The sequence below is a fragment of the Penicillium diatomitis genome (assembly GCF_028827545.1).
Source record: "Penicillium diatomitis strain IBT 30728 chromosome Unknown utg000002l_segment0_segment0, whole genome shotgun sequence".
Classification (NCBI taxonomy): Eukaryota; Fungi; Ascomycota; class Eurotiomycetes; order Eurotiales; family Aspergillaceae; genus Penicillium; species Penicillium diatomitis.
In genome coordinates, this window is record NW_026623174.1 from 214,163 (window position 1) to 462,993 (window position 248,831).

Below are 248,831 nucleotides of genomic sequence, written 5' to 3' on the forward strand. Positions count from 1 at the left end.
ACTAATCTATTAAAGTAGTTTATTAATTAAAGGTAAGGGGTATCGGTCCTTCTTTATTAACGTATTTAACTTATAGTAATTAACGTAGAATCTTAGTCTACTACCGGGCTTAATTACTATTAAAATTAGTAATATATATAGTACTAAAGAGGATACGATAAAACCTTTTACTAGATTCTATAGTATATACTACTTTATAAAGCGTAGCTCCTCTTCCGTTATTTTATAAAGTAGATAGTTAAGCTACTTAAAGGAATTATTTTTAAGCTCGATCCGGTAGTCCGGTATTCCTCTTAATAGTAGTAGTATATCTAAGGCGATCTTAGAGAATATATCTATAAACTTATAGTATTCCTTCGGTATAATCTTCTTTATATCTAGTATCTTAGATATAGTTACCTTTATTACTTTAGAGTTAATAATCTTATCGATTTAAGCTAGCGATATAATAAAGGATTATATTCCTACCGATTATATATAGCGGTAGAATCCTAGTCCGCTAATAGTAGCGATATTAAGACTAAAGTCCGAAGTTTTTCGCTCTATTTTCTTCTTACGTTTATTAATTTAAGATTCGTAACTTAAATCTTTCTTAGTCTTTTCTTCCTATTTCTCGAAGCGTTAATCTCTCTATTCTATATCCTTCTAATATTATAAGATATCTGTAATCTTCGGTCTCTATAGGATAATATAAGGAATCTTCTTCTATATAGCTTATTAAACTTCCTCTCTTAGGATAGGCTAATCTAGCTATACTAATCTCTAATTCTTATAGTCTAGTAGGATATTATACTCTACGAACTATACTCTTCCTAAGATTATATTATTTCTACTAAGCTCGGTAATTAATATTAGTTACTTAAGCTATATATAGCTATCGATTATAAGGATTAACTTAGTTATATAGATAATAGATTCTCTTAATCCGCTATTATAACCTATAACTAGATAAGTAGTTAGAAGCTTAAGGATCTTTATCCTAAGAGATACTAGTAGTCTAACTATATTCGAATAAATATAGAGGTATCTATCTACTCTAGTATCCGCTTAATATTTAATTTAAACTATTCTTCTATTAATAGCTATCTAAGTATTAATAGTTATGCTACTTATAGGCGATAGTAATTTATATAAGTTTAGCTTAGATATACCTCCTAGGATAGAGACTTTTCCTAGGATTAGGCTTTTCCTATATTTAAGTCGGAGTTAGATTCCTCGAGTTTAATAAGATTTATTTTATTAGCTTTCTTAACTAATAATCTAGTAGTAGCTACTATAATAGTAGCTAATTTCTTCTTAGGATAGTTATAGGAGAGGTAATCTTTTTCCTTATAGATAAAGTACTTTTCTTCCTTTATAAGTTATACTTTCTTAGCTAGGTCTCTAATAAAGATCGAAGGGACTCTAGTTATATTCGAGTTTAAGATAGTATTTCGAGCTATAGTATTACTCTAAGTATAACTATTATATAAATCTACGCTTAGGCGTAACTCGTATAGGCTATAAGCTATAATCTACTACGAGATTCTTTTAGCGGCTTTCTAGTATCGGCGTATAAATTAATCGAGAGATACTCTATTATTATCTATATCTATTATTACTTAGTTTTATATTAGTAGTAGGATCTTCTAATATAGATCCTATTTTTATAGATCTATAGATTAACTAGTCTTTTCTACTAGCTAGTTAAAGTCTACTAGGAAATCGGTAAAATTAGTCTTAATATCTATCTTTAGATTTATATACTTATTACGTATAAGTCTTTTACGATCTAGGTTATTAAAGATACTTCCTAGATACTTTAGTATCTCTTTAAGCTTCTTATACTAGTTAATAGTATCTATATATATATAAGAATTAATATATATTAGTACTTTTTCTTTATATCGACTCTTAGTATATATAATATAGTACTTCTTAGTTAGATAGTAATTATAATTTAGTTTAAGTTTTTTAAGGATATTCGATTCCTAATCTTTAAACTTAACTTCCTTACTATCGCTAAGTATTAGAGGATTAGGGATCTTAGTTAATTTATAGTAGAGTTCTTTAGCCTTAGATATAGTATAACTTAAACTAATTCCTCTACTAGTATTATAATTTATCTATATAAATTATATTATAGTCGCTAGTATATCGCGTTCTTTAGTAGTCTTATTATAGTTAGCGCGAAGACTAGTATAAGCTTCTTCTATATACTAGATTTCCGGAGTCTATTCTATAGTATTTAGAGACTTTAATATCTCGTTTTCCTTAGTTAACTATTTAATCTACTTAGTAAGATATTTATTCTTTTCCGCCTCCTACTTTAAGGCTTAAAAGACTACTCGAGTATTACTAGAAATCTACTTAAGTAGCTATTCCGGGGTTTCGAGTTTATATTTAGCGTCTTCGTAGCTAAAATTTAAAGAGGTTCTACGAGGAGTTTATTCTATAAAGGAGATTTACTTATATAATTATACTATTATAGCTTCGGTACTAGTTATATCGGTTCGGTATTAGTAAAGTTATTAGAGTAGCTAGAGGATATAGTATCTTACTACCTAACTAATACTTTAAAAAGAAAAAAGGTTATAAAAGAAGAGGAGAGCCTTTAAGATAATATTATATATAAGAATAGAAAAGCTTTAGAAGGACTTAGAAACTTTTATTTAACTTAGCTATATAGTATTAAGAATCTTAAAGGCTAAAGAGGAGAAAAAGAAAAGAGAAGAGGCTATAGTCTATCCTAAGTTTTAAGATAGTATATATAGTATATATAGTAGATATAGTATACGTTCTCTATCCTCCTATATCCTATCCTTATCCTAAGTTAGTCCTACTATACTTATAATACTTAGCGATTTAGCTTGTAGCTTTATATATAATTATAAAGATTCTTATAAAATCTTCCTTAATATTAATAATATATATAGGACTAGTAACTATACTACTTTAAGCTATAGGCTATTATCTTTAATTAAGCTTATATATACTAGTAGTAATCCGTATAATTTCGTTACTAAATAGTAAGCTACTTTAGACCTTATAAATTTAGCCGTTCTAAATACCCCGTTACTATCTAAATAGGCTCTAGCTTATTTTAAGCTTATAATTAATAGCTACTAAAGCATAAAAGGTTTCTTAAATATATATAAACCTCTAACTAATCCGGATAGTATACTTAACTATATTTTCGGTAAATTTATTAAATATAAGTCGAATAAAAAGTCTGTAAATATAGTAATCGTAGCTATTTCTACCTTAAAAGATACGAAATCTATATAAAATAACGATTAAGGTAGAGGTAGAGGCAGAGGCCGAGGAGATAGAAGCCGCGGTAGAGGCTCCGGATAAGATCGTAGCTAAAGTTAAAATAACTAGGATAATAATAATTAGCTATCGTATTATTATATCTACTATAAGCGTTTAATAGCTTATACTAGTAAGTAGTACTTCTTTAACCCTAAATCTAAGGGTACCTCTTAAGGCGGAGTTAATATAGCTATAGCTAGTACTTCTGATTTAAAAAAGGACTTAAATTCGAATGAGAAATCCGAAAATAAGATTTTAATAAGCTTCGCCGAAATAAGCTTATTAGCCGTTAATATTATAGCTATATTAATAGATAACGATAAATAGTATACTTAGATAGTAGATTCTAGCGTATTAGTATATATAATACCTTATCGTGTAAATTTCATTAATTTCACGCTACTTATTACCGATATAAAGCTTCTAAATAGTTATTAAGTATAGACTAAAGGATATAGTAATATTATCCTAAACTTTTTAAATAGAAATAATATTTCTAAGCTTAAGCTACTTAGAGTCTAGTATATTCCTTCTTTTAATATAAACCTTATTTCCTTATAATAACTTACAAAGGATTCTGGTATTAAGACTTAATTTAATAAGATATACGGCTTCCTATATAGGGGGGAAGAGCTTATCGTTACGGTAAAGTAGGAGAATAGTTAATATTAGGTTCGTACCTATAATAGTAATAGTCTTATTAATATACTTAGAGCTCTATCTATTTAACTATCCTATATATTTAGTAATAGCTATATACCTACCGTAGATTCGGCTATAGCTTCTTAAATCGGTAAGATTTAACCTATTTTAATAGACCTAGCTTATCGTAGAGCCTATTACGTAGGCGAGTAGAAGGTAAAGCGTATACCTAAATATACCGAAGGAATTAATATTAAAAAGGGATTCAGTATTAAGTATCCTTATCCTTCTTATATTCTTAGTAAGGGCTATATCTTATCTTTTAGATAAAGTAAGCGTATTAAGACTATACTAGCGTAGAAGCTTTATATTAATATTTAGGATCCTATCTCTATTATAGGTATTAGAGATAATCGTTATTTTATAATAGTTACCGATAATACTACTTACTTCTATTAGGTCTTCCTATTAAAGGCGAAGAGCGAAATTACTAATAAAATTCGTATATTAGTAACCTATTTTTTAATATAATTTAACTATAGAGTTAAGGTAATTTTAGGCGATAATATATAAGAATATATTAAAATCGCTACTTTTTACGAAGAAAACGGTATTATTTAGGACCCTATTCCCTCCTATATATCTTAGCTTAATAGTATTACAGAGATTAGGAATTATTAGCTTATTAAGCCGCTAATCGCTATATTAGCTAAAAATTAGCTTCCTAAATATCTATAGAATAAGCTACTTTTAGGTATTAATTATACTATAAACCGTCTCTAGTAGTCTACTATTAATATAACTCTATATAAAGCTTTCTATAGTAAAAAGCTAGATATTTTAAATCTACGTATACTTAGCTACTAAGCTTAGTATCTAATTCTAAAGGAATATAGGGTAGATAAGCTTTCTCTATATATAGCCGAAGTAAGGCTAGTAGACTATAGTACTAATAGATATTAACTCTATGATATTTATTTAAAGAAGATCGTAGTCTCTTATAATATAGTCTTTAATAAGAATACTATAAAGGATCTACCTAAGTCTACGTATAATCTCGATATAGAGCTAAAGTTAGTTCCTATATAATCTACGGCTTATTAACACTATTATATACTATCGGATTTCCTACTAGCTAATAGCGATTAACTATTTTAGCTAGATTTAGCTAATAGCCCTAATAAGCTAGTATAGCTAGTAACCCTATCTCCTTATATTCTAATAGGAGATCTACTATTATCTAAATAGTCTAATATACTACTTTTATTATTTAAACGCGAAGCCTAACTTAAAAAGCTTCGTAAATAGATTAAGCGGAGATTCGCCTATAAACAGAATAAATATATCGACGATAGCCCTTAAACTATAGAGGATAGTTCCGAAACTATTAAGGGTAGTCCTAGAAATATCGACGATAATCCTTAAACTATAGAGGGTAGTTCTGAAACTATCGAGGGTAGTTCTTAAACTATACCTAAGATAGGTCTTTAGCGTTCCTTACGAGTCCGTAAGAAGACTTAAGTAGCTATAGAGTTAGAGGAATATTTATATTCTCTTAAGCTTTTAAATATAGCTCTAGCTAATTATATTAAATACGCTACTTTTTTAATTCGTAGTATAACTATAGACTTATAACTACTTCTAAAGCTTTTATATTAAGCTTTAGCTTAGCTAACGCTATATAAACCGGATAGCTAGTAGGATATAATATAAAATTATAGTAAGGATAAATAGACTAAATAGATTAAAGCTATAGATAAGGAAATACAGAAGTAGCTAAAAAACGGTACTTAGCGTGTATATAATCTTCCTACTAAAGATACTAAAAAGACGCTTCTTCCGCTTCGATAGGTCTTTTATATTAAGGACGATAGGACCTATAAAGTACGTCTCGTTATAAAAGGATTTAAGTAACGCGAAGGAATCGATTATCTTAATATTTATATAAGTATAGCTAAAGCTTTAAGCTTTAAAATATTCTGCGTAATCGCTACGTATTTCGGCTAGTAGATATATTATATTAACTTCGTTATAGCGTTCCTTAATATAGAGCTTCTTAAAGAAATCTATATTTAATTTCCTAATAGTTTTAAAGAGCCTAGAAAATATAGCCTCCTTTTAAAAACCTTATATAGCCTAAAATAGAGTCCTCGCGAATAGTATAATACTATTTATAGGGCTCTTATAGCTCTTAGGTTTAGTTATTTATAAGCTAATTATTCGGTCTTTATATATATAAAGCGTAAGCTTTACCTTCTTATATATATTAATAATATACTAATTATTACGCCTTCGGATATATCTCTTATATAGCTTAAGGACTATATTTATAAATCCTTCGATATTACTAATAATAGTACCGTCACACGATTTCTTACGATTAATATTATTTAATCTATAGATAGTAAAGTTATACTTTCTTAGCTCACCTATATTCACAAAGTCCTCGCGAAATTCAACCTATAAGATATATATATAGTCCCTATACTATTTTATAATAAGGAGATCCTATAACTATATAAGGATACTACTACTTCGGCGGAAGTTAAAGCTTACCGTAAGATAGTAGGCTTATTTATTTAGCTAATAGTTAATACGCGACTAGATATTATATTCGTAGTTATAAAGCTTATAAGATATATATATAACCCCTCCGCGAAGTATATAATAGTATTAAAGTATATCTTTCGATATCTTAAGGGTTCTGAAATACTTACTATCGCGTATTCCTACTTACTAGACCCCCTCTTTAGATTTATTAATATAGATTAGGCCGGTAAATATACGGATAGTAGTATATTAACCTCCGGCTTCCTTTTTAAGCTTACGAATAGTATAATTACTTAGGCTTATAAAAAGTAAATATATATTACTCTTTCCTCTACAGAAAGTAAGTATATAGCTATATCTTTAGCTATATAAGAGGTATTATAGCTATAGCTTTTCCTTAAGGAACTTAATATAGAGTCTCTTTTATAACTTCCTACTATAATCTACGAGGATAACTAAGGCGCTATTTACCTTACTAAAAGCTATAATTTATACTAACGAACGAAGTATATTAACGTTAAATACTATTATATTAGAGACTAAGTCTCTAGGGGGGTATACAAATTTATTAAAATCTCTACTATAGAGTAGGCCGTAGATAGCTTTACTAAGCCGCTATAGCGAGTCTAATTCGAGAGGTTTCTATACCTTTTAGGTATAAAAAAGCTCTGATTTAACGGCTATTCAACGGTTTTTTAATAGCCTTTATAGCGAGCTTAATTCTAAGGGTTTAAATACCTTTTTAAGCTTAAAAAGCTATATTAAGGCGTTAATATATTTATATAATCACTTTTCATGTTTTTCGTGTTTTGAGTGAGATTAGTGGATCGAGGTCCAGGGGGGTGTTGAGATAGCTTAGTGGTTTGGCGCGTCTTACCAGCGTGGTGCGCGCCCACGCACACCACCTTCGTAGCTTAGATAGGCACCTCTCACCAGATGCAATCTCACCATTCCTTTCTCCCCTCTTTTGGGTCTGCTACGTTCTCCCAGTAGCCTCCAATACCATGATTACCCAGAGGCTCCTGGAACAAGGCGGCGATATCAACGTACCAGACTTTGGTGGAAGAACTCCCCTTGGCGTTGCAATTTCCAAGAACGGTCTTGAAATGCTTACACTTTTGATTTTTCACGAAACCTTTTTCGTTGGAAAACAAGACGTCGCCCACTGTCAAAACTACGAGCTACCAATCTGGTTAGCTGCTGCCTTTGATCTCCCTGAATTTATTAATATCCTTTCGTCCTCTGGCGCCGATATCAACGAGTCTGACAGGAACGGGCAGACACCCTTGCATATCTCCGTTAAATTTGGCAACGCTGCGTCTATCTCGAGGCTACTGGTCTATGAATGCCTGTACTTCAATACCCAAGACCGAGAGGGAAGAAGCGCTCTACACGTCGCCGCTGAAGCTGGATTGTCAACAATCATGAGAACTCTTCTCGCAAGGCCAGGAATAGACGTCAACCTCCGTGATAACACAGGTGCGACAGCACTTTTCAGAGTGATAGTGAAAGGATCAATTCCCCCTATTGTTCTGTTACTGGCAGAAGAGGAGGTAGATATCAACTCTGCTGGCCCGGAAGAACGCACGGTACTTATCAATACAGTTCAACAGAGAAGCTACTCTATTGTATGCTTACTTCTTGATCGCAAAGATCTTGATGTGGATGTGCAAGATGCCGGTGGCCTAACCGCTCTATGTTGGGCGACGTGCTTAGGTGACGTAGATATGGTAAGCCTGCTGCTTAGAAGGAGAGATATCTAAGTCAATGCGCACGGAAAGTCGCTAGTTTTCATTACCGCAGAACGAGGCTACGTACAAATACTTCAACAATTTATATCCAAAGCGGAGATTGATCTGGATTAATATTAGTGCGGCCTCACCCCGCTTCTCACGGCTGTTAGGAATGGTCACATTTCTAGTGCAGCTCGTCTCCTACAGCAAGGCAACCGATTAAATTTCAACTCAAAAGATACGAACGGCAACTCGGTATTCCGTATAGCAGCTGCAAATGGCTCGATAGAGCTAGTCAGACTGATGCTGATGGATCCTCGGCTCGAGCTGAACGCAAGAAATAATGCAGGTCAAAGTGCATTCTGGACCGCTGCAAGTCACGGACAGGAGGATATCATGAGACTAATCTACAATGACTCTCGGACTCAGACAGACTTCATTCAGGACACGATTCTAGCAGTTAATCGTCAGCGACTGCTTTCGGGTCCCAGCGCATTGGCGTCGATCTGAAGATCTTATGTCGCTACTCGTCCTGATGTCTGATCTTTTCGAGGCAATTGTGATGTAGCGAAAAATAATAGGCGGTATAATTACTACCTCTAACATTTGAAGTACATAATGGGCCGGATGGTGTAGTTGGTTATCACGTATCGTTAACACCGATAAGGTCCTGGGATCGAGCCCCAGTCTGGTCACTCTTTTTGACTTTTTGTGGAAGCTTGTCCGTCGCCTTCTATGGAGGAGCTATACGTAATTGGGCAAAGCACGAGGGTAACTAAGTTACAGTAACACCTCTCGTTTAAAGAGAAACTCGCTTCTTCCCCCCTCCCCTGATTTATTCACACACACATCTTCTGTAGCCGCTGCTCACCATATGAGTTTCAAGAGTACTACCAAGAAAAATAATTTCAAATAAACGGGGTAAAGTCTGCCTCGGCGCACTTACGAGAGCTGCGACTACGTTACGAGTTGAATCTTCGGTCTAGTCAGCAAGAAGAGATCCATAGTGATTTCAAAGCACGGTGTAGTGATCGTACAGCAAGTATCAATGCAGTATACAGAGTCAAGATAAGCACAAACAGGTAGGAAAGTGCTGGCGTCGCCTTCGTAATCCTCTCAAGGGTTAACCTTGAGTTTCATCTTTAGGTCTGTTGAATAGAGGGCGCAGAGGAGACAGGATTGGTTGGCCGAATTAAGATAGAATAGGTCATACTTCGTCCTTTCTGACTCACCCGGCGGCTCACACCTGGAATGTACCACTCTAGTGCTTGAAAATCATGGCGTTGCCAGCTCCAACCGAGGCACAAGCGTTGATAAGACCATTCGCCGTGTCTTCACAGCCCATCATCTGTGTCATAAGGTCCTTAAAGTCGGCCCCACTAATCGTGGTTCCAGTAACTCCACCACCAATACCGCCAGGGCCGTTAATATTCTGGGTGTTTCCGATAGCCAGAGCACAGTCGCCCGATTGATACATGATGCTTGCAGAACTAAGGGGCCCTATATACACGACACAGATAGCGTTCATAGGGTCTGGCACAAGATGAAATTTATCAATAAACCCCTTTTTAGTATATTTAAGAATGGCTAGATCTGATTGCCACATACCCATCACATTAGCGTTCACATCAATCTGGTTAATAGCGGCTCGGCAGTCGTTGGCATTTGCATCAGATTAACCGTCGCAGCCGCAGGAAAAGAGCCAGGACTTGCGCTTGTCGACTGCAGCGCCCATGCAGACAGAGGCCAGGGTGATAGTGAAAATGAAAGCTGGAGTGAAATGCATCTTGAATTCAATTTGAAGCGTTTGCCTTGAGAATCGTGGATTATGCACGTAGGGTCTTGCGCGAAGTTACGCCGATGATTGTAGTGATAATCGTATTCGTCTCGGGTCTGTACACTTCAGACAGCACCCGGGGACCAGAGACTCTGACAGCTTTTATATTTCGAAACGTTCATCTAGAATGTGCTGGCTTCTACGCTTACTTAGGTTCTAGGATGACGCTTGCTCATTCGAGAACCATTGAGGGTGACGTATATTGCTGGCGCGACTCAAAGAAGGAGCTCAATCCTTCGAATGATCGCATGACGTATTTGTAGCGCTCGGAGTGATGATTATGAACCGGAGCATCCATTGAAATCTCACCAAATTGCTCAAGAGACCATCTCCACAATCCTGGCATACGGTGTGGAAGTATAGATCTGTCGTGGATATTATGTTGTGGCCAGAAAGACCCCTTGTGGATCGAAAAAAGAGAGAACTGTATAGGAACTCGTTCAGGCTAGAAGCTAACGTCATAGGCGTTTGTTCCCTCCCTACCATCGACTGTCACTTGAAGCTTAACGGCCCATTCAGGAAAATGATAGGCAGTGCCTAAAGCCGCACGTTGCCTTCTGAAGGCGTCCCCACTTTAGAAAGTATGAAGCCTTGCGACCTCAGAGGCGTATCTGGAGGCAGCATAGATTGTGTACCACGGCCCAATATCAGCATACCACCCCCCCGGTATCAGCACGGCCCCCAAATCCTTAGTACTAGTAGTTGTTGAGATAGCTTGGTGGTCCGGCGCGTCACACCAGCGTGGTGCACGCCTACGCACACCACCACTAGTAGTTTAGATAGCACCTCTCACTAGTTACAATCTCACTATCCCTTTCTCCCCTCTTTTGGTCAGTGCTACGTTTTCCGAAACTCCCTGGTAGTAGTATCACACTAGGGACAATTATTGCAATGTGAATTCGCCTTGACGACCAGTGATATTAATAATAAGACTATAGAACATATTGAATACCACAAGCCTCGATGAGGCCGTAAGGAGTGAGTGAGACCGTCAGAAAGGGATGTCGAGGCTTCCGAGGTCGTTGAGGCCGTTGAATGACCGGAAAGAGATTCGATAATCGAACAACGGGGCTATCAAGAAAGATTGCCGAGGCTATTGAGAAGACTAAGGCAGTCTTGGAGAAACCAGCGACACGGTCGACGGAAAGGAATGCCGAGGTCGTTGAGGCCATTTGAAGGAACAGAAAAAGACTTGGAAGCACAAGCGACGTAGTCGCGTAGAAGAACAGAATATACATCGCCAAAGGGAGGTGCCACGATATGGTCGACGAAAGCGAACAACTGGGGCGTCGGAAAAGCCTATGGAAACCTTGAGAAAAACCTTGTAAGGACCCAAAGGCGAGAAAGCGAGGTAAGACGACGCCGCGGAAAAGAAAAGACGAGACCACAAGAGGGGAGCTAACTAGTAGCATCCTCTTGGGCATTCCGCGCACCGGCACTAGGGCTCGGAGGGCGTGTCCAAACGTCAACGACCCGATACCCCGAAGGAATCACGGTAAAGTCAGCAATATCAGAGCTTGGATCAGCTCCCTCAGCTCCTCCTCCTTCTTCAGTCGATAGCCGCTACAAGATAATTTCTTGCCTAGGCGGTCCGGGCGGCTTAGGCCAGCCGCACAAGATCTTCGATGGCAAGAGCAAAAGCGGACCGAATCCGAACAGTCGTTCCCACCTCGATCGATGTACAGCAAATTCGACGTCTCTTAGCTAGGTGCCGCTCTCCGCATCGGCGCGAGTCTTGACCCTGTTGAAAACGACATCAGTTTGACAATACATCTCAAGGTTTCCATTGTCTTCTTTTCGGTATAAGTATAGAAATGTACACGTACCTCGCCCAACGCCTGAATAACAGACAAATTATGAGACCGACAAATATAAGCACCGCAACAAGGCAGACGACAATCAGTATGACCAACTAATTCCCGTTCATGCCGGCAGGGGGTTGGACAGTAGCCGGTTAGGCCGGCGGAGGGGTCTCGCTGGTTGATAAATTCATTTCTGTTGTTGATAATACAATTTTCAAATTGTTGTTGAACAATTTAATTGTAAGAAACAATATGTTAGATGGATGGAGAGGAGAAAGAGAAGAGGCCGGGAAAGTGGAAGGAAAACGAGGGTAAACAAACCAGCATCATTTTGATAGCAAAAAAGGAAGGCGCGGATGCCTGCCTCTTCTCAAGTTGTTTCTGTTATGTTATTTACATCGTGACTGCCGTCATTGCAAGAGCCTTTTTCAGTGTCTTTGTGATGCATCAACCAAGGCTTCTCTCTCTCTGTCATTCTAGGAACGACCGTATCGTCTCATGAACTCTTCTTGATCAAGTAGATGCTCCCGTCCATGAACCCTCCGGTCCACGAGTACGATAAGCCGCCAGCGATCCTGTGAGCCCTTTCTCTTCTGGCGACATCCTAGCAACGACAAACCTTTTTTCCCAAGCAATTAAACTAGAACAACCACAAATAGAAGATAATCATTCGCATAGACACCGTTATCATCCTCTCAATACTTCAAAGTTCTAACGGAGTGAGTCGCAGCATCAGTACGTCTCCATATTAGATATAAATTCGCCACAGTATTTTAACTCTTTGCATTTTGCCTGTAAGCCTCCCAAACGGTTAAACATTTCAATACTGAATAACCAGGTCTCTTTTCTTCTCGCCGTCGTCATAGGTTACCTCCTTGTAGCGGTTACCTCTGATTTGTTAATATAGAGCACGCCGATCAGCTACTAGTAGAAAGTGAGCAATATACAAGTGGAGCAGGAAGCTCAGGCTACTCCCTTGTCAGTGGCCTAACGAACGTTTCGGGGCATTCCTACTTCTAATTAACCACTGGCCGCATCTGTTACGAATCATGTTATTGTACTGAAAGGCGATAAACGCTTTTAGATACGGGCTTGAGATTCTGGGTTGAGGCGGTAATGTATCCGTCATCAGGAAGGGCAACTTCCTGGTCGCTCACTTAACCATGCGCTTCCCGCCTCTCCATCTTCGAAAAAACTACAGTTTCAACCTCACTTTCTGGATTCCAGAAATTTTTCCCATTTACTTACCACATCCTGTTCCAACGCTTACTATCTCCTGTTCCAACGTATCTTGAAAATGGCAGGACTCAAATGGCACCGAAACTCGTATTCTCCACCGGTGGGATACGAATTACGACACAAGGGAGACTATGTCGATCCAAAAACACTTATTGAATTACTCTTGACTGAGTTTAAACTCCGTGGGCTCAGGCAAAGGGAGGAGGCGATCGCTCAGCGTATCAAAGTCGCGGAAAAGACCAAGGGCATCGGACATAAGACAAGTACCGAGATTGAGTGTTTGGATCAACAGCTTACGGAAACGCAGACCGAGTTCGCAACTGAATCGTACAAGTTCTATTCTCAGGTCTCAATGTTGGCTCCCTTTCTCAAAAAAAAATGGGATCGATTGAGACGCGATAGGAAATGGTTTATGCGCCAAGAATTGGTCCATGACTGTTCAGAGCGTGGTGGATGTTGCAGTCGGGCCTGTGGATGCTGCTTGAAACGAACATCTCTCGAGGGACAGGGCCTTGGTCACTGTACCCCAGAATGCTGGTGCTGCGAAATCTCACGAGGCATTAAACTCACACCCTGTCAAAAGGATGAAATCGCAGCCGATCTGGTCAGAAGGCTCAGAGCAAAAAGGTCCGCGTTCTTGGTGTCGATGGCGGACAGCTTTCTTCGCCGGCGCTGAGATCAGAATTGTTGGCGTTTAAACTCATCTCCGGGACGATTAGCTTATCTTTGGCTTCGACATCTCCCATCTAACACCTGAATATGGAGGCGCAGTAAGGCTACTTTTCAAAGGACCGTGTAGCGGTCGCTGCGGTGAGTAGGTGTGATCGGATGTCTCAGTCACTCTGATCCATGGGCCCGTGTTCTGGGAACAGTATCTAATGATTTAGCTAGGGAATTGCTTGAAAAGCACGTACACTAGATTCGGTCTTATACAGTTGGGGCTTCCAAACGAAAGGGCGCTGGAATGGCTTGTGTTCATCTTTACATAGCTCATCAAGATGCTTACATTCAGCAGTGGCTCTTGGATTTTCAAGATGAAGCCTTAGACCAGCTCAGTTGGTCAACAGTAACAACATCACAAGGTACGAGAGCTGACGAGATAGACCGACAGCTGGAGGTCAACCGAGTGTGCATCAAGACCATTCTAATGGGATGAGGGTTGCGCTACTCAGATCACACAGGCGTATGTGGTCTCGTTTATGTATTTTTCCCACACGAAGTGAAGAAAATCGGGCATGTAGCATTTTCGGAGATAATGGGTGCCGGAGCTAAGCTGTCCCTGTCCCCTCGGCAAAAGAGTGGCCGAACTGGAGGGGGACGAGGAGGAATAGCCCAGTTAGTCTCATGAGCCGCATATAGCAATGACTAGCTTCTACGATACCATCGAGCACTCGTAAGACGCGAATTATACTCTATGCATCTGGACCCAAGCAATTGAATAACGTCACTTACTGGTCTCATTCCCTCAAGCGTTAACGAACGTTCGTGTCACCTTGGGCCGTGTGCTAAGGTCCAGTGAATCGCTTCATTGGGGCAAAAACAACAAGTATCCGCGTCGGACATTGCACAGGCCACAGAGTGATACAGGCCGAGGACCGACCGGCCTAGTGCAAGGTTATGACCGTGGCGTGAGTGGGTAAGGTCATGATTTGCTGCCGCGCAGGTCATGGAGAAAATAACAAGCATAAGTTCTAGGCAAAACAAACTTACTCCAGATTCTGGGGCCTGTGCCCACTTCGGGAATAAAAATTGACGTTCTGACTACCTATTTTTAAGCTTCATATTAGCAAACTCTGTTAGCTCGCAGCTCCTATCTAGAATACGTAATGAAAGGAATTAGGCGACGCTATCATTAAGTGGACCAAGTAATTGTTATCATAGAATCATGCGAAAGAGATGTGATGGGTCACGCCATCGACAAAACTCCCGCAAGGTTCAGCCACAACAATGTTCTGCATTGGTCTGACGTGAAGATAAATATCACCAAAAGGAGACAGTAAGAACAAGTACGAGAAATTGAATTCCACGACTAGAGTAACTGGTCTGCGGAGAATTCAGGCAAGTTAAAGAGAGTGAGACGTAATGTCTTTTATCGTGGGTATCGATGGGGCTCGAGCAAAACACAAGATTATCCGCTCAACATGAGCAGAATGGCCAATTGAGGTTGGCAATCGTTGTGATCTGTTTGTTTGCACGGCTTGTGATTCTGCCACTCACCACAGTCCATAGCTTAGGTAGAATCACTCCCCCACGGCAATCTCACTCCTCATCCCTCTCACACATCGATACTGCTGCCCCTACCGTAGCCGTATCTCATCACTGTTGATGAAAGACCTTAATGGCTGTCTCAAATTGTAGATTTCGTCAACCATCACTTTGCTTTGCCAAAAAGGGAAGGCTCCCAATCAGGCCAAGCACCTTATTCATAAGGCAATGTAACCATGAATCAGGTGCCATATCCCACCAACAATAAGCCCGATAGACCCAAAAGCCAAGTCTGACCGCGGCCAGGTTTATTCCGCTCGGGCAGCGACGATTGCGAGTCATGCCAGGGCTCAGACAGGTCGTGTCATAGAGGAGCCGAGCCACACCAAAACCACCAGCACGCACGTCTCGAGATCTTCAAGTCCGACGGGACCGATCAACACCACTCGGGCAGTACGATGGCCGTAAACAAAGATCATCAAGAGTGTGTCATTGCAAGTGGAAAAAATCTGACTGTTGGAAAGACCGTCTCAAATCCGCCCTCGAACTTGCATCCCGAGAGTTGATCAACAAGATGATGATGATCTCTCACCTCAGTAGAGATTCGCCCTCGTAGATATCCTGTCCCGTCTTGTGGGGCTCGTAAGGCCGCGCCGCATCTACGGATCTCATCTTTACGCGGCGTCGTCTTGCCTGTCTTTCTCGCCTCCGGGTTCTTGCAAGGCCTTTTTGACGTAGGTTTCCCTGGAGAATGGAGCTGCGGATAAAATGCTAAGCAACTAGCACGATATACGCTGTAACCGTACCTCGCCGATCGTTGCAGGCGCATCCCCTAGGTACAAGTCGGAGCTGAAATTGACCTGGGGCCTGGCGTCTTGAGAACCTACCGCTGTGGAATGACCAACCCGGGAATATATTTCAGAAAACAACATGTTTGTCCTGGAGCTCTACCTAGACATGGATGCGCAACAGGCTACTCAGCTCCATAAAATGACGTCATTCGCAGTCAGAAAAATTCACTGATTCTTTTACCTTGAATTTCTCGGGGAAACAGATATGCAATCAGTACTAGAGGCGAAAGCGATCAACTTACAAGAATACAACGTTATGTTGATTAAAGCGGTTCATAGTTTAATAGTTGGCCACTTTACCAACCACCTGGCCGGATGGTGTAGTTGGTTATCACGTATCGTTAACACCGATAAGGTCCTGGGATCGAGCCCCAGTCTGGTCACTTTTTGCCTCCTTTGCCCTCGTGAGTGGAGTTCGATGTCTTCTTTTTGGTAGTGCTCTCAAGACCTTGTTCGTGGCGACGCCGTGCATGGTTCTATCAATGGACCCGTTGCTTCTCTGGAAGTTCTTTTCTTCATGCTCAGTGCGTTTCGCCTCTGTATGCATAGTGTTGATGAGGAATTGTTGCTATTGATCCAGGTCGCCGAGCTTTAACACTTTCAAAGCGACCGAGCGATCCTCCGAGATGAATACTCTAGACGATTACTTTCATCGAATTATTCGGGAAAGGCTTTTCAGGAGTCGTCAATTCTTTGATAAGACAAAGAGATCACGAGAACGCTAGGTCAAACTTGCTCTAGTGGTTTGCCTCCAGATCCACAATCCTCAGCAATGGGAATTGTCCTTACAGACCACGTACCACCCATTCTACTATCATTGACTTTCTGGATTCGTGGAGTGGATTTTTCTATTCTAAGATTCCTACTGTGTCTGTTATTCTCGCTAGCAGCTTATCATCAATGGCGCTCTCACTAGTGAACACGGAGACTGCTCGTCCGACGGGTGCAGTGGGCTTTTTGCTCCTGACTTTGGGAACCACGGCCGACAGGGCAGCGGTGACATTTGCTATGGGTCACATGGACGAGAAGTCAGTGGACTTTGTGGGGCCGGCCTAAACGGGCTACCATCGTACAACTTATGCCGACATCCTAGCCGCCGTTTCATACTTTCTGAATGACTACGCCGATGCCAAAGCCGACCCTACGAGTCTGCATGACCTTTTTCGGTCGGCAGGCCCCTCTAGCTACGGATCGAACTACTCGAAAATCCTGGCCCTCTTGGCTTGGCAGGAATCCTGCAGTGTGGAGGTGACAATCCCCAACGAGTCTCTGAAGAAAGGCAACACCCATGCTTTCATCAAGGGATCTCTAGTGATAGCAATATTGACACTGTAGACGCCATTTACGCCATCTCTCCTATCTTCTATATCCTTAGCCCTGACCTCTTCAAGCTACCTAACTCACTGCTCTCGTCTTCAAGTATATGGGTACACCGCTTGCTATTTACACCATACTACCAAGCTCTTCTACCGCTTTGCCCTCTTGAGACTAATGGGACAGTTCTTGCGCCTAACGGCCCAATTCACAACACGTCTTTTCACGAACGCATTTTATGGTCTCCAAGGCTTAATTGCTGTGTCGCTCTAATCCTCAAACACCTCTTGACTTGAAGTTGACAATACATCCTTATCCTCTGCAAACCTTAAAAATGCCTAAGCGCAAGCACGAATCATCTCCACCCTCGCCCCCACCGCCCCGCTCCTTAACCCGCCCCCGCCAATCGCGTCGAATCTCTCCGTCCCAAGGGACGTGTTGTTCTGAGCTTAGCTTCACTCAGACTGAGGTCGAGAAGACCGAAGATGGCTGGAATGATCTTAAAGTTTGCACGCATGACCGACTCAGTCGGCACAAAGTCACAAAGGAATCCGAAAAGCTGCTTGACTGGCTTCCGTCAAGAGGAAGAGACTTTATCGCGAACGTCATTCTCGATGCGGAATCTGACGAGATACTTATGGCTACCTATGAGAACATTCGTACTTGTCTTCTCCAACCGAGTACGTCCCCGCAAATGCAGCGTAGATATGTGACAGACCTCGTATAGTCAAAGAGCCTGGCGGAAACACACCTGCCCCTGTTGACTTAGCGCTTCAAGAAAGACGTGAGAATGCCCAAGCCGTGTATGATGTGCCTTCGAGCCGATCGTGCGTGTCTGTCCTAGCCCTGGAAACTGGAAGAGTTCATCCAGGACTGATGATCGATCGAGGTCAACGCTCCGCATACGTACAACTTCATTACATACAAGCGCTTTCCCACCGAAATGAACCCATTCCTCCCCCGACAGGTCACTTGCGTAGATGCATTCCGACCTGAGTCAGAGTCCCGTCTTCTACAGCCGGTCTCGTTGGACTGACACTATCGACCTGCGAAATTCTGCGACGCGAGTGGGATGGGCGAGGTCATTGACAAAACTCTTGACCGTTTAAAGGAGTCAAGACTAGTTCAGTCTTAGCTCGTGATGGTACTACTGGTCTGAAGTCTCTGCTTCGATACGCGGTCTGGGAATCTATCATGGTTTAAACTGCAAGCTGTGTGGTTTGGCTAAAAGCTATCGAGTCGTGGCACGAAGCCCTCAACACGGGATCGACTTGGCGCTAGACCAGGTTTTCGCGGGGTGCAGAATCATCGTCGCCAACTCGATTGAGCTTCCCTAGGCTATCACTCTTCTCGCCTTTCTTTTGACACGGCTCTATGGAGAAAAAAGTGACCTGAGAATGAGAACGAATGAGGTGTAGGTTCGATTGAGTCGATCTAAAATAATGATCTTCCCTGCTGACGTGTGCCGACAATCTTACCTACTATGCCTTGGAAGTCAAGGCGCTTTCCTTCTATATCTTCTTCCAGAGGACACGCTCTTTTCCCACGACAACATCGCCTTAGCACCTCTCCTCGTCTTCGCGCTATGGAGATCCTGAGATTATGGTTTCAACTCACCTAAGACAGGCCGACAAGCGCACCGAGAAGACTGTAGCTGAGGTGGAGGCGGCTCCCTACGTATTAGGTATGCGTAATGATCGACGACAAGACCGGCCGTTTACTCGTTAATCAATCACGGTTACCCGAACGCTACTACCTGGAGTTACCGGTTAACGTATTACTACAGTGCCGAGTACGTCTTCTTTGATAATGAAGTTCGAGGAGATTAATGACGGTTTGCCGTCTGCCAAATCTACCCACCCGAGGCAGATATGATGATCCCTATTTCGACCCTGGAGGGAAAGGCGAGTAATATATAGGATTATAAAGGCTTCTTGGTTCTCTCTGTTGGTTTTCATCTGACTTTCTGTTGGTTTGCTTCCCATTATTATAATTATCCTTGAGAGTTCGATGTATTGAAACTCTATCATTTTATCCCGCGCGAGAGGTGTAGAGTATACCAAAAAGCAGATGTACCCAATGGCAATGCAGAAAAGCTCGAAAATGGTGTCGAACCAAAGGACTTGGGCCCGATTAGACGGTACGCGATGATTGAGCCAGCAGATAATTCCCCGATCAATTGCGATCACCGCCCAGAAAAAGTTGACTGCGAAGAATAGAACACTCGACACCAAGAACAAGAGTGCAGGGCGCTGCAGTAGGAAAGATACATGTTAGGCCCGCTGAAATGAGATACCAGTCAATGGATCGGAAAGCTTTGCGGTACTTACCCTGATTTGTAGGTCCCTTGTGTAGGATCGAATTGTGACGATTACAGCCTAAGGCTGACGAAGCAAGCCAGTGCACCAAGTAACGGGCACATTGACTCCAGTGAAAGGCCTCTAGCATAGTCCGAGGGTTCTTGTTAAAAAACCTCTCCACATGCATACGCAACATATAATGACCATCCCAGCACACATGTCAGTGCTATCACGACGAGGCAGATCGCATGACACAGAGTCAATGAAAGTGGCGATCGGCCTGTGTGACGTAGTTGAAAGATGTGAGCCAGTCTATAAAGAATATGGAATTTCGTGCATGCCGCGAACAGGTACGCAAATTGCTGAATGAGAATGATGGTCAAATTGACTCCAGCGGCTTGGTGTTGCGCAAGTCGAAGAGAGCTAACAACCAGGCCAAGGGTGTCCGAACTAGCATTAGGGAAGTGATATGAACAGACACTCCGTATTCGAAAAGCCAGCGTCTTTGTGAAGCTTGTAGTCGGTCCAGACGTGATTCCCAACCGCTTCAGCAATACAGTTACGTGAAGTAGACGACGCAAGAGACCAGAACAGATCTACCAAGGATCGGATCTTTCCCTTGCCTTTTCCTTCTAAAGATGGCGATAATGAGGCCGGCGAATACGATCCATTCCGCCAGGACAGCGGCTAGGATTGCGTAGGAGACCCGTGACGGCTCCGCGAGACGGCGAGCAGTCGAATCTCTGTCTGCTGTGGAGAGTCTGCTGAAGATTCTATTTTCTAAGTCGCAGGCCGCCGTTGCAGTTGTAAGGTCTTTAGAGCACGCTCGCAAGAACAAACATCTGGACGACCCTGATAGGTGAGTATTTGATCAAATTCAAACAAGTAGGCACCTTATGCCCGAGAGCTCTTCAAGGCTTTCTGTACCTAGCTGATCATCTTGTGGCCTGCATGACTATTGCACAAATCCTCAATGTGGGATAAGTGGTGGCGGACAGAATTTTGGGGGCCAGGTAATTACGACCTAATGGGGCTGGGTCCTCGCTCACATATATCTGTTGGAACGGGCGATGCGCAGTCAATTGACTCGTGGCAGCTCTCCTAAGTCGATCACCTTGTCAGCGCGAGTGCTGATCTCCGTGCGCTAAACAGATTAGTCTCCCACAGATCATGTTGTCCCGAGAAGACTGATTGTGCCTGGTGCCTACTGGCTTCACCTCGGGCTGAGTGGGTTGACAGTCTTCTGCTCCTGAAACTTGACAGCACTCTCGAGCGACGAGTGGCCACCGACCATTGACGGTGCCACTCTGAGGTCCGCTAACTTTATGCTCGGCGGCTCTGAAACACCGAGCTACGTGTGCTTCTTGAGACCCCTCAGAGGTACGCTTGCCTTACGAGGACATGGTTCTTCGATTGAATGTCACTTGCAGAATTTTTCTTGAGTCTAGGCTTGGTCATTGCGGGATGTCAGAACCTTGACCGTACTGAGACCGTCCGCCTCTGAAAGTGAAACTGCGTGTGGAGTTGACATTCAATTGGACAGCCAATTGATCATGATCTTTGCTGCTTCCACCGGATTGACGGCGGGCAGTCCTCAAAGAACGAAACGCTGGAGTCACTCTTTGTGACGGTGCGGGCTCTGCTCCTTGCTACATATTGACACAAGCGATCCACGTCAAGATCCTGCGCTCGGCGACTTCGAAAGTGCGAAATCTGCGAAGGCGAGAGGCGGAATGGTGATCACAAATGACACTTTCCTCCCTGCAGTATAGCATGATATCGCATCCCCATCGGGGTGATCAGGTGGACCTTTTGGGCCTAGCCGGGTGTTGAAGCTGAGATGCCTGTCAACGCGCTCTTTGTTGGCGTGACTCGAGTCGTCAACACAGTGATCTGATTCATGGAGACCGAGACTTGCTCGATGCTGGAGGGAAAGAATGTTTCTCGATTCAATTCGAGTTCGGTTCTCCGAGAAGCGAACCATCAGTCTCGTCCGTAGTTTCGCATCAAGGTTCCATCTCGTTTTTTCACACCCAAATAGCACACCTATGTGAGTCGAGTCGGGGGCCTTCTCAGTCAGGAAGCTATGAGCCTCAGCAATCCAATTTCACCGCTGCCATATGTTTCGCCTTGTCTGCTTTCGCGGGTCCTGGTCCTAAGGAGGCAGTGTTTTGCCTTTCATGCCGGGCTTTCTTGCTCATTTCATATCAAAGAGTGTGCTCCTTGAACAGTTTCAAAGACTCTGACGCCTCATGGTGCCCTCGTGGATCGTAACTGAATACATGAATGGGCCAGTCTCGGCAGAAGATGAATTCATTGTCTTTCGGAGGAGACATCCCTGTCCCATGGATCACTTTCTCACTGAATGATTTATTAACAATAGCTAATCCTCCATGTTCTAGCCAAGACTAAGCCAGTTCGCATCATTCCAGTGTTTTGTTAACAATAGCTAATTCTCCATGGGCGCCACCCAAAGCTACATATCCCTTTCTGGTGTCCACGTCGGAAACTTTGAGCAGAGTTGCTCTTTCGCGTACGTTTCGGCCTGCTCATACTCCTCCCTTCCCAGAAGTTCCACCACATGCGCACGTGTCTCGATCAAAGTCGAGGGGAGGTCGTATCTAGTGCGGGAGAGTTTGATCCATGCGATCGCATTGAGGAGCTCCGTCGCATGATCCATTCGGGTTTCTTCTATCCATTCCGAGTTAGCGGAGGGTTTTGGCATAAGCCCTTAAAAGGATCTTCATGCTTACCAAGAAGAGTGATCTCCTGTGGTGTCATCTGGTACAGTGTTTCGATAGCCTTATACTCCTCATTGCTCGGCTCGAAAAATGCGAGAGCCATCCTAGCATCCTCATGTATATTACCCCCATGAGTCTTTTGATTGAGCTCTCTGATCAGCTCCATGCTGGCCTTCAGCTCCTTGTTCTCGGGGGCGTTGAGAACCATTCTTCTTTCAACTTGATTTTGCGGGAACTTGGAGTCCCGGACGAAGGTCGAAATGATCCTTCGTCTTTCCTGGAGGAAGCGTTTCTGAAGACGTATGATATCCTCCTCCACGCGCTTGTTGAAGTTCTTTTGGGACTCCATCATCTCCCTCATCTCCCTCAACTCCTTCTTCGTCTCCTTCATTTCTCGAAAGAATTCAATGCCGCGCTCGTTCGCAACGACATCTTCTGCGGCGTACAACTTCATGGAAGCTGCTTGGATGATCATAGCTTTTTTGGCTGCACGGACCGGGTTTTGATGGCGCGCGGGCTCGGTTTGACCGGCAAACAGGATCAACTTGGAAGTTGGAATAGCAGGAGCCTTTGTGATGGATAAGTTGTTTAGTTAGTGATTCAGGAGTAACAGATACAGGCAAGGAAGCGTGAAGGTCTTTAACTCGTGGTGACTCACGCTCTGTACCATCCGAGCGGGCACCGACCACGTTTCGGGCGATGGCCGCTTAGCTGCACGCTCTGGAGACTCGAATTGCATTGAACGTTTCGTCATGATGATCTGTAGATGGTTCGCAGGCGCTTGAAGAAGCTCTCAAGTCTGAAAGATGGTCAATTGTCACGACAAGGAATATTTCAAAAAAGGAGTTCATGTTGTAACCATGGAGCTCGGTCATATTGTTGTTGTTGATACATCTTCTTTGGGAAGGAGGGTTGGACTGAATGAGGAAGGCGAGGAAGGGAACCATTCCAAATGCCGGCAGTCAATGATTGATTACTGGAGCAGGAAGCAGCACGAATATCTCTGTCGAACCCTACTCAGCTCTTGAGGTTCGGGGCCATCTGTACATAATAAAGATGCTTAGCCTTCCATCATGGAAGTAAATCATGTAAATTGATGGTATGCTGGCTTTGATAACACGTAACGGGTCAAGAATAGTTCACCAAATCTTCTCGTGCTGAGCCTCAGTACATGGAGGCAGTAAATGGTCTAGTGAATCAATGACAGGCAATCGGTCATGGCTATGATAGTCTATTGATGGATTCGCGTAACTATCTCTTCTTATCTGACTCGCTAGGTGTACCTCGGAACGACAAGAAATAAAAGAGGGACATGATTACAAGGGTTGTGTTCGAGAAATCATGTTTTGAAAGAACAAAGAAGCTCATCTAATCTGTCACCTAAGTCACCTTGGCAACTGGATTCTTATATCACCTTCTCCTCCGACATCTCCATTTCACGTGCAATGGGGCTACATGGGTCCCCGGTCTTGCTGCCCTTTCTGAAAGCTGCACGTCAGGCGAACATATCGTCCCTTTCAGCTTCGGAGGATAAGGATTTCAGGCTCACATTGAACTCTCCAACTTTCTTCCAACCCATCCAACCCATCCAACCCATCCATCCCATCCATCCCATCCATCCCATCCATCCCATCCATCCCATCCATCCCATCCATCCCATCCATCCCATCCATCCCATCCATCCCATCCATCCCATCCATCCCATCCATCCCATCCATCCCATCCATCCATCTATCTCGTTCAGCTCGTCCAGCCCCTTATCCACTGGATGCAATCTTTCGGCTCCGAGGTTGACTTCAACCACTTTCACTCCTACGATCAGAGCAAAAGACCTCACCTCAAGAGGTTCCTGGCGCGATAAGAATGGACAAATTCCGGAAACCCGATCTCCCGCTTCCCCTCATGGCTCGCAAGTTCAGCGACTACGACAGTCCGGAAAGTCCTCAGTTACCAGCGCCGTTCGGCCACAAGTCGGTTCAACATTTTGAGTCAGACTGATTACAGGCCCATGTCGTCGAACATTTTCTCTTTCTTCATGGAACGTTGATAGTATAAACCATGCTTGCCAGGGCTCTGAGGAGACGCAATGGCTGGCCAAAGCGTTGGGATGATCAACCAAGCTCACTGGAAGGCGATCGGCTCTTGTGGCTGGTGAACCAGATCAAGTAGTTGACGGTTCAGGTCACAAAATACGTCGGCAAGACCACAGGTATCGCCTACGTGCATCCTCTTTCTCCAAGTACAATGTCGCACCTATCATGATTGACTTTCTTGACTCCATAGAACGCCAAGTTTGCGCCCCTACCATGTGGACGGGGAGCCTTTACATATTAAGACTCACAGGCCAGCTTGGAACAACAGCTGCCGGAATGGGAACTTTAAACTGATCAGAACTGGCCGCTTCAGCCGTGGAAACATACGGAAACAACAAAGTAGCCCTGTATTCTACGGGACGGACCAGTGGACAGCGCTGACTGTAGACGTGGAGAATCTGCGTTGCTGCTGTTGACGTTGAAGACGAAGCTTGACACGGGCCCAAACAGCCTTGCTTTCGACTGAGACTCCTCGGGCATTTACTGGAAATGGTTGCTTTCTTCACAGGTTTAGCTGACTCATCACTGTAATTCACACTCGAGTCAGCTTCGAAAGAATTCTTTATTTCGTAGCCCTCGTTTCCAACCAAGGAGGCCGTGGGCCGCATATCTAGAGTCTCCATTCGTATGTAGTATCGTCACTGGCTGGAAGTCCAGCTCGGGGTCCCAATTGTTTTCAGGTATCAAGTAATCGCTCCGGAGCAAGCGGACTCAGACCTTGAAGCAGTCTAGATATTGCGCTCCAAACCATGGTTCTCGTGCATTATAGATGTGCCTGTGAGGCCGCGTGTTTATTCCAGAGCACGAGGCCCTGTTTCGGGTGAAGTGGACGACAAAAGTCCCAACAGCCATGGTAAGATGCAAACACTTGATGAAGGTCTCAACTGCAACATTACGCAAGCTTAGCGTACCAGGACTTCGATGGGTGCATACGTTCCGTAGTCTCAATAAATATACCTTCATCAATAGAAACTTGGTTTCTGACGATAAAGTCTACCCTGCAGGATTATCCGCCGGTAAAGCAGCGAAATAATTATGCGCGAATAGTGATACTCAAGCATCAATAATTATACAACTTGTGTGGATTGACTTTGAGTCGTCAAAAACGACCTCTTCTATATGCTTGCACGGAAGGCTAAATGTCCGCAAAAGGAAGAACGACTCATGACTCGCTGTCTCAAGATTGAGCCGCGGCTAATCCTGTTCAAAGTCCCAACATAACGGCCTGGATGGTCTCAGTATTGAGCCACCTGAGGCTCCACACATCTCAAATTGCCCGTCATCGTTGCGCAAGCTTAGTGGGAGTTACCACCCTTGGCGTTGGGGTTGCGGGGGTCGTTCTTGAACTCGGCAGCTGGGATATCGAAGGGTCAGAAAACGCTCTCAAGGGTTATGGTTGCGACATGCTGAATGGTCCGAGTGCGGGCAAAATCACGCATATAAGGGAAATTATGGCGCCCCGTAGTATCGATATATTGACGCCGAAGAGGTCAGGAAGAAAACTCACTGTTGGAGAGAGCGTTCTGCAGAGAGTTGACACCGTAGAGAACAATGACACCTGGGAGAAAGAAAAGAGGCAGATGTTAGAGCGCCAGTCTTGTAAGCGCGGAAGATCGAACCGCGAAGGATCATGTGACATTGATCGTCGGATCAAGTCACTTCAATCCCGAGCGAAAGGGAGGGTCGAATAGGCATACCGGCAGCGAAGAAAGGAGTCATGGGGCCAGCTAATGATTCAACATGTTAGTCCAACATGGTTCGGTACAGCGCGCCCTGTGGAAGACGGGCGACGGCCCAATCACGCAACATCCGACGTACCCAAGAGACCGGGGAACTTCTTTCCGAGGAGAGACATGGCGATTAATAGATGCGAAGGCAAGAGAGATTCGAGTTTCGCGGGGTTTGGCAGGTCAATTAATCGGGTGATGATCGAGGGAGAGGAGAAGTGAGGTTTGGAGTTTGACCGGCCCGACACGCCATACCGCTCTGGGAAGCGGCGTCGCCGCTTTAACCCGATAAGTCTCCATAGGTTCCCGACTCGCGGTGATTATCGTCGTCAACAGTCAGGGACGCCTTTTACCCAGACAAAGACGGTGGCAGTCCATTTGTATTGCGGTCGCACAGGAAAGAGGGCACCAATATGACCTCATCATTGGCCTCCTCCGTGACTTCTCTGCAGTCATCGCTCCAGCTTCTAGACAATTCTATCAACACCTTGGACTCGGGCGTGAACGACTTTCCCCGCCTATGCAAAGTCCTCCAGACAACACGAGTATGTCACATTTCGAGGCTGGCGATAAGCTGGATCGAACGCCTGCTAATTGTCTACGAAACAGCACTTTGAGCTCCTTCCCGAGCCAACGCTACGCGAAGCACAACAATCACTCCTCGACGAGATCAAACCAAGCATTGCACACTTGCTCTCGATCTCGTCCAACCACGTGGAAAAACTAGCCCGTCGCGAACAAAGTCTTAAGGCGCAATGCGATCTGCAAGAGGGCCGGCTCTCATCTAACTCGGATAGCAGACCTTCAACTACGCGCTCTCACGCCCAAGGAAGTTCTGCGGCGAGGAATCGTCTGCCGAGATCAGCTAGTGATGCGACATCCAGCAATACTGCCACACGAGCTCTGGAGCTGCGCCGCCTGATACAGAAAAAGGAGCGCTTGAAGTATGCTGTTGATCGACTCGAGCTGCAAAGCAGGCAGAGGGAGCGTCAGTTGAGGAAGAGCATGGCTGCTCAATGAAGAAAGTACAAGCGGAAACTAGACACTTCCCTACACATATAATTCCCGAAACTGCACGGGAAGTCCACTATCAACGGCATATTTCAGGATCCCATGGAATATCTAAACGCCTCTCTAGAGAGATTGCATCCCCTCCAGCCGATGCGTTTGGGCCTCTCTCCCTCTTCTCGACTGTCCTCTGCATTCGAGTTGTTTACACTGAATCCATCCCAGCAAAACTGCCTTTTCTGTGATGCCAAATATCGATACCCCAAACCCTTACGTGAATGAATAATGATAATTTAAATTTTCAACAAAATTCGAGCGAAAAGATCCATGAGAAAAAGAGGCGCGATTTGACAAAGGTATCCTAATATACATGATGTGTAGTACAATAAACACCTCCCCGTCGAAACGATTTCGAATATGCAACCGATGTGTATGTTGGGAGACAATGTAGCCAAGATGATGTTCGTTTTCCACGCTCCAAAGAGAGGCTGACGACATGAACAGTGAACACGACGCAATTACAGCGCATCCTCCGCAGCGTCCCGAAGCTTTACACTCTGTCGAAGTTTCTTCTTATCAGCGTGCTTCTTCCAGCTTGGGATTTTTTGACCCCGTTTGCGAACAGGTGCCTCCACAGTCTCGTCGTCTACATCATCCTGCTCGGCTTCAAGCTGATCGAAGTCGCCCTCCTCGGCCATTTCACGGGAACCAGCCTTGGCAGCAGCCCGTCGAGCAAGACGTTCCTTCTTGCCTTCGCCATGCTTATCGCCGAGATTGAGCTTGCGCGGGATGCGCGTCTTGGCGCCTAGTGCCCAGAGATCGCCCCAATTGGACTTTCGAGCATCGCGGTACGCTTGGCGACTATATGAGCGCGGAACTGTCCATCGCTCAATCTTGCCAGCAGGAGTGCAAAGGTCGAGAATGACGTGCCCTCGGCGTTTGATGGGCGGGTACACAGCGCGAGGCAATGAAAGAGGGTGGTAATCCGCATGACCGGATTCGTCCAGGTGTTCGAAGCCTTCGAAGGCGCTATCTGTGGATTCGGCGTCTTGACGGATACCCTGTTCTTGACGCATGTCCACGCCTCGCTGCACAGCCAGGTAACTGAACTTGACGTCCTCGTGGTTGCGGTCCTTGGCACCCATGATACGTTGCAAGAAGGCCGGACGAATGTACCGCTGCTCGAAATGACAGTAGTCCCGACGACCCTTTGTCGGACCCGCGGGGTTATGCATGGGACAAGTGGCGTGGTTTGTGCACGGAGCGATGATCATTCCCGGCTCCTTGATGATAATGGGCGATTCGATGGACGAGTCCAGGGAATTTCCGTATTCTGTCGATCCCGGGCTGGCGATATGGCGTCTGAGAAGCATATCTCGGGCACCAGCAATGGCCTCGAAGCCCTTCTGTCGGCCCTTTTCGAGCAGGATGAGGATACCACCGTTGGGGTTCAACAGTTGCCAGAGGTTCTGCACATGCTCCTTCCGCTGATACTCTTCGTCGAATCCAAGAAGAGTGTGAGGTGCAATGACAATGTCAAACTGCTTGCGCTTCTGCACCGCGCGCTGATCCTCAAGAGTCGGCTTTTCACGAGCGTGGATGTAGTCTGGCAACCGTGGAAGGAAGCTGGTATTGTCAAGCATGGCACTCGCACGTAAACGGAGGGCGTCCGACCCCGTAAGCACGGTAGATCGCCCGTACGGAACGGGGCCGCCTTCCGGGTGGTCGGGAACCATGACTTCGTACTCGGCACGGGCAATGTCTCGCCAGGCCAGGATACCAGCACCACCGCCGCTTGCGTCCAAGACATTTGGGCCGCCCTCTTGTGAGATCAACCGCCTGATCCAGTCGGTTCCCATGCGTTTGCGGACCTCGGCCAAAACGCTCAAGGTCGATGCGTAAATGCCCGGGTAGAGAGCCGCAATATAAGCATTGGCTTCCATCTCGCCCATGTGGTGTTGCGATGCGTGAAGTGGAATTGGCAGCTGTGGTAATTGTGCTCGTGGAGGCGGCGTCGTTGTAGAATGGGGCAGACCAGGCCCACCGAACAAGCGACGTGCAGTGTCCGAGATGTGCTTATTGGAAAAGCCCGATAGAATGACGGAGATCGGCCCGGTAACTGTATTTTTTGGAAGATGGATTGTACTGGGATCCGTTGTGAATTTGCCCTCGCGGGTCAATGGGTGGGCGCGTGGCGCCGAGTCCGGGACGGCTTCGTTCTCGAATTGCTCCATCATGATTTCTCCTCCCAGTTGCTCTGCTACTTCTCGTGTGCGCCGCATCGCAATCGTCTCTACCTCTTCGGGGGCTGCGTCCATGTCGTAGACCACGGGTGGCTCGTCCTCGGCTTCGGCGTTCTGCTGATACTCGATCTCCTCCCACCGACCTTGCCTGTCCTCTCGGAACAAGCGATCCGGCTCTCTGTCACTTTCAACCTCCGCTGTCTCTTCGTTCAGTTCCTGGATAACAGGTTGTCCGTAAAGCCGGATGAATAGTTGCATTTCTTCCTCGTTCAGAACGCCATCTGGGATCGCATCGCCGAACTGCTGTCGAACCATCTCCACCCATACCTCTGGAGTATATTCCTGGCCATCGAATGGATCTTCAGATCCCTCAACAACCTCGTCACCCTCTATTAATTCCAAGTCCTGCATTAGTTGTGCCATAGCATCGTCGTTCTCGTTGATTCGCTCGATCAGAATATTGATCGCCTCGACCGGGTCAGTCTCCGACGGTGAATCTGAGGGCGCCGCAGCAGTGGAGGAAAACCTCTGTGTTGAGACCCATGATGACGGCAGCTGAGAGGGAGTGGTATTCGCTGTGAGATTTGAGAGCCTTGGTGATGGTCGTTGGGACCTCGCGACCGAAGCTTGTTGCGTGATTGAGCTTGCGGCGCCCGAGACCCGTCGCAAGCCAGCAGCGCGGGAAACTGACAGCCACAGAAGCCCTCGAGCGTTTGAACCGGCGGCCCTCATGGTGTTTGAAGGCCTGGCGAGCATCTGGAACTCAAGCTGATGACAGGCCTTTTCAAACAACTTTGTCTGGAGTCTGAAAGAAAAAGGCGAAAAGAGACGGAAACAAGTGCCGGCCAATCCCCCAGGAAGCTCCGCAAAATTGTTGCCAAGCCCGCATGTGGTCCGAAGTCTAAGAGCTCTGATTGGTTTGATTTTCAACACCGGGGCATCTGGCTTGGCGTAGATAGATTGAACTTTCGAAGTACAATTAAGAGAATACCAGTACCTCATATCCAGAATCTTGTTGAATAGTCCCAGAAGCAAGGTTCGTCTAAGCTAGTACCTACGCGGGATTCTACTACAATGGGGGAACTCCATAGACTCGTTCGAAGTTTTCACGCGCCTCACTGGGCAAATTTATAGTACACATAGATCTCAAAGGAGTTCACTGTAAGTGATGGAGAATGCCATGGAGGTTTGGTCAAGCTTTGAAGATCTTGTGATATTGGTGATCTCTAAAACGACACAGTTGCGGCGTTTTGGTCATACCAATCGATCGTCTCTGCGACGAGGAAGGAGACAGAATGTGTTCGAGCCGCAGGACTTGATATTTGCTCGTCTTGTAGGAGTCGCCTGTAAAAAGAAACGGCAGTTGGAAGTATGAAGCGTGGTATTCTTCGTATGTATCCGGGTGATTATATGTTTCAGAGACAGGATCAAGAACGACCGGCATAGCCCTGCTAGATGCATCGGTTCAGTCGCTCTCCGTCTCCTCCTGTCCCATGAGAACCCGCAGCGCCAACACCCAGCGCATGACCTCGTGTTCCAGTGCAGTGAGCTTGGCCATTACGGCCATCAAGCTGGGATCTTGACTTTCCACTCGAATCTTCTCTTTGACATGCACTTCCTCACCGCGCCATTGGAACACGTTGCCGACCTCGTCGTGGGCGCGAGGCCGAGTTCCGAAGATGCGATCTCGAAGTGAGAACCCCGTCAAGGAGATGTCCGAAGCAAATGGCCCGCCGGTCTGTGCAGACGCACTGCTTTCCACCGTGCGTACTACCAGCACTAAGGCTGACTCGGCAATGGACAAGTGGAAGGATAAGGACGGTGGAGGTGGAGGGTCAAACATCTACACGCGGGGGGTTGCCCCCGAGCTCTTCGTCAGTTTGTTTCTTTGGGGCGCACATGTGTCGGCTTTGGGTATGGAGGAGGGCCAAGGGTCGCGTGTTCCATGGAAGCTTACAGTATCTGATGCACTCGCCTCCCACCAGTTGCCTCGCTCGGGACCCTCCCCTTTCAGCATCTGGCGCGCCTCGCCGATGGTTTCCTTTAGAAGATGCAGCTGACTGAAGATAAAGGCCGCATTGAGCGGGTCCCCGGTGTAGGTGCTCACATCCACGATGTCGAGGCTTTGGTTCACCAGATTGCGAACCGAGACCAACTGCGGCAGCACCAGTTCCGGGGCACCGGGACTTTGAGACAATGTGAGGCGGGTGCCCGAAGCGCCACGCGGAGCTGGTAACGAGGCTAGGCGGAGTTGAATATCCTGCACGATCCAGAAGGTTAAAGTTGAGTTCAAGCCACGGTGTGGAATGCGCCTCTTTGCAGGCCCGCGACCACCACTTACCCCTTTGACGACTTTGGTGCCGATCCGAGTGACGAAGCCTTTGATACTCTCCGATCGTAGTGACGATAAGACCAAAGTCGATCCCGGTTCTTGCGGGGCCAGTAATGTGGCGCACTCATGCAGGCCTTCCTTTAAGGAGACTAGCGATTCTTGGAGAGACTGCAACAGCCACTCGAGCTCCTGAGCCTAAAAATTCGGGGTGGATGAGCCATCAATCGGACGAAGAATCGCTCCAGACCCACTATGACCTGTGCTTTCACCCTCTACCCCTGCGGTCAGGGCTGAGGAGGAGTCAGGGAAGGTGCAGTCCACATCGCACTGGGGAACTGGTTCCACCACCTGCATCATCGCCGTGGGAGTCGTGGGGGAAAAGGGAGCACCACTTTCGTTGACGTACCAGAGCGTTATCGGCCTGCTGATTTAATTGCTCGGTCGGGAGCGGGGGATATGCCCAAGTCGCCATCGTCGGTACGGGAGCTGGACGGTGCAGGCTCGTAGTCTATACCGCACCCAGTGGAAGGGAGATAATGGTAGGTAACTGAATGATTTGGCCCTCGTGCCCGACAGACGGTGTCTGTCTGCAATGAGAATCACAGTCTTGACGGGGACAAGTACGTCGGGCTGCTCATTTACTTCAAGGTGGGTAAACCCGACAGCCCGTCTCTACCGTCCACTGCGTCCACTTCCAGTGTCCACGTTGAGACTCGAGCCTGAGGCAGGGGTCAGCGACCAGAGGTGCCGGTGTGGTCTCGGTCAGCGAGCGGGTACTCCAGAATCAGGAGTGCTGTGTAAGGTGTACTTGTGTAGGCCTGTGTGCAAGGGGCCTGGACGAGCAGATGGACGGTCGAGTCGTAATAGGGTTTTTGGTAGGGCTTGCTCACTACCTTTGGGCGGGCTTGTTGGGTCACGACCGATCCACGTCTCACGAAGATCTCATACCGTAGTAGGCAGGCAGATTTCCAAGGTCTGGCTCACACCACGGTCGAAGGGGAGAATTTCTTGACTCCGGCCTCGTTTCAATCCACGTCACTGTCGCTCGGGGCTAGTCCTGCTCGACCGCCAGTCCACTCGGTAACTGTAAAGTTCAGCCTGGTGTCCTCGGATGAGTAAGATTCTGTCCAACGAGCAAGTGCAACGTCGTCGGCGGAGGTTCGTCACTTCGTCATGGATCGCATGGAGCTAAGCCTCTTCGGGGCTAGCAACGGGCTCGAGGTCTTTTAGAGTGTTGCGCACTGTCTCCTGTCGGATTAGCCAGTCGAGTGGAGCCCTGGGACTCCCAAAGGCAGTTGATTGGATCGGCGCCGTCAAGGTGGGTCAGAGCTCACATCCAATTGGGGATGGGAGCCCCATAGGTGGGGCCATGTGCAACCATGACGCCATGATCCGCGCGATCTTTTGAAGCTGCCGATGATGCGAACACCGCGCCATCCAGCATCACAGCGTAATGATGGGACGAGGGAGAACTGAGATCATAAATCCAATGTCGGATAGCTCCGGACCACAAGACCATTACTGCATGAGGATAGCAGAAATATAGGCAGACCTTTCACCCCTCAATCCCCAACTTCCACTTTTCCACAATTCTCCTTCTAGCCCATACCATCTCTCCGACGTAGTCGCAACTGTGTGGTCTACCACCCTCGGTACCGATCTCTGGAAAGCCTTTTGAATCTTTGGGCATCAATCACCAGCCAATACTTCAAGCCCTCGCTTGGAAAACACATATAAGCTCTGTGCCGCACGTCCAGCCCCCTTCTCTGACGAACACAGCCTACTTTTTGCTCGACAGCCTCTAATCGCAAGAACTCGACACCTCGACATACATCATGCTTCTCAGCAGTAAGTGTCAACCCATCTACCGGAACTGATTGCCTGCGGACCTGTGGAACGACTTTATTCTTCGTTCGCTCTCTCAGGTGGGGGAATTGATTGGCTCATTCGTTCATGACTTATAGGGGCTACACTGGGCTTGCTCGGTCTGTTCTTCACAGCCGGCTCGATTGTGCTCATTTTCCTCACCTTCCTAGGAGGGGTTAACAACCACACGCCCTTGAACCAAATCTACTTCCTCCAGGCGGATACGGGCAATATTCCCGGAGCCCCGACCACTTCTCGTTGGACCTTCTGGAACGTCTGTGGTGTCGACAACAATGGCCACAACTTGTGCGGTGCCGTGCACCCGGACTTCCCCTTGGATCCTCCCAATTCGAATAACTTTGGCACCGAGCAAAATGTGCCCGGCCAATTCATCGGGTATGTGATCCCTCAGAAGATCAAGTGATCCTTGCGCCAGGTCCGTGGCTCAAGGTCGTCACGATCCTCACTCTTGAGTTCGCAATTTCTAACAGATGAAACTCGCAGAACTAAGCACTACTATCTCATGACTCGCTTCATGTTTCCCTTCATCCTCATTGGCCTGTTCTTCACCGTTATCTCGCTCTTCACCGGCCTGCTGGCCATGTGCACTCGCATTGGCAGCTACCTGTCTGGACTCCTCGCGTGGCTCGGTCTTACCTTCCAGACCATCACCACGAGCTTGATGACGTACGTTTTGACCCTAGATTACCTCCCCCGCCAGATTGGAAAAGTCACAAGCTAACCAGTCATGATAGCGCTGCCTATGTTCAAGGTCGTAATGCTTTCCAATCCAACGGTCAGAACGCCAAGGTCGGTGTCAAGGCTTTTGCTTTCATGTGGACTGCTACAGCCTGCCTCTTCATCGCCTGCATGATGTACTGCGCTGGTGGTGCTGTCGGCCGCAAGGACCGCAGTGGCTACAGTGGGCGCACTGAGCGTCGTCGAGGCTTCTTCTCCGCTCGCTCCAACAGCCTTCGAAGCCAGAAGAAGGAAGAGTCCTCCTTTGCCTAAGCAAGCCGCGTCACTCCCATGGGTCAATGTGTTGCGGCTAAAACCTGATGCCACTACGAGTTCGTTCCGTGAGAAAGGTGAGCTATGAGCAACGCCAAGGTGGTACTCATCCTCTTGGCACTTCATACCACTCGCTTCTTCTTACCTGCTTTTCCTACCGGAAACCGTGCGCTCGCCTTTTGCTATTTGCACCTTGGTCTAAGCACGAAGGACCCGGTAATAAAGGCCTTTCAATCTCTCCAACGACCCTCATTGAATGCTGTTACGATTTATTATCACGATCTTTACCAAGTTTCCCGGTGTTCCAGGTTTTGCTAACCCAGGACATGATTTGCGTTACACCCTGCGTTATGCGTCGTACTTGGACCTCTTCTCTTCCCCTTGCCTGGCCTTCCTCCCTTGCGCCATGTTTCCACACGACATGTGCGACCAGTTGATGGACGGGGGTCTTATGGTTCCCCAAGCTCTTAATTAATATGTGTAATATAAATTTTTATTCTTTGAATGGATTGAGATTTATAAATCATGATATCTTATCAAACCACCACCAAAAGAAACTGCCCAAAATCCGAGGAGCGTACCTGGCGCATCTCTCACTGAACATGATCAGTCTGACCGGGTCCGTTCGGATTCGTCCAAGTCAAATGAGTATATCCTGGCGTCCTAATGCCTGTGGGAGGGAAGCCGAACACGGATGGAGTACAGCGGGTGTCGTGCTGGACGTGCTGCGAGTCCACTTTCGTTGCAATTTCGTTTGGCGATTGGATGCACTGCTGGTGTTAAACGAATAATGAAAAAGGTCTAGAAAACAGGGAATGCACTTTTTGAGAACATATGCAATTTCCTTTCCCCGGCGATACTTGATGAGAACCCCTAAACTAGAGGACTGACCCCTGCTTTACGAAGAACATCCTCTTTTGAGAGACAATCTTGCACGGGTGGACTTTTGAACATACTTCATTCCATATCTAGCTGATGGTCTATAAACATCAAGGGAGAAAGATCAACCAGGCATGGCGCAGTACAGTCTCATCTGAGGCCAACGTGATGGCGGAGGGGGTGGGGATAGAAAAATGAACAGGAAAAAAAAAGCACGGCCTCTATATCAATCATGCATGCATCATCACGCCATAAGGGGATCGCTTTTATAGAAAAATGACCTAGGCGGAGCCGTTGATGGCACCACGCACAGCGGTAGAACCACCGACCTCACGCACAGAGATCTGGAGACCCAGGTCGGGGTTGACGTGAACCATGACCTCGACCTTGGCGCCAGCCTTGACACCCTTGACGGCAAGCTCGGCGACGGGCTTCTCGGTCTTCCACACAATCTCGCGTGTCTCATCCTCCTCATCATCGTCAGAGTCAAAGTCAGAGTCATCCTCATCAGCCGCGGCCTTCTCCTCCTTGGCCTTGGGCTCAGGCTTGGTGACCTTGATCTCGCGGCTACCCTCGCAGACACGGACCAGAACATCACCACCCTCCGTGGGGGCGCTGTACTGGGCAATACGACGAGCGGGAAGAGCAGTCTCCGCGTTGAGGAGAGGCTGGAAGCTGGTCTCGTTGTTGGAGGTGAACTCAACACCAATGGCCTTGCTCAGGTGAGGAGTGACGGTGACCATGGGGTGGATGGACTGCTCAATATCCTCAGTGTCAAACTCCTGGATAAGAGAAGCCTGGAAGGCAGCACCACGAGCGGCCAGCTCGGAGGGGTTGATGGCGGAGGTGGAGGTGGAGGGGGCCAAGATGGTAGTCTTCTCGGGGAAGATGTTGGCGGCCAGTTGGGCGATCTTGGGGGTGTGGGATGCACCACCAGAGAAGATGACCTGGAAAAATTGTTAGATGGACTCCAAGATGAAAGGGAACTGTTAGAAATTGGGGTACAGTCATACCTCATCAATGTCAAGGACGTCGAGCTCGGCCTTCTTGACAACCTGCTCAATCAAACCAGTGAACTGAGCAAAGACCTTGCCAGAGAGCAGCTCGAAACGAGTGCGGTTGATGGTGGAACCGTAGTCGATACCGTTCACGAGGGATTCAATGCTCAACTGAGCATTGGCGCTGAGACTCAAAGCCTTGCGGGTACCCTCACCCTCAAGCTTCAGCTTGGCCAAACCGCGAGCATCCTCACGGGGGTCGGCCTTGTGCTTCTTCATGAACTCCTTGGCAAAGTGGTCAATGACGACCTGGTCCAAGGAGGCACCGCCAAGCTCGTAGTCATGAGCGGTGGCCAGGATGGTGTACATGCCACCGCGGCAGGCAAGCACAGCAACGTCAGAGCGGGTACCACCCAAGTCAGCCACAACGACAAGCTTGTCGGTGACAGTGGCCTCGGGGCGGGCGTCGTAAGCCATAGCCGCAGCGACGGGCTCGGCAATGAGCTGGAGAACCTCAAGACCGGCAGCCTTAGCAGCAGCGGTAAGAGCCTCACGCTGAGCATCGCTGAAGTTGGTGGGGACGGTGATAACAGCAGCGTTGACCTCCTTTCCGAGGAAGTCGGTGGCAGACTGCTTCAAGCGACGCAAGTGACGGGTAGTGATCTCGGAGACGGTGACTGTGTTTGGGTCCTCGCTGGCGGTGTCACGGATTGTGAAAGCAACGGTAGAGTCCTGCTGCTGAGGGTGGGCGGATTGGTGGCATGGGGTAGGATCGATTGACTTGAAGTCCTTGCCCAAATAATCGCGGAAGTATGCGACGGTGTTCTTGGAGTTACGGACAAGCTGAGCCTTGGCCTGAGTACCGTGGTACTCCTCGCCATCGATGTAAGAGAGGATGCTGGGAATTTGACGATCTTTGCGGATCAAGTTAGCCAAAGAAGCTGGTTTGTGGTGACTTTCCAACACTTACCTCCCTCCTCGTTAGCAATGACCTCGGCCTTGCCCTCCTTTGGAATGTGTTAGTAGTCATATCGAATCCAAGTATGCATCATTGCCATCAAGCGACACGTACAGGTGAGATGCGGGCAATTGAACTGCACGAATTGCCAAAGGAGATACCGATAGCGTAGCGCTCCGTCTCAGCGGAGGTGCTGTTGACTGCGTCACCCATTTTTACAGGTGTTATATGTTCCTTATATTTGAATTGACAAGGAAAAGGTCTGCTTCACAGAGTGTGCAGAAAAAAAAGTCAGAGAGTGACCGACGGATGGTTATGTTATCGATGGAGGGGGAGATCTGAATCGAAAAATCTGAAGATTTTCGGGGGACTGTGGCTAGTGCTTATCGATAAGACGGTGGCGCGGTCTACAGTCGAAGCATTCACTCGCCGCCTTTTCTTGTAAGTACTGGGACCATTTGACAGCGATGTTGGTCGATCATCTCTCCGTGGCCAATGAAGTATGTAGCGGTTTGGAATTAAATAGCAAATCAAGTATTCGTGGAAGCAACTTCTCAACGCTCATTTTCGAAGTTTGATATTAGTCTCACAAGCAGAGCTTCACTCTGCTCTTCAGGTACAGATCACGTGAAGATAGCCAGATAACCGTGCTCTGCTTTTTTTTGCGCCGCGAAAGCAGCCTGGATACCTCGATCGCATCGTCCATTGCGCCCTCTTCTTCTAAACTTCGGTGCCCATTCCCTTCGCCGAATTCATCAAAGTCACAAATATCGCATATATCATCTCGCAACATGGCGTCGCCTCTTGTACTGCTCCCGGGTGATGAAGTGCCCACCCGTCATTTGCCAAGCAACAAGTCGAATCCTCTCAAATTAGGCCCAGGCCTTCGACTTCTGTCACAACCATCGTCAACTTCTCAAAACACTCAAAGCCAACATGTCTTGGCAGCGACCCAAGCTGGCATTCTGACCACTGATGTCAAGCGCAACACTGTCTCGCTTCTTTCGTTCCCCAATCGCCGATACATCCCCACTGTCAACGACCTCATCATCGCGCAAATCCACCACTCCAGCGTTGACTACTTTCACTGCATGGTGACCCCTCATACGGCACACGCTCTTTTGGGTCAGCTCTCATTTGAGGGTGCTTCGAAGAAAACAAGGCCCATGCTCAGGCAAGGCGACCTTGTTTATGCCCGTGTTTTGTCTATTGGACTCGGTGCGGGTGCAGAAGTCGAGCTCACTTGTGTCAACCCAGCCACTGGCAAATCGGAGCCTGGTGGGCTGGGTCCACTGAATGGCGGCATGGTCTTCGATGTGTCCACGGGTATGGCTGCTCGCCTACTCCGAGCAAGCTCCTCATCGTCTGAACAGAGTGAGTCAATTGACGGACTCGTGGTTCTCTCTGAGCTGGGAAAGAAGCTTGAAAGCCTTGGAGGATTCGAGATTGCTGTCGGCCGCAATGGCAAAGTCTGGATCGACTGCTCGAATGCTGGAGAAAGCGCAGTTAAAGCCACGATTGCGATTGGGCGCTGCCTGCAAACCGTGGATGAGAAAGGTCTTGGTCCTACTGATCAGAAGAAGTTTGTCACGAGAATCTTGCGCGAGATGAAGCTTGTATCATGATCAGTACCAAACGTCTGCATTTTTCCAAGGAGTACCGGCATTTTTCATCCTGTGGGCTTCTCATTCAATGTATATACACCACTTGCATATGTAGCTTGTTTCCATGCGTCACGACTTTGCCTTTTCCACGCAAACTCACTCTCCATCGATTTAGTAAATGCGTAAATGGGGTTACACGCGGTGGAGCTCTGCAAGACCCGGGAACTCCTGCTAAAGCCCTTCCACTTTCGCGCTGTTCAGTCGATCATGTACATGCATACAAGCGACGGGATCATCGACATCGCCGAATCAATCGTGATTCGGTAGGGACTTGCTTAGCCACTCCGAGGTCCGTGGGTGTGGCAATTACAGTCCACGAAGTCGATGTGCAAATGAAGGTGGTAAAGAGGAGCTCGCGACGATTGGATATTTTCATCCTGTTAGTTGCTGGGTCTGATTGAGCATCCGTGTAGAGCGCAATGTGATCTGGTGCGCTTATATAGGGCTTTTCGGAAGACAGCCTAAGCAACTGAGTGATTTCCTTTCTGCTTGGAATAGTAGAATCAAATATAGATTTACAATGTGACGAAACGGTGCTTGGAAGCTGTTCTTGCACCAGGCAGAAGATTCGTGTCATCATTTCTGAAATAAGACAATTTAAAGCAGTCGACTGCTGTTCATGGAGGGCGCAACCGGGCATTTCCCTCGTCTGTTTCGGACTTGACATAGGTACCATCGTATTCAAGATGCTGAGCTCTCGTATAGTTTCCAGGCATTCTTATGGATATTCAACAGTCGGACTTTCTGTCTGTCAGATGGAAGTAAACGTTACCTATTATATTACCTCTAGTTCAGGAAACATTGTGGGGAAGAGCCTCAGCCGAAGCGCATGAAGAGCACGCCCTCCTGGACTCTGGCTTGAACGGCAACAAGCGTGATTTCACAGCAACAAGTCCCATTCGAGACATGGCATCACAGACTCGTGGCCCCTGATATCGTACTCTACGGCTTCCCGACGAGGCTTCGAATGGTAAGCATTCCTAAAGGCTTAGCCAGAAGACAGTTGAAGCGAGTAAACCGACTAGTTAGTTAGCCATGCCTGACTCTTCGGAAAGCGGTCATAGTAGCGGTAAATCTTTCTGCCGAATACTTTCCGTTCGCTCGCAATAATTTTTGGAGACTTCAAATTTCCCCACGGGAGGAATGCATTGAATGTTTTGCGACCACAAGTTCCCAAGATGGAGGTCCCCGAGAGCCCAAGTATGCAGAGCGAGCAATTCAACCCCCTTTTCAACTATATTTTGTCTTGTCGAAGCTTTTCTAACACATTACAGCCTCGGAATTCCCCATCCGTCCTACTACGGCCCTCAAAATTAAAAAGAAGAGGTCTCCGAAGAATGGAAACCTCACACCAACAATCACACCCGCGAAGAATGGCGCAATTGAGGACTCGGCGCCCGAAGATGGCCAAGCACGGCCCTCGAAGCGAAAGCGAGACTCACAATCAGGTCAACCAAGCAAAAGCAAAAAGTCGCGTCGAGAATCCGAGATCGAATTGCCTTCGAAGGTCGAAGCCGAGGAGCTTGAAATAGAAGAAACTCAAGATCAAGTACAAGATGAGAGCGGGGAGAAGAGCAAATCTCGAAGGGCTTCTACCTCCGAGGCTTCCCCGGATCCAACCTCCGATGCGAAAAGCAACGATGGGCAACCGAAAAAGGCAAGAGGGCCCCGGATCGGAGGTAGAAACCAGCAAAAGGTTGGATTTTTCGCCGAGGACGAAGTCAAAGCATTGGAACAATTCAAAATCAGATTCTGCAACACTCACGGTGTTCAAGGACGTCTCTTCGATGCCATGATTCAGCACTCAGAGCGCGGTGGAGAGGAGTGGCCTCTGCCGACGCAAGTGCAAACCAAGAATGAGTTCTGGAATGAGATATACGATCTGATTCCTGACCGAGATCGTCGTTCTGTCTATCGATTCATGCGCCGTCATTTCCAAGATACTACGCAAAAGGCCCACGTATGGACTCCCGAGCAGGACGATGAGCTTGTTCGGCTTCATGCTCACCACGGGCCCAAATACGCGCTCATTGCGAAGATCCTCGGCCGCAGCGACGATGACGTGACGCAGCGTTGGAAAAATCGCCTACAATATCGGGCGACCAAATTGACCGGCGCTTGGAGTGAGGCTGAACTTGTCGCATTTATCAACTCATTGGAGGAATACCGAAAGATTCTCATAGAGTCTTCTGCAGATCCCGAAAAGGCAGGCAAGGATATCTGGGAAATGGACTTGAAATCCATCTCTTGGGGGTCCATCAGCAACGGCATGGAAAATACGCGGACCCGTCAACAATGCGCCGATAAATGGCGAAAGATTGCCAAGACCATCAAGACCCTACGCGAAACCGTCGATCCTGACGCCGATTTCGACCCCAGCGAGTCAGCCAGGAGATGGCAGCGGTACAACGGCAACTCATCGCGCGAGAGGAGCACAGCCCCAAAATCAGAGGATTTTGTGAACAGTGATAGCGAAGAGGAAGAGGGTTCTCGCATCCCTAGTTCAACCCCGGCACATCTCCCCAAACTTGAACTTACCAATGAAGAAGAAAGACTTCTTCTTTCGCAACTAGATCAAGCTCCCGGACCACAGCCGTCAGTCAGTCTGAGCATTAGCGAGGCAAATGGCGTACCTGGCGCGGAACAAACCTCGCCGAAGCAGACCAATGTCTTCACTGAAGAGTTTGCAGCAATGGAACCTGCGACTCCCTCCCACGAGGTCTCCGAGAGCGTGGCGGCTGAAAAGCAGAGATTACGAGAGGAGAAAAAGGAAAAGAAACGCAGGAAGAAGGAAGAGAAAGAGCGCAAGAAGCTAGAGACTGCAGCGGAAATCCAAGCTCCTCATGAAAGCGATAGTGACGGTAATCAGAACGATGATCCGTCCACGCCACATCAAAAAAAGCGCAAAGATAAAAAGCACCGCAAGTCGGAGATGAATGATGCAGAATTGGTCGCGTCATCAAGCAAGAAATCCAAGAAGGAGAAAAAGACCAAATAGTCGGCTCGGCAAATTCAAGTACGAGGACGTTGGCGTGTGATTGAACATGAATAGCCTCGTTCACGTCATGTCTGGCAGCATCCCATTCCGGTCTATTGAGAAATAAGAATCATCGCCTTCAAGCTTTGTTCAGATCACCCGAACGAGCAGACATCTGGAACAGTTCAGAGCTTGATGCTTCCCGCTCATCGAGTCATGTGGTGAGTTTTCAAGCTTACCTTTGCAGAAGCGAAGTAGAGAATTACCGACCCAATCAATTCACCAGTTGGCGACATTGTCTGGTCAATGAAGCACGCTTAGTAGTTAAATAGAGTCGTAGACTTTAGAGCCGTTGTCACTGGGTCCTGCATTTTCACGCCAGAAAGTTGACCAGAAAGATAATTACAGAACTGAAGACTATGCATGGGCTATTGGTCATGACTCGTCCACTGCACGATGGGAACACACCTTAAAGAAACTGAAGAGTTGCTCGATGATGATAAAGACAAGCTTGTTACAGCACCAAGTCACAAAATTTGGACCGAACCACCTCATATACAGGCTGTAAGGGGCAGGTGCTAGTCACTTCTCGAACATGCTGTGCTGATAAAAGGCGAGTCTGGATCTACAGTTCATCTTTGCGGGTGTTTTCCCCACTCTGCTCCTCCTGATCTCCCATCACCACTTTTTGCGCAGCGTCTTCCCCCGTCTGAACAAATCCGACCTGCTCAGTAGCGACGCGCTTCGCCAACGCCGCGATCTCATCATCGTACACAGTCCACTCTGGCACCTGTCTCCTGGCCCGAGCCAACTTGGGCTCCTTGGTCATGGGATTGTTGCAGAGGTCAATCGTCCGAGCAGTGGCCAGGTCCTCATCGGAGCACCACGTTTCACACCACAGCCACTCCTGCGGCAGGCTGTGAATGGGGATATGATGCTGCATGTGGTTGGGAAGGTCTTGGTCAAGGTTACTCAGGCTGTTGGGATCGGCGGAAAGCATCTGGTATTGTCCGCGGAGACGATCACCGGCAGCGAGAGCCCGGAATCGATTGAGATCGACTACATACAGAGCGGAGATATGGTAAGGCTTGCCTCGTAGGAAAGTGCTCCAGTAGCCTTGCTTCCAGAAGCGGAAGCCCTCCATTTCTGTGCGGGAGTCGCCCATGGGGGTGAAGCCGTAAGGTGCGCCTTCGAGATCGTGCGTGACGAGCTCGTACATGTCTGTGCGGACGATTTGGTCGGCGTCGACAAAGATGACTTTGTCCAGAGACAAGGGGAACAGAACGTCGAGGAAGAGCATCTTGTAGCCCCAGATCTCGCGTTGTTTTTCCTTTTGCGGACGTAGCCAGTGCGGCCACTTGTAGGTGACCATTTCGTAGGTGAAGCCGTATTCTTCGGCGAGATGCGGGAGGAATGCACGGAAAGAAGGCGAGAGGAATTGTTCAATGAACCAGAATTTGACGGTGTGTTTGGTATGTCGCATCACAGAGACCATCATGATATTGAGCATGCGCTCATACAGATGACCACTGGCGACGGAGAAGATGTTGATATCAGCGTGTTTCTCCTCCGACTTGGATCCGACCCCAACGCTCGACAGCACGCCAGATGCAAAGTTCAGACCCTTGGAAAGGTAGTCGCGAGTAGAACCCGGCTGGGGCCCAGTTTCAAGCACGTCGTCGTCCTCATGGCCGGGCTTTCGAGAAAGACGCGGGAACAGAGTAAGTCCTTGGAAAGAGAGCAGGGTCACCTCGTTGACCTCGTCCCCGGGTTGGGGTCTGTGGCCAAGACCACCCACGCTATCAATCTTGAAGATCTTGTCACTACGACCAGGCTTGAGATTGATCTGCCACACACCCGGTTGAGCCTTGAACTGGAAGTATCCAAGATTGGCCATGATGATGGTGTCTGCAAAGTGAGGGTCGTTTTCTGTGCCCAGAACAAGCTGTACTCCTCGGGGTGGAGACTCGGTGGTCGTGTCGCGAGAGTGACCTTCAATCAGAATGTGCTCCAAAGCGTATATTGCATCGACGTTGGATCCAGGCTTCAGGGTGCTGAGTTTAATATTATCCGGGTCATATATAGACTCCTTAGGTGCCACTAGCCAGGACGAGGGAACATCCATACCCAGAGTCAACAGCGCATCGACCGGTGTGCCCTTGAAGGAGGCCCCAGGGCACACGAGCGCTCCCTCGCCTGTGAAGGACGGCTCAGAGTCCAAGACATAGCGGTAGAATCGCTTGATAGGCAGCTCCTTGAGTTCGTCTTTGGGGTTCAAGAAAATCTTCATCTGAACACCAGCCAATTCAGACAGCACTCGCAGAATCGGCAGCCATTTCTGAGCCGTCTCGGACGCCGGGTCAACAACTACACCCACATTGATCGCCGGGTCATCGGAATTAGAGACAGTGATAATGGAATGCTCAGTCATCCACTTGTCTGCGACATTCATGCGGAAGTCAGGCACGCTCTCAAAGATACCTGCCGGTACGTTTGAGATGGCCGAGAGTGCAGCCATAGAAGTCAGCTTGGCGATATCGATTGCCTCGGTGAGCTTTTTATCCAAACCAAGTGACAGAGAGGCTTCGATGACAGGTTCGATGCGTTTCGATCGCTCGTAACTGACAAGTTGATGGAGCTCTTTGACGCTGAGCTGATCATCCACTGGTATGGGACCGACAGCTCTGCCGTTCACGATGAGTCCTTCGGTTCCCGGTTCGAAGCCCAGCGCTTTGGCGAGCAGTCGATGAGCTCCAAGGACTTCTAGTACGTCTTCCGCAGGCGACTGTGCAGTCTCTGTGAAGGCAAGAAGATCCAGCAAGTGATCGATGTCGTTTGCCTTGGAGAGAGACGCTTGAAGTCCGTTGAATGGCGACGAAAGCTGTTCGCTCTGGCTTGCAGAGTTGTGCACCAGCAACAACTCGATCTCTTCATTCTCATTTCGGAAGGCCAGCGCGTCGGTAAGAAGCTTCAGCCCGGACTCTGTTTCGAAATCGCCAACGACAATGACATGTACGCCACCCTGAATTCCTTCAGCAGTTGGAATCCGGGGGAATATTGCCGATGTTGCTGGATCAGTACCAAATATCGTTGCAAGGTCCACGATTCGGACGCTTTTGGGATCTTCGGGCATGATCATAGTGTTCCGCCTCTCGAAAGCGCCAGTGAGGATGTACTCAGGCAGTGAAGCATCATCAGTCAAAATACCCTGAGCAATGCCTTGCTGAACTATCTTCAAATCTCTACTAATCAGCATACTCAGCTCCTGCATCCAATTGCCTTCCCGAGAAACAGGAACACCATTGACGAGGAGGGGAGGGTTAGACCCAACAAGTCCCAGCCTCCGCTGATAGTCAGAGCTACGCTTCGTCGCAGACTCGTAGATTTCACTCTTCATAACTCTGTCGAAAGACAGTGTCTGCTTCTCTAAGATTGGCTTCCGTTCCTTCGTAGCTGTGTTGAAGGGGCCTTTGAGAGCTTTTCCAGATTTGCCTGCTGCGGCCATCTCCTGCAAGTAGTGAAGGAATGCTTCCACTCCAAAAGTGTCGTAAAGATAGTGCGCGACCTTTAGTTGAGAGACGGCGTTTGGAGATGAGGCGGTCGGTACCAGGCCAAACCGGATAGGAATCAGGCGCTTGATGAAGGTCTGAACTTGGTTCACGACAAGAAGTACGTCTTCCGGAACGGACAAGTCAACCGGGAACACGACGTTATGCAGGTCACGGCGGACTCGAGGTAGTTGCCCCGGGTAGGTATTCGCGATGTACTATTTCAGGTTATCAATACTTCTTTCTTCCATCGGTACTGTAACAGGAACAGAGGAGCTCTTACCCCATCAAGAGCGCTAGACCAAGTCTCATAACGCGAATCATGTTCCAGGTCGTTCAACCATAGAATGACATCTTTACCTTCTGTGGTGTCTCGATAGTCATAACGAGGAGATTGGTCCTCGGCCTGTGACTCTGCCAAAGCTTTGTGCGACAGAAGCTTGACGGTCTCCTGAGCAGATAGTCCCAAACTGCGGAATTTTTCAATCAATTTTCTCTCACGACGGAGAACCTCAAGCAAAGAGAAGGCGTCAATCTGCCTTTCATCGATCTGCATGCCATTGATCCACATGACATTGTACCCAGCTGGGATCATACGGCCCCGGTTGATATGGATTTCTTGACGCAATTCTTCCGAGGCATTATGCGCTGCGATTGCTGTGGAATATTTGGGGAAGTCTTGGGATAACCTGAGCAGTGTTTCAAGAGGATTCTCACTATCCATTACGTAGCTTGCAGTGTTCAGGCCCAGGCGTGAGAGCTCTGAGGCAGACAGGGGACGAAGGGTATCTGTGGCATCCTCTTTCAGCTCTCCCGAGCTTTTCTCGGCATTATCGCTGTTGGAACCACTCAGTCGCTCCGCGTCTCTGTCATCAATGACAATGTAGTCTGTACGTTTCAAAGCAAGTTCCACACCATATCCAGATACAAACAGAGGTCGTGAGACCCAGTGCTGAGGTGGGCGATAGCGAACACGGTACGAAACATCACCCTGTCTCGCCATTTCGCTTATCTTCTCATGGAACTCCTTGAACGTCGGTGCGGAAATATCCGCGTAAAGAACGGCAGGTGGAAGCGACTCATCGCCAAAGACACGATCGAAAGGAAGGTCCTTCGGGTCCCTAAACACCCAAATTCAGTTGGTAAGAGCCACCTTTTCAAACCCCTGAAAAACAAAAATGGCTTACGAGTCACCGTTAACATCTTGCTGCGCGCGCTCCATCAGAGACGAGCAATATTGTTTGCCATTGAGATGAACCCAAACCGGACAAGCTGCATCCTGCGCCACCATCAACGACTGCTGGACCGACGTATTATAGTATTGGTAGTGGGCCTGAATCCGAGGAGCAGATGATCGAATGGCCATCGATAGCTTGAATGACGAGAGACTCTCGGGGGTCCGGAGATGTCCATCTTCATGAATGACCTGCAAGAAGCGATCGTATAACTCCTTTTCGGAAACAGCTTCCTCGAAGGCGCCATCTGCAATTCGATCGAGTAGGGGAAAGTAGGAGGTTTTATTCTCCTCGGCAGCAGTCTCACTAAGCCAACGAGAATCCAATTATTAGCATCAATTGCACGATGACCCGAACAGCGTTCTTCGGCCGCGAATAGGTTTCGACTCGTATTGTTATGGAACCTTTCACTTACAGCAATTCAACAAGATAAGGCGAGGAATCAAAAGAGGCCTGCAATGCTACATTGACTTCGGGGTTCGCTTGGGCCAAGCAAAGCGGGAGAACAGTCCCGAGTGTAGCAAGCCAATGCCATGAGGCTCGCGATTTTGTTGAGGGTTTCATCCTCTAGATGATAGGCAGCGGCCAGCTGGAAGAGGGCAATGCCCGGAGTGACGGTACCCGGGTATGGTATCCTGGCAATGATGCGTGTTTCTCATTCAAAATACACTCAGAAAAACATATGAAAGCATTGTTCAGCCGTTTGACCAGCTTCTTGATCTATGGTCTGAGGAATCGCGGAGAAGCTACTCCGAACTGGACACTTGGAGCAATCTCCTTATCGCGCTTATCGCACTGATAGCTTGTACGGTAGGCCGCGCGGCAAATGATGCAAGGTTTCGCAGGATGGACTACTCCCATGTGGAGGCCTCAGGAACGAGAGCGACCGAGTAAAGACCAGGTATAATCATACAGATTACAGGCAATATGTGATTACTTTACAAGTTTACATACTGAATGCTTAATGAGTATTGTGTTCTCATTTTCAGAAAGACACCATTCAAGGAAAAAAATTTTCAATTCAAGATGAGCCAAGATTCATCTGGTATGATCCTCGTTACCACGTAACATCGTTAAAAGTACGGTCGAGACAGCGCCGCCGTTGTGATTCCCGTAATGCATGCCACATTCGTGATGCGCCCGAAACTCCATGTCATCTTTCAAAACGAAAAAGACAACCAAATAGCAATTGTTCCCAAGATGCCACCCATATATGCAATTTGCCAGGCCATTCTTTGCTTTTGATCGCCACTGAAAAACAGACAGCAGGGACAAGGTGAACAAAGAAAAGTCAAAAGAGAGGTTGATAAAGAATAGTGAGAGGGCGTAAGGATGATGTTTTTTTTTCCGCCGAGTGGTTGAGGCGGAGAAGGGTGGAAAGAGAAGAAGAGAAGAGAGAGAGAGAGAGAGAGAGAGAGAGAGAGAGAGAGAGAGAGAGAGAGAGAGAAAGAGAAAGAGCGTGAGGGAGGAGGAGAGAGGTAGAGACTGGCTGGACCGCCATCATTGGTTGCCAGTGGAGGTCGACATGTTCGACTGAGAGTTCTTCCGAGTGTACGCATCGCGAATCAAGCGGTCGCGTTTCTCCTCGGAAACCTCGAAGATTGAGGAGCTGTAGTTGGAGCTCTGCTGACTGCTGGGTCGAGTCAACGCCGCGGTCGACTTCATCTTGCGCAAGCTACGGAGCTTGGCCGCAGGGCCCAACGAGCGAAGTTCGCGCGAAAGTCGCTCCAGCATGGAGCCCTTGCCAGAAGCAACATCTTTATCCGACAAGACAGGGAACTGCGGAAGGGGCTTTTCGCCCCCAGCATCCTCGGCGACCGACTCGGTGCTGCCCATGCCCTCGGGGACAGCGGCACCGAAACTGCAGCCGGAGTCAACCTTGCGGGTTCGGGGGTGCCCTCTACTTTGTCGAAGTGTGCTGGTTCGTTGATCAAGACGCACTCGTCAATGAGCTCGGTGGTCTGGGTCAGGAACTTGTCCAAGACACTGTAGACGGTGGACCAGGAATTGGTGTCCTGCTCCACTTCACTCTGTTGGACCAAGTGCTGCACCGACTCCGTACCACGGGTGCTGACCTTGTTGATCAGCCGGAAGAAGGTGTCGCGATGTGATTTCAAGAGCTGGTAGGTCAGCTGGGGAGTGGGCGTCACAGCCCCCGCCGATACCGGTGGGTAGAGAGTATTCAACAGCGCAATGTGATTGTGCTTGTTGTGGGGCTCCAGCAGGATCTCGTTGACGATCATCCAGCGGCGCAGGCCAATGTAGATCTGCGTGTACAGCGCCTCGAGGTCGCGAGCTTTGGCGAGAATGGATTCGACCCAGGTCATGACCCCGGGGTACTTCTTGGCCAGGTCGGACTCGGTTGGCTTCTCCAAATGTTGGCGCTCGACGCCCAGGCGCTGCAGGGCAAGCGACATTTCCTTTTTCCACCGATTTTCGAGATCTCGGGCATAGTCCAACGCGGTCAAGCCTTGCGGGAAGTCCACTTGTTCCAGGTCCTTGGGGAAGCACCGGCGGAGGAAGGAGGTCAAGAAGGCCGGCGGGAGAGAGCATGGCTGCGACGGCATGCGGGAGATCTGGTGGATCAGTTGGGAACGGAAGTCGGCTGCGGCGTCCACCGTGCTCTCTTGCGACGAGTTTGAGGCCTGCGTGGATGTCGAGTTGCGGGGGCTGAAGGCGGTTTCGGGCGAGCTGCTGCCGCCGACGAAGGACTTTGTCGGATGGCAATTGAGGGCGTACATGTCCCGGAGGGGAATCTCGTAGGAGCCCGGGTAGCGCGAGCAATGGTCGAAGATCCAGATCAGAGCCATGCCGTCGGGCTGGTTTTGTGATGTTGAAGGGGAGGACATGGTGATGGTGACTGTGGACAAGGAGAGCAGGACTTGATCGATGCAAGAAGAAGAAGATGATGAAAGAATGAAGGAAAAAAAAAGGGAACAGGCCGTCTATTGCCGTCCAAGCAGTGACCTCGACCAACTCTTTAAGAGGACGAGAACCAGTGGTCGGATGGCGACAAGGTCACAAAGATTCCAAGAGTGAACTTAACAAGAGCGAACAACTTAGCCACTCGAAAAGGCTGGGACGGGTTTCAAATCGGCCGAAGGGTGATGTTGTGAGACAGTCCCCCAGACAGGAGCGCAAGTGAGAGTGGGAAAGGCGCGGAAGATAAAAAAGATCGAAGACCCCGGAGGCTTGCCAGTGTGGGGGGGGGGATCAGAAAATGGAGGATTTCAGGTTGATGCCACCCGCGACATCCAGCACCGACGTCGTCACAGCGTGCGCGTGCCCTTTGAGCGTGGCTGAAAATTAGGACCGAGGCGATACAATTGTGGACACCTCTTTCGCTTTTTCTGTTTCCCTTTTGTTTGTTGTTGTTTTTTTTTTTTCTTCTTGGGAGGAGGTGATGGTTTGGCGAGTGTCTGGGAAGTTTTTTCTTCGATCTGTCTGAGATGCAGACGCGAGGGGTCTGCAGGTGGGTGAGGGTTCCGGTTGGCTGTTCGGAGCTGACGGGCTGCAGGACCGGGCTCTTGGGAGGACCCGCAGGAACAAAGTCCGGAAGGCAAAAGACTAAAAAAGAAGAGGCAACGAGACAGGAGAGATGCTCGATTGCCACCCTTGATGGGAGAGCTCGGTCGTCGATTTGGGAGGAAGCGCTTCTGAAAAGGAAAAAGAGAGGCGATGGTGGATGGGTTGCAAGACACGTCTCACGGGAGGTTGACGGAGGAGAAATGTGCGGTACGGTGGACGGTCGCAGCAATGGTCAGTGGATTTAGTCCTGCAGCAGAGCGAGAGACTGGAACCAGGGACGGGGTTGCATGGAAAGACGGGAAGAGCCGACACGTCGTGTGGTGGGAGTGTATTGTTGTCAACAAACACAGGACCTGAGGACAGTAGTAGTAGTAGAAGTACTCTGTGAGTCTGTACTCTGTGAGTCTGTACTCTGTGAGTCTGTACTCTGTGAGTCTGTACTCTGTCGGTCTGTACTCTGTCGGTCTGTACTCTGTCGGTCTGTACTCTGTCGGTCTGTACTCTGTCGGTCTGTAGTACCCCAAAGGTTCGAGGTACCGAGCGCGAGAACAACTCGAGAGAAGGAATGGACGCGAAACCGTCGATCGGATGGTCTAATGTGAGGGAGAGAGAAGCCGCAGGCTATGGCATGTCTTGCTGACCTTCGTGGGAACCGTTTTTGCTATATAACTGGAGTCACTCGGCAGTGGGCACTGGCAGTGATCCCACACGAACATAATAGACCCAGAGTCTTGCCAGTCCTGGAGCCTGTCCAGTGTCCACCGATGGTTCCACCCATTTCCGCGTATTCCACCCTCACGACCCGACGAGACTCTCGAGCGGGTCTCACGGGCGAGACGTGGGACCTCATTTTGGGTCGAGCAAGCAAATGGGCCAACTCGATGGACCTCCCTTTCCGGTCCCCCACTACCTTCCCAGTCGAGCGCCCGTTCGTGTGGTCGACCTGAACCGTGCATCGTGTGTGGGATCCTTTGATTCCTTTTGGGGACTGAGTCGGGAGTCTGGACTCTGGACTCTCCAGAGTCCAGAGTCCAGAGTCTCTCTCGACTCCTCGAGAGAGAGAGTCTCCCGTCTCCACTGTCTCTAGCAGGCTCCCGCCCGGCTGCTGGTTCCTGACCCCGCGGCTCCGATGGAAGTCCAGGCGACTCGAGGGGTACTCGATGAGCGGCTGGATGATGCCGTAGTTTCACAGGTCTCATCGGGTACCCAACTGGTTCAAGTCACCTTCCAAGGACGTCAGTGATTACTGCCCACGGTGCCCCACCCTTGGCACTACTAAAGGACAATCGTGCTTTTGCTCAATCAGTTGAACGCGTAAATGCGACGGGTACTATGGTCTGACGCCGGACGCAATCCTTCAAAGTACAGTACGGAAGTCACTTCCTAGTCCTACCAGTTCCTACGTTCCGGAGCTCTTGGTGTAGTAGTGGGGGTTGTACCTGATGTTTGCTTGCAACGCACTCTGGCGATCCAAGTCCCTTGAATATGACATATCATGCAGCGGGTCCGATGCGCATATCCGCGATGGTCAAGATTCCTTCACACTGCATCATGACGAGATGGATCTCCCCCATGCCGTATCACCATCCACCAGAGATGGAGTCAAACGAAAGCCGACATCAGTGATGCATACCACCCTTACGGTGCGGATGGGCCGAGGAGCGGACTTGGCCGCGAACTATCACAAAGATCACGGGACTGTATGATGCACCGACTCTGTAGTCTGCATATTGATCAGTGTGTGGTTGAAGTAGTCGAAACTCAGTCCATACTCCATAGTCCAGAGACTCCATACTCATCGTCATTCTCCATAGTTCATACTCGATAAGTTCATAGTCATACCCCATCCTCCATCCTGGTAGAGCGGAATCCATTTCCAACTATCTTCCCCTCCTTCTCCTTCACCTCCACTTTGCAACGATGAAGATCTCCTCGAGGTCCACAAGAGTGACGGGGATTCGTCCCGTCAGGACGGTTATGTGTCGCCTTTTGGGGAGGATCCACCGGCACCACCGCACTCAGCCGCCCCTGGGAGAAGCCCGTCAAGAATCATCATCCTGATAATCCTGATCGTCACGATCATCCTCAGAAATCTACCGTCCGACGAGGATTCTTCTTCACCTTTCCATCCCTATCCGCTTCTGCGATTCCCAGTCAAGTCTACTGTCAGTGTCCACTGTCCACTGTCCCCCCCTCTTCATAACTTCATCGGGCCCAAGGGCGCGCTCACACACACACAACACTAACCGATTCATGCCCGGGGCACATGCGTGAAGCCTCGAGGTGCGTAATTGCATTAGTCCCGTCCGGCGGAAGATCAGCTTCTGAATATTTTTGCCCCCCCCCCCCCCCCCCGGCTCCTCGCAGAAAAGGGTCCAGAGCCATGCAAGTCTCCCATGAATCCTGCGCGAGCCCTTCTGAAGTTCTGACAGGTTTTCTCGCCAGATCCTGGAGGCATAATACCATTCGTCAATGGCGCGCACTATGAGATGGAGCGTTATTTTCGGAGTTGACCTGAAGCTTGAACCTCGAGAGTCATTCCAGTTGCATAGTACCTGAGTACTGGCACTACCGGGCAGTGGACACTGGGGCAGTGCCTTCAAGACACAGTCCACAGTCCACTTGGCCAGGCAGATCCATTCCGTGAGAATGACCTGAGATCAGGCCATACCTTACCTCTCTACCCTACCTTACCTACTGAACCTAGATCTACTGAGTCCTGACACCAACAACATCCGAGTCGCATAGTAAGACCTCGCTTCATGAGGTAGCAGCACTGAACCGTGCGTGTACTTGGTCTTGTGGTAGCACGCCACTGTAGCAGTGTTGTGGGAGACCGGGTACGTTGGAACTTTGGATAGATGAAAGGCCGAAAAGGGATGCGGCGACCGACTGGTGGCTGAGGCAACTCTGCTTAGAGCTGCGCCCGGTGGAGGCGTGCCCACGTAATCACCATTTCGACGCGACGACATGTTGTATTGCACATACTGTACAAGCTATGTAAATGACTTTACTGTTGGTGTACGTTGGAGAATGCCAAACATCCGAGATTGGAATCGTTGGACCTGTCGCACGCAGCTCATGCTCACTTGCGGAGCTCGAGAATTGACCAACTTTGCTGGTACGACTCCCGTCTGCCGAGATGGAATCGTACTGCTGCTTCCGAAGCCGAGGAGATGTGAGTAATCAATCGCATCTGGAAGGGTGACGTCCAGCACGAAGTGACGAACAGCCTGTGAGATGGAACACTGAGCCTCCCGCTTCCCCAGTGGCATTGACGTCAACTAACAAATAACCCAGTTGGGCCCTGTCATCCATGGTCCGCATTCAATCATCGCGATCGACCCCCGCCCACGACCCGTGGAAAAGTGGTCGGCTTGTGAATCGTAATCTCCCACGTCGAGGATTCAGGTACACAGGTACACTGCCAAGTCCCAAGTCCCAAGTCCCAAGTCCCAAGTCCCAAGTCCCAAGTCCCAACTGTTCGAGCTTCAGCCTCATGGTTGTACTCAGACCTCTCGGGTAGGAGTTTCTGTTTTCTTCTTTTTCTTCTTTTTCTTCTTCTTCTTCTTTTTCTTCTTTTTCTTCTTTTTCTTCTTTTTCATTCTTTTTCCTTCTTTTTCCTTCTTTTTCCTTCTTTTTCCTTCTTTTTTTTCATTTTTTTGGTTCTAGTCAGCTACCCAGCATACCAAGTAGGTAGCTGTTAACTACTAGGACAGTAGTACTTGTGTATAAAGTACAAACTTCAAGCCGCAAACATCATTGGTCGTATCCGGTACCTGCATCCGGACATCCTGTCGGTGCCGCATCCTGAACTTTCCCCGTGTGGACTCGTCAGCTATGGAGATTGGATTTCTCACCTCATTCGACGATGTTGTTGTTTACACAGCAGCTGACTGTCGCCAAGTCGATCAAGAAGCTTTCTCGGCGCTGAGACAGTAGAACTAGTCTGGATTATCCCCTCCAGGAAAAGACCATACGTCGACTCGGTCATTGGTCTGTTGACTGAGACTCTGTTCAGTGTTCACTCTATGGAGCTACGAACAGTCTACCACCCAATGATGGGTCTTGGAAATGGAAATGACATACAGGCCGTTTTATCAGGGACAGCTAGTCCGACCGTCCCGCAAACTCCGCTATCATGCATTTTCCTAGAGAGCCTCAAGTGTTCTCTCTGAAGTCTGAACACACCAGACATGACAAGATGGAGATCTTGATGCTTTCACTGTAGCACCGTTAATAATATGTTGCTCGAGGTCATTCTTTCCTCCGATCATGCGATAATCGTTTACGTACCGGAACAACTTCACTAAGGCAACACCTGCGAGGCATCTGGACAATCAACAACAACGCCCAACGGTTCCTTCAAGACAACCCATCGACCTTCCCCATTCAGCCGAGGCGAGAGACCCGCAGAAAGGCCTAACAACCCGTCCGCAGTCCGCGCACAGAGATGTCAAGGAGTCCAGGCCTTGCTGACCCATCAACTTTCTACACAAAGACAACCAGACTCAGAAATCAAGTTCCATGTGCACACATTCATCTTAAGCTCTATCAATCTCCATTAGTCTAATCTTCCAATACGTGCAGAAAGCCGCATATCTAAGACATACGGAACATAATGAGTTCGAGCGTGCAGCAACTGAACTGCCCAATCGAGGCAATAAAGAATCATCTACGTACTACTAGATGGCGATCATCGCATAACGGCCAGCCTTTCTACAGTAGAGTAGGCAGGTGGTCGGCCAGGATGATTTCGATCGGCACAGGACTAGCGTCCCGACTCCCTAACTGCCGGGCCGCTTCGACTCGCTCGCGTCTAGAACTATGAGATCAGCCATAAGGGACGAGCCCACACTACTACTATAGAAGCCCGAGTGCTAATCGCGTTGTGATGCGCCCGACCGAGTCAACAGCTCGAGATCTTTCGGATGTATGCTTATGTCTGGAAGATGAAGTTCACGGGTATGACTTTTTGCCGATTATCGCATCGCTTCCTACCTGACTGTTACAATAATACCTCAAGTACCACCTCCCTAGTAGTGCACTACCAGGTAACCTATTTAGGAGGCACTGGACAGTAGGCATTCGCATAACTCGAGTATATCTCGAGTCTTCGACGCAACAGGGGAGCCTGACCATCAGTGGCGTCTTCGACACTAGCAGTCCCTCTCATCGTCTGCGTCACCATAGCCCTTCACTCGCGCGGATGAATGAAACAACTATTATCGAACCTCGAAACACAAAGCACAAATTGGAAGCACCAAAATTCAAACATGAACAGTCTCCCTATCCTGACATTCCCCATTCCCAATTTTCGCAGGGGGAGAGACTTGGTCCGCAGAAACCTATGGAAAAGGCCACTATGGATCCATGCACGCACACCTCACGTGTTCGTCATCAGCATGGTTTCACTCTGAAACGCGACCGCTGCGCTGCGGAGTGGAGACAGATCAGGAAGTTAGGAACAGTACCACTACGTATTTACGCAATGTGTCGCCATTCAGTACGTGCTTTGGTGGATTGACCACTTCATAGTTGACACTTCAACACATAGGGGGTTGAATCGAGGTTTTTCAGAGGTATGAAATTTCGGGGCCCTGCGAGTCATCAAGTGTTGTACTGGTAGTACCTTGGTGCATCTTAGCATTGAGCTCACCCTACCCATGACGTTATTCTACCCGACTCGTGTAGGCTCCTAATCACGTCCGAGATCGGGCTTCCGCTCGCACTTTCATTTGAGGAGGGAGGATGGCCAGATATTCGGTGATACCCGACCGAATGATGAAGCCGAGTCATCTTCAAGAGGTCAGGTATCCTCTATCTTTCTTTGTATTGAGAATCGCCCCGCGTCTCAGGTGGTGCGGCAAAGTATGGAGCACGGACCTGAATTAGCCAACGCGAAAGATCTAGAGGTATGAATGCGGGATGGAATTCCGACCAGAGGAACTTGTGACCTGGTGAACTCTTTCAGGGACTTGAGGCAGGTCATAACGAGTGACGAGACATTTTTGAGAACTTGAAAGTCAATCTTGCCTGTACTCGAGACACAATCATGCAAATCGTACAAGCAAAGAGTTTGCACCCAGCTAAGAATGAGACCTTTGAAGCGTCCCTTCCATATACGTGACAAGCATCAATTATCAGGACCATTCCTTTGATGACAGACTGCACCATGATGGCAGACAACTCCACAAAATGGGAACCCTGCTTTGTGGCCATTCCAATCGTCAATCGGAGAAAGACTCCAACCCTCTTGACGACCCTGGTCTAGATCTCGTCTTCTTCCTGAATCGAGTAAACCGCCAGCTCTGCAATCATCGTTCTCGCAGGAATGGTGACACAGATCGGAAACCCTCCATAATCTGGATCCTCCGCGGGCATCATCGCCGCGATCCCACTGCGAGTCTCATCGCCATTTAACACTCGCAACGTTCTCAACTGCCCCGTATCCGAGTCAACCACCTGCTTCTCTTCAAAGCGGAGAAACCCAGTGAATGTGCTTGTCGGCGAGAGCGATCGAGCTCGCACTTGGAACCCCCACCCGATCAGTAGAAATCGAGCGTCGCCTAGATGAATAACCATTCCCGCTCCCGGTCCTGGCTTGCCAAAGACAAAGCATCGCTCAATGATGAGTTCATATCCACCCCAATGCTTGATCACTGGCTTGAAGGAGTCACCCCCATCTGCCGCCAGCTCATCGATGTGGAATCCAACCAAGTCATCTGGACGGGTCTGCGCGTCGAGAATGATGGTTGCTATCGATTTGAGCAGCGCGTAGTGTTTGGTGAAGGGGTTTGTAGCGGACTCAACGGTATCAATACCAAAGGGCGATACTCCGATGGCCTGGTTCGACCCAAATGCTGTCCATATGCGTCTGGCCCCATATTCATCGCGTCGCTGCTCGGGTATGAACAGTGGCTGATTGCGATGGCGGTACTTTCGACAGCAACTTGCATAGTGGTTCAGATATAGGTCGGGCGAAATGAAATCCAATGAAGGAGCAAACTCCTGCCATATGTCAAGAACGGTACTCGTGCCGCCCCCGGATGGATAGTCACCAGGGTTTCCTCCCCTCCGGCAACGACGGGGACATTGGTTTCATCCTCGCCATCTCCAAAGGGTTGCCATACATTTGTATAGTGGGGAAGGGGGTACGCCTGTTTTCCCGCGGCTGCCACTTGGTCGAGGTATTTGGCATAATGATAGGCCATGAACAATTCGTCAGTGTGAGCTCCCTTGCCAAACACTTGTTCCCACGAACGACCGGGCCTACCGGACACGCCTTTGAAATGCTTCAAATTGACTTTCAGATCGTCATGTAGTAAGTTCCAATCACGCGTTAGGAATTGAATCAATTCCTCGGGAACCGCTTCATCAAATCGCGCCTCTGCTGCGACAGATCCATCTCGCGAGTCACCCAGTAAACCGACCTCATTCTCGACTTGGACCATAATCACAGTTGAATCCTCGCCATCGATCTTTTTGATATGGGCGAGTAGACGGCCAAATGCTTTCGCGTCAGCGTGACACCCTTCCTGATGGAATATCGACAAGACATCGCCGGTCTGAAGAATGCCGCCTGCTTGGCGCAGCTTGGCTCGAGGAAACCGTCGCGGGTTTGTTTTCACCCACGCGGGGGTATATGTAGAAATGCCTTGCACTAGTGTCAGTCTCGAGAAATTCATGAATGACCCTCTTCATTAAGCCAAGGCAAAACGCACCATTCTTGAAAGATCCAAACCAGAGCAGAACCAAGTGGAGGCCGAAATCCCTAGCGCGCAAAACAATCCTGTCCAGTTCGGTAAAGTCGAATTTATCCTCGACTGGCTCAATGTCTTCCCAGGTCACACATCCCAGGACGGTGTTGATGTTCGTTGCGACTAATTCCGGCCAGACTGATTCCATGTACTCTGCGGATGTCATCGAAGAATTCTGCAATTCTGCGGCGAGAGCAAGAAATGGTCTACCCTTGACCACCAGCTGCTGCGTCGTGCCCACTCGACGTAGATGGGGGACCCCCTCCGACGAACTCTGAGCCATTTCGACAGATGTGTGCTCAAATCTGGAACTCGAACAAAAAAAAAAAAAGGCACCGTGGTATAATATCAGATGACACAAAGGCAGACCGTCTGTGAGCTTGGCGCTCTCTTAAGCTCCCTCTAGACTCACCAGGAGGCGCCTTATAGATTCAAAAGGGAGTCACGGCGGGTGAGACTGACAAACGATATGTCCGGAACATATCGGTCAACGACGTGTCGATACTAGTCACTGAGACCGAGCCAGCTGACTGGCAGAGACGTAGGCTAATCTCCTTGAAAACAGAACTTGGATCATTCTCTTCATGGCCGAGACCCCGCACGGAGAACCTTCATCACTCCACGCGGGGTCAGATCTGGGCATGAGCGTTGGAGCCATGGAAGCCAGCGAGCATTTAACCGGACGACCGAGATATACCCGGGAAGTCACGGTCTTTTTGGACAAGCTGACTATGAGGATTGATACAAGTCAAAGGCAGATTGTATTCAGACGTACACCATTTGGTATTGCATTCTCAAAGCCCTCACATATGTGTGAGGAGACTTTGAGATGACAATTAGGCCCTGCCGTGTAGAGTCCAGGCGGCCGTCGCAGCCCCAGTGCCTGTACATCGATAAGAGCGATAAGCACTTGCCCGCAGTCCAACTCGGGGCCCACCGCCTGGGCAGAGAAAAAGATAATGACGATAACCAGCTCGCGCAACATCCTCCCCGCGAAATCACGAGAAGCCTCAATTCACGCGCAGAATCTAACAAAGCGATTCTGTCATGGGTAAAGGTCCATTGGAGCGCAAGCTCCAATTTGAAAAGAACAATCAGAATCTTACCAAACTCCCCAAATGTAAGCCCTTCTCTAGCAGACATGCCAATTGCGCATGCAGTTCTTCTTCGCAAAGCAGAACAACCGCAAAATTGACAATAATATGCAGATGCCAAGGTTGAAAAACGTCCCATTCCCCATCCTCCTGTTGCTTCTCCATATGCAGGCGCCGCTGTGCCCAAAATTGTCTACGTCTCCAGCAACACCCCATTTATGAGCGCCGTGAAGCGCGTCCAGAAATTGCTACGTCAAGCTGAAAAGCGAGCAACGTCCAAGATCGGCCTCGACGACGGGCGAAAATCAGAGCAACAGAAGCTTGCAGAGCTGGCCAAGGTGACTGAGAAGCGGGAGGAGGTCTTTGTCAAGGCCACGGGCCGTGCGATTGAGAAGGCGCTTAATGTGGGCAAGTGGTTTGAGGAGAAGGAGGCGGAATATATTGTGCGGACTAAGACGGGGAGTGTCCTTGTGGTCGATGACATTGTTGAGGATGAGGAGAAGAAAGAGAGAGAATTAAGAAGGGAACAGCAGCAGCACCGAGAGACGGAGATGAAATCGCAGAATGCTGAACAGCCTGCCTCGTTAGATCAGGGCGCTGGGCGGCCAGAGGAGTCGGGCGGAGAAGCAAAGTCCTCCTTGAAACCAGCGAAGAAGAGAAAGGGCAAACGTTCAGCTTCTGCTATCTCGGAAGATGCCGAGCTCCCTGAGAGCCGAACCCGATGGATAAAGATGGTGGAAGTGGCCGTCAGTCTGAAGTGAATACGGTTCATCCCGACAATGATTGAAAAGAGTTCACTGGACAGAACATGCCAGACACTGCGGCTGTGACATTTCTAGCAATGCCTCCTCTTGCTTTCAACCAAGGCTTATTCCGTACGGTGTCAAATTGTCGTCCACGGGAAGGCACTTACCACATAACCGCCGTTTAAGACCTGGCAGTGTCAGAGCACAAAATCATCGACGGTCTACAGATTCCATCGTGGCGGCTTACGATCGCGGCATGCTATGGCACATTTCGCCGATAAAGCACCCGGCAACATGATGGGACAACGCTTTACCTCAGAGGACCTCAACAAGCACCTATAACAATCCAGGCTCGTGCTCCTGAAGATCAAAGCACAACTCCAGGCACACTGCTCCGCCGTGGACTACGCATGGGGTATTGAGCATATGAAGGTCAAGGATGTCAAGATGACATCAAATGAGGATTCAATAGAAATATTTGCAAGGCAACTGTAAGCCTTATACATAAACATCAAAAATTGATACACTGGGATGAAAATAACCATGTACAATGTCATGCACGACCGCCTCGTCCTTTCAAGCTAAATTAGCGCTTACGAGGCGCACAGGCCCAGCTACAGACAGACCTTCTGAAAGGAAGAGGTCTGAGCTGCTCGCCGAGTACTCGAGCTCTCTTCATGCCGTTCTCATGGGGTGTGCAATCCCACCATTCTGTCCACGCGGCTCGAGGAATTACAAACTCCCGCTCACAGACTGAGCAATGGCGAATTCCTTCTTGCCGAGCTCGTCGCGCCAGCGCAATGAGAGGAATGACAAGCGCGGGGAATTCATCGTTCAGTTCCTCGTCTGTGAGCTGTTCAACACCTGGGAGTCGGGATATTGCGCGCAGAGATACCTCGCGAAGCGATGGAGCTGAGGATTCGACTGGATCACGGGCGTTGATGGGTCGCCCTTCCATGTCAAAGTACTCTACCGGGCCTGATGCAACGTGAAGAGGAATTCGCTCGTCTTGGGCCTGTCTCCCCTCGTAATCGTGGAATGTCGGAATGTATTTGAATGGCGTCACGTCCTCATCATCCTCGTCCATATCTCGATCTTCATTGTTGGGGTTTCCAAATGGTCCATGCCACTCAATCGAGTCGCTTTCATCAATTGTTGGGAACGAGTTCGGCCGCGCAGTCAGATGCTTGAGCTCGCCTTGCTGCATCAACCAAAGCAGATCCCAAGGGAGCTCGGAAAGACGGTTCACAGAGATATTGAGAACTTGCAATGCATTCAACTTGCGGATTGCTTCCGGAATGCGGGTGACCTTGTTATTGCGTAAGCTCAGGACCGTGAGATCTTTCAATTCGAAGATCTCGCTGGCGTCAAGGTTTGTTAGGGAGTTATTCGAAAGATAAATTCTGAGGAAAGGCTGAAGTGAGGAAAAGGCGTTCTCGGATATTGGTGCTTCTTGTAAGGAAGGTAGCTTGGTCAAATGTTGCAGAGGCCGTAGCAGGCCTGGTGGGATAGTGCGCAAATTTATGCCCCTATTCATCCACAGACATACAGTCAGCATTTGATCTCAATTTTGGATTCGTTTAAAACGGCCCTGTAGTACAAGATCTTACCCTAGGTCGACATTGTCGTCACCTCGCTCGAGACAAGTATCAATCACGGCTTTCGCATACTTATGCTCCTCCGACTCGACCGGTCCCTGAATCGTCGTCGCCCGAGACTGCCCTAGAATCGGAGTCGACTCAAATGCCCTGGCGAGATAGGGCACATTGGGGGCTTTGCTCGGCGCTCGTGGATCCAGCACTGTCTTGAGCAGGTCCTCTCCCCAATTTGACGCATCCTCCGACGGCAAGCAAGATTCCGCAAACGAGTCGTCACTCCCCATCCACACTCCACTGTCGACATTTCGCTTCTCCTTGAAATCAGCTCTTTTCCGCTTCGGATCGATGACCTGTTCTCCCCACCAGGTTCCTCGGTATCTGCGTTTGCGCCCGGCGCCCTCTACGGGGGCGTGGTAATTCTCTACGCCCGACGCGGGAATGTCATCGCTGGAGAAGAGCGCCGGGTCACTTGATGGCTGGCTGGATCGATCATCGAAGCGTGAGAATCGACGCGACTTGTGAAAGGAGGATGCGATTGAACCCGAACCCGAGCCTGAGCCTGAGCCCGGCAGTGCGAAACGGGATGGAGATCGGTATCGAACCCGCCGAGGAGGGGGCAGAGGGATCTCGTTATCCATTTGAGGGATATCTGCACTGCCGTACGGTCCGGCAGATGTTCGAATGGCCCCTCAGACTCCCTCCAAGATCAAGATCGAGAAAGGTGCAGTCGAAGCGGGAGTTGACTTTGAATCCAAAATGTCGCGACGCGTCGTGGGGCCCACTGCGGGGGGAGTCTTTACCTAGTGAGGTCCACGCTGGCCGTGAGCAGACGGTCAGGTGCTCACCAAACTGACAGAAGTACGGATGTCCAACTTGATTTCTCTGTCGGAGGGGACACAGACATCAATCTTTTGCGTCGCATGTGTGAGATTGCAGCCAAGTGCCTAGTGATAGAGCTTGAGTTCAAACTCAAAGATACTTATAGGTGGATACACTGGATAGACTGATAAGATCGAGTCCTGTACGACACCTTGTCCAATGTGGCGGACGCGTGGGTGCACGGCCATTTCAGGCTGGGGAAGCGGACGGCTATCAATCGGAATGTTCAACCATCGTCATCCACTCCACAAGGACCGGACGGGCATTCTGTACAATTGCATCAACGTATCGACCCGGAATGGCTAGAGAATCCAGCCCATTACTGAGAAGGGAATTAACATTGACAGTCCTTGACAGCCCACGAGGTCTAGGAATGAAGAGTCATTGTATGATTGTAGTACATGAATCAGCAAAGGTCCCAGAACGACCTGATCTGTTCAATTCAGTATATATTAAACACTTGGTAAGTGTTTCTGATGGGAAAAGAATCTCACATCTAGCTTAGGACAACATAGAGACAGAAGAAGTGAAATGGTAGTCAAAGTGGGGGACATCGAAGATAGATAGGGAGAAGTCAACATCAACTCGTGGACACAGAATTCATGAAAAGGGGTATTCGGAAAAAAAAATAAGACACGTGGAAGCCATTGAGAAGAGATAGAAAAGGCCGACATCGTCGTTAACGATCGGGTCTCCAGCAGACCAGGAGGATGAATCAAAATTGACACTCCAAAATGGGAAACAAGAAGAGAAAGGTAATTATAGAGTCAAGAGAAAAAATAATTACTCCGGCTCGACTGGAGATCAACGGCAGCAATGATGACGCGCCCCGACCGGGGCGCCTCCTCGGCCGACGCCGTATACATTGATGAGCACCAGCACCTTTGCGGGCAACAGTCATCAGGGAGAACGTCAGCGAGAACTCGATTGCGAAAGAAGTGGTCCTTTGCGCTCTGTGAGATTGAGTTCGATTACAAGGCAGCGCCCATGATCAGCGCGACCGATCCTGCAATGAAAGCCGCCGGGAGGCCGGTACTCAGCACCGCAGCGCCGTTGTGAGTGGGAGTCGCTGAAGCTGAGGTTGACGCCGACAAGGGGGACGAGGTAGCTGTGGCAGAGACTAGCGGAGTCGACGAGACCAGAGGAGTCGAGACAGTCATCATGCTTGCGCTGGAGCTGGGAGTTGGGGTGACCGCGTTCACACGAATCAAGGTCTTGGTGATAGTGGTCGTGGCAACAGAAGTGACACTATCCTCCGCCGCCATGACCGGGGCGGCGGCAAGGAAGAGAAAAGAGATGACAGCACTGAACTTCATGGTTCGTGAATAGAGTGACTCGCGCACAATGGTAGCGTTTGTCGCACTCGTGACAGAGCTGGAGCAAAAAGACGGCGCAAGAGTCAAAGAGACTAGCACAGGCTGATAAAGTCGATGACAGGCTGTAAGTCCGTGCGTGAAGGGAGCGCGGAGCTGTCAGATCGTGAAACACGTCTATACAATCGTCGTCGGAGAGAAACACGTCAAGCGCGTGCAGTGTGTTTGAGCAAAGGAGTGAAACTCAAACGGACCAGGACTAGCAAGGTCAAGAGGAGTGTGGATAAGTTAAGGAGTGTGGACTCGTTGGGAGAGTGAAGTGACGATGTAGAAAGGAGTGACTTGATTGAGTATCAGGAAAGAGGCCTTCAGTGTGACGAGTGAATGAACGACTGGCGGTAAGAAAGAGTGACTAGGGCGAGGAAGGATTTTTTTTCTCTCGGATGCGCCTTACAAGGAGAAAGAAGAAGGGAAGAAGGGTATGACGGGGAGGTGGGATAGCCGTCCCGTATTAAGTAGAGCCAATCCCCTTCGGCGGTAGCGTTGGCCAGAAGATGGACAACGTCTGGCTCATCAAGATAATAATGATCATCGGAATATTGAGAGTGATGGTCCTGTCCCTGGGCTCGAACAGCCACGAGCACTGTTCCTACCGAGGGTCAATGCGCCTATCAACGAGCCAGGCCCCTTGAGCAAGAGCGTGGAAGGAAATTGGCAGTCTCTCCCTGGCTCAGGTCAAACCTGGACTTTTCAGTAACGAGAGCTGCGTGCTGCTCAGGTACCAGCATCGGGAAGATCCATGGGCGATGGGGGTCGCCGTGGACCCTATCTGGGAGACTATCACTCCACTTGTCACGCATGCGAAATTGCCAACTACCCGGGGACGCAGGGCCATTGGTCCAGACAGAATTTGCTCGGGACCCTAGGACTCGCGAGACTCCCTTGGGGGCCACTTTCTGGGTTCGAATTTAATTTCGAACCTCGTCGGCAAAGCGGAGGGGAGAGAGTGAAGGTAGTAGTGAACCACAACGTCCATGCACCTGGTGCAGCATGATGGCGGCGCTAGCGTCGAAGGGGGTTCCTGGATCGGGTGGTGATTGGGCGGTTGACCGGACGGTTCCTGGACTATTCAAATTAGGGCCGGTCCAAGAACCGAACGGTGGAGACTTGAGACTCGAGGGGACAATCCTCAAGTGGTGTGCAGCTGTCGAGCGCCTCAGGGAGACTTGCCGCGACGACCCTCACGACTCATAACTTTCTCCAACCAGCACTGTTGTCCATTGGGTCAGGGGCAACGTGCCCGGCGGCTTGATTCCTGTCCTCGAGTCAAGCGATGGATGCCAAGAGCCAGCGGGCCTCCCCCATGCCAGAGACTCATGCGTGGGTAGGCCCCCTTCGGCCTCATCCCCCGGTCCGATGCGAGGGAGCTGATCGAAAGTGTCTCAGGGTCTCTCTTGTCTCTGGGTCGGCGCTGATCACCCTGCAAGCTCTGTAGGTAAAACCTCGCGCTCGATTCCTGCAGGAGTCTAGTATTCGAGACTTTCAATGGGCTTGGAGGGATTCGTTCCTCGAGCCTTAAGCGAAGCGCGGCTTGAGGGAAGGATGAAGGCGGAGGGGCCGATCGGTCACAGGACCTCGAGGTTACGGGAAAATGCCCGTAATGATAGATTTCCCCCTCCCCAGATTTGGAGGCGGTCGAACTCAAAAGGCAAAGTCGGGCTGGCTTTGGACATTGGAAGACGCCTCCCTCCCCACTTAAAGCTCATTGTCTCTCGTCAGTTCAGGAAGCCGCGCCAATGCCTTGGTTGGTGTTCATCCCGCATCGGACCATCGGTGTGCTTTTGTTGATGTTGTCATTTTTCATGTCGTGATCTAACCAGAGCTCCCAGAGGTGTTCGAGACCTGACATGACGGCAGCGTCTCCAGGGCAGCGAGAGGGCTGCTGGCTGTCATCTCATCATATCTGGACCATTTGTGTCATCTGAAAAGTCTAGGTGAGGGCACCCCTGGCGTCGCCCGTGCAGGTACGAGTCGCTTGGGTCTTCTGGGGCGGGCAGATGAGGAGGTGAGTGATTCCACGCAGGCAGAAGCGTGACGTGCGGGGGCCTTAGCTGGAGTGGCGTCACGGGCTGTTGATTGTGTAAGTAAGAGTCTCTCGAGTCAGTAGTCTGGTCACTCGTGTAGTACTAGTGTGACCATGACAGCTCATCTTGACGTGTTCTGCCTGGGTGATAGTATATGACAGTATATAAGTAGTAAGTGTATTTGGGTTAGGTAAGGTAGGAGGTGTTCAGCACTGGAGGTAGTACCAACCCGGGTCTTGGTGTGATTGAATCCATGTGATCGCGCCGAGGATTTCCTCATGATGTTGAACTCACGTGGGCTGCTGAGCGCGGTGTCTTCCACACCCAGAAACAACTATGATGCATTTAGAGTATGTATTCTGTACTCTGTAAGTCTGTAGTCTGTAGTCTGTACTATGTACTAGTTATATGTAAGTTGGTAGGTAGGTGCTGTACTATGTAGTTATTCGGTGTTAACCAGACTCCATCGAGTTTGGCAACGGTTAAAACATGCAATGGATGTTCCTTAGATCTTACCTATATTGCTTTCAATTTCCCAGTCTTATGTTCGAATGATCTAAGTCGCATCCGGGCTGAATCGCCAATCGGACATATGTACGGGTTGAGAAATAGTAGATTTACTGGATCATCCCCTCATGAAACTCGTCAATATTTATTCCGAGCCTCAACTTGTTTTGCAGCAAAGAAACTACTTGCTTCATAGACCGGAGTGGAGTTTAACCTTTTGAAAAGATTGGATCCATCTACAAGCTCGAGGTTATGTCTTTAATCGCCAACGATAGTGAGGTATGTAGGATTGTAGGTCATGTCGAGTCGCCGCATATATGGAGGAGCAATCTGCGAAGATCGCACTCGTTGGGAATATCGCTAGAACCTGGAATATCTTTCAGGGTTCGTCACATATTTCATCTCGTGAGATCTACGGCAGAAAAGTTATGCGAATCTGTTGAAAAGTCACAAGACAAAGTACGTAAACTAATGAATACAGGCTATACCTTTTGTGATATCTAGGTTCAACTTGTACCTGGCATTGATCTCTAGGCGTATATACAAGCCGAGAGACCAAAGTGGTCTTAGGACTGAAAACGTGTCTCGTCAGAGGCCACAACAACCGAATCCGATACGCTGAAACATCCTTTTCGATTAGCCGTAGAGAGCTTAATCCTATCCAAACATAGCAAGGCGAGGCAAGTTATTGCTTTACTTTTCAGCTCAGATGATGGTTCTCCTGGCCGTGACAGACATGAAGGGGGACAGCATACAACGCCGTGCAGATGCTGAGCAGTACCGGAGCTAGGGTCATCCTACAGTCCTGTTGATCATGTACTTCCTGGTCTTTGCAACCCGGAAGTTCTGGTGAGAACATTGCCACCCATATGTACATCCATGTCCTCAGATGGCGTCATGTCAGACCTGGTACCTACTGCCACGCTAGTTGAGAACCTATCTCGACGCTTCTAGCAGGTCAGTCATATGGACCGAGGAAGTGATCAAAGGTGAACGATCAATCTTGGTCGGCAAGGTGGCCTTTCCAAGAAATCGCTCAAACAGATCGTACTGATGGTATCGAATGTACACGTTTGTAGATTTTAAGGTCAACCGGCGTCCTTGGTTCCAAAGAAATGTCGCCGGTCAAACGCAGACAGTCAAAACTCCATCGAGCCTATCTCATCCAAGGGTATCATAATTCATGTCTTGCGAGCAATCGCGAGGACGAGTCTTTGAGGTCACTACTAGCTCAATAGAGTGCCAAGGCTGAAAATATCGCGGACGCAGGCTTCAGCTGGCTCTGTGGAAACGCTTGAAAGACAGATGACTATCGTACATACATCGTCCCCTTATCCTGGTGATGCCACATATTCCAGTGGACAAGCCAGATAGTTAAGATTTGCGGTATATTATTGGCGCATCTGGCGCATCTGGCGCAGAGGGCTTTGGCGTGGGAGCATAATAGGAGGGCCTCGGGCACGGAGCCAGGCGTCGTTGTGTTGTCCTTCCGTGCGGATGACGCTGCCGATGGACATAAAGAGTCTATGACACCGAACAAGTCACTTGCTTAGTAAATGGTTTTGTATGTGACAAAGTGGAAAAAAGATATTGAACTCACCCAAAAGTGGCTCCGGAACCGAGCATGTACTTCCCCAGAGTGCGCATAACACCATTGGGGCCGGCGCCGTACTGGAAGATGGTCACCGTGCCTTGGACAGCTTGTCAGATCAAATCTTGAACTGCTACCCCTTTATACAGGCAATTACATACCGACGATGAAGCCCATGATTCCACCAACAGCTGCAATGCAGATCCCGTGTCAGCGCATACTTTCTTTCGATTTCCACAAAATTCTTCTTCACAACGCACTTGAGCCCATCATGGCACCCATTTTCACTGGATACAATTCACGTCAGCAAGCTGAGATTCCGAGACCGAAAGTCCAGAGCGGGAAGTGTACGCTCAGCGAATAACATACTCTTGTCGAATGTCGACGGACCAACGGGTCCTCCTGCGGGAGGGGCTGCGACAACAGGCATGATAGGAGAGATAGATTTCTGTGAAACTCGCCGTCAGTTACAGCAGACCAGAATATATATGTTGTCGAGTGCTCACTTGAATGTCTCTAGTTTCCCTGAGTTCAATCGCGAGAAGGAATATTCTAGTCTCAGATGGATATGTCATGGCTTCTCTCCGCTTTGGAGCATGACTTCACCGCCTAGTCACGTGATTACCACGGTCGCATTGGCACGTGCGGCGAAGGCACGTGATATTCCTCGAGTGAGGCGTCAAGGGAGCAACGTCCAGGCCATCTCCCAAAATTCCCAATTTGATGCGAGTTGTCTCTACGGCTGGCCGCCGCTAAGTTCCATATTGACTCTGCATACACCGCGGATAGGGCACTATCGAGTCTCAGGCGAGGCGACTGTCCCTTTCAGCTTCCCTGAGCAACCTCGGACGTTGTGGCCCACGGTCGCTACTCACCTCTCGGCAAGACCTCACACGCCTCCTTGGCTAGCAGTGCTGACTTTCCGCCCTATTAAACTTTCAAGTCCTCAAATACCCACAATTCTGAGTACGTTTCGCCTCAAATCTCATCGCGTCACAGGTTATCATCAGTCCGGCATACTAGGCTTTTGATCATAACTAAGAGCATTGTTGTTTACATATTACTAACGCGGCGCTTCTCAGTCAGTTGGCACCATATTGACGCGAGCAGGCCTGTGGCCTGCGCTGCGGCTTGTCGCATTTGGCACGCAATAAGCATATATCACGAGAACACAGTGATTGATCGGACGCTCTCTCTTCGAATGATAGTCGTGCTGCCGGGGCTTACCTATCTTTGACTATTGTTCTCCCCATAAAAGTGATCGTATGACCACCAGACTTGGTAACCTTCTCCATGACTGCTGTTGCATCTCCACCTAGTGTGCAATCGGGGTCACGTCTGGGATGGTACAGTGCTGGTGACGGAGGACAAGGCTCCCTTTCGTCAGTGAACGCAGAAGACGTATCACGGATCTTCATGCCTCGGAAACAGCTACAGCGATCTAATTCGTCCTCCTCAGTGGGCTCAAATTCGTCAACCTCAACGGTCATCTCAACAGAGGGCGCCCAAGACATCAATGCCGGACAGCCTGGCTCTGAAGAGAACCCCTGGTCTGCAAAGAAGAAGCCCATCCGAAATCCTTGGCCCAGTTCAAAGGCGGAGCCTGTTGCTGGCGTGACGAACGCACGATCTCAGATCGTCCCGGCTTTCTCATCTGGGCCAACAGGTCCATCGACGATGACCGCCATGCACCAGGCCCAAAATGTTGTTCCCTCGCACCACGTACTACAGAATCCCCAGCAGAATGGGGTCCGACAAATGAATGGACAGTCTGCTGAACCACCCGCGATCCTCGCGCTTACTCCTCTCAACAATACCTTTGAGAAGAAACAAATCAATGTTCCCTTCTTCCCTGAGGTGCTGAGAATTGGTCGCCAGACGAATGCTAAAACCGTGCCCACTCCAGTGAATGGATTCTTCGATTCCAAGGTGCTTTCTCGGCAGCACGCCGAGATCTGGGCTGACAAATCTGGTAAAATTTGGATTCGCGACGTGAAATCGTCGAATGGCACTTTCGTGAATGGTCACCGGCTATCACTCGAAAACCGCGAATCCGAACCGCATGAGCTGCGAGAGCACGACACGCTGGAACTGGGAATTGATATTGTCAGCGAAGACCAGAATACCATTGTGCACCACAAAGTCTCCGCAAAAGTGGAGCATGCAGGTCTCTACGGCGCAGCACCAAGTATTCTTGACCTCAATTTCGGGGACCTGGATCCCGCATCAGGAGGTGGCTTATTGCCGTCACCTCTTAGCCAGCCTCTATCACATCTGCGAGGCCGCTCCGGAAGCAACGTAAGTAGTCGCAGTGTGCAAAGTAACGCGAGCAGTCACTTGAATGTGATGCACCAACAACGTCAGATGAACTACTGGAGCTCCCCGATTTCTGTGGAGCAAGTCGTCAAGAGATTAAATGTAAGTCTGGGTTGCGGTCAGGAAGTTCTTCAGCAATGAGCATTGATCAATCGTACTAACAAGAATATATTACAGAGCGAATTAAAGCAAGCTAAGCAGCAGTCCTCAGACCTGCGGCAGACAGATGAATTTCTGACAGCGATAATGAAGCCTGGCTACGCTGAAAAGCAGAAGGCCAACAAACCTTCACCTCTCGAGGGCAATGGCGCACGTCCGCTCAATGGTCGTCCCAAGATGCCTCGAGTCGATTCCTTCTCCAGATTTTCAGAGCCACCCGCTCCCCCCCCGCAACAACCTCTTCCTGAGAAACCAGATGCGCCAACCCGTAATGGGCCCGATGCTTTTTCGCCTTTGAAGCGTAGCGATACCGAGAGGCCAAGGACAGGAGCTGTTAACTCACCTGTCTCGCGCGACTCCAGCCAGATTTTGGCTCTGCTTGAAAGTCTTTCGATGACCAAACGGGAAATCGAGACACAGGGATCTCGAATCAAAGAGCTTGAGGATCTCCTCCGTCAAGAGAAGGCCGCACGGGAGTCTGCCGAAGAGAAGGTGAAGCAGCTGGAAATGGACACCCCGCCTGAGACTTCTGACTCTGCCGATGGTCCAACATCGGAAATAATACCTGCACATCTGGATTTCCAATCTCAGGCCCGTCAGGAAGAAGACTTTGAGTCTACGAAACCTGCCAAAACCAACGGGGCAATTCAGTTCACTGATGGTTCGGCTGACGTGGACTCAAAGGTTGAAGAATCTTCTACCGAGTCACAGCTGCAGGAGCGCCTCGAATCTGTCATGAAACAGATGGACGAGATGCACAAGCAGATGGCTGCCCTCAAGGATAGAGCAGAAGCCTCCGAAAAAGATAATATCACCCTGCGCCAGTCACTTGCAGAGATGATTGAAACCATTCGCAAGGATCGCCAAGAGCGCGAAGAGAAGGACTTGGCCGCTCTCAAAGCTGCTCAAGATCAAAAGAGCTTGAGCTTCACAGACAGCCCTTCGTCCCCTGAGACTGTTTCCATCGACGAATCTGTATCTGATATTGATACTTCGCCCACAGAATCGGGTGATTCAACCATGCAAGCAATCGCCCCCGCCCAATCAAGAAATGTCGTCACACTTGACAAAAGACGTCCATACCTTGAAGCAGCGAGCCCGTATGCATCCATGCTAGGGGTGGTTCTCCTTGGGGTAGGGTTGATGGCTTACTTGAACGAATGGCAGAAAGTGGAGAAGTAAAAGCCTTCCGACATTGCGCGTACTAGACATCATCTGCTTGCCACGACTCAGGGTGCCTGAATTTCCACTCGTCACGCGACACCCTCAATTGAGAGATAATTCAGAGCAACTACCTAAACTACCTGACCCTTCTACCTTCGCATCAACAGACCCTCACAAGCATTCTTCCATCACCGAGGCCAAGCCTTGAATTTCCCGGTCTTCCGCGCTGGCCCCGCATTTTGAATATTCATGATTTGCCCTTGCATACCATTTGGTCTTCTTTCTCTTTTCTCTTGTCGTGGCGTCATCATGAATTTGCGCCAGCCATGATCTTGGTGCTGAACGCCTGACAGGTTCCCTTTACAAGTTCCCTTTCTCACATCCTTCCTTCCATTCATTCGGCACATTCTGTTCCTTAGCTCACATCACTCACCAGCCGAACAACCACAATCTCTGACCTTTTTCTCTATTTGTTTTGTTTCCTCCTGGCCTGCGCGCACACCAACAGCTCATTCTGCTCTCTTTTCCCTGTACATGGTGGAAATCAGCGAGGTCATGACCGTATCTGAAATTCCTTCGTTGATTGCCTTTCTGCTGGGGTTTTCCGTTCCCGGCATTCTTGGTCTAGTTGCCATCCTAGCGTTGTCTCTGTCTGTGTACTTCCGAGACACTGTTCCTTAGTTTACTGCCTATTTACGGTTTAATGATTCATTTGATCGAGCATATGCCGATTGTCATTCCCACGTCCGTTCAGAGCTCCCATGTCACGTACAATCATGCGTCGAAGCCTAGCGAGTTTGAATACCTGTCGGCTAGATTGCTTGTCCGGAATACCCGGACGAGCTCTTCCGGTCTGGCAGCATCCAAGCACACCTCCCGTATCATCTTCGCTCTCGGGACCTGCTACGGAAAAAGCGTTGGAAGGAGGAAACATAGTTCATTCTGAGTAAACTACGGTTGGAAGATATAGGTTATAGATAGCGGTCACGAGACCTTACCTAATTAGGATAGAGATAGGGGCTTACCCTGTTACCAGGTAGGTGCCCCTAATAGGTGCTACTATCAAAAGATCGACGCTATCCTCGGTGTCGGGGATAAATGTAAGATAAACGCAGGAATCGGGGATAAACGTAAGAATTAGGGATAAACGTATAAATATTAAAAGTTTCCTGGGAGAGGTATAAAAGATATATTAGTATAGGGGGGTCTTAAGCTAGTAAATAGAAGTTAGAGCGCGTCGCGAAATTCGTTAGTAGGAACTATTTATATATACTATTTAAGTAGAAGAAGACCTTCGGTATAGTAGATTATATCGTAGACGATATTAAGACTACTTAAAAGGAGGCGAATCTAGTATAAGACGGCCTCGGATCTATCGCCTAGCCGAGCTCGGAAGTCTTATAATACTATATAGTTGAAATATCCGAGGACGAGAGCGCCGGGATATAGTAGAAGGATATAACGTAGCGTATTAATATTAAGTAGTAGGGATATAAAGGAGCCTATCTTCGTAGGATCGCGACCGATAGTAAGATTAGTAATTTTAGCTTAGAGTAGGTCCGGTCGCGTTATACGGAGCTATAGCGGTTTAATTAATACTTAAGTCTAGGCTAGTTTAGTTAGTAGGTTAGTAGCGTCTTATATTTATTAGACCTCTCGTACGTAGTATCTTTATTATCGGCGAGTTAGATTACCTTCGGTATCTAAGATATAGTAGCTAGTAGCCTAGTCTATATATTAAACTAGATTAGGGTTAGATATAGATATAGAGTTCCTAGGGAACGGATTACTATATTTATAACTATAGATATCGTAGAAGACTCCTATAGGAATTATTAGTATAGTATTAGGTATACCTTCTGATTTATAATAAACTTACTTATACTAGCCGGGGATATTATACAAGACTATAAATACGAGGCCTACCTTCTACTTAGATTAGTAAACTAGGATTAGGGAACTTAGATTATCGTTAATAATAAAGATATAAGATACTCTATTAGATCCGTAGCTACGTATAGCGATATTAATAAGGTTAAGTAGTTCCGTATCGTCTAGGTATTCGTCGGAGTAGAATACCCTTATATAAAGTTCCTAAATAGAGTCTTACTTAGAAGAAGTAACTACCTTAGGTAGTATAAGAGTATAACTAATATAGAAGATAGGTAGTCCGCTCTTAAGCTTATAGCCGATAATATATAAGGCTATATTCTAGCTTCTATAGAGGATATAGGAAGTCTTAATAATAACGAACTACGGCTTACTATTAGCCTAGATTATAGCTAGGGGATCGAGGGGGATATATATTAGACAGATATTACTATACTAGTCGAAATCGGCTTAGAAGCATATACCGCGGTTATAGGGAGTTATTATATATAGTATAGTAGGGAATCCGGTTATATATATATAGAGTAGATAGTCTGTTAAGGTATATATACCTAATAGTAGCCTTACGGTCGGGAGAGGCTATTTAGATATAAGGAGAGGGAGTTAATTAACTTAATAACTAGAATAATATAGCGGATAACTATATAGATACGAAGGATATAATATAATCATCGGATTAAACGGCCTTAAGAGAGTTTAGTATAGTCTTTATAGTCGGATTCTTTTATATTATAATAATATACTTTTTTTAATCTTCCTCTTTACCTTCGGATATCCTACGGATAGGTATTATATAGTCGGGCTAGAAGATCTCTGGATATATATACTAGTAGTTATAGTTTAGTTCCTCTATAACTCGATCTATCTAGTAAGATCAGACTACCTTAAGTATTCCCCTCTATATTAGTAACTAACGTAGGGACTTTATAAAAAGATAGCTAAGATAGAGGACTATATTATTTCTATAGTATAATTATAAGAGGATCTAATAACGAGATTAATACTACTAATATTCCTACTACTATAATCACTATAATTAAGACTATAACTATAACTACGACTATTACTATAACTAAAATTTTACGGATTTACTATAAAAAGTAGGCGATATATTTAACCCTAATAGAATTTAGAAAAATAGCTAAATATACGACTTTTAGCTATATATAAGAGGCTACGCCCTCGGAGGATACTACTACTAAGAGAATATCTTTATTTAACCGATATATCTATCTAGTTCGCGGGTTATTAGCTAATTAATACTAAGAGGATCGGAAGATACTAATTTAACTACTAAAAATAACTCCGGATTAATTATATAAGATAATATCCTTAGTATACCTAAACTTTATATAGAATTAGTATATTACTTTAGAACGATTACTATAGACTACGACTATAAAGATACTACTAGATAAGAATACTACTTTAAGATATTAGCTATAGATTTTTTCTATAGAAGAAATCTCTATCTAAGAAGTAAGAGTAGAAAGAAAAACAGAAATCGAAGAAAGAGAGAAGAAGAATCGGTAAGAATTAAGAGTTATATTATTATCTAGATTAACTACTAATTTTATAACCCCTTTAAACTTAAAGAATTAATTACCTTACGAATATTACGAATCCTATAGTATATCTCTAGATTCTATTATAACCGAAAAATCCTAAAAATATTAATATTCGAATTTAATAGAACCTATAAAGCAAAAGTAATAACTAAAATCGAAATCTGAATTTAAACCTAAACCGCCGAAAGAAGCTAAAATATCTACAGATATATCTATAAATATAATACCTATAAATATAACTTTATTCGAAGTCTATTATAATCCTAGTAATCGAGCTTCCTCGGAGTCTATAGAAGGTTTATCTAAAATATTTAGGGAGAGAATTATACTACTACTACTATTATCTCCTTCTAGACTAGTATCTTCGCCGATACTAATACTAATCTAAGTCTATAACCTAGGATCGGAGATATAAATACTAAGATATATTATCGGGACTATACCTAAGTCTAGAACTCCTAGAGTACTATAGTTCGAAGGAAGAAATATCTCTAAATTTTTAGATAGTTTAGAATAGATATATAAGCGCTATAATATAAGAGATAATATAAGAATTCTAGATATCCTTCTAGATTACTATAGATAGCTTTAGTATATCTAAATAGAAGAAAATCTTAACTAGTAGATAAAGGATAAGAAAGTATTCTTTAAGGATTTTAAAGAATAGTACTAAGATATAGATAGTCTATAAGCTATCTATATCTAGTCTTAGCTATAAAGATTCTATAGAAACTATATCGAGTAGGATAATTTCTATATATACTTAACTACTTTTTTATCTATATTATTATATCTAGTAAAAAGAGGAGATATTAGCGAACTAGAGCGGTATACTTAGTTTATCGAAGGACTACCGGAGAAACTACGATTAAAGTTAATTAAGAAAGAGAAGATTAATATTAATTATCCTTTAAAAAGTAAGAGATAGATCTCTTTAAGCTAGATCGAAAAAGTAGCTAGGAATCTTAATTAAGATTTAGAAGGATTATAATCTTATAATAGACTATATTATATCTAATAAAGGAATTTAAGTCTATACTAATATTAATATAAATTCGAAATCTAGTAAAAGATCTTCTAAAAAGCTAGCGATAGTAGATACTTCGCGAATTAGTAATCCTCTAGTTAGAAATATAAGTCTTCGAGAAGAATAGGATTTAGAAAGTTTAACGAATACTTTTAATAGTCTTTCGGTAAATATACTAAAAGTAATAGAGGACTAGTAGAAAGCTACTAATAAATAGTAAGCTCTAGTTTAGTATCTTCTTACGAAAAATAATAGCCGGAATAATCCTATTTATATATCTACTAGATAGTTATAAGATAGATATTTCTAGTATAGGAATAGAGGTTACCGAGTCTAAGAGTATTCTATCTTCCTAAGTATATAAAGTAAAGATTTATATTATCGAAATAAGATAAATCGAGTAAAAATCGGTAGAGCTAGTAAAAACGGTCTAGAAGCGTATAAAAGAGATAACTAATTTTAGAAAGATATAGTTCTAGACTAATACTAATAGTAGAAGAACTAATACGTAAATATTAACGCGGTCTTAGCTATTATCCTATCTTAAATCCCTTCTAATATCTATTCCTACTATATACTATAAATCTATAATATACTAGTAGACTTTATAGGTATCTTACTAAAAAAAGATATAGATTTTAAAGAATTAGAAGAAAGTAAAGATAAAGTCTACTAAGAAGAAGTTTTCGCTATTAATAGTTAACTAGCTAATTATAAGTAGCCGAATCCGACTAGAAATTATATAAAAATATATAGTATATAACCTAGTAGATATTATCTAGTAATAGTTAATAATAACGATATAATAGTAGATATAGGAGCGATCTCTTCCCGAATTTCTTCTATAGAAGAAATCTATGATCGCGAATAGGAACGCTAACTAGTTAATTAGCCGGTTTCTTCTATAGAAGAAATCCGTAGCTAGAATAGCTAGATCTAGAAAAATAGTTAAGATATAAGATCTTTAATATCTATCTACTAGCCTAGTCCTAAAAATATAGTAATAATCTAGAAATATTCTAAACCTTCTGTAGATACTACTATTTAATATAAGGAAGAAATTACTAGAAAATTACTAGCTATTTCTATACTATCTATAATTACTATAGGAGATTTAATATTTATATTACCGTAATTATATAGTTAAGTCAGAAATTTTACGAATTCCTTTAAATCTTTAGTACCTATAACTATAATAAATTCTACTATAACTATATACTTCGCTAGTACTTAGTAGATTACGAAGGTAGATAAAGTAAATATATAAGTACTAGATCTTAGGAAATTAGTAAGAGTTATAGCGCTACGGAATTTAGGTATATCTAAGAAGTATACTAGAGGACTACTATATACGAAGATATATATATAAGACTATAAATTAGAAGCTATAATTAATTAGGGATTATTAGTTAATCTTATTTTCTTAGAAACTACTTAAATACTAGACCTTAGTATTCGAAAAGATCTAAAGCTTTATATAGTATCTATTAATAGCCGAACGTATCTATTTTATAGAGTAATAGAGGATCTACCTATCTCGATCGGTAATATTACTATATATTCTTACTATATAATTACGAAAGAGTATATAGCTAAACTTCTTCTTAGATAAATCTAGCTATATAATATAATAGTCTCTATTATAGAGAAAGCTAATAGATCTATTAAGATAGCTATCTTTTTAGAAGATCGAACGCGAAAACTAATATTTAAAGCCTACTCTCTAAGTAAGAAAACCTTAGTCTAGGAGTATTAGCTATAGCCTAAAGATTTTATAGAGTCTATAGATATAGAGATAAATTTTTTAGGATATTAGGAAGTATAATTAGCGATATTTCTAGAGTTTAAATACCGAAATTTCCCTATAACTTACTATATATTTTAACTACGCTTTTAAAATATCTACTAAAATTACTAAAAATATTCGAAAATAATAAACTTATAAAAATATCTTAAATTATTAAAGAGTATTATTTTAGCTATTATTATAAAATTCCTTATCGGTAGCCTTAAGATATTCTAGAGGAATATCTATAACCGAGATACCTCTTAGCTATAAATCCGCGATTTAGTTACTCTATAAGAAGTATACTAGTCTATACTCTATTTAAAAGAGTTACGGATAAAATTAAGCCGGTAAATAAGACTAAAAATAATAGCTTAGTATCTATAGGATATACGAATTAGAAAGAAATCTACGAAAAGAGATACTTTACTAAGTATTATACTCCTAATATTAAGACAGAGTTCGATAACCTACTAATTCCGCGGATCTCTACGATTATAAGAGGAGCTTATTTAATACTAGAAAGAGAGAAAAAGATATTAATTAGTAAGGAACTCTTACCGAAAGAACGAGAGTTACTATATAAAATACTATTTAAAAGGAAAGGATATTTTATATAAGATTAGTCTTATATATCCTTAATCTTCCCGGAGGTAATACTATCTTAATATATTAAGATAATTCTATATAAAGTATAGTAATATCCTAGATTTTATATTCTACTTATACTAAAAGGAATAGTTAAAGAGATACTATAAGAAAGACTTTAAAAGGGAGTTCTTAAATATTATAATAGTCTCTACCGAAATCCTTAGTTTCTAGTATATAAGAAAAATAGAAAGTATAGGTTAGTTAATACTATAATATATATTAATAAAGTAATAATATATAATACGAATATACTACTAGATATAGACGAATTTATTAAAGAATTTATAGGAATAGCGATATCTTCGGCTATTAATCTATTTTCTAGTTATAATTAGATAATCTTAGATAGTCGTAACTAAAATATAACTATAATCTAGACTCTAATTAGTCTACTAAGATAGACTATCTTACTATAAGGAGCTTCGAATTTAGTACTATAATTCTAAAGAGTAGTCTTATAGATTCTAGCTAATATTTTATATATTATAAAGCTATTTATAGATAATATACCGGTTAAAGATCCTAAGTTATAATATAGGAATAAATTTATAAGACTAGGAATATATAAATTTATCTTAGAATATATATAAAATCTAGATAGGACTCTATATCTTTTAGAACTTATAGGAGCTAGAGTATCTACGGAGAAATCTTAGTTAGTAATATTAGATTTAGAAATTATTAGCTAGATATATAATATAAATAGTCGCCGGCCTAATAAGCGGAAGATTTCTAAGCTAGCTAACTAGCTAGTTCCTATAAATCGTAATAAGATACGCTCTTTTATTAGACTTATAGTCTACTTTCGGATCCTAGTAAGAGATTTCTAGTATATAATAGCGCTATTATATATAATCCTACGGAAAGATTCGATATTTAAATAGGGAGATACTAAGTAAGTTATCTTTAATAAAATTAAGGAGATACTATATAGCTTTCCTATAGTTATACTAGTTAACTATAGCTAGGATCTATTAGATCTAATTATTATAGTAGATATATCTAAAATTAGATAGGAAGCTATCTTAATATAGAAAAGAGATAGAGTATAGTAAGTTACGTATTATAAGTCTAGAGTATAGTCTAAAGCTAAGTAGATCTATAATACTAGAAAATTAGAATACTACAGAGTATTAAAAGTATTTAAGAAGCTATAATACTAGCTATATAGTATTCGATTTATATTAGAAACTAATATAAATATACTAGTTATATAGTTAAACCGACTAGCTTCGGATCTTCTTAGCGCCTTAGTAACACGATAGCTAACTTAGATTTAGCTTTTTAATTTCGATATTAAATATATTCCTAGTATAAAGAATAATATAGCTAATAGACTATCTCGAAAACTAGCTACTTCTAAAGATATTAAAGAATAAGAAATAGAAAGAGATATTAATAAGTTTATTATAGTAGAAATTTCCTATCTCCGCGTTACTATTTCTCCTATAGAAATAATAACTTCTATTAAAATTCTGGCTCTCTAGGATATTTCTTCTATAGAAGAAAACTTATATAAGGACTAGCTAGACCGGAACCCGATTTCTTCTGTAGAAGAAATTAGGTCTAATACTAATATTCTAGATAGATCCTACTTAGCTAAATCTTAGTAAATTATAAGATTTTTAATAATATTCTGTAGATCTCTAGAAATATCTTATAGTAAATTTAGTATCTTTAAGGAAAAGGTATTAAAATTTATAGTCTAAGATCGGTATCTCTTTTATAAAGGATATAGCAGAGACTTAATTATATAGAGAGTTCTAGATAATATTAGACTATAAAAGGAAGTATTAAAAAGACTATATAAAGAGTTAGACTATAAAGGATACGAAGCTATATATAATCTACTAGCTACGCGATACTACTAGCTAGGAATATATAATAAGACTACGAAATTTATATATATATACTTTAAATATTAGATATAAGATCCTACTAGACTATATAAATCTACCGGAAGTATATAACCGATATAAATCTAGGAAAAATAGTATATTAATATAACTCTATTACTAAATAAGAAAGACTAGAAAGAAGTTATCTAGATAAGAGATTCTATAAGTAGATAGCTAAAGATAAGAATTCTCTAGAAAGTAGATAGGAAAAGCGCTATAAGGTTTATATAGAAGGATATTATTTATAGATATAGAGTCCTATAAGAGATAGTAATCGATTTTGGACCTAAGATATATTTAGAGCTACGGAATTTCTTAAAATCCTACTATATTAATACGATTTTAATCTCTATATATAATCTATAGGCGAATAGTATAATTAAAAGAGCGATACGAACTTTAAAGGATACTTTATAAAAGCTAATAAATAGATATAAGCCGTCTAAAGGAATTAAGCTAAGTTAGTCTTAAAAGCTACCGATCGCGATTCTTATAGATAGAGCTACTTTATATATATATATATATATAGGAATTTCTCCTTTTAGGTTTATTTACGGATAGGATATAGTTCTGCTAATAGAATTAGATATCCCTACTTAGACTACTTTATCTTAGAATAAAGTTAAGATATATATAGATTTAATTATAATATATATAAAATAAATCGAAAAACGCGACTAGGATATTACGGATATAATACTACGGTTATAGCGGCTAAGGATTTAGAATAAAGAATACTATAACTTATATCGGAATCTACGGCTAGCGTCTCTAAAAGAAAAAGATCTCGTTCTTCTATATAATACTAGACTTAAAGATAATATAACGTCTAAAAATAAGTTATAATTTAGATAGACTAGACTATATCGAGTTAGAAGAGATCTAAAGAATAGAGTATACGAAATTAAGGAATTAGATAGTACTCTCTACCGGTAAATAAATAAAGCGAGCGCTAGTATTAATAGTAGTAGGCTAAAAAGATTTTATTACTAAGCTCTTTAGGATAAAAGTAATATAGATAAAGCTAAAAGAATTAAGGCTAAGAATATATTCCTATCTACTATATAGAGATATAGAAAAGGATAGCCGCTACGATAGGGATAAGGTTAAGTTATATTTAAATTAGATTTCCTTTATTAAATTTTAAATACTAATTAAATTATATTATATAAATATTTTAGATTTTACGTTTTAAAGATTTCTCCTTTAAAAGGACTAAATTTATTAAATTTCGGCTTTATTATTATTTAAATTTTAAGAACTTTCTTTAAAGACGACTAGAAGATAGCTAGAAAACGGAGGATTACTAGGGATAGTAAGAATTTTAGGATAGGGAGGGACTCTCTAGAGGAAGATATTAAGTATAGAAGATTTATACTAATATCTATAGATTTCTTCTATAGAAGATATTAATCGGTAATATTACTCTAAAAACCTATAATATTATCTACTTTTCTAGACTTAAGATTTTAGTTTCCTTCTATAAAAGATACTATAATATCCGCTATAGAATAGTATCTTAATCTTATATCTTTAATACTAAGTAACTAATCGATAGTAGTCTCCCTAGGTTAAATTATCGAAGAGTTATAAGTATTACCTAAAGACTAGGTATATTAGACTACTAAGCTCTATCTATATAAGATCTATAAGAAAGGATAGGAATTCCTAGACTCGGTCGTAATTAATCTCTATACTTTCGTTAAGGATAGCGAATTTTAGAGAGGATATAAGACCTAGAAGGACTTTAAAGATAGCTAGATAGTAGTAAGAGAGATAGTTAATTACTACGAGTATAATAAGAATTATATCTAGTAAGTAATATATATAGTACTCTAAGCTTAGAATTGTAATACTAAAAAGATTATAATTAGAGCTAGAACGAAAACCTTTACCGAAAAAGTTAGTAAGTTAATATAGAGCGTAATTAGTTTCGAAGAAATATAGCTTAGAGTTAATAATACTATTCTTTAATATCTAGAGAAAGTAATATATAGATAAGGAATCTATAGAGCTAAAGAGATTATATAAGATAATCTAGATAATATATATAAGTTACCGGATTTAATAGAATTAATACTAGAATAACTATTAAAATATTATCTTTTAATTAATAAGGATAGGTTTATATATAAATATTATCTAATACCGCGGCTTATAGACGAAGAAGCTAAAAATTAGGATATAGTCTTAGATAGCGAAGAGATATAGATTTCTTCTATAGAAGAAAATTAGCCGTAAAGCCGACTACTATAAAGCCGATCGTCTTCCTAGGACTTATAAAGGAATCTAATTTCTTCTATAGAAGAAACTTAGCTACGAAAGAGAACTCCGGAACTATTAGTCCTAACTATAACTAAGAAATTATAGACTTTATAGAATTTATCTAAATCTATATCTTATAGATATAAGATAGATTTATCTTAGTTAAAAAAGATAATTCTAAAGGCGAAACTAAATATTAAAAGTAAACGTAAAGCTCTAATAATTTTCCGGATTATTAGAAGATTAATTCGCGAAAATATAACCGCGATTAATTCTAATTCGATCTATAAGGAATATATAACTTAACTTATATATCTATTATATATTTATACTAATAGTATAAACTATATAACGCTAGTATATCGCCTATACTATCTTTATATATAACTAGATAACTAGGATAGAGCTAAAAGAGAGTTCGAAGCCTAGTTTAAGCTATTATCTAGAAAGGAACTTAAGAACTATTTTCGATTCCTTCCTAAGTTACGGAAGCTACTAGTATTAGATTTTAGGAAATTATTATATCTATCTCTTTAAGATATAAGTCTTTACTATTTTAGAAGAATTCCGGATATCTTTAGAAAGAAGCTAGAAAGGGATTAGGATATAGATAGGAGTATTATTATCCTAATCTTTTTATAGCTATAAGATAACTAGGATAGCTACTATCCTCGCGGTATTATAGATATAGTTAAGGAGGAATCTAATATATATAACTAGTATTACTGGTTATATAAGTATACTCTAAGAATTAGATAGACTAAGAATATATAGTATAGCGGTATCTAGTAGCTAATATAGCGCGACTATATCTACTACCTATTCTATATACTACTTCGATCTAATTACTAGTATCGCCTAATTTTATTCTCTTATTATATAAAGAGCGTATATCCTAGTAAATAGACTACCTTTTGTTATCTTAATATAAATATAATAGATCGACTTATATCTTAGTAGATAGTAAATACGATTTAAGAAATAGTCTCTCTAACTAATAAAGACTTATATAATTATATAGATATACTACTTAGAATATAAAATTATCTTACCGAATAGTAATAAGATCTACGCGAACGTAGCTACTAAAAGAATAGTTTAATTTATAAAGTTTCTACTACGATATAGATATCTACTAATAAGAAGAAATTTAGTCTCTCTTAGAAGAAAGTTATCTATAGGTAAGAAGAGATATATATTTCGAAACTATATCTATCTTATAGATTAATAGGACTAGCTACTATCCTTTAGCGAATAATTTTACTATAGTTTATTAGTATTAGAGATAATTATAAGACTTTAGATAGTCCTAAATCCGGTACTTAGTCTAAACTTTTAGTATATTATCGCGATTTTTCGTCGCTAGAGAGGACTCCTTTAGGATAGTCGAGTTAGAAGTATAGTAGTCGGCTTATATATCCCTTCTCTATATCGATTCGGCTATAAGATTTAAGTCTAATCGGAGATACTCTTATTAGTCGCGAAAGATAGGACTTATCTACTATTATTAATAAGCTAGATATTCTATTCGGTCGGGACTAATAGTATATATACCGATTAATTTAAGAGTAGTATAATCGGATAAGATAGGCCTATCTTCGGTATTTCTAGATAATAGTATAAGAAGAATAGGTATAGTTTAGTATATATTCCTATTTTCTACGGAAAGAGAAAGGACTATTAGTAATACTATAGTTTATATAGACTAATAAATCTTTATAAGACTCTTAGAATAGCTAGTAAAATCCTCGAAGGATATAGAAAATTTACTAAGGAATAGTAAATTTCTAGGAGGGGTAGTATATAGTAGGAAATCCGGTTATATATATATAGAGTAGATAGTCTATTAAGGTATATATACCTAATAGTAGCCTTATAGTTAGGAGAGGCTATTTAGATATAAGGAGAGGGAGTTAATTAACTTAATAACTAGAATAATATAGCGGATAACTATATAGATATAAAGGATATAATATAACTATCGGATTAAACAGCTTTAAGAGAGTTTAGTATAGTCTTTATAGTCGGATTCTTTTATATTATAATAATATTAAGATCTAGAGGGTAGATAGGATATAGTTCTTCTAAGTATATCTACGGATATAACTATATATATAGAGAACTAAGGGTCCTTATATAACCGAACGGAGCTATATAGTAAGGTTATAGCTTATCTAGCTCTAGTTATCGCGAAAAGGAAGGATTAGGATACCTAAGGTAGCTATAGGCCTATGATTATATCCTTTCCTACTAAATTCGACTACGCCCTTACGGTTAGGAATCTCTTATAAAGAAATATACTACGAAAATCCTCGTACTCGCGCTTCTCTATCGAAAGAGCTATATCCGAGTTAGAATTCCCGTAATTCCTATAATTTCTAACCCGAATCCCCGCTAATCGGCGCTATACTTATAAGAATAGTAGAACTTATATAAAGGAAATCGATCGGCGAAGCCGACTATTATAAAAATTAGGCGATAGTATTAATCTATATAAAGAATAGATAGGATTAGGCTTTTATAGCTTTATAGGATTTCCTAGTATTTACTAAATCCGGTAATTTATATCTATATTAAAGGAATCTTTCTCGATATAGTAACTCCTAGGATAAGATAAGTCTCTTACTTAAATACTTATCCTTAACTTCTCTTTCTTCCTATAACTTATAATACTCTTCTCCTTCTAATACTCGAAATCTTCTCCTAGCTTTAATATAGGTAAGTCCTTTACTATTTATATCTATTTAATACCGATAATAACCTCTCTTTAGTATTAATATATACTTCGGTAACTTATAATATATCTTCTAATAGTATATCTATACCGATTTAATCTCTCGAGCGGAGCTAGCTATAATCTAGCGTTCTAGCTAGTAATACTCCGAGTAGCGCTATTCCTATCGACTCTGATATTCCTATATATCTATCCGATATTAAGAGAACTACTTATTATCTCTATAGTAGTAGTAATAATAATAGGGATAATAGTAGTAATAGTAATAACGATAGTAGCGATAATAGTAGTAATAGCGATAATAGTAATAATAGTAATAATAATAATAATAGCGATAGTAAGGGTAAGATAGCTAAGGATTCCGAAGAGGAAATAGATAATAATAAGATTCCTCTATCTATAATATATAGGTCCCCTTCGCTCTCTTATAGTATTATATATCTACTAACTCTAGTATATAGATATAGATCTTAACTTACGGTTTAATCCCCTTTTACTTTCTTTTAAGAAGAATAACGATCTCGCTATATACTAGCTTAAGTATATATATAATATTAACTAGGCCTATAGCCTAAAAGATTATAAAGATTAATTATACCTTCGATATATACTTATTTAATAAGTCGGTATTAAGATACTATCCGATAAGTCCTATCTTTCTTATAGCAAGAAGAAAAATCTATTTAAGTCTTACCGGATCCTAATCTTCGATAGGAAGCCTTAGTTTAATAGGTCCTACGCAAATTATACTTAGAGCGGAGATAGAGCTAAGTATTTATTCTATAGAAGAAATAAAACTCTTTCTACTTAGATTACTATACTCCTAAAAAAGGAGAATCTAAACTATCTAGCTATTTAGATAGCGGAGACTACGACTAAGCCTAAGTATAAGAGTATAGATAGCTAGTATTTATATATAGAAGAACCTTCTAAGCGTATAAAGACGGCCGATAGCTTAAGTAAGATCTCGAAAAAGTCTATCTTATAGTCTTTTAAGAATACTTAGTTTAGTTTATCTCTTAATAATAAGAAATCGTATACTACTAATAGCGATTTCTTATATACTAAGAAAGCTTATACTACTCTTAAGGATATTATTACTTATATATAAAGCGACTATAATATTCTTATATAGATACTTAAGGCTAAGGATAAATTCGATAAGAATAATAATAATAATAGCGATAAGAAGATAGATAAGAGTAAAAAGGATCTATTAGAGGAATTCTTATAAGGATACTAGTATATATATATTTCTTTATAGTTACTAGGACTATTTTATAGGAATTATAATAGCTATAGGGCCTTTAAATAGGGTCTTTTCTTAAGTATTAGTATCTCTAGACTTACTTTTATAGACCGGATAGCTTTATATATCGCTATTCTCCTATTATATATCTTTACTATCTATTTCTAGATCTATATTTTCCGATCTAGAGGACTATAGCTCCTCCTAATCTCGAATAGGTTTACACGCTTTCTTCTATACTTATTTAAGTCTCTTTCGATAGTAGTTAAGTATAGTATAGATAATATATTACTTCTCGCGGGCTCTTATTACTATACTTATTCTCTCCTCTACTAGTTCCTAGTAAGCGATATCCTCGCGGAACTTATCCTATTCCTTATATATAAATAAGAATAGTTCTAAGTAAGATAGGAGATTCTTATCCTCTTTAAGAATATATAAGATCTCCTTAGGCCGCTATAGATATAGGCCTTTTATATATAAGACGCTCTATACTATCTAGGATACCTATAGCTATTTAGGATCCTAGACTTTTATCTCGATAAGCCGAGATCTATTAATTAAGTAGTAGAGTACGCGATCGCTCGGCTCCGCTAGTATATATATACTAAGTAGATACTAGCTAAGTACCTCGAATAGGCTAAACTACTTACTTTTATACTTCTTTAGCGATTTATTATATACTAAGATCTAGGTTCCTTTCTTAAAGCCTATCTTCGTGATCTTACTATTATAGATCTAGTTAGTCTTAATTACTTATATAAGAAAGAGCTCGTTAGCTTTCGTCCTTATATTATCTAGATCTTATAGCTTACTAAGATAGTCTCTATCTATTAAGGCGCTCTATATAGGATTATTATCTAGTAATTATAGATATATACTATATACTAAGAAGAATAGGCTAAGACCGATAACTATATATTCTTATATTCTTATAGCTAATACTACTTATACTAGATATAAGTCCTAAGCTTTTATAGGCTTATCTATAAGATATTTTGTTAATATATATCTAATTAAACTATTTAGGTTCTTAACTTTCCTATTTATCCGCGGATAATAAGAGATTATAGTTTAATATCTAGTCTTTAGAAGCTTTAGATAGTAGTCGACTACTCCCGAAAGTAGGTTCTAACTATTATCCGATAATAATTCTAAGAAGACGCTATAGTTTATAAAGATTTATTTATATAAGAACTAATCTAAGGATTCTTCTATTACTTCTAGTATTACTTATATAATTAGCTAGCTAGTTACGTAATCGATTATAGTAATAATCTACTAATTCCTATTAGATATAGTAGATAAAATACTAATTAGATCGATATCCTAATATTAGAATAGCTAGATATTATATATTACTATATACTATAGTAACTCTCTCTCTAGACTCTTCTTCGAATCTTATAAAACCTAATAATTAGGATATATATATACCGCTTTCTTAATATCCTTTCGTATCTATAGCTACTATACTCTTAGGTAGATAACTCCGTTTAACCCTAGCTAACCTAAGTAGCTATACTATATATATATCCGGTTAATAAGATCTATATAAAAAAAAGGCTCTAGATATAGAGCTACTAGACTATCTTCGTATATAAAAGTAAGTAATTACTTATTCGTATTATTAGGATATATCCGAAGACTTAAGTTTAGTATATACTTCTTAACGATCTTTATAAATATCTAGTTACTTAGCTTCTCCCGTAATTCTAGGAATTATATAGTCACTTCTAGCTATTTACTTTCTAATATATCTCCGACTATTATTAGGTCTACTTCTATAATATTAAGAGCGGTATCCTAGATTAGTTTAGACTCGGATATATATATAGGACTATTCCCGATAAAGTTAGGTCTATAGCTAAGGATATTAGGTATAATAGCTTCCGATTCTTTCTGATATTAGATCTTTAGGTTATATTCTTAGAACTCTTCTATCTAGTAGGCTAATTACTTACTATATATAACCGTTATAGTTAAGTATTATAGGCTTATATAATCGGTTATAATAGTAATTTAAGTACTATTTTCGATATACTATAACTACTAGCGTAAGATCTTCTTAATAGCTAAGAGCTTCTTCTTATAGACCGGGTAATTTAGTTCGGTAGTACTTAGCTTCCGACTATCGAATATAACCGGATAAAGCTTCCTATCTAAATCTTCCTAGTATAAGACTATACCGATAGCCTACTCCGAGATATCGGTTTTAATAATAAAAGACTTAGAAGGATTAGATTATATTAGTATAAGGACTTCTATTAATATCTTCTTAATTCTTATAAATATAGACTTATATATAATAGTCTACCGAATCGGCCGGAACTTCTATTTCTATAAGACTTTATCCTTTTTCTTTATTAACTTATATAAGGATATATAGACTTCCGAGAAGCCTTAGAGAAAACGTCGGTAATAAATAGCTAAGCCTATAAACTATTAGATCTTATAGATATTATATAGCTTTAGCTAGTTCTAAATAATCTCTACCTTAATTAGTAGAGGTTATATATATCTATAACTAATAATATATCTATAGAATTCTAGCTCCTTAACCGAAAGCTTATATTTATCTAGCTAGACTACTAATTTATATTTCTATAGTATCTTTAGTACTAAGCGTAGATACTTATAGTACTCCTCTTACGTTTTTAAGAAGATAAGTATATTATCGAGATATATAATAATAAACTTACCTAAAAATAGACGTAAGACTTTATTTATAACTATTTAGAATATAGCTAGAGCGTTATAGAGGCCGAATAGTATCACGAGCTATTTATACTTATCCTAGATAGTATTAAAGACTATCTTAGCTACCGAATCTTTATATATATATACTTACTAGAATCTAGATACTAAGTCTATCTTCGAGAGGAATAGTATAGCTCCGATCTAGTCGAATAGCTCTTAAATCCGAGGTAGAAGATATCTATTCTTTATTATAATATTATTTAAAATATAATAGTCGATATATATCCGCTACTTCCTATTCGCTTTCTTAACGAATAGGATAGAGAATCCTTATAGGCTTAAGGATAGATATATAAGCTCCTTCTTTAGAAGTAGATTAACTTAGGCTATCTACTTCTATAGCTTCTTATAAGAAAGAGTATAGGTATTAATATTAACTAGCTTTATATTTCTATTATACACGAGAATAGAAAAGCTTTAGAAGGACTTAGAAACTTTTATTTAACTTAGCTACGTATTAAGAATCTTAAAGACTAAAGAGGAGAAAAAGAAAAGAGAAGAGGCTATAGTCTATCCTAAGTTTTAAGATAGTATATATAATATATATAGTAGGCGTAACTTACGCCCTCTATCCTCCTATATCCTATCCTTATCCTAAGTTAGTCCTACTATACTTATAATATTACCTTCTCCTTTAAAGGACCTAGCCCTCTAGGTCTTTAAATTCTAGTACTAGTAGCGTTAGTTCTATATCGTTTAATTAGTCTACTTATTATTATTCTTATAGTTATTATTAATTTTATCCTTTAGCGCTATCTTAGCCTAATTTTATAGCCTCTTCGGTAGTCCCGGCTAATTAGGATACTTCCTATAGAATTCTATAATCCTTTCTAGTGAATTTTTAAAATTCCTCGCGGGATACTAGATATCGTTATATTTATATCCTTTCTACTTTATTTAATACTATAACTTTCGGTACTATAGCTATACTATAAGGATCTTCTCGACTTCCTATTCCTACTCGCCTTTAATAATCTCTAGCGGTAGTTCTAGATCCGGTAGTTAGTCTTATAGCGGTTCCGATTTTAATACTTTTTATAGCTTATCTAGTAAGAATATCGGATATATCTTTATAGAGTCCGGTAGTTCGATCTTATATATATTTCCTATCTTCTCGAGAATCTTAAAAGGTCTATACGTCTAGTAGGCTAATTTACGGCTAGGTTAAGAAGTTTTCTAATTTTTCGAAGTTACGTAGACTATATCTCTAATACCGAAATCTTTAGGTCTATAATATTAATTAGCGTATTCCTTATACTATCCCTAAGCTATAGTTATTTATTATTAGACTTATTCCTAAATCTCTTTTAGGTTACTTATATAGTCTTATGCTACTTAAACTTCCTCTAAAGGATCCTCTTAACGAAGTTAAGATCGAATATATTACTACTAATTAAGCTTCTTTAGCGTCTCCTAGTTAAATAATACTCTAGGTTTATAACCTCTTTCTATATAAAAGAGCGAGATACTAGTTATCTCCTATAGTAATACTATAGTAGCGAAATCTACTATTATAAGATAGTTAGACTAGTTATCTTAATAATAACTTATAAAGGGCTATAGATATTAAGCTATATATTAATTCGTAATTTTACTCTAACTATCGGTTTATAGATAGTACGCTATTAATAGTTTCTTCTTAATATTAAGGATTCTATAGAATTCCGTCTAAAATTCGGATATAAACTAGCCTCCGCGGTCTAAGATAATCGAATCTAGTATTCTAGTCTAGCGATAAATATAGTTAATAAAGATCTAGATAGTCCTTTTTATATCGATATCCTTATAGTAGGAGATAGAGATTAGTCGCTTCGTTAGTCGATTAATAAAGACTATAACTATATTATAGCTATACTTATCGCGAGGGAAGAAGCGGTAATCTATAGTAATATACTACTATAGCTAGCCGGGGATCGGAAGTAGTTTTAACTCGCTAGATACCTTATCCTTCTATACCTTAGTTCGCTTATATAATTAGTAGTTATTAATATATCGTCTTATATCCTAATAGAGCTCTAGCTAGTAATATCGTAAAGTAGTTATTCGATATATTTTATCTTAACTAGGATAGATAGTTAACGGTTAATAGTAGATCTTATCGAGTAGTCTTATACGTAAATTACTATCCTCGGGAACTATAAATCGAGTTCCCCCCTAGAGGAGATAATCTTATCTTAATAACTACTTACTTAAATTATCTTTTATATCCTCCTAATACTATTCGAGGCTTTTATAATTCTTATTCGCTTAAAGAATTCGTTTAATAATATTATTTTAGACTATATTAACCGATAAGACTATAAAATAGACTTCTCCCTCGAGTTTCTTTCTTAGGATTATAATTTATTTAGGCTAGTCCTTTATCTTTAATATCTTCTCTTTCCTTAATAGTATATCTATAACTATATTACTCCTACTATTACGATATTTAATAATAAAATAGTATTATAATAGTATCTCGGTCTAATATACTTAATAAGTATTAAGCTTCTTATCTATTATAAAGTATTATAAGAAGTAATAATCTATCTAGATTTCGAAGGATTAAACTCGTTATAGAATCTCTAGTTCTACCCGCTATTCCTTAAGTACTTTAATAATAGCTAATATTTCCTTATTATATATATCGTATTTTTGTTAATCTTAATCTATTATCTTCGAAAAGAAAGCTACCGGATACTATATCCTATTAGTTTCCTAGGATAGTACTATACCTAAGTATCTATTAGAAGTATCTATCTCTAGGCGTATAGGTATATTCGGATTATAGTAGTTTAATACTAGAGCAGAACTTAAACTTATTTTTAACGTTTCGAACGTAGATTAGTAGTCCTAGTTCTATATAAAAGATATTTCCTTCTTAGTAAGATAGTAGAGTAGTTTCGCGATATAGCTATAATTTCTAATAAATCTCCGGTAGAAGTTATATATACCTAAGAAAGATTATACTCCTCTAATAGTCTCCGGGGCTATCTATACTATAATTATATCTACCTTTACTAGATTAACTCTAATTCCCTATACGCTAATAATAAAGCTAAGGAATTTAGTTACTTATATATAAAATTCGTATTTATATAGTACTACTTATAAGCCTACTTTTCGTAACTATTATAATACTATCTTTATATATACTTAGTACTATCTTAAGTCGCTCTCGGTATAGATTAGAATATTATCTATAAATATAGTATAGAAATTATTAAAATAATCTCCTAAAGCCTAGTTAATATAATATTAGAATATAGCTAGTCTATTAGTTAATCTAAATAGTAAGACTTTATATTTATATAATCTATATCTTAACTTAAAGATCGTAAGGTCCTCTAAGTCTAGATATATATAAATCCTATAAAATCCTTATTAAATATTAAGTTTAGTAAACTACTTAGTCTTACTAATCCGTTAAAGTAGTTTATCGATTAAAGATAAGAGATATTAGTCCTTCTTTATTAATATATTTAACTTACGGTAATTAATCTAGAATCTTAGTCTACTACCGGGCTTAACCGCTATTAAAATTAGTAATATATATAGTACTAAAGAGGGTATAATAAAATCTTTTACTAGATTCTATAGTATATACTACTTTACGAAGTATAGCTCCTCTTCCGTTATTTTATAAAGTAGATAGTTAAGCTACTTAAAGGAATTATTTTTAAGCTCGATCTAGTAGTCTAGTATTCCTCTTAATAGTAGTAGTATATCTAAGACGATCTTAGAGAATATATCTATAAACTTATAGTATTCCTTCGGTATAATCTTCTTTATATCTAGTACCTTAGATATAGTTATCTCTATTACTTTAGAGTTAATAATCTTATCGATTTAAGCTAGTAATATAATAAAGAATTATATTTCTACTAATTATATATAGCGGTAGAATCCTAGTCCGCTAATAGTAGTAATATTAAGACTAAAGTCCGAAGTTTTCTGCTCTATTTTCTTCTTACGTTTATTAATTTAAGGTTTATAACTTAAATCCTTCTTAGTCTTTTCTTCCTATTTCTCGAAGTATTAATCTCTCTATTCTATATCCTTCTAATATTACGAGATATCCGTAATCTTTAGTCTTTATAGGATAATATAAGAGACCTTCTTCTATATAACTTATTAAACTTCCTCTCTTAGGATAGACTAATCTAGCTATACTAATCTCTAATTCTTATAGTCTAGTAGGATATTATACTCTATAAACTATACTCTTCCTAAGATTATATTATTTCTACTAAGCTTAGTAATTAATATTAGTTACTTAAGCTATATATAGCTATTAATTATAAGGATTAACTTAGTTATATAGGTAATAGGTTCTCTTAATCCGCTATCGTAACCTATAACCGGATAAGCGGTTAGAAGCTTAAGGGTCTTTACCCTAAGAGATACTAGTAGTCTAACTATATTCGAATAAATATAGAGATATCTATCTACTCTAGTATCCGCTAAATATTTAATTTAAACCGTTCTTCTATTAATAGCTATCTAAGTATTAATAGTTATACTACTTATAGGCGATAGTAATTTATATAAGTTTAGCTTAGATATACTCCCCGGGATAGAGACTTTTCCTAGGGTTAGGCTTTTCCTATATTTAAGTCGGAGTTAGATCTCTTAAGTTCGACGAGATTTACTTTATCGGCTTCCTTAACTAATAATCTAGTAATAGTTACTACGATAGTAGCTAATTTCTTCTTAGGATAGTTACGGGAGAGATAATCTTTTTCCTCGTAGATAAAGTATTTTTCTTCCTTTATAAGTTATACTTTCTTAGCCGGGTCTTTAATAAAGATCGAAGGGGCTCTAGTTATATTCGAGTTTAAGATAGTATTTTAAGCTATAGTATTACTCTAAGCGTGACTATTATACGAATCTATACTTAGATATAACTTATATAGGCTATAAGCTATAATCTACTATAAGATTCTTCTAGCGGCTTTCTAGTATTAGTATATAAATTAATCGAGAGATACTCTATTATTATCTATATCTATTATTACTTAGTTTTATATTAGTAATAGGATCTTCTAATATAGATCCTATTTTTATAGATCTATAGATTAACTAGCCTCTTCTACTAGCTAGTTAAAGTCCGCTAGGAAATCGGTAAAATTAGTCTTAATATCTATTTTTAGGTTTATATTCTTATTATATATAAGTCTCTTATAATCTAGATTATTAAAGATACTTCCTAGATACTTTAGTATCTCTTTAAGCTTTTTATACTAGTTAGTAGTATCTATATATATATAAGAATTAATATATATTAGTACTTTTCCTTTATATAGTACTTCTTAGTCGAATAGTAATTATAATTTAGTTTAAGTTTTTTAAGAATATTCGATTCCTAATCTTTAAACTTAACTTTCTTACTATCGCTAAGTATCGGAGGATTAGGGATCTTAGTTAATTTATAGTAGAGTTCTTTAGCCTTAGGTATAGTATAACTTAAACTAATTCCTCTACTAGTATTATAATCTATCTATATAAATTATATCGTAGTCGCTAGTATATCGTGTTCTTTAGTAGTCTTATTATAGTTAGCGCGAAGACTAGCGTAAGCTTCTTCTATATACTAGATTTCCGGAGTCTATTCTATAGTATTTAGAGACTTTAATATCTTATTTTCCTCGGTTAACTATTCGATCTACTTAGTAAGATATTTATTCTTTTCCGCCTCCTACTTTAAGACTTAAAAGACTACTCGAGTATTACTAGAAATCTACTTAAGTAGCTATTCCGGGGTTTCGAGTTTATATTTAGTATCTTTATAGCTAAAATTTAAAGAGGTTCTGTAAGGAGTTCGTTCTATAGAGAAGATTTACTTATATAATTATACTATCGTAGCTTTAGTACTAGTTATATTAGTTTAGTATTAGTAAAGTTATTAGGGTAGCTAGAGGATATAGTATCTTACTACCCGACTATAACTCCTAGGTAGTATAGCTACGATAACCTATATATAGAAGAAGGAAGGTAAAGTAACTATATCCTATATAACAAAGAAAACTAAGACGAAGGGGAAAAAGGAAAGGAAGAAATAAGGAAGATAAAGTACTACCTTAAATACCTATTATAGGCGGGGCTATAGTAAGACAGTAGAATCCTTATAGAAAGTCCCGGATAGAAGATTCCTCTATAGAAGTAAACCGAAAGATAAATAATCCTTAGGCTCTAGCGTATATATACGCGTAAGGCTTCTATTAACTACGCGTAGGTAAATATCTGATCTTATAAACGTAAATATCGATTATATAATCTCCTTCTTAACTCCCTAAGTCTATATCTATTAACTAGCTAACTAATCTACTAGTTAATACTAACTCGCTAGTCGGCTAACTAACTAGTTAGTAAACTTACTAGTTTATAGTAACTAACTAGTTAACTTATCTAACTAACTCTATACTCTAAGTCTATTCACGAACTAGTTAACCGACTAGCTAGTTAACTATTAACTTATTACCTATATATTATATTATCCCCTATTTAGACTCGCGACTATCCTTAGGCGCGGTAATATTACGGTATATTATTATCTAGGCGTACTAGTAGCTCCTTATTAAGAGCCTTATACTCTAACTAACGGTTAAGGTTTACCGGAGATCTAGGACAGGATAGGTAGATTTTATAATATTCCCGGAGTTTCGAAGCTATAGTCCGGAAATTACTAGTATTATATTATATTATATTATTCTCGAATCCTATCTACTTTACTCGATACTAAAGCTTCGACTAGTTAATTCGCGAAGTAAGGATTATCTCTATATTATACTCCGGCTCTAGTATAACCTATATCGCTAGTTTAGGGATAAGCTATCCTAGAAGTAGATCTATACTTATTATATAGCGTAACTTCTCCGGGTTAAAGATATTATATTATAACGATCCTTCTAGTAGTTATAGTCGAAAAGTATATCCTATCTTCTCGATAATCCGGAAAGGCCCCTCTACTTTCGGACAGAGTTTACCTAATAGCCCTTCTACGATCTACCGATTATTCTTTATTATAATTATAATAAGATCTCTAATATCGAAGTTTAGCTTCCTATAATATCGATTCGCCTAGGTATACTAATATTCCTACGCTTTAGCTATATTATCCTATATAAACTTATAAACTTAGCGAATTTTATCTATCTAGTCTCGAGCTATCTCTCGGTCTAGCCTATAGAGATCCTATCCGCTACTACTAAGTTACTAATTAACTATTATTCTTAGCTTATACCTATATTCGGTATAGTATAGTAAGACCCTAGTCGACTTATAAGATAAAATCGCCTAAGTAAAGTCTATTATTAGTAATAGGCTAGACTAGTTATCGGCGAACTTATCTATAAAGGCGTATAGTTATTAAGATAGTAACTAGATTATATTTTCCGACTATCTATCTATTTAAGAGTAATATAGAGTAGATAACTTCCGCTTAATTCCTATTAACTTATATAGGATCTTCTAGAATAATATAATAAACTATAGTCCTCTATCTAATATAATTAAGTCCGGAAGTCCTATCTATCTATAATAGTATATTAACTATAACTTTACTAGATCTCTAGCTATAGTATCCTTAAATAAGAATATATAAACTATCTACTTCGTTAATCTATAGACTACTATCTAGGTATTATTATATCCGTATCAGTCTTTTAGTAGGTATATAAAGTCTATAGAGATATACTACTAGGATCTATCTAGTACCGGTAATAGGTTTAGGAGTCCCGGAGTCTTTATTTACTAGGTTTTAGTATACTTATATATTATATAGTTATCCGAAAACCGAATAACGTCCTAGTAGAGAGTCTCCTACTAAAAACGGCTTACTAGGAACTTCTAAAGCTTCTTAGCGCTCGGATAGGCTAAAGATAGTTAATTATAGGCTTCGGAGATTAACCGGATTCGTAGCTATCTATATACTAGGACTATAAGCTTCTTATTACAGATTAGTACCCCTTCTCGTAAGTCGAATCTACTTAAGGAATTCTCCTATTCGGCTTCCTAATACTATACTTCTAGCTCTAGGTTATCCCGGTTTACTAAGAGTAACTATTTAATTAAGTCGCTACTAATATAGAGTTAGTTAATTCGAACAGTCTTATACTTATTTACGATCTAGAGATCTAAGTAGGATTCCGGTAGTAATATCTAGCTCTCCGGTTCTCCTTATTATTTAATCTAGAAGTAGGATAATATATCTATAAGAGTATTTTATTATCCTAGTCGGTAGCGGATAACGAAATAGTACTAGGAAAGTTTTAAATCCTAGTAAGCTTAACGAGCGTTTAGAAGTTTTAATAATATAAAGTACTCTAATATCCGGTAATCTATTAGGACCTCGAATCTTTCTTTACGTTATAGTCCCGATAGCTTAGCCCGCTAATTATCTATACTCTCTATAATTACTAGTATCTCCCGGTTATAGATATCCTACTTCCGCTTCCTAGATAATATAGTCTTAGAGAAGAATCTAATAGGATACTATAATCTATCCTACTTCTAGGATAGTACTCCTATAATAATATCCTTCGAGGTATCTATTTCTAGTCTTATCTCTCTCTCCGGATAATAGTATACTAGGATAGGCGCCGAAGAAAGAGTAGTTTTTAGTTACTAGAAGGTATTTATATAGTCCTCGCTCTATATAAATATATAGTCCTTTTTTATAAGTTAGTAGAGTAGCTTCGCGATATAACTATAGACGGTAATAAAACGATAATAGAAGTTATAGAACCTAAGAAAGAACTAAACTCCTTTAACTATTATAGGAGTTTACTACTTATAAATAGTCTTAATCTTCTTAGGATTAGTCCTTACTCTATCTACTCCTATAATAAAACCTAAGAACTTAGTCTCGGTTCGGTCGAATTTATACTTATAGATTACTACCTAAAGTCCTATAGCTTATAATCGTTAGATTACGGCCTAAATATATTTAACGTACTTCTCGGAGTCCTCGCTAAAGATTAGGATATTATCTATAAATATAATAGTAACTATATCTAAGAGATCCCTAAGTATCTAGTTAATATATTATTAGAAGGAGGTAGGTCTACTATATAACCTAAATAGTATAATCTTATACTTAAAGATCTTATATCGAGTTATAAATATTATTAGATCCTCTAAGTCCGCTACTATTCTAAGTCGATAGAATCCCTACTATATATCGAGTTTAGTAAAGTATCTTACGCGGGCTAACTAGTCTATTATCTTATTAATAAGTAGTAATAGATAGATATCTTTTTCTATAACCGTATTTAGTTATTAATAGTCTATATAGAAGCGTAGTCCGCTATCTACCTTCTTCGCTATTAGGATTAGAGAAGCGAAGAGGTACCTCGACGGAACGATAAAGTCTTTTTATAAGTTCTCGAAAAGGTATTTTCGAACTACTTTAAGCTTCTCCTAGTTTATCTTATAGAGGAGGTAATAGCCTAGTCTCTACTCTCTATTAAGGAGGATCTTATAGTCGAATAGGCCCTAATATAGTAGTAGAATATCGGACTTATATTATAAGAAGAACTTCTATAGATTATAGTATATCTTAGGAATTTACTATTAAATAGACTTCTTCTCCGTAACTACTTTATTCCTAGGAGCTAGTTCTATAATTACTATATCGATCTTATTAAGAGTAGTAATAAATACTTTAGTATTCTTAGCCTATATATAGCGTTTAAATCCTATTTAACTAATAAAAGCTCGAGCGGGACTTAGAAATATAGTATTTAATTCTACGTAAGATAGTTAAGGAGCTAGGACTACCGATTCTCTATCCCTAGCTATTATATAGCTAAATATCTTATAGGCTTATATATAATTACTTAAGAACTCTTTAGGAAGTCGATATTTAGCGTTATATATAGTTAAAGTAATCCGAGATCTATCGATCCGCTCCTACTCGATTAGTCGCTCTATTTCCTAGTTATAGACTTCGGTATATATCTAATATTTCTAATTTATAACCCGTAGACGCGTTAATACCGGTAGGGGGATCTCTAGAGTTAGTTTCCCGGCTATCTTATCTACTAGGATAACTTTAGTAGGCTACTAGATTCGGTAATTTATATAATCTAATAATACTTAATAATATATAAACTAGGCTTATCCGATAATTACGTAGTAATAATCTAAACTAGTAATAAGGAATAGTATCTAATAAAATTATCGTCTATCGATCTAGAGAGTTAGAACGATTATATAGGTAATAGCGTTTCTACCTTTCCTATTATATCCCTCTATCTTTACTAACTAGGATAAAGGTATCTATAGAATATTCTAAATATCTCGGATAGTATAGACTAATCCTTTATCGATAGCTATATAGGGTATTACTCTAGTATTAAGTAAAGTAGTTATATAGGTTAACTAACTATTAGATATAAGTATAATTAGAAAAATAAATTATTCGTTATTTCCTAATACTATATATAAATCTAAAGATATAACTATTTTCGTAATACTTATACCTAGAAGGGAGACTTATTCTAGGCTTAGGCTTTTTCTGCCTCGGAGGGTTTAGAGATCTCTTCTATATAACTAGGATTAGATACTAATACCTTAGCTACTAAAGTAGCGCGTTTCTTACTAGGATACTTAGAAGATATATATCCGGTCTATCTATATCTAAAGTATCGTTCTTCCTTTATATAGTAGGTATAGATCTTCCTATCTAGACTCTTAGCGTTAGGTACTAGGATTACCTTTATCTCGTAAGGTATAGTACTAGATAATACTAGAGTTATAGTAGTAGTCTTATTATTAGACTTCTTAGAGAAATACGCCTTCGACGCTCTAGATAGATTAGTACTTTTATTATTAGTAGTTTAGCTATATTACTAAGCGGAGATCTAGCTATTTAGGTAAAGAGTATTATACTTCTTTCTAATCTTATAGCTAAACTCGGTAAAGGATATAAGGGACTTATCGATTAAGTCGATATTAATAATCTCCCGAAGTCGGGGAATTAAGTAGTTCTAGAGGGTATACTTCTTCTAGCGCTCGCCTATAATAAGTTCGCCGGTGTTAAAGAGATAAGAGAACTAAGATAGGAAGTCGCTAAATAACTAGCTATCCTATATCTCTAAGTTCTAGAAATCCTATTTAGAGCGTATAGCTTTATTATAGTCGCTAAAGATAGATCTAAGATACTTAAAGAGGTTATTATAGTTCTAGTATCGCTCGGAGGCTATACCTATTATATATTAATTAATATTCTGTTTAGCTATATCTCCGTATCGAGAGTAAATATAGTCTAAAGCTAAGGGATCGGTAAGGTCTAGTCCTATACTACGTAGCTTATACTCTATCGTAATCTTCTAGTTTTCCTAAGTTATTTCCTTTCTATCGGTAAGTAGGGATAGATCGGGGATCTTAAATTTACGTATAGTATATATAGAATCGGAACGGCTTATTATAGTAGTATCTATAGTAGCTTTACGCTACTTACGTTAGTTAGTAGGAGATATAGAATAGCTTATTTTAATTCGATCGGCGGAGATATAGATCTATTAGAGGGTTATCTATAAAAGCTTAATAGTAGTAGCGTTAAAATTAGTATATTCCTCGGACTTACGGAGGAGCTTATTATTCGTTATCTTCTAGTTTATTAGTTTAACTATCTTAGCGGTAGCTATAGCGAGCTATCCGTATTATTCCTCTACTTTATTATCGAGATAATATAAGTAGTCGACCGTCGCTCGCTATATATCCTATATTAAGTCGAATATAAACCTAGGTTCGTCGCGTACTAAGTCGATAAAGTTCTTACGGCTAAGTTTTCTATTACGTAAATACTCGAGTAGATTATTTAGCTAAGGCGTAACCTAAATAAAATATATATTATAGTCTTTACGGGGAAGATCGTTAGATCTAGCTAAGGAGCTCTATTAACGTATACTATATAACTCTTCCTAACTAGGTTCTTTATTAATATCTAGATATACTATATTAATAGATACTACTATATCGATCGTTTAAAGGGAAAAGAGAAAAATAAGAGAAGGTAATATATAAAGACTTAATAACTTATAGTAAGCGCCGGTCTATTATATAAAGGTAAAAAGAATATTAAAGGTCTTAGTTTTTATATAACTCCTAGGTAGTATAGCTACGATAACCTATATATAGAAGAAGAAAGATAAAGTAACTATATCCTATATAATAAAGAAAACTAAGACGAAGGGGAAAAAGGAAAGGAAGAAATAAGGAAGGTAAAGTACTATCTTAAATACCTATTATAGATAGGGCTATAGTAAGACGGTAGAATCCTTATAGAAAGTCCCGGATAGAAGGTTCCTCTATAGAAGTAAACCGAAAGGTAAATAATCCTTAGGCTCTAGCGTATATATATATATAAGGCTTCTATTAACTACGCGTAGGTAAATATCTAATCTTATAAACGTAAATATCGATTATATAATCTTCTCCTTAACTCCCTAAGTCTATATCTATTAACTAGCTAACTAACCTACTAGTTAATACTAACTCGCTAGTCGGCTAACTAACTAGTTAGTGAACTTACTAGTTTATAGTAACTAACTAGTTAACTTATCTAACTAACTCTATACTCTAAGTCTATTCACGAACTAGTTAACCGACTAGCTAGTTAACTATTAACTTATTACCTATACGTTATACCGACTAATACTTTAATAAGAAAAAAGGTTATAAAAGAAGAGGAGAGTCTTTAAGATAATATTATACGCGAGAATAGAAAAGCTTTAGAAGGACTTAGAAACTTTTATTTAACTTAGCTATATAGTATTAAGAATCTTAAAGGCTAAAGAGGAGAAAAAGAAAAGGGAAGAGGCTATAGTCTATCCTAAGTTTTAAGATAGTATATATACTATATATAGTAGACATAGCTCACGCCCTCTATCCTCCTATATCCTATCCTTATCCTAAGTTAGTCCTACTATACTTATAATAATTAAGGGTACTTTAGTAAGAGCCTCGAAGGGATTTAGCTATATTAGCCGGTAAGATTATTAGAGTATTACTAGTTAATAGTAATATTAGTTATAGTATACTAGGTATTAGCTAGTAAGGGGGTTCCGGGGATAGTATAAGGGATTCGGAGTATAGGATATAAGCCTTATATAGGTTTTCCTATATATCGAATTCTATCGGGAGAGGATTATATACTTCGGTATTCTATAAGTTAATAAGGATTATAGTTTATTTAAATAAGGAAGCTTTTATTTCTAATCGGGTATCTTCCTTCTAGTTTTACTTCCGGTTATTTAACTACTAGTAGATTAGATCTCTTCTAGAAGGATATCTTATATACCGACTATATTAGAGTAGAGTTTTTTAGGGTTCGAGCCCTCTCTTATACTATTATATAATTTTCGAGATTTTTTTAGTATAGTAAGAAGAGGGTTACTTAATACTACGAGTAGTCGGTAATTTAAGCTAGATCTTTAGGAATCGTTTAGTCTTAAGAGCTTAGTAAGTATACTTCTAAGTAAGCTCTCGCTCTCGAGTAGTTAAGCATAGAGGCTTAGCTAATATAAGGGCTTACTACTAGATAAGATCTAGAGGGTAGATATAACGTATAGGTAATAAGTTAATAGTTAACTAGCTAGTCGGTTAACTAGTTCGTAAATAGACTTAGAGTGTGGAGTTAGTTAGATAAGTTAACTAGTTAGTTACCGTAAACTAGTAAGTTTACTAACTAGTTAGTTAGCCGACTAGCGAGTAGTATTAACTAGTAGGTTAGTTAGCTAGTTGATAGATATAGACTTAGGGAGTTAAGGAGGAGATTATATAATCGATATTTACGTTTATAAGATTAGATATTTACCTATATATTATTAATAGAAGCCTTACGTATATATATACGCTAGAGCCTAAGGATTATTTATCTTTCGGTTTACTCCTATAGAGGAACCTTCTATCCGGGACTTTCTATAAGGATTCTACTATCTTATTATAGCCCCGCCTACGATAGGTATTTAAGATAGTACTTTATCTTCCTTATTTCTTCCTTTCCTTTTTCTCCTTTATCTTAGTTTTCTTCGTTATATAGGATATAGTTACTTTATCTTCTTCCTTCTATATATAGGTTCTCGTAGCTATATTACCTAGAAGTTATATAAAAACTAAGATCTTTAATATTCTTTTTACCTTTATATAATAGACCGGCGCTTACTACGAGTTATTAAGTCTTTATATATTATCTTCTCTTATTTTTCTCTTTTCCCTTTAAACGATTAATATAGTAGTATCTATTAATATAGTATATCTAGGTATTAATAAAGAATCCGGTTAGGAAGAGTCGCGTAGTATATATTAATAGAGCTCCTTAGCTAGACCTAATAATCTTCTCTATAAAGACTATAATATATATTTTATTTAGGTTACGCCTTAGCTAGATAATCTACTCGAGTATTTACGCGATAGAAAACTTAGCTATAAGAATTTTATCGACTTAGTACACGACGAACCTAGGTTTATATTCGACTTAATATAGGATATATAGCGAGCGACGGTCGACTACTTATATTATCTCGATAATAAAGTAGAGGAATAACGCGGATAGCTCGCTATAGCTACCGCTAAGGTAGTTAAACTAATAAACTAGAAGATAATAAACGACAAGCTCCTCCGTAAGTCCGAGGAATATACCGATCTTAACGCTACTACTATTAAGCTTTTATAGATAATTCTCTAGTAGATCTATATCTCCGCCGATCGAATCGAAATAAGCTACCCTATATCTTCTACTAACTAATATAAGTAGCGTAAAGCTACTATAGATACTACTATAATAGGCCGTTCCGATTCTATATATACTATATATAAATTTAAGATCCCCGATCTATCTCTACTTACTAATAGAAAGGAAATAACTTAGGAAAACTAGAAGATCGCGATAGAGCGTAAGCTATATAGTATAGGACTAGATCTTACCGATCTCTTAGCTTTAGACTATACTTACTCTCGATATAGAGATATAGCTAAATAGAATATTAATTAATATATAATAGATATAGCCTCCGAGTGATACTAGAACTATAACGATCTCTTTAAGTATCTTAGATCTATCTTTAGCGACTATAATAAAGCTATATACTCTAAACGGGATTTCTAGAACTTAGAGATATAGGGTAGCTAGTTATTTAGCGACTTCCTATCTTAGTTCTCTTATCTCTTCGACGCCAGCGAACTTATTATAGGCGAGCACTAGAAGAAGTACGTCCTCTAGAACTACTTAACTCCCCGACTTCGGGAGATTATCGATATCGACTTAATCGATAAGCCTCTTATATCCTTTACTAAGTTTAGCTATAAGATTAGAAAGAAGTACGATACTCTTTATCTAAGTAGCTAGATCTCTGCTTAGTAATATAGCTAGACTACTAATAATAAAAGTACCGATCTATCTAGAGTATTAAAGATACGTTTCTCTAAGAAGTCTAATAATAAAACTACTACTATAACTTCGATATTATCTAGTATTACGCCTCGCGAGATAAAGGTAATCCTAGTACCTAACGCTAAGAGTCTAGATAGGGAGACCTATATCTACTATATAAAGAAAGGATAATACTTTAGATATAGATAGACCGGATATATATCTTCTAAGTATCCTAGTAAGGAATACGCTACTTTAGTAGCTAAGATATTAGTATCTAACCCTAGTTATATAGAAGAGATCTCTAAATCCTCTAAGATAGGAAAAGCCTAAGCCTAGAATAAGTCTTCCTTCTAGATATAAGTATTACAAAAGTAGTTATATCTTTAGATTTATATATAGTATTAGGAAATAATAAATAATTTACTTTTCTAATTATACTTATATCTAATAGTTAGTTAACCTATATAACTACTTTACTCGATACTAGAGTAATATCCTATATAGCTATCGATAAAGGATTAGCCTATACTATCCGAGATATTTAGAATATTCTATAGATATCTTTATCCTAGTTAGTAAAGGTAGAGGGATATAATAGGAAAGATAGAAATATTATTACCTATATAATTATTCTAACTCTCTAGATCGACGGATAATAATTTTATTAGATACTATTCCTTATTATCGGTTTAGATTATTACTATATAATTATCGGATAAGCCTAGTTCGCGTATTATTAAGTATTATTAGATTATATAAATTACCGAATCTAGTAGCCTACTAAAGTTATCCTAATAGATAAGATAGCTAGGAAACTAACTCTAGAGATCTTCCTATCGGTATTAATATATCTATAGGTTATAAATTAGAAATATTAGGTATATACTAAAGCCTATAACCGGGAAATAGAGTAACTAATCGAGTAGGAGCGGATCGATAGATCTCGGGTTACTTTAACTATATATAATACTAAATATCGACTTCCTAAAGAGTTCTTAAGTAATTATATATAAGTCTATAAGATATTTAGCTATATAATAGCTAGGAATAGAGAACCGGTAGTCCTAGCTCCTTAACCGTCTTACGTAGAATTAAATACCGTATTTCTAAGTCCTACTCGAGCTTTTATTAGTCGAGTAGGATTTAAATACTATATATAGGCTAAGGATACCGAAGTATTTATTACTACTTTTAATAAGATTAACGTAGTAATTATAGAACTAGCTTCTAGGAATAAAGTAGTTACGGAGAAGGAGTCTATTTAATAGTAAATTCCTAAGATATACTATAATCTATAGGAGTTCTTCTTATAATATAAGTCTAATATTCTACTACTATATCGGGGCCTATTTAACTATAAGATCCTTCTTAATAGAGAGTAGAGACTAGGCTATTATCTCCTTTATAAGATAAACTAGGAGGAGCTTAAAGTAGTTCGAAAGTATCTTTTCGAGAACTTATAAAAGGGCTTTATTATTCTATCGAGGTACCTCTTCGCTTCTCTAATCCTAATAGCAAAGAAGATAGATAGCGGACTACGCTTCTATATAGACTACCGATAACTAAATATAGTTACGGAAAAAGATATCTATCTATTACTACTTATTAACAAGATAATAGACTAGTTAGCCCGCGTAAGATACTTTACTAAACTCGATATATAGTAGGAATTCTATCGACTTAGAATAGTAGCAGACTTAGAGGATCTAACGATATTTATAACTCGATATAGGACCTTTAAGTATAAGATTATACTATTTAGGTTATATAGTAGATCTATCTCCTTCTAACGGTATATTAACTAGGTACTTAGGGATCTCTTAGATATAGTTACTATTATATTCGTAGATAATATCCTAATCTTTCGCGAGGACCCCGAGAAGTATATTAAATACGTTCGGGCTATAATCTAACGATTATAAGCTATAGGACTTTAGGTAGTAATCTATAAGTACGAGTTCGACTAAACTAAGACTAAGTTCTTAGGTTTTATCGTAGGAGTAGATAGAGTAAGAATTAATCCTAAGAAGATTAAGGCTATTTATAAGTAGTAAACTCCTATAATAGTTAAAGGAATTTAGTCCTTTCTTAGGTTCTATAACTTCTATCATTATTTTATTACTATCTATAGTTATATCGCGAAGCTACTCTACTAACTTATAAAAAAGGACTATATATTTATATAGAGCAAGAACTATATAAATACCTTCTAGTAACTAAAAACTACTCTTTCTTCGGCGTCTATCTTAGTATACTATTATCCGGAGAGGGAGATAAGACTAGAAATAGATATCTTAAAGGATATTATCGCGAGAGTACTATCCTAGAAGTAGGACGGGTTATAGTATCCTATTAGGTTCTTCTCTAAGACTATATTACCTAGGAAGCGGAAGTAGGATATCTATAACTAGGAGATACTAGCGATTATAGAGAGTATAGATAATTAGCGGGCTAAGCTATCGGGACTATAATATAAAGAAAGATTCGAGGTCCTAATAGATTACTAGGCGTTAGAGTACTTTATATTATTAAAACTTCTAAATACTTATTAAGCTCGCTAGAGTTTAAAACTTTTCTAGTACTATTTTATTATCTACTACCGACTAGGATAATAAAATACTCTTACAGATATATTATTCTACTTCTAGGTTAAATAATAAGGGGAACCGGAGAGCTAGATATTACTACCGGAATCCTACTTAGATTCCTAGATCGTAAACGAGCGTAAGACTATTCGAATTAACCGACTCTATATTAGTAGCGACTTAATTAAATAGTTACTCTTAGTAAACCGGGATAATCTAGAGCTAGAAGTATAGTATTAGGAAGCCGAATAGGAGAATTCCTTAAGTAGATTCGACTTATAAGAAGGAGTACTAATCTGTAATAAGAAGCTTATAGTCCTAGTATATAGGTAGCTACGAACCCGGTTAATCTCCGAAGTCTATAATTAACTATCTTTAGCCTATCCGAGCGCTAAGAAGCTTTAGAAGTTCCTAGTAAGCTATTTTTAGTAGGAGACTCTCCGCTAGGATATTATTCGGTTTTCGGATAACTATATAATATATAAGCGTACTAAAATCTAGCGAATAAAGACTCCGGGACTCCTAAACCTATTACTAGTATCGGATAGATCCTAGTAGTATATCTCTATAGACTTTATATACCTACTAAAAGACCGATATAGATATAATAATATCTTAATAGTAGTCTATAGATTAACGAAGTAGATAGTTTATATATCCTTATTTAAGGATACTACGGCTAGGGATCTAGTAAAGTTATAGTTAATATACTATTATAGGTAGATAGGACTTCCGGACTTAATTATATCGGATAGAGGACTATAGTTTATTATATTATTCTAGAAGATCCTATATAAGTTAATAAGGATTAAGCGGAAGTTATCTACTCTGTATTATCCTTAAATAGATAGATAGTCGGAAAATATAATCTAGTTACTATCTTAACGACTATATATCTTTATAGATAAGTTCGCTAATAACTAGTCTAGTCTACTATTAATAATAGACTTTACTTAGGTAATTTTATCTTATAAGTCGACTAGGGTCTTACTATACTATACTAAATACGGGTATAAGCTAAGAATAATAGTTAATTAGTAACTTAGTAGTAGCGAATAGGATCTCTATAGGCTAGACCGGGAGATAGCTCGAGACTAGATAGATAAAATTCGCTAAGTTTATAAGTTCGTATAGGATAATATAGCTTAAGCGTAGGAACGTTAGTATATCTAGGCGAATCGATATCGTAGGGAGCTAAACTTCGACGTTAGAGACCTTATTATAATTATAATAAAGGATAATCGGTAGATCGTAGAAGGGCTATTAGGTAAACTCCGTCTAAAAGTAGAGGGACCTTTCCGGATTATCGAGAAGGTAGGGCACGCTTTTCGACTATAACTACTAGAAGGGTTATTACGATATAATATCTTTAACCCGGAGAAGTTACGCTATACGATAAGTATAGATCTACTTCTAGAATAGCTCGTCCCTAAACTAGCGATATAGGTTATACTAGAGCCGGAGTATAATATAGAGATAATCCTTACTTCGCGAATTAACCGGTCGAAGCTTTAGTATCGAGTAAAGTAGGTAGGATTCGAGAATAATATAATATAGTATAATACTAGTAATTTCCGGACTATAGCTTCGAAACTCCGGGAATATTATAAAACCTATCTATCCCGCCCTAGATCTCCGGTAAATCTTAACTATTAGTTAGAGTATAAGGCTCTTAATAAGAAGCTACTAGTATATCTAGATAATAATATACTATAACGTTACCGCGCCTAAGAATAGTCGCGAGTCTGAATAGGGGGTAATATAACGTATAGGTAATAAGTTAATAGTTAACTAGCTAGTCGGTTAACTAGTTCGTGAATAGACTTAGAGTATAGAGTTAGTTAGATAAGTTAACTAGTTAGTTACTATAAACTAGTAAGTTTACTAACTAGTTAGTTAGCCGACTAGCGAGTAGTATTAACTAGTAGGTTAGTTAGCTAGTTAATAGATATAGACTTAGGGAGTTAAGGAGGAGATTATATAATCGATATTTACGTTTATAAGATTAGATATTTACCTACGCGTTATTAATAGAAGCCTTACGCGTGTGTATACGCTAGAGCCTAAGGATTATTTACCTTTTGGTTTACTCCTATAGAGGAACCTTCTATCCGGGACTTTCTATAAGGATTCTGCCGCCTTACTATAGCCCCGCCTACGATAGGTATTTAAGGCAGTACTTTACCTTCCTTATTTCTTCCTTTCCTTTTTCCCCTTCGTCTTGGTTTTCTTCGTTATATAGGATATAGTTACTTCACCTTCTTCCTTCTATACGTAGGTTCTCGTAGCTATACTACCTAGGAGTTATAGTAGATAGGATATAGTTCTTCTAAGTATAGTTACGGACGTAACTATATATATATAGAGGACTAAGGGTCCTTACGTAACCGAACGGAGCCGTACGGTAAGGTTATAGCTTATCTAGCTCTAGTCATCGCGAAAAGGAAGGGTTAGGATGCCTAAGGCAGCTACGGGCCCGTGATTATAGTAGAGTAAAGGGGTTAGTAGAGGGTTTTTTTGTCCTTATACGTATCCGCTACTACCGGATGCCCGGGGTTTAGGGTCGTGTAAGGTCAGAAGAAAGTAATCGGATTGTTTCGCCCGTTCTAAAGGACCTTTAGATGAAACCGGGGTTTGCTACCAACTGCTACGGAAAAAGCGTTGGAAGGAGGAAACATGGTTCATTCTGAGTAAACTACGGTTGGAAGATACAGGTTGTGGATGGCGGTCACGAGACCTTGCCTAATTAGGATAGAGATGGGGGCTTGCCCTGTCACCAGGCAGGTGCCCCTGATAGGACCTGAGCCTGGGAACAGTCTAGTAGAGTCGCCTTCTGCCTGGCAGCGAAAAGCAGTCCACGAAGGAGTCCTGCTTCTCTCGACGGGCGCTACATGTGAATCATGAAATTTGAAAGCACTACAAGAATCTTTCCTTCTCATGTTTCCCCGACCTTGCGAGGTGACGGATTGCCCTCATAGGAATTCGTAGTCTGCAGACTCTGGGGAAGCGGGTCGACTCGCCGGGAGTGCCGCATTTGAAGTCCATAACAATGGTAGCGCTTCAGTGTGCCGACGACTGTGTAGCCTTGTGGGTCCTGTTGACCCCCTGGCAGGGTCGTTGACAGCCGGTCTTGACCTGCCAACATCCTGCCTGGGATGGCATCGCCTTGGTTTCGTGCCATTCGTGCATGACGATGTGTCCTGAGGTGGTACCCATTGATTTTACTGGTAAGCCTGCGCCACCAAACAGCCACCATCTGGGAGGGTTGATGATGCCCGAGCTTTCTCCTGTGGTGAGACGAGCACTTTATCACCCAAGCACATCCATTCATTTGCTGTATATGGTTGGACCCTTCACGAAATCTTCTTGTCGCCGACCGGGCTTCCTCTAGCTGTGTAAGACTGTTGCCAGAGAGGTCACGATGCCGAACCATAAAAGTTTACGTGATCACTTGGCGGAGGCGTTTCACGCAGTACACCCGACACTTGTAATGCGGGTTAGCGTCGGAAAGCATCACCGTCTGGATTATTTCTGTCGGACCCGCCACGATGTCATGACTGCTTTGGAGTGGGGGCAGGTCATGTGCTAATCCGGAGGGCTTGTGACAGTCTCTATAAGACCGGTGCACTGTCAAGCTCCAGTCCGAAGCACGTGCGAGTATCTACGAAGAGAGCTCTGAGAGCGAGCTGCGATGAGATACCATAAAGGGTGAGTAGTTGACGGTGGAGACCTTGAAACTTGTGCCTGGTTTTCAACATCTCTTTTACTTACTGGTCACGAGAATTTAGTGATCTAAGTATACTTAGGCGAAGTGCTGAACATATCCACCTCAAAGTCCCTGTAGACTCGTTCTCATCCATGCGATGGAAAGTTGTCTTCTGAGATCGCCTTTGTCCCGCCTGTCTTTCCAGGCAAGATATGGTACGGCGGCCGATAAGCGCACCTAGAGACGTGTTATCGTATCTGATACACATACCTACCTATGTAGTATGTACATAGGAAGCTTGGAGAGCTACCTTCCTCTAGACTTTACTGTAGCTGTCGTCTTTTCAAATTCGGCGCGTCGCCGATATTCGTCACATCGCTTTCGTTCCTGAGTGTAACTACTGCAGTGCAATAATTGCACTGCCTTCTAAGCACTTACGGTCCGGCCGCCGTGCTGTACTCATGTACTGGACTCCAGAGAATCAAGGATACTTGCCCGTTGAGTTAGCACGATGATCATTTGAAGAAGTGGGGCCTGGCCTTGTAAACGATTGTCAACACTGGAGCTAAGTACCCTTCCTGATTAGCCGGGGAAATGATTCCCGATCACCTGATTACACAAATGCCCAAGTTACCCGGGGCCGTCGGCGGGCAAGCGCCAGGCGGACGAAATACAACATCGACTTCTCCACCACGAACTGAACCCACTCCACCGGTCCCCCAGCAGCTCCCCTTTACCCTCCTGCTATCTTTAGATTGAGTGTGCTTCGCTCTCTCCATCGCCATTCACGGACTGGAAACATTTTCGATGGTGCACCTTTCCCCTCTTTGCTGCCAACTGAGGGATTGGTAGACAGATAACGGTGGGCTTCCACGGTTTCGCTTGTTATCGTCATACAAGAATCGTCGGCACAACTTGAACCTCGTCATCAAAGCGGCCTCCGCTCTCTCCCTCTGCTCCTCCTCCTCTCTTCTTTAATTAAGGTTCAAAGCTGTGTCTCGACTCTTGATTGCTCTGCACGAAATGCGACCACCACGCCTTCTTCTCGTCCTATTCTTCTTAATATTCTGCCCCATTTTCCTCACCATCTTCTCCGCCTTCTCGTCACCGCGTATCTCGACCTCAGAAACGCCCGCTGGTCGGACGACTGGACTGCATGCTTTGTTTTCCTTTAACATTCCATCCTCGCTCTTCCCGCCATCTGCGGTCATCAGTCTGACCGATGATAATTCAACCTTTTTCCTGGCCCGCCCTGCGGCATTTGGCCCGCTGTTGCCTGGCAAAGGCCTCAGTGGCAAACTCTGGGTCGGCAGCGGGTTTGGCGAAGGGAGTCTGATGACGGGAACAGGAGGCGAGCTGGGCTGCTCAGATATACCTGGATGGGGGGAGAACAATCGAGCCAAAATTTACGACACTGCAGGCAAGATCGTCACGCAGAAGGCCCGGAATTCTATCGGAGGAGTGTCCGGCGAGAATACGATTCTACAAAGCCGAGCATACCTTGCCCCGCCAGCGGGCTCGGCTGGCCAGATCGAGCGACGCGAGTCTGTGGCTTCCCAAACCCCGAACGACGGAACAGACGATCATTTGCATATCCCCTTAGCGGATCCTGCTGATTCGGAAGAAAGGCAAGCTCCGACATATCCAGATTCACTCTCAGTCAAGAAATCCTCTCATGCCGACATTCAATCCCTGCAGGAGACTGCGGAGATTGAGGGCAACATTGTCCTTCTCAGTCGAGGTGGCTGTGGATTTCTGGAGAAAGTGATGTGGGCGCAACGTCGCGGCGCTATTGCCGTGATTGTTGGCGATGATACCCGAGGAGGCAACCTGGTGACGATGTACGCGCGTGGCGATACATCGAATGCCACGATTCCTGCTATTTTCACGTCTTATACTACTGCGCATCTCCTCTCTTCACTCATCCCATCACATTCCGGCTCGGTCACTAACCCGGGCTCGAAGCCTTCACATGCAAAATCTGCCGGTCAGACGACTATGGGCATTCCCGCGGTAGCAGAGCCTACAAGCAGTTTGGCACCGATTAGCCCTGCATCGACTTCTACTGTTGCGTCCAAGGACAACTCTGCTTCCCTTGACTCGAATTCGAATGGCGGTTTCCTGCGTGCTTTGGGCTCGTTGCTCGGGCTATGCAACAAATCCGGTAATTCAAACCGTCAAGTGGACAGCCGCCGCCCGCCGAGTAGCGGGGAGATCGATTGGCTGGTCCCCGGCGCTCTGGAGACCAAGGGATCATTCTCTAGCTCTTCTCAGCATGGAAAAGAGTCCATTCGCCGCGGTCGCAATAAAGCCGGCACCACACGGACCTCAAAGGGCTCTCAAATGTCCAAGGAAGACGATGAAATCGGCAGCGAAGACTTCATAATCGGCGTCCAGGACTGGAGGGATCCAGACCTCATCGCCCCCAAGGAAAAAACACTGGCACTACCCAGCACGACACCTCAAGGTGACCCGAAGTCTCAGAAGACGCCAACGGACGAAGAACCGGCTTCTCCCTCCAATATGCCTCTCGGTGGTAGCATCACTCCGGGAAGCGGTGAATATCAGAGTGTAGAAAAGCTTACCGGCCACGGTCGTGATGCTGGCATGACCCACAACAAGCACGGCTCAAGCGCGTCGTCCTTAGTGTCCACTTCCTCTGCAAAATACTGGTTCTCTGACCATTTTGGATGGGGTCGCAAACACGAGCAGCCCGCTCAGCCTTCCAAAGCTGCTGCACCCAAGCAGGACGCGGTACTTCAGGACAGTAACCCCGTGCCATCCTGGCTTGACCTGGGAAAGCCTCCTGTTTCAGATCATGAGGGACTCTGGGTCACTCTGTCTCCCACCAGTGTGTCAACCAGCCCATTTTTTGATACCCTGTTGGTGTTGGTTGTCAGTCCACTCTTGACATTAACAATGGTCTACGGACTGCTCCTGCTGCGATCACGGATGCGACGGCGCCGATGGCGCGCACCGAAGTCCGTTGTTGAACGGCTCCCTGTCCGCACATATCACACCATTGCCCGAACTCCGTCAACGTCAAGCTCTGAATCGCTTAGACCAGCCAGTCCGGGGCCTGTGACGCCATCATCTCCACTGCTGGCCCACTCAAGCCGTTCAGATCGCCCACGTCTAGCTCGCTCACGCTCCCAGACAGTCGCCGGTATTATCACCAATTCGGCGTCTTTGCCCAAAGAGGAGAAGATAGCCAGTTCACAGACTGGTTCTACGCTCTGGAGGCGTAAGTACACAGGTAGGCAAGTGGAATGTGTGGTCTGTCTCGAGGAATATATCGATGGCCAAAGCCGGGTAATGAGTCTGCCATGTGGCCATGAATTCCATGCAGAGTGCATGTAGGGCGCCCTTATCTCATTCCTCCTTCTATCATTGATCCAAAGTCTAATTTGTTTCGTCACTACTAGTACACCGTGGTTGACCACTCGCCGACGCACATGCCCAATATGCAAGGGCGACGTTGTCCGCTCGATGGGCCATTCCCAAGCGTCCGACCCCGATGACCACGACGAACCCTCCGGCCGCTTTCAATCTCGAGAACAAACCGAGCAGTCTGATACAGCCTCCCCAGTGGTACCCATAGCCGGCATCCCCGAAGCTGCCGACCCGGATGACGAGCAGAGCGTGGGTCTTCTTTCTGATCAGCCCGCTTCTGCTTCACAATCTAGTTGGCGAAATTTTGCCTCTTTCAGTTTCTCGGCCTTAGGCGGAGATAGTGTATGGAATCAAGCCCGGGCGGATCGCAATCGTTAGCGATGTGCTTCTCCATGCTCAGCACATAGCCGGGCGTTGGCGTTGATTTCCACGGTGTCTGTTATATTAGCGAGCCTCTATCACTATTCTTCCGAAGTCTAAGCTACTGAGTGCCGGTGCAATACACTTGTGGATAGACCGATCAATTCTGGAAGCGGCTGGACGACATCGTGCGTCAAACGCCTCCAGTCTAGACTTTTCTGTTTTAATGAACGTCATGATGTTGCTCCAGTGTCGTTCGTTAAGTCCAATAGCGTGCCGGTAGATTGAAGTTAAAATTTCCATTCTCAGCAACAGGGCAGCTTAAAATATCAGGGCTCTTCTAGTCAATAAGGAGGAATGACTTGTAGAGGTAGATCCTTCCATTGGACTGACATCGGGTAGTAGAAGTAAGCTATCTGCCGCGGATGGCGATTTATAGAGCAGGGGTAATATGCATGTCATTTTTAAGAGGTTGAAAATACGTATACTCGCTGGAAGTGCAATTAGACTGCAGATTCACTTGTGAAGACATGCTTGCTTCTTACACAATCTAGTCGCGAAGTTGTGGATTTGAATATTATCAATAATCCTCATGGACGAATAAACAGGGGAGTAATTTTCAGTCGCCCGCCGACGCTGGGGGTAGCTCGTAAGTGACGTCTGAACAAGGTTACTCCCGTGATTCGTTTGAATGTTGAGATCGACGTTACATACCGCCACGTGACTGGGCGAATCTATATCGTATCAACATCTCATCCTTGGAGCATCTTGTTTCTTGAATGGAGCGAGACCGTGAATCGCCAGATGGGCTCTCGAATATTTTGTTTAGCAAATTATTCTCGCTGCCGATTGATACTCAGCTGCTACAACTAGTACGTCCGCGATAGAAACTGAAATAGAGCTTCGCAGAGTAGAACATGATTTGAACTCTGAAAGCACCAGACATGCACCATACTCTATATACTTACACAGCACTTAGACCAGCCATATTACTCTGCGGTGATCAAAGAACAGACATGTCACAGCTACGTCAGATGCAGCCATCATTCTCGACAAATGATACTGCAGACGAGTCTCTTCACAAGTCCGGCTTCGATCACGTTACGAACTCCCGCTCCCAATATCATATGGAGTAAATTAATGACACAACGGTTACAAGACTTTGCTCATGAGCTTTAGACCAGTAGCTCGAGTCAATCATCCGTCTCGTCTGTCTTTTCACACCTTGAAGCGCCTGCTCCAAAGAGAAAATAGGTCAACTCGTAGTGCCTCAATTCCGTGGACCCGACAGTCCATGACGAAAGAAAGCCCAGAATGATGGTGACCATAATCCCATGCTCGGGGGCAATCATGGCGCTAGATGTGAGTGATTCCCTCTGTCTCGTGTCAAAAGATCCTGCGGGTAGTGTTATCAGGTCCGGAAAGCGTCGAGTTCGGTGTTCGTAGTCGATTTCTGGCTTAGATGACCAAATCCGCCGCAGCAACTTGTGGAGCTCATATATATGGCTAGCAGAGCAATTGAAACTCTGAAGCGTCGGCAGTAGAAACTCGTAGCGAGATCACCTGCTGGGGAGCTTATCTGGCGGACCCTCGCAAAGAATGGTTGTGATAAATGTATGCTCAATTTATGCCGCTTGACATCGATTTCGTATCAAGAACGCTCTTCATTCGGCCACTTACAACCCTCATGACCATGTCGATACAGAGGTCCGTCGACGTAGAGCCTTCGGAGCATATACCGTTTATGCCCTTTGCTGCACCTGGTCGAAACGGACTCTTTTGATGCGTTCCACTCGACATTGTTTTGGTGCTCTGAATAGTTGTCGGCCATCGGTCAATCTTGCGGGCGCAAGCGAGCCTAATCATCGTAAAAGCTAGGTCAATTGCTTCTAACCCTCGAATCTCTCATTCCTCTCTTCCTTCTTCCTCCATTCTTCTTCATCCTTCCCCCTCCTCACCAACTTTTACTCTCACTCTTCACCTTCTTCGTCTTCACGAATTCAAGTCGTGTCGCCGATTTGCCCATCGTGTCGGCTCTGAAGCCGGGTAAGAGAACCTGCCTACTTAGGACCGACTCTGTGTGATCTTTGAAAGCCCCTTTCCCGCAATCTGTACTTCGGGTACGTGCATAAGATTACTCATTCTCCCAGTCGGTTCTCGCCTTTCGAAGAACAAAGCGACGGACAAGAATAGCCGTTGCGAGAGGAGTGCTGGACAGGGCACCAAGGCCAAGGCTGCTGCTATTGCCAGACCACAGTCTGTCGAGCAGCAGCGCGAATGCTGCAGCGGAGAGGTACGTATAGGGCATCCCATCTGATGAAGACTTCTTTCCTTCTCGACTTTCATCGGCATGAGAGACATTCGGCTTCTTGACCATACTTCTGGCTCTCATCTGTTCATCAGCGGTCATGTTTTTGTATAGGAATCTCAATCAGGAGTTCTCTCGGTATTGACATGACCCCAGAATGATCGGTGGGCATACGAGTCGCAGCTGTGCGAGGTGGCGAGGTCATTCCAAGCATCAAGATCTTGAAACTAACTAGGGCTTTCTGCAACAGGGTCGAATGGCATCACAGCCATTGGAGACGTCGATGGGGACTACAGGCCGAGTCAGTTCTTCATGTACGGATCAAGTCATTTCTGTCACATACCTTGTGGGTATTGGTGCTTATTGGTCTTGATGATGTAAATGTTTGGCACTTCGGTATGTCGAAGGTTTCCTATACTGCTGTGAACCTGAACAGAACAGTGATACAAGTCAAGCATTGCCCACCCGTATGGCCAATTCTATTGAAAAATAGGTTTGCTAACCTGTGGGGCTTTATCAATCAGTCCTCCGACTGGCAGCAGCTGCCCATCCTCTTTCGACTTCGGCCCAAGGCGTCAGCCTTCGTGTCTGCTACCTCGACGGCTTCAAGTCCTACAATGGCTTGAGCAATTCTGCCGTTTTTCCCATTCTTATGCGGCTGCCAGGGGACGTGGAGGAGCTGACGCGCGAGACGTGTGGTGCGTCTGTTGACGGTGTTTGCTCACCCAGCTCGTCTGGCGCAAGCACTGTTTACTACTCACCACCTGGATTAGTCGTCTCTCCTCTGCGTCGCCCACCCTCCCCTTCTATTCCTTTCTCCTCTCCCTTCATCCTTTCCCAAAACCACCCTCGAAATGCTTCTTTTGTCACTGCTGCGTCGTTCTTGTCATCTCCAACAGCTTCGCAGCAGTGTTCACCCTCTCGAGAACCACGACTTGCCTGTGAGCGTCACTCGTTCAACCTTTCGTCCGATACAGCACTTTCGTCCGATACAGCAGATTCTATTTCCTCTGAGTCTTGCTGCTTTTCAATCACTTCGCCCACAATGGCTCTTCATTGTCTCCACCGCTTCATAAGAGATCGAGATCATCAGAGAAACTCCTCCCCTCCCCCTAACGCCCCAACAGCTCCCCGGGCTATGCTCGCTGGTACTGGACCGGCGGCCGATTCGAACCCTGTCACCTTTGCAAACCCCCAGCAGATGCCTGGCGCGGACAACATGTCGCACCAAGCTGGACGTGGGGTCCCTGCTCAACCTGTCCACACTGACTCTCGCTCGACGCAGGCTACGGACCAGGGTAGCAACCCTTCCCAGCCTGTTCAGTATGGCGCATCTGGCCTGCAGTATGAGCAACAGAACCCGGTTATGCCCCGATCATCTGTGCCGACTCGTGGTCCAGCTTATTTCCAACAGCCCCTTCAGGTGAACGCACCTGGTAGCGCAGGCCCTCGCATTCTCACTCCAGCTCAGCCTCGACATCAGCCTCAAGCCTACTATGCCCAGCCGCACCAGGGCCAGCAATACCTAGAGCAGGTGCATCAAGCTCAGCTTCTTCAAACCCAGCTTCACCAAGCTCGACAACTCCAGGCTCAGCTAAACCAAGGTCCACGATACGATCCTCGTCTGCTCGAAGCCCAGTATCGTCAGGCTCAGTATCACCTGGCCGAGTACTACCAGGCCTACAAATACCTATACGATTGCCACGCGCAGCAGCAACAGGCCTTTCAACAACAGACTCAGCCGTGTCGTCACCGGGGTCAATGGTACGGACCACGCTTTTCTGTTCCCGTTGGGTACCAGCCGGTGGCCGCTGTGCAAGCACAGCAGGGATCGAACGAGGACCCATTCTACTGTCCTCCCAACAGTTATGTTGCGCCGCCTGGTCAGGTTGCTCTTGGTCCATCGCTTAGCATCCCCCGGGAGCAAGCTGGCTCGGAGATTTTTGGAGAGCAGGGAGAATCTTCGCGTGGGGCACGTCGACAGGGGCATGCCGAAACACGGCAATCTTACCCTGGAATTGGACATGCGTGGATATCTACCAACCAACAAGGACCTGGAGAAGGACAGCCTCAAGTCAATGGGGGTCAAGGTGCACCCGAATCCGCTGCTCCCCCAACTTTCGCGCCAACTTGGCCGCCTCCATGGAAGACGTCTGTTATAATGATTTCTGCAGCCGGTCCTCTCAATCTTGATCTCTCTGGCATTTGGAGTTATTCTGATCACCAGGGAAGCTCTTCAGAATCCGAAACCTCGGAGCTCACAGATGCTACCATCACCGAGCATCTGGCTCTCACAGCAGTGGGGTCCCTAAACGACAAGGTGCCAAAGAAATATAGACGCGAGCATGAGACACCCTGCGCACAGTCCTCTCATGCAGCAAGTCGGCTGCGCCATGATGCGATTCCATTCCCCGAATGCCTGGCTGCCGGAATGGAAAGTGCCCTAGATTCTCCCGAAAGCCGTCCATCCTCTCCAAGGAGCGAGGAAGATACTCCATGTCCTTCACCAGGCCAACGCTCCGGCATGAAGGAAGGCCACCAGCCCCACGGCCAATCCAACGTGTCAAATGGCTTTCTATCTCTTATGGTCTGGATGAACAACTTCCGCGCGGAGCAGGCTGCCAAGGGCAAGGAGAAAGCTGCTGCTGCAGAGTCGGAGCAGCAAGCTGAGCAATCTGGGTCTGGAGAACGTGGCCACGAGGCAAACACTGGGCATGCATTCGACCATGGCAAAGAGGCTGCTAGAGACCATGGGTCTGGAAGAGACGATTGCAGCAATTCAGCTGAGCTGCCAAGTCCATGCACATCGCCTCGCTCTTGGCTCAACGATCCGGAGGGTGATCATTGCATCCCCTTCTTCAACGACAATCGAGTTCGTTACCCCCGGTGGCCCGCAGTCCAACACAACCCAGTGTGCTATGGACGCGTGCCAACCGTCAATGGGGCGGAAACGATAAGCTCGGTCCCTTCGAAGAGTCCTGAGCCCGTTCCTGAAGCTCAGGCTTCAGAGACTGTTCGTCCACGACATCGCTCGGTTCGCTTCGCGGACCCCCCTCACTTGAGCCCTGTCACTTCTCGGGCTGCGAATCCAACCACTCCTCGCGTTCGCGAGTTGGAAACCGTGGTTGAGGGGGTTGAGTCCGAGTTCCCCCAGAGAAGGGGTTACTCGGCGGGCGAGCGATCCGTCCGGCGTATACGCCACCGGCGTCGTGGACGCCGTTAAACAAGCGATCAGAAGGTATCAAATGCGAGCTTCTAATTCGCTTCGATCGTTATCGCTTCTGACGCACATATGTGATGGATGGGTGAGCTGACAACCACCGGCGTCCTATTGATAACTTGTTAGAAAATAATTCTGGTTTTCTATGCACGTTCACGATCTTCTTAGTAGCCATGTGATTAGATTATCTTGTTATATTATTGAACGTTCTAAATGCTTTAGCAAAATAAGCGCGAAGCTATGCTGTGGATGACTTCAAGCTTTGATGCGATGAATTTAGGGATCGCCTGTCTAGATATGGTGGACATTTGGCATTCTGGATCTGTTGAGCGGTCCTTCGCACGCTTGTCAATATGCATTCTCACCGGCATCGACGTGTATTCACGTACTCGAGCCATCAGTCACTTTCTGCAATGTTTATCTCTTGTTTCCGTTATTTTGCTGAAATCATACATAAAGAATTCTTGATGAAGGAAGGCATCACTTACATCTCCTGTCCTTGCCGGGGTTGAGGCGCCTAGTCGAAATGGAGTTGATGACATGATTCATCCGCCAGCGGGAGTAATCACGTGATACATGATGCCCTGACTCGGTATTTTAATTGAGACTCTACCTGCGCAGGATAAAGACTATGCATGTCGAGTCGTCTTGTGGAAGGAGTAGTGAATTATGATCCGTAAAACTCATGAGGCCCTTGTTGAGTTCGTTGCGTTAAGCTGACCTTTTTATCTGAAATGGTGATCTTTCCATTATAGTCTATGTCTAAATCATGGAACACCTTTCGACTACCCATGACAAAGCACTTCAGCATCGAGTATATTCGTGATTAGTAAAAGTGATAAATTGTGGTAGAGATAAAAGGCAACCTTACATCTACAGGAGAATGAGCACAAAGAACTCTTGTGAAAGGGACAAAGTGGTTGAGAAGATAAGAATGGAACGTGCACTAGCTCAGCAGTCGGAAACATTGAATGAACAGAAGGGGAATCAAATGGTCGTAACATTAACTAGGAAACGATACGACCCAGATATGAAAAGGTTGTGGATCGGTCCGCAAAGATCCATGATCCAGTAAAAAAACGCCCATAGCTCCGTAAGGCTCCGTAAAATCTGCATAGAGTATGAGATCAAAAGCATACGTCGTGCGAAAACTTGCAAAGTAGGGGAGAAGTAGGAGACCAGGGGTGAAAGAAGGACTGTGATTTCGTATAGTTGGGGTAAATATGCAGAGTGTAGGTGGCCAGAAGGGCAAGGGACGAAAAACCAAGCGTCGTCTAGCAGGACACCAGATTGATATGGTGGTCATTCAATGCAGCACAGGCAAGCATGGTGCGGTGTGGATGGAAGGCTGTTCCAGCAATAGGAGAGGAGCGGTTGTGCTGGAGGAAACTCGAATAAGGCTCGTAGCTGGAGAGGTATGTGCCGTCGACGTTGTAGGTCTTGACTTCGTGCCGGTTGGTGCCCCTGATGAGACGAAATTGCTCGATCAGCCACTGGAATATAGAAGTTTGAAAAAAGAGGAATACCTACATGCTGAAGACAGGGGCATGTTCATGCACACTCAAGGTACGGAGGGTATCTTTAGTCGCGAGTATGGTGGAGAGGGCGCTATTCATGCGGAGATCCCACAAGCGAACTTCACCATTCCGGCTGCCTGAAATAAGCTCACGTAGTCCGCCACGCTGCATGTGAACGTTCGTGATCCACTGTTTGTGCTCACGCCAAACCTTAACCATCGATGTGGTTGGCTTGAGGCGCTGGTCGAACACTCGAACGGCACCGTCGCCGAAGCCCGCCACGAAGATGTTCCCAGCCACCTGGTCGGAGGTCAAGGATGTGATGCATGATCCGGACCGGGCAGGAATATCCTATCGTCAAATTGCAGGTTAGATGGCCGCTTCCAGAAGAGAACAGAAGACTGGTGGAGAACAAGCTAGCCATGAGACTTACATTCGTGCACACCTCTGTGGCCGCGTTCCATACTCGAATGACCTTAACATCACCCGCGACCAAGGCCTTGCCTTGTCCTTGCTGCCAATCTAGTACGAGGCCAGCGTTTCGGTTGCTCGGAATTAGTTCCGGCAGAGCTCTGAAGGCAGTCACAACCTCAATCCTCTTCGATGACTCGTACTGGCGGAAAAGCTTGAGCACACCGTCGGAGGAGCCAGTCAGAAGAAGAGCCTGGTCATCTTCGTTGATATAACGGACTTCATTGATCTTGGACCCAACAGGGTTGCCGTTGGAGAACTGATTGAGTCGTCTGTGATTTTGCCAATCCCAAATTCTGCCGAATTAAATGCTGCCATTAGCACAACGAAAATAACTCGTGAGTTCCCAGTATTCGACTTACGCAATGGTGTCCCGATCATCTGCAACTGCAAGGTGATCTTCGAACTGATGAAAACACATCTTCAAGGGCTGACTGCTGTTGGAAAGAAGGGTGATGGAATTATCCCAGCGGCTGGTGCCAGCCTTTACCTTGAGCGGCTGTGTCTCCGAGATTATCTTCTCATTTCGACCCCGTCGCCAAAGCCGCTCGTTGTAGTCGGCACTACCAGGCTCATCAGGTTCGTTTGGCTTCATTTGGGGTTCACGAAAGTACTTTTGAAATGTCAGCTTCAACTTTGTTCACAGCGTTTTCAAGGAAATGGTCAAACCTACCTCCGTCGACCAGTCTAGGAAACGACTCTTCAGCGGGATAATTGGTGCCTCGTCGAATTTCCTGGCTCGGAACCCTCGAGAGGTAGGAATCGGAGCTTGGTGGTAAGCAGTGGCTGGAGCGACATGATCGTTGACCTCCGGAGGACGAGTCCACTCGGGTGGAGCGCGACCACGGGGCGTCATGGGCATTCGGCTCTTTGAGGTGGGTGAGGGTGGACCTGAGTTCTCAGTCGAGTCCGTCGCAGAACCACCAAATGCAAGGTTTTTCAGAGAAGCAGCAACGCTAGCAGTTCGTCTGAAACTCAGTGAGACAAAGCCTTCCTGCTTAGTGGGCGCTGTGTTTGATGAAGGAGGTGTCAAAGGGGGAGCAGACTTCTTCGCCTCCGTCCGTTCCAAAACCTGATAGCGCTGCGCTACTCGGTTTGTAAGGTCCAAAATCTCAATCCTGATCTTGTCGGCGAGCGACGCCATTGGCGATTCGAAAAGGGCCATGTGGATGAAGTCGACGATAATCCCCGCATCCTGAGCGATATCCGGATGAGGATCGACAGCAAGGATGAGTACTTGCTTCCAGATGGTTCCAAATGTGGTATTTCGAGACAATTGAACTTGCTTTGATTCAGCGGATGATTCTTCATGCGCTGCATCGAACCGAGTGGGCTGTGGCATTTCGCGGTGAAGACGCTGAATCAAGGATCGCTTTTCATCTTGCAGCTCTTCGTACGCAGCTACCACAAACTTGTTCTGATGACGCTTCACAAAGGTGGAGAAGAATACTGCAAGCTCTTTTCGGACAAGAACGCTTCCATCAGCCGCCATTGGCAACACCGCCATAGCCAGAGATTCCTCAATCTGAGCCACTTGATCAGTCAAGTCTGGGATACCGAGGAACGTAGTCACAGCGTGAAGCATAGCAGCACGAACTTCTGGCACAGGATCGAAGTTCAACTCGCAGAGTCTGGTGGTGGCTGCACAGCGAATGCCCATCCACTTAGCTTCGGGAAAATCGCGCCAGAGCATGCTGAGACAGAGGCACGACCATTGACGGAGCAAGGGATTCTCAACATCACCCAGATGCTTCAAACAGGAGTCAAACAAATCACCGGAGAGACAGACATTCTGACCCTGGGGGTAGTTCTTGCAAAAGAGAGAGACGATGAAGGCACACATGGCGCGATGCTCGCTGGCATTTCCCACCGGGATGGGGGAAGAAGGGTTCAGAATTGAGATAAAGTAGTGGATGCCGTTGTCCTTTAATAGATCCATCTGGACCGTGTTGTCTACAGCCATGATGCGCGCCCAAATGAAGACCATGACAGGCTTCAATTCTTGGGCAGCGGACTGCAGCAACTTCACGACGTAAGGGAAGATACCAATGCTGAGGGCCAGATGAACAGCCCATGGGCCCAGATCGAGGAATTTGCTCAGGAGAATGAGAGCGCGCAGCCGATGGGCCTGGCTGAGCAGAACTTGCAAAACGATAGGTAACTGATCTGGGGGATTCTTCTCCGTGGGTCCAGAGGATAGATAAACTTCGAACGCGGTGAGCTGCTCGGCGAAGAAGAGTGAATGCTGGTACTCGTACTGCCGTCGGCCCTCGTCGTGGTCAATGAGAGCAGGCAGTTGCGACAGCACCATCTCCACCGCAAGATCCCAGCTTTTCCACAAGGCATGGTCGTGCGTTTTCGGAAGCTCGGGAGAAGAAATCGGGTGGCATTTGTAGGTCCGCATGATGCGCTCACTGAGCAGGAAATTGCGGAAAAGGGCAGCGACCATCAAATCTTGGCGGAAGAGCTTCTTGAACAGAGCACGAGGCAAGGTGTTCCAAGCGATCGTATCCGTGATGGCTGTGAAAATCCAGTTCAGCTCTCCTAGTGGGCTGCGACGGTCCTGGAGACGACCGGGAACTCTGAAATCGTCAATGGAAAGATCACTCCGTAGTGGATTCTGCAGGATGAAAAAGCGCAGGGCGATCTCGATGGGGGTCGTAAGACAACAAGTGAAGAGATCAGCAGGAAGGTCGGGATTCGTTGGTAGTGACTCGTCTTTCTGACAGGCTGCCAAGAGGATACAGTCGCTGTAATTTTGCACCACTGCATTAAGGTCGCGCTTCTTAGCCTCGGCGTTCTCTTTCTCGTGCTTTTCCACAAAATTGTGGAAGTTGTGAACGATGTTGCCGGCATGGGACACATCAAAGACGAACAGGCTAGGCCCTGCGAGCCACGACTGGAGGTCGTACAATGGAACCGGGATGTACTGCGTGTAGTTTTTGTTGAAGACCCAAATTTCGCCAGACGCGGTGGGTAGCGGAACACCATGGCCATTGTAGTGCAATAACACTCGTTCATCCTTGGCATTTCGACGGAGAGACATGCAGAACTTTTTGGTTTCGTCAACGGATGGATCCAGATATTGCTTGTATCTCGTGCGCAGACTCAATGTCTCGTACTGTTCCTGCAGCTTTTTGCCGATTTGTTCCATGATTTTATTTTGCGCGCCCGCCGTGGTGGAGGTGGGATCGACCCAGCATTCAAGCTTCGACGTCGGATTTGCTTTGACCACATCGGGGGGTCAACGCCGATGTTGAGACAGATGGCCAGGGCAGCCGAGACCGTCTTCAGTCTGTCCTTCATGCGCCATTCCTGCGTAGGCCAGCTTCCGTCGGGATCGCGTGGGATGCCGTTTGTTTCATGACGCTTCTCGGTGAAATACATGTAGAAATTCTGTTTTCGGTAGACGGAGCCCCGCCGTCAGTCATCGATCAGCGCAGTGGGTGGCTCGGCCTGAGCAACTTACTGAATGGAGGATTTTCAAGTATTCACTGGAGGTGTATTCCTCCTGCCAGCCATGACGCATCGCAAAGTCTTCCTCCTCTTCCCCGAGGGACTTATCGAAGGTGATGGCGCTGGGGCCAAAGTCACTCCGAGCTCGTTTCAGCATCGCTGGCCGGCCCTTCTCGGAGCCACGCGCAGATGGACGCCGGGGTGGCTCCGCTTCTGACGTCCCCGCGTTTTCTCCCCCGGAACTTGTTGGCCGTGGAGGTTGTGCCAGAGACGAGGACAATTGCTCCACAGAAGTGAATGATCGTTGGTGGCCACTCATTGGGGCCGGGGAGCGATCGCGTGCTGGGATTGTCGTCTCGAGTTCTGGACCGAATGCGACACGAGCGGATTTCGTGGGACGGCGGGGTTCAGACTCCCCGTTCGTCACTGGTTGCTGCAAGGATTCCTCCATGTTGAGGGCTGGATCTCTCATATTTTGCGTTGGGTCATGGCGGGGCTTTGAGCGCAGGTCAAGCGTTGTGTGCTACGCAAAGCGAGATCAGGCAAGTCGCAGAAGTGAGAGGGCCCAACCTCTTATCTCTCCCCGAAGAGCTCTCTGGGCTCGGGCGGGCGTGTAGAATGGGTTATGCAATATTGTATATGCAGTGTTGGTTGATTAAGGTACAGAGCTCAGTGAAAACATCTCACTAGATAGAGCTGGGATTGCGGTGAAATTGCGCTGGAGCTAGCCAGTATGGGAGGGTAGCTCAAGACAGCCTCATCTAATCGGGAATCTCCAGCGATGCAACGGCGAGGCTCCGATGCTGGGCCCCCGGATTATTCCTATTCCGGTCCCCAGTCCCCGTCCGGCGGTGCGGGCGCGGGTGCTGGCGCTGGTGCTCATGTGCCCGTCGCGGCGTCTACTACTACCCGTAGTCTAGTAAGTCTACAACTACTGCAGCGGTGCAGCAGCAATGACGGGACCGCTCTGCCGGGTCCTCCTGCCGTCACGGGCCACGGCCGTCTGAGGGCCAAGGAGTGAGCTTTAAGCCACGGCCTGAGCTTCCGGGCCCGCTAGCATTTTGGTGTGAAGATTGAGAGTGGACAATACCTAGCGCACTACTGTACCGTTGTGCTGACTAGTGTAAAAAGCCACTGCATCAAGATGTAATAAGCTTTTCCAAATGAAGCATCTCAACTATGCTGATGGATACAGAAACGGTTCCAGATATTATGTTATTTGCACACAACAGCTATTGGAAGTGGTCAGGTGCTCTACCTTATCTTAGCTAGGTTCTTGGAATGTTGTGAATATATATGCGGTTCACTCTGGCACAGAGGCAGAGATTACAAATGAAAAACCTAAGGAGACATGGCCAATACCTATGGGCTCCCAACAAGACATTCCCAGAACATTTTCAGTTACACTGAAAGTTCTTAAAACATTCCATCCAGCTCAAGAGATCCATAGTCTGGTCAATTCTCACCTTCAATAGGTCAGAAAATGTTTACTTGAACCACACATTTGAAGCCATGACACAAGAACCGGCAGGTTTAGGCGGAGACCATTGCATCTATAGGCACCTGATCCTCGATTCGGATGAAACTATTTATACCCAAAGATATCCAATTGAGTCATGTAGTGTCACTGCATGGGTACAGCCCGTTCAAATAGACCTGAAAGACATCGATATCCATTCAGATACTTCAGTGTCTGGCACTTCCCCCACGGGAGGAAGCGCATAGGTAGGTACACTGGGTGGACATTCGAAGGGAATTGAGGCTCTACCGAGGAGGGAGGTACCGACATACCTTTGCAAATATCTTCCGATATGGCTACATCGTCAGCAGCTTGTTCAGAAATAGGCTCCTCTCACGTAAGCGTGGTGTTTAAGGTTCCTACTTCTGTCACTACCAGCAGGATAAGAGAAGCTTAGGAACGACTTGACAGACAGCAAAGAACATCATTATCTGGTCAGTCGTTGAAAAATGGGTACAAGAATCTACGAAATTGACTTCATGACAAGATGTCTGGCTGGATTGGCACATCCACAGGCCTAAGACCAGCTGCCAGACTTGAATAAGGTGTACAGTTGCACACTGTATAGTCAACCTTGGCGAGCGGGATAGATGCGCAGCGCAGATAGTCGAATTCCCCCCGCCAGAGCACCCGTAGTAGTAGTGATGGAGTCCAGTCTTTGGTTTAAGATATATACATCAGACTTATCACCACCTGACTTGGCAGCAGCAAGCCAGTTCCGCAGAACCACTCGTGGCTAGCAATCTCACCGTCTTCCTTAGTACCAGGTCGGCTCCTCTACTACTCTCCAGTCTACTCTGTTCCACAGTCACTTTACTGGAGCATCCATTCATGTCAAGAGACCAGCTTGTTCTCTCGCGAACGCCGCCTTTATCTCATCATGACTCGAATCATGTGTTTGTGTGTGTGTATGTGTGTGTGTGTGGACTGTGGAGGAACTCCCACCGACCCAGCACGTTGGAGGTGGAGAGAGGATCGTCGTGCGGGACAGGAATAGTTTGCAAGGATTCGACGGCCAGTTGTGGCTCGCAAGCTGTTATGTTCCAACCAGAACCTACTCACGAGTCACTACCGCAGACTAGTACTGTAATCATGACTTGTCCAGCAGTGGATATTCACACACCGCTACCAGCGACAAGTCATATGGTGGGTGTGGCCTAGAAGAAGCATGAAGAGACTCTGTGGTGATCAAGGTTGGCGGATAGAGGATTTCCAAATTCCAACCCAAGGCTGGTGCCGACCAACAATCAAATCGCATGTGGTGGTTTAACGCCCGTGAAAATGTTTGGTCAATCCATAGTTCCATACCCCGAGATTGTCAGTCCCGACAGGTTTGATTACCACCAACATAAACAAACAATCATCACCAGGGTAGACTAGGAGACCTGGTGTTTGGTGCCCTGGAATGAGCGCGCATACCGCAAATCCCTGGAAGAAAAAGTGAGGCGGTACCGCTTTGACCACAACTGAAGTGACTCTGTCAGTCTGTTCAAGCTACATAGTGCTTGTGTACTACCGACCTGCCGACAGTGACACTGTGTTTCAAGACAGTCTTAGTATTGAGTCCATTGAATATGAAGTATACTACACTACTACCAACTTCCAACAGCAGTGGTAGTAGAACTCAATGGCAGGGCCTTCAACTCAGAGCCACCACTAGAAGCAACCTCCACTGCTGGGCCGCGACTGGCGTGGGAAGTGGATGATGGTGGCCCCCTGAGAGGCACGCAAGCCTCCAAATGTCTTGGACCTCTCCATCTTGACCCCCAGCTGGATGGTGAAGCAAATGATGAAGCGCTGCATGTTCCTGTCTCCCAGGCTTTTCTCGAGGATCTTCAATGGGAGAATTGATAGCCATGCATGATTGTAGAGTCGTAGCAGTTTAGAAGACAGATCAGCATACCATCAGGACACGACTGGAGTGGAGGCAGTCTACAACTCGTGGCCCCCCATGGAAGACCACTTCGTACCTGCAGATTTCATCGTGGGGATTAGCCTGTCCAATGTGATCTTCAGGTCTTCTCATCTCTTTCATTCCGCCCTTGGATCTGGTGTTTCTGAAAAAAGACCTCCGAACTGGAGTGGAGGCCGCTCCTGGCTGCTGGGGCCACTCGAAACCCCCCCCCCCCCTCCGTTGGAAATGGACAGGAAACCAACATTCGAAAAATTCACACCACTGCTTCGCACTCCTACTCTGAGGTCTGATCTGCCCTGCCCTTCGAGACTCTGCGGTCTGGTCGCGCATCCGCCTTCCGGGCTTTGCTCTTGTCTACTTTCTCCTTACCTCCTTCCGAGCCCCGTGGGCGTCATCTTGATTGACTACGTTGCGCTTTCTCATGCCCTGCGGGCTGTCTCTACCATTGCTGGGGTCTTGCGCTCGGGCCAGTTCCAATCCCATCAACATTAATCTCCCCCACGACCCGTCACCACTGCCGGATCCCCCTGGAGTATCCGTGACGCTCTTTGGGAGCATCCTAACTTGACGGCCCTGAACGACATCACACTCCTTTGGACCGCGTCACTTTGAGCCCGGCCGCCTGAGTGAGCCCGAATTCTGTTTGAGATACCCTCGGAACGCTCATTGCGACCATCGCGCCCCTGGTTTCGTCTCGATCGCTAGTGCACGTCAACCGACAATCATCTGCCTCCATAATTCACTCCGCTCCCGAGCGGTCGGTCGTCTGTTTTTGTCCTCGACAAGACACTGTCTCCCCATCCATTCTAACTCGACATTGGACCAATTAGCCTCCAGAGGCACAGCGCAATTGGCTTGTTGTCGACCTTTCCCTCCGCCGCGCTCGTTGAACGACCGATTACGACACTTGCACGATGGCGTTTTTGTTCAAGTCGAAAAAAAGTCAACAGGGGTCCGCGCTGCCTCCGGCCAGCAGACATGTTCACACCTCGGAGGGCGCCCCCTCGGCTGGCGGTCCACCCCCGGCCATGAACGGAGTGAAAGATGGAAATGCGTTTGCGCAACAGACACCAACGACGAGCAGCAGCTACAACAGCTCCCTCAACTCAGCCGCCAGTCCCACCAACTCGGATCCGATTCGGGTACGGCAACGAGCCGAGTCAGAGTCACAGGTAAGAGGCCCTGCAACACACTACCAGCTGCGCCCTCATCCCACCCACGAGGGGGTGACTCGAATGAGCACACTGACCCTGATCTGTCTGGTATCTAGGTTCAAAGGCCACCGCATCAGCCTCCATTGAATGGAGTCGCCCCGGCAGGCGCAAACGCCTCATTATACCCGTGGTCGCAACGGCGCCTCAACTTTCCCGCTCCACAAGCAAACCCGTTCCCACGATATGGAGCCGCGATCAATGCGGTCGCGTCCAAGGAGGGCGACATCTACATGATGGGAGGTCTCATTGACGGATCAACTGTCAAGGGCGATCTGTGGATGATTGAGAGCAGTGGGGGTAGTCTGTCCTGTTTTCAAATCGCAACCGTATCCGAGGGACCAGGACCTCGAGTCGGTCATGCGAGTCTCCTGGTTGGCAATGCCTTCATTGTGTTTGGCGGTGATACGAAGATCAACGAGACCGACGCCTTGGATGACACACTATATCTGTTGAATACTTGTAGGTGGTTGAATACTCGTGTGCCAAAGAACGAGTCCATTTGCTGGTGTTCTTGGTCTAACGTCGCATCCTAGCCTCTCGTCAATGGTCTCGTGCCATTCCTCCTGGGCCCCGCCCCTCAGGCCGTTACGGCCACACTCTGAACATTCTTGGTTCCAAACTCTACGTCTTTGGTGGTCAGGTGGAAGGCTTCTTCTTTAATGATCTGATCGCCTTTGATCTGAATCAATTACAAAACCCTACCAACAAGTGGGAATTACTGGTCCAAAACAGCCACGAAGGCGGTCCCCCGGAAGGCGAAATTCCACCGGCGAGGACGAACCACACGCTGGTCAGCCATAATGACCGACTGTATCTGTAAGTTGATGGGCAATGGCTGCTGCACACAGGACTGAACGGGAGCTGACATAGCATCAGTTTCGGAGGCACCAATGGGGTCAAATGGTTCAATGATGTGTGGACGTTCGATCCGCGAGTGAACAGTTGGACGGAGCTTGACTGCGTCGGCTTTATCCCCACCCCACGCGAGGGCCATGCGGCTGCACTTGTCAATGACGTGATGTACGTCTTTGGAGGCCGAACCGACGAAGGAATCGACCTGGGGGATCTGTCTGCTTTCCGTATCACGAGCCGGCGATGGTATTCTTTTCAAAACATGGGCCCAGCGCCCTCTCCACGGTCAGGACACAGTATGACGGCATTTGGGAAACAAATCATCGTCATGGCGGGGGAGCCTAGCTCGGGAACCAGGGATCCGATAGAGCTCAGTACGGCCTACATACTTGACACAGGAAAGATCAGATACCCCAATGACTCCCAGTCGAGCGAGCGTGGCGCTGTTCCGGCTGGCCGGAAAATCAGCACGGACAAACAGATGATCACGTCGGGCCGAACTTCACGGGAGGCTCAGAATGCCACTCCCGATCAGCTGCGCCGCGGGCCCACTCCTTCGCGAGAAAGCAGTGCTCAAGGTCCAATGACCAAGCCCGGAGAGCTCGGCCCCAGTCCTAATATGGGACCAGGGTCAAGGCTCCCACGAGCATCAATTGCTCAGGCACCTGCTGGACCCCCACCACCGGGTCAAGCACCGTCCCCTGGCCCTCGCGCGAACGGCGCGCAACCTGCACCCGTCCAAACCAACCCCCGCAGCAAGACGCCCACGAAGAATGAGCGTGGCTTCACACCTACGGTTGATGTGCGTGCAGCAAACGCTGATCGGGATGTGGAATCACCCGTCGCCAAAGACATTTCCACCAACACAGGGTCGCCCGGTCCACGGACGCCGACCCAGCCATCACAGAAAGTCAGTGCCAAGGCCATGGAAGCTGGCGAGGCCGCGCCAATGATGACACCTGCCCGTCAACGGTCACTGCGTCAAAGTCGCCAGCGAGGTTCAATGGACAGTGGAGATGAATCTGTTCTTAGTCGTCGCGTTGCCAGCATTGATGGCTCCATCGAGTCCCGAAGTATCCGCGGATCTCGCACGCCTGCGGAGGAACCGCGATCCCCTCGCTTGACTGCGCACCACGAATCTCTGATCAAGGAGCTGGAGGCGGCCAAGGCCCGTAATGCGTGGTATGCGTTCGAGTTGTCACTAGCCAAGAAGGCCGGCTACGTTTCCAACTCAGCAACCAGCCCTGTCATGGATGAGCGTATCAACGAAGTTGTTAACGACGAAGATCGGCCATTGGTTGAGGCATTCTTAGCTATGAGGGCAGAGTTAGCCAAAATGCAGGCTACCGTCGATCGCCAAGCGGCAATTGCCTCCAAGCGTATCGCGGAAGTTGAGCACCAACGAGACGTCGCCGTAACCGAAGCAGCATACTCCCGGACGAGACTTGCTGCTCACGGCGGTAGCCAACGCGGTACACCACAGCTCGATGCATCACGCGACGGGGAAGAGGAGCGACCAAGTGACATGAGTCGCCGTCTTGCTGCCGCTCTTGCATCTCAAACCGAGCTCAAAACCAAGATAGACGCCCTGACCAGTGAACTAGAGCAGGAACGGCAAGCGAAGGACCTCGCGGAAGACACTATTGAAGCTACTCGGAAACGTCTCGCGGAGTTGGAGATGTCTAACAGTACGTTGGAAGCGGAGAATCTACGGGCTGAATTGCACAAGGCAGAGGCCACAGCTCGAGAGGAGGCTCTGCTTCGGGCAGAGGCAGAGGCTTCCTTGAAACAGCTCATCATTGACAAAGAGGAGCTCATGAATCACGCCGAGGAGTCATCTGGTCGCCTAAAGGACTTTAGTACCAACTTCGATGGCCTGCGCGAAGCCGTTGCTGCTTCCACCGCCAAGACAGCCATTGTAGAGAAGCAGCTGCACGAAGAGCGTGAACGTCGGGAAGGTCTCGAACGCAAGTTGTTGCAGCTCCGTTCAGAATACGAAGAACAGACAACAGAGCTAGAAAATATCACCCGCCGACTGCGCGATGCCGAGGAACTCGCGGAAATTTCAGCCAAGGAGGCCGAAACACACAAATTTGCCTTTGTCTCTGGTCTCGAGCGCGCTGCTTCAGTGGACTTGGAGAATTCGTTCAGGTCCCGCGCGGACCAACGTGTTGCAGCTTTGGAGGCGCAGGTCGAGCGATCTACTGCTCTGGCCAAGTCTAATCAAGCGGCTGCCGATGCCGCTGCAGACAAGCTGCGTCGTGCCGAGGAGAGAATTGCAGGACTCGAGGCTTACCAAGAACAGGCCAGCCGCGAAGGACTGCAGCTTCGAAGACAGTTACAGAACGCCCTTAAGGAGTCCCAGGCTGCGACTACGGAGAGCCGAGAGTTGCGCGCTCAACTCGAGACGCATCAGCGTGATGCGAATGCCCTGAACGTCCAGCATGCCGCATTGAAGGACCTTCTCGGTGAACGGGGAATGAGCACCGAAAGTAGACGATCTCCTCGACTTGAATCGCCCGGATCTCGCTTTGGTACTCCGGAGCAAAGCCGTTTGCGTGAACTTGAGCAGCAGCTATCTAATAGCCTCAAGGCCCACGAAGACCTCAAGAGCTCCTTCGAAGTGCGTGAGCAAGAGGCTGATCGCGCGTTCCGCGAGAAGTTGGAGCAGTTGGAGAATGACTATCAGTCGGCCGTGCACTATGTCAAGGGCACTGAGAAGATGCTGAAGCGGATGAAGGACGAGCTCAGCCGCTACAAGTCCCAAAATGCCAAGCTTCAATCTGAAGTGGAAGCTTCCCAGAAGAGCTCTGATGAAGATCAGTTGGCTGGGGCCGCTGCTCCTGACTGGGAGGCCGAGCGTGCGCACTTGCAGAAGTCCATTTCTGACTTGGAGGCTAACACTTCATCTTCGCTCCAGAGTCTGGAGACTCAAATCTCCGAGCTGCAGGTTCAGCTTCGTGAAGCTGAGGCCGAGAAAGATCAGGCGAAGGCAAACTACGAGCGTGCTCAACGGGAACTTGAGGAGGCTGCCAACCTCAGCCGTGCAGAGCTGGAGCAGCTCAAGAAAGAAAACGTCCACCTTGAAAGCCGCGCCACTGACGCAGAGCAAAAAGTCAATCTGCTTTTGGAGCAGGTTGAAACTTCGGTGGGTCACTACCGCCGTCAGTCCCACTTGAGTCAAGGACCGAATGGCATCTCTCGCACCCACAGCAACGCCTCCAGTAACACCATCGGCGGCCGTGCCCGTGCCGACAGCACGTTGTCCCAAGACTCTGCTGCTTTCCCAGATAATCGTGGATCCATGGCTCTCGATTCCCTGGCTAACGAGCTCGAGGCTCTTCGTTCCCATTGGGAGAGCACCAACCGCAACTATCGTTTGAGCAGCCAGCTGGATCTAGAACGGACGCCTACCAAAGATACCAGCGATGGTCCGGCTGCGATGAGTGATAGCCTGGCGGAATGGCGCAGACGATTGGACGAGGAAGAACGTACTGGCAACACCAAGACCAAGACCGAGGCCCCCTCAAATATGATCTAGGCGCCTCATATCGTAAGCCTTGGTCCCTGCTACCTCGTCACATCAATGGTGCGCCGTCGCTCGTTGATATACTCGCGTCCAGCGTTCGCTTTCCAGGGCTTTATTCCATCAACCGCCATTCCTCTACCTCGTCTTGAACCTCTTTCGAGTCCTCCAAGTCTGTTCGTCTGAAGAGTTGTTTAGGAAAACGTTCAGAGCCTTGCGCTGGCAGGTTGATTCCGCGCTTCATGACTCTGATGATGCGTCCTCGCCACTCGATGATGGCGAGGCATTATTTCTTCTTGTCTTTGTTTTCGTTGGGTATGCTTCGTGTCTTTCTGGATGCAATCTGTTGGATTATTATTCTGTTGGATTACTATCCTGTATCACTGTCATTCTTCTCTGTTTCCTTGTCATCTCCCTTTTTATACCCCGGTTTTCCGATGTTTATTGGACCCTGGCTGTACCACTAGCACATTACACGGATTCGCCCTGAGTCTTTTTCCTCTGATTTTCCCGCCCCCAACGTTTTATCTCACGAACCTACCACAAGTATCAAATAATGTATTCTTTCCCACGGACGAGCCATTTTCCTCACTGTAGCCCATGCACTCAAGAGGCTGTGCCTTTTGAGCCGCACCCTCGGTCACTTCCTCACAGCCGGCCCGTTCAAGACAGGCCAGCCGTATTCAGGCTCTTTCTCTTTCACCCCACGCCGAGACGCACGGACTTGCGGAACAGCTCTCTTGTGGAGTGCTGTCCATGGTGAGTTGTCAACTCTCACTGGAGATCTTAGCCTACGGGTTCTCAGCCGTTAGCTTGGTGCGGAGAGAACGCCCAACCCTAAGTACGGTGGCAGCGCGCACCGAAGCTAGGTCCCTATGTAGGTCCGGTACGTCAAGTAAGGCAAAGTTGCCCTGGAGACTTAGATGAGGCCGAGATCACTCTACTCTCTTATCTATATTACATGTGATCAACGACACAATCGAGAACAATTGGGTATTTCGGGATTGAGCGGTCCAGGTGCATCTCTGCCTCGTTCATGACTTTGGCTGTTATACGGTAGAGTGATCAAGGATGAGCAGGCTGCCAGGCATCAAGATCCATAGGAACACGAAGCGTGGGCTCCCTTCGGAAGGCATCAGCTGGTCGCTTCTCTTACTGCGCTCGGACGGAATGGAAATGGCGATGATGGTTATGATTAGTGATTCAAGGGAAAGATCGCTTATCTATTACGCTCTAACCACCATATGAACTACTGCACATCTTAGGGTACTGATCAAGTCGAGCCGAGCGACACGTAGTGACATGTTGGGCGACGTGGACGCCTCACGTGAGAAGAGCTGTCAAAGTCTGTGCAAAGGGTGGACTGGTGACAAAGGGCAAGTTTGTGGACGAGATAATTGTCTGTGATATCTCTTGTCTATCTTTACAAGGGTGTCTGCTTTCCTTGTACACTGGCTCTGAGAAAGGATGTACCACGGAATAAGATTGTATCTGGTAACTAGTAGTACTTATGTAGGAACTGGCAGCAACACACTGCTTTTCCTCGGTGATAAGCCAAGGTCTGCTGGGTTCCATCAGCACTGAGGGTCCCCTCCACAGCGGCTAATTGAGTTATTTTTGGGACCCGCTGACACGCGCCCTTTCTGGGACCATTCACAATCAATAGAGAGGCTTGGAAGGCCTGTGGAAGGCGGCGCCCGGCGGGATTACCAAACTCTTGAAGTCAGCGGATCCATGTTCATTGCTGGGACTGGCAAAAGCAGGAGAAGAGGCGATTCAGTATTTACAGTGTACTTGGAGTATATAGTCATACCTGAATCTGATAGGACCTTAGTATGACTCCAGCATTTTATTACCTAGTCCATAGCACATCATAGTAGTACATGCTTCGTGTCTTAGACGTATCCTTTGTCTGCATCGACACTGACTTTCGTGCCGATCTCAGTGACTTATACGTAGGTAGCGATCTCGAAGGGTGCTATCATGCATCAGGGATCCAAAAGAATCAAGGGTGGCCTTGACTTTGACGGACGGCTGTACAAGTCCGTCACCTACATGACTCAGTATTCATTGATCTCGGAAAATGGTCTGCGTACCTTGAACAGGGCCTGTGGTTGCCTGACAAGTCCGATTTTGTCGTTGGCGGCGGTCCGGAACACTACTGTGAGTACGGGTAACTCTCCAAGAGTCCAAACGTCAAGATGCTCATGGGTGTAATTGCATAAGTCAATAGGCCGAGGGTAGAACACTCACCAGCCCACAACAGACATGAATGGCAAGCAAGGTGATCAAGCGACCATGATGGTCTTATGCACTCGCTCTTCTGTTTACCCTGGCTGACACGCAGGTGATCATCTCTGCCAAGTTCTGGATCAATACTCTCACGTCCTCGACCTGCAGCCCAACAACACTGGAGTAAGGTGACAAGGTCTGGCGGCGTATCAGCGTGACAATACAGGCTCAATTTTCGCGTCGAATTCGCCTCGGAAGAGACCACTGGTGGCGGGCCAGTCCGTCGTACCAGCCTTGGCCGCGGTCTTTCCATACGGCAGTTGACAGTAACATACAGCGTTGGCAACATCCAAATTCCAGCCACGCCTTCGCTAATAAAAAATACACCTCACCGACTCCTCCCAACGCCCCTCACCCTCCCCTTTCTTCCTTCAGTATCCTCTTTCCCACCCGGACCACCCCCTCCCCTCTTCTCCAGGCCGGTGATCAAGGCTCTGTCCTTGACTTTTTCAGTTCAGATTTGATATCCGCACTCTCGGTCATCGTGGATTTCTCTTTCAACCTCGTCCCATCTTGATCCGATCATTCCGTCTCGAACCACCCGGGTCGCTCCACGGTCGGCATTAGCCACCTCTGTCCCCTTAGCCTGCCTTTACATCACCCTTTTCCCCTCGTAAGTGACTTTCTCATGGTTTGTTCAGCATGGAAGAGAAAAGAGTGATATCAGTTCATCCGGATTTCTCATGATGTTGTCTTTCTGCATCGTGCTCGTGCTTGTTGACCGCGGATGAGGCAACTGCGAGTGGCCAAATGTGATTGATACCAGACCGGCCCAGCCCTGCTGCTGGCCTAAGGCCTATTGCTCAAGCCCCCTCTGTAGCCTGGTGTTGTTTATACAATGTGCCCTGTCACCCGCCCTGCCTTCCTCATCTCTCTTCCTCCCCATCCTTTGTCTCTGATCCTCTCCATTTGCATCCGCTAACAGCAAAAACCTGCAGTCTCCAGAAATCGCACGGCTAGCTGCTGTGCCTTCAAGCCTTCGCCAACATGACTACCATGGTCAGTCTTCTCTCTCCCTGTCCTTGTCGCCAATTTTTCATTCCCTGCATTGTACAACAGTGTCAGGATACGCCAAATAACAACCTTCACTCACCTGGAACGATATTTGTTGCTCTGGATCACCTCTCGAGCTCACGCCGAAGAATCGTCCTTTTGCTGATATCTTCCACAGGATTTACGCGTCGGTAACAAATACCGCATTGGACGCAAGATTGGAAGCGGCTCTTTTGGTGACATTTATCTCGGTATGTTCTTCAACCCTCCTGCATCCGTGGTTCAAGACTAATACCTCCTCGAAGGAACCAACATCATTTCGGGTGAAGAAATTGCCATCAAGCTCGAAAGCGTCAAGGCCAAGCACCCCCAGCTCGAATACGAGGCACGTGTCTACAAGTCTCTAGCGGGTGGTGTTGGTATTCCTTTTGTCCGTTGGTTTGGAACCGAGTGCGACTACAATGCCATGGTCATTGACCTCCTGGGTCCCAGTCTGGAGGACCTGTTCAACTTCTGCAACAGAAAATTCTCCCTGAAGACCGTCCTCCTCCTCGCCGACCAGCTCATTTCCCGCATCGAATACATTCACGCCAAGTCATTCATTCATCGTGACATCAAGCCTGACAACTTTTTGATGGGTATCGGTAAGCGAGGCAATCAGGTCAACGTGATCGATTTCGGTTTGGCAAAGAAGTACCGCGACCCCAAGACGCACTTCCACATTCCTTACCGTGAGAATAAGAACCTCACTGGTACTGCTCGATACGCCAGTATCAACACTCACTTGGGTGTTGAGCAGTCTCGACGTGACGATATGGAGTCCTTGGGCTACGTGATGCTCTACTTCTGCCGTGGTTCTCTGCCATGGCAGGGTCTGAAGGCTGCCACCAAGAAGCAGAAGTACGACCGAATTATGGAGAAGAAGATGACCACTCCCACCGAGGTTCTCTGCCGTGGTTTCCCCAACGAGTTCGCCATCTACCTCAACTACACCCGCTCCCTTCGCTTCGACGACAAGCCCGACTACTCATACCTGCGCAAGATCTTCCGCGACCTCTTCGTCCGGGAGTCGTTCCAGTACGACTACGTGTTTGACTGGACCGTCTACAAGTACCAGAAGAATGCTGCCATGATTGTTGACGCGTCCAAGAAGGACAAGGATGACGAGGCGGGCCGCCGTCCGGCTGCTGCCGTTGCTCCTCCAGCTGGTGCGGCTGCTGCGGCCGCTAAGCCCGGTGCCATCTCGGGCCAGCGTCGCAAGGTCATCGATCGTGCAGCTCTCGACAACACTCCAGACACCAACCGTGCCGTGGGAGGAAGTGACAGGATGTGAGTATCTTTGAAACCTGGTTCCGAGTAGGGAACCCCTTTACTTCTCTTGATCCTCGTTCTTTCGTTTTTTCTTTTCTGCTTCAGTGACCCTGCCCGAGGGGAAATTTTTCGTTCCGAATCTGACTAATCGCATAGTCTTCGGCGTTAGGCTGCGTTCTGCCTCGAAAGGAGCTGCTCTAGGTCACGGACCTTCTGTTGGCCGTTCGAAGCGGGACGATGGATCAGGGGCCCAATGGTACTAATTCTGCAGCATTGGCAGAGAGACTTGCGAGAGGTGGCTGATTCGATTTTCAATGACTTCATTTCGCTATTCTTATCGCTTGTCTCCTGCGTGCTAAATGTCCCTTTTTCTCTCCTCGACCTTGGAAGTTTCGGAAATGCCTCGTCAACTTTGCTCGTGGCCGCACTGCCACTTTGCACGACCGACTTCTCCGACTTTGTTCTCATGCCCTGAGGCGGTCCATTCATTTTGCATCAGATCTCCCAGTCTTAACGCCTTCATCCTTGAGTCTACGTCCGTGGTAGCCCATATGCCCTTTGCCAACGTTCTCTATCTTCTCGCTATGTTTATGTCTTTGGAACGACACCATATAATCTGCGTTCCACAAGGCTTCCGAGAAGACCATACTGGTTTCTTTTCGTTTCTGGCTCTTGGACACACATTCATACGCGGCGAGTGAGTGGGCAACGACTATCGTCGAGTCTCATTGATGTTGCGGCGATTCCACGATTTGACCGTTACGTTTTGCGGACCTCAACTTTTGTCAACTTCTTGATGGTCGCAATTTCCAGGCAAACCGAAGGAGAGATGCAGACGAGAGAGCGACAGCTGGGATTCCTGGACAACTTTACCCCATATTCTTCAACTACTGCTATTGGTCGTCTGGCAAACCGCATGAACATGCGACTCATTCCCATTGTCCTCCCTCTTCTCGCGTGGTCATGATTTTCTTTTTCACTTGCCCCCTTTGCTTTGTCTGGCTCACATTCTATCTTTCCCCTGATTTTCCATTTCCTATCTTGTTATTTGGCTTTTCGCTGCAAATCGACGCCGTACGGGGATGAGGGGATATCGGTTAGCATATCGGTTACGCCGGTTGTGTTGGAGGGAGAGTTTGTGGTGTCCTGGAAGGTGCTTCTTTTTGTGACCATCCCCGCAATTCTTGGGCTTTGCCTCGGCTTGCTTACATCAAGTCTGGACCAGTTGGGATGAGTCACATGGAAAAGAGTAGCTTTGCTTAGGTGATTGGCGACGGACATGGTTAGGGTCGCTTCCGGGGTGGTTTTGCGTCGATTTGCATAGTGAATTAGTTGGTCTGCTATCGCGTTCCTATTATCAATTGCGTTCTGATCACATGGATCTTTCTGTAACATGCTTGAAGTAGCTGGACGCTTGTCCTGTTTGTTTACGGCACTGACTTTGCCGGTGCTCGAGGTCAGCCATCTATTCGTGCTGCTTCCCTCAGAATATCCTGGTTTACTCGGCTTCACATTTCATGCTCTTCCCGAATTCCGTCGTCGCCGCCTACAGTGGCGTAAGCTGAACAAGAAAACTTATTCAGGTACTCGCAAGTGTCCTCATGCCTGGGCACCCATCCCATCTGTCTCAGAAGATCGCAATACCAAGTGTGCCAGAATGGCCGCGTAAGAAGCACCACGAATGTCCAGGCAATCTTTCATGACACGGGGCGGAGTCGATGAGGCTGCAGAGCGTCCATTTCAAGCTATGCAAGCTTAAAGCTGTAAATTTTGAATGACCCCAAGGGTCGGACATCATCTCCTAGATTTTGAAGTGCGATGCGCCCGGTATAAAGTTGATCTATCGTGACTACGTGATGGGAGTCTTGTGTCAGGATGCCTTTTGTCCCGCCTTCATCGGGAGATCGGTCAGATCTTTTCCGGGGTAAAAGGCAAATTGGGGGGCAACAACCTCCTGGAAGCCTGAGCCCATGACGGCCGCGGTTTCTCACCCAAGGTGACATTCGCCCTCATCGCCATCCTCACCCTTGTCCGCCCACGCATACCGATCTCTCGTCATTCTTCTCCCATTATGGACTATTCCAACTATACTCCTCATCCTGCCCAGCCTTACTCAACGTTATATGGACTGCCCACGCCCGACCAACCGCCGCGGCAGCAGCCCGAAGATGTCCTCCAGGACCCATTTGTAATGGTAAGAGAGACTGGCCACTGAGCCCTTTCTCCCCTCCCTTCGAAGCCTCGTCGCAGGATCTCTGACCGACCTCTTTTTTTTAGCAGGGCCCCTATGGTCAATACTATCCCGGATTCGACCCATCATTTCGCATCGACCCATCAGCGTCGTTTGTCCCGTCGCCTCACTCACCCCCCGACTCGTGTGCGAAGCAGTCGGTTTCAAGCAATGACGTGCACAACCAGACCAAGCAGGAGCCAACATCAATCGACGGAGATGATGGCCATTATCGCGATCCGACCGCACGGAGTAGTAGCGAAGAAAAGGAGTCGCTAACTCCAGCGCAAAGCAAGCGCAAGGCACAAAATCGCGCAGCGTATGTGACACGTCTTCCCTATTCCATCCGAGGGCGCAAACTGTTTTCGCCAATGTCAAATTGCCACAGTAGATGCGAACAGTCACTAACTTCGGATCCTCTCACACAGACAACGAGCATTCCGCGAGCGCAAAGAGCGCCACGTCAAAGATCTTGAGGACAAGGTGAACAATTTGGAGCAATCATCCTCTACGCTTCAAGCAGACAACGAGCGATTAAAGCGCGAACTCGCCAAATACGCAACGGAGAATGAGATCCTACGAGCGACGTCGCATTCATTAAATGGCAGCAGCAAGGGAGGTCCTGCGCCGGCAGTCACCGGGCCAATGACCTATTCCCCAACAGACTTCTATTCCACTCTCGTACCTGATGCTGCAGGCTCTACGATGATCCCACAGGGCCAACACCGTGCCACAACGTGTCCGATCACCGGCGAGAAACTCTTAAACGCAGGTGCGACATGGGATCTTATTCAAAGTCATGATCTGTTCAAGCGCGGACAGGTAAATATAGGCGACGTGGCCGAGCGCTTAAAAGGTAGTGCTCAATGCAATGGACAGGGCCCTGCTTTCAGCGAAGCCCTCGTTTTGAGAGCAATCGAGGAGAGTGCTGCTGATCGCGACGAACTAATCTGATTGCACTGTTGTCTATTGCTCTTGTTTTCTCCATCACTTCCTCTGTGAACTCGAGCATGAGGATTCAATGATCTGCTTTCCTTGTTATGCACAGTGATCGTGTTTATTATTTGTCAACTATCTCGTGTCGCAGGCGCCACTTATGATAGTTAACTTGGAGTATTCGGGACGGCGCTGAAGCTAGAAACAATCTCATTAAATTCCGGCTCACTCGAAACGAAGCCGACTCAAGCTTGACCGAATCGCAGACACAATGCATTCAGTGGTTGAAGCACCGCTGAGACAATACCTACACAGATACACCTCGCAAAGAGCCGGATTAGCGTTGTGACGGTTTGCATTTCGATGAAATAGTTATGATACAATGGCAGTGTTCCAATATTGTCGTACGGACATCAAATTTGCAAATGGTAAGCTTGTCAAGGTTGGATGCAGCGGAGTGTAGGTAGACCGCACCAACCCTAATCATCAAGCGGAAAGACAGCGCTTGGGGTAGAATGGGCATCTATGTAGCCCTATGCCATTGGCCCTATCGGATTTTCGGAATTTTGCTTCTGATTCCTTTCAATGCGACATGCGAACAAATCACGAAGAAAAACAAATTCAGCCCACAATTCCAGGCAGCTTAGTTTCTCAGGTCCGTGTCCTGTCGGAGATCATAGCACAGCGCGTGGGTAATCAGTCCCAGTCGTCGTCATAATCTTCCACATTGAGATCGTCCTGCTTTGTGTGTTCGTCGTCGGAATCATCGCGCTTCTTGAGACGGACGTCGCTCTCTTTGATTGCGCCAATGTCAACGAGTAATCGCTCCAGATCTGCCAGCTTTGTACGCGGGCCATTGAGTTCTCGTAGCGTGACTAATTGTTTTCTGATTTCAGTATCCTTGTACACGAGAATTGTCGGAGTGTTTCTCTCCGGGTATCCCCCAATGCACATGTCGGCGCGAATCTCGCAGAACTTGATATCTCCGAACTTGGCGGCCATCTGGCGCCAGAGCTCAGTAAGCACGCGTGACTCGACGTTGGCGCTCGGGGACGTCAAGTGAACGAAGACATAGGCATTGTTTGAAGCCTCGGTGACTTCGCGCGCGTAGTCGACTTTTTGGAGTGGATAGACTTGGTTGAAGACGCTCGTTTGCTGGAGGGTGGACAGCTCTGCTAGGCGTTTCTGGCTAGAAGGAATGGCGTAAGTTCTCTACAACAGACTAAAGATAAAAGTCAAGATACCGCGCTGCTGAACATCAACTCACCGGTATTGCTGGATGAAATCCTCGTCTTCTTCGTCCTCGAGCGCATCAAGCTCGGCGAGATCTTTGTCTTCAAGTCGGTTCTCGTGTGCTCTTCGCTCAGCCTCGATCAAAGCTTCTTGAATAAGAGGTTCAGGGTCTTTTGGTTTCTCAGGAATGATTCCATGCTGACGGAGAATGTCATTCCTGTGATATGTTACTACATTAGAACCAGCTAGCTTGTAAGGACGGATAGCTCCATAAGAGCGGGGAATTGATTATAGCTCCTGCAAACAGACCACGGGTAACATACCACTCAGTATCCTCATTAGGATTGACCTCGACTTCCATTGTTTCGTGTGGGAATCAAATTATAACAATTGGTGAATTGTATCGAATATATCACGATAGGCATCCTTTTTTGGTAGAAAGAGGGGAAGGTGGTCCGGCAAATGCATGATGCCACCTGTTTGCAGTGTTTGGACTACGCGCCACATGTGGCTCCTAACACACGGAAGGCCACCTTCAACTTAACTCCGTAAACAGTACCGGAGAGCCCAAAGGTTGCGAGTAATCAGCGTCTCTTTTGGCAGGTTTTTGGCTGAAGAGTCAATTCACTCGTGCGTTTTCCTTTGGAGTTGGTTTCAATCAAGCAGTGGCTGCTCACACCGCCCTCCGTCGCTGCTACTTTGTCCTTGATTCCTGCCCGGCCGGACTCAAAGTCCAAACAACCCCGTCTTAATCAACTTCAGGAGACTGCGAAAACGGATCGCTGGTACAATTCCAGCGCCTCGGCACCATGAGCTACATGAAAAAAGATGAGGATGCGGATCAGGTCATGATTAAGCTCGACCGCACCTCTGTGTTTCAAGATGGTAAGCCACGGACAATTCTCACCCCTGGCTGTCCTGGTAGCTTGCCCGCGCATTCCCCCATTGTTTCCTACTAACGAGACAATTTGTATAGCTCGGCTTTTCAATTCCTCACCAATCTCACCGCGGAAATGTCGTACTCTTCTTACCAAAATCGCCGTCCTCATGTTTACGGGGGAGCAATTCCCGACCAATGAAGCAACCACCCTCTTCTTCGGTATCTCCAAGTTGTTCCAGAACAAAGATCCCTCTTTGCGACAAATGGTGTACCTTATTTTAAAGGAATTGGCCAATACTGCGGAAGATGTAATCATGTCCACCAGCATCATCATGAAGGACACTGCGGTCGGTAGCGACGTTCTGTACCGAGCCAATGCGATTCGTGCTCTTTGCCGCATCATTGATGGCTCGACCGTCCAAGGCATCGAGCGATTGATCAAGACCGCCATTGTCGATAAGACGCCTTCCGTGTCATCTGCCGCTTTGGTTTCTTCTTACCATCTTCTCCCTATCGCCCGCGACGTGGTTCGGAGATGGCAGAGCGAGACACAAGAAGCGGCCTCCTCATCAAAGCAATCTTCTGGTTTCCTTGGCTTCGCGTCAAGCTCCCAATCTCACAATATCACACAGTCCAATTTCATGAACCAATATCATGCAATTGGTCTGTTGTATCAGATGCGATCGCATGATCGCATGGCGCTGGTCAAGATGGTGCAACAATACGGCGCTGCCGGTGTTGTCAAGAGCCCAGCGGCCCTGGTGCTTTTGGTTCGGTTGGCAGCAAAACTGGCCGAGGAAGATCCTAGCCTTCGTAAACCCATGATGCAGATGCTGGATGGCTGGCTCCGTCACAAGCATGAGATGGTCAACTTCGAGGCTGCCAAGGCTATTTGTGACGTGCGGGATGTTACCGATGCCGAGGCTCAGCAGGCCGTTCACGTCCTCCAATTGTTCTTGTCCTCTCCTCGATCGATCACCAAATTCGCAGCTATCCGCATTCTCCACAACTTTGCCTCATTCAAGCCGCACGTCGTGAACGTCTGTAACCCGGACATCGAATCTCTGATCTCCAACTCTAATCGATCAATTGCAACCTTCGCTATTACCACCTTGTTAAAGACCGGAAATGAGGCCAGTGTTGATCGCTTGATGAAGCAGATTTCAGGCTTCATGGCCGATATCACCGATGAATTCAAGATTACAATTGTCGAGGCGATTCGCACGTTGTGTCTTAAGTTCCCTAGCAAGCAAGCGGGTATGCTGACTTTCTTGAGTGGAATCCTTCGTGATGAAGGCGGCTATGAGTTCAAGCGAACTGTTGTTGAGAGCATGTTCGACCTCATCAAGTTTGTTCCCGAGAGCAAGGAGGATGCGCTCGCTCATCTCTGCGAGTTCATTGAGGATTGCGAGTTCACCAAGCTGTCCGTTCGTGTTCTTCACCTGCTTGGCGTGGAGGGCCCCAAGACAGCGCACCCAACGAAGTTCATTCGTTATATCTACAATCGCGTTGTTCTGGAAAATGCAATCGTTCGTGCCGCTGCTGTTACAGCATTGGCCAAGTTTGGCATTGGTCAAAAGGATCCCGAAGTCAAGTCCAGCGTTCAGGTGCTGCTCACGCGTTGTGTGGACGACACTGATGATGAGGTTCGGGATCGTGCTGCTCTCAATCTTCGTCTGATGGGTGCTGAGGAAGAGACTGCTTCAGCTTTCATCAAGAATGGTAAGTTTCACTCATGTCTGGAGAGTTCACTGATTGTTGTAACGTTACTAACTCTCATAGACTCCATGTATTCTCTTTCTACGTTCGAACATCAACTCGTTATGTATGTCACATCGAATGACAAGCAGACCTTTGCCGCCGCCTTCGATGTCTCGACTGTACCTGTTGTCTCGCACGAACAAGCACTCGCCGAGGAGCGTACCAAAAAGCTTACTACTGCCACGCCTACGCTCAAGGCTCCATCAGTAGGCCCGTCCAAGGCCAAGTCCAACGGGATCGCTGAAGCTGCTACCGTGGCTGCTACTCAGAAGTACGCGGAACAGCTCATGCAACATCCCGACATCAAGGAGTACGGCAGTTTGCTGAAGTCTTCCTTGCCTGTGGAATTGACTGAGAGTGAAACCGAGTACGTCGTCACTGCTGTCAAGCATGTCTTCAAAGAGAACATCGTCGTGCAGTATGACATCAAGAACACATTGCCCGACACCGTTCTTGAGAACGTGACAGTGATTGCTTCGCCTTCAGATGACGAGGTGCTAGAGGACGACTTTGTGATTCCAGCTCCAAAGTTGTCTCCCAATGAACCGGGTGTTGTCTATGTCGCCTTCAAGAAGCTTGGAGGGGCACACAGCGTCCCAGTCACATCGTTCACGAACATTCTCAAATTCACCAGCAAGGAGATTGACCCAACGACTGGCGAGCCTGAAGAGAGTGGCTACGATGATGAATACCAGGTGGAGGACCTCGATCTTGCCGGCAGCGACTATGTTATTCCCACATTTGCCGGCAGCTTCGACCACATCTGGGAACAGACCGGTGCCAACGGGGAGGAGGAGAGTGAGACCTTGCAGTTGAGCAACATGAAGGGCATTGCTGGTATGTTTTATTCCGCTCTCCCTCGAACTCGTATTCTGGCGATTAATGAACTAACCCTTTCAAGATGCTACTGAGCAACTCATCTCTGCTCTATCCCTTCAACCATTGGAAGGCACTGATGTTGCGCTAAACAACAGCACTCATACCCTCAAGCTGTTCGGCAAGACCGTCTCTGGCGGCCGCGTGGCTGCTCTGATCAAGATGGCTTACTCAAGCAAGACTGGTGTCACCACAAAGATCACAGTGCGAGCAGAAGAGGAGGGTGTTGCTGCGGCAGTGATTGCATCTGTCTCTTAACGTCTCTCGTCGATTTGCTTTCATCTGTTTGGTCTACAGCGACTTTGTATTGAATTTTAGTAGACATTGGGGGTCATTCTCAAGCCTATTCTCCCCCATCCTTGTTTCTCACTTTCCCCATACCGTCAATACTTTCTTGATATCTGCTTCCTTCTCTTAATATGAGGGGACTCCTTACTTCCGTTTTCCATTGCGGGCTGTGACGGGTTCCATTATGACCACTCCAAAACTCGGGGGATCTGAATTTGTGTTCAATCAAGCCAAGCGTCATCTTCACAAACTTCTACTGTTCCTCGTAGTTTCTTATTTGTGACTTTGCTATACAAGACCAGATTCGCAGATGTGGAGTATCCGTGTTCCTTTCGGGGTTGGTGGCATGGCATGGAGTGGGCCAGTGCTCAAATCCACCGGTTGTTTCCATTTTGCCTACCTTCCCCACGTGAAGAGACGGATCGGCAGCCCGTGCACAGATTAAGACGATCAGCGATGCCGGCCCTAAGCGGTCTACGGCGGACGTGGATAACGGCTACATCGGGCAGTACCAACTCAAGGACTCAGGGAGTCTATATCTTTGAAATGGCAGTGTGATCTGATGCCCTACTATACAGTTAGAGCAGAGACCCCCTTGGCAAATGTAGTCCAGGCTTAGATTCTCAGCAGGATTCAATGGGATCACATCAAAGTCATGTGAGACTTGACGTCTGTTCACGCCCATTGTTTCGTTCCCTCTCTCTGGGTATACACAAATATGTCATGTAGACTCCTCTGATACCTAACAATAGGTAGCACGTGGGAACCTTCCGCAAAGTCTCCATGCTCAAGCACAGTCCACTGGACAGTGTCAAGTGTCCATTGTCTCCAGTATAGTCATTCAAATCGTCCACCCCAGTCTCTCTTGGATGGTCCGTGTATAACGCATTTAGGGCCTAATAGTGGGTTTACATAGTGGAGGCCTGGTGAAACCCGATTGAGGCATCATGCTTTATCAAAATAACAACAACAACAACAACAACAACAACAACAACAACAACAACAACAACAACAACAACAACAACAACGCTGATCCGATGTTAGTGTCAAGGCATCTTCTTGAGCCCTACTGGGCTAGCAGTGCGTGCACAAAAGGTGATTCGGACAATTGACTGATTAACGGTCTGATCACCGCGTCGCTGTTTTGGATCCGTGAAGCTAGTCTACGGAGAAAGCAGATAGCCATTTCGAATACCGCTCCATACGTCTCAATGTCTATGTGCAAGGAGTCATCCGCATGTGAAATCATTACCTTTTTAGGGCGTCGCTTCGGTCTCCGATTAGACGAAGGCGGGACAAGGTAAAGCGAGATTTTGTGAAAGTCTACATTGAACGGGATGTCTATTATAGGTGGCGAATCCTGCCTTGCAGTTCTGTTTGATACTTTAGGGGAATTTGATTCGGGCGGTCACATGCTGGCCTCTGGCTTTTGGTGGATTACTGATCTCACCTTTGGTACATTAGGTAGTATCCCGCCGTTCTTTTCTCCTCTCTCTTGGCTGCACCAGTGGCCACCTTCTATCATCCACGTGACCAACAGCCCAATAAGGAAAACGTTGACGATACCCTAGAAATACGGGCAGGCCTACGGGATCCGGAAGATTCTGAAGAAGGAATATTGGGATTCGAACTTGTGTTTTTCAAGATGCATTCGCAAAACGGACGCTTGCAAAGGGGTATCCTAATTATTTACCAAGAAACAGATCGTCGACCATGAGCAAGGAAAGCGTGCACCAGCCCGGCTACTCGGGGTCCTCCTCGATGAAGTAGATTCCCAGATCATCGATGCCCGAGTTCATGAGCTCACTGTCGGGTATGGACGAGACATGGTCCCAGATCTTCACGTCGAGCTCTTGAAACCGACTTTCAAGGAGGGGACGACAGCTTCGTTCTATTCCAAGAGCCAACAGGTTGCGAAGATTCTCGTCCAATGCCCTCGAGAGCGCGAAGGAGAAATCGAGCTCGGCATCGTGATCTGAGAAATACTCCTTGGTGATCTCGAGGACTCGCAGGGGCAGTATCGGAAGTTCGCCTTCCTCGTCTGCAACGTCAGGGACATTGGGTGGGACCATAAACAAGTACGGCAGGAGGTCCCAGGGCAGCTTCAGATATGTCAGCTGCTGGAGCTCGTACAGAATCTCAGAGCCCATGCCGTTCTCGAACATCTCGAGATTGCTCCGTCCAAGGGTGAGAGCCTGGAGATGTGTGCAGAGGTGGTCGTGAGAAAGGAGATCCTCCATCACCGGCGTATCGAAGGAGATGCAGTGCCGGAGCACAAGCCGCGAGAGACTTGGGGGCCATTCAAAATCCAGCATGAGCTCGGCATCCATGGAGCCACCGAGAGACATGGTAGACAGCTTCGAAGGCCAGCGCCCATCTTCCTGGGTGGTGCGGGTGAGGGCCATGCTCCTTGGCAAGTGGAGAGTCTGAAGCTCCGGCAACTTGTGCACGAGTTGCTTGAGGCGTGGGAAACCGAAGACCGAGCCAGGGACTAAGCTCATGTCGAGATGCTTTAATCTCTGACATTTAGCAATTATTCCCAGGCAGTTGACTCTATATTGAAGATCATGTGAGGGTCAGATGATGCGAGAAACGACTAGAACTGAGTATCAAACGCACGAAAGGATGAAACTTACGCGATGCCCATCTGTGGAGCTGTGAATGAAGTCAAACTCTTCTTCACATTACCCAAGAGCCGCGCGGTTTGGCTGTTCGAGCTCTGATGCACAAGTCGGCTCATGTTGAGGTCCTCCACCCATGAACCAAAGTCCGGCGTTCGAATGTGTCCCCTTCTTTGTTGATTTTGAATCGCTCGAGACGGACACACTGTTTTCATAAACAAGGTGAACTTGTTGCCTCGCCAAAGTTGAGGAGCAACGTAGAGAGCCTTGATTGCGGCCTCATACCATCCGAACGAAACGAGGCAAAGATTCCAGAGGTCCCGTTGCCGTTCATGCATTCCTCGATCATTTGCGTCGTATGCGTCATCAGCCAGAAGATGTCCAACGACCATTAAGCGTATTTCGGCTGGGAGGTAAATAGTGGAAGTCGTCGCCATGATGTGATCGAATAGTGAACCGTTTGTTTGGGGATTGCAGTGGGAGGGGTTTGAAGTGCAGCAAGCGCAGATGGTGCGAGTGAAGCCATATTGCCTCGCGTGTTTGGCGGTCGGATTGGCGGTGATTACTTGTATATATGGACCGATCGGTCTTCCTCCTAGATGAGGGTCAATTGGAGCTGCCCCTCGACAAAAGAATGCATATGGGCAGTATGCATATGCACTGAAGCAGCGTCATCAGAGCTTGCAGGGCGGCAGTCCGGAGAAAGCGATAAAGGGTGGGGCGGAAGCGGAAGTCGACCGGAGATGATATCACTTCCCGAGCCTCAGGGATGGTTAATTCGAGGACTGTATTCTCGTCAAAGTCCGGCAACCATTCTTGAAGCTTGCATATTGAGCCAAAATGAGGCATTTCACAGCATTGCGTTCGCTCAGGCTGTCTCATATTGCCCGTACCGAGCGCTCATTGGGTCTTCGGCCTGTTCACACGCCCAGCAGCACGCGCATACCGAACTTCGCCTTCGCGTTCGAGTAAGAACAACGTATTTTCTGGTTCCTTTTGCTGCGCTCGATCTCTCATCATCTGCCATAGCATCGACGGTGTTCTTCTCCGAGCCTCGAAACCAATTCCTGGCGCAGCCGAGTCATTAAGCCTGCTGAAAGACCAAGGCATTCCGTTCATTCTCCTGACAAATGGCGGCGGAAAGCATGAAACAGAGCGTGTTGCGGAAATCAGCGAAAAGCTCAATGTGACACTCGACCCGACTCATATAGTCCAGAGCCATTCTCCATTTGCGGAGCTTGTCAAAGGCGTGGACGAGACCAGTGCGTTGGAACATAAACGCATCTTAGTTGCAGGCGGCGATGGCGACAGCTGTAGGCTTGTTGCCGAAAGGCAAGTCATATCCCGAAGCCTTCGCTCCCTCTCACTTCAGTCTTTCCAATTTGAGTGGACACATCGCTGACAGAATCGTCACATCAGGTACGGCTTCAAGAACGTTGTGACCCCGGGCGATATCTTCATGGCCAATCCTTCCATTTGGCCGTTCTCGAAGAACTATTCGGACTATTACAAGTCGTTCGCACGACCCCTTCCTCCAGTGTCTGGGTCCCAAGACCCTACAATGGGTCTCAAAATTGACGCAATCTTTGTGTTCAATGATCCTCGAGATTGGGCTTTAGACACACAAGTGATCATGGATCTCCTGCTCTCCTCGAACGGTGTAATGGGTACCTTATCGGAGAAGAACGGCCGGCCCGATCTTCCCAACCATGGATACCAGCAAGACGGACAACCGCCCCTTTATTTCTCGAACCCAGATCTATGGTGGGCAGCAGCCTACCACCTACCCCGTCTTGGCCAGGGGGGTTCCGAGAAGCGCTAGAGGGCGTCTGGGCTGCCACAACTGGCGGTCCCGGTAAGGGGATTGAATTGAAGAAGACTGTGATTGGAAAACCCTATCAGCCGACCTACGAATTTGCAGAAAGACAGCTGCTGCGCAATCGTGCGCGGACATTCATGCATGCAACAGACCTTCCTCCTCTGCAGCGCGTGTACATGGTCGGCGATAATCCCGAGTCAGACATTCGTGGTGCCAATTCATACAGAAGTGAGGTGGGTAGCAGCTGGCAGTCTATTCTTGTGCGCACAGGCGTTTACAATGGCGGCGAGCCAGCATGGACGCCTCGCACCATCGCGGACGATGTTCAAAGAGCCGTCGAATGGGCATTGAAGTCTTCCAAGTGGACATAAGTCATGTATACTATCCTATGCATGTGATAGGATTGCGGTGTCTTGGATCCTTGATGCTTTGTCTCTATTAACTGCTAAAGCCTCATTTTGGAATTTTGCATCAGCATATCCTTCTTGCATAAACATTCTACCTTTTGCCCATTGGTGTGGTTCAATCTGTAGGACCGCCTTCTTATCTGCACCGTGAATGGCCTGATAGATCAGGCATTCGAGGCTATTCGCATCTTGCCAGAAGCAAAAGCAGAAGTAGAAGGAGACATAACGGTGGCAAGGTAGGCACTGTCCATTTTTGGTGGGAGAGTTTGTATCTCCCATATTTCGAGAATCACCAAAAGTCAACTTGAATGCAGAATATTATGTTTGTCAATCAAATCCAAGACCCGACTCTTGTTCTATAACTAAGGTTCTAGGCATGTAGCCTAGCCGTCATCGTCCACGACTCCACCATATTTCCTACGTACTTGACGCCGGACGGGAGCTGATCTATCACATGACCCATCCCCTCTTAGGGCTTAGGGCAATCAAGCACGGCGGGGTGACTCAGGACCAAGCATTGATCGTCATAAGAGCTTCTGGTCATCGTCAGATAATTGAGGTAAGGCACCGTCGCACGAGACAGGTTAGAAAGCCCCCTAAACTGACCGTCTTCCAGCAAACATGGCGGACTCCGAATTGCCCACTCGCCCCAAGACCGAATCCACCAACGAGGCCGCGCCCGCGGAAGGCGGCGACTCCAAAAACGCCAGCAAGAATGCGCTGAAGAAGGCCGCCAAGGAGAAGGCAAAGGCTGAGAAGGCGGCCGCTCGCGCGGCTCAGGAGAAGGCACAGGCCGCAGCTGCCGAAGCCAACGATACTGCAAAGGGCCTGTATGGTCAGCGTCCCGATTCCGAGAAAATTGTCTCGACTACCCGCTTCAGCGAGCTTTCGGAGGAGTCCTATGAGAAAGAAGTGACGGTCGTGGCGCGCGTTGACAATGCGCGCGTACAGAGTGCCAAGCTAGCTTTCTTGATGCTTCGCCAGCAGGGTCAGAAGATTCAGGCCGTCATCGCGGCTGCGGAGCCCATCTCTCGCCAAATGATCAAGTACACTGGTGGTCTGAATGTGAACTCGATCGTGCAAGTCACTGGTATCGTGAAGAAGCCCGAAATCCCTATCTCTTCTGCGACCATCAGCCACCTCGAGCTTCACATTCGCAAGGTGTACATGATCTCTGAAGCCGCGCAGATGCTTCCGATGCAAGTAAAGGATGCCGAGCGTCCTCCCCCACCGAGGCCGAGGAGGGACAAGTCGATGCCGAAGGAACCCCGCTCGTCACCTTGAAGACTCGTCTTGACAACCGTGTGCTGGATCTGCAGACGGAGACCAGCCAGGCCATCACCTGGATTTCTAGCGGTGTTGCTCAATTGTTCTCCGAATACATGATTAAGAGTGGATCTCGATGGATCTTCACACCCAAGCTGGTTGGTGCTGCCACAGAAGGTGGTAGCAACGTTTTCGAGGTCAAGTACTTCAAGCGCAATGCCTATCTTGCTCAAAGTCCTCAATTGTACAAGCAAATGTGTATCGCTGGTGACATGGAGAGTGTCTTCGAGATTGCCCCTGTTTTCCGTGCAGAGGAGAGCAACACCCACCGCCATTTGACTGAGGTAAGTTTTGCTTACAAGATGCGCGGCCTGAAAAAGTCCGGAGAACTAACTCATTGCGCAGTTTGCTGGTCTCGATTTCGAGAAGACCTTCCAGAACCACTACCACGAGGTCCTTGATTTCGCCGAAGATCTCCTTGTGTTCATCCTGACCCAGCTCAAGGAACGCTATGCTCCTCAAATCGCTATCATCCAGAAGTCCTACCCCAAGGCGGGTGACTTCAAGCTTCCCAAAGACGGCAAGGCTCTGCGTCTTAACTACATGGACGGTGTCGCCCTCTTGAAGGAAGCCGGTGTTGATATGTCTGAACAAGAGCGCTTCGAGAACGATTTCTCTACTGCCATGGAGAAGCAACTGGGCCAAATTATTCGCGAGAAGTACGACACTGACTTCTATGTCCTCGACAAGTTCCCAATGGCGGTTCGTCCCTTCTACACCAAGGCCGACCCCGCCGACAGCCGTTTCTCCAACTCTTATGACTTCTTCATGCGTGGTGAGGAGATCATGTCTGGAGCTCAGCGTATCAACGACATCAAAGAGCTGGAGGCTTCCATGCGTGCTAAGGGCTTGGACCCCACCCAGGAGGGCTTCGAGGACTATCTCAATGCGTTCCGCCAAGGATGCCCACCTCACGCTGGAGGTGGTCTTGGCATGAACCGTATTGTCATGTTCTTCCTCGGCCTGCCTAATGTTCGCTTGGCTTCGCTGTTCCCTCGCGACCCGCAGCGCCTGCGACCTTAAGCACGACTCATGTAGATAGCAATTGCGCAATCAAAAGCCAATGTTTCATACGATGACTATTGGACCCGACTTCAGCCGCAGAGATCTTCTCACGCGAACGCCCGCCGAAGTGCTTACTTAGGTTTCGTCGAAGAAGGCTAGAAACCTTAGTGTGTCTGAGTGGAGAGAACTGATATTGTTGTACAGAAGTAACGCATATTCACTCCACATAAGTGAAGACCTATACACATCTTGAAAGGGCCTCAAAGGCAGCCTACTCTAGCCTTTTGCTTAGAATCGCCCCGTACCAGACGGTAGCTATGAAGCTGACCATGTTCACCATGCTGGAAAGCCCATGAATCCGGCCAAATTTCTTATTGAGAGCCATCATCTCCTTGGAATGAGGGGGAGCATCGTAGGACTTTTTGCCATCGCGGGTTTCTGGTGCAAGTATTTTGTAAGAGAATGATCTCAAGTCAGGGCTTAAAGGGGAAAGTAACTTGCCTTGGTGCTTGCGCTCCCTCATGGTCTTCACAGTCAACGGACGCAGAACAAACATGTTAATCAACCCGGTGATTGCAACAGTAGCCATAGGAAGCAAAGTGTTCATCCGATTTTCAGGAGCTAGGAGCCCTGGTAGACCAAGGGCCTGCCCCTGTCTGCTCGCGGTCAGGGCGACCACGATGGGTAATGCAGTCTGCATCGAGAAATATACCGGGAAGATTGCGGTTTGCAATGTAGCGAATTGTGGTCGCGGAAGGGCCCGGAAAGCCACTATCCCTCCGACAAATGACTGAGATGTCTATGAGATACAAGAGTATACAGCATGTGTTCAGATTCGAGACGCCAACGTTACCTGGAAGACTTGGGTTCCCAGCAGGGTGCCATAGCTAGAGCGTAAGTCGTTAGAAAGATGTCCGGATGAAGCCTCAGCAGCGGGCAAAGACCCAGTAATCAGGACATACCTGAGTACATGATACGGGCGTGGATCGGTCATTGTGAGGTTATGATAGTGTTTCAGTTAGTTGGGCTAGCCTGCGGTCGAGATTTAGAGTAGAAGAGGCTCGCAGGACAGAAGATGAAGGTGGTCGGAGCTATCCATAACCACGGCCCTTGCCTCCAAGGAGTCCTTATTGCCAGTATGCCTGGTACACTGAACTTTCTATAGCCACGCACTCTCTGATCTGGCCACATTGATCAAGTGATGTCATGTGCGCGCGTCTGAAGCTAAACCAAATAGGAAATATCACGCGTCTGCCTATTCGCGGCTTTGGGAAGGAATTGAGGTCTAGTATTTTGCAGCTTTTTTAATTCTCTTCCCTTGCTTTGCCACAAAAGCAACCCAAGATGGCTGATAAGGAAGCCACCGTCTACATTGTCGACGTGGGAAAATCCATGGGGAAGTGTCAACATGGCCGCTCCGTCACAGATCTCGAATGGGCGATGCAGTATGTTTGGGACAGAATCACAACGACGGTGTGTGGTCAGCTTTTGTGTCAAATCCTTCTGGCAAATCTTAACTGACTATTCAAATAGATAGCAACTGGGCGCAAAACTGCGACAATTGGCGTGGTCGCGTTGCGTTCTGATGGTACGCGCACCGCTCATTCTGCTTGATATACTTGACGGCTAAGTGTGGTAGACACCTGGAATGACCTTCAGGAGGATGATAGCTTCTCAAAAATTTCTGTTTTACAAAAACTTGGACAGTAAGAGGCCTTTTCTGCAAAACTCTCAAGTTACCCCCTCGAGACTGATCTTCCAGATTGCTCATGCCCGAGATCCGGCGACTCCGGGATATCATAAAGCCCAGTTCCACTGACAGGGGTGACGGTAAGCTATTCGTGCGTCAAAATCTTCTGTAAAGCGAGCGCTGAGATAACTTCACAGCTATCTCCTCGATAGTGGTTGCAATTCAAATGATCAATACATACACCAAGAAGCTGAAATACAAGCGAAAGATCGTCCTCGTGACAAACGGGACGGGGCCAATGAATAATGAAGGTATTGAAGAAATACAAAGAAAGATTAAAGATGATGGGATTGAGGTCCTTATCTTGTAAGTTGCCTTAACAACAGCGCCCTGATGCCTCGTCGCTCATCAACATCATCAGGGGAGCGGACTTCGACGATGCTGAGTTTGGCGTGAAGGAAGAGGACAAAGACTTCCACAAGGTGAGCTTGAACCAATGCTCAACCGTGGCGCCATATTTGTTACTCATTGCGCTAGGCCGCGAACGAAAGCTTGCTTCGCGAGTTTGCAGACGGCTGTGACGGAGCCTTTGGGACCCTTGAGCAGGCTGTGTCCGAGCTCGAAATTCCTCGTATCAAAGTGACAAAGAGTATGCCGTCATTCAAAGGCTTCTTATGCCTTGGGGATGCGAACCAGTACAACACAGCATTGCGAATTCCTGTGGAACGCTTTTTCCGCACTTACGTTGCCAAGCCTCCCTCTGCGTCTTCGTTTGCTGTGCGATCAGGGGGTGGGACCGGGCAAGAGGGAATTGAGGATAGTGCCGGATCGTCATCGAGTAGTGGTGAAAGGCTGACAACGGTCCGAATGTCGCGCACGTATCAAATCAATGACGAGTCTGCACCCGGGGGTAAAGCCGATGTTGAACGAGATGACCTTGCCAAGGGCTACGAGTACGGACGAACTGCAGTCCACATCAGCCAGACAGACGAGAACATTACGACGCTCGAGACATTTGCTGGAATGGAGATCATTGGATTTATTCATATGGATAAGGTGTGCTCAACACACTTGTCTCTGTTGTGCGACAAATGCTGATGTCTCAATATAGTACGATCGATATCTCCAAATGTCGAACACCAACGTCATTATCGCACAGAGAGCAAATGACAAAGCGTCCCTTGCTTTATCATCTTTCATCCATGCCCTTTTTGAACAAGACTCGTATGCTGTTGCCAGACTTGTTACGAAGGAACAGAAGCCGCCAATGATGGTACTTCTCGCTCCGTCAATCGAGCATGATTACGAATGTCTTATTGAGGCTGTCCTTCCTTTCGCTGAAGATGTTCGCTCTTACCAGTTCCCACCTCTAGACAAGGTGGTGACTGTCTCTGGCAAAATTGTTACTGAGCATCGCAATCTCCCTAACGATGAGCTGAAGCAGGCCATGAGCGACTATGTGGACAACATGGAGTTGGATGCCGAAGAGTAGGCTTTTATATACCCAAAGACTACCCAGATACTCACACTGTCTTTGCAGGTTACCTGTTGAGGACTCATACTCTCCGCTTCTCCATCGAATCGAAGCCGCCGTGCGATATCGTGCAGTGCATCCCAATGATCCTGTCCTCGAGCCATCCGAGCAGCTCACCAAACTTGCGCACCCTAGCCAAGACTTAATTGAGAGGTCAAGCCCTTACTTAGACAAGCTCGTGCAGGCATCGAATGTCAAGAAAGGTCAGTCAATGTCGTCAATAGAGGCTCAGAACTTCGATGTATCTCAGTGACCAATATCCATGTGTACAGTGCCACCAAAAACCAAAGGTCGCAAGCGTCTGCGTGAAGCCGAAAAACCTCTGTCAGGTCTTGATGTTGATGCGCTTCTCAAGCAAGAGCCTAAGCGCACCGAGATCTCTGCATCTAATGCAATTCCCGAGTTCAAGCAGATGCTTTCACGAGCTGATAGCCTGGACGTCATCCATGATGCTGTGCGGCAAATGACTAGTATTGTTGAAAGGCTTATCAAAGACAGTCTCGGCGATGCAAATTACGACCGTGTCGTGGAGAGTCTTGGAACTGTGCGCGAGGAACTAGTGGACTATGAAGAGCCAACGCTTTACAATGACTTGATACGCTCCTTGAAAGCCAAAATTCTGAGCGAGGAACTCGGTGGTGATCGACTGGAGCTCTGGTGGCTAGTCAGAAAGGGCAAACTGGGCCTCATCGATGAGAAGTTGTCAAGTCTCTCCCAGGTCACTGAGCTAGAGGCGAACGAGGTAAGAATTGACCCGGGAAGCGTTGCTCTCGGTATCTTCTGCTAATCAATTTCCTAGTTCTATTCTGTGCATGGACTGGCCGAGCACTGCCATTCATGATCCAGACATAGCTATCCATAGAACTTGATCAAAGAGTTTGGTCTCAAACTTGTCCAAGTTTGGTAAAATCAAATTAGATATCACTTATCGCTTGCGCCGTTGGAAATATTTGCAGCGCTCGATACAAAGAAAGTAATTCTCGCCATGTCATGCTCATGCTGGGAATCAATGTGACATCAGAGAACGCTGTGAAGAGAAGGGAGATAGGGCGGTTTCGTAATGGATGTGACAACATCTGGCGTGCTGGCGACACAGGATATTGAATTGCGCATGTCTTAAGAGATCTTGCCAATTCTCTTTTTGGCAATATCAAGTTTAGCGTTCAGCCTGTAGACCTATGTTAGTTCCACATGTCACAAGTGCGAGGAGCTTCATATTTGGATACTAACCGATCGGTGTCCTCGTCTGCTAATTCCAACATTTCATTCTGGACCTCCAATTCCTCATGGATAGCGTTTCCTAGCTCTCGTTGTCGAATGATGATCTTCAGCAGCTCCTGCACATCCTGATCTTGGTCTCGCATTGTCTGTTGTTGTAATTGCAACACGCCTTCATTGTCCAGCTCGCGCGTGCGCTCGGTCTCTTTCCCGAGCACTCTTCCCGAGCGAGTTGCATTCCGGCGTCCTCCCGCCGCATCCATGTTGCTAGCCTTCAAGAGAGCCTCCTTGTCTTCAATCGAGGCAACAGCATTGTCCAGGCGACTCTTTGCAGCCATTGCGTGCAGTAAATCCTCCAACCCATCTCGTTCCTTGCGCGCGTTGATTAGAAGGTCCTTCCGTCTACGAAGTTCCCCGTCACCCAGGCTAGACGTTGACCTTGAGGGATCTTGATTTCCGCGCATGCCCAGATTTTTCAGCCCTTCCTCAAGGGTTGATATCATTGAGCCCGCGCGGACGAGACTTGACTTTGCTTGCGCTGAGCTTTCATGTTGTTTCTGGGGGGTTGTCTCCTGATCTCTGCGTGACAACTGTAGCCTGGCATCATGCAAGTGAGTCTTCATGTCGCGGTAATAGTCGAGCCACAGCGTCGGATCGTTTATGGAAGCATTGGCCGCCGAGCTCGGGTCCGTTATGGCAGCGTGTAGTCGGGATGAGGTTATTGTCGTTCCATTTGAACTTGACGCGGTTGCTACGGAAGGCAGATTCAGGAACGCTCGCCATGCGGATGAAGTGCGCCATCGCCCATCGGTCGCTTCATTTATGGCTCGGAGATATTGTTCAAGCCCGCGCCGACGCTCTTCACGGAAACGCTCGTTTGATACAGTATTGGAAAACCATGACTTCGAAGGGAGAGGGAGTGGGGGCTGAGCGTTTGTCTGGCTGATCAAGTCACTGTGGAAAGCCACGAAATCTGAATAACGCTTGGAGACGGTGAAGGAGCGGAGTGGAAGGCGGAGAGTAATGTGATAGAGAGTGTGTGGAGTGGAAGTGTGTGAGACTGTCGTTGACGGAATCGAAATCTCCACGGTCGGTGCCATGACTGATGGTTGGTTACGTTCAATTTTTCAGTCGACAGCTCCGAGTTTGTATCGGAGTGTCGAGACCGACGATAAGGGAGCTGCTGCGGTCGGGTGCGGATGTGAACGCCAAGGGGGAACGGGGCCCATGACGCAACCTCCCGAGGTGGTTTTCCCGAATAATCAGGCATCAAGCGGCATTGACTGAGGATCAGGTGATTTGAGCACCGGAGCAGGTTGATTTATTCAACCCTTTTTGAGACGATATTCTCCTCAATGACGACGGTGATTGAAGATGATTAGGCGCATTGGTTGCCTCCAGTCCATAGAAGGACTTGGTCATGCGCAATATGGGAGTATTGTGTGGAGTTGCTGCAGATAACCCGCAAGCTTTAACATCAGGTTCGTAAGGAACCTCACAAGTTGCGGTTATAAATTATTGTTGCCGCTAGTCTGTCAGCTGGTGATAATCACCACAAGGCTGAAACCTTCACCCGTCAACTTTCGAGTTCTACTGTCTCGTGATGGGCATTCTCCAACACCCATACCTCTCGCAACTCGAGAAGGTCTCGTTGACCAAAAAATTCGCCCACGACAGTGAGAATCATATCTAGCAAGATGCGCGCTTGCTGAGCTGAGTCCCCACTAGGCTGTTCAGCAGCTCGATCTTCTTGCTCAGCAGCTGCATCTTCGTCTAACTGAGCTTGTAGGCGCGATTTCGCTGCCTCGAGTGCGGATGACAAGTCCGCATCGGCCATGTCCATATCTGACTCGGCCATGTCCGTGACTGCGTGCTGTGATGAGTCTGACTCGTCTTGCATGATTGCGTCTGCCTGGGCCTCTTCTGAATCACCACCGGTATCTGAATCATATTCGTCACTGTCTTCGTTCGAACGCCTGAGCTCCGCCTCTCGTATCCTGAGTAATATTTTGGCTGCGCGTTTTCCGAAATCACGAATTTCGCCTACTTGGTCAGTGGCGAGCTCTCCAACTTCACGACACTTTCCCAGAAGGCCCCAGGCCCATGCCCCGACTCTTCGGACCAAGGCAACATCGCCACCTCTAACGCTCTCTCCCAGGCCCCGCGCCAAAATTGTCAGCACCCGAAGCACACTTGCCGAGTCCAAGCATGCGAGTTGCACCATGGTAGGTTCTTCGGTGAGCAGTAGTCGTCGCCACTCCTTTCGAGCGGCTGTACTTCGGTCTGGGAGGCTGATCGGATGAGCGTCATCGAGAGCAGCGATAGCTGATGCTGGAGGTATGCAGCGGAGTGTTGATCGAAGGTAAAGAAAACGGTGGCGGAGGAGATTATAATAAGATAGCTGGGCGTCGGGATAACCATCGTCGAGCAGAGCGATCGGCGGTTTGTCGGCCGTAGGGGGTGCTATGTAAGCCTCGTCTTCGTAGAAGCCAGCCGGAAATTTGTGCGTGTCTGTCGTCTCGTCGAAGACGCTGTTGGTTGGTTCGGCGTCTTCATTTCGCTTTCTTGCCGTTGGTGCAGTGAATAGGGATGGTAGCGATCTTGCTTCGGATCTATATTGAGATATGAGCGACGGTCAGACCCTGAAGCGCACTATTGTACATGGGCTAGGGTACGTAGAGAAATTCAGCAGATACAGCACATCAGCCACAACGAAAAAAGAACTCACCGAACCATGCGCAAGTATTCTATCCCATCATCTGCCGATCCATAGAAGAGTTCGTCCCCTCCGTCATCAAGCCCTGGGAAGGCGCTCTTCTGCCCGAACGTAGGGTCATTTTTGGGTCTTTCTTGGTTATCAACCGATTGAAAGCTTTCTCTATCGCCTGAATCATTTAGGCGTGGTCTTTTAAAGGCTGGTTCAGACATGGAAGGCTTGCGCTTCTCGGGCATTGTCATTGAGTGTGGAAAAGGTGAAATTGTTGCGGAAAGAGCTCGGGCTCAAGGCTCTTATCGGCGATCTTGAGAATACGGGACCTTATCGGAATTATCGAAGTATACGCGCTTATCTCGCTTATCGGCTTGCGGCTGTTTCCCGATAATTTAGGCCTGATGCAAATGGAAAGAAGAATTGAATATTCGAATACAATCTTCGGAGACATGACGACCTCTCAAAGTATAAGGGAACGGTTACAGAGATGAAGAGAGTTCTTGTTTTGAAGTTATGGTCGCAACTCAGGCCCTTCGTGGAAGGTCTTGTTATTAAATTTCCTCTTTGGGAATGGTTGCAGGCCCACCACGTGGGTGGATTGGAAGGCTCGATCGTCCAAAACAAACAACCCGGCAGCTGGACCATAGAAAAGACACGCCAGCTTCACTACTTGAAAAGTGTGTTAGGTGAGTTTGAAAGAATTATTCTTTTTCCAAGGAGTCTCGTGAGTGGAGCCCAGTGCTAGGATTTGAGTTCCAGGAATCCCCCCATCAAGAACGTTAAACCTCCTGACCATCAATCACCATAGACGCTAAAGCAATTGGAAATTGCTCGATTCCGATACCATTTGCAAGCCTACTGGTCATACAAATCTGGCAATGTAGCTCGTTTTTCTAAGGTCCCGTTATCACCTCGAAGTGATCGGTCTGATCAGGTTGAAACATTTTCAGCATGCCGAAAATCTGTTGCGAGGAACGTCTCATACATAATCTGAGGTTGATTGCGTCGAGTCGCTTCAAATGAAATGAAGGACAAGCTTGTATTGAATTGACAACCAAGATGATTTGAGTGTGTGTGTTTGATGTGAACAGATGGTCCTTGTTACTTGAATGTGGCAGAGAGTGGATATATATTTTGGTTGGACGAACATGCGGGTAGAGGCAAGGTCCTCAATATGAAAATAATTTGTAGAGGGTCCGTGAGTGACGAAAGGTGATGGGCACAGAAATACCTCATCACCCGAAGGTGGTATGAGTGTGATGAGACTGCTGGGGCGAGGAGACTGGAAATGGCTTCAAAGTGCAGTTGCGGTGGTTCATTAATTTGGTTGATACTGCGGGTGGAGCCCACCTGACCGGAGCAGTTTCGGTGATGGTGCCCGGATGACAAAGGTGATGGGGAACGAAAAGCCTCACCACCCGAAGGTGGCACGAGATGGTCGAAAGTGCTGAGGCGAGGAGAGTGGGAATAGCTTCAGGACGCAGTCGCAACTGTTGGGGACTGTTGTTGATCTTGCCGGGTGGAGCTCAGCGGGAGATCGCTGTCTGGGGTCTGCTGCACGGTCCACTGTGGATACGAGTTGTCAGACTTCACAACACGACCCGAGAGACTCAAGTGCTGCTAGCAGAAGGCGCTCTGCTTACGCTAGACCGCTTGAAGACCTGTAGACAAGAGTTAATCTCGAAAACGCCAAATATATCTAACGACGGGTGAGTGGCGTAGTGGTAATGGCCAACCACTGCTGCATAAAGCGAGTCCGCGTTCGATTCCGCGACGGGGAGGTCACCCTGGGATCGAGGCCCCGAGGGGTCGACAAACTGCTGCATTGCGCTAGGAGTTTTATAGCCTGCTCCCCCAGATGGGGATATGAGGGTGAATTTTTTTGTAAAATTTCCGAAAAGTTGTGAGATGTATAGCCATGCCGATGGGCTTTCTGGTAAACCCACTTTGGGCTTGTTTAATTGACATCTTGATGCCATGTTTGCCAAACAAAGTTGTTGACCTCGTAAATGTCAAGATGTGACGATGGACGGCTCGGAAGACGATTTTCGGCATCACAGCTTCCACAAGAGGGGGGAAATTATGCTGAGGGTGGGAACGTGTTCTTCAATACCTAATCAAGTGTTATGGTCAGTTTGAGATTCTGAAATGATGCAATGAGCTCTCTGATGCGTGTTGAAGTTGGCAAATCCGGGATTTTGAAGAGTGACATGGCACATATGTGAACGGACTCATCCTACCAAGAGGCGCGAAATCTTCAAATTCCACCATCCGGTAGAATAGCCATTCGCCTAGTCGTTTGTGCAATTTGAAAGCCGGAGCTGCAAAAATGAAGGTGTGACGCGTCTATCCCCAAGTCGAGTCGTAGTCATTCCAGCGGGAGTTGAATGTCAACATTTGACGCTTTCATCCGCAGAAGCCGCACCACAAAGGGGAAAATTATGCCAAGAGTTGCTGGGTGTTTCTAGGCTTCGGCCCAATGATATAACAGGTTTTCATGATGTTTCTCATCAATTCAAGCTCCTAGGAGACAGTTCAATATGGTGAGTCAGATATGAGATGACGAGCAACAAGTACTTAGGGTATGAGTATCTGTGATGGTGACTTAAGAGAATCATTTACATACCAAACGATAGCTGAGAAGCTAGGCTTTTCGAAGGTAAAGAGCCTACTTCAATCGATGGGGTGTGGGTTGAGCTATCTTGATTCTCAGTCCTCAGGTAGTTTTCGCTGTTCATGAAACGTAGTCATCTGGGAGCCAAGTCAGCCACCACACCCTCCAACACAATATTTGAGGGCCCCAAAGCAGTACATCAAGAACATGATATGAGAGCTTCCAAAGAGCCAGGAAATTGTTCAAGGCTGCTCGCAAAGAATCTGGGGAAATCTTGTTTTGAGGCGTGAGCCGATAGCGCAAAGGAGGCCGGTTGAACTGACCGCTTGAGACATGTCTCCTCGAAACCCGTAACATCATTAAAAACGCTCGAACGAGGCAGATTCCAGATATCAACGTGCGTATTCGTGATTTAGGCTACAGCCTGACTCCTGCCTTCGATCCAGGCAAACGACCAGTGGTGGTTGACTCAAGCTCGTGGAACGTTCTCCACTTTGTTCGGAAAACCTCGACATTCGGTACGTATGGCAGCCTACTGGAATGGATCAAAATGCCTCAACGAGAAGGTGCTTAGTTGGACAATGAGTTATGATGTTGTGATCTGGTAGATTGATGTCTCTAAATTGATTGAGCATATTCCCTTCTTTGTAGTATACTTAGTCGGGACCCTGCGCGTGCGGCCGGATAGAGTATCACGCACTCTCGTTTTTGGAGCGAGGAAGTGTGAGGTGATGAATGTGAAGAATGAAGGAGAATGAGCGGATATGCAAGAGCAGTGTTGTCGGGAGATGGAGAGCCCTGAGTCAGATGATCAGCACGGTCAGTCTCATCAAGGACGCCCCATGCTGAAACACGACAGCCATGATCTAGCTTCGTTCTAGTGCGAATAAACATTATTTGTCACATGGAAGATCGAATTGGAATTTGATGATCCGTCTCGAATTTGAACGAAGTGCCCTCGAGGCAAGGGTACTCGTAAGGTGAATGGGGATGATGGTGAGGGGTATAACTTTTCCACCGATTCCTCTCTGGTCATCGGACCTGGCATGTGACTTCGACCACTCAACCAACCGGTGATGTCACTACAGGCATATGCTGCATACCTCGTTTGTTGGATGTCAGTCGGTCAATTGAATTAGCTCAAGCCATAGACACTCAGGTGGATCTTTGTACAGGAGAGTGGAGGTCCTACGGCATCATCCGTGACCTCCACCGTGGCGGGTGGGTCGATTTCGTAGTGGAGTTTCCTCCATAACTACATGAGAGCGTTGCAGGTCGGAAGAGGTCGTCAATTTAAGCATTGGCAGCATGCTTGGCCTTGACACCATGCTGACAGCTTGGTTTTGCTGCTCAACGAACAATTTTTACTCGGCAAAGTTCCCTTGCGGAATTACATTCCTCCGAGAGTTTCACCGGGCCGGCTCAAGTCGTCCATGGCCGATGATTATGTCATGATCTTCTTACGTCTGCCAGGTAGCCGAGGTACAACCGACTCATGCAAGGATGTCCACCAAAGTCAGGTCACACTGCTTGAAGAGCACACGTTCAGTATCTGAGAGACTACAAGCGGAAAACTAATCTGTGAACCCTCAAGTGATTCAGTTTCCTTTGTTCGCTTCTGCCAAGCTGGGTTCTGTTTCATGAGCTTAGTCACGCCGCCCATCAGCACTGCAATTGGTTCCATTCCGGACAATTGCGTGAGGCGGTATTTAGCCGCAATCTGTAGAGCCTTATGAGCCAATCATATCCCATCAAATATCATGCAAGGAATCGGTCTAGCGGCTGTGGCTGGCAAAGATTAGGTTCATTCTGCATGGCAGCACTACCTTGATGGAGTTTAAATCAAGCGCCGCCCATTATTTCGAGAGACAATTTCAACAGTTTTAGTAAGGTGAGGCATCGATCTCCAGGCAGTTCAAAGCTGCGCCCCTCACTGCTGCGTCGTTGTGCCGGAGTGGTTCGGACTGGAAGGTTGACGGTAATTACAGCCTGTACCCGTCAATGACACAGGATGACTATATGCGTCTGCGAGCAGACCAAGACCACGTGGCTCCTTTGATTAGAAAAAGTGGAAGCCGAATTCCGCTGTATCCGCTACTTCAGATCGAAATTGCCGGTCAAGGGGGAATGTCAGGTTTTATGAAGCGAAAGTCATGCTCCGACACGGTATATGAAGCCCCTTGCAGTTTGCCCAGATCTGCCTTGCCTCCCAGTAACAAATCTGTTCAGCAAGTGCAACATACTTTCTGATCGTCAGGATGGCCTAAACATGGGTTACTTCAAGATTTTGACGTCGGTTGATATCGACGCGGGGAATGGGAGACAACATGAATGACCCGTCGAGATTTCCAGTAGCGGCATCGAATCTCGGCCCAAATACGCAGTCAAGCGAGACGACAGTATGAGACTGCGGAATGCCATTCCTTCGCATCTTAAATGAATGGGTATTCTTATTCTGATGGCGCCATTAGGTTCCCAGGAAAGTCTATCTATTAGGTCTGAAGAAGGAACAACGAGAGTGCAATGTAGACCTCGCGTTTGGTTCGCGTGGAAGCCAGGCAACGGTACAAACACAAACACCTTGTCTACCCGACTTGAAAAAATCCGAACGTGCGTAGTCGAAGGAGCCTGTTTGGCCGCATACCAGAAGACCTGAGTCCAAAAGTATGAAGCAGAAGACAACTGTGGTAGCTACATGTAGACATGAAGGCTTCAAAATGTTAGTCTGCGAAAACTTGACTGTATTCGCGAGTTTGCTTGATATCTGCGGGTTTCCATTCTCTAGGCAGGCACCTCGTGCATGTAGACAATGACCTTCCCGCGTCGGGATTGTTTGCTTACCCTAAACAGAGATAACCTGGAGAGGCTGCAGCCTTGAAATAGTATTCTTGAGTGGGAGAGTGTGCAATTCTGCTCAAGTATAAGAAGGCCCAAATTTCAAGCTGGTCTTCTCTTTTTCTTCGTCGGCTTTCACGGTTAACACAACGACACAACAAGATATCAACTCACCTTCGACTGATATCACCTCTTTCGACTCCCTTTCATCTCAACCGCCACACACACTTACCTCACTCTCACCTTCCCTCGACGCATCGTCTCACCTCACCACGATGCACTTCGTCATCCCTCTTCTGGTCTTCCTCACGACCAACTTCTGGGGACTCTTCCACACAGTCCCCTTCACGACCATCAACCCCTCCTGTTCGGTCTTGGAGCGCGCCCTCGGAGGTGTACAGCTGGCGAGCACCCTGTACACCCTCGACCAACTCCCATGTCTGGTCTTCGAGGACACCTTGTCCGGCCTCCTCACAAAGGAGTACCTCCTCGACTGGAACGCCGTCATCCTGGGGCCTGCAACGGAGCCAGCGATGACAATCAGTCCTGGCTTTCGTCCCGCTCTGGCCCCCGTGACCACCTCCACCGGCCTGTCTTCCACGCCCGCCTCGCCCACCTCGCCATTCGAGTCGACCGCGACATCCACCTCTGGCCAACAACGCGCGGACTTCACAGCGCAGGCCCATGTCGAAACGGTCAGCCAGTACGTCCTGTTCGCGGTCTTCGTCATCGTCATCTGGCTCGCCATCAAGTGGGCCGAAGCGATGGGTGGCATCGTCTCCGCCAACAGCCAGCTTGGACAGGTACAAGTCCAGCAACGGGCTCTCTGGGAAGGTCAGGAAGTCATCCGGACCGGGATGCAGACGCTCTGGGAAGGACAACTGGCCTTTTGTGACGGACAACAGGCGATCTGGAACGCACAGCAGGCTCTCTGGCACGGCATGGTCGCCGGCAGTGACAGTCTTGCCTTCCTGATCGACGTGGCCCAATCAATACAGGCCACAGACAGACCTGTCCCGGTCGTGGAGGATCTGGACATCGATGAAGATAGTTCAGCAGTCAACCGGACTCTGCATGAAGTCTTGGCCAGCTTGGATTCGCTACGCCAGACCATCGATCGCCGGATTGACGCCTTGGAGGACTTGCGGTCACAAGATGACCCGGGGGAGACCTAGAGGGAGGTCAATGGCAAGGTGGTCGTGGACACGGAGGAGGAGGAGAGGGAGGAGAATGACGCCATCGCGGCGAATGAAAACTGCGATGGTGAGGGAACCTTGGTCTTGGGGGATGAAGCAGGTGGATTATCCGCGTGGCTCATGCCCTCATTGTATTTTTACTCATACGATGGTTGTTGTAAATGCAATCATTGTTTCCTTTTCAAGGGTTTCCGCGTAGTATCAGCAAGGTTTTAAAGTAAGAGTAAGATTTTTTTTTTTTTTTTTTTTTTTTGATATCTCAACGTTGAATGAGAATGAACGACCTTCATCGCGCCGACTACTCGACGAGGTACTTCCGGCACGCAGCTTTGAGCATCTCGATGCGCCTTTGCGTGTGGATGAAGACCTCGCGATACATGTCGAGACTCTGCTGAACGACGTCCTGTCGTGTCTTGGCGCCTGCACATATCTCAAGCATTTGCTTTTCCATTTCCTTGCGTAGGAATGGCTTGCTGAGGGATATGCTGTTGGGAAGACCAGAGACAACGTTGTCATAGCCTTCCACCAATGCAATACCCAAACGCGTTGGGATTAGCTCTTCAACTTTATTTCTACCGGTTCCCCGTTTATTGACGACCACATATTGCCGGTCCTTGATCTTGGCAATGTGCTCTGCCATGGTTGCGTCCGTACCAATGCCGTTGGCATCCATGAGACCAATCAGCTCGGGTTCGGTCAAGTAATTCGGAGCGGTGGTCTTCCCTTCGGAAATATTCGCTTCTGTAGGCTCGAAAGTCTCGCCTCGTTCAAAATGTGGAAGCTGCTGGCTGCTCTCCCATTTGTCATACACGTAAACGTCGAGGTAATTCCGCTCTAAGACAAGCAAGCCGCTGGCGTGGAAAAACTCATCGCCGTATTGGATCTCTACGTCAGTCCCTGATCCTTTGGCATCGTCTGAGCAGCACGCGAGAAACCTTCGAACCACAAACTCGTACACTTTTCTCTCATTCTCATTCAGAGATGTAGGAGAGACCCAACAGACAGGGTGGATTGGGGGATGAGCCTTGTCGTTGTTACGACCGGACCTAGGTGTTCGGAATTTCCCTTCGATCAAGCTTCAATGATCTAAATCAGCATCATGCGTGTCGACCCGCCTCGATCGACCACGAAGAAAGGAACTCACTCTTTCGCATATTGACCCCATCGGTCGTCTGGGAATTGTTTTTCGACAAGCTTTTTCAGATCAATGGCCTTATCAAATTGATCCGTTTCGGTACGCGGATAGCTGATGAAACCTTTTGTGTAGAGCGCCTCGGCAACCTTCATAATCGTTTGACTGTCTATCCGAAGAAAGCGACTGCCCATCATTTGCAGATCAACAGTGGTCAAGGGCAAAGGTCTCCATTTGCTTTTTGGTTTCTGAGTGACCTTGGTCACCTTAGCCTGCTTTGCCTTGAGACAGCGTTCCAACATCATAGTAACAGCTGCGCGATCGAAGAGATGGACACGCCTCCATAAAAAGTTGACCTTCTTGCGCTCCCGCTCAAGCATAACCTTGATACTCCAGAAAGTTTCCGGCTTGAAGTTCTGAACGCGAAGGTATCGATCCACGACGAAGCCAAGAGTCGGAAATTGACATGATCCTACAAGTAAAACGTCAGCACAAGTATTTCGAATAAGATGCACGCACTACCTACCATAACTGATGACTTTTTCCTTCAGTATAGCCGCCACTGCTTGCAATTGAAGCGTTTGTAAGCGAGTAAAGGCAGCGCCGATTCGCAGATCGAGCTCGATTCTGGCGGCCACGGCATTCGCTTGGAACTCATCAAGCTCCACTGGTGCACGAGCTGCTTGGAGGACATGACTATCCCTGTCAGTCAAGTCAGATTCCTTTTGGTAGTCTTGTCCATCTTGCTCGTTACTCACGCTCTTTCCGTGTTGCTGAACCTGGCACGCTTTACTTCAATACGTCCATTGCCAGCCTTGGCTTGATTCCGCACCTCAGTACCAATATGTTCCCCTTCACGATCGCAGTCAGTCCAGATGAACAGCGCTTTGCTGTACCTGGCTTGATTGCGAATGTTCTCCGCAATCGGCTTTTTGTCCTGTGTGCAAGGTTAGATTTTCAGCTCGATACTCGAAGGTTTTGGGTCAGCAAGACCTTGTCTACATCTTCCTGAATTGGAGCCTCAAATAAAGCGCCTGGAGGGCAGGACATCCAGCCTTTATATTGGGATGCGAAATCCAGTCCTGTAAGGTGGCCGATCACACTGGTCATGGTAACTGAGCATTGCCCCCAGGACCCGCCAAAGTTGAACTCGAATTCATAGTTCTTGACGTATTGGTTGCCTCGAATTGCATGCTGAATCCATGACTTAGCTAATTCCTGCTGTTGATTGGTAGGATCCTCCAGGGATGCTTCATACCGTCTGAAACGATCCGCCTGAGAGATGAGTAGCCACGGCACGGGCAATTGCAGGCTTCTCAGCTACACAAAGAATCTTGCGTGTCATGGCAATCCTACTGCGCTACAGGATGGCAGAAGACTCCACGGCAAAAGAGAGCAGCATCATATTCTAACGGGAAGGCCGTTTTGTTTAGACGCGAGTTCATGCCTGAGGCGAGTAAAGGAAGCAGATCGGAGGAATGACGCGCTGAGGTGCCTGAGGACCCCACAGATCGCGAGCGCCTTAACCCGATGAGGTAACACAAGCTAGCTGGAGGTTCCCTCCGCGAAAGATCCGGACTAGCGAACGCCATTTAAATATCGTTCTTCCACCCCTAGTGCCTCGTGTTCTTCCGAGCGATTTCTCTCTATTTCTTGGTCGAGTCCTGCAGCTATGGCCTCACTTCCACTTCCCCGCGTCGACTCTGTCGCGGATTATACCTCATTCAAGCTCACCGTTCAGCCTTTCCTCGAGCAGCTGCAATGGCTACCCGCAAGTCTGCGGGAGGCCGGTCTCAACTTGAATAACCTAAAGGAAGTGTATCTCGCCACCAACCCCATGGTGTTTGCCTTTACGCTTTGCTCTGTGCTGGCTTGCGGCTTTTTTGCGGCGGCCGAGTTCAATCGCAACTTCTCTCAAGTGGATCGCTTTTGGAGCATCCTGCCTGCTGTGTACAATGTCCACTTTGCTCTTTGGGCACGCATGTCTGGCATTCAGACTCAAACTATTTTCACGATCGCCGTGCTGAGTGTTCTGTGGAGTGTATGCATGCCTTTCCCCGCCTCGGTAAACGAGTGATGGACTTGCGCTAACTCTTTGACCCCCATAGGCGCGCTTGACATTCAACTACTGGCGCAAAGGAGGCTACAAGATTGGTTCCGAGGACTACCGTTGGGAAATTGTGCGATCGCAAGTGAACAACACTTTCCTGTTCACCATCTTCGATTTCACTTTCATCGCGGTGGCTCAGTCCCTTTTGCTCCTGCTCATCACTGCTCCAACCTACGCTTTCGTCGTTGCTGCTTACAACCAAAGCAGCGAGGTCTTCACACCCGCTGACCTGTTCTTCTCCCGTTCTACTATCTTCATCCTGATCGTTGAGTTCTTCGCCGACCAGCAGCAGTGGGATTTCCAAACTGCCAAACATGAATACCAGAAGACTGCGCGCATCCCTGAGCGTTACAAGGACAAGTTCACGCAGGAGGATCTGGAGCGAGGTTTCGTCGTCAGTGGTCTCTGGTCATGGTCGCGTCACCCCAACTTCGTTTGCGAGCAGCTTGTTTGGTTGACTCTGTACCTCTGGGCCGCCTTTCGCACTGGGACTTATTTCTCTTGGATCGGTCTTGGTGTCGTCGGCTATGTTCTGATTTTCCAGGGGAGCACCCGTCTCACTGAGTCAATCAGTGCCAAGAAGTATCCCGAGTACCGCGAGTACCAGGCTCGAGTGGGGAGATTCATTCCCCGCCTCTCCGTGGAACCGAAGAAGATCAAGCCGGCTGCGAAGAAGGCCGCTGCCAAGATCGACGAAGTTGTCGGTACTGAGAAAGCGGAAGACAAGAAGAGCAAATGAGCAGGAAGTATTGCTGCTTGCTAGACTTTCCGCCGATCTGGCCGAAAATTTAGTGCATTGCTTGCTCCTGTTTTGCACATTCGGTTGGCGCCGCCGTGTCGGACTGATTATACGCTGATTTAAGTCTCACTTTTCCTACATACACCTCTCAACTCCCCGTCACTTTGTCCCATATGTCATAATCTGAATCAAATTGCTTTCATGAGCAAGACTAGGAAGTATTTTGTGTAGCTGGAATGTGATGAGATGTACATGTAGATTCACTCAAGCAGCTGTCAGCGCTCGGGGTCCGGCCAGACGGGATGACGATCTTCCGAAGTGCGTTCGAATGGGTCTGGCCTCACTCAAGAGCGTGCAAAGTGCCTTGAGCTTTCCGGCCAGGATGTAGCTCTTGCGCATGGGTCGTTGAGCGCCAGTAGAAGCTCCAAGTGGCTGATTGGTACATTGGGCTTATAACATTGACCAGACTTAGGTACCTAGGTATGTACAGAGGACAGAAAGCGAATAACTTAAGTTGCCTATAGACATAGTCACGTCCATTCCTCAGACCTGGATATTCACCCGTCATCATGCGTGTTGCCGTTCTCTATGTTCCCAAGAATGTCACGGTCATGTGCAAGGATGGGTGTAGGCTGTAAGAAGGCCGCTTCATTGGTGGGTAGGTAAGAATTGGGTTGTATAGTACAAGGTCCTTTCCACCAAGACAAGATCTCTCGGTCTAAGCGCAAAGAGGGGAGTTTGATGATCTTCACATTCGAGACATGAACTGGTTTCTGGACGTTGGGAAAGGAGATGATATCAGACAGGATAAGCAAACAGAAGAGTGGCGGAGGGGGGAGTAGAAGACACAGAGAGTAGAAAGGAGGAGTAACAGGTTCATAAGTACAGAAGAAAGTGTGAGTAGGTAAAAAAAGTGTGACATAACATCGCCTGGCGACAAAAAGAAGAACAGACCAATCCCGATCTCTAGAAAGCCAAGCCAAATGCAGACCAGATTGCTAACATGATGAAGCAGAAATTCATACCGACTAAGAGTAAGAGCTGGCTTTCTAAGACGGAGGGATCGGAGTCTCATCGCGGCCATCCTTGCCAGCCGTGGTCTCCGGGTCGGCGGTGGGCTCATGGGGAGCAATGGTCTCGCCACCCTTGCCGTCAAAGTATTTGGCAAACTCGGCGCTGTCTGGCCACTCACGAGGACCTAGGAGACGAACCAAATCATCACGACCGAGCACCTCCTTGGACAGAAGCTCCTCTGCGACAATACCCAGCTCCTTCTTCTTGGAGCTTAGCAGGTCGTGGCACTGCTTGTATGCCTCATCCACAATGCGACGAACTTCCAAGTCGATCGTGCGGGCAGTGTCCTCTGAGAAAGGCTTCTGGAACTGCTGACTTGAGTCGTCCTCGTAGTGGATGTATCCGAGCTTCTTCGACATGCCGAATTTGGTAACCATGGCGGTAGCCATACGGGTGACCTTGTTGAAGTCATCACTAGCTCCGCTGGTGACAGTATCAAAGTGAAGCTCTTCACTAACTCGGCCACCCAAAGTCATTGCCATACGGTCCATAAGTTGATTCACGTTCATCAAGTAAGTGTCACCATTTGCGGGCAGATATTGGGCGTAGCCCAAAGCACCTTGACCTCGGGGGATGATTGAGACCTTCAACAATGGATCAGCCCACCGGAAGTACCAGCCACAAATGGCATGGCCGGCCTCGTGATAGGCAACTGTGCGCTTCTCCTCGGGCGACAGCACCAGTGATTTCTTTTCCAAACCACCAATCACACGTTCAATAGCTTGCTCGAAGTGACGCATAACAACCTTGTCGGCATTCTCTCGCGCAGCTTGGGAGAACCATTAGTATATTTTCAAGAACGCCGGAGGGGGAGGGGATGTGTGGACTTACCGACGAGGGCGGCCTCGTTAACGCAGTTGGCAATATCAGCTCCCGCAAATCCAGGAGTCAAGGCAGCAAGTCGACCTTCCAGGAAGTCCATGTTTTCGTCGGTGACGATCTTCTTGAGATGAACCCGGAAAATTTGCTTGCGACCATCCATTGTAGGACGGTCGATCGAAATGTGACGATCGAAACGTCCTGGACGCATCAGGGCCTTATCGAGAACGTCAGGTCGGTTAGTACCGGCCAAGACGACGACTTGCTCGGAAGTATTGAAGCCGTCCATTTCGGTCAGAATTTGGTTGAGGGTGCTTTCACGCTCGTCGTTGCCGCCACCAAAGTTGGACTTGGAACGAGACTTTCCAATCGCATCGATCTCATCAATGAAGATAATGCACGGTGTGTTTTTGCGGGCGTTTGCGAAGAGATCGCGAACACGAGACGGGCCAACGCCGACAAACATCTCCACGAATTCGGAGCCGCTGACGCTAAAGAACGGCACGCCTGACTCGCCAGCGGTCGCTTTGGCGAGCAGCGTCTTACCAGTACCAGGGGGGCCGGAAAGGATGGCACCCCGGGGAATCTTGGCACCAAGTCTCTGGAATCGCTCGGGTTGCTGAAGGAAGCTCACGAACTCCATAATCTCGACCTTAGCCTCGTCCATGCCGGCGACATCAGAGAACTTGATCTTGATATCAGTTTCGTGATTGAATCGTTTGGCACGGCTCTTGCCGATACCGAAGATGCCGCTCTGACCAGCTCCTCCAGCACCACGCCGGGAGAACCAGTAGATACCGCCAATGAGCAGCAAAGTAGGAGCAAAAGACAACAGAGCGCTACCCCATGGTACCTCATCCACATAAGCGACTGGAATTCGTTCGTGATTTGGGATACCAAGCTCGTACTGAGCCTGTTCGAGCTTCCTCTCGAAGCTATCTACTGAGCCGATGCTGAAGTAGACATGAGTCACGGGCTGCCCGGCACCCTCGGGATAGACTTGGTTCACGACTTCGCGGTTGAGATCGACGCGGACACGATGACCATTTGCGACGGTGAGCTTCTCTACAAGGCCTTTATCCAGATAGTTGGACCGGAATTCTTGCCAGGTAATTTCCCGGCCTGCACCCTCGCCGGGGAAGAAGCTGCGGTAGATGTAGTATGTGACGAATGCTGTGACAAGGAAGGATGCAGGATCGAGACGGAACTCAAAGACCTTGGGAGTTGGGAAGCCTTGGTCTTGTTTCTTTTTCTTCTGCTGGTCTCGGGCGGATTGCTCGTGCTCCTTGCCACCCTGCTCTTTGCTCTTCTGGCTAGCCTCTTCTTGTCCATCCTGAGACTTCTCGCCGTTTTTTTTCGCCTGCACATTGTCGTCCTGTTGATTTTTGGTGATGCCCCGGATATCTTCCTTGGCGAGATCGCTGGTGTACTTGAACAGCCATCGCATCATGCGAATGTGGTCCATCAAGGACGCATTTTTGTGCTTCTCGATAAACTGTCGGACTTCATCGGGCATGCCATTCTTCATCAAGTGTTTCCGCAGTGTTTCGATTGCCTCGTGCTGTGAATCTGGCATGCGGGTCTTGAGGTGTTTCACGAAAGCATCCAGCTTCAACTGGTCTTCCGAGCTCAACACCGACTCAGGCTCGCCACCCTTAGACTGGGAATTCTCGGAATCCTTGTTGGGGGGTGTTGGGCCACTGGTGGCATAGTTCCGAATACGAGAGGATGTGATAAGTGAAGACAGTCGAGACGGATGCGTTCGCAGAGAAGTCGTTCCAGCGCGGCCGAGGCACTCGGTGGCTCTCCTCGAGAATCGGGCAATGTTGCCAGGCCGCCGAAGGATTGAGGCCATTATCAAGAGAAGAGGAGCCCAGAGGGCTGTGAGAATGAGAGAAAGGGATGATCAATCGGCCTCGAGGTTGATGGACAACTTCGCGCTATCCTTCGAGCAATTCAAGGTTGCGGTGGAAAGCTGCCGAGCTGCGGCCACTTTCGGCGCGGGTTTTCCTGAAGCCCCGGTACTCGCTGAGTCATCGTGGAGGAGTCCGGGCCTTGCCGTCGATTAGTCCGTTCGATCGAGTTCCCGCCCATCGATCTTGATCTGGTTTAGAGTTGACGTGCAGTAGCTGTGCCCATCGGCTGCGATACGTTCCTTTACTCCTCTAAACATCCTTTCTTGTTGCAGGACGCTGCGAAGTGCTTACTACCGTCAAGGAGATGAGATGACCTGACCTCAGCATCGCTTTCGAGATAACGGTTAGTTACGTCCAGCCTGAAGAGGCAGATAGTGACGAGGTGAGCTTTGAGAGAGGAGATGCTCTCACAATTGATCGTCTCCATCAAGATCTGCTTGAGTCTATCAAACACTATCCGGAGTGTCTGTTTGAGACTTGAGGCGCACCTGCCGGAACCTGTCAACAGTTATGTCAACGAAGAGTGAAGAGGCGAGGTGTCGCAATGACGGGGAGGAAGACATTCACAATATAGGTATCACAGCTTCTGGACTCCATCTCATGGGTCTTGAGCAAAACTACTCCAAGCTCTCTCTTCCATATTTCCATGGGTCAAAGGACAGAAGAACAGGCATAAAGTCTTGATTAGTCCCGTAATTGCATCGATGTGATGCCCGCTATGGTAGCTCTCCCAAAATTTTGTCAATATCCGGGGCCAGTCTACCTCTGAAAACAAGTCAGTGTATCGATCCGAGACAGTTTTCCAAGTGGCACGGTAGACCAGCCATCGAAATGGGATTGCTAGGTATGCCCGTGGCACAAGACAATTCGCGCCCAGTTGTACGCCGTAACCATCCGGGCTCCATTCCAGGGCGTCAGGATACTCACAGGCCATAAACACCCAAGCTGGAATCACAATCAAAAGAAGATACAAGTCCGCGGCTATTTGCTGGAACGCTATTGCAGGCGTCCGAGAGAGTGAAGACTCGGCTCCACTCTTAACCCATGCACATCCATTCAGTAATTTCAGATGTCTCTCGGCTGAAACGGATGTGAAAGTCAATGCGATGCAGGACGTAGAATAAGCGCACTTCTCAGTGAAAGGAACAATAACGTAATAAGTGAAGCAACCCCTGCTCTGTATCCTGGCCTGCTCGTAGGCCTCGTCTGCTGATTCGCCAGCTTTGAGCTCAGGTGATCTCCTTGAGCCATGAATTCAGGCTACGCCTACATTACATGAATGCATACTACCATCCCTGCCGACGGGGTTGGCCCCATAGGTCAGTGGTTGATTTCTCTGCACCACGCAGAGCATCGGAAGTCCGACTCACATTAATAATGGTCAGGCAATGACTACTCCTGTAGGTCCCTGGGTCCTCTTTGTGACAGGATATTGCGCACGGGTGATGAGACTTACCTTCCATAAGGATGTTGTTCATGCACGGCTGTTCCGTGGAGCCATGCATCAAGACGTCAGGATCGCGCTACAGTGCCTCTCGACAACGACTTCGCTTGATGATCAAATGCACATCCCTTGGTCTGTTACGGATGCTGTTATTTTACATCCTGTCATTTACTCGTGTAGTCCAAGGGGATGGAAAGGACATGGTATGATGGTAGAGTATGAAAGATAGACTACGATACTACGATAGGATCTGACGCCGTTGGGGACCATTCGGCTAGTCAGTTCCCGCTACCAGTGACCGTATCCATGCGTGTAATTAGACTAATGAATTGCTCAAGGAGCGGGACATTCCGATGAGTTTCAGGTATAGAGACGAACTACTAGTAGCACTACTACTATGTACTGGTACTTCTCCTTGTTTGGATGATTCTGCCGAATCACCACCCACAAACCTGCACGTGAGATAGCCTCTCGTCCTTCCCTTCTCTTTTCACCAATACAGTTGTGTTTCTACCTTCTTTTTCCCTTCTTGTAGATCAACATCTACAAATACTCCTAGTTGCTGAAAAAGCTTCCGGAATGCCGAGGTAGCCGACAACCGACACCACACTTGGCACAATCTCCCCACAAAAGCTTGTCTGAGCTTAGCAGCGAGCTAAAGCCTACCCATTCCCGAACATTGGCCACAAAGTTTAACCCCTCAAAAGATAAGACTGGACTTTTGCCATAGTTACGTGTCCTTGGCCGAATATGTGTCATGGATTGCGGACCTCTAGATTATTTACCCCTCAGTCAGGGTTTCCTTCATCGGTCCAACACCTTATCGCATGACAAGCATTGACGTCGCACGTCTGGCTTAGCCGCCAAAGATGAGCGTCGCCCCCTTTCTTGTGATTCCTGAAGGGTAGAGTGGCTGGCACGCGGAAGCCGAACAGAATGGAGCGAGAGATGGAGATGGGCAACAGTATTGCTAAATCGGCCGGTCAAGCAGTTCCAAAGGCGACTTCGGTGCGAGAAACCTCGCCCACCCACCCAAGTTTCCGAACGGTTTGATTCGTTTGGGGCCGGTCCCGCTGATTCGCGTGACCGGCCCTCGACCGGAAAGGTTCTGGTGGAGGTCCGTCGGAGTAGCGCTCTTATCGCTTTCATGCCCAGCCTGGATCAAGCTTGCCCAGGAAGTTTGAATCCATCGTCGACAAGCCTTCCATAGGAATTCCCTCCCTCAAGTGGGTGCGAAGGGCAGGTACCTCGCTCCATCACACGTGCCAAAAACCTTTTTGTTCAAGCCACTATCAGCTTTCAATCACCGCAGAAGGCTACACACCATTAGAGTGAGCACTACAGCTGTCTCAGTCGGCGAAGTATTGCGCCAGAAATGGAGCATATCGCCGAAGATTACCATGTTTTCGACCGCCCGCAGGAACCGCCACGCGGAGGACACCATTGGGCCGTCGTCTTCATCATGCAGTACACAGTCCTTACGTAGTCGCATCCAGCTATGAATGTTGGCTACCGCAGTAATTGAACCAGTGATGAATGAGCATTCCATTACATCGCCACTGATCAGACCTGGTGGCGTTATCTTTCGAGCGCTATGTGACTTGCATGCACCACCGAGAAGGAGATACGTGCGTATTCCATGGTCTATTCCCTGTGGCGGTTGACACTGACAGTGGCCGAAACGCGAGCGATAAGAAGTTGGACACCGTTGCCGTAACTGTTCACACGCGCATGGACTGCGTGGATTGCCTCGTGCAACCCCATTGAGGGGCAAAAAGCCCGTTAGTCGGACACTAGAGGGCTTCTGCCGGCGGGCGTGCGCGATGCAACATTCACCTTCTTCTTTGGGACAAGCTATCTCGACGACCCCGCCTCGGCTCGAAGGATCGACTAGACACCGGTGGAGAAAGGCGCATCTAGCATGTTTCTGGAGGCGTCGCTTGGTTATCTGCGCGCGTGACAGCGTCTATGCTCACTGCCGAGGGCCCAGTGGGTGTTAGATGGGGGAAAAGATTCAAATATGGCGTCCAACCCCAGATGTGATCTCGAGTCGAAGCAGGTCAGAGGACGACTTTCACATCGACTCTTCGTTGTCCAAATTCGTGACAATGCCGGAAGACTCAGAACGTGTCGAAGAGCACGTCCCCTCGCCGCTGGTGGTCGAGGAGAAGGAGAAGAGTGACACCAAGCAGATGTCTTCGTGGAAGGAACCATCCATCAAAGAAGTTCCTCTACCGGCATACACAGACAATGAAGCTCTTTCGACTGAAAAGATCGGCCCCTTGGAAGACGCGGAGGAGATCGTTACTCATGTCATTCATGTGGACGATGACCCGTCCCTCAGTCCCTGGACCTTTCGCATGTTCTTCATTGGTGAGTTGCCAATCATCAGCGTGGACGCATCCAACAGGTGCCTGGAGGAATGCTAATCACTCGGCGCGGAATAGGCATCGGTCTCTCGGCCTTTGGTGCTGTTCTCCAAGAGATCATGTACTTCAAGCCTCAGGTTGTCTTTGTCTCAGTCATGTTCTTGACAGTCCTGGCCCAAGCCATGGGTACTTTCATGGCAGCCTTCCTCCCAAAAGGCGGTGCTATCGGCCGGTTTCTCAACCCTTTCCCGTGGAACCGTAAGGAGCATACCGCAGCGGTCCTGATGGCTTCGGCTGCCTCAGTTTCTGCACTGTCGACAGAGGCGCTGTCTGTACAAAAGCTCTGGTATGGGGGTTATCCCAACCAGGTCGCCGGAATTTTCATCACCTTATCCTCCCAGCTCCTTGGGTACGGTGTTGCCGGCATGATGCGAGGCGTTTTGGTGTATCCCACTTCGATGCTGTGGCCTGCAAATCTGCCCATCACGTCTGTCATGGAAACTCTGCATAAGCCCAAGGCAGAGACGAGGAAGCGATTCAAAGTCTTTTGGATTGTTTTCGCGGCGATCTTCTGTTGGGAGTGGTTCCCTGAGGTAGGTCTTGTGATATATCATTTTCTCCGGATCCTCTTCGATCAGTTCTGCTGACACCTTGCAGTACATATTCCCCCTCCTGTCGGCAGTCTCAATCTTCTGTCTTGCAGATCAGAATAATGCCGTCTTCACCAATCTGTTTGGTGGTTCTCAGGGTAACGAAGGCATGGGCTTCCTTTCCGTGTGCTTTGACTGGAATTACATTGCTGGATTTGGATCGCCTTTGTGGATGCCTTTGCAGACCCTCACCAACAGTTTCATTGGTTACCTGGGATGCGTCCTTCTCTCAATGGCCCTCTATTACGGCAACATCTGGCGGGCTCAAGATTTCCCCTTTATGTCTCAGCTTCTCTACGACGGCAGCTCCAACTCTACCAATTACGTTCCGTACAACGAGACGGCCATCATGAATGCAGATTTCACGGTCAACAATACCATGGTCGACCAAATGGGCACGCCATATTTGACCGCGACCTACGTCAATTATCTCATTGTGTCCAACGCAGGTATGACTGCCACCATTATACACATGTTGCTTTGGAACTACAAAGAGGTGAAGCAAGGCTGGGCTTGGATGACTATGGCCAACATGAAGATGCTTCTGCGGCCTTCAACATACATGTTCTGGCATCAATCTGGCAGCCGGACTGAGGAAGAGAAGGAGAAAATTCGCCAGGACCCTTCCATCGATCCTCACTACAAGCTGATGCTTGACTACGACGAAGTTCCCTCCACGTGGTACTTCTGTATTTTCGCAGTCAGCTGGATTGTCGCGCTCGTCTGCTTGTATGTCATGAAGTCCACCCTCCCATGGTGGGGCTTTGTGATTGCCACCCTCTTCCTCTTCGTATTCATGGTCTTCTTTGGAGCACAAAATGGTATCACCGGTTTCGGTTACAATTTGCAGTCAATCTTCCAAATGTTGGCTGGGTACATGTTCCCTGGTCGTCCGCTAGGTATGTCTATGTCTACTTCACGCTTGGACTATTATCTCGGCCCCGCTAACTAAAGCGCAGCAAATATGTACTTCACCACCTATACATACAACGGCCTGTCGCAAGGCTTCCTACTCGCAAGAGATCTGAAGCTTGCTCAACAGAACAAGCTGTCTCCCAAAGCCACATTCACCACTCAAGTAATTGGCTGTGTGATGGGCGCCCTTCTCAACTACGTGATGATGATCAGGTAAGACGAGCTGCTCCAGGCATATGAGCCCTCGAGTTGACCAAATGCAATCGAATACTGACCCTTATACCCTCAGCATCGTCCAAAACCAAGCCCCCATTCTCGAGTCCGCCGAGGGTACCAACATCTGGTCCGGCGCCCAGATTCAACAATTCAACACTCTCGCCATTGCCTGGTCCATCGCACCCAGAATGTTCTCCTTTGGCGCTATTTACGAATGGGTGACAGCCGCCTTCTTGATCGGGTTCCTTATGCCGCTGCCCTTCTACATCATGCACCGATTCTTCCCTCGACAGAAGATTTGGCCGTACTTCAACACCGCCATCATCATCTGGTACTGCGGAGAGCTTTTCGTTGGTTTGAACGCCTCCATTACCAGCTACTACATCATCGGCTACTTTGGTCAATTCTACCTGCGACGCTACCGTCCCCAATGGTTCGTCAAGTGGAACTACCTGATCTCTGCTGCACTGGATGGCGGTACCCAGGTCATGGTCTTCTTGGCGACATTCGCTGTCTTTGGAGGCTCTGGAAAGGCGGTGCCGTTCCCCACGTGGGCTGGAAATCTGGCAAACAACTTTGACCGATGCAAGTACAATGCCAATGGGTAGATCACTTGGCCCCGGCTTTGCTGTGCTATGTCTTGCCCCTTGTGCTGTGCCGCATCCCCGCCATGAGGCTTATAAGAGAAGAGACGTGTCATCCGCACCATTAGGGGCCGTTTCATGCTTTACTTGTCTCTGTCCGTAACGTTGCTAATACTTCCATCACAACGTTTCTATTCAAGATTCTTGTCGTCGTCAGGCAATCCGTACCAACACAGTAGTCCACTTTTCTAACTAGTCTTACCTGGACTCGGACCCCTGCCCCCTAGGATCTTCTATTCACTGGTATTATGTCTCAAGTAGTTTCACTGGTCCACATTCTGGTTTCCATCTACGGCTCGACGCGGTAGCCCAGGAGGGAGTCATCTTAATAGCGGGTCATGAATTGAATGTAATGATTATTGTGTCCTTTCCCCTTATTCTCGAACCAATTGAACGCCATCGCACTGGAAGGGGAGGGTTTGATTATACATTTGACATGGTCAGGCGATAAAAGATAGACAGATCATGGTCTCAACAGCAACGCTTCACCAAACAGAAAGCAGACATGCCACAATAAAAAACTCCAAACTCATGAAACCCTGCAGCAAGCACCAAAAGCTTGAGGCATAGCCAGGGGGTTGGACATACGAATGATAAGTGGCGATATAGGCGGAGAGGGGTATTTTGAGTTGCGTTGTTGGAGAGCCAATTACGAGGGAGGCATGCCAGTGGCTCCAGATCCTTCAAACATTGGGAAATTCATCGACATGTCCGCCCAATCCCACTCTATTGTCATTGGCATTTGCCAAAGATCTTGTGGAACAAATGGCTGCTGGAAAGATCCCGCGTTGGGACTCATGGGCCGGAATGACTGATCGGGGAACGGCATTCCACCCATCTGCCCTGGGCTCAGCATATCTGGGAACTCTTGTGATAAGCCCGGCATGGTCGGAACGCTGGAAATATAATCAGTAGAGGTGCCTGAAGTGGGTGGCACCGCCGCCTCGTTTGTAAATCCTCTGTCTGCGAAAGGAGGAGCCTGTTCTGAGAACATAGAGGATGAAAAGGACGGATACGGTGGCGCGGAGGCTCGGCCCGCTGGCTGTGATTGCCGCGCCGCTGTTCCATTTGCGTCTGGGGATCCATTTGCATGTGGCGTGGTAGCTTTTCGCTTCTTGCGTGCGTGTGATTCCTTTTCAGCCTTGTCCAGAACGACTTTGGCGATCCTTTCAAATTCGCCGCACAGTGCCAGCATGCGCTTGATGCTGCCATTGGACTCATCCGACACAAGTGTGGACAAAAAATTGACCACGACATTCATCAATTTCACGTCAGACCGAGCACGCGCGTCATTTGGATTTTGGAGAATGTTGGCGAACAGGGTCACCAGAGCGGACACGGGATAGTAGAGAATCAACCTGTCGCGTAAAGTCAGAACCCCGTAGAACACCACTCAAAATGAACAAGGTCTGCTTACCAAACACATGCAAAATCTCCCTGTGGGATATACTTGATCAGATTGATTGACGCTCGAGCAGCAGTCACGCACAAGGCGGCAGACATAAAGACCCTCGGATTCAAAGGCCGAGCATTTAGACCTTGAATCGCATAGTTGGAAAGTCGACTCGTCCAATAGCCGTGATGTACAGACATGCGGTGAATGGTTGTCAGACAATTATAGTAAGCAAAGTGGAGAACAACGACATGGATCAAAAGAGGTCCATGCGTTGCTTGAATCTCATGCTCAGGTCGATATTCGATAGGAATGCTGTCCTTCCAGTCTTCTAGCTCTTTGTCCAACTCACCAATCGTATTGAGCAATTCGCCATCAGACTGTTTAGAAGCTTTGGCTGAGTAGAGCTTTTTGTAGACCCGACTTTCGATTGTGGCAAATTCGCACAAAGACCTAAACAGATTGAATTTCCCTTTACCGTCGGCAAGCGGCACATGCCCAACGTTATCAGGAGGATCTTCGCTCGGGAGGTCAACATTCATATCGTCGTCGTCCTGCACCGGCGGCCGTCCGGAACGCAAACAAATGCTTTCAAAATGATCAGTAACTTCTTCTCAAAGTGGGGATCAGGCTTGCTCAAAAAGAAAGACTTACTCTTTATCGAGGCAGTAAGCAATCCAAAAGACTCGTTTGCGCTGCTCGACTTCGACCTGATTCAGTCCGAAGCTAGATCCCCGCTTGTGTAGGCCAATGCTATGGGAGAGGCGAATAGCGGCGGCCACCAAGAAAAACGCTGGCTGAGGATTGGGCGTGCCTTGTAGGAATAGACTCTGCCAAGGAATGTCAGGATCGGAGCAAGGCTGTAGGCCTAAGATGGTTCTGGTGACTCACCATTCCTAATAGAGCTTGAACACTAAGAAGGTCGGTATTTCGCATGGTCAATTCCGTCAAGACCCCCATGGCATTTTTCAAGTAAAGCCACGCCTTTTGATCTTCCTCGTGGGGCACGAGGTTGCTCATCACGCGCAGACGGTGAGAGATGGCCAACACGACGTTGATGCTCGCCCACCAACCCGAACCCTCATATGGATCGCGCGAGTACTGCCGGTCCACCAGGTGCATGAAGGTTGCCTCGTGGAAAAGAGGGAACATGCAATTGAAATTCTCGAAAAAGTCCTTGAACAGCGATAGCGCCTCCTCTTTCGGGGGTAGTGGTTTGAACACCCGTCGTGCGAAAATGTCGCTAAAGATCTCCGGCTTCCAATACATCCACTTGTTGTCATCCACATATGCCGAGGCAATCATTTCTTGAAATGATGTATCCCCCGTTTTCTCATTGACCCATTGTATGCCTTTGGGGGAGAAGATAGAGAATCCCGAAGACGAGCCTGCATTTGAGCGGTCAATTGCTGCCATTCCGTTCTCTTTCTCTCGTGGCAGTGACGCTCAATGACTTTTCTTACCTATGTACCGGGTTTCGCCGCAGTTGTTGGTCACTAGCGAGCACATCATATCCGACAATGCCTCCACCTCGGTTTCGGAGCCTTTTTGTGAATCCGGGGATGTTTCGGCGGTGCGGGGGCTGGAATGTGAATCCATGCGGGGTGTGGTACAGTGAGAAGTAGTCTGCGGTTGCGGGGTTGCACTTGTGGCACTCGTTCGAGGTGCACCTTTGGCGGCGTTGAGGGCGTTGGTCCGATCGGCCAGTCGCTTTTCCAGTGTACCCAGATCTGTCTTTCCATTGTCGTCTTCCGAGAGGAGGCCGGAAAGTCGGAGGAGCGATTCCATCCGGCCAAGGCGATTCTCTAGGCCCTCGATGTATTTTGCGCTGTGTCCAGAGTGACCAGTGAGCAGACGAGCCATTGATCTCAATGCCCGTCATCCTGGGCCTGGGATATGGACCTACCCTTTGGGGGGATTTCGTTTCTTCTCGACTTGAGTGAAGATACATTCCGTTTTGTAATTGATGCAGTGGGAACATTTGGGCATCTTGCCATCACATTTGATTTTTTTCTTGCGACACATGTCGCAAGCCTAGTCACATGAACTCGATCAGCTCGATGAGTTTCATTGTTATCACCATGCAGCGCGACATACTCGTGCAATTCTCCGCCGCTTCGCGTCATTGGCATCCTCTCCCGCCGCCAGGTTCGAGTCGTCCGCATACAGGGACCCCCCGAGGCCACCCGAGTTGGACGCATCTTGTGAGTATCCTGCATAAAGCTGCTGCTGGTGCTGCTGCGGATGTTGCTGTTGTTGTTGTTGCTGCTGCTGGTTCATCATCATCTGTCTCATATCGAATCCCAATCCGTCTTCTTCCTGGCCGTCCATGACGACGGCTTTTTTTTTCTCGGTGGCGCGTTCGTACGCCGCGGGAGTGGAGCAAGACCGAGAGAGAGTGGGTGTGGGCGGGCAGTCGATGTAATCAGCTCTGCGGGGGATGTGCGTGATCTAATCCCGCTGAATTTCCAGTGGTGTGAGGAAGTTCGCGAAGGAGCAATGAAGTCGAGGCGAGGCGAAGAAGAAGAAAACGTGGGATGACGCAGTGAGGAGGTTTAGTCGAGGATCAGCGAGACCAGCACAGGTGAAGACGCCAGACGGAAAAGCTGCGCCCGTTGACCTGATCCAGCGGTAGTGCAGTGGAGAGCAATCCTACTGATGTAGCTTTGCGGAGGAAGCCGTCTAAAAGAAATGGGTCTGTCCCGTAATCGCGGTTCCGCTGAGTCAACAAGTCAACAGACCTTTACCTGACCTTGAGTACCTTCAAGTACTACTGGGAGATGAGTCCACTGGCACGCGAGTTGCGGCAGGATGACTTGATGAAGATAGCAAATGGCCCCCCAGCCCACGAGTTAAGTTTTCTTTGACGGGCAGTCAACGGCACGACCCAACAGGGTACGAATACGGACTACGGCGTGACGGGGACGCCAGCCCGGATCAGATATGGACAGCTCCGAGTCCCAGGCATCTGTCCATCGGTCGAATACGGAATACGGATCCTTGACCATCCGATACCTTGGGTGCCGTGATCCAGAGATTCAATGAGACCCTTCGGAACACAGTTGGTACAACTTGGTAGGGGCACCCGGAGACGCGTTTTGGAGTTTCCAATTTCATCAGTCTCCGGTCAAAGTGAACGAGTACAGCGATCCATCTGTAAATGAGAACAGAGCATGCCCGGCCGTTGCTATGAAGCCCGGCTCAACGGACTTGAAGACTTGACAAGATCAGTGACGCTCTACTCTTCGTCCGTTTTGTTCGTCCGAAACCTCCGTCACCACGTCAATAGCGGGCTCCAGATTGGGGTTTGCCAGGTGGAAGAGGTCAGGTGATTGATCGATTGATTCAGGCGCTTCCATCACCGTAGCTCTTAGTCATCAGTAGTTGGGGGCCCGCCCGCCCTGGTGAGGTCAATCCAGGGCATTCTTCGCCAGATGGGACGCCATTGACTACATCCCATGCCAGGTGTACTATCTACTTGCTTAGAAGAGGACATCAAATGGGCGCACAGATGCGTACTTGTCCAAGTGGGTGACACTTGCCGGGCTTCGCATGGCGCCTTCGCGTTTTGCACGACGGTCGTCAACTGTACCCGGCGAACAGCTCGGTGGCTAACGTGTTACAACTTACGAAGGATCTGATACTCGTTTAAAACAAGGGCAAGATAGCTGATCAAAAACCTGACTGTCGCCAACATAAACAACCGAATCCAAGACAGACGTGGATCACTGAGCCTGCACCTAAGCATAGTAATGCCATAGAAAGCGTAGCACACTTGGACGGTTTAGAAACTAGCGACTGTACTAGGTGTTCAACCTAGCGAGCTCGATCGCAGATTTCAAACATCAAATCACGACGTAAAAGGTCCACGACAACAGGAGGACACGGTGATATATTTCGAGGAGTGGCGATCAGGAAAGTAATATAGCACAGAGGAAAGGGACAAGGGAAAAAAACGCATAGAGTACACGTCGATTGAGAGCCCTGGTCACCATAGTGACCCACAGCAACCCAAGCGGTTGAAATGGAATTCACAAACACAATCGAAAAGAAAAGCAACGCCTCGCTATGCACCGAAATTATAATCGGTCTTGCCCGGAGAAAGTCACCACTCGTGGCTGACTCCGACAGTCGGTCGTATCAAGTTATCAACTGATACTGGCCACGGCCGTGACACGGGACTTGGGTTGAAGAGAATCGATCGGCAACGATGGAGAGAATCACTTTTGCCGCCATATGGAGTGGGCATATCAGGAGTGTTTATCGAGGAACTCCTTGGCTTCGTTGATTTTGGTGGCCAGGTACGGGCTGCCGCCACGATCGGGATGGTTGAGAAGCATAAGTTGACGGTGCTTCTTGCGAATCTTGTCCTTGTTCAATTTCCGCTCTCTTAATAGCAGAAATCAAAGGATTAGCATTTTCGGGCATGAAGGTTCGGACGATCGGTCCGTCGCGATGACACATACGGAAGCTCAAGGATGAGGGAGGCCTCGCGGCGAGTCATGCGCGGTTCAAAGCCACTGTCAATTGTGTTAGTGTAAGCAATGGCGTTACCGCAGCCGACCGAGATAGCACAAACCCTTTGTAGAAAGCCTTGCCAGCGGCGTTCACGCCGCCCTGAGACCGACGATAGGCAACGAGACCGGCACGGCCCTGAGAAACAAACAGTCAGCGAAATGACGTTCGCGCTGGCCGTGGTTGTGGAAACCTTCGTCACGGTCACTTACCAAAAAGGCGGCCACACCGACTCCAAGACCAACAGTCAGAACAGATGCCATATTGCTGCGATAAAGAAATGAATGCGGTGGAGAAGAGGTCGCAAGTCCGGAGAGCGTTCGGTCATGGAGGTTCTGGAGGCGCTGGCGGGATAAAAAGTCAGCGCACGGGTCCTAAACGGGTTTAGCGCCACCTCCTCCACGCCGACTCTGCCTCTCCCAAGGGAAAAAAAAGTTCTCCGAGATAACAATCAAAGGAAGTTCCAGATTCATCCCACACCTCAGCAACCATGCGGTAAGTGCTTCGTTCCCAGGCACCTTTTGTCAACTTTGAAATCATCACCCATCTAACAAAATGATTCATCTTTTCTTACTAGTGTGGAGACTTGTCACTTCTGTTCCCGCCCGGCCTTCCCTGGGAAAGGCATCACATTTGTCCGCAACGATGCCCGCCAATTTCGGTTTTGCCGTTCCAAATGTCACAAGAACTTCAAGATGAAGCGTCAGCCCCGTAAACTGAAGTGGACCAAGAGTCACCGTGCGGCCCGTGGTAAGGAGATGATCGTCGACTCGTCTCTCGTCCTCTCCCAGTTCGCCAAGAAGCGCAACGTCCCCGTCAAGTACGACCGCAACCTGGTTGCCGCCACTATCCACGCCATGCAGCGTGTCGAGGAAATCCGTCAACGTCGCGAGCGTGTCTTCACCAAGCGTCGTCTGGCCGGCAAGATTGCCCGCGATCGTCAACGCGAGGCCGACCGAAAGGTTGTCGCCGAGGGCGAGCACCTCATCCGCAAGGAACTGCGCGAGCGGGAAGAGGGTCGTCCCATGGTGGCCGAGCAGAGCAAGGTTGCCAACCGGGTACACGGAGCCGATCTCTTTGCGCAAAAGAAGAAGACCAAGGTCTTGGTCGACGGTGGTGTCGAGGAGGAGGCGATGGACATGGATTAGAGGAGAGTGGGACATGGTCAACAAAAAAAGGAAAGGAAAGGAAATCTTCCCCTCCCGCTCACTCCTCCGGTGCTATCGAGTTTTTTTTATCATCTCTTTTCAGTTACCCATTTATTTGTGATTGGGACCGCTACGACACGATTCCTGGAGTTGGGCTTGCATTATCATTGTGGTTCTCACGGTGTTTTTCAGTTCTGTCTATCTTTCTTGTTTGATTTGTTTTTTTTTTTGTTTCGTTTTTACCCTTGGGTAACCCAACACTTGTCCAATCCTCCAAAAGCTTTCGATATCACCTGAGCCACCAGTATAGGGGCAAATGGACCAGTGAAAGTTGGACCAGTGAAAGTCACGATGAAGAAATTCAATCATTCCTTTCAACAGCATTACCACAGGATGACTGGTAGACATAATACTCGCTCACGTTCTTCTCGCCTAGAGAGGAAGAATTTAGGAAAAGGCAGGTCAGAAGATGAGTGTGCATTCCACGTTGAAGTCAATGCCACCACGGTTCTATTCCTTCTTAATTGCCGAAGTTGGCTCCGAGGAGGAAACAAGACCTTGGCAGGATTAATAAACGAAGACGTTACAAGGCCTAATTGGAGAGTTGCTGAATGCATTTGCATTCTGCAGGTATCCCATCGATTCAATGCGTGCACCGAAGCAGGAGGGACAGGCATGCTCGTACATAGCTATGATGTATTTTCCCCTCCCCAGCAGTATAAGTAATTCTATTCTATCATATAACCTGTCATTGAAGATTCAATCCCAAACGCCACCACAATCCACTAAAGCGCAATGAAGCCCATAATCTCGTGTTCGTGTACACCCGTGTATCTATCGAAATGCACTCCTATCGCCACGCCGTAGCCCTATCCATATCCGAATTCAGATCATCCCCCAAGGTCCGATAATCACTCAACTCCTCCTCCGACTGTCGATCAAAACCCTTTGCACCACGACGAGAGCCCAGTCTCGCCCAGCCCAAAAGACCAATGAACACTGCGCTGACAACGGCGACGAGAACAGAGTAACCCACGATCGCCCCCGTCGACGCATAAGACCAGCTCATTCCGATACCACCATTGATAATGGCGAGGAAAATGACGATGAATCCGAAATAACGATGCACGACGCCGAACTTGGTCGCGGACTGAGTCTTCTTATACTGGAGGTGGTGCCAGAAACCCATGGCCCATTGTACGATGATGGCGAGCAGGATGATGATGCCGATGATTTGGTGGGTGGAGCCCCATGACTGGGACTTGGTGAATTGGGTGCTGAGGTAGAATCCGATAACGAGACTGACGATGGCGATGCAGCTTGAGAGGGTCTGGTTGACCCAGTGCCATCGGACGCTCTTTGGATACACGCGGAGGAGGATCGCTCCAAAGGGGAACAGGAAGATGATTGCGATACAGGCTGCGACTGCGTGAATGATGCTGGGCCAGTTGCTGTCGGATTTGAAGGTCTCGGATTGGGTGCCCTGGGATGTTGTGTAGGAAGATGGCAGGCTGCCTGATCCACCTGTGGCGTGGACCATGTCCACGTTGAAGACGCCTAGAAGGTGGCAGACGTCAGCTTGGCCGATCCCTTTTTGTATAGAAGGTTTGATATTCAGTAAACCCAGGACATACCATATTTGGAATGTCTCTCGATGCTCGCCGTCTTGGAGTCACTGCGCAGCATTCGAACACTACTGCCCGAAGGACCCAGGGCAAAGTTCCACGGCTGAGAGGAGGACTGTACGTCCAGCGAGCCCGTCTTCCAGCTCGTGCAGTTATTGCATCGGCCGTTGACCGTCATGGTGTTGTTGGCAAGGCCGGTCCCGTCAAGCAGGGTGACATCGATGGAAGTGGAATACACCGGCTCGCTTTCCCCGGAGGAGAGTCGAGGGCTCACAGTCACATCTAGATTGGAAAGAATAACAATGATGAGAGACGGGTTTCATCAGAGTCAAGCGACAAGGGGGTTCATGGACAAACATACTCTTCCCATCTGCGCTCGAATAGGCCACGATCATCATCGAATTCTCCATCCTAGCACCCGTTCCCACTCCCACCCAGCTGTAGCTCGCCGGGCCGGAGAGATGGAAGTACAGGTCATTGGATCCATCCGGTATGTTCAAGGCAAAGGTGTAATTGGCATTTGATCCCAGGGGGTAGTTGTAGATGGCAGTGGCGTCCGTCGCAGAGATGGCAACCCCAACGTGGATGGAGAGTATTGAGAGTCCTACATGGCGAACACGATGGAGGAATGTCAGTATCTCGAACCCATTCGTGCCATCGTCGCTGCCCGACTCGTCACCGACTGGATCACGGGATCAAGGCGGTCTTGCGGCCATTGGAACCGACGGCCGTTTAGCAGCATGATGCTAGGGCAGCCAAGCAATGAAGCCAAGCCTGAGGATCCATGATGAAGAGACTCGAAGACTGACCTGCGAGCAAGCAACGTGTGGCTCCACCTCTCAACAGAGAAAGCATTATGAATGCAGTCCTCTGTTCACTCGAAGCTGAGAAACGACAATAGAAGAATCAAAAATTTCGACCGATTTGCACGATCAAACTCAAAGTTAAAAAGTCAACTCAAAATGAAAACCACGCAGAATCAGAACGAAATGGTAGAAGCAACGACCCGGGGGCGAACGGAGAATTAATCAATGTTTCTTTTAAGCCTGGAAGGATTTCAGACCTGTCTTATTAAGTACCTACAAAGGTAACTAATCATTCTACAGGTCTCAACAGCAGAAATGGAAATTCTTATTTTTTCTTTTTTTTTTTCTTTCGGTTTTGGCCGTGGCCGTTGATCTGAGTTAAGACACGGATCGGCACTATGATTGTGGCCTGTCCAGTAGGTACAGTCAACACTCACAGTGTACAACCAACTGTACATGGATCCAGACTCGACTCCTCGAGTGGCCCGAGACCGGAGAGAGGGATTCTTCAAGCTCATGGAAAGAGTCTCCCCAGCCAATGCAACAGCACCTGGCAAGACCAGTGGCACAGCCTGACTCGGACGATCTGAGCCTCTTAACGCCAACCTACGTCGCCCATCTCCAGCATACGCTGGCGTCATCTCATGCGGTCCCCCGGCCACGCATCAACAAGAATAGTACACGCCGACCCCCTTTGGCAGTTGTCCAGACCAGTGAGGAGGAAGATGACATTCAGCGCCTCGCTGATTGGTCTTGCAGACGCCTTTCGACTCCAGTCGTGGCTCGTAGTCCGCTTTCCTCTTTCCTCTTTGGGGATAATTGGCATTGTTTTTCGGCCGTAAAGGGGGACCCTGTCAAACCTTATCTGCGCGCGATGAACTTTCCCTGCCGAGAGGGAGAATCCTCCTCCATCATTCAGTGAATACCACATACAGCCGCAGTCTACAGTCACACTGCCCTGCAGTGCCGCCCACCCATGCACAGGGTGAGCGACGGACGGACTCGCGGCCTGTGGACACGGAAGCGCCTACGGACACGGAGATGGACACTGGGGCAGTCCCGTCGGACAGGATCCAGATCGTCAATCTACCGATTGCCACCCTTGAACCATCCGTGTCCGCCAGACCCTCGACGTGGGGACATAATTGACAGAACACATGGACAAAAAATCAGCCGAGATGGGCATTCCTACATGCGCCGAGGCCATCCGATCAGCCTGGTGCAGACTGCAAACAGGGCGATTCGATCGAGGAGAGTCCGAAACAGAGGTGCCTGATTCACCGTTTACGATCCTCGATGTATCGTACCCAGGGAACTACTAACAGGTAACTACAGTAGTAAGTACATGCCATGATGCCACTGCCCCTGGTACCTACTGAGTAAGCGCTCACTCCCAAGTCCGAGGTTCCCGGTCCCCCCTTGATACGGAGGTCCGTTCGGTGTCTGCTCTGCAATTGCTGCGGTTTGCAGTGTGCAGTCTGCACACTGCACACTGCACCCACAACTACAGAGTCAGAGAGTATTGGCAGTGGGAGTGGACAGCACCCTTCCAGCAGACGATAGAGATCCAACAGCGAAAATGAAGCAGTCGTACTCGTGGACACACTGCCCTTTTTCTAAAATCCACCGGTGCCCACCGGTGGCGTCCCCAGTCCAGCAAATCAGCCACCTGCACCCCGAGTGCTGACTGGTCAACCCGTAGGCGTCAAGGTTGGTGTCAGAGGGTACAGACCTCCTGACGTTTCTGGGATTCTGCAGGTCGGCGATGGAATCTTCGATTAACGTGTGAGGCGGTATGTTACGTGAAGATAAGCTTGGACATAGATCGGTGGATCGAACGATGGCGGCGTGATCGTACCGAGCTCCCGGTCGAAGTTATCGACGCCCATAGTCCCTAGACTTCCGACTACCTACTTTATTATAAGGAGTCTATACCCCAAAAGTATCATGTCCTTCATAGACATGACGAATTCCGTGGTTCTCACATGCTCTGGTCCTCCTACGTTGCTATTGCACCATTAATTTCTTCTCTATGAGCAAAGTTGAAACAGAACGAACAAGATCGTACCTATCACCTACTTTATTATCCCGGCTGACCGAACAAACGTCTGTCAATCCGAAATAAAAAAAAAAATAAACAAGGGTTCTCAAAAGACGTTGGACTCTCCACTCAAAGCATCATGGTCCACGAAGAAGCCACTCAACACATTTGCCTCACGATTTTCAATCACCTCAAACATGGCAATATCACCATTCGAAACTTGATCACACTCAGGTATGTTTCCATTCACTTAAGAGAGCACCTACAATGCTACCACCCCCACTCCCCCCAAAATGGAAATACTTCAACCTCGAAAACGCTCTATCTCACACACCTGTGTTATCATCCAACTCCACAGCGGCCAACCATACGCCAAAATCCCAACTCTCCGCATTCTTTCCACCGACGAAATTGCCAAGATTTGCATCGCGCCGGGTCAGTCAAAGGTAATTTCTTTCTGTGGCGCAGGAGCTCTGGGCGTAGGCGTGGAAGGCATGGTAGATTTGTGTGTCGAGGACGAGAATGAGAACGAGACCGAGGACGAGTCCAAATCAGAGTCCGACTCCGAATCCCGGATCACGACGCTCTATTGGAATGGGCCATGGGAGCGAAGGGGGAATCAGTTCCATGCGGCGAGTACGGATCGAATGAAATATTCGGTGGTTACTTCGTTGCCGCCGGATGAGGGTGTGCTGGGGTACGTGTCGGTTGAGGTTGGAGAGGTGACGGCGACGGCGAGGTGATCAGAAGCTACTACCTGTACTACCCAACCTATACCAATGCGTCCATTCATACCTTTTGATCGTGTGTGCCATCTTTCTGTCTTTTTGGTCGCTAGAAGGAGGAAAGATAACCTTGGGCTCTCGTTGGCACACATTCATAGTAATCTTGAGCGCGTCGCATACCTTCTACAGAGAGCTATGATTGTGTCTAATCCACGTGATCCTTGTTACTCTCGCAGATAGGTCACTAGATCGGGCTCTCAAGCTCAAGCACAGATACCGATCTAGAGCCACTTCGATCCCGGTCGATCGTTCTACCAGAATTGACGCCAGAGCTTCAGAAGTTCAGATCGCAGATCCTAAATCTGAGATTCGCAAACCTGGTCATGAACCTACTAAGCTTTACATGCAGAGGATCCCCCCAGCTCTTTACCTGGAAAGCACCGTACACTGGAAAGTACTACTGTAGAACGCACACAGTACATACTACATAGTACTTACTACATACTACAATCCTTGATAGTCTTCCAAGATCTGACAGAATTGACCGACGAAACCGCAATTGCAAGACCTTCTCCACCAACCAAAAGGTCCAAGCACACACAAGCTCACAACCCTACCGTACTTGATCCGAAAGACCGGAAGTGACGCCATCCATCTGCCCCTCCTTATCCCCCAGTGGCACTGCACCCTGCTCATCCACGATCTCTAATGAAACTTGGATCCTCTCGCGATCTTCGAGGTCTCAAGGGTGTTCATCATCCGAGGTGGTCGAAGCCAAACTTCAACTTAATATTTATCCAACAGTGGACTTGAGCACGTCTGGTTCTTCCCTACACGGTACACCAGTAGAGTTATTCAGCTGTCAACCCAAGATTGCGAAGCACGCGTCTCTACGCTTGACTGGATGCGCAGGGGTAAACGGCACAAAACGACTTATTTCGAAACATTGGCCTATTCTCATTCTTGAATTTAAATGCATTGGGCCGAAATACGTGCAGGACTCCCGAGTCTGACTGCCCAGGACTTTAGATAGTTTCCATTACGCCTGGTCAGTATGACTTGATCAATGCAACGAGAGATTCGATCGATTTACTTCGCCTGTACCTAACCTGTGCCATGTCTTCCCGTCTCCCTTTACTACCTAGGTAACTAACATTCACCTACGTGCTTCCCCTCAGTATAGTACGGCCCTATGTCGAGCTACCTCCTTCTTCCTCCTTTGACGATTTCGACAAGATTTGAACATCTTATACAGAGCCAACACATACTGAGTAACCCAAAGCAATATATACAGTTTGCATAATCCCCGAGAAATGTACTCATACCACGACATCAGAAACAAGCAAAACCAAGCGGCACAAGAGAAGAAAACCAGACTCTAGCGGTTGGACGCACGGGTTCTCGTCTCAGTGAGCATTGAACAAGTCTGGCCGTGGACGGGAGGTCCGTATCACCAGGACCGGGATCTGAGATTCCGTCGGGATTAGAGCAACTGACCTAAGGGAACCTTGTCAGCAACCTTACCTACCTACCTGACCAACCTTATACCGTACTTGTAGTAGTAAGAAGGTACCTAGTTGGACCCTACGGAACCTTAAGTCATATCGGCGGGGTGGTGTGGAGGTTCGGACGGGAGAGAAGATTGTCTGCAAAGAGAGCCAGGATCCAGAGCGTCGAGCCAAGACTTCTCTCATGCAGGAGGCTGGTAGTTTGTATTTAACCGTCGTTGGAGAGTAGAGACGGTATCGATTAGGCCCCATGTGGCTCCCGGGCGGTCTTCGGATATCATGTAGAAGAACAGTCTATCAAACGTGTTGCCGTTCAATTCCGCCTATTTGATGGATCGACTTCGATAAGGGAGCTTGTGGCACCGAGGCGACTACCAAAAATAAATGTTAGTTTGAGATAGTATCAATCAACTGATTTGGCTGATTGGAAATTCTATGACCAGCTGCTCCGATGTTGTTCAAACAGGGTCAACTATGCAAAAACAGTAGACTCTTACAATGGACATCTGTCATGGTGGATTGTTCAATGCTTTACATTCGTCGTGTACCCCGTCAAGGGTTCCACTGGTTACAGAGAGAAAGCAAAGGGAGTGGGAGGAGAAAGAGGGGAAAACAGAAGGTGCGAGACAAAGGGTCGGTATGGAGAGTAAAGGAGATTCAAGGTCAAGGAAAGAAGTGGTAGGCAAAGTGGCAGAGAGACTATGTGACGCATAGCGGGATAGTCAATCTGGATGCAGACAAAAGGGAGCACCAAGTGAGGAGATAGATGAAAAACACCGTGGTGTTTCAATGCGAGAGCTGAAGAGTAGTGGGAAGCCGGAGGAAAAAGACGACCACCCGGATAAGCGGGGCCAGTCGAAGGAGGCAAAACAGCATGAAAAGACAAAGAGGTATTGTGCAAAGTACTAGGAAGGCATTGGTCATGATGAATATGCACCAGCCATGGCAGGAAATGGCCGGCGGTGGAGTTTCAAAAGGCATAGGGAGACAGAACGAGAGCTAACTATTCAGAGCAGGGGTAAAAGACCCGCTGAGCCTCGGGAACACGAACACAGAAATGATAAACCAACAGTATAGTCAGGCCAAGGAAACATGGTACAAGGGATCCGGCATTTTAAAGAGCAGGGTATTCCCAGAAACGCGAATAAGCCAAAGGCGGAAAGGGGACCGACGACGTTGGATGTATTCAGACAATATGGGACAAGTCATTCCACAACTGAGGCGGCGGAATACAAGAGTCTCAATCTCGTCGAAGATCACAACGATCACTCCTTTATGCAATGTGCAACATCACAAGGGCTGGACACGCCGTAGATAAGATGATTTCCCGGTGAATCCAAAAAGAGAAGAAAAGAACGCTCAGGCGCATACATTTCGTCATGAAAAGAAAAAAGGTCGCCGTACGAACGGCATTAGAAATGATATCTCCCGGAACAGGAGAAGAGGCTCCCCGATGAAGGGGGTGAGGTCCCACGAAGCGGGTCGGAGAATTGTCACACGGCCATTACTCCTCCATCCGGCCAAAGACACCATCATCGTCGTCATCGGTGGGGCCACGACGGCTGCCAAAGTCAACGTCGGCGTTGCGGCGGTGACGAGACTCCTGGGCCGTCAGTTCGCCACTACTACGGTTGCGTGCACCACGCTCGTCAGAGATCTTGTAAGACAGGGATGGGTTGAGCGAGGCGGAGAAAAAGGCTTCGGCGTTGGAGTTGCGACGATAGACCTCGTTCATAGGACCGGGACTGGAGTGCTTGAGTCCAGGACTCAGAGGACCAGAATGACTGCCGGAGTCGAGATAACGAGCAGGCAAGGGAGGTACTGGAGGCACGTCCGAAGCCATAGACACCGGTCCGGTGCGGGGAGTGCCAAAGTTGCACAGTCCGATCGCGGCCGCCAAATCTGCCTCGTCGTCCTCGTGAAGGCGGGTATCGGCGGTGGAGGGGCGGGTGTCGATGCTCGACTTGCGGAAATGAGAAAAGGCGGGGGAGTGCAGCGGCGCACTCCCGTTGAACGAGCTCGATGGAATCGACTGGTAGGAACGGGAAAATGCGTGGCTGATGCTGGGACGCTTGGTCCAGTGGGCCGGCACGCCGGACATCTCAAAGTCGTCATCCTCCTCCTGTTCGTCCATCGGGGGCGGGGTGGTTTCTGCGGAGCTGCCACCGTCTCGCACTTCGGACGAGGCACCGGGCGAGGCGGAAGAGAACTCCGACTCTGCGTCGGGAGATTGGTCGTGGGTCTCTTCGTCGACGTTCATGTTGACCAAGACGGTGGCCGCCTCCAGCAATTGCACCTGTTGGTGCTTGGAGATAAGAAGCTTGGACGTGATTGACCATGCTGGATCGTGCTCCCACCTATATGTCCGCGAAACCCAGAAATTCCAGACGTCAATCACACGGTCATCAAGAAAGCATATATGGGAGGCGATGCGAAACAGGTCACGAAGAGGGGAGGAGCTAAACTAAGGGCTGGACAACTGACACGACCCGGACAGTCGAACAATTGAGGGGTGAGAGGATGAAAGGAACCAGATGGTCACGAGGGCGACCTGAATCAGAGCCGACGTGGCGCAGAGTTCCGAGCGCAGGGAGAGGGAGAGAACGGCCGGGCGGGCGGCGGCACAGAGGGAGGAGAGCAGAAGGGGGAAAATACACACATATGTTTAGACAAGCAGCTGCCGTGCTTATAGCCTTTCCCGCAACGGTCGCAGCGGAGATCGGCGGGAGCACGCTTGCCATCGGTCTTCATATGGGCACCTTCGCTGGCGCGACGATTGCGGCCCTTGGCGGTGGACTTGCTGTCCTCGTCGGAGTTGCTCGGCGTAGCCTTGCGAGCCACCGGCGGTTCCTGGCTGGGACTGTTGATACTGCGCGACAAGTACGAAGGCGATCCCGACGATCCACTGAGGGACGACGACTCCAGTCCCTTGCGAGCTCCCAGACTTCGACGGTGGGCGGCACCCACGGGCAGCGACGCCGCCTCGCTGCCATCCTTCATCGATGCCGCCACGGCGGCGGCCACATTCGCCGCGGCGGTGGTGACACTTTTGCGGCGGGTGATGCGGTGGTTGGCATTGACCACTCCCAATGAGATCGAGTGATTATGCTGGCGAGGGGTGGTGTTGGGGAGAGGACGCGAGAGAGACAATTCCTGAAGACCACCGAGTGGCCACCTCGTTAGCATTTTCGGAACGAGCGAGACCGGCGACCGGGAGGGCGTGGGAGGGGGGAACAGCCCGGTGAACAGAGCTCGCCCGGGTGGAGTTGAGAGGCCGAGGTGAAGGTGGGCATTGGCGACACTTACTTTGAAGGAAGCCATGATGAGGACTTTCTGGCAACTGGTTTCTTTTCCTTTTTCGAAAGCCCTGGGAGTGACTTGATTCACTCAATTCTGGAGGAGGGGGGACGGAGTTGTTGGGGACGATCCGATATACAGACGGGCTCGGAAGTATGAGCGGCTAGACAAGGTCGTTGGCGGGATTGCAGACACAGTTGGGAGATGCGATGGAAGTGTGAGGATCGGGTGGTAGAAATATTGAAGGTAGAAATGTCATATAATGAGGGCAATGGAAGCAGACCAGATTACGAGAGGTATGAGAAGACAAAGATGTGAGAAGGGGAAAAAAAAAGTTTAGGAACTCATGCACCCAAAAAAAAAAACCAGGCAGGGGAAGAGGAGAAAGAGGAGAAAGAAGGAGGAGCTGGGCACCGAGAGTGAGAGAGAGAGAGGGAGAGGGAAGACCGAGACCGAGAAACAAGAGACCCAAAGAGCTGAAAGTACCGGGACCGCGTGTCAGAGTGAGGAGTGACATCTGGGACGGGCGAACGAAGAGAACCGCCAGGACAAGCCATCCGGTATGGTGGTGGCCCACCGGAAATCGCTCACTCTCTGGCTTTGCGGGGGCCTTTCCCTTTGAGCATGGCGGGGGGCGACCCTCCGTGACCAGGCAATTCCCAATCTGGTGTTCCACAATCTTTTTTCCAGTATTTTCGGGCGGTCCCTCATGGATCTGGGAATTATGGGAGTCTTGCTATTTTGGGGTGTGGCAGTATTGGATGATATGGCTGAAGGTCGTACAAGCCTTGAATTTGTCTCTCTTTGACTCTCTCTCTCTCTCTCTCTCTCTCTCTCTCTCTCTCTCTCTCTCTTTTTTTCTCCCTCCTTGCCCCTCCGTCTGGCATTAGAGCTCTTTTGAGTTGCAAGACGCTGCAGAAAAGAAAGATAAATTGTAGGATGGAGAGCGCCTTTGTACAGTGTTCAGTGTCCAGTTGTAGCTGAAAGTCGGAATATGCCTTTGTACTTTGAAGGCGAGGAGAACCGGAGACCGCGGCGTGGCATTCTGGAGGGAGAAACACTGCCACTGTCGCAGGTACATCAAACGTAAATACTACTACCAGCTCTCTTGATGAACGGAGACGGAAAATATGAAGTCCTATAGTAGACTCCCACTGGTCAAGGGTAGAGTCATCTTCATCTTGACTACCTCCTCACTAGTGCTCTCTCTAGTTCTACTGTTTATTCCTACTCCCTAGAGTCCCAAGTCCCTACTAGTCGGTCTCGCTTCTTTGTCTCTGCTGGCCGAGGGACTCTTGGTCATGTACCCTACCCGACCACCGGCCCAGTGATGCGACAAACCATGGCTCCACCGGGCGTTGGGGGGGGGGGGGGGTTCCGAGCATCGGGCCAGAGTGGGAGAGACAGTACGACTGGGGCTACGGGGAGTGGACTCACTTAGTCAGTTACCTGGTAGGCTGAAGTACAGTGCTAACTTGCTAAGTCATGGGCAGCGGGAACTTGGAACTTGCCGCTCCGCAGCTTACGGAACGGGAATTCTGGGACTGACATCAGCCCGGTTTCATTCTTGATGATTTGGTGATGGTTGTTCCCATGACCCTTCGCACCAGAAACCCTCCGTGAGGGTGGATGACCCCCCCCCCCCCCCCCCCCCCCCCCATCTCACTGGGACTGAACAGGTTGAGAGGAAGCCATCTGCATCGAAGGGCCATCGAAGCCCCACGGAAGGAAACCATCGTGACGATGTTCCAGATCTGAGAGGTACACTGCTGACTGCACAGCACTGGCATCTCCGATCTGGCGGTTCCATCATCTGGACCCTAATTGCAGCCCATCGTGGGCGGCGGGATCAGGACTACGAGTACGGAGTCGGAGGTAACATAGTAGTGGGTGAGCCCACGTATCACTGTATGCTGATTGCCTGGCACTGCTGATGTGCTGGTACTCGGTCTCCTCCTCCTCCTCCTCCTCCTCCTCCTCCTCCTCTCTCTCTCTCTCTCCCTCTTCTCCCTGGAAGGGCAGCCTGGGACATAAGTTGGCGTCGTACGCAGGGCAGAGTTTCAGGACCTGCCGAGGATTGCAGAGAGTTCAGGTACCTCCCAGGATCGGAGCCAAATCAGGCATGCGCAGCACTACCGGATTTGTCTGTGGTCAGGACTCGGGACAAACTGGCCTGAATACTTGTGGAACGGATGGCTTCACGTGCCTCTTTACCGTTCGAGAGAATCAGGTCGCTCCCAAGTCGCTGAAGAATTCTGGGCTCTCTCCCTGGATCTCGAGTCCACCTGCAACTCTGCCCTCCGGATCTATCCTCTTGACCGGTCGAGGAATGAAGAAGTTCGGCGGTTCGGACGCGGTGGAGGGGACCGCTATCTGTTGCCTGACGATCACCCGCTAGGATCACAAGGGGAAGGGACACCGCCCCCAGTAGTGGCACAAACAGGGCTGCGGATTTGGTGCTCCCTGCTCAGCCTCTCCGAGCGGACCGCTGCTGAGGAGAAGAACAATCCCATTACACGTATTGATACACCAACAAGCGGACTACTACTGGGAGAGACGAGGAGAGGGACAGTAGAGTACGGATGAGGTACTACTGTAGTAGACTCCTCGACCTGCCAACCTGGACCATTCACCCAATACGACCTGGAAACCATCCCAAACATTCCTCGGACCTCGTGGTATGCATCAGTGCATCAGCACCGGTTTCTTCGTCCAGGTGGACAAAGCCACCACAGGCGTGTCCCGATCACCTGCAGGTTATCGACCGGTCTAGCACCTGGGTCAGGTGGATCAAGTGATGTCATCAGTCAACCGGCCAACAACCGGGCAGAGACCCCACTGGGTGGACCAATGGAATTTCGGGCCGGCCAGTCCTGATGGATCCTCGCTGGGCCAGGACTAGTAATCAGCAAGAGAGGCGGACCGCCCACAAAATGGAAAAAAAGAAAAAGAAAAAGAAAAATGGAAAAGATAAACCTCAAAGAGAGGGCCACATTGAGATACGACTGAAAGGAGGGGCCAGCAGAGTCGGGGGTGGTGTGATTGGACTCGCCGTGGGACGGGGGAATGCGCTGGGGTGTTGGACCACTCACGGGACAAGCAGCCGGGGGGGGGGAAGCCCAGCGATAGGAGAAGTCACGGGATCAAGTGACTCACGCTTGGACCGTCGGTCCACAGTCCACTGGGGTCGACGCCAGACATTCAGAGATCACGTTGTCGCCGACGGTATCGTCCCATCCAGTTTGTCAACCCTCGGCGTGCCACGGCCACCCCGCGCGACCAGATCACGTTACTGGACTGGAGAGACAGTCGAGGCAAGGCACGTGCTCGACTGATGCCTAGTTGAGATTCCAGTCAACGTCTCGACGCTCTCAGTGAGCAGATCACCACCACTACTGCCACGATCGCATTATCCGCCGTCTCCTCTCTGTCCCGATCGGTGATGTTTCAAGTATTGGAACTACTAGTCAATCACTAGTAGTGATTCTTGCCGGAGACCCAGGGAGGTGCTGACTGCTGAGGCCCAGACCCGGGCCGGGGCGGGAAGATCAGAGCTGCCCACCCGCCTACGACTGAGTAGGGTGAGGGTATTATAGGCGCTAAACAGTACAAGTACTACAGTTACACAGTTACACACTAGAAGTAAACAGTGACACGGGTCGTGTGTTAGACATTGGGCAAAGGATGTCTGAGTATTATCGGTTCCATATGCTCTCTGATGAATCTCGATTGTGTCAGGACTCAGGACTCAGGACTCAGGACTACAAGGTAGTGGTACTAGTAGTAGGTACCTCAGTCAGGGAGCTATAGTACCTACTGGAGGTACCCAGAATCGGAGAACGTGACTCGGGTTGATCACCCAAGACCAACCTTAAAGCTGCGCATCCTGTGAGCACCGAGCAGGGGTCCTCAGGTCCCAAGACTGCTACTGCGCTGTCGGATTGGAATTTCTGTTGATAATGGCGTCCTTCATACCAGCCAATCTGCTATCAGACCGGACAGATCTTGCGATTCGGACCTGAGAATCGCGCTGGTCCCCACTTCACGTACTCCGGCCGTAAAGCGACCTGATCTGACTGACTGTATCACCATTCACCACGGTCCAGTTCCACTACTACTAGTATGAGTAGGTATGAGTATGAGTATAAGTACCGATAAGTAACGCTACCTACCTAATGATCGGTAGTTCTGTAGTCTATAGTCTGTAGTCTATAGTCTGTAGTCTGTAGTCTATAGTCTGTAGTCTGTAGTCTGTAGTCTATAGTCTGTAGTCTGTAGTCTGTAGTCTGTAGTCTGTAGTCTGTAGTCTGTATCATCACTATCGAGGATTTGACTCCACCGTCAGTGCTGCGTAACGTTTCCGTACCATCGCGCGATCGCACGATAAGCAATGGTCATCGTCCATCATTCCAATTTCCATCAGTCATGCGATTAGACGACATCACGACAGTGACACCGCTGCATCGGAGATGGACCCCAACTGTCCGAGATCCATCTATCAGGAACATATGATCCCAACTACACAGACAAGTCTCGGTCAATCAAACCCCCCAAGTAATTGATCGAAGGGATCACAGCACATGTCTATCGCCCAGTAAACAATGAATGACGATTCTCATTTGACAGCCAATGGGCAGCGAGTCCAATGGAATTTCTCGAAAATTGCACACAGGACATGGATGATGGCTCTGCAGTCTGCATGTACGTTCGATACACAATACACATAGTATGATGGATGAATCAGCTCCAACATTCCAAGCAATGCTGATATCGGAACCGCCGCCGCCCGCACATTCCTGCTGTCGTTTTCATGGAAACCAAACACCCAGATTCGTCACGGCAGACCGTCAAGGGCTCTCTGGAAGGACAGATATGCGAACCATGCGTCTCAGCCGCAGCCTGAAGAGGGTCACTTTTCAATGCAAGATGGAAGATGGCAGCTGCCCAGTCGGGTAGATCCAAACAACCGTTCCCAGGCACATTTCTCCTTTGTTTATCCCGAACCGGGTTCCATTTTTCAAGTTCTACATGTCGAACAAACGGGTGGCACCAACCCAAGTTTTCAATTGTCCACGTTTGACCCAACGAAAGAAAAGAAAGGAAATTTGGGTTGACCTTCCCTACCCGAAGGTCTGCTACTGCAACTGCAACTGCATAGAAGAGCGTCAGCAGTCGACGCCTTTAGGACCAATCGTCTGCCGAGACGAGAGCCCATGGGTCTGTCGAGTGTTGAGTATTTCGCCTGCGCGAGAGTGCAAGCCGCTAGCCAGCCACAACCCGACATCCCCTCTTTGTTTGATCAAGATAGATTGCGGTACCTGTCCAGAATCAAGACGATCGCCGATCGGGAACAAAAAAATACAAACAAACCCCAAAAAAAACACAACCCCCCGAATTTGACCGAGCTTCCAATTCTGAGGCTACAGACATTTAGGGCGACTTGAACTTCTTACCGTACACGGTATATAGTAGAGACTTCACGATTCCATCTCCTCGCAGAGGTCTTGGTCGACTATCGTCAGCTGGGAAAGAGGAGTGAAACACCCATCAAGTACTGCAAGTTCCCAGCGATAAGCAAATACACAATCATCGATCAACAGGGTTCCATCACGCCGGCAAAGGCAATTCAAACTTGTTGATCTTCCTGACCCGCTCACAGATTTCCCTTACTTTGAATGGCTCCACTATGACGAAATGGCAAGGGACGACAACACACTCAAACAAAAAGTGGAAGACGGGAAGCAGCATCTCCGGATTCATTGAAGAAGGGCTGTTGTGGATCTGGATCTGGAACAAATTCAGGTTGGGTGTACGACTCTAGGGTATTTCTGTGCGAAGATTCGGGTTCAACGGACGGCATGGAGCTTCGATGCTGTCGAGAATGGAATGAACCACTTGTTCCGCCCCTGGAACCATTTTCCGACATGCTCTCTTTTAAGGTAATGGCACTGAGTGGGGGACCTGGGAAGAGTGATTGACGTGGAACCCATCCTTCTGCACGACGTTGGGCCTGCAATCCCAAGCTTGGCGATCTGAGGACCGTCGGTCAATTTCCAACCGGATGCCCGTACCTCTAGAACGGACGAAATGGGAAGACGAAAGGCCTTCAGGGCCTAGACGGGCAAACACGACAACTGGAAGCCTGGGGCTTGAACCTGGATTTGCGCGGGGGAAAATTGCAGTGCTTGCTTCGGGCACATATCTCATGCTCAATGTGTCGATGATTCGAGAGGACGGTATACATGAGGCAATAGGTATAGAATATAGATTGGTCGGCGAATGCATCCCCGAAGACAACGACCTACCTAGTCTATGCGGGAATTACAAGTACACGGTTTGACGGGTTGCTTCATGCGGAAGCATATCCGAAAATGAATTCGCCCACGGTGAGCATATCATCAGGTAAGTGACCTAGATCAAGAGATCAGCCATTTCCATCGGTCTTCTCTTCCATGTCTCCCTTATTGAATGTCGCGAGCCAGCCCATTGGAAGGTACACACACCATGGCTGACCTGTCACCTACTGTATCAATTTGACCAACAGGCACTCGACGATGGTCGTTTCACCAAGGTCGCGATTTGAAAGTCAAATCTTCCAGAGGCAGAGACAGACGTACCCGACACATGGAGGATAGAACCTTGACTCGAGTTGTTCAAGGATAATTCCACATAAAAACCTGTGCATATCTCGTCCAGTCCTGGAGTACTTTCAATATATTTAGTGCGACTCCCGTCTCCAGGCTGGTTCTCAGTCCGAACAAGAGCCCGCAACTCCCTGTGGACCCAGAAAGTATCAGTGCTTAGCCCTACCCAAACTTGACATTCCGTGTCAACCGGATACCATCCTAATACCATCCTAAATGGACCATCAGCCTGATACCATCCCAAATGGAACCGCTACCTAACAGGTAATACTACATTGATGATCGAGACACCCCAGCTCGATATCCCACCTGCGATCTGCCTGACCAGCCCTAAACACTCCAACCATGCTTACCGATCGATCGAAGAAGCCCTGGACCTGGACAGGCTTGCATACCTTACTCTGACCTGTGATGCTTTCTTGACGATCGATCAGGAGTATCGACAAGGCTAATACTGGTGTAACCTGGCAGGAATGGAAGACCCCATGGAGACGGGATCAGTCCGCAAGGTGGACCTACGTGGACGTGATTGCGACTTTGACGTTGAAAGCACCAGGGTAGGTGGGTGCGTGGACTTTTTGACCATTCCCAGTTCATGATAAATGAAGGACCAACATTGGAAGGCGCTCATCATTCGTCATGGTCAATGCGAGGGCTGGGGTGGTACACACCGTGAAAATCATGGCTCCAGCCTGTGATCAATTGTCCATGTCCAAGATACTGAGATGGAAACTCCAGAATCTCAACCAGGCCTCCCGGCTGATCTCGTTGAAGCAGGAGGTGGCATTATGGCATATGGATCAAGAACTTGTGGGTCCTAAGTTTGATAGTTCGACACTACTTCATACACTTTGCAACCCATCTCCCCTTCGGAAGAAACCTCCTTGGCAACCATGTATACTGACAAAATTTCGCAATGATGGAGCGTTGGAGACTTGTTCAGTTGCCCGCCTAGAATTGGAAGTCTTTGGAGGACTCGTTACGATGCATTAACCCGAGTCGTAACAAGAGCGGATCCCGAGTCCGGTATCCTGGATCAAGCATTGAGTCTCTCCTCGATCTCATATGCTTTTCTCGTTATGAGTCTGACAAGGGTATTCAAGTCAACATTGAGAGTGCCACAAGTCTTGCCTCGTATTCCACAGTTCGCACTACGCAGTAAAAACAAGACCAATGCCGGGCAAGTCACTCGCCCGAGGTGTCGATGAATGGTACCCGTTGAAGAAGTGTTGTCAAAGACCAAAGTACTGTAATCATCTGGCAAGATCTGCACATTGACATTTGCCAAGAAAGAAGAAGCACTCTTCAAGTCTGAATATACTTCCATCCACACGATCGGTTGTTCCAACAGACGGGCGAATCATCTTCTCAAGCATTTGAAACACGCTGGAAACACACGGTGCACACGCCTTGTCCTTCTTGTCCGCCGAACCTGAATCGAGGATACTCCACGCGACCCCAGACCTTCAAGTGATCCTTCTGGTCAGGCTTCGTCTCAGGCGCAAACCACTTCACCAGCTCGTCCTCCGTCCAGTTGCAACTAGTCACGATCAGGTATCCTCCCTTCGTGACCAGCCGTCGCGCAATATCGGGGTATCGTTCACACACGCGTGTGTCTTGTGCGTCATCTGCCAGCGAAATCGCATCGAACGTGCCCTTGTCCAAAGCAATGTCGAAGCCGCCCTCTTCATAGGGGAACCAGCTCAATGTTTCAGAGTCGGAACTCGGCAAAATCTTCTCCCCGGTTTCAGACAACAGAGCCCTTGAGTTCAAGATGTCCCACTCCTCAAATCGAATTGGCGCAACTTCGGTTCCACCCTGTGACGCAGCGTTAGGTGCTTCATCTCCGGCTCCAAACCCGTCCTCTTCACCACTGTCCTCATCCTCGTCCTTGTCCGTATCATCTTCACTATCAGTCCGATACGCCGAATGGCCCCTTGATCGCTGCAACTCGCGCGCCAACTCCACACTTCTCGCCGAGTAATCGACCCCGACCATCTTCCCCGCAAACCGACCTTTCTTCCGCAACAGCGCAAGCATACTTCCGTTCCCCGTGCCCAGATCTAGAATTGACGGCGGAGATTGACCCTTCGCACGAGTGTTACGCGGCGCTAGTGGAAACGATCGTCGCGTCAGGAATTGGACGACCTTTTCGGGGGCGTTGTGCTCGGAGAACCATGATGTGCCGGGGTCATCTTCGTCGTTGACATCGGCGTCCGAGTCTGCGTCGGAAGTCTCCTGGGTGAGAGGACTTGGGTCTGTCTCTGCGTCGCCATTTGAAATGTGCGCGAGTGTGCGTGCGTAGTATGATTCCCAACTGTTTTGTGGCGGAAAAAAAAAGGGTTCGTCAGTTTGCGGTCAAGTAGACGCAACGAAGATATCGGAGGTATATGTTGGTCGAGACAAGAGAGTCTGATAATTCAAACGTCATGAAGAGAGAGGAAACTCAATATCAAGAGCTCCGTGGCTCTTTGAAATTCCCCATTCCCATCTCAAGTGACCTTTCTCCTCAGCCCACCTTGACATGCAGAGGGGCAAAAGCGGGCTGCATGACTGAAAGGTGGGGTGAATCTCAAGGACCCATGACAAGCTTCTCCCCCTTTCTCTCTATCCACGCTGATTACAACACAATGACACTTACTAGTCTTTTGAGCCCAGCTCACTGGGCGATAAATAAGCTGGATGCGCACCGTCAGCCATAGTCTGCGTTGAAATGAGGGGGATATTTTTGTTTCGAGGAGGGGGAATTTTTTTTTTGGAGCGGAGGAGCCGCGGGCAAAAGATGTCCTTATCGGGTTTCTTATCGCTTCCACGCATGCGCCTGGTCGACCTCAGTTGGTACCATTGGGAATCGCGATTGCATCCATAAACATGGTTTTTTTTTTTTTTTTTTTTTAGGCTGCGTATTCTTTACTATATCTGGTTTTAGCTATCAGCTGTTTTGCCAATAGTCTGAAAGCTCATACCAATGATACCGCTCATTGAAAGAGAGAATAGTTGAGTCCCAGAATGTTTACTACACTGTAAGCGGTATCTAGCTTGAAATACGTTGTCTGCCAACACATTTGTACGGGCCGCTTGGGATCTGAGATGATTTAATGGGATAAGACTCGTCAGAGAATAATTCATTGATCATATGATCGAACAAATAGTATTACAGCTTGCTGACTGGCTGCGTGGCAGTATGGAGGTAAATATGTAGATGAGTCCTGCATCAGCTTCCATTTGAAAAGGTATCCAACTATAGCGGATTCGTCCATGTTGGAATGAAAGTGGGAGCGACACAGTAAGGAGAAACAAACGATTGAGGTAGTGGGAGGTCCATACAGAGGCTGCCAGGACGCCATCTCCTGTGCAGTGAGGTTGGGATAACGGGGGTTGGGCAAAGAAAATAGACGACTGATATAAAGTCGAAACTCTGATGAGAGAGAGAGAGAGAGAGAGAGAGAGAGAGAGAGAGAGCAAAGCCCGCTTTGGTCATAGACATCATCAACCCAGTCAGAATAAGGGGGTATATGACTGGGTGTATAGAAGTGGAACAGTGGTGAAAAGAAATGCTTTGGAAATAATCCAACAAAGAAAGCAGACAACGGTTAGCGGTAAAGGTGAGAAGGAAAAAAAAAAAGTAAGTGCCAGTGCCGCCAGAACGGACGATGTTTTTGCTAGGGCACACAACGATGCTAGAATCATACAAGTCATCTCAATTTGCCTTTCTCGGAGAGAAAAAAAAAAAACAGGCAAATTACAAAAACTCATCGATGTTCCTCAAGATCATACGCTCACCTCCAGCAGGAGGAGATCGCGGGTCCGAGACTTCATTGTAATAGTTCTCGACGGACGCGATGCTTGCAGATGGGATACCCTCAACCTTCTGCAAGGGTAGAGAGGATGAAGGTTGGGGTGGTGCCAGAAACCCTGACGTCCTCGGAGAAAAGAAGCCAGGGCCAGGCTCTGGAAAGCCTGGGGGTCACGGACCAAAATTTCAGTTGGAGCGTGTGGGCCATGGCTGCTGACGGCCCGTGGTAAATCCGGGTTCCCAAAATCGGAGACTGATTCGATTGATTGGAATTTTTGTCGGAATGGCAGAGGGCGAGGAGAAAGACTGCGCTTGGGTGATCGGTTCTCATTGCAACTGGTCTTGGGCCGTAGACCCCTTGATGACGATGTTGAGGAGCCAGCGACTGGAGATGGCACGTGTACCACATGGGGCACCTCATTGAGAGCGGATCGTTGCTGTGCCTCTTCGCGTTCAGCACGCGTCACCTGAGGCTCGGAGCTGCGACGGCCGGTCTTAACGAACCACTCCTGAGGCGCCGCTCTCGTAGGAGGAGATCCACGGAGCAAGTGAGCGCGGAAGTCGGTGAGCTGGTAAATGAGACTCATGTTTGGGCCAACCCACTGACTGCGTCCCTTGACCACATCGTACATCGAATTGAAGTCCAAGTTCCGATTCTTGTACAAGCCATAAGCAATCACCAAGGACGCGGACCGACTGGCACCGAGCTGACAGTGGATCAAAACTCGTTTACCCTTGGAGATTCGATCATCAATCAACTCACACAAGGGGAAAAGATCCTCCAAAATTTCGGAGTTGTGGTCCCAGCCAACGTGGATGTACTCGGGCGACTCCGAGGGTGTCGCAGCAGATGTCACTGGATGCGTGGCATCTGCTTCGGAAGGCTGGTATTCAAAGGCGGATTTGAAAGAGATCTCAGATACGGCGGTTTGGGGCTCGCCCATCGAAAATCGCTTGGATACGATGGAGCTATTACGCCAGGTGCTCATAACCGTATTGCTGAGCTCTTCATCTCCAGTACTGAACGGGTTCTTGACTTCCTTGGCGACGTTGATGACGACGTCAAACCGCGCGGCCTCCTCAGCTGTAGGTTCCAGATAAAGAAAGACGCCAGTGTCGTAGATTCGAATAGGTCCGTCCGGGTATCCGCGCTCTTTACCACGAGCGGACTCTCGCGAAGCTGGGGCCTCGTCCTCTTCGTCTAACTCGGGAATGACAGTCTGAGGAAACGTAGAAGTATCGTCGGGTAATGACTGCAAAGCTGACACTGTATTGTCGGATGATGTAGTGGGGCGTCGTCGGCTACCGGGGCGTGAAGAAGGCCGAGTCAGCTGTGGCAACTGCATACCACCCTGGGGCGCGAATCCGGGGGAAGCAATAGACGTGAGGGAAGGCGATGATTCTGCATGCCGCAGGAATTGTCGACCCAAGGGAGTAGGGGGTACCAAGTCGGGCACGTTCGTCGTGAAAGACTTGTCCAGGCCTGGTGTGCGAATTGTGAGGTGGGCGGGGCGTCGTCGACCACTTTTGGGGGGCATGTGGATTGGAGATGGAGGGGCCGAAAGATTGCGCTGGGATGTGGTTTCGACCATGGACGCCGTCGCAAGTGGTGGCCGGTCCTGCGACGGCAAGGGCACACGCAATGACAGGTTCTTCAAATTGCGTGGTTTTGGCCCAGGCGAGATTGGGCGCGCAGCCGCTGACGCGGGTGACAGCAGAGAGTTATCCAGAGGCATCGCGGGGAACGAGGCGGTTCTCGTGGGGCAGGATGGAGGGAACTGAGGGTATGACAGCGGCAGAATTGATGGGGTTTCTGGAGATGAGCTTGGGGAGATGTCACCCGTGGAGGGGCAATCGAAGGGCGAATCGGCCGTGTATGGAGAGGACTCGGTTGAACCAGAGGTGACTGAAGAGATACTCTCACGATGGCCGGATGGATGGAAACGTTTCGTGTTCGAGTGAATGTTGACAGGAATGTGGGCAGGTAGTTGCAGAGGATGGATCGAATGCTCTTCTTCCTTGTACCGCGAAGGCAGACCACCGTAGACTGACATGAAAGACGGGAAGGTGTCCGAGAAGGACGGTGGACTTGTTTGTATCGGCATGATTTAAGGCCCGCTGCAGACTTTGGATGAAAGGGAGAACCCACAAACTCTTCCAGTCGAGGGCCCAGTTCACGAACTAGATATAGATGGAATATGGCATGTGTGCACTTGTTTTGAAGGGATTGATCTCGACTCTCGGAACAACAGTAAACTTTGCTGCCGGCGCAAATTGAAAAAAAAGGAATGGAACTGTAGTCTAGGTCTTTTCGGGAGGACATCTCGTTAGTTTTGAAGCTTACAAGTGTAGGCCAAGAGGCCTGGGGGTGCCAGAAGATCCGCGGGCGCAAGCTGCAAGGGCTTCAAAGGGTCTGAAACCAATGATCTGCAACCGCGCACATCATGCGGCCCCCATGGAGTTCAAAGGCAATGTTGTGTTCCACGGGCATGGGACGTGCCCTGTTTCAGGGGAGTTCAATCCGACCAGAGACGCTGGAAGAATTCGGGCCATCGTCGATTTGGGGGCCTGTCGATGGGGCCTGTTCACATACCGGATTGTTCAAGCTCGCCGGGTCACCAAAGGATCTCTTTGCACGTCTCGGGCTCGCAGAGCAGAAGCTTGAGATGGCTTGGGAGGGGTCCGATCACGTGGCAGTGTTCGTTCTGGGAGAGCGTTGGCAGCGATTGTGTTGGGCGTGTGTATGTGTGTTAATTCCCGGTTGCTCCGAGGGAAGACGAAAGCTGGCAAAGGACGGCGGGGGGGGGGGGGGGGGGGGCAGCAGAGGGAGCTACAGGGAATAGTTGGGGGCGAGAGTCGTTCCTCCGGGGAATGACGGGGAATGTTGCCAATATGAAGAAAGTCAAAAAGAGAGCGCAAACACGACCGGCGAGTCCAAGAGTACTCGAACACCGACAAACACGGCTCCGTCCTGGGACCAAGTGAAGGACGGGGTGGATGGAGGTGCAGTAGGCGTGGGGCAAAGGGAGAGAGAAGAGGAAGGAAAGAGAGAAGAAAAAAGGCGATGGGAGGGGGGAGCGGTTGTGAGACTAGTGGGAGAGTGAATTAAGGCTGAGGTCACCGATGGGCGGGTGGTGAAGCAGCTTGTGCCAGCCGATGAATGAGGGACCCTAACGGGGGTTGGCGAGCATTGACCGTAGTCACCGTACGACTAGTATGACTATTCACCACTCACAGTACTCAGGAGGAGGGAGCGACGAGAGGAGAGCGAAATTCAAGAGAGGCATAGGAATGGAATGGTTTTGTTGTTGTCTTGTTTCCAATGTTCCAGTGCTGGGGTTGAGGTCCTCGTAGGATTGTTTCCTGGTCCCTCCACGCGAGGGTGTACCGGTACATCACTACAGTACCTGAGTACACGATCGTGACTCCCACCGGACTCAGCGGAGCCCTACAGTAGTGGAAACTGGAAACTGTTGCGATTTTTTCCATTTCCCGATTATTCGATTTTTCCCATTTACCTACTTCCTCTTCCTCGTCTACGCTGTGGTCTGTCATTGGGCACTGGGTGAACGTGTTTCGTCTACCTCCGTTGCGACAGCGTCAGACGGACCGGACAACGAGACCATCACAGAGTGTAGACATCTCACCCTGCATCCTGATTTGATCGTGATGGGAGTCACTTCCAACCGCGGGCCCCATTGCCTCGCTTGGAATAGCGGAGGCGGGAGGAGGGAGGAGGGAGCTGGGCTGAACCAGAAGCCCGCTACATAACCGCATCTGGATGAGGATGTGATGTTTATCCTCGCGCAATCAGACTCCATCTATCGGTCCCGGACCAAGGTTGAGAGGTCTAGACGCGCAGGAAAAGAGGCGAGTGATGACACTGGAAGGAGGATTTTGATAGTCTACCTAAGCCTAATGAGACTAGACACCGAGGCAGTGCAACACATTATCTTATGCTCGGAATCGATACCTGGCTAGAAGGACCAGTGCGTCAATCTTGGTCGTTTCTACCGTCCGATCTCTGCTCATCTACTATACAAGTGCACAACGGATGTCAACACATCTCTGCCGTCCACCAAGTGAGGATGAGAGAATGTTACTGTCACTATCTTGGTTTTACTATAAAGTTCAGAACTTGGTACCACTGATCAAGTAGAACCCTGAATATGTCCACAGTGTCTACCCCCCCCCCCCCCCCCCCCCCACAGCCCACACGATCGTCTGCTCTGTGCAAGAGGGTTTAGGTCTATGAAGTATCGAGTATAGCAGTATATCGACCTGGCTACTGCGATGCTGTCTGTCCCCTCGGACATCTGGCTCGATCCTGTATGAACGGGCGGCCGTGGCCGTGGAGCTTACCCTAAGTGCCGGGACGGTCAATTCTTGCCCAAATATCCATAGTACAGTTACACAGTTACCAGAGTAAGAGAAGTACTGCGGTAGAAGGGTTCACCCGAAAGACCCAACGAAGAGCGACCTGGCCCAGAGATCTCCGATGCGGGGACCCACTTTAATTTCAGGTGTTCGAGGAGAGAAGGGCTCATTGTTTCGGATCTGTTTCTGCTTCAGACTCTAGTCCCTCGCCCCCGATGATCTTTGATCCATCCTCCGCTCTCCATACCAATCCCAAGGACAAAGAACATCCAGGATGGCTATCACACGATCACGCAATTCAATCTATTCCCAGGCAAGCGTGACGGTGTCAGATAGCCCTGGAGTTCGCTTTTTGGGCCGAGGTGGTGTCCACTGTCCAGCGGTGGACCTAGCGAGACCTTCCTGGCTCGTCGCGTGGGAACTTGGAAGTACAGTACTACAGTACTACAGTACTGAGTCTACTGACAGTCTGACTCTACTGACTCACTGAGTACTCTACGCGAACGCTGACTGGCTTCGTGGACTGAACAGACCCGAACGGGGTGGCTTGGGTGGCTGCTCTAAATTTAGCCGCCGGGGGCGTTGGGATCGTACTCGGCGCCAAACGCACGTCGATGACAGGCCTATGCCGGTGCGCCTGCAATCGAATTTTTCCTTCTCACACATGGATCGCGTACGTAACTCTCACCTACAGTACGTGTGGTCATCGATAGTACAGTAGAAGACCAGGTTGACAGTACTGTACATGACTCCATCCAGGAAGATACACAACTACTGCACCTTAGCACACAGGTAATGATGCTGACTGCCGGCCGCACTCGAGACCTATTCTTTTCATCTTAGTAGCAGTACACAGTTGAATCCAGTGCACCGGCATGCATGAGTTGCTAGTGGGAGACTGTGAGTGACTGGGTCTAAGTCACACTTAGTTAGTACTCCGTACTTCACTAACTTACTTCTTACTACTTACTAAGTTACTACTAACTTATGTATAGCGGAAATGAGCGACGACTTCACCTGCGGGCTGGCTTGCCCGTAAAAGACAAGCTCGGGCTGATCCTTTCGGAGCTAGGAATCTTCGGAAATGAAACAAGCCCAAGCGTCAAACTTGTACCAGGTACCTCCATGCTCGGTAGACGGGATGCTTAGGACTCCTAGTGCTGTAGCACAGTGAGTAAGTAGTAGGTACACATCTACACAATCACATCGCGTTGACCGCCGTCCATCTGGTCTCCCTGCCCACACGTTGGATCGCCAGTGCACAAGTTCGAGAATAGCTTCTCGATGATTGCATGCATGCATGTGCATCATCTCCTCCCGCGGGAGAGCTTGATCAGAAGCGTAGCTGGTTTTTCCGATCGGGGGACCACGACCGTGGTTGGTGTATCAGCGAGACCTGAAACCGCAGAGAGCCCGACGGAGCTGAAGGAGGCGATTCTGAAACACTCGGGTGGGTCCGGCCCCGCGCTAGTCGTCGCTAGCGGCCTCTTGGCAGGACCAGGACGGAGCCTATCGCCGTTGACGAACGGCGGGAACCCAAGTTTGGAGATGTCCAAGCGTCCACTGTCATTGCAACCTGGCCGTGAAAGGCGGATCTTTGTTGAAACGACGAAGCGATGGTACTGTATGACTATGCACAACATCCCCAACACCGAGAGACTCAAGAATGTGACTTGTGATATTCATCACCACCGATTCATTGCTCTCCAATCATGATGCCCGCAAGGGAGATTTAAAGCTGGCGGCAACACTGCTCCAGAGTCTCAATTATGCGCCCTTTGTTGCGTGTTTGTCCTCAATTGCTGAGAAGGACCCGCGCGGCCTTCTTCCGTCTGGCTATGATCCAACGAGCCGCTGATGATCTCCAGACTGGCCACTTGGAGGTAGAGTCAATGTGTGATCATCATACAACCCACTCTGAGCGAATGAAAGTCAACCGAGCCCCAGACTGCGTAAGCTCCCCGTTAGATGGACCAGTGCACTACGTTGAGTGTGTTCAATCACAATGTACCAGAAAAGGGGCGCTTACAGAGCTGTTTTCAGCCTCTCACGCATATCCATGTATGGCCAAGGTTCCAGGCTCATGGATTCCAAAGTAACCTCGGGAGAGACTCCAGGAGTTGTGTTACAGTGAATCACTGCATAATGCTTATACCTTCAGACTGGTTGTCCTATGCGCTTGTGAACTGAATACAACACCCTCTCTGTCTTACAACGGTACCGCTTCAAAGTCCAAACCAATTTAAAAGTGACCATGAGACGGGATCTGTTTGTACGAGATTGTGGGTCATTGAACACTTTGACCCGGTTCATTACCTGGCAGGCGGGCTCCATTCCGCTACCTCGTTAGCGTGGATTCGTGGAGGGTCATTCGTGTTGTATTACCGAGTTACCAACTAACTAAGTCACAATACTGAATACGCGGGATATCTCAAGCCCTGCATTCATTGAGTGTATCCTTTTCCTGGAAAATGCGAGGCAGAAAGACCTGATTATCAGCGCTTGGCAGATCCTGCACCAAAAGCAAATCTCACGTGGCGAGGATGACAATTTGCATGATCAAAGCAGAACACCCATTCGGGAAATGTGTCTACATATACGATTATACCTTGGAGTTTCAATATCGGTCTGGGCACCAACGACGAGACGGCCATTACCTATATTCTGCTGCGTGTCAGAGAACCTTGCGGCTTGCAGTACGTCGGCAGCCACCTCTTCCTGCTCTGGAAACTTGCCTAGTCCTACCCCCAAAGACGGCTGCGTAAAGGCAGGGGAGATTTTTCATGTCGTCGACCTGTTGTCGATTCCCCCAAAGACCGTCCAAGGTCGTCTGCAGGCGATCCTCATTTGGATGACTTCTAGCCCGCAGCCAGGCAAGCCTGTTTCACCTTGATTACTTTATTGTCCAAGCTCCTGCTTAGCCCCGGTGTCAGTGCAGATAATGAGAAAATCGGAAACCGGAGCAATAGCGCAGTATGCGGTATCGGGCACTCACCTATCCACCTTGAGCAGATAACCCATGTCACTACGAAGGGGCCACCGAAAGAACAATGCCTCCGGCGAGCTGAGGCGACAATATGAAGCAAGAATGCCCATATCTCGCTAGTAGTGGACGGCTAGACGCTCGCTTCCTAGGCTCTGTCACGAATTTATGAAAAGGCTGTCATTAATCTGAAGCGCAGGAGTGTTTACTCAGAAAATATATGTAGATTGCGGCTCAATTCAACAGGCGGTTGTGTCTTTGGACTCTTTTTGAAACGCTCATGCGGACGGCGGTTCTGCCACCGTTAGGTTCATCTCACAATGAATGACTTCAACGAGCCTGGACTCTCTCACCAGTCTAGCGAGAGTAAGGCAATGTTCTCGGGTTGGTTTGTGCAGGGTCTGAGGGTTCTTGATTCCTGAAATTTCGAATGAAAGCTCCATTGTTTTTGGGCGCGTATTTGCAGAAGTATTGGCGTCATCATGAAATGGCATTGGGATCCCAACCTTCTATAGAATCTTGGCCAGCGAGATGAAATAACAGTCCCGCCTATGCCAAACAGGCGATGAAAACTGGCATGTACCATACGGGCAGTGTATAACGTACAGTGTACCTATGGGAATGATCAGAAATCAAGTCTCTCAGTGCCTGAGCCTCGGCCCTATCACCACCTGACTTCGGACTTACCTAGCAGGTGGCAGCCAGCTTATTACCTACCGCACCACAATCCCACAACGTCCTCTACACCAGTCCTGCAGTTCAATGTGATCTGAGGTACCTAGAAAGATTTCTTCATCACTCAGCCTCCACATTCCTATTCAAGGCACTAGATCTTATCCGCATCTAATCACGCAGCTCTGAGCTAGCAAGATGCAGAGTTGAGCATTTCGCTCACATCGCCATGGGACATATCTGAATATCCAACTGATACTGGACTGGAGCATGTCCAAGCACGGTCATTGGTGCCGTGCTGCCTCAGCGCTGCGACAAAGAGCTAGATTGGGTCGTGCATCCATTATAGATAGCGTCTCGCATCGTCAAGACAGACGCCTAGATTCTGGTAGCCGTCCCCGAGGATTCAAAGAGTGTCATCCCATGATGTGCAGATCGTGAGAATCTGATGTCAAGTCAGGCGTGAAGCATCTCGGATCTGACACGGTTTGGCTGAAGAGCGAATCAACATCGACGTCAACCCTCAACAGGAACGATCGCTCCAGGTCTGAGAGCAGGTTTCACAATTTGACACAACTAAGGGCTGAAAGCCCACTGTGCGGATGGATGGCTACGACTTTGTCAACCCAGACTATCGACGCAACGCTAGTGTCTCTCGGCTTGGTCTGATGTGGCTATGACTGGATTTCATTCAGTGAACGGTGCATGCACTCGCCTCCAATCCAAATCCACGTGGTCAGATGCTGACTTGTTCATCATGGGCCGTCGGAATACTGGTCCAGTCATCAATTGTGTTGGTATGACTCCACTATTTTCGAGAGGGCGGAGTCCCTTCTCCGCGAAGCCCATCGTATCAACGGCAGGTGCATGTTATGCCACATTCGACGCCTACAAAGTACATAGGACTCGCGGCATTCCATTCATCTCACCAAGAAAGGTGTTTGACGCTGAAATCAGCCTGTGGAAGCTGATTAACGATATCCATCGCCAATATGGAACGGCACCGAGTACACTGTAAGTGTCAATGTGGGCTCTTGTGCCGAACCAGTTCTGAAACCATGGTTGACCTGGGTTCTGGGTCTATCTCCGTCCACACGGGCCAAGCATCATACACATCACCTCGCTTGAGCTTTGAAAAGAGAGACATAGCCCTGTCCGGTGGGTTCTTCTTCTTCATCGCGGGAGCGAAAATTTCCACTCGATAGAGCGTCAGCGCTCGGCGGCATTCTTCCAGATAGGCATCCCATGGGGACGGTCTTGGACTTCTGAGCACTTGGCTACTGGCTGGTTGGTCATGTTGTTAGTTTCCAACTGTGATATTGCCATTTACAGGATGTTGATGTGATGGAACCAGTCAAGTTCGGAACACTCCGGGATCCCTGGAGCTTCCTTTTGGCAAGCTGGAACTCAGATTAGGACAGGGAGTCAGGTTAGGAGTGTGATGATAACAATCACGCTAAGATCACTCAAACTACTATCGGATCTTCTCAGCTGCATTGGGTCAACTGTTGCCCGTCTTGCTGCAGGGTTGCAATAATCATGGGAATTGACCTGTCGATTACAATTCGGCAGATGCTACAGTCTCTAGTTACTCGTCTGTGCATTAAGCTTAAGAGCTGCGAGGCCTCAAGTCCTTGAGATGATAGCCTGAGAACGATAGATGGGCGTCTAGAAGTAGTAGTAGTCCAAGAAAGTCAATGTGAACTCGTGAAAGAGACCCAGAATCCATTCCGCCTTACAAGAGACCGAGTACTGATCGCATACGTTTCTCGCAGCGACTGGCCCTTTCTCACTTCATAGAGAAGCCAATTGAGAAACGCCTTGTGTGCTTCTCATTTCAAAATCTTCTCAATTCAATCTATTTTGTGTGGACGTTCCTTCCTCTCCCAGGTATTTCCACCACTGCAAGCCCAACACTTTCGTTGTCTTGTGATGCCGCAGGAAGAAGCCGCCCGAGTGACAACCCGATCTCCGCTGCACCCCAGCCCGATTCCCCATCTTCTTCGACCTGCAGCTCCTGAGGCAAGCAGCGGTGACTCTTGACCCTGACTTCTTCTCAGGTTTAGGGGGTAGAGCTTTGTCCTTGCCCCGTGAAGCTTTATTGCAGAAAAGAGTGTTCAGATACAGAGCATCCAAAAGCGAGAATTGAGATCGGAAAGGTGAGTGATGCCACCCATCCACATCACATCAGTCGACGACACTGGCCTCCACGGACACCTGGTGCGACCGCCGGCGTCACTCTACTCCGCGAGTCTGCCGCTAAACAACGAGACAGCTTGATCGCAGGCCGAAGAATTCACGGACCAGCCCAGCCAACTTAGCCTGTTCAGGGCTTGAGATCAGCCCCACTGGCGCTGCTGTGTTGGTGAAACGCCAGCTCTCGGCCCTCTCTCCAAACGGTGCCCACGAAACGGCTCTTTCTCACGGTCGCACCCAGTCACGGCGATCCGTTCCAAGCTTTCTGATCCCCAGCCTCCATTACGCAACACACACAGAGTCCGACTCCGTCTCTCATTCCCTCTCTTCTTGCCTGCTCACTCGTGCTCAAGCGATCATCGACATCCAGGCCATCTGCATTGCATAGGAGCAATTCGGTAGTCACAACCACACTCAACGCTTGTTCAGCTCCCAATGCCGAGCGTTTCCAGGACAATAACAACACTTTCCAATCGGTCCCGCGCCCTAACGTGAAGAGTACTATGCCTTCGAGTAGAGTTCAGTCTGAAACAAAGACCTTCGCCAGTGATCATGATCGCGGTTTGAACGGTGTATCTCGATTGGGCTCTGACACGAACAACCGCCGCAACAGCGCAATCTTCAACAACACCCATAACAACCACAACGGCACCAAAGGCCACCCCAGTAGCACCCTTGGTCATTCTCCAAACATGGACGACGGCCGTGTCAAAAACGAGGATGTCTTTCTCAACATCGCCAGATCAGACTCAAGCCGTCGCGACTCGCTGGGTCGTGCGGACTTCAGACGCGTGAGTGGGTTTCTTTCCATTGCGACGGCGGGACATGCGTCGGAAAACAAAGCAGAATTCTTGCAATTGCAAGACAACTTGGTACCGAGATTCTCTCACAGCGTTGCTGACATCAGAGGTGGTGAGAGAGAATAGTCGCGACTAGGATATCCTCCTACCAGTTTACGGTCGCCAGCCACGCATGCCGAACCAGAACAACAAACCCCTTCCCTCGACCAACGCTTCAGCAACCCCGAAAGCCCCGTGCTTGCTCAAAAGGGCTCTCCCACTATTCTTGGAGGAACGCACAATTATGCCATCTCAGCGTCTACCTCTGTTCACCCTCTAGACGATCCAACGCGCTTTCGATATCCTAACCTCAACTCTGGATCGCGATCCGTGATCGGCGCGCCGCGCAGCCACCTGAGTCGTGCAAGCCCAGAAACATCACCCCGTTCACCACCAACGAGAGGCGAGCGCCGATCATCGATCCATGAACCTCGTCCGAGACGATCTACACTTTCAACGAGCCGAAATGGTCGGCTACCGTCCTCTTCAGATCCCATTGAACGGGGACCTGAAACTACAGAGAAAGCACGCGATGGAACCGAATCAACCTTATCTACTAATGCGCCTTCGACCGTCTGGGACGAGCTGGATGACTTGAAATCTCGAATTCGAAAATTAGAGCTCACTGGCAAATTGCCTCCATCATCGCAAGAAGCTATTTCAGGTGCCTCTCAGGAAAGACCACGGACTGCGGCGACGACTGTGACAGTGTTGTCAAGCTCTCCTCGACAGCAACGCAAGGCGAGATCTCCCTCTGCAGAAAAAGCGGTGCAAAATCCAGTGCATCCTCTATTACAAACGGCGATGACCAAGTCCCAGGAGGTTCTCGCACCCGAAGTGTACAGCGCACTTGAGGCCACGATCAAGGATGCTTTGGCCTTGTCTACCATGCTGGGCGTGAATGCAGCTCCGTCAGGCACGGTCTCTGTTGTGAATGGAGGATTCGCTTCCCCCGAACGACTGGCCCGCCGAAAGGCCGACAGTGTGTGCCGCAGCCTAACGGAGCTTTGTCTGGCTTTGACAGATAAGCAGCTACGGAGAGATCGGTCCGCTTCGACAAGTCGCGTGTTGGAGTCGCATTCATTGCGCGCAAATAGCGGCGAAACCGAGTCTTTAGCCGGCAGTTCCGCGTACCAGCGCATCACGGCCGCGGAGGCCGGGGCTCTTGAGAGGCAACCGAGTACGAGTAGTCGAATCACCAGTCGCTTGGAAGCCCGTAGACTCTCGCTCATCAATACAGGTGTCCCCACTACTGGCGACAGTCGGGTAGCACAATCGCCCAGCGTAGCTCCTCCACCGAGTCGTCTTCATCGATTATCGGCATCCATCCGCAGCCGCAGACTCGCTCAAGACGACGAGTTGGACACGACAAGCCCACTAAGCCGGTCTCTGTCGAGAGCTGTCACCGAGGCAGAGACGTCAAGTCTAGGCCAAAGCACCTCGACCCAACCACGGCTCTCCCTGGGCCGCTCCATCAATCGCTCCATGCCGAATGCCATGCAACAAGGACAGCGGGAGCAGGTAGTAGACTTGTCTCCCCGCACCCTCCAGTATCAGCACCAAGGCTCCGCGAGTGTCTCATCTCCACAGAGCCAACCTCAAACGCCTACTCCCTCGTCGAATATCCCCTACCGACGAAGCTACATAGCCACGCCTGCTCAATCGCCTGCAATTCCCCGGTCCAATATTCAGGGGGGATCCCGCCGATATGGCTTGTCATCTGACTTGCCCGATAGCACGGCAGGATCAGTGGTCGAGGGACGTACTCGATTCAATGCGGCAGACGTGCCTCGTAATCGCACTAGCATACCCCCTGCCAAATCTGCCGTTACCTACACCCCTGTATCGCAACCTCGCCTTCGTACGAACAGCTTGGATACGCGACGGTTCGGTCTCAGACGCCGCTCTGCTGCCACCCCGGATGAGTCCCTCAACCTGGACGACAGCATTGACTAGGCCAGCATTCCTGTCGCCTCGTCCCGGCCACCCCGGCATTTCTTTCATATCAGCGAATTGGCCTTCTTATGATAGCTTGTGCGTCGCGATGAGGGCTAGCGTGAACGCTGCGCGCTTGCGTCCTCTCACCTTCTCCGAACCTTTCCGTCTCTAACGCGTCCTCGAAATCGCATGAACATGAAGCGTCCTCGCATTGAATTTTCACATTGGGATTGTCTCCCCTTCCAGCATTCGTCTCTCGCGCCTCACTAGAATTGCATGCATGCATTTTTGTTGCGATTGGAATCACTTAGCCCTCCGCAGCTTCTTCGACTTCTTCTTTAGCCAAATTTCTTCGACTCCGTACCACTCTTTGGTCTCCCAGCCGGTTCCGCATTCTCCTCAACGTCAACGTCTTGACGCATCCAGTCTAAACACCTCTATGCATCCGACCTGCGGACTCTGTTTTCAATTCTACCGAAGAACTGCTATCTGGGACCCATTCAAGTCCTGGTCCTTGTCAATTTCTTCTGTCTGCTTTTCTCTGCAATCATTCTCTGTACACAATTACCGATACTTGACCATCAATAGATGGAGATACATGATGAGAACGAAACCTTATCGGAACTTTTGATTCTGTCGTCCATCATCCCTCTACCAATGTCGATAGTCAACTTCGAGCCCTTCTTGCCCGTCCCATTCTTTCCATTCCACTTCTCTTCCCGGCCACTTTGTACATTTTCCTCGGCATGTTCACTTTCAACCTCCCTATCGGTTGATTTTCATTCTTACAGTATCAGCCTGTCTCCTGGAGATCCTCTTCTTTTCCCCTTCCTTTTTTACTATCATGGAACGAATCTGACTAATGAATTGAATGAGCTCATTATTTTTCTTCCCCTTCTTCAATCCATCTACATCTCAGGCCATTCGGAGTCTTGACCTGCCATTGTTAAGAACCATCGCGTGCTAGAACCTAGCCTACGCTCCCTGTCTGGATTTCGAGAGTCGATCGGTAGGAAATGACCACCAACATGTTTCCAGAGCGCCGTTGGTGCGCGTGTCACCGTCGGCTCGTAGATGGAATGTAACAAAGGACTCATTGGCTACACAAAACAACACGTTGAGAAAAATTTTGGGGTTTAAAAATTGGTCGGTATTTAGTGTACTCGAGATGTGCCTCAAAGATGCCAAAATATCATGGACCTAAGATAGCCTTTGAGGGAAACGAAAAAAGGAGGAAGTCGAGAAGAGGGAAGGGATAAGAGGACATCGGTGGGCGGAAATCAAGAGAGCGGGGGAGGATAAGGAGACGTGAATTTTGAGATGAGGGCATGGAAAAGGACAAGTCGGGGCGAAAGATAAGAGTGAAGCGCAGGGTAAGAGTGTTCACAAGGTGGCGGTATTAGGGCACTAGAGATGGGGCGAGCCAGTTCAACTGAAATGTAGCAGGGAGAGTGAGTAGCTTTTCAAACGCAGGCTGTCTCTTTGACCAGATACATTCGGCAGCGAGCGCGACTTTCACTAGGGTTGAGGACTTCCAACAGACATTTTAGGGACGAGGGAAGTTGTGATCAGGAAGGATTATGGGAATGTTTTGCAGGGTTGACCGGCTTCTCATGTGCACGTGCATATTCTGGAAAGAATAACCTTGAAACTTGAAGTCGCAAATGACGTAAATCATGTATCCGGATGGCCGGTCCTGCAAGAAAAAGCACGCAGGCATTCAATAATCCCAAATGGTCGCGTTGGTTTTCGCAGGGACAGCGGAGGACTAAAAAACTGTATCCCATGCCGGATCATTCCAAAGCGACCGCCCGGGTCAATAGCCCGATTGCTGATTTGTCAAAATCATCAGGCACGCATTCAATCATCCAAAATGGTCGTGTTGATCTTCGCAGGGACAGCGGTGAGCATAGGCATACCTTAAAAAGCTGAATCCCATGCCGGATCATTCCAAAGCAAGCATTCGGGCCAAAAATTCAAAGAGAACTAGAGCAAGGCCCCGCGCAAACACAAATACGTCAAAAGAGTAGCGGGTAAAGATCAAGGATACTGATGGCAGGATGGGAGGATGAGGATGACGAATGGGAAAACAAAGAGATAAAGAGGACGAAGAGCAGAGAACGGAAGGAGTATCGCTTGCTCAAGACCGCCGCAGATCATGACCGACGGCTTGAAGTCATAAGGTTCGAGGGGAGAACGCAAAGGAAACCATGCAAGCGGGTCTAGGCCGCCTCCCCACCAAGGTCAACGAACCATGGTGGTAGGAGAGAAGATTTACTCTTGGGGCAGCTGGCTGCGGCGAGTCTTCTCTGCTTCCAGGTTCTCATATAGCAGATATAAAGCCTTCTCATTAGCCGAGGCGCTGCCCATGATGGTGAACATACGCTCGCCGGTCTCGTCATGGGGCGCCTTGGCAATCGAAATGCGGGCGCCAGAGCTGCGGCGGATCTCGGTGATCTTGCTGCCCGCACGACCGATGATGCAACCGACCATATCAGCGGGGATGCTGATGTTCTGGGTCTGGATCTCGTCTCCATCCTCTGTCACCAAGGGGAATCCACGGCTACCGGCATCGGAATTGGAGCGGCGGTTGAAACCACTGTTGTCACTGAAATCGGCTCCATTGCCCGTGCGGTTGTATTGGCGGTTGTTGTAGCCGTTACCAGGATTGGTGGGATTGGCAACCTGCGGGCCAGGCTGGGCGCCACCGACAGAGGCACGAACAGCCGGGTTGTAGAGGACAGTGCCCGTGCCGCGCTGCCAGTCATCGATCAGGCACTTGCCAATCTCCCAGACGGCCTTCTCAATTCCCTCGGGTGTGCCTTGTACTTCGACAATGCGCTCAGTGGACTGAGGAAGCATTTCCTTCTGAGCGACCATGCGCACACCGGAAGCGTCCTGAATCTCCTTGATCTTGCCACCCTGTCGCCCAATGATGGTGCCCATTTGGTTGTGAGAAATGAGCAGGCGCACAGCTTGAGGATAGTTAGCATTGCAAGTCAATTGGCGCCGGGTACTACCCATGAATCCGGGGAAACACAAATATGTAGGGAGGGTACTGCGCCCAGGGAAGTGCACCGGGTAAGGTGTGGGGTAATGAACAATATAGGGTACTGGCCAAAGTTCCGAACGATAGCCTGCGAAAAGTCCAGGGTGGATTGATGGGTGGAATTGTTGTCTGGGAGGGGCTGCCTTCTTGGAACGGGGGTTCTTGGGATCATGAGAAGACTTACGGTGAGTTCCGTTGTTGGAGACAACGCCACCCATGCCCATCTGAGGTGCGCCCTCAAGGAGACCCTTTGCGACAATCGCATAGGCACGAGCAGTACCTTGGAGGGGGCCAGTCACGGTGAGGACACGGTCGTGAACACCGGGGACAACCTTGCTCACTCCCGCCTTGACGCCAGTTTCATCACGCAGATCGGCGACATTCTTGCCAGCTTTGCCGATGATGACACCAGCTTCCTTGGAGGAGACAATAGCACGCAGGGTCAGCATGGATTGAGCGTACTCTTCCTCAGTCTTGGGAGTGATATCCATAGGCTCCTGCTCGCCAGTCCCGGCGTAGGCGTCGTTCATGGGCTCGTCAACCGCAATGGGGGCTTGGTGAACTTCGGTGGCCTCCATTGTGACTAGGTATCAACTTTTCGGGAAATTTTGGGAAATTGAAAGGGTTGTTGTGATTCAAAGACTGCTTGTGCTCAGAGGTGGGACAAGAAGGTGTGAGTGGTTGACGGTACGGTCGCGACGAGATGGACGGGAGTTTCTCTAGACAGCAACAAGATCAGCTCACATGCTTAGTATTCTCGCCACGTCCTGCGCGATGCAGTGGATGACCTGGCGACCAACATGCACAATGGATGCACGAAATTGTCTTTGTCGCGAGCTGTAAGACCAGTATTCGATGGATGATTACTTACTCAAGAGGGTCTGGTGAAAGTGGAGAAATCGACGTGGGTGAAGAAGAGGGGAACGTGACGAGGGGTCACGCGGAAAGAAGGGTTGTGGGAAAGCGAGAGGGAGAGAGGTGAAGTGAGAAGCGAGAAGCGAGTAGAGGGGGGAACGGAAACGGAAACGGAACGAGGAGATGGAGAGGATGGCGAGGCGAGAGTAGGTGAAGCGAGGTAAGGTGTGAGGAGGGTAAAAGGTGGACGGAGATGCTGTGGAAGAGTGGGAGGGTGGAAGCGGGAATTGCTGGTGACTGAGGCGGAGAGCCGCCAGTTGACGGGCCCGCTTTGGTGCTCTTTGCTGTGCAGCCGGCCTGCCAATATATGAGCGCGAGTTGCTTGACTACTGAAGTTCATGTATGTTTATGTACGTTGTTGTGTCAATCACGATTCGAAACTGATCGAAGTCGGGGGAAGGAAGGAAGGAAGGAAGAAGTCGACTGGGTGAAATTCGTCTTTATATATCGATCGGATTTGACAGTATGTTCCGGAATCGACGGCGCTTGAGTCCATCTATAAGTTCATCTTGGATGTCTTGACTAACTTTCCTGGTTAGAACAGTCCAGCTATTTCCGAGGCACCGACTGATCATACCTCTGAGTAATATCCATACTAAGGCAGCGATCGAAGTCAATACGATATGTCCAAATTATTTACGCTTCAGGACAGTCTGTAAGTGAAGTCCATCTTGGATATCTTGACAAACATTCCTGGTTAGAATAGTCCGTCTTTTTCCAAGACATAGACTAATGATGCCTCTGAGTAATATTTGCACCAAGGAATCGATCGACTTTGATAGTACATTCCGTAATTTTTCGCGCTTTGGGACCATCAATAAGTGAAGTCCATCTTGGATACCTTGACCAACTTTCGTGGTCAGAATAGTCCGGTTATTCTAAGGCACCAACACACTATGTCTCTAAGTATAATCTATCTTACGGCATCGATCGACTTCAGTAGTACCTGTTTGCTAAAAGTTTTGGCCCCTGAGACTGCACATAAGCTTAAAGCGAGCTTGGATATCTTGAGCGCCTGCCGCCTGGCATGAATAGATTCATGGTCAGAAGTGTCTAGCAATTCCCAAGGCACTATTCAATGTTGCGAACATACGAGGAACATGGAGAACCATCAAGATCGAGGAACAGAATGGTGGGAAACCTGGCTGTCGAGTTGGCTATGGACGCGCTATGAGGCAAATATCGTGAGCTTCGGTTGAAGACAACTGGAACGCGTCTACGCCCAAGCCATCTTCTGCCGGCTCTCTCTCTTCTTCCTTGCTTTCTCTCTCTGGGTTTTGATGCATTTCTTGCAATGCACAAGTTTGTCTGATCTTACTGGTACGCATCTTCATGGATATACAAGGTTGACAAACTTGAATGGTCTGAACAGTCCGGCTATTTTCAACCCACCAGCTCACTATATCTCCAAGTAAAATCTACACCAACGCATCGATCATGTTCGATAGTACGTTCATGAATTATTCACATCTTGAGCCAATGTAGAAGTTGTCTTGGATATCTCGGCATACTTTCATGGTTAGAACCGCCCGACGATTTCCCAGGTACCTATTCACTTTATTCTCAAAAGAGATCTGTTCTCAGGAACCCGACCAAGCGGTCTACGAGGAGCTTTGAGAAGAGCAACTAGAGACTTTTTACTGATTCCTCAAATCTTCGAAGTGATTCGACATCAGACGGGATCCAGTGAATTGTGCGTATAGTGCGACAAGCAGTAAATGCTTGCACAGTTGGAGATTGTGAACTCCGGGCAATTGCTTAATTCATCAATCCTTCTTGCCCCTTCCACTTGACGAGAGTTACTATCGTTATACCTTACCATCAATATCTTGAATTGTGGCATCCACGATAAAGCGGTCTCCAGACAATCAGCTCTACTCACAAACGTTGTGGATCCAGTCAGACAATGGCGCCCCTCGAATTCAATCAAGTCCATGTGTTACTCAATGCCAAGAATAAGAATATGTAATTGTTCCATGACATATCTAAGGATGACCTATCGTCTAAAGGCAGATGAACCAGTAATGGGCTCGAGAGAAGATGAGAAGCGAGGGAAATAGGAAGCGAGGAAAAATAAGAAGCATGAGAAAATAAGAAGTAAGGGAAAAACAAGATGAAGTGTAGGTAAGGAAAGGTGAAGTTCTCCAGACAGCAGAGAGGAGAAGCCTGTAGTCTGATCACCTGAACTGATCCTGGACCTGCTTCCTACGAAGGCGTTTACTCTACAGTTCTGCATCAGCGAACTTCAATGGAGTACAAATATCAGCATAAATAGCATCCGTAGCGCATAGCAGATTCCCATATTGGAGATAATGAAGTGCTCCAACGACGACCGCGTATCGTGGAGCGAACCAAGGTTTCCACGATTTACCTAGGCTGGCATGTCAACTGGTGATCTTGTCTTTCGGGAGGAGCTGGACTAAGTTAAATATAAGTCTCCATGGCCGTTTGCTGGAGAAATTCACAACGGGCAAATACAATCGACACTCCACTGGAAAATGTTGTCGGTATCTTTCTGAGGATTTTTTATCTTACGTCTCATGCTTTATCTATGTCTCTGGCTGTGGTCCAGCGATTACTCAGTTCTTCTGTAGTCCGAACTGCATCTTTTCCACGTCTCATGAGTGAAATAACGTCAATCGAGGCAAGTCCCTGTAGGTTCAGTTCAAACTCTCTAACTCGTCGCAGTGGCCAAAGCAGGCCTCATGAATGATCACGTCCCATTGAGATATATACAAGGGGACAGCTACATACTCAACTGCTCCGTCGCCGTTGACCCAAGCCTGGCAGAGTAATATGAATAATGGAGCGAGCTGACCTACTGGTCCGCGATAAACACGACCTTCTGCACCTTCATGGCATTGAAGATCTCATAAGCTTCCACTGCCTGCGACAGAGGCATAACATTCTCTGTCATGAATCTGTAACCATCATTAGTTCTGCAACAGCCAAGCAAGAATGGGCGAGTAGAGTACGACGGAGTCCTCAAGAGGAGGACGTGGTGGGTATGTAGAGTCTCAACAATTTCTGGACATGGTTGCCACTCACCCAAGTTTATGCTGATTCTTTTTCAAAACTTCCAAGGCCTTGTCAGAGACAGAGCGAACGGGACAGCGGCCCATCTGCACTGTCAGGTTTTTATCGTAGGCATCGGCACCATTCCAAGGGATCTGCAAGGCATGAGCTATTTAGTCATCATGACCATGAAAGGGCTGGAATTCTCTTCATCGGAAGCCCTCAATTAGCTCTCACCTCGGCATTGTGCACTCCAACACTACTGATCACACCCCAAGGCCGCACAAGGTCGTAGGCCGTGCGAAGGGCAGGACTCAATCCGACGACTTCAATAACAGCATCGGCACCACGACCATTGGTCAGTTCCTGCACTCGCTTATCCAGCCCAGCTCGATCAGTCATGAAATTCCACGGCTCAGCACCGAGCGACTTGGCCAACTCCAGTCTGGAAGGCACAGAGTCAACGGCCAACAAGTGCTTGGGCTTGTACTCGAGCGCATTGATCAGTCCGCAAAGTCCAACGGGCCCACAGCCGATAAGAACCACAGTCTGCTCTGCAATCTGTTCGGGCGTGCTGTTCTTGAATGCATTGTATGCTGCAAAGTAGCCCGTGGGGAAGATATCTGCCATCAGAACAAGGTACTTCTCGTCCACTCCTTCAGGAGCCTTGATCACGGTACCCTCAGCGTTAGGCACCCGAACCTAGAACACCGTACAGTCAGCCCAATCCTCCTCGGCTCATGGAGCCTCTGAGCTCTCATTGACATACATATTCAGCTTGGCTACCGTCCAATTTCTCGCATCCAAAGAGGGTGCTCTTCTCACAGCGGGAGGAGTAACTCTGCTTACAGTAGAAGCATTTGCCACTGCCAGAGAACGAGTTAGGAATGCATTTGAAAGAGGTGCACGATACGAATACTTTCAGCAGTACAGTATATACGTACCAAGAAGTCGTGAAGGCGCTCACAACACGGTCCCCCTTCTTCAAGGTCCTCACTGCAGAGCCAATCTCAACGACCTCTCCCATGAACTCATGGCCCATAATAGGCCCTTCTGGACTGGGCTCAATGCCACGATAGGTATGCAGGTCACTAACTCGCTCTTGTCAGCCATATCATATCATCCATGTCATATAGGACTATAACAATAATCTCCCATCACATCCGTTCTCAGTACTCTTCTGCAGGACTTACCTCCCACACAGCGCGGTATAACCCACCTTGACAACAACATCTTCGGGATCCTGAACGTGAGGAATTGGGCGCTGCTCGACGGCAACCTTGTAAGGTGCCTTAAAAACCACCGCTTGCATAGTACTGGGATTGGCCATGACTGGTCTCTCTAATTGAGCTGTGCAAGAGCGGGATTACAATTAAAGTTCGAGCGTCGTCTAGGTGGGAATTTGGGGGTTGTGCGGCATCGGCAGAGGCATTGTAGTGGGTCCGAGCCTCTGAGGGAACCTTGCATGTCATTCAGCCCTCAAAGACACAGCTCTATTGATGAGCCACCAGCAGTTCATGATCACCATGTAAAGGAAAGAGGGTTTAAGTGAATTTGGGCATGGTCTGTCCAGGCAGAATTGGGTTGAAATGGATGATACTTTTTGAACGATGTGGTCGTGAGTGATCTGGCACATCTAACGAGCACAGACGTTATTAGGTGGTTCACGGGTAAAGATATACTCGGCCTTTTAATCGACTTTCTCCAGCTGACACCCGCTTTGTTTCTACGTTCTCGCACATTGAAGAAATGCGAGATCCGCGATCAGCTACATTATGATACTGGCGGATGGGTAAACCCCTACCGCTCCAAGCGAAAGAATCCGTGAGAATATGAAGCAAAGGCCCGCATTATGGAAGCTGCTCGCTTCATCATCGCAAGAGCAGTATATTGAGCTCTGGGATGCGCACTTCTAGTCACCATAGGGGCACAAGTAAAAATAACGCATGACCACAGCGCCAAAGTATGTTCGGAGAAGAAGCATGTAGCAATGAGACACAGACTTGCAGTGCAAGGCCAACCAGAGGTGGAATGACCGATGGAAAACAAGCATGGAATGACAATCACGGTTATGACAGGATGTAAATTCGACCAGAAATGAGCCCGCATTTCCCCGACGGAACACACCACAGTCTGGGCATGACAACCACGAGAAAGTTCAATTAGACATCAGTCTGTGAATGAGCACCTAGGTCACCTGGCATAGCAGTTCTTCCTCAAGAATGAATTTGCCCTCCTTGTACTTCTCGCTACCTTCGTAGGCCTTGTCATATTTCCAACCCACGGTCTCCTTGCATTGACGGCATGAAATATCACGGACAATGTGACGGCCGGTTGTCATGCTTCGCTCAACTGGATCGGACTGGGTGATGTTGACGACGCTGTTGAAGAGGTATGCTTTGCCATGCTGACCACGAAAGCTCTATGACAACGGAATCAACTTGTCAGTTTGTCCAAAAGCAAGAGGGACTCTGTAGCCCAAAGATCAAGAGCTTGATGAAGCTATGCTCACCCGGCTGATGATATCATTGTAGTCTGCCAGGTGGGTCTGGCATGATTTGCAGCCGAATATCTTGTTAGAAGTCAAATAGACGTTGTAGGTTAGGCCCATTGTGACGATCTCAGAAATGTTCTCTTAGGAAAAATGAGTCGCGTCGCAGCTCCGACGAGGAAGTCTCAAAGGTGATAGCGAGTCTAAAGGAAGTGGATGCCGTCAGAACCTGAGAACGCCAGGTGACACGTTGGCTCAAAGAACCAGTGCGAGGAGCGACCTCAGGATCAGTGTGCTCAAGAGTTCAGAGAGACTGTCAACTTCCCGGCCTTCCTTATTGTGATGCCGCGAAACCCGATATATAGCAACGAGTCGTAGACTCTTTCGGTGGTCGATTTGCAGGAATCAGCCCAGTACGGTCCCAGTACGGTCGGCAAACTTGCCGATGTTTGCTCTAGAGGTGATTTGATGCCCTCACAAACGGTCCTATAGCTTCAAAGTTTTTTCAAGTTCCTCAACTTGTGCATGAGCTGGAGGACCAGAGCTGACGACCAAAGAGGTTTGACGAGAATCCCCGCACGATAAGGCCGGTTGGAGAGACTCGGAACCGAAAAGCGGAAGGCGCAGGAGTGAAGAAAATGGGTGTCTCCTGAACTCGCCACAGGGTCCTCGAAACACGCCTTCTGAGAGTAAACCGAAGAAGGCTCTTAGAATCACCTAAAGGCTGGCAAGTTGCGACACGATAGTAACGGAGGGCAAGAGTTCCAAAGAAAGTCAAGGTATTTCTGGGTGCCTTAGGCTGGAGTCTGGACACCCCGCATTGGACCTGATCAGCTGCGGAGCCGTTGATGACATACCATGGCAGCGGCCTCCGGCGCCGAACTGAATCATTAATGGGTACGTGAATGGAACTGATTTTGAAAGTACTGAAATCCAGGCACTGCAACTGCTTTTCGCCTTGTTATAAGGTGCTTGAGTTGGGTGTCCATGTTACAGAACAGCGAAAGAGGTTACTGAACTTCAGGTAGAGTTCTACCTCTTGCGGCTCATCAGGCGATCTCGGCCCAATCGAGCCACAGCCTCACCCGAACCGAATCCGACATATCCAGTGAATTGCATGCTTTCGTGCACATGGCTGGAGAAGGCCAAAATTTGATGGTAAAAGGGACCAAAAAACGAGTCTATGCATATTCAGATGCTTCCATTAGAATCCTGTACAGAGAAAGAACACGAATATAACGCCAGTAAACATGCTTCAGCATGCTGGTTGTCCGAACTGTACACATGAACTTGGATGAAAAGCTGCGCTGCCTCGAAACCCCCACAGGACTGTTCACCTCGATGTTTTCAGAGCTATTCATAGTCCCTCAGATAGCGACCGGGTAACTCGACATCCCACATGGGGCGCTCAATAATAGCCACTTCCAGGTTGTCGCCGAGACTATGGCCCTCTTCGCCATCGTCGTTCAAGCCTCCTCCGAGAGGTACCACACCGAGAATGTCTCGGTACTTGTATGTGTGCCACCAGCGGCGCGCGGGCTGCGAAACAGCGCCACTGGCTGACGCGACGGACTTGGTCGAGGTATTGATGGTGCCATTGAGACCAAGTGACTTGCCCTTCTTCTGAGGAGTATTGAGCTCGGGAGCGGGAACATCCTCACGGCGCAGACGAGCAAGAGCGGATTCATTGGAAGCAGCAAAATTCTCGTCATACTCAAACGCCTCATCATCTTCAACGTTGCGCGTGCGTTCTTGATCCAGTGAGATCCACTCGCTCTGGGACTCGTCGTTACCAACGATCTTGCGCACCTTAGTCCCCACGTGAACGTCCATCTGGTTTCGTGCGATTTTGTCACCAGCGCCACTGTTGGGCTTCTTTCGTTCATTTTCGTCATCGTCAAAGGGGTCACGCTTGCGCTTTGAGGCCTTGACGAGCTGTTGAGAGGGCTCCTCGTCCTTGCCCTTGAACTCCTCGGGGGAGGGGAAATCTTGTTGCATGTCGAACATCCACAGCCAGGAAGGTCCATAGAGCCAGACCCGCTCACGGCCTTCAAAGAGATCCCACAGGCAACCCATGGCGCGGTCCTTGACACCCCTGAACTCTGCTGGGAGGTAGGCCTTGGGATTGCGTCGAGACCAGTCGGACAATTTGCCACTACGTGCCTCGAACTCGATCAATTGATGTTCGCTTGTAACAACCAGCAATCTGTCCTCTGCAGTCGCGCGCGCTGCTTGGCCATTGCCGTTGGTCAGCGACTTGGCGAGAGGCCGTTGGGGTCTGAAGGAAAGCAAGGTGATGCCGGCCTTCATTCGAGGAATAGGAGACTCTGAGGCTGCAGGCTGCCACCTCTCCAAATCGAAGATAACATCCTCATCCTCGTCCTCATCATCCGAAGAATCGGCGTCTTGCTTGGAGTGCACTTGAGCATATGCTGGGCCCTCCTTGTTGGAGATCTCCTCCAGAGTCCAGGTATCAATACATCCAGAGATGTCAGCGACAGCCAGTATTTTGCTGTCGTCGGAGAAGACGGAGGATCGAACCGTCCGCTCATATTCGCCCAAGGTTCCGTGAGACGCCTTCTCGTGGCGAGAATGACGCTTGACACGTTTGAGAAGAGCGAGCTGGGGCATGACAACTGGCTTTTCTGAGGTCGATGAACCAGACTGGATGCGAGCCACGTAGATACCGCTGTCGGGGCGAACGATACAGAGCCAACGGTTGTCAGGCGAAATTGTCACAAGACGAGCGCCATCTGCAGAAAAGGCTTTGGGGGTTTCGACTTTCTTGATCAATAGAGCCTTCTCATCACCCTTCCGTTTGCGAACAGCGAAGAGTTTCACGTCGGAAACAGTTGCAACAGTAAGAAGCTTGCCATCTGATGACAGCATGGCAGACGTGATATTTTCTTCGCCCTATACATGAAAACAGAAATCCATGAGTGTTTGCTCTGCGCCATGGAATCGTGTTTTGGAATATTGCTCACCTGAATCAAGACTTTCGCAACCAGTCTGTGCCTCTGGCCATCGATGTTCTCGTTCAAAGAAGCGGGACCTCGAGAGACCCGCCAGAGACTGACTTCACGGTCCCAGAAGCTCATCACCAGGCGTGGAGATGGTGCTGAAGATAGTTGAGGGATTTGTGGTAGGCTGGACAGCTTTCGATGATGTTCCTTGCCAAATTCGCGCAGAGGAAGGACGACGGGTGTGGCATCGGGACCTGCGAGTATTGCGTTAGCCCAGTGTGCCCTTCCTGATAAGCTAAGCATTGTGCTCATGTACCTCCTGAAACAGCGATACTAATTTCCTTGGTTTCGTAGACGGCGAAGGTTTTCACATCATGCGTATGGTATCGACGGTGCATGACCTCTGCCCATCGGCTCTTCTTGTCACCCTTCTCAACATCTTTCTTGCGGTATACCACGGTCCTCTGGTCTGCGCCACCACTGATAACAGTGTCACCATTCACGCTCACAGCAACGTCAAGAACATCGGCCAGATGGCCCTGTATCCGTTGAATGAGGGAATAGTTCTTCGCGTCCCAGAACCGAATCTCGCCCGCCGAGTCACCAGAGATGATTGTCCCGTCTGGCAGGCACTTTACAGACCAAACCAGCAACTCCTTCGGTCCACCCGCAGGGCCTTTTCCGAGCGAGATTGTACGCAGTTGTTGACCGTTTCGGATGTCGAAAAGGCGAATGGAGCTGTCGGCGTAACCGGCGACAATCGTGTTCCGATTCTGGAAAGTGACACTGAGGACTCGGGCTCTTTTCGTAGAAGGACGCATCACTCGAAGAAACTTGAGGTCGTCGTCTGCTGTCGAGAGAATGACGATAGATCCGTCTGCACAGCCCGCGGCCAGATGCTGGCCAAGATACTCGCCCTCGGCGGGGGGAAGATATTTGCCATTAGCGCCCTTCTTGGTGGGCTGCCACTGCGGTTGAGCGGCCAGACACCAGATCTCACCATAGTTTCCGCTGGAATGGCGCAGAGGACGGCCTTGTTCCAAGTCCCACTCGGTAACGGCTGTGGAATAGCCAATGCTGAATAGGCGCAGCTTTCCCGGCAATTTAGAATTCATGGGGCCATCTTCTTGGGGGTCTTGGGTCCAAGCCAGTCCTTCAATGCTTCGGTCTTTCCCACCCCGCAGCACAGTCTCCTGGAACCAGGCTCCGCGCATAGGATTCCATAACTCGATGTCGCCGTTCGCACGACCGATCGCTAGTCGAAGAGTCGGTACGCCGCGTCCGGCAAGATCTGCGGAGGGAGGATGTGAGAATGCAAGCGAATTGATTGCCTGCGGATTATAAGATACGAATCGACAGCGGTGGATGTCCATGGTTGCCTCCAGGCGCTGGTATTGCAGCCTCTCGCGGTCGAACGGAAAAGTAGGCGGATTCGGGACTCGATGCGTGATCGTGAAGTGCAGAGGGCTTCCGTAATTCGATGTATTTCTGAAACGCGATGCGATCTAGTCTTTCACGCAGTCATGTCGAATTTTTTGCTTCGTTCGGGGGTCTGGATCGCCGTTAACAGTTACGGCTATATGCGCGCTCTTTTTTTTCTTCGCGATAAAATTTGGCGGGCCGGATTATCTCAGCGGAGAACATCTTCGCTCACGTGACGGTAGCTATCATCACCTATCATCAGCTCTGGATGCCTTAGCGGCAGGGCCTCCAACGCGCTGTCCGGCAACCTCAACAAGAGTAGGATCAATAATTGTTACGAGAATTATGTAGACCGAAGAATATGAACCATCTACATGTCACTCCGGGATTTTATTCCGTTGACGTGAGCCTCCAGCTTGCTTCGAGATCTCAAACCGAATTTGCAAAAGGATTTGCATATGTGTAGTGAAGCTGTTCTCTAAACTAGTCCGTTTGAATCCTTGCGAATACATCGTCTTTGAACGTATCGAGTCTCGAGGTCTTGGTAGGATCGAGGAAATCAGCTTCAAAAAGATGTCCTGGGTCAGTTCAAATTTCTTCAGTCGACAGACGCATCTTGTGCGACGAATGTAAATGATGGTCAACGGCAGTTCAAATATGCTTAGCAATACTTGGACCTGGTTTGGAGCCGTTTGAAGTTGGCACACTTCATGCAAACTCGTATTGAGCAAAGCAAGGACAACTCTCGAATGAAGCGCTCGTAGGTCTCTTCGAGCCTCGAAATGTGGCTTGCCTGAGTATTCAATATACTGTTTCTGTACGACATATTGAAGATCACCGTTCGTTGAAAAGGGCTACATGCGTAGATTAACCATCCACTGTACCACAAGAAGATCTATCGAATGTCCAATGAGCCGCTCGTTGGGCAGACATCATCGGGCACGAGGATCTCTCGTCGAATGGCCATTTGATGAAGAAATAGCACTGCCGACCGACTGTTGGCGGGATGCTGAGTGACTTTGCCTATCAACCATGTCAGCGTTGCGTTTCATATCAAGCGTCCGGCCACACGAACACTGCCACGTCAGGCAGCTTCCTTTCTCTGCCTTGCAAGATACTCTGTGAAATCATGTCTGTCGATTCGCCTCGAACCTGGATGTCCATCCGTTACATGTGCCATTGACCCATTGTGCGATGGATTCGATTGGCGGCCAGTGATTTCCTGGGCCACATACAGCATGACTTGCCGCTTCAAAAGTTCACTGGTCAGCCTCAGCGGGTCAGGGACAGCATCCAGCTGAAGAAGACGAGCGAGTAAGCCATGTCCAGCATCCCATTGGCCATCGAATGAGGCACGGTTGGATGTGGCGGGCGGGGGAATCTCTCGTACACGGCGGTCCATGCGAGAGCCAGCTCGGTGGCAGTAGAAAGCCAGGGAGTTGGGCTTAGATGGAGTTGACGGACTCAGGTGATTCAGAGGAGCAAGCACCTCGTCAGATCTGTGGTATGGTCCAGCAGTCTGTCGGATGCTTCTCCAACCCGCTCGAGCGGGCCGTGTCGGGAGCTGGTGCCAAGTTGCTCAGACTGATCAAGGATTCAGAAGCGGGATGTTCAGAAGGAAGAGTGCTGAGTGCACTTGCCTATTTGAATATAATTATGTCGAAGACAGGAATAATAATAACAATAGTGATAGTGGTCGGAGTTTTCCCTCTAAGCAGGTACTGTTGCGCCGCGAGTGTGGCTTTTCACGTGTCTGCTCACATGTACTTGTGGCTCATGTAAATCGTGACAAGGCGCGTGTGAAACCCCAACCTGGAAAAACCTTGAAACTCAATCTCTTCGGGACAGAGAGAACAAAGTTTCTTTGCCCTGATCTGTGATGTGTAGACTGGAAACATTTGCTCCACCTCCTAAGATCAACCAGTTGGGCCGCAAATTTGCAGGATCTAGCCCGTCCCCTTTCCCCGGGTCTTAAGGAGCTACAAAGTTCGATAGCATATGTCCAGCCTACATTTCGCGTCATTTGCCGAAGCGATGAGAATCATCTCGGAAAAACTTGGGCCAGTTTCGGTTGAGACCTGCATTCAAGAGAAAATGGTTCCAATAGCAACCACGGGCCCGTTGAAAACTTACACCCTCGGTCGACGGTCAGATCCATGGGAGACTGCTTATCCCGTAGGACAGCCTACGCGATGCTGGAGAATCTCCCAAAATCGCGGTCGGGGATTTTAGTTTCAGTATGACTGGATCATTAGTGTCTCGTGTTCAATCCAGTGAATTCAGTCTGTGTGGTCCCAAAACAGTAGGATGATTTTGGTCAGCTTTGCCTCTTGTCGTCTACTTCAAGTTACCCCCAGAGGCGGTGCTCATCAGCGCGGGCTTCCAAATCCCACCTTCTGCTCCGCCTAGTCACTTTCCCGCCACTAGGTAGGTGGAAGCGGTTCCTGAAGTTATTTGTCTCGGTGAGCTGGAGGTGAGCTTTAACAGTCTCTAACCTCACAGTTGATACTCGTATCGAAGCTCTTTGTAAGGGCTCAATAATGAGGTATTCGAATTTGTACCGATCGTCTTCGTTTTGACTCGGACACTGCGATCAAGCCAAATTGTGGGACGCGACCACAGTGATGACGGCATTGTTGACTGCCTCGATCGTGGCCAGCGGTCGCAGATTTCTTTTCTTTCACGTTTTTTTCTTGAACATTCCCGCTAGGGGTGGTCCTGTAATAAGAGAAGAGAAGATTCTGGATTCCATGAGCAGCATCACATCGTCGATGCTAGGGGCTTGAAGAGGTCTACCTAAGTGGAGTATTTAACTATTTATGCATCACTACTCATTACACTATATGACTACATTACTACACTACTACAGTAACTTCCAATCAAAACTGGCAATGACAGGTGATGAGTTCCAAATTCTTAGGGTGGTAAACCACCAACGCTCAAAATACAGACCACATTCCGTAAGTGCATTCAGATCTGCAGCTCACTTTGTTGGGAAGTTATACTTCACTCGAGTACTTGACGTGGCATTTTTCCAACCTCGGACACTCTCTGCTCCAGAGTCTAGAGTCCTGACTCCAGACTCCAGAGTCCGGACAGCTGAGAAGGTACGGTAGTTTCATGGTAGACACAATAATCACGTGATAGTTCTATGGAATTGTGCAGGATGCGTGTCCATGCACTAATGTGGAGTAGCGTTCTTGTGAGCCCCATAGATGAGCGGGTAGTCCCCACTTCCGTCGCACCCCTAAACCTAATCCAGTAAAGCTGTGTAATCTAAGTGCCAGCACGTCCTGTCAACCTGTCGTATAACGATCAGCAGAGCGTTCAAAGCCATTCATTTGCAAATTCATCTTAGCAGCTGCTTATATCTCTCCAAGCATGCTTGCTTTTCAGACTTTGTGTAAGCAATAGGACATCACTGGGCAAGAAGCTGCAAGACTCGGAAGTGCGAGCCATCGTTCGTCACATCGAAAGTGTGTCGAGGAAAGCCAACCGAGAAATCCAACGCCGATGCCACGGTTCTGTCTCCGTCAGCCCCATTCCGATTGTACCCAATCGTAAGGTCATCATGTTCTCTACTGACGAGATCACGTTGCTAGCTCGCAACCACTTTAATTCATAGTGGAGACTGGCGACGACACCGGCGCGCACACTGGGTTTTTGGTGGCCTGTTCACGTGGCATTTCACAGACCTGTGAATCAAGATAAGAAGCGTTGGGTCTGGAGTACAACATCTTGCTGTCATGGTTTGGAGATGATTATCAGACTCAACAAGTCCGACTGGCGGCCATGTACAGTAGCTCCCACATCTTGCTCCCCGTCGTTCAGGCTGGTCCCGGCGAATATTGTTTGCCCGGCTGACGTGAAATTCACGAAGACGCTGAGGTGACGTTCACGACCGCAGAATATAGTTAGGCTTAAGGACGCTTCGGGAATGAAAATATTTGACGTGGTGGGGTGGAAAGTGACTCCACTGCTGCGAGAAATTCACTTCGTGATAGAGACGATACACAACGTACACCCGATGGAACATGTAGGTTTTTTATAAAGAGGGGCTGTTCCTCCTTGGCAATGGAACACTGGAAAAATGAAAACTCTTTTTCACCGGTCATTCATATGACCACGAGTGGAATGGGTATTTTACAATGAGAGCGGAATGAGAAATCAGGTGCGTAGGATAAAGGCCATTTTGAGCGACCGCTAGTATTGAACAGGAATCTTTAAATTTCTAGAGAATCAAGTCAATGATTGGATGAAGAACCTTGTGCTTGATTATCGAAAAGGGTTCCAGAACTATGGTGAATGGTCAATGATCACTGCATGTAGTGCATGGATTGCTTCCGGTGACTCGCGACTTCGAAATTTCTGGAGATGGCCGATGGCACTTGCTGTATTTCAAGCGGGTTGAAAAAGTATGAACCAACAGCAGTATTGGAACCTTTGTCCATGTCGACTCTCGACTTCGAGTCTCACTCTCACCTAAGTATCGCCGGTTTGGCCTGTCATAAATTGGTAACAGGTCTACCTATAGAACGAAAGTACGAATCCACCCACTGCACGAGCAATGTGGATCGCCGAATACAGTGGGCTTTACAAACATACGAGATGGCTCGATCGGGTAATTTACTGTACCATGAGGAGCAAAACTTTGTTACTTTGGGGTGCCACTACGCCGAGCGACTAGCTTCAACAAATCTTTTCCAAAAAGTCAACCATGTTGCTGGCCAGGGAAGACTACCTGCTTCCATTGTCACGTGCATAGCAGCGTACTAGCGACTACATACTATCTACCAACCAAGAGATGGAATCATCTTGTATTGTGTCTCGAGTACTGCTTTGAAGGCTCACTTGGATATGTCTGTATGCTCCGTGACTCTCATGAATCCCTGCTTTTCTTGATACCCCGGGTCTTTGGTGCTTACTGTGTACACTGTACAAGTGTACAGTGTACGCAGGAAGAAAAACGGATATTGCCCTATCACTGGAGTAACATTCACGTGATATCCATTCACATACTGATATAGTAGACCTCGCCAATGAACTGAAACCTGAGCGCACTGTCTCGTAGATGTGTAATCTCCAACAACAATTACAACAGGAGAAGACTACGACTCAATTCAAAGTCTCCATCCCACAAGAGCCGTCAGAAAACAGCTCCTCACCTTTCAAGGACATGTGAATGTGAAACGCCGATACCTTATGAAGATGCGGTACTTGTCGACTAGGAGGTAGCCATGCCAAACTAACTTGATATTCAGTGTCTTTTTCACTATTTATCGCTGAAGGTGCGTCTCTCAGCTTTTATGTGGGAATCTATGACAGGGATTCGAAGACTTTGGAAAGACATTCACCACCCCCTGAGCAGAGAGGAGGATAGGTTACTGGATAGTGACATCGATACATAGTGATACATATTTTGCAAAATACAGGGAACTAGGCATGTCTTCTATCAAGATTCCTGCTTACTCGGGAGCACCCTTACATAGGAGGCAGCTGAGTCGTACAGACGCGGTCCTGTGATGTTGAGATGATCCAGACATCACTGGATGCTTGATCTGTCTTACTCTTCCGTCTCTCGAGGAGGATGCACAAAGCAGCAATGCTTACGTGTTTGCGGAGATCGGCTTAGTGACAAGGTACTGTCTAGTAGGTCATCACCTATCTGCTGTGTAAGACTGACACGTACTGTACCGAGCTTGGTGTTGGTTGAATGGCAAACTGAAGCTCAGTTACGGGGTTCAAGGCATGCAACACTGTTGAGCGTTGACTGTACTGTTCATCAAGCACAGTGTCGAACCTATTACTTCTGTTTGCCAGGTGACGGGACATTGAAATAACCTGTGCCAGTTCGATTGGTGAAACCTGTCTTACCGCCTGCACCGACGTCTGGAAAGGACGGGCTGAATGGGATCGGGAAAGCATGGCGTTAAGGCGCCAGTTAAAGTAGAGCCCCTAGCTGGCGGCAATAGTGCTTTGCTTTTCTCATTGATGGTCTCCGGTGCTCAGTCAGCCGTGTTGTAGTGTTGATCACTATAAAGTGTCTGAAGTGACATGTAGAAACTGTGATACCTCAAAAGAAGGTCAATGACGGCGAGACTTCCTAATCAATGCCTTTCATGGCCGAGGAACTTTCGGGAACATGAGGAAACATAGTTGGATGGATGTACATATCTGAGCTTGGTTCCTCGTTATGCAAACCTTATCTCGGAATCGAGGAGTCTCGGGTAAACATACGCGGCAAATCGGAGCCCGGCGAGGCCCAGCGAGGCAAGGTCTAGCATGTCGCTCTCCAGGCTACATGTTGAGGGATAGACACATAAGGGCGCTGCATGAGGCGCGAGGTCTCAGAAACTTAAATGAGAGTCCAGCCTAGAACCCACTTGACACAAAGAGAGTGTCGTGATTGTGCGTACTTCAGAGGTCAGGGTTCCAGAAAAGGAGACACGTTTGCCTGCAACGCGTTCGTCGTGGTCAGACCGACCCCAGGTATGGAAATCAAGTTCCCAGGAATCAGAACCGGAGGGATCCTGGGCCTAGGGCGCGCGGGCGGAAGACTACTGAATTAGCTCTCCGTACATAACCTGCTTTTCAGGTCGATTCATTCCCCACAGGAAACGCGGGTCAGGATCGCTGCAACACCAAAGATGGTTCGGATATGAGGAAAAAGGGAAGCAGGGGAAAGGGGCGGGCCACAGATTGGAGCACAGAGGCAAGAAGTCGTTTCAGTCTCATTACAGACCATCCATCGCTTGACCTTACGTGTGAGGCAGCTGGGTACCAAGAGTCAGTATGCAGTTAGTCCTGGGTGCACGACGCGAAAGTTCCAGCTAAGCCGGATCCTCCACTTATGCCCAACCGAGCTGAAAGGAAGGCGAGAATATGGGCGGGCTGGTGGAGGTTGGAGCCGCGATGAAGTCAATGCCAGGGTCAACCTGGACGTTGATCCAGTTATGGAGCGTGAACTGCAGAAGATCCTGGAACGCGACCGTATCCGGAGGCAAAGGTTGAATCATTTCAAGCCATCTCAGCGCTAGCTGGCCCGGGGGCCATGGATAGTCCACGCATCCAGTGGCTTAATGGCCTTGGCGGAAGGAGAAGCAGTACACTCAAAGTTTAGAATGAGATATACTGACTAGTCAGTTTTTAGTAGTTACCTAGTATTAGTAGTAACTGCCTGCGAGACTGAGAGTACACTTGCAATCTAATACTTACATACATTTGTCGGGCGCGTGTTGTGAACTTGTGGTAACCTGCCATGGTACTGGAGTTGATTCAATTGCTCATTTGTAGTACCTCCAAGCCGGTACCAAAGTATGGGGGTCGCGAACCATTCATTGGACCCAGTGATCGCTCGACCCCAGAGGCCTGTTTGACGACTGTCTACTTGTCAACCCCTTTCCATCTTGACATCTACGACTGCTCATTTCGGTCAAATCAGTCAAGTGGGTTCGACAGCCCGACACCAGCTGCGCCTGTAACCGCGACCGCGTCGGAGACCTAAGACATCGAGTTGCAGGGACGGCAGAAGCATCTTTGTGTACATTCAAACACACAAGAGCCAGTATTGATGCCGGCGCTCTGCAGTACTCCAGTAGTAACTACCTACTTGATCGCTATCTTGAGGTTTTCTCTGCAAAGTGGTGGTTAGTGGTTAGTAGTCAATCATGTTGCGTGACTTTAATAGACCTGTTCCTATTTCAGCTCTTGATCACGCTGTCTGCAAGTTCAGCATACTCTTGAGCTCTGATATCTTACTTCCGAATCAGTCTCAGGTTGTTGCCCTGGTGCAAATCCCAATGATCCAGGGGAGTAGTAACCTTGTTATCCAGGCAAGGGCTGAGTAATCTTAGCTAGAGTTCAAGAACCTTAAGGACGGCTCGTATGTCACTACTGGCCTGCTAGAACATGTGCTACTGGAACAGACGACTTACACTTGTCTCGCCGGACGCGATCCAGATCTCCACCATTGCCCGCTCAGAGAACAAGTGGCTGTATGAGGTGATTTTCGAGAACCTTTCCGCTCGTCCTCCGAGTGGCTCAAGCCCAATTGATTGAGAATACTTGCGCGGATGTGGCCCGCACTGTAGCCCGCGACTCCGTGCAGATGAGAGTCAAACAGCGTATGCGGATCAAAATGACTGGGTCGCGATGTACGGTCAGGTTGACGATTAAATGCGTGTCAGAGTCCACTGTTCAGTCAGCGTTACAACCTTAATTGCGGAAGTCTTGAGACACTCCTCCTCCTCCCTTTTTTCGGGGAGAATTCAGCGTTTCGCTCCTAGTCCAAGACAGGACGTTCAGATGATTTGCCCGAGTTGCTGATCAGTCATCAAGTGGTAACGATAGAACCTTCAGGTAACTATGGACGATGGATTGCAGGTGGGACCAGAATCTGCCACGCTGAGGGTCGGTGTCATGGATGTTCATCTCACCCTAATTGAAGCTAGAGGTCTCATCGTAATGGACCCATCTTACCACGCGAGCAAGGGCCACTCCTGGGGGGGCTCAGGCCTCACCTCCTGAGAAGTACATACCTACGGAAAGGTACCCAGAGACTGGAGTCTTTTGCATTATAGGTATCATAGAGCTCAGGCCTGGCCTTGTAAAGGTAGTCAGGACTCGGAAGTGGTAGGTGAGATGAACACCTGCAGGGGAATTCGTTCGCACTTCGAGGAAATGCCATCCTGGGTTCGATTCATTATACCGCGAAAGCTTTGAAATTGGGAAACAGTTCGATCGGTTGATCAAAGACGCAATCGCCTTTTCAGCCCGGAATCCCGCCGCGGCAAGTCACAGTCGATGGCAGGGTTAAATCTGGGCACTCTCAGTCCTGAATCTGGGCCCCTTTGATACTAGCTCATCAGATTGAGCCGTATCGAGTTTGAACGGGGAAATTCGTTGTCGACACTCGACAGTAAATGTACATAAACCCATCGGTTTAGTGTGATACCATCATCTGCCGGTACCTGTGTACTTGTAGCAGTGGACATTGGGACAAAAGGGCGCTCTTTGAGTTATCACTTCAACCGGCGCCCAACGTCAAATTGTCCCCGGGTCAGATTGAGTGACCACTGACTAGTCAGTGCCCGGAAGATAGCAACAGCAGTACAGAGTACAAAGTACAGACTAACTACGGAGTAGTACATCTACACGCTCACTTAGTAGTAGCTACTAGCTAGTAAGCTACTAGCTAAGTTACTAGCTAGTAACTATAGTTTACTTCCGGACTGTTCTCAACCTCTTTCGTATGACTTCATGGCACAATGATCTTCGATCAGTGAAGGTGAGATCCACGGTCAGGATGGGTCTGGCAATGAGTGTCAATCGCTCCAGATGACTTGTCTTCCCCAATCTCCCGGCCTGCATTGACCTTGCAGGGCAAGTGTCAGAATCTCATCATGAGAATCAAATCATCACCACAGGTGTATTACCATACATACTGTATACCGCTGTATCAAGTTACAGTCTCTCGAGCGCGCTGCCCCGCCTCCCGACTATTACTAAACTAGTCGTCGACCGACGCTGAATGACTGGCTGAGACCCGTCCACTGCGTCCAGCAATCTGGGAAATGAACTGGGGCCTGTATTCCCGGTAATACTGAAACCTTCGCCCGACAGGAACGGGTGCCGCCAGCCCGCCATTGCTCGACGCTGATAGCATCCTCGGCCCCATTGCCAAAAGCTCCAAGACTGCCCACGGAAAGGCACAGTACGGTATGTCATTTACCCGGAACTTTCACCCTTTCCTCCCTCGCTCGATTTCGAGTCTCCGCCAGAGGCGACATGGTCTGACTCTGCGCTGCGGTGTGCTTTTGTATCGCAGAAGAGGATCTCGCATTGGCCAGTGGCCTCCGTCCATGCCAGTTTGCCCAGGAGTTTCGAATCAACGAACACGAATTCTCCATTTGACAGGATGTGAACGAGTCGAGTAGCTCGATCATAGCCCTCCTCAAGTAGCACAGGCTACAGTGTGTACTTGCAGCATAGAATCATTGTCGGGACCGAGGACGCATTGCGGTCGGCAATCGTAATGGTACGGGATGAATGTAATTTTGAGGCCCCATTCCGTTCCAGATCTTGTACTGGACGAGGGTACGCCTTGGTACGAACCTCGCTGCGGATTCTGAGTGCTTTTCATACAGACATCAGCCTCCACCTGGAAAGTTCGTCATGACGATACCACACAGCTAAAGCTGGGTTCCAATATCTCCGTGCGAGTCGTCTCAGCGTCTTCTTTTCTTTCCCACACCCGCCTGGAGAGAGAATCTAAAACCCTCCTCCTTGTACCTCTCCTCCCCCTCATCCTCTTTCTTCTCCCCTCCCCTTCTTCTTCAAGCCGTCTTCCGCTCTTCGTCCTCCCCTTTGGTCAATTTGCGGAGCGATTGGAGTCTGGTCTCAACTGGCCGAGAACTTGAAGCCTTCCCGCCTCCCGTTCTTCTGTCGGTCTCCTCCAGACCTCCTGTCGATTCGAATCCCCTCCTCGATTTCGACAATCCTCCCAATCCGTGACGTTTGTTAGCTCAAACGGCAGGAATCCCCCTCCCTTTTACGTCCGCGTCCGCCGGTGCCCTCTTGATCCTCGGACCCGACCCTCAACAATTGCCCTCCCTGATCCCGCTCCTGCTGGTTAGAAGAGCGACGCTGTGGGGAATATCTCATCTCGAAGAGCTTTTCTTCTGATGAACCCAAGAACATTCAGGTTCTTGACTCTTCAATTGGATTGAGGAGACTGTGTTTGATAGGGTAAGTGCCAATGTGTAAAAGATTTCCTCCTTGTCCGTCCCGACTCGGTATCACAATCTTGAAAGAAACCGACGCCGAAGTTCTCAATCAACCGCCCACTTGGATGCAAGATACAATGGGACACGGGTGCGAAGTGATTTGCAAGGGGATTCATCTGGTAGCACACTGGGAAAGCCATGCGAAGGGCACCAAGGAAATGAAAAATCTTTGCGGGTCGGCAGTGGTCGGGTGGAAGAAGATATCAAGATCGACAAGTTCTCCAATGCCATGAACAGTCTTTCCCACTTCCCCACGGTCACTGCCCTCCCCTGGGGTTTGACGCATTCCAGTCGACGTGAGCTGCAGCCGACCAAGACGGCGACCCATGGGAGAACATCGCCACTTCCTCCGCTCACACTGGACCGGGAGGAAGGGCTTTGTCAGTCGAATGTATAAGGCCCATGGCCTCATACACTATGGTGTCGCATGATCTGGAACTGGAAGACTCATTGTCCCATGCATCGGAGACTCCGAACTCATGGTCAGATGAATGCGTCGTGGGCTTTCCCGTCAGTGCAATGACAGGGGCGATGAAGATCTTATAGCAAGAATCGAGCCCGCAGATTGAACATACCATGGCTTGGGGTCGTTCGAAGGTCCAACACCTGGGCAACACATACTCGACACAAACTTTCTTAGCCTTGCCTCTCTAGCCGCTTGCATGCTGACACGATGCCTTTTTGGCGAAATAGATCTTCGGTCTGAAACGTGACTTTGGTTGTCGTTCACTGCTTCGTGTTGCGGTGTCCCTGTCACAAACGATCCGTTCTTTCTCTTCACTCACCCCCTCTTCTCAATCTCGCAGGAGGTTCTCACGGAACACGTTAACTCGTGAAGTGTATGTGTTTGTCCCGCAGCCCTTGTTGCACGT

At 47.3% G+C, this 248,831-nt stretch overlaps 60 protein-coding genes across 60 annotated transcripts; 24 read left to right on the plus strand and 36 right to left on the minus strand.

Annotated features, from left to right (window-relative positions):
• Positions 1-7,592: 7,592 nt before the first annotated feature.
• N7539_001308 (ankyrin repeat domain-containing protein) lies at positions 7,593-8,442 on the plus strand (the record flags this gene model as incomplete). The annotated part of the gene is made up of 2 exons (XM_056930911.1): positions 7,593-8,216; positions 8,290-8,442. The coding sequence occupies 2 exons, from the start codon at positions 7,593-7,595 to the stop codon at positions 8,440-8,442; spliced, it is 777 nt and encodes a 258-aa protein (XP_056792942.1).
• Positions 8,443-9,480: 1,038 nt separating this feature from the next.
• N7539_001309 (uncharacterized protein) lies at positions 9,481-10,005 on the minus strand (the record flags this gene model as incomplete). The annotated part of the gene is made up of 2 exons (XM_056930912.1): positions 9,481-9,752; positions 9,900-10,005. 2 exons carry the CDS (start codon positions 10,003-10,005, stop codon positions 9,481-9,483), a joined length of 378 nt encoding a protein of 125 aa, XP_056792943.1.
• An 8,442-nt stretch (positions 10,006-18,447) lies between these two features.
• On the plus strand, positions 18,448-18,670 carry N7539_001310 (uncharacterized protein; the record flags this gene model as incomplete). The annotated part of the gene is made up of 2 exons (XM_056930913.1): positions 18,448-18,548; positions 18,592-18,670. The coding sequence occupies 2 exons, from the start codon at positions 18,448-18,450 to the stop codon at positions 18,668-18,670; spliced, it is 180 nt and encodes a 59-aa protein (XP_056792944.1).
• A 649-nt stretch (positions 18,671-19,319) lies between these two features.
• Positions 19,320-19,915, minus strand: N7539_001311 (uncharacterized protein; the record flags this gene model as incomplete). Its single annotated transcript, XM_056930914.1, has 3 exons — positions 19,320-19,359; positions 19,490-19,673; positions 19,699-19,915. The coding sequence occupies 3 exons, from the start codon at positions 19,913-19,915 to the stop codon at positions 19,320-19,322; spliced, it is 441 nt and encodes a 146-aa protein (XP_056792945.1).
• Positions 19,916-19,931: 16 nt separating this feature from the next.
• Positions 19,932-20,512, minus strand: N7539_001312 (uncharacterized protein; the record flags this gene model as incomplete). The annotated part of the gene is made up of 2 exons (XM_056930915.1): positions 19,932-20,217; positions 20,331-20,512. Coding segments are annotated over 2 exons (468 nt in total), but the record flags the coding sequence as incomplete, so codon positions are not given.
• A 1,946-nt stretch (positions 20,513-22,458) lies between these two features.
• On the minus strand, positions 22,459-23,262 carry N7539_001313 (uncharacterized protein; the record flags this gene model as incomplete). Its single annotated transcript, XM_056930916.1, has 2 exons — positions 22,459-23,076; positions 23,167-23,262. The coding sequence occupies 2 exons, from the start codon at positions 23,260-23,262 to the stop codon at positions 22,459-22,461; spliced, it is 714 nt and encodes a 237-aa protein (XP_056792947.1).
• A 651-nt stretch (positions 23,263-23,913) lies between these two features.
• N7539_001314 (uncharacterized protein) lies at positions 23,914-24,239 on the minus strand (the record flags this gene model as incomplete). Its single annotated transcript, XM_056930917.1, has 2 exons — positions 23,914-23,989; positions 24,058-24,239. 2 exons carry the CDS (start codon positions 24,237-24,239, stop codon positions 23,914-23,916), a joined length of 258 nt encoding a protein of 85 aa, XP_056792948.1.
• Positions 24,240-25,896: 1,657 nt separating this feature from the next.
• On the minus strand, positions 25,897-26,456 carry N7539_001315 (F1F0 ATP synthase subunit i; the record flags this gene model as incomplete). Its single annotated transcript, XM_056930918.1, has 4 exons — positions 25,897-25,955; positions 26,109-26,159; positions 26,299-26,328; positions 26,420-26,456. The coding sequence occupies 4 exons, from the start codon at positions 26,454-26,456 to the stop codon at positions 25,897-25,899; spliced, it is 177 nt and encodes a 58-aa protein (XP_056792949.1).
• A 285-nt stretch (positions 26,457-26,741) lies between these two features.
• Positions 26,742-27,348, plus strand: N7539_001316 (DASH complex subunit SPC19; the record flags this gene model as incomplete). The annotated part of the gene is made up of 2 exons (XM_056930919.1): positions 26,742-26,873; positions 26,938-27,348. 2 exons carry the CDS (start codon positions 26,742-26,744, stop codon positions 27,346-27,348), a joined length of 543 nt encoding a protein of 180 aa, XP_056792950.1.
• Positions 27,349-27,854: 506 nt separating this feature from the next.
• Positions 27,855-30,311, minus strand: N7539_001317 (tRNA methyltransferase RSM22; the record flags this gene model as incomplete). Its single annotated transcript, XM_056930920.1, has 1 exon — positions 27,855-30,311. One exon carries the CDS (start codon positions 30,309-30,311, stop codon positions 27,855-27,857), a length of 2,457 nt encoding a protein of 818 aa, XP_056792951.1.
• Positions 30,312-31,044: 733 nt separating this feature from the next.
• N7539_001318 (uncharacterized protein) lies at positions 31,045-32,383 on the minus strand (the record flags this gene model as incomplete). Its single annotated transcript, XM_056930921.1, has 4 exons — positions 31,045-31,422; positions 31,537-31,839; positions 31,921-32,106; positions 32,318-32,383. The coding sequence occupies 4 exons, from the start codon at positions 32,381-32,383 to the stop codon at positions 31,045-31,047; spliced, it is 933 nt and encodes a 310-aa protein (XP_056792952.1).
• A 1,363-nt stretch (positions 32,384-33,746) lies between these two features.
• N7539_001319 (SUR7/PalI family protein) lies at positions 33,747-34,788 on the plus strand (the record flags this gene model as incomplete). The annotated part of the gene is made up of 4 exons (XM_056930922.1): positions 33,747-33,759; positions 33,876-34,173; positions 34,282-34,464; positions 34,533-34,788. The coding sequence occupies 4 exons, from the start codon at positions 33,747-33,749 to the stop codon at positions 34,786-34,788; spliced, it is 750 nt and encodes a 249-aa protein (XP_056792953.1).
• Positions 34,789-35,948: 1,160 nt separating this feature from the next.
• On the minus strand, positions 35,949-37,836 carry N7539_001320 (ribosome-associated complex protein SSZ1; the record flags this gene model as incomplete). The annotated part of the gene is made up of 4 exons (XM_056930923.1): positions 35,949-36,614; positions 36,681-37,579; positions 37,636-37,672; positions 37,738-37,836. 4 exons carry the CDS (start codon positions 37,834-37,836, stop codon positions 35,949-35,951), a joined length of 1,701 nt encoding a protein of 566 aa, XP_056792954.1.
• Positions 37,837-38,414: 578 nt separating this feature from the next.
• On the plus strand, positions 38,415-39,248 carry N7539_001321 (exosome non-catalytic core subunit RRP40; the record flags this gene model as incomplete). The annotated part of the gene is made up of 1 exon (XM_056930924.1): positions 38,415-39,248. One exon carries the CDS (start codon positions 38,415-38,417, stop codon positions 39,246-39,248), a length of 834 nt encoding a protein of 277 aa, XP_056792955.1.
• A 1,217-nt stretch (positions 39,249-40,465) lies between these two features.
• N7539_001322 (MYB DNA-binding domain protein) lies at positions 40,466-42,285 on the plus strand (the record flags this gene model as incomplete). The annotated part of the gene is made up of 2 exons (XM_056930925.1): positions 40,466-40,487; positions 40,562-42,285. 2 exons carry the CDS (start codon positions 40,466-40,468, stop codon positions 42,283-42,285), a joined length of 1,746 nt encoding a protein of 581 aa, XP_056792956.1.
• A 604-nt stretch (positions 42,286-42,889) lies between these two features.
• On the minus strand, positions 42,890-47,611 carry N7539_001323 (putative UDP-glucose:glycoprotein glucosyltransferase; the record flags this gene model as incomplete). Its single annotated transcript, XM_056930926.1, has 4 exons — positions 42,890-46,030; positions 46,096-46,933; positions 47,000-47,353; positions 47,463-47,611. The coding sequence occupies 4 exons, from the start codon at positions 47,609-47,611 to the stop codon at positions 42,890-42,892; spliced, it is 4,482 nt and encodes a 1,493-aa protein (XP_056792957.1).
• A 936-nt stretch (positions 47,612-48,547) lies between these two features.
• On the minus strand, positions 48,548-49,896 carry N7539_001324 (uncharacterized protein; the record flags this gene model as incomplete). Its single annotated transcript, XM_056930927.1, has 2 exons — positions 48,548-48,947; positions 48,989-49,896. The coding sequence occupies 2 exons, from the start codon at positions 49,894-49,896 to the stop codon at positions 48,548-48,550; spliced, it is 1,308 nt and encodes a 435-aa protein (XP_056792958.1).
• A 6,949-nt stretch (positions 49,897-56,845) lies between these two features.
• N7539_001325 (putative beta-galactosidase) lies at positions 56,846-58,618 on the minus strand (the record flags this gene model as incomplete). The annotated part of the gene is made up of 3 exons (XM_056930928.1): positions 56,846-57,586; positions 57,637-58,238; positions 58,300-58,618. 3 exons carry the CDS (start codon positions 58,616-58,618, stop codon positions 56,846-56,848), a joined length of 1,662 nt encoding a protein of 553 aa, XP_056792959.1.
• Positions 58,619-59,382: 764 nt separating this feature from the next.
• Positions 59,383-60,190, plus strand: N7539_001326 (ribonuclease P subunit p20 family protein; the record flags this gene model as incomplete). The annotated part of the gene is made up of 2 exons (XM_056930929.1): positions 59,383-59,455; positions 59,544-60,190. 2 exons carry the CDS (start codon positions 59,383-59,385, stop codon positions 60,188-60,190), a joined length of 720 nt encoding a protein of 239 aa, XP_056792960.1.
• Positions 60,191-60,761: 571 nt separating this feature from the next.
• Positions 60,762-62,411, minus strand: N7539_001327 (leucine-rich repeat domain-containing protein; the record flags this gene model as incomplete). Its single annotated transcript, XM_056930930.1, has 2 exons — positions 60,762-61,704; positions 61,786-62,411. The coding sequence occupies 2 exons, from the start codon at positions 62,409-62,411 to the stop codon at positions 60,762-60,764; spliced, it is 1,569 nt and encodes a 522-aa protein (XP_056792961.1).
• Positions 62,412-63,623: 1,212 nt separating this feature from the next.
• On the minus strand, positions 63,624-63,968 carry N7539_001328 (uncharacterized protein; the record flags this gene model as incomplete). The annotated part of the gene is made up of 1 exon (XM_056930931.1): positions 63,624-63,968. One exon carries the CDS (start codon positions 63,966-63,968, stop codon positions 63,624-63,626), a length of 345 nt encoding a protein of 114 aa, XP_056792962.1.
• A 3,979-nt stretch (positions 63,969-67,947) lies between these two features.
• N7539_001329 (MGR2/ROMO1 family protein) lies at positions 67,948-68,577 on the minus strand (the record flags this gene model as incomplete). The annotated part of the gene is made up of 5 exons (XM_056930932.1): positions 67,948-68,080; positions 68,157-68,247; positions 68,309-68,338; positions 68,408-68,434; positions 68,517-68,577. 5 exons carry the CDS (start codon positions 68,575-68,577, stop codon positions 67,948-67,950), a joined length of 342 nt encoding a protein of 113 aa, XP_056792963.1.
• Positions 68,578-69,440: 863 nt separating this feature from the next.
• Positions 69,441-71,804, plus strand: N7539_001330 (uncharacterized protein; the record flags this gene model as incomplete). Its single annotated transcript, XM_056930933.1, has 2 exons — positions 69,441-70,565; positions 70,641-71,804. The coding sequence occupies 2 exons, from the start codon at positions 69,441-69,443 to the stop codon at positions 71,802-71,804; spliced, it is 2,289 nt and encodes a 762-aa protein (XP_056792964.1).
• Positions 71,805-112,286: 40,482 nt separating this feature from the next.
• Positions 112,287-115,034, plus strand: N7539_001331 (PA and RING finger domain protein; the record flags this gene model as incomplete). The annotated part of the gene is made up of 2 exons (XM_056930934.1): positions 112,287-114,511; positions 114,689-115,034. 2 exons carry the CDS (start codon positions 112,287-112,289, stop codon positions 115,032-115,034), a joined length of 2,571 nt encoding a protein of 856 aa, XP_056792965.1.
• Positions 115,035-117,150: 2,116 nt separating this feature from the next.
• Positions 117,151-117,426, minus strand: N7539_001332 (uncharacterized protein; the record flags this gene model as incomplete). Its single annotated transcript, XM_056930935.1, has 1 exon — positions 117,151-117,426. The coding sequence occupies one exon, from the start codon at positions 117,424-117,426 to the stop codon at positions 117,151-117,153; it is 276 nt and encodes a 91-aa protein (XP_056792966.1).
• A 279-nt stretch (positions 117,427-117,705) lies between these two features.
• Positions 117,706-120,547, plus strand: N7539_001333 (uncharacterized protein; the record flags this gene model as incomplete). The annotated part of the gene is made up of 3 exons (XM_056930936.1): positions 117,706-117,720; positions 117,761-117,791; positions 117,849-120,547. 3 exons carry the CDS (start codon positions 117,706-117,708, stop codon positions 120,545-120,547), a joined length of 2,745 nt encoding a protein of 914 aa, XP_056792967.1.
• A 1,271-nt stretch (positions 120,548-121,818) lies between these two features.
• N7539_001334 (ubiquitin-binding TORC1 subunit KOG1) lies at positions 121,819-126,460 on the minus strand (the record flags this gene model as incomplete). Its single annotated transcript, XM_056930937.1, has 7 exons — positions 121,819-122,008; positions 122,075-122,412; positions 122,495-122,828; positions 122,895-123,145; positions 123,206-125,757; positions 125,796-125,928; positions 126,002-126,460. The coding sequence occupies 7 exons, from the start codon at positions 126,458-126,460 to the stop codon at positions 121,819-121,821; spliced, it is 4,257 nt and encodes a 1,418-aa protein (XP_056792968.1).
• Positions 126,461-126,769: 309 nt separating this feature from the next.
• N7539_001335 (uncharacterized protein) lies at positions 126,770-127,009 on the plus strand (the record flags this gene model as incomplete). Its single annotated transcript, XM_056930938.1, has 2 exons — positions 126,770-126,907; positions 126,929-127,009. The coding sequence occupies 2 exons, from the start codon at positions 126,770-126,772 to the stop codon at positions 127,007-127,009; spliced, it is 219 nt and encodes a 72-aa protein (XP_056792969.1).
• A 3,327-nt stretch (positions 127,010-130,336) lies between these two features.
• N7539_001336 (putative cell polarity protein (Tea1)) lies at positions 130,337-135,029 on the plus strand (the record flags this gene model as incomplete). The annotated part of the gene is made up of 4 exons (XM_056930939.1): positions 130,337-130,594; positions 130,693-131,095; positions 131,170-131,452; positions 131,513-135,029. 4 exons carry the CDS (start codon positions 130,337-130,339, stop codon positions 135,027-135,029), a joined length of 4,461 nt encoding a protein of 1,486 aa, XP_056792970.1.
• Positions 135,030-138,293: 3,264 nt separating this feature from the next.
• Positions 138,294-139,779, plus strand: N7539_001337 (casein kinase 1 family protein; the record flags this gene model as incomplete). The annotated part of the gene is made up of 4 exons (XM_056930940.1): positions 138,294-138,305; positions 138,478-138,550; positions 138,605-139,628; positions 139,767-139,779. 4 exons carry the CDS (start codon positions 138,294-138,296, stop codon positions 139,777-139,779), a joined length of 1,122 nt encoding a protein of 373 aa, XP_056792971.1.
• Positions 139,780-141,681: 1,902 nt separating this feature from the next.
• Positions 141,682-142,794, plus strand: rsmA (putative bZIP transcription factor (Fcr3); the record flags this gene model as incomplete). Its single annotated transcript, XM_056930941.1, has 3 exons — positions 141,682-141,804; positions 141,888-142,159; positions 142,269-142,794. 3 exons carry the CDS (start codon positions 141,682-141,684, stop codon positions 142,792-142,794), a joined length of 921 nt encoding a protein of 306 aa, XP_056792972.1.
• A 678-nt stretch (positions 142,795-143,472) lies between these two features.
• On the minus strand, positions 143,473-144,370 carry N7539_001339 (phosducin family protein; the record flags this gene model as incomplete). Its single annotated transcript, XM_056930942.1, has 3 exons — positions 143,473-143,965; positions 144,044-144,226; positions 144,333-144,370. The coding sequence occupies 3 exons, from the start codon at positions 144,368-144,370 to the stop codon at positions 143,473-143,475; spliced, it is 714 nt and encodes a 237-aa protein (XP_056792973.1).
• Positions 144,371-144,818: 448 nt separating this feature from the next.
• On the plus strand, positions 144,819-147,784 carry N7539_001340 (coatomer subunit gamma; the record flags this gene model as incomplete). Its single annotated transcript, XM_056930943.1, has 4 exons — positions 144,819-144,894; positions 144,986-146,611; positions 146,672-147,487; positions 147,552-147,784. The coding sequence occupies 4 exons, from the start codon at positions 144,819-144,821 to the stop codon at positions 147,782-147,784; spliced, it is 2,751 nt and encodes a 916-aa protein (XP_056792974.1).
• A 1,772-nt stretch (positions 147,785-149,556) lies between these two features.
• N7539_001341 (F-box domain protein) lies at positions 149,557-150,872 on the minus strand (the record flags this gene model as incomplete). The annotated part of the gene is made up of 2 exons (XM_056930944.1): positions 149,557-150,367; positions 150,451-150,872. 2 exons carry the CDS (start codon positions 150,870-150,872, stop codon positions 149,557-149,559), a joined length of 1,233 nt encoding a protein of 410 aa, XP_056792975.1.
• A 403-nt stretch (positions 150,873-151,275) lies between these two features.
• Positions 151,276-152,625, plus strand: N7539_001342 (putative HAD superfamily hydrolase; the record flags this gene model as incomplete). The annotated part of the gene is made up of 4 exons (XM_056930945.1): positions 151,276-151,403; positions 151,465-151,806; positions 151,855-152,102; positions 152,237-152,625. 4 exons carry the CDS (start codon positions 151,276-151,278, stop codon positions 152,623-152,625), a joined length of 1,107 nt encoding a protein of 368 aa, XP_056792976.1.
• A 657-nt stretch (positions 152,626-153,282) lies between these two features.
• dps1 (putative aspartyl-tRNA synthetase Dps1) lies at positions 153,283-155,010 on the plus strand (the record flags this gene model as incomplete). Its single annotated transcript, XM_056930946.1, has 3 exons — positions 153,283-153,864; positions 153,897-154,271; positions 154,333-155,010. The coding sequence occupies 3 exons, from the start codon at positions 153,283-153,285 to the stop codon at positions 155,008-155,010; spliced, it is 1,635 nt and encodes a 544-aa protein (XP_056792977.1).
• Positions 155,011-155,263: 253 nt separating this feature from the next.
• Positions 155,264-155,986, minus strand: N7539_001344 (DUF4149 domain-containing protein; the record flags this gene model as incomplete). Its single annotated transcript, XM_056930947.1, has 3 exons — positions 155,264-155,791; positions 155,846-155,879; positions 155,955-155,986. 3 exons carry the CDS (start codon positions 155,984-155,986, stop codon positions 155,264-155,266), a joined length of 594 nt encoding a protein of 197 aa, XP_056792978.1.
• Positions 155,987-156,336: 350 nt separating this feature from the next.
• Positions 156,337-159,057, plus strand: N7539_001345 (ATP-dependent DNA helicase 2 subunit KU80; the record flags this gene model as incomplete). The annotated part of the gene is made up of 11 exons (XM_056930948.1): positions 156,337-156,465; positions 156,526-156,580; positions 156,632-156,698; positions 156,755-156,822; positions 156,880-157,048; positions 157,104-157,164; positions 157,220-157,738; positions 157,794-158,170; positions 158,223-158,419; positions 158,489-158,958; positions 159,016-159,057. 11 exons carry the CDS (start codon positions 156,337-156,339, stop codon positions 159,055-159,057), a joined length of 2,154 nt encoding a protein of 717 aa, XP_056792979.1.
• A 275-nt stretch (positions 159,058-159,332) lies between these two features.
• On the minus strand, positions 159,333-160,534 carry N7539_001346 (Qc-SNARE protein; the record flags this gene model as incomplete). Its single annotated transcript, XM_056930949.1, has 2 exons — positions 159,333-159,384; positions 159,447-160,534. The coding sequence occupies 2 exons, from the start codon at positions 160,532-160,534 to the stop codon at positions 159,333-159,335; spliced, it is 1,140 nt and encodes a 379-aa protein (XP_056792980.1).
• A 476-nt stretch (positions 160,535-161,010) lies between these two features.
• Positions 161,011-162,392, minus strand: N7539_001347 (SIP1 domain-containing protein; the record flags this gene model as incomplete). The annotated part of the gene is made up of 2 exons (XM_056930950.1): positions 161,011-162,046; positions 162,163-162,392. The coding sequence occupies 2 exons, from the start codon at positions 162,390-162,392 to the stop codon at positions 161,011-161,013; spliced, it is 1,266 nt and encodes a 421-aa protein (XP_056792981.1).
• Positions 162,393-163,617: 1,225 nt separating this feature from the next.
• Positions 163,618-163,970, minus strand: N7539_001348 (uncharacterized protein; the record flags this gene model as incomplete). The annotated part of the gene is made up of 2 exons (XM_056930951.1): positions 163,618-163,761; positions 163,788-163,970. 2 exons carry the CDS (start codon positions 163,968-163,970, stop codon positions 163,618-163,620), a joined length of 327 nt encoding a protein of 108 aa, XP_056792982.1.
• Positions 163,971-167,868: 3,898 nt separating this feature from the next.
• N7539_001349 (uncharacterized protein) lies at positions 167,869-168,768 on the plus strand (the record flags this gene model as incomplete). The annotated part of the gene is made up of 1 exon (XM_056930952.1): positions 167,869-168,768. The coding sequence occupies one exon, from the start codon at positions 167,869-167,871 to the stop codon at positions 168,766-168,768; it is 900 nt and encodes a 299-aa protein (XP_056792983.1).
• A 319-nt stretch (positions 168,769-169,087) lies between these two features.
• On the minus strand, positions 169,088-171,266 carry N7539_001350 (DNA topoisomerase 3; the record flags this gene model as incomplete). Its single annotated transcript, XM_056930953.1, has 6 exons — positions 169,088-169,865; positions 169,934-170,393; positions 170,448-170,617; positions 170,680-170,858; positions 170,915-171,115; positions 171,180-171,266. 6 exons carry the CDS (start codon positions 171,264-171,266, stop codon positions 169,088-169,090), a joined length of 1,875 nt encoding a protein of 624 aa, XP_056792984.1.
• Positions 171,267-171,593: 327 nt separating this feature from the next.
• N7539_001351 (DUF1295 domain protein) lies at positions 171,594-172,770 on the plus strand (the record flags this gene model as incomplete). Its single annotated transcript, XM_056930954.1, has 2 exons — positions 171,594-171,962; positions 172,030-172,770. The coding sequence occupies 2 exons, from the start codon at positions 171,594-171,596 to the stop codon at positions 172,768-172,770; spliced, it is 1,110 nt and encodes a 369-aa protein (XP_056792985.1).
• A 1,049-nt stretch (positions 172,771-173,819) lies between these two features.
• Positions 173,820-176,518, minus strand: N7539_001352 (ATP-dependent metallopeptidase FtsH/Yme1/Tma family protein; the record flags this gene model as incomplete). The annotated part of the gene is made up of 2 exons (XM_056930955.1): positions 173,820-174,613; positions 174,676-176,518. 2 exons carry the CDS (start codon positions 176,516-176,518, stop codon positions 173,820-173,822), a joined length of 2,637 nt encoding a protein of 878 aa, XP_056792986.1.
• A 3,613-nt stretch (positions 176,519-180,131) lies between these two features.
• On the plus strand, positions 180,132-182,781 carry N7539_001353 (OPT family oligopeptide transporter; the record flags this gene model as incomplete). Its single annotated transcript, XM_056930956.1, has 5 exons — positions 180,132-180,396; positions 180,471-180,985; positions 181,050-181,941; positions 182,002-182,170; positions 182,247-182,781. 5 exons carry the CDS (start codon positions 180,132-180,134, stop codon positions 182,779-182,781), a joined length of 2,376 nt encoding a protein of 791 aa, XP_056792987.1.
• A 685-nt stretch (positions 182,782-183,466) lies between these two features.
• On the minus strand, positions 183,467-186,541 carry atrR (transcription factor atrR; the record flags this gene model as incomplete). The annotated part of the gene is made up of 7 exons (XM_056930957.1): positions 183,467-184,175; positions 184,235-184,798; positions 184,865-185,040; positions 185,102-185,598; positions 185,674-186,038; positions 186,117-186,244; positions 186,308-186,541. 7 exons carry the CDS (start codon positions 186,539-186,541, stop codon positions 183,467-183,469), a joined length of 2,673 nt encoding a protein of 890 aa, XP_056792988.1.
• A 1,919-nt stretch (positions 186,542-188,460) lies between these two features.
• On the minus strand, positions 188,461-188,988 carry pam18 (putative mitochondrial DnaJ chaperone (Tim14); the record flags this gene model as incomplete). The annotated part of the gene is made up of 4 exons (XM_056930958.1): positions 188,461-188,599; positions 188,677-188,730; positions 188,790-188,863; positions 188,938-188,988. 4 exons carry the CDS (start codon positions 188,986-188,988, stop codon positions 188,461-188,463), a joined length of 318 nt encoding a protein of 105 aa, XP_056792989.1.
• Positions 188,989-189,215: 227 nt separating this feature from the next.
• N7539_001356 (Ribosome biogenesis protein RLP24) lies at positions 189,216-189,873 on the plus strand (the record flags this gene model as incomplete). The annotated part of the gene is made up of 2 exons (XM_056930959.1): positions 189,216-189,220; positions 189,303-189,873. 2 exons carry the CDS (start codon positions 189,216-189,218, stop codon positions 189,871-189,873), a joined length of 576 nt encoding a protein of 191 aa, XP_056792990.1.
• Positions 189,874-190,723: 850 nt separating this feature from the next.
• N7539_001357 (cytochrome and DOMON domain-containing protein) lies at positions 190,724-192,240 on the minus strand (the record flags this gene model as incomplete). The annotated part of the gene is made up of 4 exons (XM_056930960.1): positions 190,724-191,430; positions 191,508-191,780; positions 191,860-192,180; positions 192,225-192,240. 4 exons carry the CDS (start codon positions 192,238-192,240, stop codon positions 190,724-190,726), a joined length of 1,317 nt encoding a protein of 438 aa, XP_056792991.1.
• Positions 192,241-194,484: 2,244 nt separating this feature from the next.
• Positions 194,485-195,088, plus strand: N7539_001358 (uncharacterized protein; the record flags this gene model as incomplete). Its single annotated transcript, XM_056930961.1, has 2 exons — positions 194,485-194,579; positions 194,704-195,088. The coding sequence occupies 2 exons, from the start codon at positions 194,485-194,487 to the stop codon at positions 195,086-195,088; spliced, it is 480 nt and encodes a 159-aa protein (XP_056792992.1).
• A 2,994-nt stretch (positions 195,089-198,082) lies between these two features.
• Positions 198,083-199,899, minus strand: N7539_001359 (putative C2H2 finger domain protein; the record flags this gene model as incomplete). The annotated part of the gene is made up of 2 exons (XM_056930962.1): positions 198,083-198,935; positions 199,238-199,899. The coding sequence occupies 2 exons, from the start codon at positions 199,897-199,899 to the stop codon at positions 198,083-198,085; spliced, it is 1,515 nt and encodes a 504-aa protein (XP_056792993.1).
• Positions 199,900-207,887: 7,988 nt separating this feature from the next.
• N7539_001360 (putative S-adenosylmethionine-dependent methyltransferase) lies at positions 207,888-209,219 on the minus strand (the record flags this gene model as incomplete). The annotated part of the gene is made up of 2 exons (XM_056930963.1): positions 207,888-208,836; positions 209,161-209,219. The coding sequence occupies 2 exons, from the start codon at positions 209,217-209,219 to the stop codon at positions 207,888-207,890; spliced, it is 1,008 nt and encodes a 335-aa protein (XP_056792994.1).
• Positions 209,220-210,261: 1,042 nt separating this feature from the next.
• Positions 210,262-212,420, minus strand: dspD (putative protein-tyrosine phosphatase; the record flags this gene model as incomplete). The annotated part of the gene is made up of 2 exons (XM_056930964.1): positions 210,262-210,390; positions 210,495-212,420. The coding sequence occupies 2 exons, from the start codon at positions 212,418-212,420 to the stop codon at positions 210,262-210,264; spliced, it is 2,055 nt and encodes a 684-aa protein (XP_056792995.1).
• Positions 212,421-221,046: 8,626 nt separating this feature from the next.
• On the plus strand, positions 221,047-223,338 carry N7539_001362 (putative LPXTG-motif cell wall anchor domain protein; the record flags this gene model as incomplete). Its single annotated transcript, XM_056930965.1, has 2 exons — positions 221,047-221,455; positions 221,510-223,338. 2 exons carry the CDS (start codon positions 221,047-221,049, stop codon positions 223,336-223,338), a joined length of 2,238 nt encoding a protein of 745 aa, XP_056792996.1.
• Positions 223,339-225,594: 2,256 nt separating this feature from the next.
• On the minus strand, positions 225,595-226,947 carry N7539_001363 (KH domain-containing protein; the record flags this gene model as incomplete). The annotated part of the gene is made up of 1 exon (XM_056930966.1): positions 225,595-226,947. The coding sequence occupies one exon, from the start codon at positions 226,945-226,947 to the stop codon at positions 225,595-225,597; it is 1,353 nt and encodes a 450-aa protein (XP_056792997.1).
• Positions 226,948-230,102: 3,155 nt separating this feature from the next.
• N7539_001364 (alcohol dehydrogenase family protein) lies at positions 230,103-231,629 on the minus strand (the record flags this gene model as incomplete). The annotated part of the gene is made up of 6 exons (XM_056930967.1): positions 230,103-230,205; positions 230,333-230,454; positions 230,537-231,001; positions 231,069-231,165; positions 231,244-231,390; positions 231,493-231,629. The coding sequence occupies 6 exons, from the start codon at positions 231,627-231,629 to the stop codon at positions 230,103-230,105; spliced, it is 1,071 nt and encodes a 356-aa protein (XP_056792998.1).
• Positions 231,630-232,487: 858 nt separating this feature from the next.
• Positions 232,488-232,910, minus strand: N7539_001365 (putative Yippee zinc-binding protein Moh1; the record flags this gene model as incomplete). Its single annotated transcript, XM_056930968.1, has 2 exons — positions 232,488-232,721; positions 232,812-232,910. The coding sequence occupies 2 exons, from the start codon at positions 232,908-232,910 to the stop codon at positions 232,488-232,490; spliced, it is 333 nt and encodes a 110-aa protein (XP_056792999.1).
• Positions 232,911-234,143: 1,233 nt separating this feature from the next.
• On the minus strand, positions 234,144-237,126 carry ura7 (small subunit rRNA maturation protein UTP4; the record flags this gene model as incomplete). Its single annotated transcript, XM_056930969.1, has 3 exons — positions 234,144-235,703; positions 235,775-236,007; positions 236,070-237,126. 3 exons carry the CDS (start codon positions 237,124-237,126, stop codon positions 234,144-234,146), a joined length of 2,850 nt encoding a protein of 949 aa, XP_056793000.1.
• Positions 237,127-238,070: 944 nt separating this feature from the next.
• Positions 238,071-238,577, minus strand: N7539_001367 (uncharacterized protein; the record flags this gene model as incomplete). Its single annotated transcript, XM_056930970.1, has 2 exons — positions 238,071-238,198; positions 238,328-238,577. 2 exons carry the CDS (start codon positions 238,575-238,577, stop codon positions 238,071-238,073), a joined length of 378 nt encoding a protein of 125 aa, XP_056793001.1.
• Between the last annotated feature and the right edge of the window lie 10,254 nt (positions 238,578-248,831).